The sequence below is a fragment of the Cetorhinus maximus genome, chromosome 22 (assembly GCF_964194155.1).
Source record: "Cetorhinus maximus chromosome 22, sCetMax3.hap1.1, whole genome shotgun sequence".
Taxonomy (NCBI): Eukaryota; Metazoa; Chordata; class Chondrichthyes; order Lamniformes; family Cetorhinidae; genus Cetorhinus; species Cetorhinus maximus.
Window position 1 is genome coordinate 10,008,695 of NC_135900.1, and position 213,042 is coordinate 10,221,736.

The 213,042-nt window shown below is 42.7% G+C and overlaps 1 protein-coding gene across 1 annotated transcript; it reads left to right on the top strand.

Annotated features, from left to right (window-relative positions):
- The first annotated feature begins 89,587 nt into the window (after positions 1-89,587).
- LOC144696459 (plasma membrane calcium-transporting ATPase 1-like) lies at positions 89,588-197,798 on the top strand. The gene is made up of 22 exons (XM_078567767.1): positions 89,588-89,876; positions 116,341-116,752; positions 132,032-132,229; positions 134,450-134,707; positions 138,925-139,050; positions 145,315-145,428; positions 154,593-154,631; positions 156,221-156,379; positions 157,912-158,126; positions 159,119-159,361; positions 159,774-160,015; positions 161,849-162,083; positions 173,167-173,346; positions 173,434-173,521; positions 175,325-175,431; positions 175,661-175,852; positions 183,799-184,012; positions 185,092-185,303; positions 185,416-185,523; positions 190,130-190,312; positions 190,539-190,652; positions 196,637-197,798. The coding sequence occupies exons 2-22, from the start codon at positions 116,554-116,556 to the stop codon at positions 196,946-196,948; spliced, it is 3,738 nt and encodes a 1,245-aa protein (XP_078423893.1). The 5' UTR covers positions 89,588-89,876; positions 116,341-116,553; the 3' UTR covers positions 196,949-197,798.
- Positions 197,799-213,042: the final 15,244 nt, after the last annotated feature.

A 213,042-nucleotide genomic window follows, 5' to 3' on the forward strand; every position in this document is an offset into this window, starting at 1 on the left:
TCCCCACGTCCACTCTATCCAGGCCTTTCAGTATTCTAACTGAATAGGCCCCACAGCATTACCCTGGGTCTCTGGGATACTAGTCCAGCGACAATACTACTATGCCACCGCCTCCCCCAAAACTGACTTCTAAAAACTTTTATTTTGTTTTTAATTAACATGGTAAACCTCGCCCTGCCTGTGATGAGGTTTCCTCAAAAATCCAAAGGCCGCTTGGTCTATTCGCCCGCCCGCCAGTCGTAAGGTTGGACGGGCAGGGAAAGGTTCTATTTAATTAATTAGTTAATGGGCTTAGCCACTCTCTTAATTGTCGGTGGGCAAGCTGCCAACTCATGCGCACGCCCACTGACTGAAATATCGTGTGAATGCGCGATGACAAAGGACGCTCGCCCAGCATCATCCCGCACTCATTTTTCCCCCATTCACGTCGGGCTCATCCCGCCTGACAAGGGAAAAATTCTGCCCAAGGAAACTATAGGCAAGTTAGTCTCTAACATCTGGGAAATTTCTAGAATCTATATTATTTAAAAAATGTAGCAGCAGGACATTTGGAAAATCCTAATACAAATCAGGCAGAGTCAACATGGTTTTGTGAAAGGGAAATCTTGTTTGACAAATTTATTAGACTTCTTTGAGGATGCGCCAAGCAGGGTGGATAAAGGGGAACTAGTAGATGTGGGGCTGAATTTTATGCTCACAATGTGGGATTGTTGCTGTCCCACGCACGCTTAACACCAGCGTCATAACATTGGGGGGCACAAAGTTGGCATCAACCCGCCAGTTGGCCATAATACGAAGAGGAGGGTGAGCCGCACCAGGCAGCTGTGTAAACCGGCCCACGGGAGGGTCTGGATGACTGGGAGACAAGACATGATTCTTAAAAGATTTCAATAGCTGAGTGCCTCCAGCTCAATAACACCTTCCTGGCCCCTGACATCTCCTGTCAGCTCGCTGTCATAATCAGCAGGGCTGCGTAAGGACAACATGAATCACCACACAATGTTGAGCAAAGATGCCCACATGATGACAAACTCCCATAACAACAGCTAAGAAGCTAATTCAAATCCATCACATCACACAGAGATAATGGACGAATGCAGCCGGAGGCTCATGTGAAAATTAACTAATTTATGTTCACAATGAATCAAAACATTGTTCAAATTTCGCAAATAAGAAAGGCACCCATGTGTGACTGATGTGGTGTTTCCTTGATTCTCCTCTGGGTGCCGCGGCATGGTTCTCCCCCCTCACTGCCGGTTGTGCTATAGACAGGCTGGTGACCCTTATGCCCCTTTGCCTGGGATGACTTTGGTAGGTGTCCTCTGGTCACCTGAGGCCATGAGGGGCCCAGCGTGCTGGGGGGGATCTCCTACACAGTGGCAGGAGGCCCATCTGTTGCCATGGCACCTTGGAGGCAACTGTGCCAATGGCAGAGGAGCGACGGAGAGGCTGTCCCCATCAGTTGCACCCTGAGAGGTGCCACCCGATGATGTCAGCAACGGCCCATCCATCGGCATGAGGCACATTTGGCCTTCCCTAAATTTCTGAGAGGGACCAAAACCTGGATGTTACTCCAGGCCCCTCCACCCCTCTCGCCCTGGCTCTAGGCGTTGGAGTGCAGGTCAGTGAGCTGCTGGGTTTGGCCATCCATTTCAGTTGCCAGTTTGTCAACGGAGGGAGCCATGCATTCTGTAGAGTGGGTGATCGCAGGGCTCATGGTCTGGGTGGGCTCCTCCGCTGTCTGTGCCAAAACGTGCAACCCCCCTGGTATCTCTACCACATCTCCGCAAGCTTATTCTGTACGACCAACATCCGCTGCCAGACGGATGACTCTAGAGGCTCGTCATCAACCTGGGACTCAACATCTAGGTCACTTCCAGCGTTCCTCTGAGTGCCAGAGACCTGCTCCATCTCAGTCTCCTACAGCTGGTCTTGTGGCTATGATGTGCTCTCACCATTGTGCCTATCCATTACAGCTGGAACTCGCATACCCACGATGGTGTGTATCTGCGCCCACAATCTGAGACTGATAGATTTTTGTAATCCAAAGGTATTTAAGTATATGGAGCACAGGCTGGTAGATGGATCTAGTTCATAGATCAGCCATGATCTCATTGAATGGCAGAGCAGGCTTGAGGGGCTAAATGCCCTCCCTGTGATCAGGAGAAGAATTTACGTCAAAATGACTTGGGTCAGATTTATTGTGTGTAAATAGGAGTAGTGATTGTTGCAAAAGCTGCTGTAAAATGGGAGCAAGGGTGGGGTCTGGGGGCAGGGGGTGGTGGTGGAGGTGGGGGTACTTGGGAAATAGAAAACACCCTTCAAAAAGCCAGTTCACCTGAAGGCTGCAGCAGGCGTGGGGGCAGTGCCAGCAAGCTTAACTGAGCGGGGTAAGTCTTGACTTTGTGCAATGATGGAACATAGATGGCAACTATTCCGCAGCAGGTTCTACAACTCGCTCTGCTTTATTACCATTGATTTTCTGGGGTTGAATTCAATTGAGGCAATGGGAATTCACAGCGACGGAAACTCCCTCAGGGTTGAGCTCTGTGAGAGATGTGCAGGTTTCATGTTTATGAGGGACGCTGATTGTCCATGACTTTGGGAACTTAATGAACTACGTAAAAAGCAGGCAAGCATGGAACACTGGTGACAGCTGCTACAGACGGCTGACATGTGTAAGGAAGTTTTCCCATCACAATCTGTGAGAGCTCCCTCGAACACTTCCAGTTTAATTTCATTTTAACACTTGCCAGATTTCTCCTGAATTTCATCTGGTCATGGCTTTTATGGAAAAAAAAACACTTTTTAAATACACAGGTTCGTAGTAGGTTTTGAAAGGTTTTATCTACAAACTGTGAACGAGCATACCTGGAGTAGTCAATGCACAGGATGCTCTTCACATTTAACACATATTCACCCTTATTCCTTTAAATAAATGGCACTCCAAGATTCATAGAATCATAGACATTTATAGCCTGGAAGAAGGCCATTCAGCCCATCATATCCACACCGGCTGATGAGTAACTATCCAGCTGAATCTAACTTTCCAGCTCTTAGAACCATAGAAAAATTACAGCACAGAAGGAGGCCATTTGGCCCATCTTGTCCATGCCAGCCCGAGGACACCCAGGTGCCCTTTCTAATCCCACCTTCCTGCACCCGGCCCATAGCCCTGCAACTTACAGCACTTAAGGTGCAGATCCAGGTACTTTTTAAAAGAGTTTAGAGTTTCTGCCTCTACCACCAACTTGGGCAGCGAATTCCACACACCCACTACCCTCTGCGTAAAAAAGTTCTTCCTCATGTCCCCCCTACACCTTCTGCCACTTATCTTGAATCTATGTCCCCTGGTTCTAGAATTCTCCACCAAGGGAAACAATTTTATCCTGTCCACTCTATCTATTCCCCTCATAATTTTGTACACCTCAATCAAGTCACCTCTCAGCCTTCTTTGCTCTAAGGAAAATAACCCCAACCTATCCAATCTCTCCTCGTAGCTACACTTTTCTAACCCTGGCAACATTCTTGTAAACCTCCTCAGCACTCTCTCCAGAGCTATTACGTCCTTCCTGTAATGTGGTGACCAGAACTGCACACAATACTCCAGTTGTGGCCTCACCAGTGTTTTATACAATTCCAACATTATATCCTTACTTTTATATTCTATACCTCTGCCAAGGAAGAAGAGCATTCCATATGCCTTCTTTACAACCTTGTCTACTTGAACTGCTGCCTTCAGGGACCTGTGTACTTGTACGCCAAGATCTCTCACTTCATCTACCCCTCTTAGTATATTCCCATTTATTGTGTAATCCCTGTAACTGTTTGACCTCCCTAAATGTATGGCCTCATACTTCTCTATATTAAAATCCATCTGCCACTTTACCGCCCACTCCACCAACCCATCTATATCGTTTTGGAGATTATGGCTATCCTCTACACTATCCACTACTCGGCCAATCTTTGTGTCATCTGCAAATTTCCCAATCGTGCCCCCCACGTTCACATCCAAATCGTTAATATATAACACAAACAGCAAGGGTCCCAACACCAAGCCCTGTGGAACACCACTTGAGACAACTTTCCATTCGCAAGGGCATCCATTGACCATTACCCTTTGTTTCCTGTTACAAAGCTAACCTTTTATCCAGTTTGCCACATTACCCTGAATCCGATGGGCTTTTACTTTCCTGGCCAACCTACCATGTGGGACCTTGTCAAATGCCTTGCTACGTTTTATCCATAACTTTGAAGGTTATGGCATTTCAAGTGCACCAAATACTTTTCAAATGTGATGAGGGTTTCTGTCTCCACCACCCTTTCACAGTGAGCTCCAGATTCCCCACCACCCTCTGGGTGAAAAATTTACTCCTCCGGAGGTTCCCAGCATCACAGATGCCAGTCTTCAGCCAATTTGATTCACTCCACGTGTTATCAAGAAACGGCTGAAGGCACTGGATACTGCAAAGGCTATGGGCTCTGACAATATTCCAGCAATAGTACTGAAGACTTGTATTCCAGAACTAGCCAAGCTGTTCCAGTGCAGCTACAACACTGGCATCTACCTGGCAATGTGGAAAATTGCCCACGTATGTCCTGTACACAAAAAGCAGGACAAATCCAATCCAGCTAATTACCGCCCCATCAGTCTACCTCGATCATCAGTAAAGTAATGGAAGGGGTCATCAGCAGTGCTATCAAGCAGCACTTCCTTAGCAATAACCTGCTCACTGACACTCAGTTTGGGTTCCGCCAGGATCACTCAGCTCCTGACCTCATTACAGCCTTAGTTCAAAAATGGAAAAAAGATCGGAATTCTAGAGGTGAGTGAGGGTGACTGTCCTTGACATCAAGGCAGCATTTGACTAAGTATAGCATCAAGGAGCCCTTTCAAAAATGGGGTAAATGAGAATCGGGGGAAAACTCTCTGAGGGTTGGAGTCATACCTAACGCAAAGGAAGATGGTTGTGGTTGTTGGAGGTCAGTTATTTCAGTTCCAGGACATCACTGCAGGAGCTCCTCAAGGTAGTGCCCTAGGCCCAACTATCTTCAGCTGCTTCATCAATGACTCCTCTAGGGACTCTGCTGTACTGAGCCCTTGGTATCTACCATATGCTTCTCTTTTTTTCTTAATCTTAATCTTTAAGTCCTTTGACATCCAGTGTTCTCTGGACTTGATTCCCCCTCACCTTTGTCTTTACAGCAACGTATTTGCCCTGTACTTTCGCTGTTTCGTCCTTGAATGCCTCCAACTGCTCTGACACAGTTTTATCTGCAAGGAGCTGCTCCCAGTCTACTTGGGCCAAATCACATTTCATTTTAGTAAAATTAGCCTTTCCCTTGTTTAGAACTTTTATTCCCGGCCCAACCTTATCCTTTTCCATAACTAACCTAAATCTAACTGAGTTATGATCACTATCTCCAAATGCTCCCCTACTGATATGCCTTCCAACTGCCCAGGCTCATTTCCAAATATTGGGTCCAGAACTGCCCCCTCCCTTGTTGGACTTTCTACATACTAGCTAAAAAAGTTCTCCTGGATGCAACTTAAAAATGTTGCTCCCTCCCTGCCTTTCACACTAAAACTATCCCAGTTAATATTTGGGTAGTTAAAATCCCCTAATATTACTGCCCTATTATTCTTACACTACTCTGAAATTTGGTTACATATTTGATCCTCTATCTCTCCCTGAGTGTTTGGGGGCTTATAGTACACACCCAACAGCGTGTTTGCCCCTTTTGTGGCTTTTACTTCTACCCATATGACTTCATTTGAAGATCCTTCCAAGATACCATCCCTCCTCACTGCTATAATTGATTCCTTGATCAATATTGCAACCCCCCCACCTCCTCTTCTATCCCCTTCTCTATCTCATCTGAATACTCTATAACCAGGAACGTTGAGCTGCCAATCCTGCCCTTCTTTGAGCCAAGTCTCGGTCATTGCTATAATATCACACTCCCACATGCCTATCTGTGCCCTCAGCTCATCTGTCTTATTCCTCAGGCTCCTTGGATAAAAATATATTCCATTTAGCCTTGCTAAACTCACTCCTTTCTTATCTAGCCAATGTTTCCTCTGCCTTCCAGACTCACTTACTAGCGTTTCTAGCTATCTATAGCGATAGCTATCTATAGGTTATAGGCTATAGCTATCTATATCCCCGGATTATGAATCTCTCAAGCAAGAGGAATGGCTCCTTCCTATCCATTCTATCTAGACCCCTCATCATTTTATACACTTCAACTAGGTCTCCCCTCAGCCTTCTCTGTTTCAAAGAAAACAACCCCAGTCTATCCAATCTTTGCTCATGCTAAAATTCTCCAGTCCAGGCAACATGCATGTAAATCTGTTCCTTTTATGCAGTGACCGGAACAGCACACAGTGCCCCAGCTGTCGCCTAACTTATACAGTTCCTGCATAATGCGAACACAACTGAAATAGAAGCTCCCACCTCTTTGGTTCAAAGGCTCAAACATTGAGAATCTTTGTTTGACTTCAGCCGTGGTTTCTGAGTTAAGGTCTAGGCTGTTGAGTTAGCCTGTTAGAGAATGCATTTTCCTTCAGGTTGGCTGGTTCATTGTGAAGCAGAAAACAGTCAGTACAAGTTAGCCCGCAGATATGAAAAAGCACTTCCATTGAAGGTCACCATGAATCACAACTGAACAAGCCTTTCAACAGGTATGACTATCCTTCTGAATCATACTGCACGCCTATAGTTCAAAGTCAGTACTGAATTACTAGTGAAGAGTCCAAAAATATCAACTGCAAGTTCCTAAAGCTTCTTTGACACTTAGTAGCACGGTAGCATCGTGCTTATGGTACTGGACCAGTAATCCAGCAGCCTGGACTAATGATGTGGAGACATGGGGCGGGATTTTCCCTGAATTGCATTCAGTGCGGTAGCGGGTGTTTCTCCTGCCAGCGGCAATGGCGGGTTTTCACGCCGTATCCTCCGCTTCCCGCCTCATTAATTATGCAGGCACGGGAAACACTCCGTATCGCCGGCGGGCAGCCTCTGATTCGTCCGCCACACCATGACCACATCACTTCCTCAATCTGGGCGCCATGTTTCAACTACAGTCGCACGCACATTTCTCAATGTCTGCAGCCCAGGACTGCTCCAGTGAAGACATGACCCCTAAAGCCAGAAAGATGGCAGCACCAAGGTTCAGTGATGCCTCACTGGAATGCCTCTTGGACAACATGGAGGCTCGCCGCTTGTCCTCTACCCTCGCTCTGGCTGCAGGAGGTCCACCAACCTCACCACAAAGGCTTGGGAGGCGGTGGCAGCGATGGTCAGTGCCAGTGCCGCACAGAAGAGGTCAGCCACCCAGTGTAGAAAGAGGATGAATGATCTCATCCGTGCCGCCCAGGGTAAGTGAACCATCTCATCACTCTCAACTCACACACTCACCATCCCATCAGACATTCACAGGGATCTCACTCACTGCCAGCTCAATGGACATCACCACTCACTCTCTCGCACACACCTTTATCTCCTCTACAGATCATGTCCTCATCCCATCCATGGCACCACTCACCACCCACACATGCCAGGCATGCTTCTCATCTGCCCTGGCATGTATCTTGCTCACACTCTCTCCATCTGTCTTTATGCAGGAGAAGATCATGCACAATCGCAGGGAGGGGACCCAGACCAGGGACGGAGTGCTGGAACTCAAGGCCCTAACAGAGTTCGAGGACAGAGCCATCGTATTGGCCAGAGAGGACATGGACCGTGCCTGTAGCGATGGTGAGGTCAGCAACAAACACGCACATGAGGGTCCTGCTCCAGATCATCCATCAGTCCATGTTGTGTGAGTGCAATCTCCTGTTTTTTACACGGCTGCCGTACACTAATTATCTCTACTTTCTTCCACAGGCACCTCAGCCAAACGCCCGAAGCCCTTGGCCATCCAGGCCCTCGGCTCCAGCCCCAAGGACCCCTCGGATGAGGAATCAGAACACGACAGCCTTGAAGACCTGTGACAGCGCTCACCCACACCCTCCACCAATGCAGAGACTCACACCTCGGTGGGACCTAGATCCAGAGCACGCTCAGGGCCAGGACCTCTGGTGGGCACAGCGCACAATCTGGTCCACAGCAGGCGGAGGCAGGGGCGATTGAGGTCACGGCACTCGGACGGCTGCTGGAGGCCACGATTCAGCTGAGTCTGAGTCAGATGGTGAGCCTCTGTACTCAGTCGTAAATCAGTTGCTAAAGCGGTAAAATCAATCACGGGAACATCAGGAAGGGATGTTGGCTGCAATCCTCAGGTTGCAAGGAACGATGAGGAGTCCGTCTGCCATCAGGCTGAGGTGACCGCGCCACCATGCCAACGCACCGAAGACAATACTGGTAGGATGGCGGCCACTATGGATACCTTGATCCAGGGCATCAGTCCTGCACTGCTGCAGGAGCTGCACTCCATTGCTGTAGCCCTTGGCGGCATCCACTCGTGTCAACGCGAGAGGGGTGCGGGGCACCTCAATCTCACTCACAGCTGCCTCTTCCCCTCAAGGAGTCAGCCAGGGGTCCTTGGGCACCCATAGGGAAGAGAACCAGCAGCTGGACACCCCAGGGCCGTCCATTCAGGTGACTGCAGAAGTGCCCAGGCGTTCCCAATCCCCTCTTCCTGTGACCACCCCCCCACCACCCCATCAGCTGTGGCTGAGGAGGATGCACCTGCCCCACAGCAGGAGACCCAAAGCAGGCCAGGGCCCTCCAGAGGACGCCCGCCAAAGTCAGCACAGTCAACAGGGTGTAGCAGCCAGCAGGCTGCCTCCACCCTCCACTGCGGGTGTCGGGGATGCACCCAGAGGTAGCAGTAGGATTGGGGAATCAAGAAAATAATAGGAGCACAACAGTGGAACGAGTGTTCACAACACATATGTAATGTTTACAACTCTAAGTAGAATCACACCCATTCCACACCTCTTGTGTACGCCTCCTGGTTATGATGAGCTGTGCTACAGTCACTCAGGTGACTGAGGTCCCGTCCCCCACCTGTCGCACATGTTGCTATCATGGGCCTCTCATCAAAGTAGCGTGCTTCCTTATCACCACACTGTCTGCCCCTTTTGTACCTCATTCTTGACACCAGTGATTACTCGATCTTAATGTTAAGTGTGCTTGTGGAATGAACCTCGTCCACATGCTTTCAGGGTCATGTCATGTTTATTCTTGGCTGTGCGAGAGTGAGGCAGTGGTGGTCTCCTATCCCGTCTGCATTCTTGAAAGGTGACTGTGCAGGGCACAAGGAGAGATGTGAGAGATGCATGGAGAAGGCTCATATATCGGGTAATTTCACGTGCTCTCTGTCTCCAGGCAGGGTTTTCATGCTATGAGCCCACACTCAGAGCTTGTGTGCACTGCTGTCAGCCAGCCGCGCATTCGACTTTCAGAGTGTACTTTCTGCCAAGCTCACCGATAAGCGGGGGCACCTTAGCCACCTCAAGGTGACGAAGCTCGGGCCCTCTCTATAATCCTGGTGCTCTAATGTTCAACCTTGTGTGTCTCTTGCTCTGTAGTTGTGTGTCTTTCGGGGCCAAGACCCTCGTCTCAAACTCGGGGTACAGCGCTGTGCGTCCCCTCACCTGAGCACTTGCCGAGGTCACTGATGCTAATCCCAAAGGGTGATTTCTGCTGGGCAAAAGAGGCTTTGAGCTTGCTCTGGAAGCGCATTTGGTTGCTTTAGATAACATGTAGGGGAGCAATGGGATAGGAGCGAGGATGTACTGAAGCTGAACCGTGCTCTTGATCAGCAATGATGCGTGACCTTGAGGGCTTCATGGTGCGTGTGTATTGTGGACTTGGCAAGGGCCAGGCTTGGCCATGAGGGCACAATGTCTGTGTTAAAGAGAAGCCATGTTAATGTCTGGCAGGCAAGTGTTTGACATCATCACACTCAGACAGTCCGCATCCATATCAAGCTGAGGATAAATGCAGCCCAGGATCCCTCTCTGCCAGTTCTGGATGTCAGTGTGATTTGGAAGAATGTACCACAGATGGCTGAGTCATCCCTGAATGGATTCACAGTGTTGGAACATCATCGGCTGCCTTGCCCAAGTGTGACTTATCTGATTCACCATTGATGTTACACAGAGTGCGTAGTTCTGTTGCTTCAGATGATTCTGCTTGAGGAGCATCATCACATTGAAGGCAAACTGCTACAAGACCACTGAAGATCGACCGGCAGCTCCTGGCTCTTGTAGGGTGCCGATGTGACTGGGATGCTGGAGAGACGTTTGAAGAAGCAGCACCTCCTGAGATATGATGCCGGGACGCCCTCCTCCAGTTAGCACCTCATCTCAGCAAGGACACACGTTGCCGAGGGTTAATCATCCTTCAAAGGATCAGGACAATGTGAGGCTGATGTTTAACTATTCCCTCTCATATTGGAGTGCATGGACGAAATGGGAGGAATTGCAATGCTGGTGCCCATGTTGGCCCATGAAGGAGGGCTCATGCCCAACAGGATACTCACTACAACTCGTCATCCTCCTGGTGGAATCTAGTGACTATCAGGGCCTCAGGTGCTCGCCCGCCTGGCCTGTGCTATGGCCTCTTCTCCTTCAGCCTCGTCTTCCTTGAATTCATCACCTTCATCACTTTCGAGGTCCTCATCATCGGAGGGGACGTGGAGCTCCTCCAACTCATCATCTGGCAAGTCCTCCCTCCTTTACAGCGCCAGGTTGTGTAGTAAGCCACATTGAACTCTGAGGCCCTCTGGGGACTGCACTGGAGTGCTCTGCCAGATCTGTCCAGGCATCAGAATCGCATCTTTAGGATCCCTACAGTGTGCTCCACCAATGCTCAGCTAGCGCCATGAGTCTCGTTGTACCTTCACTCTGCATGGGCCTGAGTCTGTTGGACAGACATCGTCAATCACTTCCTTTGCGGGTACCCCTTTCACCGAGGAGCCCACCCTGCATCCCTTGTGGCCCCTCGACGATGTCCGGAATCTGTGATCTACTCAAGATGTAGGAGTCATGGATGCTTTCTGGGTATCTGGTGCAAACCTGCAGGATCAATTTCTTATCATCACAGACCAGCAGTACACTGAGTGAGTGGTAGCCTTTCCGGTTTATGTATTGGACTGCCTGTTGCCAGGGAGCTTTTATAGCCACATGAGTGCAGTCGATGGCACCCTGCACCTGTGGGAATCCAGAAATCTCAGCAAAGCCCAGTGCTCTGACGTCCTGGCTTCTTTGCTCTCCGTCGAAGTTGACGTTATTGTGGGCCTTGGCAAAAAGGGTGTCTGTGACCACATTTGTGTGTGGACATTTGAGAGATCCCACAGAAGTCCCCAGTGGAGCCCTGGAAGTAGAAGCTCAGAGCAGCAAATACTTTCACAGCCACAGGCGATGGATGCCCTCCCAGCCCCCGTGGCGCTAATCCCTGGAGAATGTGGCAAATGTACGTCACCAGATCCCTGGACGTGCGGGTCCATCGACGACACTGCTCCTCGCTCATCTGCAAACAAGACCCTGGGTCTTTGAGCCGCCTACATACAATGTCTCTGTGAGCTTTATCCCCTGCGTCCAGAGGAGGCCCTGTTGACCCTTAGTCTTGAAGGTCTTGCTCCTCCCTTTGGCAATCCAGGTGCCTCTGTGGCAAGTTTCTCCTTCTTCTCTCCTGCCTGTCTGCAATAATGCAGTTAGCGATAAATTCAGCCTCCATCTTTCTGCTAATCTCCTCTCTGCAGCATCAATGAGAACATGACAAGAGGCAGCATTAGTCTCCAAGGTTCCTCTTGCTGTCAGTGACTCATCAGTGAATGTGGGTTCAAGGCCTTTGTTCCCATGTGGAGAGTACTCGCCCCTGAAATAACGACTAGTGCAGTGAGCGTATCAATCCCCCACCAACATGAGCGACTGCGATGAGATTGCTATGGCCAGGCGCTTGGATGTGCTGCTTTCAGCCCACTCTCTGCACTCCAATGCTACACTCTTGGAAATAAACCTGAGGGTGCATGTTCATTCCGGAAATGAGATTATTTGAGAGGGGCCCGAGGCTTCTCTTCAGTGAACCGTCCAGCGCCAAATTTCTAACAGGCTTCTGGAGCTTATCCATTCGCCCAATTGCTATGGAGTTTGTTGTTACCCTGGGGAATTTCCACGCTGTGAACAAAGGGTTAAAACGAGGAGATTAGTGCCACTTTGCAGGATTAGTCTCGTATGAAAGGGCATGGTAGTTTTGCTTTCCTGATTCCCTGCACTGTCATTGAAAGGTTCCACTATGTCCCAGCTATACCTCTCTCCTTATTTGGGAACGCACAGTTCAGTTGTGTGCCAATGTAACCCGCCCCCCCAGTGCATGCAGCTGCCCTCCCGCCCACAGAACCCTCACCAGCAGAGCTTCTCCTCGTTTTAATTTTGGCCTGCACCATTGCTACAGTTTGGGAAGAACTCTAACTGCCAGACCAACTTGGACCCTCCCTGTGTGAGTATGGAAACCCCTCCCATTGTCCCAGTGGAGCATCATGTTCAGGTTTCCCCTCCCTCACAGACCTCCCCACCCACCCCCTGTTTTCCTCAATCCCCTCATGCTTCTGCTGCATGTCCAGTTGTTAGCCCCAGGACATTTTGAAATGGATGTGCCTGTGGACCTCACCCATCCCCACCTTGAGGCCACTTACACTATTCAACATATACCCCCCACTCACCCTCCCGCAGGTCATGTGTCTGAGTGCAACCTTCCCCACTCATAATCTCCAGTACAAGCCTAGCCATGCAATCCCTTCCCATGCCTCAAGCCAGTTCCCCCATTTCCCCAGTGCAGTCCTAGCCCTGTATTATGGCACAGCCGATGGTAAACGCTGAGTTGTTCAAATCCCAAAGGGAAACTTGAAACAACTGCCATAACTTGTTTTGCAATTTGTATAAATTTCAAGATGCATGTCCTGAATTCAGTACTAATAAGACCACTAAGTCTCAGGTTTTTACAAAACTAGATTAAACATTTATTAACAAGAAACATTATTTTTAAGCACATACATATGTCTACAAATTACTACTATAATACCTTCTAACTCCCCTAATTAATCTAATCCCTAGTTACACATTCATTAAGGCAAGAGTAACACACTTAGATTTTAAAAGGCCCAGGCAAAGAAACATGATACCCTGAACAATTTCAATTCAAAGTGAGTTTCCTTAACTTCAGTTCATTGTAGACAGCAGCTTGAGGTGTAGATGCTGAAGGTCTTTCACACTTGTTGGACCTTAAAATGCCTACCTTTACTCACAGCCTTCGCTCCTTTATACATATTTTCCCCTTTGAATGCAAATTCCCATTCATAATTCCCTGCCATAGCACAGGGCTAGGGTTGCACTGGGGAAGTGGGGGAACTGGTTTGAGGCATGGCAAGGGGCTGCATGACTAGGCCTGTACTGGGGATTATGAGTGGGGAAGGTTGCACTCAGACACAAGACTTGGGGGGGGTGGGGGGGGTGGCGTGTGTGAGGGGTATATGTTGAACAGTGTAAGTGGCCTCAAAGTGGGGATGGGTGAGGTCCACAGGCACATCCACTTCAAAATGTTTCACTATGTCTTTGGACTTTACCTTTCTGATCATAAAAAATTAGCATAGTACCCGTTTTACCAATAATCTTTGGGAAAAATAAACACACTGTTTCTGAACTTCACCTGGCTAGAGGACACATTTCACCCCTTCTTTTTGAAAACAATCTAGTCTGGTTTATTTAAAAATAAATATGTAAATATTTAAATAAATAAATATAAATTATTATAATGTTAATGTATTAATATTAAATAAATATTTTAAAAATACAAATGTTCCCTTGACACTTACGTTTACCTACTTAACATTTCAAACCCAGCTTATTTTTTAAAACATTAAAGCCTTCAGACCAGCTGCCTTTAATCCAATTAAGCCTCACACACACACACACACAGGTGCCACTATTTTACATTAAATCCCAATAACATTATGAGAATTGTTATATCTTCCTGACACCTGCAGCCAATTGAAAGCCTTACCACTGGTCTGGTAGGGAGAGACTTGCCTGTGACAACCCCTGAAAGTGGTGGTGGTGCTGCCTGCGAAGCCTGGCGCTGGTTCTTGTGACTGCTGCACGATACAAGGTCGGCGAACTAACCTCAAAGTGATGAGCAAAGTTCAGGTCGCCTGGTGCACGTTGCTTATATCCCTTTGTAAACACGTCGTTCTAATTACACACCAACACAATCTGATGATCCAGCGCTGGGGGGATGATTCGGTGAGCAGGGCTTATAATGAGATGCAAATGCGCTAGAATGACATTCCCAACATGCCACGGCGGGAAACGCAGCCCGCCATTGACGGGTGGAGCGGACAATCGCAAACTGGCGATCACGACGGCGTAAAACTGGTTTCTGGCCCTCTCGCCACATTTTCCGCTCCCAACCGCGAACGGGGGCAGAAAACCCCGGCCAAGCGTTCAAATCCCACCACGGCAGCTGGGGAATTTAAATTCCATTCATTAAAAATATCCGGAATTTAAAAAAATCTCGTATCAGTAATGGTGACTATGAAACTACCAGGCCGTTGTAAAAGCCCATCTGGTTCACAAATGCCCTTGAGGGAAGGAAATCTGCTGCCTTTATCTGGACTAACCTATCGGTGTCCACAGCAACGTGGTTGACTCTGAAATGTCCCGGGAAGCCTCTTAGTTCAATCAAAAGTCATATAGGCCGGAATTTTTACCTTGTCAGGCCGGCGCGTGCCCGACCCGAACGAGCGTAAAATGAGACGCGATATTTCGGTCAGCAGGCGCACACGGAGGGTGGGAGCGCACCCGCTGACAAGTAACAGGCCTATTCGGGCATTAAAGTACCAATTCAATGTAATTTTTCGCTGCCCGCCCAACCCTACGGTCGGTGGGCAGGCGTAAAGGCCAAGTGGCCTTTGCGTTTTTTAGGAAACCTCATTCACCGGCGGCAGCTGCCACCGACACTTTTCTGGTGCTGCTGGGACTGATGAGGCTGCCGGCCAATGCAACTGAGAGGCGGAGGTCCCACGCGGCCCTCATTAATCAGCCCCGCAGCGCTTTATGGCTGCAGGATGGGGCGGAGTGGAGCATGTTGGCCCGAAGCCAACATGGTTTCCAAGGGGGTGCGTGCCGGCCGCCCTCCCGTATTTTGCAACCCATTGGCTCTCAACCCCATGAAGGAATGTGCAAGGGAACCTCCTGCTGATCACCACTTAGCACTCTCCCTCAGCTGACGAATCAGTACTCCTCCATGTTGAATGTATTCTGGGCGAGGAACATACGAACGTACTTACGAACTTAAGAAAATACAAAATAGGAGCAGAGGTAGGCCATTCGGCCCCTTGAGCCTGCTCCACCATTCAATAAGATTATGGCTGGCCTGTTTGGGTGTCGAATTCCACGTTTCCCATCTACCCCCGATAGCCTTTGATTCCCTTGCCTAACAAGAATCTACCTCCACCTCAAAAACACCCTCCTCCGGAAAATTTTGCACGACCATTCTTGTACTAGGGCTGATATTTTGCTCTAACCTATTTGTTGAATTTTCTAGTCAAAGTTGTGCCATGGGGTGTTTGGCTTTTCCTTCTGGGTCCCTCCACACTGGGCCCAGCTCTGTCTGGTGCATTTTAAAGCTCCCTGAGGTAGGTACAAACCTAAGATACTTTCTTATTGTGGACACTCATTTGCTTGAGAGCCTAGAACCAGTGATCATAGTTTCAGGATAAGGAGAAATTTCTCTACTCAAAGGCTTGTGAATCTTTGGAATTCCCTATCCCAGAGAGCTGTGGATGATCAGTTGTTTTGCATCTTCAAGACACAGAACAATAAATTTTCAGACAATAAAGTAATCAAGGGATATGGGGAAAGGCAGGCAACCGGAGTTGAGGTTGAATATCAGCCATGATTTCGTTGAATGGTGGAGTAGGCTCGAAGGGCTGCATGTCCTACACCCGGTCTTATTTCTTACGTTCCTCTGTTTCTATGAAGTGACCTCTCTGTGACCCTGTGAACTCTGTTGACAGCAGTGCCAGAGGTCACTGGCAGGCATGTACAAGAGGTGAAGCCTTTGGCGCCAGAATAAAATGGCCAGGAAGAGCTTCAGGTTTGCCATAATAACTCAACCCATGCACTGCTGTCATTCAGGGAAAGAAACACATCTGTCTTGGCTTGTGCCTAACTGCAGTCCTATGTCAGATTGATGCATAACCCTTCCTGAAGTGGCCTAGCAAGCACAGTTGTTTAAATAATCATTGACTGAAGAAGGAGGGTCATTGCCTCTCTCAGGGCAACTAGGGATGGGAAGTAAGTGTGGTATTTCCAGCACCAATTACATCTTAAGTATGGTTGCATGGCTCAGGAAAGGTCAGATCAGCACTAACCAGGGATGAATCATCATTTATCACTTTGTCCTGACATTATAATGTTAGTGGCATGTTAATTGTATTATCAAGCTAAACTATACACAGGTGAAGGGCATTGATTGATTAAGTATCTTGAACACATATAAAGAAAGCCTGCTGGGACACTAGGTATTGGTAGGTAGGAGGTGAAATGCAATGCTCAGTTCTGTAAATAAACTGCGATCAAGAAAAGGACCTGTGTCTAGTTTCACACTTCGCCATCTGGCTAGGGTTACATTTAACATATGGCACCCTTGAATCACGTCTACTTTTCTACTAAAATTAGGGGAACAGTACAATGTTGAGCTCCTTGTGACTAATTCTCCATGTACAACTACTGCCAGCTGTTCTCAGAGGGCAGCTGTACTCTACACGTCATGGTGACTGAAACCTAGTGACACATTGGGAATGAGAATTTGGATTTCTTTAGCTTCAAAGTTGACTTTGGTAAATCACATGATTTTAAAACTTTGAATGTAAAGGGAAAGATCTTATGGGCTGAGAATCTTTGCAATAATAGCCAATTCTCTATCAATATGATTGAAAGAGACATACACTGTATCTATAATATCACACAAGGTCAAAATTACTTTCTACACTTTGATTAATAAGAACATAAGAACTAGGAGCAGGAGTAGGCAATTCAGTCCCTCGAGCCTGCCCCGCCATTCAATACGATCATGGCTGATCTCATTTCGGCCTCAACTCCAATTTCCTGCCCTCTCCCCATAACCTTTCAACCCGTTACTAATTAAAAATCTATCTATCTCCTCCTTAAATTTATTCAGCGTCCCGGCATCCACTGCACTCTGAGGTAGTGAATTCCACAGATTCATGACCCTTTGAGAAAAGTAATTCCTCCTCATCTCTGATTTAAATCTACCACCCCTTAGCCTAAAACTATGGCCTCTAGAATGCCCCACAAGGGGAAACATCCTCTCCACGTCTACTTTGTCTATCCCCTTTAGCATCTTATATGCCTCAATTAGATCTCCTCTCATCCTTCTAAACTCTAGCGAGTATAGGCCTAAACTGCTCAATCTCTCCTCATAAGACAAGCCCTGCATCTCTGGAATCAACCTAGTGAACCTCCTCTGAACCACCTCCAATGCAACTACATCCTTCCTCAAGTAAAGGGGACCAAAACTGTGCACAGTACTCCAGGTGTGGTCTCACCAATGCCTTGTACAGTTGCAACAACACTTCCCTATTTTTATATTCTATTCCTTTGGCAATAAATGCCAAAATTCCATTTACCTTCCTTATTACCTGCTTCCTTATTTCAGCGATTCATGCACCCAGATCCCTCTGCACTGAAGCATTCTGAAGTTTCCCTCCATTTAAATAATAAGTCGCCTTTTTATCCTTCCAACCAAAATGGATAACCTCACACATATCCACATTAAACTCCATCTGCCAAATTTTGACCCATTCACCTAACATGACAATATCCATTTGTAAATTTCTTATTTCTTCATTGCAACTTATTTTCCCACCTATTTTGGTGTCATCTGTAAATTTAGCTATAGTACCTTCTATCCCTGAATCCAAGTCATTAATATAGATTGTAAATAGTTGGGGCCCAAGGACCGAACCCTGTGGCACCGCAGTAGTTACAGCTTGCCATCCGGAAAAAGACCCATTTATCCTGACTCTCTGCTGTCTGTTGGTTAGCCAATCCTCTATCCAAGCTAGTATATTACCCCTAACTCCGTGTGATCTTATCTTGTGCATTAACCTTTTGTGCGGCACCTTATCAAAGGCCTTCTGGAAGTCCAGATGTACTACATCTACAGGATCCCCATTATCTACTTTGCTTGTCACATCTTCAAGGAACTAGATTTATACCATTTAAAGATTATATACCAGGTTTCATACACGAACACTTGCTATTGTATGACCATAAAACCTCCAGGCCAACAAGGAAAATATAAAAACACACATACACACAATTAAAAATCAAACCTACTTTGGAACTCTTTCGGCCCAGATCTGCTTCTCCATTGGTTTGATCCAATAGGAAACTCGTGGCCTTTCCTGGCTCAGGCTTCTGAGTAAAAAATGCAGTCAGGTTCCAAAGATCGGAATATGACCGGTATCTAGTGAAAAAGGCACTGGGTCAGGTGCCCTTACCAGCTGCTCAGGAGAGAATGGTTTGGACAGGGTTAAAATTGTTCCTTTGGTTACAGATTGGAAGAAAAGTGGGCTGTGGGTGAAATACAAATTTCTAAAGAAAAGTATAATTTAACAGATCAGTAGACTAGAATGTCATATGGTATAAAATAGTTTCCATTTACTGTCATTGCTGGCATCTGATAATGATGGATTCGAAACACTTGTCAACACTTGGAACAGAAGTATTAACAGAGATCCTGCTGGATAACCAGCAGAAAAATAGTTCACTTAAAGGCAAATCCAGTCTGCTTTATATAATCGTTTAATTTTAAAATTCTCATCCTTGTTTTCAAATCCCCCCATGGCCTCGACATAGCAGCATCAGCATCAACCGTGCCATAGGACTCTGGCCTCTGAGCCACAAAGTTCCACGTTTAAGTCCCACCCCAGGGCTTGAGTACAAAAATAAAGGGTGACACTCCAGTGCAGTACCGAGGGGATGCTGCACTATTGGAGGTGCTGTCTTATGAGCGAGACATTAAGCTGAGGGCTCCTCTGCCGGCTAGGGTAAATGTAAAAGGTCCCATGGCACTATTTTGAAGACGAGCAAGGGAATTATCCCCAATGTCCTGGCCAATACTTATCCCTCAATCAACATCACAAGAAAGCAGATTACCTGGTTATCATTACATCACTGTTTGTGGGAGCTTGCTGTGCACATATTGGCTGCCACATTTCCTACATTACAACAGTCACTATACTTCAAAAGCACTTAATTGGTTATACAGTGCTTTGAGACATCCGGTGCTCAGGAAAAGTGTAATATAAATGTAGATCTTTCTTTCTTTTTAACCTCCCACAGCCCCACAACACTCCAAGATCCCTCCAATTTTGGACTCTTGTGCACCCCAACTTTAATCAGTCCACTAAAATAAAAGCAAAATACTGCGGATGCTGGAAATCTGAAATAAAAACAGAAGATGCTGGAAAAGCTCTGAGGAAGAGTCATATGGACTCGAAACGTTAGCTCTGTTTCTCTCCATAGATGCTGCCAGACCTGCTGAGTTTTTCCAGCATTTTCTGTTTTAATCAGACCACCATTGATGGCCGTGCCTTCTACTGCCTGAGCCCCAAGTTCATATTCCCTTCCCAAACCAAGGGTAATCATGATGCCAGAACAGCATTGCCAGCCCCAGCGTCATTTTAAACTATTGCCAGAATGCACTGAATGGAGATGGAGTGCAGACACAAATGCAGTGACTACCTAGAATGGCAGAAACATTGAGTTGAGGCAAGATTTGAATCTGTCTCATCCCAAAAAAGTCTACAAATGCTAAAGGTGATACACCCAGGTCAGTGCTTAGCTTAGAAGGGCAAGGTAAAGGGTTTTTTGCAGAGTGATACATGTCTTTTAATTATCACAGTCATGTAAGAGACAAATGAGCCCCTTCCATTCCCCTCTGATTTCAGAGACTCATAGACATTTACAGCACAGAAGGAGGCCATTCGGCCCATTGTGTCTGTGCCGGTCAACAAAGATCTGACTACACTAATCCCATTTTCCATATGGCAACACAAGTGAATATCTAAATGCTTCTTAAATGTTAAGTAAGTTTCTGACTCAACCACCCTTTCAGGCAGCGAGTTCCAGACTCCCACCACCCTCTGGGTGAAAACACTTCTCCTCAACTCTCCTCTTAGCCATCTACCTCTTACCTTAAATCTATACCCTCTGGTATTGACCCCTCTACTAATGGAAAAAGTGCCTTCCTATCTATCCTATCTATGCCCTTCATAATCTTATACACCTCTATCAGGTCCTCTCTCAACCTTCGCTGCTCCAAGGAAAACAACCCCACCTATCCAAATGTTCCTCATAGCTCAGACCCTCTAGCCCAGACAGCAACCTTGTAAATCTCTCTTCACCCCCTCCAGTGCAATCACATCCTTCCTATAATGTGGCAACCAGAACTGCACACACTACTCCAGTTGTAGCCTAAGCAATTTTATGCAGTTCCAGCATAACCTCCCTGCTCTTGTATTCTATGCCTGACAGCCAATAAAGATGAAATTATTGTTGCAAGCTGAGTCTTTCATCTGAATGAAACTTTTTAAATATATATTTGTGCATTTAGTGTTGAGTTACTTTATCGAAAATGCAAATCTGGCTTGGGATGGTTTCCTCGAATACCTATGTTACAGAGCTCTTCAGTAGAATCATGAAGCCTTTAAAGATAATCAAGCGGCAGGATCACTTCCGGGTCCCGACCCCATACTGCCTGTCAGAGCCCCCATCTGGGAGATCCAGGTGGCCAATTTAGAGGCTGCCTCTGGGCCCTTTGTCCATGGTCACCATGGCTCCTGAGTCTGCAAGGCCCACTGGGCCCTCAGCCATGGAAGGACAGCAGCCCCACCAGGGAGGACAGGGGTGGGGGAGTGGAGGGGGGGGGAGCAGGGTTGAGGGGGGGTACTTCTATCTGAAGAGGCATTCGTTTTAATAAAATAAATGGTGGCCACAGCTGCCAGGCCATCCCTGTGGGTGGGAGGGGCCTCTCGTTAGAGGAGGAGGCATTTTTGGCCCACCCAGGCCAGCCATCTCTAGGCTCCTACTAGGTTCGGCCCTCAGTGGGAGACCTGTTCACCGCCAGGAAAATTGACCAGAGGCGGGAAGAAGTCGGACCGCTGACCTGATGCCAGATTTTGGCAACTTCCTCCCAGTTCTGCCTTCAAGTCCCCCACTGCCTTCAAGCCCCACACTGGAAAAGGCAGTTCGATCACACACAGTTCACTAAATAGCAAAGTTACAATTCCCATTGCAATAATCTGGATAAACAGTGTGCTTTGCACAAGGTAAAAAAGGAACAAACTCGTATTTTTAGCATGCCTTTCATGTGCTCAAGAAAACGCAAAGCATTTGACAACAAATGAAGGAATTTAGAAACATAGTCACTGTTGGAAGGTAGGAAATGGGACAAAGACCTTCAAACAGCCATGAAATAATGATCTGATAGTCTGCTTTAGTGGTGGTGGTTGAGTGGTTGAGGGAAGGAGGTCTTGTGGTGCAGTGGAAGCATTCCTAGTTCTGGACAGAAGCTCCACATCCTGGGGAGTAGGTGGCATAGTGGTATTGTCATTTGTATTCCAGAGACCCAGGGTAATGCTCTGGGGACCTGGGTTCAAATCCCAGATGGTGAAATTTGAATTCAATAAGAATCTGGAATTAAAAGTCAATTGACTATCACAAAACCATTGCCGATTGTTGTAAAAATCTTTCTGGTTCACCAATGGCCCTTTAGGAAAGGAAATTTGCTGGCCTACATGTGGCTCAGACCCACATGCTGTTGATCCATAAAAATGGGAACAAGGGCAATTAGGGATGGGCAATAAATGTTGGCCTAGCCAGTGGGACACCCACATCCCATGAATGAATATAAAAAAAAAGTCCCATTCAGGACTTGATGGCCATGGAATGTGTGTGCATGGCATAGCTAAACAAGTTGATTATTGGCCTGTAAATCCTTCCAATAGGCCTGATAGCAGGTGGTAAGATTGTGAGAGTTTCCTGGTGATCCATACTGCAGAAGGCAACTTTGCCAAGCATAATCATGGATGGACCATTCTGATGGAAGTCCATGGCTACCAATGCCCCCTCTTAGGGGCATTGTACCTGGAGGAGGAGGTCAAAGGAAGCTGGAAAATTCCTCCAGTCGGTGGTCACTGAGCTCCCGGCCATGGTTGGATGTGTAACACTGTACCAAGAGTGGTTGGAATCTGGAACTTGCTCACACAAGAACTAGCTGAGGTGAATAGCACAGAAACAGTTAAGGAGAAGCTAGATAAACAAATGAGCGAGAAAGGAATAAAATGATATGTTGATGGAGTAAATGAAGAAGGTGGGAGGAGGATCATGTGGAGCATAAACACCAGTATAGACCAGTGGGATGGCCTGCTTAAGTGCTGCAAATAATTTGTAATAATACACTGCAATACATAATCACTCTGATTCAGAAAGGTCCTGGGTTCAAATCCCATGTCAGAAACTGGGGCACAAAATCTATGCTCACACTTCAGCACTCCCTTAGTGTTAAATTGTCGGAGGTGCTGTCATTCATGTGAGATGTCAAACCAAGGCCCCATCTGTCCTCTCAATTGGATGTAAGAGGTTCTGTGGCACTATTCAAAGAGAAGCAGGGGAGCTCTCCCCAGTGTCTTGGGCATTATTTATTCCTCAACCAACATCACTAAAACAGATTCTCTGGTCATTATCAAATTGATGATTTATAAGACCTTGATGTGTGCAGATTAGCGGGCACATTCCCTTGCATTGCAACAGTGACCACATTTCAAATTGGCTGTGAAGCACTTTGGGATGTCCTGAGATCATGAAAGGCAATATATAAATGCAAGTCTATCTTTTAACAATGTAAGTGAACACTTACCTTACCTGTAATTTCTTCTTGGCCCTTAGCACAAGAAGTGTTTATTTATTTTTTTCAGATCTCTGGTGTCATCTTGTTCCCCTCCACCACCGCCCCTTCAGCACACATGTCAGTTTTCAAGCCCATTTTATAGATCATGGGGATGGTGGTGTAATGGTAACTGTGCTGGACCAGTAACCCCTAGGCTAATGCTTTGGGAACATGGGTTCAAATCCCACCATAGCAGCTGGGGGAATCTCAATTCAACTAATAAATTGGGAATATAAAGCTAGTCTCAGTAATATGAAGCTATCATTGATTGTTGTAAAAACCCATCTGGTTCACTAACGTCCTTACCCAGTCTGGCCTACATGTGGCTCCAGACCCACAGCAATGTGGTTGACTCTTAACTGCCCTTTGAAATGGCATAGCAAGCCACTCAGTTCAAGGGCAATTAAGAATGGGCAACAAATGCTGGTCTTACCAGCGATGCCCACATCCCATGAAAGAACAAAGGAGAAAAAAAATCTTCTGGAAAATAGCTGTTCACCTATTTCAGTTTCTGAAATGTGGAGCAAGATTTTTGATCATGACCATCAAATCCAGGATCGAATCTGGGTCCCAACCACGCACTGTGTTGGAAATTATCACTCGACATGATTTTCAAAGGAACAGTCAATTAATGTCAAAAGGCAACATTCACCAGCCAATTAAGGACAGTGGGTGGTCTTCCGGTGCTAGAGGGACAATAGGAGGCCCTTAAGTACTGAGGGGGGCGGTAGACTGCCGATGCAGGTAAGGGAGATAGAGACACCCTCTCAGAACTATCGTCACCTTGAGGGTTACCATTGACTAGAAAGTGAACTGGATTAGCCATATAAATACTGTGGCTACAAGAGCAGATCAGAGGCTTGGAATCCTGCACTAAGTAACTCACCTCCCGACTCCCCAAAGCCTGTCCACCATTTACAAGGCACAAGTCAGGAGTGTGATGGTATACTCCCCACTTGCCTGGATGACTGTAGCTCCCCCAACACTCAAGTAGCTTGACACCATCCAGGACAAAGCAACCCACTTGATTGGTACCCCATCCACAAATATTCACTCCCTCCACCACTGACGCACAGTAGCAGCAGTGTGTGCCATCTACAAGATGCACTGCAGGAACTCACCAAGTCTCCTTAGATGGCACCTTCCAAAACTGTGACCACTACCATCTGGAAGGCCAAGGGCAACAGGTAGATGGGAACACCACCACCTGGAAGTTCCCCTCCGAGTCACTCACCACCCTGACTTGGAAGTATACCACCGTTCCTTCACTGTGGCTGGGTCAAAATCCTGGAACTCCCTCCCTAATAGCACTGTGGGTGTACCTACACCACAGGGGCTGCAGCGGATCAAGAAGGCAACTCACCGGGCAGGATTTTCCGCACCTGCCCGCAGCCGGGATCTTCTGGTCCCACCAAAGTCAATGGACTCCTGGCCGGGGCGGCGCCTCACCCACGACGGGTCCCCCACATGATGGGGCTGGAAAATCCCGGCCACCACCACCTTCTCAGGAGCAACGAGGGATGGGCAATAAATGAATTTTTAAAAATCCTAAGTAATAAACTGCAAAGGCCAGGAGGATTCACTGTAGATACTGCACTGCACTCTGATGTGACGAATGACACTGTTGGATTATCACACTGGGAACTTGCAATCTTTACACTTACGTCATCCCCAAAAACTGGCTCGGTGATGCTTTCATTACCTGATGTAAAACTTTTATGATTCTCTTAAACCTATACCAGACTTCCTAAACTGGCACTAATAAAAATAAAAAAAGATTGGGTTTTTGTAGCACCTTTCACCAAATCAGGTCATCGCAAAGCGCTTTACGGCCAGTGAAATTCTGTTTTTGCAGTGTAGGCAATGTGGGAAATATCATCAAAGTAAGCTTAAAATTGGGAATGCAATCTCGCAGATATCAAACATTGATGTCAAACATGGCTGATCACTGAAACATTGTTCCTGTGATCCTTATCTCTAAAAGTCTGATGAAATCTAATAAATGGTGCTGTTCATTTATTTTCCATTTGCTTCAGCAGACAATTAACTGATTCAAGCAGAATGTTCCTTGCCAGCTCACCAACAACCATGACTCCAGCATCTGATGGCCTGCAGACTTGTCTCACACAGTTGATATGTGAAAGCAAGTAGCAACTCCTCCACGCTTTGTCACCGTGGGCAGGGCCCCACATTGGAAACAATTCAAGGAATGTGTTACAACTAGCGATGGGGCTGATTAACAGAAAAGCTCCGTCACTGTGCACCATGTACAAGATGCACTGCAGCAACTCACCAAGATTCCTTTGACAGCACTTTTCAAACGCACGACCTCCGCCACCTAGAAGGATGAGGGCAGCAAGATGCATGCGAACACTACCACCTGCAAGTTCCCCTCCAAGCCACACACCATCTTGACTTGGAACTATATTGCCAGTCCGATATGTGGGTGATACGTTTGCTATGTTTAAATCCGTAGCTGCATGTAACAATTTCCTTACATGTCTTAATGGGCTCCATCTTGCGCCCAATTTACCTATGAAATGGAGCAGTCAAATGAACTCCCCTTCCTTGATGCACTAGTTGAGAAATCTGCCAGGGGATTCTCTACCATGGTCTATCCCAAGCCCACCTTCACAGGTCCATATACGCATTGGGATTCTTACAGTTCCACATGATATAAGATTGGCTTTATCAGCAGATTTGTAAATAGGGCCCAAGCCATTTGCTCACAATGCAAGCTTGATGCTGAAATAGGGCACAGCAAAGACATCCTGCAGGATAATATCTACCCTGATCAGATCATTTTGTGCTGTATATCACACAAACTCATGAACAGGCCTAAGGCCGTCACTTTCAGCCCTGAAAAGTGCCCAGCCTACCTCCGATTACCCTGGAAGGGAAAGGTATCTCAAAAATTTGAGCAACAGGTGAAGCTAGCTGTTTCACGCTGCTACTGTGCAATAGCAACACGAGTGGTATTCACCACTAACAGGATGCTGCTGCCAAGCCAAAAAGACGTTCTGCCAATCACACAAATGAGTAATGTGGTATATGAATTTCAGTGTCAGTGTGATGCTAAGTATGTAGGCCGTCTGTCCCAAAGACTGGCAGATCGTATCACCAACATGTCCCAGCCGCTGTTTACAACGGGCAAGGTACAGACCGCACCCAACCAGCCCGTGCTTGCAAAACTCAAAACACAGCGTCCAACATTAGATGTGATTCCGCGATTGGACAACATTTGCTAAATAATCCTCTGTGTGCTAAGAATTACACTGACAACCAATTTAAGATAGTCGGGCTCGGAATGTGGCGCATTTGAGTGCACTGGAAGCTACATATATTAAGACACAGGGCCCTGTTCTTTGCGAACATAAAGAACACGTACACACATTGCGCCTGTTTCAGCTAAACAGCCATTCGCTGACTCATTCCTCAGGGCAATGCCTTAACTAATCAGGATCAAGCTGCCTAGTTTAAATTTCAAGCAGTTAACTGTCAGTCACCATCAGCGGTGCTTTCTCCGTGGCAACACCACTTATCAACCAATCAGCACTCTCTTCACATACAGTATAAATTGTTGTTTCCCCTTTATATTGGTATTCTTGCGAGTGTCCTGATGAGTGCAAGACAAAAACCTTAGACATGTCTCTTTTTGCAGCAATATTGCCATTCCTTCATCGTCGCTGGGTCAAAATCCTGGAACTCCTTTCCTAACAGCACTGTGGGTGCATCTACACCACACAGACTGCAGCGGTTCAAGAAGGTTACTCACCACCACCTTCTCAAGGGAAATTAGGGATGAGCAATGTATGTCACTTCCAGCAAGCATAAATGAGTCATGTTACAAGCCTGACTGATTATCTTAAATTGGTTGTTAGTGGCACACTCAGGATTGCTCATCAACTGCTGAACAAAAAGCTTCAGCGACATTCGTTCTTTTCAGCAATATTCAAGGATAGAACACTTCCAATGTGTTCTTTTGATGAGGTTACCCTGCCACAAGCATAGACTCATCCCTGAGTCATAAGACATAGGAGCAGAAATTAGGCCAATCGGCCCATCAAGTCTGCTCTGCCATTCAATCATGGCTGATATGCAAGGTGTCATATACATGCTAGTCTTTCCTCCTCACTTGGTCCAGGTCAAGCCACTTTAAGAGGAGAGATTTGATTGAGGTGTTCAAAGCCTTGAAGGATTTTGATAGAATATGTAAGGAGAATCTGGTTCCAGTGCCTGAAGGATCAGTAACCAGAGATTACAAATTTAAGGCAATTGACTAAAGAACCAGAGGTGGCATAAGGTTAAAAAAAATTACTCAACGAGTTTCTGTGCTTTGGAATCCATTGCCTGAAATGGTGATGAAAGTGGACTCAACTGTGACTTTTGAAAAAAAAATTGGATAAGTACTTGAAAAGGGAAAATATGCCCCGGGCTACGCAGAAAGAGTAGGGTAGCAAGATTAATTGGCTGGCTCTTTCATAGGGGCAGCACAGGTGTGACGGGCCGAATGGGCTCTTCTCTCCTACATTAGGCCATGATTCGATGCTTCTGAGAGAACTGGCCCCAGGGCTTCCACAAAGGTCTTAAGAAAACTGAAGGGTGCTCTCAATGGCATAATTCCAGAACAGCATGAAGGAGGTAACGTGTTTGGCACCATTATGGTGAGGAGATTGAGTTAAAGTGTCAATCTGCCCTGCTAACTATGCCAGAGCAAATGTATCATTTTATGTCTGCACTGACTGCACTCTGGTAATAACATTTCAATAACACTCTATTATTACTTAATTGGCTGTTGAGCATTTTGAAATGTCCTGAAGTCATGGAAAGTGCTAGATAAATGAAGGTTATTTCTTTCTTGTACATTGCCCTAATGACGGCAATTCAAAATGTTATCCCTCACCCTTCTACGTCTGTTATCCCAATTATATCTATTCCAGTCTACTTCTTTCTTTAGCATCTACGGATTCAAGGCTGTGCAAAGTTCCTCTTTTATCTCCCCGTAACAATAAGGATACGCTTCCCTCCATCCTTGTTCCAGCCAGCTGACCCTACTGCGAAGTCTTCAAACAAAACATTTTTTTCCCCCTCAACGACGGGAAGAAATTGCCGGACTGGAGTTTTGGAAGTCGGAATATGGAAGGACAGGAAAGGCCTCACTCAGACTTCAAGGGAGTCATGACAATTGGAGGAAGTGGGGGCTTGAGTATTATTGACCGCAGAACATTGCCCCTCTCACCGTTTGGCTCCAATCCTGCCTAAAAATGACTGTAACCAAAACCTGGGTCACTGGGGATTTCATTCTAGCTTCTTAAGTCGGGTAAATAAGGATATAAATCTTTCACAAACTCAGTGAAAATTGCACTCGTGCCAAAAAATGTAACAAGCCGTTCTGTTGTGTTTATCCTGAATCATTCATTACCCCATCAGTGTTTCACCAGTTCCCTTTCAAAATTAATTTTGTTTAAATTTAGATTTCTAGTATGCACTGTTTTCTGTATGCACTGTACTATTAAGTTCCTCAAGTTCACTTTTCAGGGCACTGCAACAAATCCACATGATCACATACCACCCCACCGCCATAACAAACTCCTCTGCTGTCTAACACCAACATTGAAATACAGCAGAGAGGAGATTGGTACACATGAATTAAGACAATAGAAGCATAACTTCTGCCATTTAGTTCCAATTTTATCAATCCTTTTGCATAGTGGCTCTCAATCAGGCGTAGTTTTATTGCTGGATACATTGGACTCCTTGTACGCACATAGCAGCGAGCACAGATGTGAGGAAGATGAGGGCAATTTATTCAAGCAGCATATTGTTATCATCTGGAATGCAAACAGAATCAACAGTAACAGTCAAAGGAGAATTGGACAAGTAATGAGATGGAAAGATTTACAAGGCTATGGAGGTAAGAGCAGGGCACTGGGACTAATTCTTTTTCTCTTTAATCTCTCATGGGATATGTATGTCATTGGCAAGGCCAGTATTTGTTGCCCATCCCTAATTGCCCTTCAACTGAATGACCTGCTAGGCCATATCAGAGGGCATTTTAAGAGTCAGCCAAATTGCTGTGGTTCTGGAGTCACATGTAGGCCAGACAAGTTAAAGATTTCCTTCCCGACAGGGCATTGGTGAACCAGATGGGTTTTTATGACAATGGTTTCATGGTCACTGTTACTGAGAGTACCTTTAAAACTCCAGATTTATTCATTGAAATTAAATTCCACCAGCAGCCAAAGTGGGGTTTGAACCCATGCCCACAGAGCATTAGCCTAGGCTTCTGGGTTACAAGGTCAATGACATTACCACTTCATCACCATCTCTCCCAAAAATAGAAAGCTCCTCCAGAGAGCAGGCACAATGAGCTGAATGGCCTCTTCTGTGCTGCATGATTCTATCACTGATTTCCCCACACTTTTTGAACACTTACTTTAATATGCACTGAACAGCCGGCAGATATACTGTAATACAAGCATTAACTACTTTGACAATTTGCAATTGGAAGATAAAGAGTAGGCTAGTTTATGCTGCGGTGACCAGAAACATTCTCTTCCTAAGGCTCGTGCCTAGTGTATTATACAAATAGGCAAACTCAGGTATGGAACCTCACAACCCTATCAGCTCACAGCCAGAAAAATTGACAGCTGTCCTGAAATAAGATTCTTATTCTTAAATTTAAAATTACAGGGGTCACAAGATTTGGATAAATATTTCACAAATCAGAAGTTGGAGGCACTCTCATTTTAAATGCAGCAGAGAGTTCTTGAAAAGCATCAGCGGAGAGGGACACAGTTAACGTTTCGAGTCCCACCCTCCCCTTAAACCAGCTTATATTTCACACCTCTCCTCTATTTTTACTTAGTTCTGTTGAAGGGTCATTCGGACTCGAAACGTTAACTGTGTTCCTCTCTGCAGATGCTGCCAGACCTGCTGAGTTTTCCCAGGTATTTTTGTTTTTGTTTTGGATTTCCAGCATCCGCAGTTTTTTTGCTTTTATTTTAGTTCTTGAAAAGCTTTGGAATCTGCTAATAATGATGGTCTATTACAGTTTCAGCTTTTTAAAATCCCTTTCTCTCTCATTCGACAGGTGCAGTTGCTACAAAGGGAGGAACACTGTTCCTTACAATCTGGTAGATGTAGTTTTAATTGATAATCTTATGAGAGCTAACAATCGATTATAGTTGCAACTGCAACTGTTTGTGACTGCAGAGGTTGCACCCTTGCCTGAACGTTCAGACTTTACTCCAGGATCAAAGTACATGATCTGAGCTTCCTGTACAGATCTCGAAGAGAGATCTTAGAGAGACCGCTGCAATATTAACCATATCCTCTTTGAATGAAATTTTAACTTTGACAATGCTCCTGTGAAACGATTTGAGGTGTTAAAGGCGCTTTAAATATAAATGCAAGTTGTGATTGCTGTTGTAAACAGAGGCCGTATCTGCTTGTTCTTGCCCTAGCTGAAGCAGAGCAGGGAGTTCATCTGATGTCCTTGGCCAACAGTTCACTGCATCAGATTAACAAGTTATTTATCTCCTATGCTGTCTGCCGGATCTTGCTATATGCCAATGGACTGCTATGATTGCCTACAGAATAGCAATTCAGAAGTAATTTATTGTCTGTGGAGACAGACAATCCTGAGAACATTGAAGGTGCAAAACAGACTAGCCAAATGCAGTACTCTGATCGCACCCTCTACAGAACTGGTGCAACTTCAAAGATTTAATTGGCGAAAGCAACTAAAGTTTCATCGAAATGTTAGGCAGAAGTGACAAGCACTACAAGAATGGAAGATGAACGCAATGGGCCATGTTCACAAGGGGTTAAATTAGCCTTTTCAATGATTTCTTCCAAAGCCCTGAAATTAGTTTTTCTACTTTTGAAACGGTGTCCCTTGATGAAACGTTGCATACAATCTCTCTCGACAGCATATTCTTCCTGATGTTGAGAACTTCCTCACCAGACAGTCAATCCTAAGATGGTTTTATCCCCTTTGGGTGTCCTGATTTGAGGGCAAGGTGAGCATGATCATCACTACCTCTCTTGGAGTGAGTAGGAACGGTCCACAATTGAAGCCTTGCCAGTTTTCCCCACATCCCGACACAAATTAAACTTGCATCGAATTAATGGCTTTAACGTTAAAAAGTGCAAGGAGCTTCATAAATGGCAATCAATAAGGGAATGAACCCTGAACTATAGTGGAAGACATTAGATGGGGTTATCCATGCTGGAGAAGCATTCATTTTTGAATATTCATAGATATCAAAGGATCCATTCAACCAATGTTAGCTTAACAGAAATTTCATACGGTCCAGTCAGCTTGAGGGTCACAATTTTAATCGCTCCACCATTGACAGCCATGCCTTTAGCTGCCCAGACTCTGGAATTCCCTCCCTAAATCCATCCACCTTGCTACCTCTCTCTCCTCCTTTAAGATACTCCTTAAAGCCCAATTTGTTGACCAGGCTTTTCTTTGTTCTGTGCTCCTTATTTGGATTGTTGTCAGTTCTTGTCTGACTACACTCCTGTAAAGTGCTTTGGGATGGTTCTAGCGAAAGGCACCATACAAACCCAAGTTGTTGAGAGTCAATATTACACATGACCCTCACACCATCTCCACAGTGCAACATTCACTTCTCTAAAGCTTTATTTAAATCTACACATATCCTGACATGCGCTATTGTTAGTGTATAGATACTGAAAGTTCAACGGGTCAAAGAGAACTAATAAGCAGGCACTCCAATATATTACAATACTGCAAACGTTTGTACTTTCAGTAACCCCACCCCACTATTAGAGTCTAAGATAGACTGACTGAACACTTTGAAAATGTTGAGCTGATCAGAGAGAGCCAACATTGATTTGTAAAGTATAGGTCATGCCTGACAAACCTGACTGAATTTTTTGAAGAGATGACTAAAGTAGTGGACAATGTCTACAAGTGTTATTTATATGGACTTCCAGAAGGCATTTGATAAAGTCCCTCATGAGACTGTCAGCTAAAAGCTGAAGCTTGTGGAATTGAAGGTAAATTATTGACCTGGTCGGAAAATTGACTGAGCAGCAGGAAGCAGAAAGTGGGGAGAATGGGCAGGTACTTTAATTGGCAGGATGTGATTATTGATGTGCTGCAAGGATCTCTGTTGGGTCCTCAAACTATTCACCATATTTATTAACAACTTTGATGATGGAATAGGAAGCCACATATCCACGTTTGTCGCTGGCACAAAGATGGGCGGCAGTGCAAGCAGGGTGGATGAAAGCATCAACTAACCGAGAGGTATTATTAATAATGGTCGCTTGGTAGTATGGAACTTGAATATTGCTGAAAAGGGGGACATGTTGCTGAAACTTTTCACCTTGCACTCATCAAACAGAAGAATGCCAAATTTCAAACAATGATAATAGTTTATACTATAGGAGAAAATGGTGCTCATTAACAAAACATCTACAGTTAGATGTGTTTCCACAATTGAGCAGAATTTGCTGAATGCACCAATAGCTACACTAACAACCAATTTAAGACAATCAGTTGAGCTTGTAACATGGCTTATTTATACTTGCTAGAAGTGACATACATTTATAAGCAGGAACCAAATACAGATAGGGAGAGATGGTGGCATAGTGTTAATGTCACTGGACTTGTACTCTAGAGGCCCAGGCTAATGCTAATGGGGACACGGGTGTGATGACTGTCACTTTAAGATCGGTTCATTGAGTAGGGGTCACGTGATTTGTTCCAACAATGTGTGGGAGAATAAATTCTAGGGAGTGGTTTCCCAGGAAAAAAAGTGCCGTATGAGGGGTTGGCTGGATACTCACAGCCACAGAAGCTCTGGTATAAATAAAGTTCGTTTTGTTTGACTAAGCACATTTCTACAACGGGTTTAAATCCCACCACGGTAGCTGGTAGAATTTAAATTCAATTAATAAATGTGGAATTATAAAGCTAGTCTCAGTGATGATGCCATGAAGCTATCATTGATTGTTTTAAAAACCTATCTGGTTCACTAATGTCCTTTGGGGAAGGAAATCTGTCATCCTTGCCTGGTCTGGCCCACATGTGACTCCAGACCCACAGCAATGTGGTTGACTCTTAACTACTCTCTGAAATAGCCTAATAAGCCATTCTGTTCAAGGGCAAGTAGAGATGGGCAACAAATGCTGGCCTTGCCAGTGACTCCCACATCCCATGAAAGAATAAATTTAAAAAACATTCTCTACAAACAAAAGGAATACGTTCAAGCCTTGTGTCTTTTTTGAATTACCTTGGAACTTTGGGACCCTATCGCTCCCCGTTGCTTTCTCCATGGTAACACCTCAGCCAATCAGAGTTGACTTGCCAAGCAATCAGCGCCCTTTTCTTCTCTAGTATGAATTGTTGCGACCATTTGAAATTTGGCATTCTTGCATTTGTCGTGATGAGTGCAAGATGGAAAGTTTCAGCAATATGTCTCTCTTTTCAGCATTATTATTAATAGTTTATATGAATGGGCAAAACTGTGGCAAACGAATTTCAATGTAGGCAAATGTGAGGTCATGCGCTTTGGATGTAATGAGAATAGAACAGAGTACTTTCTAAATAGTAAAAAGCTAGAAACAGTAGGAATTCCAGAGCTTAGGGCCCAGGCAGCTAAAAGTACAGCCGCAATAGTAGACCAATTAAAACTGAGGATGATCAAGAGGCCAGAAGTGGTGCAAAGATATCTCAGTGGGTTGTGGGGTTGGAGGAGGTTACAGAGATAGAGAGGGGTGAGGCCCAACCTGATTTCTTTCCCCGCCCCCCTCCCCTAAATGACAATTTTATCTTTTCACCATAAACAAAGAGAATAAACAGATTAGATTATGGCTCCAAAAGTCACTTCTGGTGAAACATATACACTGATTTACAATACAGTAAAACAGAATGCAGGTAGGGTTTTTTGGAATGGAGTTGTTCTAGATTCAGTGATAAAATTACCTGTGGTAAGATTTGCATTACAGAACCGTAGAACGGTTACAGCACAGAAGGAGACCATCCATTACACCCTGTCCATTACCCACAATGGCACCAATTCTGAGGCTTTAGGAAAGAGGAATTGTAAAAAATAATTAAGAGATAAGCACCCAAGAGCAAGCACCATCGGGTAAATTACAGGAAGGTGAAAGGCCTCGTGGAAATGTGAAATGTGGAAATTGCAGTTGTCTATCCGTGGGTTTCCATTCATTGAAACTGGCAGCTTTCTCAATAACTGCTTCTGGCAGGCCCTGAGCCAGGAACATAAACTTGGAGCAATTACCTTAATATGTATGCAAATAATCAAATCTCACTTGATAAGAGCAAATCTACATGTTGTGATCGGGATACAAATTTAAGGCATGGAAACAAAAACAATTACAGCCTTCCAGCCTGAAAATTGAGTGCAGTGCCTTTCGATCAGAAGCACTGCCCCCATTTACTTAGGACAGTGGGTGCTGATGATGATTCTGCTGCAGCTATTCCCACCTCCTCCGGACCCTGTTTCTGTTCCTGTAGCTTTCTCGTTACCAGTCCCTTTTACCCTGCACCATCACCCCTTTTGACACTTAATCCCTCCTTCCCTCCATTCCATCACAGACCTTAACTTCCTGCGTTACAACTATGACAATTTTAAAAGCACTTCATTGGCTGCAAAGCACTTTGGAATATCCTGAGGCCATGAAATACGATTGCAAATCTTTTTCCCATTTGCTCTTTCCTCCTCCCCCTCTTCACTCCCTACACCTTTCCTCACTGACTCTGTACTTTAGCTCCTTAATCTCCAATTTCTTCCATTCCTGATGAAAGGTCATTGACCTGACATGTTAACTCTGTTTCTCTCTCCGCAGGTGCTGCCAGACCTGCTGAGTATTTCCAGCATTCTCTGTTACCATCCGCGGTTTCCAGCATCCACAGCATTTTGCACTTGTCTTACATTTTGTTTGTCGGTTGCCCGCTTGCTAAAATTTATGATGGCGCCTTCAGTGAAATCCCCTCTCTCTCTCTTTCTCTGGTGAGGATTTTCCCCTCGTCAGTCAGTCAGGCGGCCAGGCGGGCCCAAGAGCGGCCGCGCAATGGCCTGCCGCTCGCGATCGAGCCCCCTGACTGCACTTTCACGCTGGCTGGCCAATTAACAGCCTCAGCACCACCGGGGTGGGGGGAGGGAGGGAGGAGCGCGATCGCTGAAGTTTCCGCATGCACGGCGGGCGCGCTCAGTGAAAGCTCCCTGAAGGTACGGAGCTGCCTCTCAGGAAGCTGAAGAATTTTAACATTAAAAATAAAGAATTCGAAAATAAGGAAAACGTGGGCAAAACGCTTTAGCTCGATGGGTGGGCACACGCCCGACCCGCTCGAGCATGAAATGATGCCCGTTGATGTCAGCCGAGCATGCCGACATCAATGCGCAGTCGCGCGATCGTTCGGTCGGCAGGCGCGCCCCGGAGTCAGCAGCGTGCCCGCCGACAATTAAACGGGCCGTTAAGGCCGCTAAGGTATCAATTAACTTAAATTTTTCACTGCCCGTCAAACCCTGCAGCTGGCGGGCAGGCGAAAAGGCCGAGCGGCATTTTTGCATTTTTTTTGGAAACCTCATCCACGGCCGGGAAGTTCGTGCTGGCCCCGCTCGCCGTCCTCCCCCACCCGACACGGGGAGCGCTGACCACCTGCCGCTCTCGTTTCACGTTGAGTGGGCCTCACGTGGCTCGCCAGCGTGAAATCGCGGTCCGGCCCCGATCGCAGGCGGCAATCGGCTTCCCGACCGCCAAGTCCACCCGCCAAGGGAAAGATTCTGCCCCGTTGTCCCTCGTGTGAGTCGGGACACGTTAAAAATGAGTTTAACATTTTAATTTTTTTTTAATCACTGTTCGAAACCTCATCCCACCCGTGGATGAGGCTTCGCACAAAATGCAAAGGCCGCTCGGCCTATGTGCTGGCCCACCAACCTTAAGGTTGGACGTGGCAGGGAAAATGTCACTTTAATTAATTAATTAATGGGCTTAACAGCCCTCTTAATTGTCAGCGGGCGCTCTGCCCGCCGACCAAAATGTCGCCCGAGTGCGTGATGAGGTCAGGACGCTCGCCCGACATCATCTCGCGCTATTTCACACTTGTGCATGTCGGGCACGCGCCTGCCTGTTGAGTTGAAAATCCTGGCCTCTGATTCCTGTTAAAGAGAAGCTGAAAGCGGGAGTGATTGATAAAAGGCATCCAGCGCACTGACCTAAATAGCTTCTGACTAATGCAGAAGCACGTTTCTTGACACAATCCTAAATTTGGTCAAATACAGGAGTCAGATTAAGTAGTGGCCTCTATTTTGCATTTTCACTGTGCATTTGTCTGCATTTTACAGCTTAAACCTTAAGGTTGCAGTTACAGATGTAATCACTTGAGCCACAAACTGCAGTACGTTCAGTTTGACTGTTGCCTTTATATCTGAACACATATGGCTTTATATCTATTTCCTTTGTTTTGAGTGCTGCAGTCATTAATAAGGAACAGTTTAAAAAGTGCCAAACAAACAACAGTAAACTCAAAGTAAACTATGTCTGACAAACTAAACTTTTAAGTGTGGCTGCTTTCCAATCTGCCCTTTGTGACATAAAACTTTCCAAAGAACATTGGCTCATAAACAAAACAAATATTTGTTATTTTATGAGTCTTAATTGTGTGGAAGGTTATACAACAGGGCTACAGCAGGGCTACAGCGATATCATCTAAAGTGGTGGTGTTCTCCTGACAATAGAAAACTGCACGTTGATATGTTGCATTTCTCCATTGCAGGGGAAGACGTAGATTGACAAAGGGACATTTGGCCAATGAAACCTGCTGCTTCCACAGGCCTTGTACAATCTCAGCTATTGTTGACTGGTTTACTGAGTCAGTTTGGCTCAGCGAGGGTTGCTAACTCTGGTTGGACATAATCCTGGAGGTTTCATTGCATGAGTTCCTACATCGAACCACCCTGCCCCTACACCCCTGCCATTGGTTGTGCAACATAACCATCGTCACAGCACACTGGCTTCCCACACAAATAGAAAGGCAAAAAGGCTTTTATTTACCCAATTAGATGATGCGTGTTCAAACAGCCTTTTTAGCAAGTCACCAATAATTTTATAATGAATAAAGGCTCAAAGTAAGTGAAAATATAATGCACGTTTTTGGTGTGTTTATGACTATTCTCCTGGGTAGCTCACAACAATGTCCTGGAGATGAACCTTCAACTTTTGGAGGGTTGGAATCCCTTGACTCAGCTGACAGCACACTGGCCTCTGACTCATGGATGATGTGAGTTCAAGTCTGACTTCAGCACGTAATCTTAACTGACACTTCAAAGAAGCATGACGAAACATGATGGGGAGGCAATGGCATAGTGGTATTGTCACTAGACAAGTAATCCAAAGGCCCAGGGTAATGTCTGGGGACCTGGGTTCAAATCCAAACAGATGGGGGAATTTGAATTCAATAAAAGTCTAATGATGACCATGAAACCATGACAGAAGGTACTGGATAGTGCAAAGGCTATGGACCCTGGCAATAGTACTGAAGATTTGTGCTGGAGGACTTGCTGCACCCCTTGTCAAGTTGTTCCAGTATAGCTACAACACTGGCATCTACCCAGCTATTTGGAAAATTGCCCAGTTATGCAGCAAGACCTGGACAATATCCAGGTGGCTGACAAGTTGCATTATAATCCAATGGCTGATGAGTGGTAAGTAACATTCGCACCACACAAGTGCCAGGCAATGACCATCTCCAACAAGAGAGAATCTAACCATCGCCCCTTGACATTCAATGGCAGAACCATCACTGAATGCACCACTATCAACATCCTGGACCAGAAACCATTACTATTGACCAGAAACTGAATTGGACTAGCCATATAAATACTATGGGAAGAATTTTCCCGTCGGGGGCGGGGCCTACTCAATGACGCGCGGTGACGTCGGGCGAGCGTCATTTAGATTTTCAGTTCGGTGGGGGGGGGGGGAGCCGCCAAACTGTCAAAGGCCTATTAGGGCCATTTAAAACCTAATTAATTCAATTCAATGAGCTGCCCGTCCAACCTTAAGGTGGTGGGGGTGGGGGGGGGGGGGCGGGGAGGGGCAGGCGAAGAGCCCAGGCAGCCTTCGCGTTTTTCATGAAACCTCATCCGCGGGCGGGATGAGGTTTCATGAAGTGTTTTAAAATCTAATAAAAATTTATACTTTTATTCTTTGACATGTCCCAGCTCATGTGATAGTGTCACATGAGGGGACATGTTTTAAAAGTGTTAAAAACCTTTATTTAAAACTTTAGCACTGAAACAAATCTCCCTGAAGCACCTCCATGCCTTGGGGAGATCTCTGCACTCTTTCCCGCACATGCATGAAAGAGTGCAGGGAACCTCTCAGGGAATGCCCCCCACCCGCTTCTGGGTGAGCGTCATGCTGGGCATGCCAATGTAAAATGGTGGCGCATCTCCGTTCGGGAGCACTGATCGGGTTTGTGCTTGCCCCCGCCCGCCCACGCACAACCCCACCGACAGGGGGAAATTTCTGGCCTATGGCTACAAGAGCAGGTCAGAGGCTAGGAGACCTGAGGTGAGTAACTCACTTCCTGACTCCCCAAAACCTGTCCACCATCTACAAGTCAGGAGTGTGATGGAATCCTCTTCACTTGCCTGGATGAGTGCAGCTCCCACAACACTGGACAGCATCCAGGACAAAGCAGCCCAATTGATTGACACCACACGCACAAACATTCATTCCCTCCACCACCAGCGCACAGTAGCAGCAGTGTGTACCATCTACAAGATGCACTGCTGGAATTCACCAAGGTTCCTTAGACAGCATCTTCCAAACCCATGACCACTACCATCTAGAAGGACAAGCGCAGCAGCTACATGGGAACACCACCACCTGGAAGTCCCCCTCCAAGTCACTCACCATCCTGACTTGGAAATATATCGCCGTTCCTTCACTGTCACTGGGTCAAAATCCTGGAACTCCCTTCCTAACAGCACTGTGGGTGTACCTACACCACATGGACTGCAGCAGTTCAAGAAGGCAGCTCACCACCACCTTCTCAAGGGCAACTAGGGATGGGCAATAAATGCTGGCCCAGCCAGCGAAGCCCACATTCCGTGAATGAATAACAAAAAAGCAATATAGGTTGATGTAGCATCTTTCACAGTTTCAAGGGACCACAAAGCACTTTGCAGCCAATGAAGTGCCCTGTGTTCTGATATGCCTCAGAGACTTGGACAACCTACAACAGATGCCTCAAAACACTGGAGAAGTACCACCAGCGGTGCCTTCGCAAGATCCTCCAAATCCAGTGGCAAGAAAGGTGGTTCAACAGCAGCGTCCTCTCCCGAGGTAACATGTCCAGCATCGAGGCACTAATCACTCAGAAGCAGCTCTGCTGGGCAGGAGATGTTGTGACTATGCCTGACTCCAGACTCCTGAAGCAACTGTTCTACTCAGAACTTGGTCGCGACAGGCGATTCTCAGGAAGGCATCAAAAATGCTTTTGGGATGTCCTCAAAGCATCCCTGAAGAGGACAAACATCCCTCTGACTCATGGGAATCCCTGGTTTGTGGCCAACCAAATGGAGAATGTTAATGCAGGAAGGCACTGAACACATCGAAAGATTTTTTCAGGTACATGCAGAGTCGGAGTGGAGGCAGCACACAAACCTCCAAGCAACCCCTCTGCCAACCGGTCAAGCACCACCTGGCCTACATGTGGCAGATTGAGCATTGGATGTATCAGCAATTTTGAACCCATCGAACAGCAACTTACGAACATACGAACAAGGAGTAGGAGTAGGCCATTCGGTCCCTCGATGCTGCTCCATCATTTGATAAGATCATGGCTGATCTGATAGTAACCTCAAATCTGCATCCCACCTACCCCCAATAACCTATCACCCCCTCGCTTACCAAGAATATATCCACCTCTGCCTTAAAAATATCCGAAGACTCTGCTTCCACTGCCTTGTCAGAAGGAGAGCTCCAAACATGACCCTCTGAGAGAAAAAATTTTGCCTCATCTCCATTTTAAATGGGCGACCCCTTATTTTTAAACAGTGACCCCTGGTTCTAGCTTCTACCACAAGAGGAAACATCCTCTCGACATCCACCCTGTTAAGTCCCCTCAGGATCTTATATGTTTCAATCAAATTGCCTCTTACTCTTCTAAACTCCAGCGGATACAAGCCTAGCTTGTCCAACCTTTCCTCATAAGACAACCCACCCATTCCAGGTATTAGTCTGGTAAACCTTCTCTGAACTGCTTCCAATGCATTTACATCTTTCCTTAAATAAGGTGACCAATACTGTACACAGTACTCCAGATGTGGCCTCACTAGCGCTCTGTACAACTGAAGCTTAACCTCCCTGCTTTTGTATTCAATTCCTCTCGTAATAAATTATAACATTCTATTAGCCTTACTAATTACTTGCTGTACCTGCATACTAGCCTTTTACGATTCATGCACTAAGATACCCAGATCCCTCTGCATCTCAGAGCCCTGCAATCTCTCACCATTTAGATAACATGCCTCTCTTTTATTCTTCCTGCCAAAAGGGACGATTTCACATTTTCCCACATTATACACCATTTGTCAGATCTTTGCCCATTCACTTAACCTATCTATTTTTTTTGTAGCCTCCTTATGTCCTCTTCACAAATTACTTTCCGGCCTATCTTTGTATCATCAGCAAATTTAGCAACCATCCCTTCCATCCCTTCGCCCAAGTCATTTATATAAATTGTAAACAATTGAAGTCCCAGCACTGATCCCTGTGGCACACCACTCATTACATCTTGCCAACATGAAAAAGACCCATTTATGCCTACTCTCTGCTTCCTGTTAGCCAGCCAATCTTCTATCCATGCCAATATGTTACCCCCTACACCATGAGCTTTGATTTTCCACAATAATCTTTGAGGTGGCACTTTATCAAATGCCTTCTGGAAATCTAAGTACAGTACATCCACCGGTTCCCCTTTATCCGCAAGTCATCCACAATCCTGACGGACTGTCTAAGAAGACTTTTGAAGTGTAGTCACTGTTGTAATGTAGGAAACCAATTTGCACTCAGCGAGGTCCAACAAACAGCAACAAAGTAATGACCAGATAATATGCTCTTAGCGGGTAGTTCAGGGATAAATGTTGGCCAGACACTGGAGAGAGCCCCCCTGATAATCTTTGAATTAGTGCCATAGGATCTTTTAAATCCACCCAAGAGGGCAGATGGGGACAGAGGCAGGTTTATTCTTTAAACATGTTAATGAGGCTGTGTGCCTCAATGTTTAACAGCTTTTCAGATTTGACAGCTTGGGCCCAATACCCCAGGGCTCATGAATCCGGGCAGCTGAAGGGAGGCAAAAAATGGTAGAGTTCATCAAGTAGGTGACTTTCCAGCGCTGCTTGTGGGCCATGAGGAAGAGAGCTCCCCATCTCCCCAACTCCCCAACTATCTTGCTTCCCAATCCATGCTGCAATATACCACCTGATTCACACTCTGATCTCCCTGATTCACACTCTAGCCTCTCTCCCCCAACTCACCTTCCAATCTCCCCTCAACCCACTCTCCAATCTCCCTCGACCCACATGTTGATCTCCCCCCAGCTGACCCTCCAATCGCCCCCCGATTCACCCACTGATCTTTCCTCGACCTACCCTCCAACTCCCCACAACCCACCCACCGATCTCCTTCGACCCTCGATCACGCCCTGATCTTTTCCTAACCTACCCTTCCAGTCAAACGTAAACTTACACTCTGATCTTCCTCTGATTCATTCACCACTCATCCCCGTCCCACACTCCAATCGCTTCCTTCCCTGATTTGCCCTCCAATCTCTCCCTGAGCCACAGTCCTCAGGACATCCCAAAGTGCTTTACAGCCAATGAAGTGCTTTTAGTCACTGTTGGCAATGTAGGAAATGTAGCAGCTAATTTGTGCACCGCAAACTCGCACATAAACAGCAATGTGATGAGCATGAAGACCAGGAAACCAGATATAAGTAGCTCTGCCTGATGACACGGTGTACTGGTAATATATATGTTTTGCGATCTAAATTGTCCAGTTTTGTTTGTGTTAACAGGAAAGAAACTTGTTAAGTTATAATATTATTAGATATGTCTTTTGTGTTTCTGGGCGTGTGAACTAAAGCTGCCAGTTTTGGGGCAGGCTCAAACATCCAAACTTAGACACCCCGTTGGCAGCTTTCGATAGTTCAAGAAGATTCAGGTGCCAGTAAATTTCCAAGAATGGATGAGCAATTGTCAAGAACTGCCGTGCGTGAGACCGGGAAGTGGGATCCAGAACAGGACATGAGCTTAAGAGTGGCGGGCAATAAAGAAGGAAATCCTAACATCGCAAGGGCGTTAGATTAGATGAAACAAATACAAAAACTGGGGAAGATTTCCTCTCTTCACCTCATAAGGTATATTTTATGACCAAGGAGCTGGTGTATGAGTATTTAATGCTCTTCTCTTTTGTGTCTGTCTTCGTAGAATCAAAGAATCTTACAGAATAGGAAGAGGCCATTTGATCCATTGTACCTGTGCCAGCCCTATAAAGAGCTATGCAATTAGACCCATTCCCTCACTCTTTCCCCATAGCCCTGAAAGATTTTGCATTCCAAGTAGTTAACCAGTTTGTTTTGGAAAGTTACTATCAACTCCACTTCCACTGCCCTTTCAGGCAGCGCACTCCAGATCACAACTAATCGCTACGTTAAAAAAAATTCATCTTCCCTCTGGCCCATCCGCCAATCAAGCCAAATCTTCCATTTCCACGGTGAAGTTGATATTGCTAGCTCCTTTTTCCATGTTTTCTCATTATCTTGTAAGATCAAATGGGCCAACACCGGTGTTGCTCCAGATGTGATGGGCCGAATGGCCTCCTTCTGTGCTGTAACAATTCTGTGATTGTGTAAAAGAGTGGATAGAGAAATGGTGCATCGACATGATAGGCATTCAATCACCCATATTGCCAATATTATTCGAGGTTCTGCTGTTGAATGTAAGACGGAGATCATTGATATTAGATTCATGCCTTGGAACTCATTAATACTCATTAATTAGTTACATGTGGGTAGGTTAGAAACATCTTAATAACACTGTTCATTTTAATGAGTGCTCCACAGACAAACCAATCACTTTGTTAAACTATGAAATTAATTGCTCTGGTAATGCTTTTCCCCTTTGAACACAGAGAGATATTTTCATTACTGTAGTCAGTTTCCCCATTAGATGTACGGCAAGGGATGGAATTGTCACAAATAAAAGCAAATGATTTATGTCAGTGAAAATGACTTGTGAAGCAGGAAGAACAATTTCTCTTAAAAGGTTTGTAGGAATTTATGAAGCAGGTGTTAAGATATTAAGGGCTGAATGTTTTCCACCCTGGGTGATGGTAATGGAGGTCGGGGGGGGTGGTGGGTGGTGGGTGCTGGTGGGTGCTGGTGGGTGGGTGGGTGGGGGTGGGTGCTGTTCCAGGATGGCTTCCGCCAAAGATGCCAGAGGCTCCATGGTCTAAAGAGAGGGCCATTAGCTGGGAAGACAGCCCCATGACCCCGAAGATTTCCCCACAAGGGTTTCCACTGCAGCCCTTGGCCCCTGACTTTTTTTGTTTTTACTTTACTTACCCGAGGTTTCCAACCTGCCTCAGCAGCACCCACCTCGCCCAGCGGCTCAGCTGGAGCTTGAGGGCATGCCAGCCCTCTGATTGCAGCCAATTTGCAGGGCACCTGCAGTGAAGTCGCCAAGCCAGCCCCAACTGTTGACAAGCGCTGCTCGGGACCCCCCCACCCCCCCCCCCTTTGATCCCAATGTTGGGGCCCCAAAGCCTGTGTGAAATTTCCATCCTGAGGAACTGAAGATAAATGATCCTACTTTGGACTGCGCTCTCAAGGTCAGAAGTTTCAGCCAGAACTAACAGGTCAGATGCTCGCTTTGAATCTCTGGTAATGTGGGTGCCAGCTTGAGCTAACAGGCTGACCCCCATTTGACCCCATGAACTTAGGTGGGGTCAGCACCAGAGGCCATTGGCACATATGCCAAGATTGAGGGGAGACAGCCTCAGGATTTTGGACCAGAAAGGATAATCTCGTTAGCCAGGTCTAAGCACACTAATGACACTATTAACAAATTCTAGTCTGTTTATATATTACATTTGCAAATATAAGGTTAGAAGTATTTTACGATATCACACTGCAAAATAACGAACAAGTCACATTATACAGTCTATTTATCTAAAATACAGTCATTCCCATAGCACGTCCTGGTAAATGTTACACTCACTTTCTAGTCACACATCAATTGTCACACTTTAACCATCAAACTTTAGACTTCACACTTTAGGCATCCCACTTTAGCACATGTCTGATTCACTGTGAGCAATACCATAGGGGATCTGCCAGTGCACCTTAAAGATTGGACGTCTAGCAGATGGTTGTCATACTTCAGGCCTCACACTCCAGGTGTGACATTCTAGGCTAAAAGCAAAACGCTGCGGATGCTGGAAATCTGAAATAAAAACAGAAAATGCTGGAAAAGCTCAGCAGGTCTGACAGCGTCTGTGGAGAGAGAGAGACAGAGTTAACGTTTCGAGTCTGTATGGCCCTTCTTCAGGGTGACATTCTAGGCGTCGCACTCCTGACATCCCACGGATGCAAAAACAATCTTTAATACGAAAAGAAAGCCAGTCATTAATCCAGAGTTTGAAATTTACGCACCTGCTGATTGAGCTCAGCAATTTGCAAATACCTGTTCCCGAGGGAGCGCTTGGCTTTGAAGGAATTTATTTGAAGGATTTTTCAGCTAAAAGTCAGTACGATTCTCCATATCCTGGCTTGCCAGTGAGCAATGTCATAGGAGGTCTGTTAGTAGTAAAGAACAGGAAGTGGGTCAGCAAGCATCTATAAAACATAGGGAGCCATTTTAATCATTGGCAAGGGCGGAAAGTAGGCTCATAGCAGATTGACTGCCTGCGATATGCCCCCTCCAATTCTCAATTCCATTGAAGTCAATGGATGATCCATTACCATATCACCCACACCATTTCCCTCTACTACTGTGGACAGTGAAAACCTCCCACATAGGCTCCAAGATGTTCTGATGACTGGTTCTCTCTGGATTTTAGAGTATGAAAGGTCTAAGTTGCATTCCCAGTATCTCTTTGTCTCTCTTTGTCTCCCTTTGTAATCCAATATATTCTGACATGCTCCAACTGAATCCTGAAAGTCTCGAATGATTTGGTCCCTCTTGACTCATTGATTGCTCTTGATGATCAGCATAAATGAAAAGGAAGCCAATCTGCCATTTGGCTTGACAAATAGGGCTGAATTTTCCTGGTCCCACAAAGGTAGGTTAGGAGATGGGACTGGGAGCAAAATGAAGAAATACCATATCAGGCAGCCTCTCCGACACATTTCCTGCCTCCGTGCGGTCTTGCTGGAGTTGGGATCAAACCCACACAGGCTACCTGCCCGCCAGCAGTGGGTAGCTAATCAGGATAATTAATTGCCCACTTGGGGGAAAATTGGTGAAACCACCAGTATTTTCCCACCGTCGGATGCCCACCTCCCCTCCCCTCCCCACACCGGCAACCAACCCACCCCACTGAGGCAAAGCCAGGCGGGTGGCTGGAGGGGAGCCAACAGTGCCACCGTAGACGACCCCATCACCATGCTGTGAGATCAGAGGGCCACAGCAGCAGCCACAAGCAATCCTGTGGAGGGAGTCCCCCTCCATTCCACAATGATGACCTTACAGCTGTGGCCAATGTTTATTTTCAACCTTGCTGAACTATTCAGACAGCGCCTCCATTTTGAGAGACCCTCACAGTGAGGTTGTCGACCAGCCTGTGGGTCCTCCATTTAGAACTCCTGCTTCAGGGGGCACCCCCACACCCACTCCCACCCCGCTGCACTCCACCCCGCCCCCACAACACCCCATTAAGGATGCGGAGGCAGACAATTAGGAGGCCGCCACCTCCAGTTCACCAGCGAACGCCCTGACAACACGTGCAGGCTCAGGAGCCCCATGTCATCCCAATGTGAGAGTCCCACCAGAAAAATCAGTTCATTTAAGTCAATCTTTCGGAGGAAGAACCTGCGTTTTTGTGGTGCCATTCATGACCTCGAGACATCCCGAAGCACTTTGCAGCCAACGAAATGCATATGAAGCGCTGTGACTGTTATAATGTAGGAAACGGGGCAGCCAATTTGCACACAGCAGGATCCCACAAACAATAATGTGATATCTGCCAGATAATCAACCCTCTTAGTGATTTTGATGGACAGAAAAATATAGGGTAGAAAACCCTAGCATTTCCTCAAACAGTGAAACCTTTTACGTCCACTGGAGAGGACAGACAGGGCCTTCGTTTAACATTTAATCTAAAAAGTGGCATCTCCCATAATGCAGCACTCCATTAGTACTGCACTGGAGTGTCGACCTACATTCAAAAATTAGGAAGTTATTGCTCTTTAAACAAAGCAAGCCCAAATGAACATACTATTTCTGAAAAATTACCCGTTGAGCATTAACTCAAAGGGGTGAAATGAAAACAGTTAAAATCAATCCCCAGGGATGAATAATAACCATTTCTGGACAGGGTAAAAGCAAATAACTTCCAAAGGATCATTCGAGAAAGAAATTAAGAACAAATAGAGAAACAGGAAAAGATGCTGGAAACTTGTTGAGCTCTGGCTAGTTGACAAGAGCAATTTTCAAACACCAGACAGTTAAGATAATTCAAGGGGAGTTGACAGCAGTGCCAATTGTGCATGGTCTGTTGGAAGCAGTGAGCTTATAATGGGTTCAACATCCTTTTCCTGATTCTTACATTCCATGTACCAACTAGAAGTGCCAGACTTTTGAGCCTCACACTCTAAACTCCACCTACATCTCTTCCTAAAATGACCTCCTCAGCCATTTCCTTTCTAAGCTTTCTCCTATTCTTGTTTGGGTCTGGGTTACCCCATCCCACCGCCCGCTGCCAATCTCGAAAACCTTTGGGGCATTTTATGAGTGGTTATTGTGGCTGCTGCCTGCCTGAATGGGAAACAACATCATTTCCGTTAATGGTAAGTGTGGGAGCTTAGCACCCACTGTACAGGATTTTGTAATGTTCAGTCCCTACACCACTATTCATTTTTCAGCAGTTTGACTGTTCTCACAAAGGGAACAGGAACGCTCTATACAGGGACAAGAGGGCGACCCCATTCCCAGGGCTAAATGAACTCCAGATAGGAATCAACGAAGTCAACAGCGGACCGTCAGTAAGTTATGGCTTATGAGTATTTCCGGGATAATTTTCCAATTACCAGAATTTTGGACAGGAAATGATTTTTGTTTTTTTTGAAAGGAGAGAGCAAATGTCAAAAGCAACAATGAAGGCCTGTTAGGACATTACGTTTTTTGTGAAGTGTGTTCTTCAAACAGAGCTCCATTGTGTTTAGTTCTACAAAACAGATGTCGCAGTGTTAACACATGCTAAGTTAGAAATGTTTTGCTGTTCCCAAGAATCGGAAAAAAAGTTTCATTTGCTTCTGTAGAAACTGTTAGAAAGTTACACATTTTGGCGGGTGGGTAGTTACCCAAGGGATTACAGTCCAGGTAGGGAAAGCATTTTAAGTGGCGTTTCTTATCGTAACCGTGCACCCCACCACACCCCCATATTGATTTATAAAAACAGTTAATAACAAATATTGTTAGTGATAGCAGTATGTTGTTTCATTACCAATTTCATCTACCCCCATCCTCATTTTAAAGGATGTTTCTTTGTTTCCGTTCAGCTCGAGAGTCCTCGTTGTCTCCTTGAAGAGTGATCTAATCGGGGTATTTAAAATGATTAAAGGAAGAAAGGCTCACATATATATAGTGCTTTTCACAACCACCGGGCGTCATTACAGCCAATTAAGTACTTTTGAAATGTGGTCACTGCTGTACGTTAGGGTATGTGGCAGTGAGATTCGATAGAATAGATAAAAAGAAAGTATTTCCTCTGCTGAGATGTTCTAACTCGCTCTGTGCTTGCTGACCTACTTTGGCTCCTGGTCCAGCAGTGCCTTGATTTTAAAATTCTGGCCTCTAGTGCATTCTTAACTTTAATCACTCCACATTGGCAGCTGTGCCTTCAGCTGCCTGGACCCTAAGCTCTGGAATTCCCTCCCTAAGTATCTCCCCCTCTCAGCATTCACAGCAAGGTAGATGATTGAAGGCACTGTTGGTCCGTGCTCTGCTCAAAGCAAAAGTGAGACTAAGACTGGATCACATGACACATTTCCCTTCTACTGTTGTGATGCTGATATCCCTTAAAGGCATATTACAACAGCCCCTTTCTTTTTAAAGATACTTTCCCCCTTCCAAGGAAGTAAAACTATTCACAACACATATTCACGTTTAGTTACCATTACCTAAGTGCATAGAACTGATGAATCCATGAGCCTCTAAAGTGTAAAGGTAATCTGATGGTAATCTTGAGATGGTAACCTGGTCTGGACGTTTCTTTAATTGCTCACAGTGACTTGTGGAATTGTCATTCTTGGATGTTGTTCCTGGTTGCATTTGGGATCTTGTCCTTGATGTAATAAGGCTGTACAATGGTTGAGGATCTGGGATAGATCTGATTTGTCCTTGGTTATGCCTCGTCATTGCACCTTGGTGTGTAATGACTTCTTAGCACATTGGTTCTGAACAAATTCTTGTCACCTTGGCTGGTTGCCGAGCCCCTTCTATGGGATCCTGGATGCACATTTGTTGTCTCAACTGTAAAGTTGGCAGTTGTGTGCTTGCAGTTTTATTGTCCATGTTGGTCACCTTCTCTTGTAGTAAGTTACATTCTAGTTTCTGGGAGAATAGAATGAGTAAGAGTAGGTAGATTGGTACACACTGGACTGCCAAACATTACTTCTGCCAATGATGGAATAGTTGCAATTAAAGGTGTCGCTTTCAGATGTAACATCGCAATGCGTAGACCTTGTTTTGGCTGTCTACATTTAAGAATTAGAGATTTCACCATGTGAATCATTCATTCAGCTAGGCCATTAGATCTAGGGTAATGAGGAGAAGAAGTAGTGTGATCAATACTCCACTTCTCATACATATCCTGAAATGGTTTACCAATAAATTGCAGAATGTTATCCGTAATGATCTCTCTGGGCACATCAAATAAACTAAAAATAGCACTTAAAGTGTGTGCAGCAGTCGTGCTTGGCATATTGTCCAATAAGAGGGTATTTGGTAAAGTAGTCAGTGATGATGATGAAGTCAGTTCCATGGACAGGAAAGAGGTTGGAAGCAATTTTGGACCAAGGATGGGTAGGAACTTCATGTGGAATCAATAGTGCTTTGTACTGACTTGGCATATGCTCTTGACATGCCTCGCACTTCTTGACAATGACTTCAGTGTCATTGTTCATACCTGGCCAAGACTCTTGCAAGTTTCCTTGTCCGATCTATGCCTGTGTGTGAGTGATGAAGTTTCTGAAGAATATCAGGTCGCAAAGATGATGTATGATGATCTGCCTGCCTTTAAAAAAGACTCCCCAGGAGATGCCCAGCTCATCCCAATAAGGCCAAAATGGCCTCATATGCTCGTGGGCATGCTGAATTGAATCATCGTTCAATGATGGCGTTCCACAGTTTCTGTAGTGTAGAATCTTTCACCATTTCTTCTTGTAGCTGCTGGCATTTGCATTGCGCAAAATGTATCCGATCAATTTGAAGAACATCTTCAAGTTCAATGTCAATGAAGTCAACGTGCAGATCTAAGGATATATCTAATGTTTTCACTGGGTTAGGCAACCTGCTATGTGTATCCGATGCGACCATCAAATTACCTGGCTTGTATCTAATCTCACAGTCATAACTTTGGTTTTTGCCAAATCATCTCCAGAGGCATATGGTTGGCCTCCACCACAAATCTTTTGCCAAATAGATGAGTATTAAAACACATGATTCCAAACACTAAAGCTAATGTTTCCTGCTCAATGTTGGAGTGCATTGTGTGCAGTTCTGGTCACCTAACTACAGGAAGGATATCAGTAAGATTGAGAGAGCGCAGAGAAGATTTACTAAGATGTTGCCGGGTCTTAAGGAGTTGAGTTACAGGGAAAGATTAAACAGGTTAGGACTTTATTCCTTGGAGCGTAGAAGAATGAGGGGAGATATGATAGAAGTTTACAAAATTATGAGGGGTATAGACAGAGTAAATGCGAGTAGGCTCTTTCCACTTAGATTAGTAGAAATAAACACAAGAGGACATGGCTTTAGAGTGAAAGGGGAAAGGTTCAGGGGGAACATTAGGGGGAACTTCTTCACTCAGAGAGTGCTGAGAGTGTGGAACGAGCTACCATCTGACGTGGTAAATGCGGGCTCACTCTTAAGTTTTAAGAATAAATTAGATAGATACATGGATGGGAGAGGTCTGGAGGGTTATGGACTAGGTGCAGGTCAATGGGACTAGCGGAATAATATTTCGGCACAGACTAGAAGGGCCGAATGGCCTGTTTTCTGTGCTGTAGTGTTCTATGGTTCTATGGTTCTATGGAGTAGTTGCACTGCATTATGGACACAGTTTTGAAGCAAATGCAATCCTTTTGCCTTTTTGTAGTGTGCACGCTCCCAGACCTTTCTGTGAGGCATCTATCTCCAGGGCAGCTGTCTCCCTAGGATAGTAAAATTGAAATGTAGATGCTTCTGATAATGACTGTTTCAGTGCTTTGAAGAGGTATTGGTGGTCTTCATGCCACAGGAAAGGCACACCCTTTTTCAATAATTCTCTTAATGATGAAGATTTTTGAGCGAAATTAGGAGTGCACAGAGATGAGAAATTAAAGATACCTAGGCATCTTCGATGATTGTCCACCTCTTGAGGAGTTGTCATGGCCTTAATATCCTCTATTTTACTGGAAGCAGGACATATGACAACACTGGAATAAATAGAACTGAAGGAATTGATCTGCTGCACATTGATGTCACATTTCAGGCTGATGAACACCAATCCTTCATTACATGCCGTTTGCATCAATAAACACAGATTATGGGCATGTTCTTGCTTTGTTCCTCCCACAACAGCTATATCATCTGCAATAAAGATACATCCTGATACAGTGCATGTAATGTGGTCCGTGTGAGCTTGGAAGAGATCCTAGCTAACAAAAAGCCTGAAGGGAAGTAATTGAAAACAGTCTCATCTGAATGAGGTACAAAATGTAATAAGCTCCTGGGACTTCTTCATGAGACATACAGACCAGTAACCATGCTCGGCATCAACCGTCAAGAAGAACTTTGCATCTCTAAATCATGGATTTAACTTTTCTAATGTGGGTATTTTGTAAGGACAGTGTTTCAAAGCTGTGTTTAAAAATCATGGATCGAGGCATGTTCTCAATGATTCTTCCTTCTTTAGTACACATGTGATTGAGCTGCACCATTCCGTGTGCTCTTGCACTCTTCTAATGATTCCATCTTTCTCCATTTTGTCTAGTTCAACTATCAATTTGTCTTGTATGTGGAAGCTGCACTTATGTGGTGGATTAACTGACGGACTTGCATTCTCCTGAAAGTGTAAAGCGCAGTTCCCTTGAAACTGCCAGTTTTTTGTAACATTCTGGATATTTCAATGTTAGGTCATGTACTGAGGTGATGAGAGCCATTTCTGATGTTGACCTGCCTTATGATGCCTGACTGATTCCATACATTGTCACTAGTGTCAGATCATGATATGTTAACTGAAGCATAACATCCTTACTTTTATGTTCAATTCCTGTCGTAATAAAGGATAACATTCCATTAGCCTTCCTGATTAATTGCTGTACCTGCATACCAACTTTTTGTGACTCGTGCACAAGAACACCCAGATCCCTCTGCACCTCTGAATTCTGCAGTCGTTCTCTGTTTAAGTAATATTCTGCTCTTTTGTTCTTCCTGCCAAAGTGAACGAGAGTCCAGGGTGGGCCGGATTGATAGTGAGCAAGGGAGAGTCAAGCAATTAAAAAAGCTAATAAGGCCAGATAAGGTTGTGATTATGAACGGTGGCTTCAGGAGTTGCTAAACAATAAATTGAGTAACAAGTAAAGACGCCATTACACCATGGTGTGTTCCCGCTACAGCTTGGCTCCATGGGCGGAGCTTCAGAAAAACCTATGGAAGTGACGACAGTGACACTCCTCCCAGGTACTACAGAAGAAAGAAGGTCAAAGGAATCATGTCAGAAAATTCCCCAGTTTGAATTGGAATGCAGCTGACCTACTATCCAAATTCAAACGTTCAAACAGTGTGCATCGGATCCGATGCTGCCAGACCTGCTGAGTTTTTCCAGGTAATTCTGTTTTTGTTCAAGAAACCATAGTTCTGCACACTGTTTGAATGTTTGAATTTGGATAGTAGGTCAGCTGCATTCCAATTCAAACTGGGGAATTTTCTGACATGATTCCTTTGACCTTCTTTCTTCTGTAGTACCTGGGAGGAGTGTCACTGTCGTCACTTTCACAGGTTTTTCTGAAGCTCCGCCCATGAAGCCAAGCTGTAGCGGGAACACCATGGTGTAATGGCGTCTTTACTTCTTATTCAATTTATTGTTCAGCAACTCCCGAAGCCACCCGTCATAATCACAATCTTATCTGGCCTTATTAGCTTTTTTTTATTGCTTGACTCTCCCTTGCTCACTATCAATCCGGCCCACCCGGGACTCTCGTTCACTTTGGCAGGAAGAACAAAAGAGCAGAATATTACTTAAACAGAGAACGACTGCAGAAGAGGTGCAGAGGGATCTGGGTGTTCTCGTGCATGAGTCACAAAAAGTTGGTATGCAGGTACAGCAATTAATCAAGAAGGTTAATGGAATGCTATCCATTATTACGACAGGAATTGAACATAAAAGTAAGGATGTTTTGCTCCAGTTATACAGGGCGTTGGTGAGATCACATCTCTAATACTGTGTGCAGTTTTGGTCTCCTTACTTAAGGAAGGGGGTAAATGCTTTGGAGGCAGTTCAGAGGATGTTTACTAGATTGATACCTGGAATGAGCAGGTTGTCTTCTGAGGAAAGGTTGGACAGGGTGGGCTTGTTTCCACTGGAATTTAGAAGAGTGAGGGGAGACTTGATTGAAGTATAAATGGTTCATTTATAAATTCAGTAAATAAATAGTATAAATCCTCAATGGTTTTGACAAGGTGGACTTGGAAAGGATGTTTTCCCTTCTGGGTGAATCCAGAATTAGGAGGCACTGTTTTAAAATTTGGAGTGGCCCTTATAGGAAAAAGATGAGGAGAAATATTTTCTCTCAGATGTTTGTGCGACTTTGGAAATCTCTGCTTTAGAAAGCGTTGGAGGCGGGGTCACTGCATATTTTTAATGCAGAGGTATATAGATTCTTGTTAAGCAAGGTAATCAAAGGCTATCGGGGGAAGATGGGAATGTGGGACTCAAAACACAAACAGATCAGCTATGATCTTATTGAATGGTGGGGCAGGCTTGAGGGGCCGAATGGCCTACTTCTGCACCTATTTTGTATGTTCGTATGTTCGTATACAGCTTGAAGGCATCAGAATTGTGTGTGCTTGGCTCAAAGCAAAAGTGAAACTAAGACTAGATCACATGACACATTTCCCTTTTAGTGATGTCATGCTGACATCCCTTAAAGGCATAGCACAACAATGGCAGTGTACTTGGAGTTTGAGGCCCTCAACCTCTGGAGAGGCTCCCACTTTGCAATATCAATCCTTTATTTCACTCTGTGATTATAGTCCAGTTTTAGCATTGCAGGGATAGCTTCAATTCAACAGCCAACCCATCTGCCTGAAGACATGCCATTTAGGTTACCCATTCATATTCCAGGATACTCAAGTTAATGCTTGTGCCAGAGCAAGTTCATTCATTTTGATGGGGTACAGCATCTTAAGACTGTTCCAAATTTTCCTGCCAACGTGTTATTATTCCCCTTAGTCTTTCCTTTCCCTTTGCTACAACCGGGGGAATGTTTTCTCTGTGCACCATGTGTTAAGCAGTTTATCAATCGATTCTTCATAAATCACTATCCAGGTTCAATGGCACATTGAGCAAAAGCAAGTTGTCAATACAGGGATTTAATTATAATAAGAGCTAGTGTGCCTTGGCAGGGGAGTTCTCCTCAGTGTTCTGGGCCAAGTTTCATCTTTCATTCAGCATCAATTAAAAAGATTATCTGGACATGATCATATTGCTGTTTGTGGGAGCCGACTGTGCGCAAATCTGCTACTCCATCTCCTACATTGTAAGGTTGTGAGAGGCATTAAATGCAAGTCTTACTTTCTTTAGACTGTTAACTTCCAGTGCAGAGTTGAGAGTAGCTTATTAACCTGTTAACATGCTTATTGAGAATCCAATACAATGTGTGCAAAGTACTGTATAAATTCCCATAGTAGGGGAGACAGTGGGGTAATGGTAATATCACAGGTCTAATAACCCAGAGGCCCCGACTGATCCTCTAGGGACATGGGTTCAAATTCCACCATGGCAGCTAGTAGAATTTAAGATTTTTTTTAAAATCTGGAATTGAAAGCGAGTCATGAAGCTATCATTGATTGTTGTCATAACCCACCTGGTTCACTAGCATCCTTTATGGAAGGAAATCCGCCATCCTTACTTGGTCTGGCCTACATGTGACTCCAGATCCACAGCAATGTGGTTGACTCTTATCTGCCCTCTGAAATGGCCTAGCAAGCCACTCAGTTCAAGGGGAATTAGGGATGGGCAACAAATGCTGGCCTTGCCAGTGATGCCCACATCTCATGAAAGAGAAAACAAAATCTTTGTTAGTAAGTGTGCATTCTAGACATGAACGGGTTAAGTCAAATGTTTTTTGAAGCATTATTTTAGAACTGTATTAGGCTCTTAAAGGCTCCAAGACACAAGTATGTATCCTCAGTAAACAATGGTCTCTATTTAAATACTTCGGGCTGGAAAGTGATGCCTTGGGACACTATGATGCTTAATGACTGCATCTAGAATTCTTCCCTCCACCGTTTCTGTGTAGGTGCTAGCCTCTTCAAGCTAAATGGTATGAAACCTACTCTAAAGTAGCAGAGAGAGAAAATTGAGGTGACCGTATCAAGCATTTGCACATTATGGGGACATCAGCCTGGGCCTCTGGATTACCAGTCCAGTGACATTACCATTATGCCGCCATCTCCCATTGATTCCTGGTAGATATAACAGTAAAAAACCTTTTGTCCCTACTTAAATAAGGTTCAAGTTCACTCTGAAGCCACTGAATATCAAGTACTACAGTCAGCTGACACTGTCTGTTCCTAGGCTGCTCTAACCAGTTGACCAGAGGCACATGACAGCAAGCTGTGGTGACTCATAGCTCAACTTTCCTTCCTCTTTGTGGGCATGTTCTTTCCAGCTCTTCCTGACAGCACAACCAGGGTCAATGTGACATTCAATGTACTCCATTAGATGTTGACAAATTATACAGCTCCCATCCACCCTCCAGCTCCAGGCTGCCAATGTTTCAGGCAAGTAAACCTGATCATTCTGCTCCAGAGTGGGCAATGGATGGTGCAGTCAGGATCCTGGCCTGAGTCGTCAGGGCCCTGATAATCCATTGCCTTCTGGCATACGGCCACTGTAACAACTGACAGATTGTTACCGCTGGAAAGGCTGATAGTGAGGCCAGAACCTGAGGCTGCACCAGGTCCTTACCTTCCATTGACCTTTGCATGGTGGCCCTATTGGGAATGGGACTCGTCCATGCCAGCACATGGCCATCTACATAAGGGAAAAGAGAAGCAGCGGGCATGGGGACTCCTGATATCAGATGTTACTATGTCCTAGATCCTCTGAGTTGGGACCCAACTTGCAGTCAACAATTGGATGTGCCTGATTAGACTCTGACACGTCAAAGAATTTAAATGAGAATGTAACCTGGACTTACAAAGAAACATTTTTTTAAAATTACTTCAAAGCAGCCTTCTTTTGCAAAATGTTCCAAGGGGTGCAGGGCTGGTGGGAGGGACAGCTTATGGTTCTTTACATGGACCCCCTTAGACCCACCATGGACAGGCCTGGGGACTGGTCTTTGTGTGCTCTTCATCAGGTGGGCACCATACATGTGTTCCTGGTGGTAGGCGTGCCCACCACTGGTAGGCAAATGACCCTGGAAAGACGACCAAGGTGGGCAGCAGAGGTTTCCAATGGTGTATCTCGGCATAAGCACCGGCAAAGGCACTTTAGAGCTGAGATACCCCACATTGCAAATTTTTGCAGACCAGAAGTTGGAAGCTGGCACAGATGATCACAGGCCTAGTATAGATACCTAGAGTTAACATCATAGAAATATGCCTTTCAGCCCAGCTGATCCATGCCAGGGTTTATGTCCCACACCCCTGCTTCATTTCATCCTATCAGAATATTCTTCCATTCCTTTCCCCCTCATGTATTCATCTAGCTTTCCCCTTAAATGTATCTATGCTATTCACATCAATTACTGCCTGTGAGAACGAGTTCCACATTCTTATCACTCTCTGAATAAATTTTTGCTGAATTCCTTATTAGATTTATTATTGACTATTTTATAATTGTGACTATTTTATATTCATGGTCTCTATGTTTTGGACCCCCCCCCACCCCGACCAATGGAAACATCCTTTCTATGTCTACTCTATCAAAGCCTTTTATTGTTTTAAAGACCGCTATATTAGGTCATCTCTCTGTCCAGGACATAAGGATTAGGAGCATGAGTAGGCTACCTGGTCCCTTGAGCCAGCTCTGCTATTCAATACCATGGCTAATCTTCTACCTCAACTTTTCCTTGCCCTATTTTCCTATCCCTTGATTTCTCTTATCCTCTCTTTCCTCGAGAAAAGACTGTCGTAGACCTTGGGAATATATTGAGAAAGGGGAACGGTTACGCATGTACCAACATAACGCCGCCATTCTGTGGTGGAGTCAACAGAAGAAACTCTTGTTGATTCAAGAAAAGCAAAAAAAACAGACAAATCTGAAGGTACTTTTCAGTCTCTGAGTCAGGAATTGTTGCCTTGTGCATATGGTATGTGCTTTTTTTCGTAAATTAGTTGGCATAACAACAAAGTGCAGCCGGAGACAAATGTAACCAGGACAGATGTCTTTTAATTTTGAATCTTATGGTTGCTGGGTGCACATTTATTTTGCTGTAATTGCACTGAAGCTTATTAGAACAACTCCTTTCCATTACACCAGTTCTCCCAACAATCAAAATACCTTTTCCTAGTTATTTTGATTCTGGTTAAAAAGATTAAATCCATCTTAAAGAAAAGGATCGATTCTCTGGCCCGTCCCACAGGATGATGGTGCAATCGTGAGGTTTTACTTCACTTTGACTGTTTCCTAAAATTAAGCTGAGTGGGAGAATGTTGGAAAATATTATTTTCATTTTTCTGATTGGCTATAGCCTGTGACATCTTGTCCTTTCTTGTGGCACCGGGGTGGGGGACAGTTTGTCAGCAGTTGCCTTCGTTCACTTAGTCAGCGTGTGCCTTGCTTTTGCTGTATATTTTCCTCAGTGTCACGATTTCCCTGCTGTTGCACCAGTTGCAAGGAGCTGCGACAATGGATTGAGGTTAAAGTGAATGGCTGTGACCGTGTGTCTGTGCCCTGTGATGTCAAGTGAAAATTACGCACTCCATGCTTCAGTCTTTTCACATGATTGCAAGACCTTTAATGGATTAATACAGCTCAAGCTTGGTGAAGCTGTAACAAGTTTCCTTCAGCAATTCTCCTCCAGCATCAACCCCTTGATCTGAGCTCGAAGCAAAAAGGATAATTTTTTTCACATTTTGCACCGTGTTCACTTTTAAAGGTTAAAACAGAAACAATAACAAAAAAAAAAAGCACTTTGCAAAAATGGGGTCTTTTGCACAGATGTCAACAAGAAGATTCCAGAAGGTTTCATGGTCAGGAGCTGAAATTTGGCAGTGGGTTGACGTTGGCTAAGTTTAATAATTATAGAATCGTTGAACAGTTACAGCATAGAAGGAGGCCATTTGGCCCATTGTGTCCACACTCCCTTTAGGAAAGAATGTGCTTCAGCTGGGAGTTTGGATCAATACATTGGATGTGGAATGTTACACAGTGAACACGCATAACGGAGGCTGAATTTCACTTCAGAAAATCGCCATTGATGCAACAGTTAGGGGATAGAGATTGAGGTCACTGGCCTTCCCACCCTGTTTATCCCCAACAACCAACCCACCACAGCTTTCACAGGTTCGCCCGCTAGGCAACTGAAGTAACCACCTGAAGAAGGCAGTGGGCCTCCTTCCTATGGGAAGAATTTTCCCACCCGTTGGGGGGGAAGTGCAGGAGCGGACGCGGGCAGGCACACCACCGATCAGCGCCCCCGATCGGGGGTGCGCCGCCATTTTATGTGGGTGGGCTAATTAAGGCCCGCCCAGCGTGACGTCCACCAGGGAACGCTATGCGCTCCCTGTGCGGGCGAGGGGGGATTCCCTCAGCCAAGAGTGTAAAAGAACACACTGACCTCCCTAAGGCTAAGTTCTGCCTCGGGGGATCGGCTCCAACTCCATGGATGAGGTTTCATGCTTTCTCTTAAGCCCGCCTGGGCTCCCGGCCTGCCCGCAAACCTTAAGGTTGGAGGGGCAGGTCCATTAATTATGTTAAGTACTTTTTAAATGGCCTCAATAGGCCTTTGACATGTCGGCGGACACACAGCTGATTCAGCTGCGCCCCCGCCGACCTGAAAATGGGAATGACGCGGAGTAACGTCGGGAGTTCCGCCCAACGTCATCCCGCGTCATTTTACGCGTCGGCGAGAGGGCCCCGCCCCCCCGCTCACCGACCTAAAGATCCTGGCCTATGTAAATCAGATTCTAATAGGAGCATAGGAACATTGGGAGTCAATGATGCTGTTGTGGTAATGTCACTGGACCAGTAATCCAGAGGCCCAGGCTAATGCTCTGGGGGGATGGGTTCTAATCCCACGGTGACAGCTCTTGGAATTTGAATTCATAAGAACATAAGAAATAGGAACAGGAGTAGGCCATTCAGCCCATCAAGCCTGCTCTGCCACTCAATAAGATCACGGCTGATCTTCCTGTGTTTCAATTTCCACATTCCCATCTAACCCCGATAACCTTTGATTCCCTTGCCTAACAAGAATCTATCTACCTCTGCCTTAAAAATATTCAATGACCCCAACTCCACCGCTTTCTGAGGCAGAGAATTCCAAAGTCGCACAACCCTCTGAGAGAAAAAAATTCTCATCTCTTTCTTAAAAGGGCCACCCCTAATTTTAAAACAGTGCCCCCTAGTTCTGGACTCACTCACAAGAGGAAACATCCTTTCGACGTCCACCTGTCAAGGCCGTTCGGGATCTTGTATACTTCAATCAAATCACCCCTCACTCTTCTAAACTCCAATGGAAACAAGCCCAGTCTGTCCAACCTTTCCTCATTAGACAACCCACTCATCCCAGGTATCAATCCAGTAAACCTCTTTGAACCACCTCCAATGCATTTACATCCTTCCTTAAATAAGGAGACCAAAATTGCACTCAGTATTCCAGGTGCGGTCTCACCAATGCCCTGCATAACTGAAGCATAACATCCTTACTTTTATGTTTAATCCTTCTCGCAATAAAGGATAGCATTCCATTAGCCTTCTTAATTACTTGCTGTACCTGCATATTAACTTTTTGTGACTCATGTACTAGAACACCTAGGTCCCTCTGCACCTCAGAATTATGCAGCCATTCTCCATTTAAGTAATACTCTGCTCTTTTGTTCTTCCTGCCAAAATATTCTTCACATTTTCCCACATTAAACTCCATTTGCCAGATCTTTGCCTACTCACTCAACCTATCTATATCTGTCCTCAACCTCCTCATGTCCTCTTCATGACATACTTCCCTACCTATCTTTGAGTCATCTGCAAATTTAGCTACCATGTCTTCACTCTCCTCATCTAAGTCATTGATGTAAATCATAAAAATTTGAGGCCCCAGTACAGACCCCTGTCGGACTCCACTACACCATGCGCTTTTATTTTCTGTAATAATCAATTGATAAATCTGAAATGTAAATTAGTAATGGTGACAATGAAACTGTCTTCGATTGTTGTAAAAATCCATCTGGTTCACTAACGCCCTTTCGGGAAGGAAATCTGCCATCCTTACTTGGTTTGACCTGCATGCGATTCCAGACCCAGAGTAATGTGGTTGACTCTTAGCTGCCCTCTGAAATGGCCTAGCAAGCCACTCAGTTCAAGGGCAATTAGGGATGGACAACAAATGCTGGCCTAGCCAGCAATGCCCCACATCCCATGAAAGAATAAAGAACATAAGAACAACAGTTGGTCATTCAGCCCCTTGAATTTGTTCTGCTATTCAATGGAGATGCCATCCTTCAGGTGAGATGTTAAGCCAAAGTCCTGTCTGCTCGCTCAGGTGGCCATTAGAGATACCACAGCGCTGTTTGAAGAAGGGTAGGAGAGTTCTCCCCCATCTCTTGGTCAAGATTTGTCCTTCAGCCTCGTGTTTTTATTCATTCACGGGATGTGAGCGCCGCTGGCTGGGCCAGCATTTATTGCCCATCCCTAGTTGCCCTTGAGAAGGTGGTGGTGAGCTACCTTCTTGAACTGCTGCAGTCCATGTGGTGTAGGTACATCCACAGTGCTGTTAGGGAGGGGGTTCAAGTCTGCTTTTGGGATAAGGGAGTCGGATGTGGCAACACATTGGGCAGAAATTAGTGTTGCCGACACAGATCCCGCCTACCCAGTTGGAAAACCATTGGGAAACCTGTGTCGCTTCCATAGGGAAGGCCTGACACTGGCCAGTTAAGTGCTTGAGGCACTTAATTTGGTCTGGCCTTCCCCCAAGATTTTAGGACCCTGGTGGCAGAAATCTCACCCGCCAAGACCTGGCAGCCAATTAGAGGCCAGCAGCTCTCCATTGCCAGCAACACCACCGGGAATGGTGGCTGCTGCCGATTGTGCTCTGAGGACTTCACCAGGGATTGTCACTGGGTCTCTGGACTCAGGTGAGTGAGAGCAGGATGGGGTTGCAGGGAGGGGGCGGGCATCATGGGATGGGGAGGCAGGGGGTCGGAGACGAGGGCAGGTGGGCAATGGCTTTCAGTGGACCCCACACCCCCTTCCCTATGCTGGGTCCTTCAGCCTGGTACTGAGTGCCTGACAATGGGCGACTGCCACCCACCTTACTCCCACCCGTCAGGTGCTGTCAGCAAACCCGACGGGATTTGCTGAGCGGCCTTCAGGAGGCAAGGGAAAGCCACCACTTAATTCCGGTGAGCTCAGGGATAACTGGCGTCAATTGGCTCAATAATGAGCCTAACTGACATCCTGTCATGAGTGGGCAAGTTTCCTGCATGGGCCCCTTCTCCTGACTCAATGGCGAGAGGTTTTCCTGTCACCGGGTGAATGATGTGTGGCCTCTCCCACCATAGTGGGCCCAGCCAACATGAAGAGTCATACGGACTCGAAACGTTAACTCTGTCTCTCTCTCTCTCTCTCTCCACAGATGCTGCCAGACCTGCTGAGTCCTTCCAGCCTTTTCTGTTTTTGATTCAGATTTCCAGCATCCGCAGTGTTTTGCTTTTATCTTGGCGGATTATCACAATGAGCTGGATTAAATTCTGCCCTTCGACCCAGGAAATGAACGAAAACAGGCACCATCATAAAAGTGGCTTTATAGGGAAAATAAGCGGCCCAGTTGCCGGCCACTGGGCTTTCACCTCTAGGTTAAATAGCACTGAGACTAACAGCATGAAATTCTTCCTTGTCTATTGGCTGTAACTGTTCCGTTTGAAATGGGTTTGCTCAAATGTTAAATGGTGGTTCTCCCCGTGCCCTCCATAATATTTATCCCTCACCCCAACATCATTGACAAAAACAGCACATTGCCTCATCGTTATCACATTTTGCTGTTTGTGGGAGCTTGCTGTGTGCAAATTGACTGCTACGTTTCCTACATTACCACAGTGACTACACATAGAGTATTCCGTCATCTGTAAAGAACTTTGGGGTGTCCTGAGGCCGTGAAGGGCGCTATATAAATGCAGGTTCTGTCTTCCCTTCCTTGGGCTGGTGCTTGCAGAGCAAAACAACGTGACGTGAGCTGGTGGTTCAGTCGGAGAGGCCGCGGGTTGAGAGTTGAAAATCGATCATCGAGAATTGAGAAAGAACGTGACACTGGTGCAGCGCAAGCTGTTTGTCTGAGGTTGGGATTAAGCAACGTTGTCAGGGCAGAGTTACACCTTCCTTCACAAATTAGTCCTTATTTTTGAGTTTAAGAGCTTTCAAATGGAGTTCTTGAAACAGTGACTCCCACTAAAGATCACCGGGTTGAGTAGGAAAGAAGCTACCAGAAACTTTCATTTCGCAAAATATTTACTTACAGCAATGCTGCTTGACAAGATTCACCTACATTTCTATCTCGCACTGTTTTTTGAACTTGTCCTGTTTTGTAATTTTCCAAGCTGCCTATCTACAAAAAAATTGTAATACTTCATCCACGGAGCTCATTCACCTTTCCTGCCGGCTTTCCTCAATGTTCCTCCCCTCTTTCTCACATACGCACATTTATAATACACAATAAGTGACAACTAAACTACTGCAAACCGACCAATATTGCACTCAGCCTAAAGTTCAGGAAATACAGGAGTCACTGCTTAGAACGTACGAACATAAGAAATAGGAGCAGGAGTAGGCCATTCGGCCCTGCATTCCTGCCTCGCCATTCAGTAAGATCATGGCTGACCTATCCCAGGCCTCAACTCCTCTTTCCTGCCAGCTCCTCATGGCCCTCAGCTCCCCGATATTTCAAAAATCTATCTACCTCCTCTTTAAATGCTTTCAGTGATCTAGCCTCCACAACTCTCTGGGGTAGAGAACTCCAGACATTCATTACCCTCTGAGAGAAGAAATTCCTTCACACCTCAGTTTTAAATGAGTGCCCCCTTATTCTGTAACTATGTCCCCTAGTTCGAGATTCCCCCACTAGTGGAAACATCTTCTCAACATCTGCCCTGTCAAGCCCCCTCAGAATCTTGTACGTTTCAATAAAATCACCCCTCATTCTTCTAAACTCTAATGAATAAAGGCCTAATCTGTTTAGCCGTACTTTATAAGTCAATCCCGTCATCCCAGGAATCAGCCTTGTGAATCTCTTTTGAACTGCCTCCAATGCCAGTATATCCTTTCTTAAATATGGGGACCAAAACTGTACACAGTATTCTAGGTGCAGCCTCACCAACACCCTGCACAGTTGTAACAAGACTTCCCTATTTTTAAACTCCAAACCCCTAGCAATGCAGGCCAAAATTCCATTTGCCTTCTTAATTATTTGCTGCACCTACATGATAACATTTTGTGTTTCATGCACAAGAACACCCAGATCCCTCTGCGCTGCACTTTTTTGGAGTTTCTCTGTTTAAATAATAGTCTGCCTTTTGATTCTTCCTACCAAAGTGCATGACCTCACACTTTCCTACATTAAACTCCGTCTGCCAAGTTTTAGCCCACTCATCTGTCTCACTCCAATCAGAGTCTCTTTGAAGCCTTTGAAGAGAGATAGTCAGGCCAGATAGCTGTTAATAGTGAGAAAGAGAAAAGAGACAAGGTGTGAGAACATATGATAGCTAAGCATCACAATGTTGTTATTTTCCTATTAATTCTGGAGCTAGATAAGCTGTGCTATTGGAAAGATACGTGCTGCATTACTGTTAATATTTGTTTGGTCATTCAGTGGATAATAAATCTGTTTGACCATTAAAGCTTAAGTCAAAGTGCAGAGCAGTATTACTTAACACCTCCTAAAGGCGAAGAACATGTGATAAAACCAGGAGCTGAAAGAAACAGATGAGAGCACTCTGACCATTCCAAAGGCCACACATTTATCTGAGCAAATGGAACACAGCGACCCAGAGCTCACCTACATGAACCATCCAAAAGTCAAAAATAGCTGGAGTAAAAAAAATGCCAAAAAACATAACACAATCTGTCTCCTGTTTTAGCTGAAGTGTGTTTGGAAGCCAGCTGGAAACCTGAGCTATACTGTCACTTTTTTGCACCAATGCACGCCCAAAGTGAATTACCAGCCTAACACCAAATCCCACCTCTGAGATTTTGCCATCGACTCTGTGGGAGAGATTTTACGTCCTGTGGGCGGGCAGGCGCCGCCCGACCCGATCGGGCGTAAAATAGCGCCCAATGACGTTAGGCGAGCGTCCCGATGCCGTCGCGCACTCGCACGGTATTTCGGTCGGCGGCGTGTGCGAGAGTCAGCAGCACGCCTGCCGACAATTAAGAGGCTCATTAAGGCCATTAACATATTCATTAAAAGCTATTTTTCGCTGCCCTTCCAACCTTACGGTTGGCGGAGTGGGCAAATCGGCCAGGCGGCCGATTGATTTTTTTTTTAGTAAACCTCATCTACGGGCGGAATGAGGTTTCCACAATTAAATAAAAAATAAATATAAACTTTTGGACAGAATTTTTATTCTGTTTATGTTATCGTGAGTGAGTCCCCATATCAGGATTTTTTTTTTCAGATATTAAACATCTTTATTTTTGATTTTAATATTGTCCAGCACCCTGAGGCTGCTCCCTGCCTTCAGGGAGCTTTCAAGTGCGTGCTCCCCCAGCGCACGCGCAGACTTTTGCGCTCGCCCTCCTCCCACCCCTCACCCCGGCAGCACTGAGCTTCTCGGTGTGAAATTGGCCAACCGGCGTGAAATCGGGGGGCAGCGGGCCGCTTCCTGGCTGCTCCCAGGCCTGCCGACCACACCCCCTCCCGATGACCCAAAAATCCTGCCCTGTGCTTGTAAAAACCCACCACCTTCTGCACTTTCAACCTTTCCCTCTCTGTGTTTCTCAGTGATGATCCAGCTGGAAATCCTGAAGTTAACAAATATAATACTGCAGGTAAGACAAAAAAAAAATGCATGTTTTCATATTGTTATTTATATTCTTGGACTGCTGATGTCACATCCCTAGTTGCCCTGTGAAAATGGTGGTACAACTGAATGGTCTTGCGAGGCCTCTTTGGAGAGCAGTTAAGAGTCAACAGCGATGGTGTGGGACTGGAGTCACGTATAGGTCAGAGCAGGCAAAGACGGCAGGTTTCCTCCCCTAAAAGATAATATTGAACCAACAAGGAAGGTGCTGCCAAGAGAGGAGGAACTGATATAAGACCCTTCTGCATTTCGCATTGTCAACAGAAACTCCCTCACTCTATCATGAACCCTATCACTTGCCAAGGTCATAAAAACTGAAAGTGCTGGAAAATAGCAGGTCTGACGGCATCTGTGGACAAAGAAACAACTAATGTTTTGGGTCCAATATGACTCTTCTCCTTTGTTCCTCTTTCCGCAGGTGCTGCCAGTGTTAGGAAAGAGAACAGTTAAAGAAGTTCAATTGCTAATTATTAGGTTGTTTAACTAAGTACCATTTGGTTGTATAAAAGGGATAACAGCTGAGGCTAGTGCTGTCTGTGGAGTGTTTTATGACAAGCAATAAAACTCTGTCTTGGCTTTGGTCTTCATTGCTAAATAACTATTGAAACTTAACAACCAGGCCTGCTGAGTATTTCTGGCACTAATCGTTTTCTATTTCAGATCTCAAGCATACATGGTATTTTGTTTGCTTTTACTTACCAAGGTAAATTAGCTGGGGATGACACATACTGCCTAGTTGAGGAATTGACTCAATGTGCAACTCCCAGGTGATGAGACACGGCATCTGGGTAGAGAATTGGGAGACTGAGGAAACGATGACCTTAGAAGGCCTGACGTAAAGCCTGCAGAGCATCAGAGCCATATGCAGGCACTGCAATCTGAAGATGTGTGACAGATGACAGCAGGATCAAATGCCACCTTTTCACAGAATCACAGAATCACACAGTGCAGAAGAGGCCCTTCAGCCCATCGAGTCTGCACCGACACATGAGAAACACCTGACCTACCTACCTAATCCCATTTGCCAGCACTTGGCCCATTGCCTTGAATGTTATGACGTGCCAAGTGCTCATCCAGGTGCTTTTTAAAGGATGTGAGGCAACCCGCCTCCACCACCCTCCCAGGCAGCGCATTCCAGATTCTCTACGTTCCAAAGCATCCAGGAGAAATTGGCAGCTCTAGGAGCTTCTTCACACATCCCACACAACACAAAAGCCATCTGCTACATAACATCATGGATATATGAATGAATAATCTTCTGGATCCATGCGCCCTGATGACTGGGGAATTGCAGGAGACTTTAGATCTCCTACAGTGTGGTTTTATGAGCTCAGATTACTGGATTACATGAATACTGCTCCTCCTTTCTTCCACCTTTAACATGTGAATCAGAATCTCCTTGGGGGATAACATTTGCAGCCTTCCCCTTTCTTTTTCAAGGAAATTCCCCAAAGGGAAACGTTCAATTGGGACTTCCCAGTGAGGTTGGAAGCTTCCAGAGCAAAGATTTTTAAAAATTGACAAAATACCAACCGAAAGCAAAGCTATGGTGCTCTACCTCATCGTTCAATGAATCTTAAGAACTTAAGAACTTAAGAACTAGGAGCAGGAGTAGGCGATTCAGCCCCTCGAGTCTGCCCCGCCATTCAATACAATCATGGCTGATCTCATTTCGGCCTCATCTCCAATTTCCCGCCATTTCCCCTTAACCTTTCAACCCGTTACTAATTAAAAACCTGTCTATCTCCTCCTTAAATTTATTCAGCGTCCCGGCATCCACTGCACACTGAGGTAGTGAATTCCACAGATTCAAGACCCTTTGAGAAAAGTAATTCCTCCTCATCTCTGATTTAAATCTACCTCCCCTCAGCCTAAAACTATGGCATCTCATTCCAGAATGCCTCACAAGAGGAAACATCCTCTCCACGTCTACTTTGTCCATCCCCTTTAGCATCTTTTATACCTCAATTAAATCTCCTCTCATCCTTCTAAACTCCAGCGAGTATAGGCCTAAACTGCTCAATCTCTCCTCATAAAACAGGCCCCGGATCTCTGGAATCAACCTAGTGAACCTCCTCTGAACTGCCTACAATGCAACTACATCCTTCCTCAAGTAAGAGGACCAAAACTGTGCACAGTACTCCAAGTGCGGTCTCACTAATGCCTTGTACAGTTGCAACAACACTTCCCTATTTTTATACTCTATTCCTTTAGCAATAAATGCCAAAATTCCATTTACCTTCCTTATTACCTGCTGTACCTGCATACTAGCTTTCAGCGATTCATGTATGAGGACACCCAAATCTCTCTGCACTGAAGCATTCTGAAGTTTCTCTCCATTTAAATAATAAGTCGCCTTTTTATTCTTCCAACCAAAATGGATAATCTCACACTTATCCACGTTAAACTCCATCTGCCAAATTTTGACCCATTCACCTAACCTGGCCATATCCATTTGTAAATTTCTTATTTCTTCATTGCAACTTACTTTCCCACCTATTTTGGTGTCTTCTGCAAATTTAGCTACAGTACCTTCTTTCCCTGAATCCAAGTCATTAATATAGATTGTAAATAGTTGGGGCCCACGGACTGAACCCTGTGACACCCCACTAGTTACAGCTTGCCATCCATAAAAAGACCCATTTATCCCAACTCTCTGCTGTCTGTTGGTTAGCCAATCCTCTATCCAAGCTAATATATTACCCCTAACTCCGTGTGATCTTATCTTGTGTATTAATCTTTTGTGCAGCACCTTATCAAAGGCCTTCTGGAAGTCCAGATATACTACATCTACAGGATCCCCATTATCCACTTTGCTTGTCACATCTTCAAAGAAGTCTAGCAAGTTAGTTAAACACGATTTACTCTTCATATAACCATGCTGACTCTGATGGATTGCATTTTGACTTTCCAAATGCCCCATTACTACTTCCTTATTAATGGATTCCAACAATTTCGCAACAACAGGCTTTAAATTAACTGGTCTATAGTTTCCTACTTTCTGTCTCCCCCCCTTTTTGAATAAGGGCGTTATATTAGCATTTTTCCAATCCACTGGAACCTTTCCAGAATCCAGGGAATTTTGGAATATTATAGCCAATGCATCCACTATCTCTGCTGCCACTTCATTTAAGACCCTGGGATGTAGGCCATCAGGTCCTGGGATTTGTCACCCTTTAATCCCAATAGTTTGTTCAGTACTTTTTCCCTAGTGATGGTGATTATTCTAAGTTCCTCCTTCTCTATACCCTCTGCACTACCTGTTACTATTGGGGTGTTACTAGTGTCCTCCACCGTGAAAACTGAGGCAAAATGTTGATTAAGCGTCTCTGCCATTTCTGCATTCCCCACTATTAACTCCCCAGTCTCATCCTCCAAGGGACCAACGTTCACTTTAGCTACTCTCTTTCCTTTCACAGGGATCATAGGGATTGAGCTTTAATACCCCAACATTAGCCTTTCTTGGCTTCCATTCTAAATTATTCCTGTTTTATAATATGTTAGATTATCAAATGTTAAAGAGGAAAGAAAGAGTATGCATTTAATTAAAGCCTTTCACAACTCCAGGGCCCCCCAAAAGTGCTTTATATTGAACAAAGCACTTTTGAAATATATTCACTGTTATAATGCAGGAAATACATCAGTCAGTCTCCACACAGGAAGGCCTCACAAACAGTGATAATGAGCTTGCTGACCTACCTTTGGTCCCTGTTGAGCAACACCTCAATTTTAAAATTCTCATCCTTGTTTTCAAATCTCCCCAGGGTCTTACTCCTCCCTATCTCTGTCATCTCCTCCAGCCCGACAATCCTCTGAGATATCGGTGCTCATCCAATTCTGGCCTCTTGAGCATTCCTGATTTTAATCACTCCACCATTGACAACTTGACTACCCTCCTTAACCCTCTCCATCTCATTCCTCCTTTAAGATGCTCCTTAAAACCTATCTCTTTGACCAAAGCTTTCGGTCTGCCTTAATATCCCCTTATATGTCTCGGTATGATATTTTTGTTTGATAACGCTCCTCTGAATCACCATGGGACATTTAATACCTTAAAGGTGCTATATAAATTCAAGTTGTTGTTGAGTGAGTGCAACACTGGGGGTGCTGTTTTTCCAGATGAGGTGTTAACTTTGCCCTATCTCTTTACTCATATGGATGTAAAAGCTCCCATTGTGTTATTTGATTTAAGGTAGGGTATCCTCCTTTTGTCCCACACAATTGTTTTCCATCTAATGTTTCTCCTTTAACAGGTAACGTCAACAAAACAAATTATTTGGCCATGTATTCATTGTTTGTGGGATTCTGCATACGGGCTGCCTTCTCAGCGGGTAGCCTACCATCTCATAAGATGATGGTTTGCACCCTGGTGAACTCTGTGTTAAGCATTGCCTGGTGTGACTCAGGAGCCCCACTCTGGCATGGCTGCCTCATTCGCTGCAGAGGAAGGCAGTGGACCCAGAAGGTGTGTGGTTCACTGACCTCTCTTTTCTCTGGGCCCTCTTCTCAGCCAGCTGAACTTTTCAATTTTGCTCGCCTCTTCCAACGCCATTCCAAAAGTCAGCCTCCAGAGTGTCAATGTCCGTCATCTTTATATCTCACTTGCAGGTATCCTTATAGCGGAGGTATTGATGATCAGAAAGTCGTGACCCAGTGGTGAGTTTGGCATACAGAAGGTCTTTGGGCATACGGCCATCATCCATTCAATGAACACGGCTGAGCCAACATAGACGTTGTTGGCTTAGCAATGAGTGCATGCTGATGGAATTAGCATGGTCTGGCCAGGGCCTCTGGCGTTGGTGACCTTGTCCTTCCAAGGGATGCCGAGATATCGAAGATAGAAACTGTTCAGCCTTTTCTCCTGCCCACCATATGCTGGTGACCTTATTTGCCTACATAACAGTAACTCCTCATCAAAACTGATCCATTGATTGCGATGTGCATTGTGATGTCCTCAGATGTGACAAAATGCTGTAGGAACAAGCTCTTTTCCTATATAATTAATTGCCAGAACAAACAGTCTAATCTGCTTTCTTGCTTTCAGCCTGACCTTGTTCTCAACTGGTGGTATCATGAGGGAATTTAATATAAAAGCATTCCAGCATTTTCTGTTTTTATTTCAGTTTCCGTTTTAACCCTAATTAGTTCAACGTTATTCACTGTTCCCTCTACATAATTAAAGCTGTATAAGAATAAATGCTATAATAACTCAGTTTTTATAGGTTGTAGAGGGATTGGGTTTAGCTATTGTCTTAAGCACTGTTCACAATGCGGTGAGGGAATAAAGCATATATAAATGTTTTATATACTAATATGAATACAATGTGTGTTTTTCCTCCTTCCCCTATTTCTTTTTAAATGATACTCATCTGTAATATCTTTCTGTTTTATTATCAAATTTTTAATGTCGTCTTCCTTCACCTGTACCTAATTTGCATTAATTACTTCAGTGCTGCCTAGGTGATGTTGCTATTTTAAGTAATACCACCCAGCAGATGTTTAATTTTGTCATTTAGCCTAATACAATCCTTATTGGGACCTTGTGTGAAAATAACACATTCAAAAAAATTCACAGTGCCCATTCAAATCAAAAAAAAATCTCAGGGGCAGGAGGAGGCCTTTCAGCCCCTCAAGTCTGCCCTGCTGTTCGGTTAGATTAAGGCTGATCTGTAGCCCAGTTCCATTTGCTCATCTTTGCTCCATATCCCTTGATACCTTACCTAAAAAAAATGTCAATCAAGATTCAATCAATCTAACAGAGGTTTGTAGATTTCAACTATCATTTTGAGTGAAGAAACGCCTCCTAATTTGACTTGTAAATGACATAATCCCGAACATTAAGGTTAAGCCCTTTGGTTATGGGTTCCACCACCAGAGGAAACGGTTTCCCTATATCCACCCTGTCAAATCTGTTTATTATTTTAAACACACCAATTGGATCACCCCTCAATTTTCTATACACAAGGGAGTGCAAACCAAGTTTAATCAGCCTGTTTGCAGCATCAAAAGTAGCTTAAGTAAAGATGACTGTAAACAATTAGGGGTGTGTTTTCCAACTGGTGCAGGCCCCATAAGCCACTTTAAAGGCAAAAAATGCTTGGGTACACCTGAGTTAAGCAAGTAAAGCAAGGAGCAATGCAACACATGACCGTATCAATTCACAAATCAATTCATTATAAATATGTCAAGAGATGTAGATCTTTGAACACTTTGGTCAGCATTATGCTGCCCATCTTAGTGCTCCGTTCCCATTTTATAAGGGTGCTTTCCCGCCTGACACTCCCAGTAGAAAGCTAACTTAAGTGGTCAGAAAAATGTGTGTGAATGCAATACGCCCTCTCAACAAGTGTGATTCTGTGAGGGGGGTACAAAGTTAGAAAATTTCCCCTGTAATGTTTGGTTATTTGGGTGGTAAGTTTGTAGATTTACAATTACTGCAAGTCTGCCCTTTCAGGAGTGAGTCAGACTCAGTTGTACGTGGAATGACATAGACTTTGTAGGCACAAACCCCACTAGCGTTATGCTGCAATCTTTTTTCTGCACTGTAAAGCACATTTAGAATAGTATGTAATAGCTCCCATGTTTTCAGACAAATGTTTAACCACAAATCTCCAGTTTATGCTCCATTACCTATGAAATTGCTGTGTTTTAGAGGATTATACTTTGCAACAAGCATTGTTCAGCCTCCTATCAGTTAAATCACTCGCATTGAAACCTTTTCTTCTTTCACACAGGCATTAATCCATTTGAAGTAAAAGTGTTAACAACAGCATTAAAAGCATAAAGAGGGATTTAATACAGTGTGATAGAGTTTAATACGAGTACAGAACTGATCTCAACATATACAATTATACAGTGAATCAGTATTAGAATTTTGTAGGATTGCGTAAGAAATAAAGTACAGAAACAAGCCATTTGGCCCAACCAATCCATGATTGCTTAACCTGTTGCTCAATTATTTTTTGAGGCACTTTGCCTTTCCAGGATAATTTGAGGCAGTTTTCAGGTCCAAAAGTGGTGGCCTTTGGCTGTTTCACGTTGACGTTATGCCAGTGGTATTTTCCACTAACAGGATGCCGCCATCAGACCAAAAAGACATTCTGTCTACCACACAATTGAGCATCTTCGTGTTTGAATTTCAGTGCCAGTGTGATGCCGGGTACATAGGCCCATATGTCCCAATGATTAGCTGATTGAGTTAAGTAACGTGTTCTTCAGTTGTTTGTAATAGGCAGAATACAGACCGTGTTCAACGAGCCAGCGTTTGTCAAACCCAAAACACAAGGTCTACTGTTAGATGCGATTCTGTCACTGAACAGCACTTCTTGAACAACCCTGAGTGCACTAACACTGCTAACACCAATTTAAGATGATCAGTCGAGTTCGTAACATGGCTCATTTTCGCTTGCTAGAAGTGACATACATTCAGATGCAAATGACCCGTTTGCTGAACAAAAAGGGATTTGTTCAAGCCTTGCGCCTTTTTAAAATTACCCAGAAGCTTAGGGAGCCTATAGTTCCCTGTTGCTTTCATCTTGGCCAGTCAGAGCTGACTTTCCAATCAATCAGCATCCTTTCCTCTTGTGGTGTAAGTTGCTGTGATCATGTGAAATTTGGCATTCTTGCATTTGCCCCGATGAGAACAAGATGAAGGGCTTTGGCTTCATGGTTCTTTTTTCAGCAGCATAGGTAATTGTTTCATGAGGCCAGCAGATCGTGGATGTTGACTGTGCATCACATCATGTTGAGGTCAGCCACGCTGTTTATGTTTAGCAGCTGACTGGAAAAATGTTCCAGAGCTTTAACCACAAGTGCAGCATCACTGGGGTTTTGACTACTTGGGAGTTTTCAGCCCAGCTGGAAACTTTGGGTTATAATTTTAATTTAGGGTATTTTAAGCTCAAAGGGCAACAATAAACTTTCCAAAGCGCCAAAGCTAAAAGGCACAAAAGCAGATTTAAATAAATAGCATGTTCATTGTGGGCCAGTCAAAATTCCATTTCAACCTCAGGAGATCAAAGAAAGATAGATTTGTATATACAGCGCCATTCAACAACACCATAATATATAGTGCCTTTCATAACCTCAGGACTTCTCTAAATGTTTACTGACAATGAAGCACTTTTTGAAGTCCAAACACTGTAATAATGTAGGAAACTTATTCAGTTCTATGCCCAAAGGCAGGACTGACCCAAGGTGCCATAATCTCAACCACAGGTAGGGCAAGTCTCAAATCCACCCTAGCCAGAACAGGGACTGACCCCTGTGCTTTTGGCACCAATCGGCTATCCAGTCACCTGAGCCAACCGGCTCCCTGAGGAGGCTGAGCCACTGTGGCAATGTGCTCTTTTACATGCATGTTGTAGTGCAGAGCTATGAATAGTGATGGTACAGGCTCCAATTTTCTTAATACAGGAAACATAGCAGCCAATTTACATATCGTTTGAACACTATGGGCAGAATTTTGCTCTTGGTGGGCGGGCGGGCCCCACCGGCTCGGTTACGGGCGGGCAGCCGATCGCCGCCGCCGAAACGGGCCCCACCGCCATTTTGATTGGGCGGGCCAATTAAGGCCCACCCAGCGGGCTGGCCGACGGGAAGCGCTGTGCGTCTATGCGTTTCCTGTGCGGAGGGGGAGGGAATCCCCAGCTGTCAAAGTGCGCACTTTCACGCATGCGCACAAAAGAGCACACATCTCCCTGAGACTAAGTGCTGTCTCAGGGAGAGTGCTGAAAGTTTTATAAACTTAAAAAATAAAAGAATTATTAACATGTCCCCCTCATGTGACAATGTCACACAAGATGGGACATGTTAATAAATATCACATAAAATTTATTAAAGTTTTTTAAAACAGACATGAAATCTCATCCCGCCAGTGGATGAGGTTTCATGTATTATCAGAAGTCCACTGGGGCTCCTGGCCTGCCCGCCAGCCTTAAGGTTGGACGGGCAGGGCCTTTAATTGGCTTAATTATCCTGTCAATGGCCTCAATTGACCGTTGACAGGTCGGCGGGCGGACAGCTGATTTCGCTGTCCACCCGCCTTCCTGAATATTTAAATGGGGCGGGATGACGTCAGGGGTTCCTCCCGACATCATCCCGGGTCATTTTCATGTCGGTGAGCGGGCCCTGCCCCCAACTCACCGACAGAAAAATTCTGGCCTATATCTCCTGATGTCGACTTGCCGTCTTTCCACATGTGCCATGCACAGGCAGTTTTCCCCATTAATCACGTATATGACATTGGTTGAAATCAATCCTGGGCAGAAAGTGAATCTTGAGCTCATCAAGCACCAGTCAGATGGCATATTTGAACATTTCTTAGGGATTAATCAATTATAGTCGTCACAAATCGTACAGAATATGCTATTAAATAGTGGGATATGGGTTCCTTGCCAGTCTGCACAAGGAAGTGCATCCTCTCCAGTTGCAGTGTCATATGCAGCCTTGTCTTAGATGAGGGATAAATATTGGCCAGGGCACTTCTTTGAAATTGTGATCCTTGACATCCATCAAAAGGGCAGACATGGCCCCAGTTTAATGTCTCACCAAAACAGTGTCAAACCGTTGGACTTGAACTCACAATGCTCAGAATCAGAGGCAAAATCTCTGAGCCACAACTAAGACATTGCAGTGCCTTACCCATTAGCTTAGGTGTTTTTCTTTTATTCATTCCCACAACATGGGCTTCACTGGCCAGACCATTGCCCTAATTGAGAAGGTGGTGGTGAGCCACCTTCTTGAAAGACTGCAGTCCCAGGTGGTATAGGTTCTAGAACCACATTGCTGTGGGTCTGGAGTCACAGGTAAAGGCAGCAGATTTTCTTCGCTAAAGGGGTGTTAGTGAGTTTCATCATTAGATGATTAGACTTTTCATTCCAGATTTTTTAATTGATTTCAAATTCCTCCATTTGCCATGGTGGGATTCATACGTAGGACCCCAGAGCATTACCCTGGGTCTCTGGAGTCCTAGTCGAGTGACAATGCCACTACACCGCTGCCTCCCTCATATGATGAAGAACTGGTGTACTTGGTCCCTATCCCTTCCAACATGGCTTGCTTGGCCAGCTCCCCCAGGCAGCAGCAGGCATGCAGTGCTTTGGATTCCCCCAGGAGCTGACAGTGCAGTGCGAGTTGCAGTATGCCAGTCAAAAATATCCTTCACAAAGGGGCTCATAACCTTGGAGGAGATGCCAGCTTTAGGGGTAAACTTGCTTTGTTACACTGTAGATGTCGGTAGAAGAACTCTCCTTCCTCAGCCTTCTCCACTTCCTGCTGACCTTTGCTGGCCCTTTAAGGCTTTTTTGACATCTTTCTCTAGGTGCCAGTTTCTTCTCCTCAGGCATTTTTAACCTCAATTTCAGATACGCAAAGCTCTTCAGTTGCCTTAATGTTCTATTTGAAACAAGGTCATCACACCAGATACTCTAAATCTCGGTGATTTCCATTGTAACACGATACAATGTACACATGGGAACAATGCCTGACACAGCGGAAAATCACATTCCTTTTCATGTGATATGGGAACTTAGTGCATGAATAACTTGCCAAGTAATGGACCATTAGGAGCCATTGTGTGATGGAAAAAAAAACTTGACAGTGGCAGAGAGGGATTAGTTCTCCCTGAACAAAACATTTACATTTTGCGCCTATTTTAAGCTTTACGAGCTTGTTGCTCAATGTGCAATTTTTTCACATAGTCATATCACTTCTGCAAATCTAATTGTTCTGCTTCTTCCATTTCTCTACTTCGCTTAAGATTGTGATTTGGGTGATATTCTGCATCAGAGAGGGTGAAAGTGCTCTCTGCCAGCAGTGTGGGCTCGTAGGGAAACGGTAGCTGATTTTTTTTTCCACACCACACTTTCCATTGAAGATCACAGCATGACGGTGCAAACTCTTTTTGGAGACCCATTCTCTGGTCAATTTTACTTGGCTTGAAATTTTTTTAAAAAAAAAACCTTTGCAGCATTGTCCAAGCCAATTGAAGATTAAAAAAATGGGCATGATGAAATGCCAATTCGCCAGGAGCCCATTTAGTCCCGCCACGCCAATCAATTTCACCCTTAACATCATGAGAATAGGAGCAATCGCAAAAAGGTTCAAAACCTGAGTGTCAACACGGCTCAGTTGGTAGTACTCACGCCTCTGAATTTATTGCTTCAACCTTGTATTTGGGCCCATAATTTGGGCTGATTACTGCCATGAGTTACTGCTGCACTGTTGAAGGTGCTGCCACCATCTTCTTTTTTGTATCGACACACTGAACAAGTTTTTAACCCACTCAAAATTGAAGTTGCCAACCCTCCAGGACTGGCCTGGAATCTCCAGGAATTGAAGATCAATCTCCAGGACGCTGCAGTGCGCACACCCTGGAGAAAAATCATTGGGACATTAAAGGAGGTTGTTTCCTTTCATTTTCTTTGAACATTTCTCTTTATCAGACATAAAACTATTGAAAATGCCAGGGGTGGGGTGGGGGGAAGGCTGTTTGGCTGACATTCAAGCATCACCCAGTTGGGTAATGAGTCTTTTTGCTTTCCAATTGGCGTAGGAAGGCAGTGTGTCACAAGGATGGATGTGTTGGCCGACTAATGCCTGGAGTGTGGGGACAAGTCATGGGATGAGACCTCCAGGAATACATTTATCACAGTTGGCAACCCTACTCGAAACCTATCCACGTGCACAGTTAAAATCGAGCCCAGAATCATAGAATCTAACTGCACAGAAGGAAAGCATTCAGCCCATCATTCCTGTACCAGCTGTTTGGAATAGTTTAGTCTCATTCCCCTGTTCTTTGCCCATGGATCTTCCAGTTTTCTTCCCCTTTCAATTTTCTTTTGAATGTTACTATTGAATCTATTCCCTCCGCTCTTTCAGGAATACATTGCATGGCGTAGCAACTCACAGACCTACAAAACAAAAACTCTGCATCCACACTCTGGTTCTTTTGTCAAGCACCTTAAAATCTGTGTCTCTAAGTTACTGACGTAAAAGATGAATTTGAAGCACCCGCACCACAAAAGGATAATCTGCCTCCTATCTTTGTAGGGCCTTGCTGTGTGCAAATTGGCTGCTGTGTTTTTCTTCACACCAACAGTGGCTGCACTCCAAAAGTGATTAATGGGGTTGTATTTTCGGGGCCCTCTGAAGGCAGGAACAGAGGTGGGGGCCCCCAAAAATACTGGCGCCAAGCAGCATATCAATTTTGAAGTGCGGAATTTGGCAGCAGCGATAGTCACCAGGATGGGGGTGGGGTTTGGGGGGTGGTGGTGGAGGTGGTGGTAGGACATGAATCCCCCTCTCCTTCCAAGTTGAGGTCAATTGAACGAGTTAAAGACTGTTTAATCACTTGTTGAAGGGCGGGGTGGAATAGTTAAAGGGGTGCACTGGTTCAGAAGCTGTCAGTTTCTGAACAGATGAAGGATGGCGGGTACATAGTGGGGTGCCAGTCAAGGGTGGCCCATGGCATCATCCCGACAAAGGGGGATTCGACACTTGGTAAGTAGGTGGCCTTGGCACTACTCAGGTGGCAGAGAGTGGGCACTCTGCTCAGGCACTGAACAGTGTTATCACTCTTCCCTGTCAGTGCCGGGGCAGAGAGTAGGGGATAAGGCTGCCACTCACAATACGATGTCCACCTGCCCAGAAGGAAGAGTCCAATTGGCAATATGGGAACGACTGTACGATTCTGGGCCCAGTGATGATAAGGGTCAACACCTTCTGCAGGAAGGGCAGTTCCCCAGGCATTAGGAGGGCATGGGAGGGGAAAGAAGGGCTCAAAAGCAACAGAAGCTAAACACGCAACTCAAGATCAACTGTTGAAGACAGAGATACCTGGAGATAACTGAGACCCAGTGCTGCAGGAGACTGTGACTGTCAGACAGATGGTTATAGACATCTGTTCCCTCTCTGCCGAAGATCTCACACTTCACGGAACTGGTTGCCATGCCCTGCCAGCAGCCATCAAAATCATTGTAGCCTTGAATTTCTTCACTTCTGGTTCCTTCTGGCGATCAGCTGAGGGCCTTGGTGGCATCCCACAAATAGCTGCACACCACTGCATCTCGCTGCTCACTGATGCCCTCTGTCAGAGTTGGACAGCTTATCCATTTAATGATGGATGCGGCCTCACAGCCTCAGAGAGCAGTCAGATTCGCCTCCATCGCTGGATTCCCCCAGGTGCAGGGCATCATCAATTGCACCCATCAAGATACCCAAGGACCCACCAGCTGGATCCTATCAACAGAAGAGGCTTCCACTCCCTTGACATTCAACTGCTCTGCAACAACAACAAGTGTGTACTCGTTTTCCAGGCAGCTGCCATGACTCCTTGAAGACGTAGCTATTCATGCCCCCAGAGGAACTCTGGACAGAGGCACAGAGGCGATAGAACCACCATTTTCCCAGTAGGACAAATATTGAGTAGGCTACTGGCTTTCTAGAGGTGTGACTCCGATGCCTGGACTGGTCATATGGTGCCCTCCAATATCCTCCTGCAAGGGTCTTGGTAATTGTGGTAGTCTGCCGTGCTCCCCATTACAGGGCCCTCCACTGAGGTGTAGATTTGAGGAAAATTACACCCTGGAGGGAGGCAGCTCATCGGGGGAGGTGCAGGAGCAGGAGGTGAGAGGAGAAGGCAGAGGGAGATGGTGCTGAACAGTAAGGAGCCTTGCTGCACGATGAGGTGGCTTCCTCCTTCCTCCGCCCTCCAGAAAAGAACCTCCCCCCTCTCCCTCATGGTCTCTAGCATTACACCATTGCTGGTCATCTTCCAAAACTCCATAGACTCTGGAGCAGTTCCTACAAATGGGAGGGTGGCAAATGTAACCCCACTATTTAAAAAAGGAGGGAGAGAGAAAACAGAGAATTACAGACCAGTTAGCCTAACATCAGTAGTGGGGAAAATGCTAGAGTCTATTATAGAAGACATGGTAACAGAACACTTGGAAAGCATTAACGGGATTAGACGAACTCAGCATGGGTTTACGAGAGGGAAATCATGCTAAACTAATCTACTGGAGTTTTTTTGAGGCTGTAACTAGTAAAACAGATAAGGGAGAACCAGTGGATGTGGTGTTTTTGGATTTCAAGAAGGCTTTTGATAAGGTCCCACCTAAGAGGTTAGTGGGCAAAATTAAAGCGCATGGGATTGGGGGTAATATAGTGGCATGGATTGAGAACTGGTTGACAGACCGGAAACAGAGAGCGGGAATAAATGGGTCTTTTTCCGGGTGGCAGACGGTGACTGGTGGGGTACCACAGGGATCAGTGCTTGGACCCCAGCTATTCACGATATATATAAATGACTTGGATGAGGGAACCAAATGCAATATTTCCAAGTTTGCTGATGATACAGAACTGCGTGGGGTTGTGAGGAGGATGCAAGGAGGCTTCAGGGAGATTTAGACAAGTTGTGTGTGTGGGCAAACACATGGCAGATGCAGTATAACGTGGATAAATGTGAAGTTATATGCTTCAGTGTGAAGAACAGGAAGGCAGAGTATTATTTAAATGGTGATATATTGGGAAATGTGAATGTACAAAGGGATCTGGGTGTCCTTGTACACCAGCCAATGAAAGTAAACAGGCAGGTGCAGCAAACAATCAGGAAGGCAAATGGTATGTTGGCCTTCATTGCAAGAGGGCTTGAGTTCAGAAGTAGGGATGTCTTGCTGCAGCTGTACAGGGCCTTGGTGAGACCACACCTGGAGTATTGTGTGCAGTTTTGGTCTCCCTAAGTAAAAAAGGCTATACTTGCATTAGAAGGAGTGTAGTGAAGGTTCACTAGGCTGATACCAGGGATGGCAGGACTGTTGTATGAGGAGAGATTGGTTCGACTGAGCCTGTATTCACTAGAGTTTAGAAGAATGAGAGGGGATCTGATTGAAATGTATTAAATTCTAACAGGGTTAGACAGACTAGATGCGGGGAGGATGTTTCCCCTGGTTGGGGAGTATAGAACCAGGGGCCACAGTCTCAGGATACGGGGCAGGCCATTTAGGACTGAGATGGGGAAAAATTTCTTCATTCAGAGGGTGGTCAACCTGTGGAATTCTCTACCACAGAAGGCTGTGGAGGCCGGGTCACTGAGTATATTCAAGAAAGAAATTGATAAATTTTTGGATATTAGGGGCATCAAAGGGTATGGAGAGAAAGCGGGAATATGGCGTGGAGATAGAGGATCAGCCATGATCACATTGAATGGCGGAGCAGGCTCGAACGGCCGAATGGGCTACTCCTGCTCCTAGTTTCTATATATATCTATGTATCCAGGTTGGCATCCATGAAGCAAGAGGCTGCTATGCCCTGGATGTCAGGCCTCAGTCTCCCCTGCAACACCTTGTGTCCCTCTAGTGCTAAGGAACTAGGCTTTGGCATGAACCACACAATCCCTCAGGACTTCTAGCAGTGTCAGTGATGGCTGTAGTTGTTGTAATATGCCTTTAAGGAATATCGGCATGAGGTCACTAGCAGGGAATTGTGTCATGTGATCCAGTTTTAGTTTACTTTTGCTTTCAGCAGAGCACATACACACAACTCTGATGCCTTCAAACTTTATACCTATGTATAACTGTTCTCATGTGCCTCGTCTTAATAAATGAACCCACAACATGTTTACCCAATCCCTTATGCCTTATACAGCAAATATGATCAAGGATTATGTAATTACAATAACATGACAGTCGTGGGGAGTCTGAATGAGTCCCACGCTTCATCTGAGCCACCATTATTCCCACCTCCACTGGCTCTAAGTGGACAGGAAACCCATCTCCACATCAATTCAGGGTTTTTCCATGTGAAAATCTGCAGTTTAATCAGTGTTCCCCTGGAGGCATATTTCTATCCCAAAAACAGATCCTGTTTTCTGCTTCTGTAGCAAAACTCCAGCCCATGGTCTCTGAAGTACTCTGGGTTACCCTACTGATATGAAAAGCATTATACAGTAAATATAATTGTCCTTCTCAAAGGCAATTAGTGATGGGCAATAAATGGTGGCCTAGCCAGCAATGCCCACATCCTGTGGAAAAAATAAAAATATTAGCATTACTTAAGCAGCATTTCCTAAGCTGGCGACCTCTAAAACCTGGAAGGGCAAGGGTAGAGGTGCATGGGAACAACACGACATGCAAGTTTCCCTCCCAGTCACACACCATTGCAACTTGGACACATATCTCGTGTTCCTCTCTGGTCGAAAGGCTTGAATCTCCATGCCTAATCTCCATGCATGAGAACTTTCACCACACAGACTGCAGCGGTTCCAAAAGGTGGCCCTTCACCACCTTCTCAAGGGCAACTAGACTTGGGCAATAAATGTCAAGTTTGCCAGTGATGCCCACATCCCTGGAATGAATAACAAAATGTTAAGGTTGCAAGTCCTGTCTTTTCCTCTTGAAAGTATTTTTACTGCTTTGTAAAATTAAAATAAACAGCTCAAGCAATTTGTAGAGCAATCACACAGGCTATATGACATTGCATATCCAGTTGATATTCCATTTATTTGTGTTTTTAAATTAGTGACTCAATATGCAGAAATAATTTGCTTTCTGATTGCTATTCTCATGGATTTTAGCAACCTCAGGGCAGCATGCTGGCAGATAAGATCACCACTGCCACTAGGTAGCAATTAAATTATAAACATTGAAAGCAAGGAGAAAATAGATTCCGAGAAAATAGATTCTATCAGACTGGAAAAGTTTGATAAATGGCAAGAACCATGTGAAACTGAAATCAGTGAGGCAAACTCTAAGACAAAAAAAAACTTTCACTAATGGAAATATGCATCAGTTGATATTCAATGGCAACTATTCCACCATTACTTTCTCACAAATTGTGCCTATTTCTTATTTTTTTCCCCAGAGTGATTAGTCAGGTGCTGGGAAACTATTTGTGCGAAGTATCATCTTGATGTAATATGTAATATGATGTAATTGCTGGAACCAAAAAACTGCTTTATACCATTACTTACAGAATGGGATTGCATCTATTTGTGTAGGATTTAGCAATATTGTGTTTGGTGTACAGTTTCAGCCACGACCTTGTGTAAAAACTGCTGTTAAGTTTTTGGTTGTCGTAAGGAATTTGCACGTTGCAAATACTGACCACTCTGATCAATGTCCCTACGTATTAAGACACTTCCAAGGTCAAATAAGGAAAGTACATTGTGAACGTCATTGGACTTTCTATTTGGTTTCTGGTATTTTCTTAGTCTCCAACTTAGGGCTGATCCAGGAACAACATAAAGTATTTTCATTTGATTAGGCCTTCCAAATTTCCATGTCATAGTCAATAGGCTTCCAATGATCAGCAAATGTTGTAGCCACAGGCATGAGATCCTGATTGGCATAACTCCAATCAAGCTCCATGAAATTTTCCACCCCTACAATCTACATATATTTGATCTAAGATACTCATTTACAATGAAGATGAAATTAATAATTAAGATACGTAACTATCATTAGGAGCTAGCTAATGAAATTCGCTGCCAAGAATAAACTTTTTAATGATGCAAAAATCACCATTTAGCAACTTTGCCACGGTCTTGTCTTTCTCACTGAAGTTGGTGTAGTTTACAGCGGAAACCTGAGTTGAGTATTAGTTTCTGTTCAAAATATTGTTTTGTTTCAAACCCATTTCTATCTATCTAAGAGCATTTTATAATTCGGAAAGTGCAAGGGAATGGGATTTGAGTAGATAGCACCGGTTGAAAAGATGGTAAAGAGATGAATAACCTCCCTTTGAACTTTGGTTCCTATAGCTCAAAGAGAAACATTGAGAAGCAAATAAATGTAATTAGATTGTCCTGAAAATTGGAGTTTTATGATAAGTCCTTATCAACAGGAAAGGAAAAATTTGCAAGTTCATAAAATGTTCTCAGATCCTAGAATTTCCTCCAACTTACATTGTAAATGGAACACTTACCAACCACATCACTGGGGGCTTGGGGATTAAAAGAGTTGGCTGATGTGATGTTGAACCATTCAAGCCAGAAGGGTCTAGGTTTCGGTTGGCAGGTGGTGCTGTGCTAGCTCATTGTTAAACTCACATTATTAGTTGCTGGTGTTCCAACCAACACCATCATAACTCTAAGCATAGGATTAAAACTTTACACTTTGAATATGTTTGCAGTGTCTCAGTCTTTCCAGTCTGACACTCTAAGGCAGCGGGCCAGTTGTTTTGTTCATTGATGCCTCATATTGTTTGGCTGCTGTGAATGAGGAGTTTAAATAAACATTGTGTTTTAGCTCATATGTTTGGCCTAGTGGTGAATTTTCAAAGCAACTGGTTAGTTATCAGTTAAATTATAAAAAGAGAAAAAATATATAACTTGCGTTTATATAGCGCCTTTCACAACCTCAGGACATCTCAAAGTGCTTCACAGCCAATGAAGCATTTTTGAAGGATAGTCAATGTTGTACTGTCAGAAACACAGCAGCCAATTTGCAAAGCATGCTCCCATTGTGATTACAACCAGATAATCTGTTTTCATCCTGTTGAATACAGGATAAATATTGGCCAGGACACTGGGGATAGTTCCCCTGCTTTTTTTTTTTATTCGTTCATGGGGTGTGGGTATCACTGGCTAGGCCAGCATTTATTGCCCATCCCTAATTACCCTCATTCAGAGGGCATTTAAGAGTCAGCCACATTGCTGTGGGTCTGGAATCATATGTAGGCCAGACCAGGTAAGGACAGCAGATTTCCTTCCCTAAAGGGCATTAGTGAACCAGATGGGTTTTTTTTAATGAAAAATGGCAATGGTTTCATTGTCATTATTAGACTTTTAATTCCAGATTTTTTATTGGGATTCGAACCCAGGTCCTGAGAGCATTACCCTGGGTCTCTAGGTTAGCAGTCCAGTGGCAATACCACTGCCTCCCCATTTCTTCAGAATAGTGCCATTAGTATCTTTTATGTCCACCTTAAGAGAGTAGATAAGGCTAAGGTTTAGCATCTCATGCAAAAGGTAGCACTTCCAATAGTGCAGCATTCCCTCAATACTGCATTGTAGTTTCAGCTTAGATTTCTGTGTTGGGGTTTCTGGACTGCAACATGAACCCACAATCTTCTGACTTAGATATACAAAGCATGCTATCACGTTGGACACTTTTACGGAATAACTGCAATGAACATGCAGCTTAGAAATGAGTCCCAAAAGGAAGGAGCAATGGAGGATTTTCAATGCATGTATTCACAATTATTTTGTGCAGATTCATTCTGCAGTGTAAACTGAATGGAATGGGGGAGGAGAAACAGATCACAGTTTGGTTTATTCTCCAAGATAAAGTAATATTCCACTGAAGGACTGGAATGCTTAGAACCATATGTGTGGCCCAAGAACTGATGGAATATCTGAGCAGAAAGTTAGAAATTTTTGGTTGTCTGCATAAGTAAAACTGTTTAGATGTCTGGAAGTTGAAGTTTGAAAATAGATAACTACTGTTAATAGTTATTATGTTATTTACCCATCAATTAGCTATGAGGACTCATTTTAAAACCAGATGCATGACTTGGAAAAGTAATCACATTAGCAGGACTCTGGGGAGAAGCTCTTTGTAGGTACTTTTATATGGCACTAAGTGTTGTGCTCATGCTATGAGCTCCTGATAATCAGCTTTTGCCCAGACGGCAGTACACTCTGTCACCACCCCACCCCACATACCTTTAAAGTAATCTTACAAAATCAAAATACTTCAGGTGTTTGAAGTCTGAAATAAAAACAAGATTGCTGGAAAAACTCAGCAGATGAGGCAGCGTCTGTGGAAAGATTTAACGTTTGGGGTGCAGGTGACCTCTCTTCAGTACGCTGAATCTGAAGAAAGGTCATCTCGATCTGAAACATTGACTCTTGTTTCTCTCCGCAGGTGTGACTTGACCTATCCAAACTCATACTGGACTTGAAACATTAACTCTGTTTCTCTCTCCACAGATGCCGCCAGAACTGCTGAGTTTTTCCAGCACTTTGTTTTTGTTTCCGATCTCCAGCATCCGCAGTATTTTGCTTTTACCCAAAGTAACCTTGCTGGATTCTCTAAAACCAGTACCTTAGAAGATCCATTTTGTAGCCTTTCCACTAGCTGGCCTCAGCCAATGCAGGGCTGCAGCGGTTCAGGGAGACAGCTCACTTCCTTCTCAAGGGCAATTAGGGATGGGCAATAAATGCTGGCCTAGCCAGCGAAGCCCAAATCCCGTAAAATGAATTTTTTTAAAAATAGCTCTGATCAAGGTTCCATTTTCGAAATTGCCCAGCCTATTGTGCTTAGTACTGAGATGTTTGGGCCTGAGGTGTATTAGTAGAATTCCCCTTCTTATTTCAGATTTCCAACATTGTCTCAGTGGTAGTTTTTCTGCCTTTTAGTCGGGAAGTCATAAGTTCAAACCCCCCTCCAGACAATTAATCACCTAAAACAAAAACAAAAATTGCTGGAAAAGCTCAGCAGGCTTGACAGCATCTGTGGAGAGGAAGACAGAGTTAACGTTTCAAGTCCGTACGACTCTTCATCAGAACTAAAGAGAAATAGAAATGTGTTGGAATATAAGCTGGTTGAGGGGGGGTGGGACAGGTGGAGCTGGATAGAGGGCCAGTGATAGGTGGAGGCAAAGGAGAGATTGCCAAAGATGTCATAAACAAAAGGTCAAAGAGGTGTTGATGGTGGTGATATTAACTAAAGGATGTGCTAATGGTGACATTAATCACCTGATATAGGCCGACACTTCAGTGAGGTGCCATGTAAGGCTAAAATGAAGGCCTGACAACTTTCTCTGGTGAAGGTAGAAGATCCATGACTTCTATTTGAAGAACAGGGGAGCTGGCCCAGTGTCCTGGCCAATAACTATCCCTCGATTATCATCATTAGAACAGGTTCCACCTCATCCCATGCCCTAAGAGGGCATTGGTGACCATGGACTTCCATTAGATTGGCCCATGGTTATGCTTGGCAAAGTACTGCAATGGTTTGCCGTTGCCTTCTGATATGGCTGACTAGGAAACTCTCCCGCTCTTACTGCCTGTCATCAGGTGTATTGGGAGGATTTACAGACTGATAATCAGTCTGTTTGGCCACATTATGCACAGACCTTCTATGGCCATCAAGTCTTGAAGTGGGACATGAATCCAAAGCTTCTGGCCTAGGGGTAGGGACACTATGACAGAGCCACAAGACCTCCCACAGACCAGATTAGCTGGTCAAGTATATATCATAAAATATTATGGTAGAAAAGGAGGTCATTCAGCCCACCAGGCTGATGCGGGCTCTTTTGAAGTGCAATCCACTTTGCCTCATTCTCCGGTTCTTTCCCAATATCCCAGCAGTTTTTTTTTTCACTCACAATTTTTTCCAATTCACAAAGGTCACAGACCTGAAACGTTAACTCTGTTTCGTTCCCTACAGGTGCTGCCAGACCTGCTGAGTGTTTCCAGAGTTTTCTGTTTTTGTGTTTGCGCTCTTTTGCTTTTGTGTTTATCCAATTTTCTTTGGAAAGCTACTTTTGAAACTGTTTCCGTCCCTCTAACTGGCAGTGCATTCCAAATCACAATCACCTCATTACTTTTAAAAAAAGTTTTTCCTCCTGACATCTCTGTTTCTTTTGCCAGTCTGTGTCCTTTGGTATTGGCCATTCAACTATTGGAAACAGCTTCTCTTTATTTGCTCTATCAAAACCTTGCATAATTTTAAACACCCCTGCCAGATCTTCTCTTCGCCTTCTCTGCTGTTTGAGGGATCTTGCTGCACTTTCTTCAACCCAAGTTTTGTGGCCATGCCACCAGGCATGTAGACCTTGATTTCTGCAATTCCTTCTCGAAACCTCTTCACAAACATCAAGGCTAGCACTCCGGTCTAGTACTGAAGGAGTGCTGTCGGAGGTGCCGTCTTTCAGATGCGATTGCTAGACCATGGCTCTGTGTGCCCCCTCAGGTGGATGTCAAAAATTCCATGACACTATTTTGGAAAAGAGCAGGGTGTCCTGGCAAATATAGGAAAGGTGCTATATAAATGCAAGTCTTTATTTTTTTTCTAATCACTTCATTTATATTGCAGTTTTGCAAAGTGTGATATCTCTTCAGTTGCACAACTGTCTTTGGCGATCGTCAAATTTGCGCTGCAAAACCACGCACTTTGCCAAATTTTTGCAATGTTTGCAAATTTTAAAAATGTTGTCAGCAGGCATATCTGATGCTGCTGGTGGAACAATACACCCAAAGCAGAGGATGATGAAGAGGGGTGGATGGGGGCTTGTTTGGAACATAAACACTGCATGGACCAGTTAAGCCAAGTGGTCTGTTTCTGTAGTGTACATTCTATGTAATTTTATTTAATTTCCAATTGAAGAGATGGACTTTGAGGGTATCGAAGGCTTGGTTCTCTTTTTGATCCCTACTTCATTCTTCTAATAGGAGCCAAATGCTGGGAAGTGTCCCTCATTTCAAAAATGCATTGAATTATAAATTTTAATTTTATATAAAGTTTTAAATTTGTCGTGTTATACTGGCATAATTACAACAAGGTTCTTGCATTCATTCCCCATTTGGTGTTTTTTTTCCCCCCCCTAAAATATAACTGCTTTTGTTTGGTGGACTCACTTATAAGCTATACATTACAAGAATTTGAGTATTGCTGTAAAATAGACAGGCTGTCGAAGCTTTTCATCTTGCACTCATCGGGACAGATGCAAGAATGCCAAATTTCAAAGGGAACAATAATTCATACTGCATGAGAAAAGGGTGCTGATTGCAAGTCGACTCTGATTGATCAAGGCGTTGCCATGGAGAATGCACCAGGGAGCTATTGTCCCCCTGTTTAATTCAAAAAAGTGCAATACCTTCACATGTTCCTTTTGCCTGCAGAGGACAGGTCCTTGCAAATGAATATATGTAACTTCTAGAAAGCGTAAGTGATGGCAACGCTTTGATCAATCAAAATTGATTGGTAATAAAGTATTTTTTATTAAAGTACTGGCTGACTTCAACATGGGACTGGACTGCCCAACAGCAAAAAAAATAAGATTTTTAGTTCATGAAAAACCAAATCAGTCATGACGACCATGAATGACAAGAAAGCTTTAGTTTTGAGTGTTTTGTTTAAATTTTAACTTAGAAAGCTGTGATGCGGTACTTATTAATTTTCAAAACAGTATGACATTTGTGAGGACATATGAATAATTCTAATTTATATTTAAAACCAATTATGGGGCACAAAAAAAATCACCTAAAATATACATACGTAAAATAACTAGAAACGTTATTTTGCATCGAGTTATATGTTTATTGTGCAATGATGGTAAACACAAATGCTAATAACGCTTCTTGCTTTGAGTTGGAAACAGAAAGTAAGTTAATTTTAATTCTTGACAGCAGGGCAAGTCTGCCAGAATCACTCGGGCCTTCGAGGTGTTGCACTTGCAACATATCCCACCCACTGACATAAACATGAACAGAGATATGTGCTGGAAATTGGGCTGTTCGAATCGAATCAGCCAACCATCCTTGTGAATGGAGACTCTCTGCAACCTTGCAGAACGGTGACATTATTTTAGCAAAAGAGGGGAACACCGGCGGAGATTGTGGGCTGGTCAAGCCTGAGTGGTTGATGCACTGAGTTGTTTTTTTTTTGTTGCTAATTAGGTTTTAGCATCAATGCTTTGGAGCAGGTTAATCGGGATGACTGAGAGAGAGATTGCAGAGACGGGAGGCACAGCGCTGCAATAACACACCATTACAACAACAACCCCGACTGGCCGGCCCCCCGGGGGCTCAGCTGTCAATCATCCTGCCCCAGCGCGCGCGGGAGGAGCAATCCCCGGGAGGGGGGGGTGGGGGGAGGGGGGGGAAGTGGTGACGCGGGCGGGGCTGCCGCGACGTCATGGAAACAATTACGTCAGGCGGTCCACACCCCTCCCCTCCCCTCCCCCTTCCCCCTTCCCTCCCCCCCCCTTCCCCCTTCCCGGCCGCCCTGCGGCCACTAACCCGCCGCCGGCCTCCAGAGCCCCGCCCATCCACCCCACCCATCCGGGTTTCGCGCTCGGCGCCGGGGTGGGAGGGAGGGAGGGAGGGGAGGAAGGAAGGAGGATGGCGATAGGACGAGGCGGCTGGGGTTCGCTCACCAATGGCGAGGCGGGCTCGCCGTTCATGTGACGCGGCGGCGGGGGTGGGGGGGGGTGGGAGGAGTGTTGGGGTGGGGGAGGGGCGGCCGGCAGGGAAGGGCAGGGCAGGGCAGGGCAAGGCCAGGCGGCACGGAGGGAGGGGATAGAAAAGGCGAGAGAGGCGCCGCGCTCGAGCCAGTGGCGTGTTGGCCGGGCTCCTTCATGCAACCTGTTTGCAATAGGCCTCAATTCCCCCACCTCCCCCCCCTCTCCTCCCCCACCCACAACAACAACAACAATAGCACTTTAATTAACCGCCTCGGTTTGTACTGAAGCAGTTAAGTCAGGAACCGGCCTTGTGGCGGCCCTCACACACACTCTCTCACTCGTGGACAACATTCACCTTAACCCCCTCCTCCCCTGGAAGCCGAGTGGAAGCATTTTATATATATTTATATATCTATATATATATATATATATATATATATAATTTAAAGTGGCTGTTATGTGGTGCTAAACCCGGCGGTCGCCGCCTCTGCTCTTTTGCTTTAAGTTAGGGTTGTTGTTGTTTTTCTTTTTTTTGGGGGGAGGTTGGAGGTCAGAGTGGAAAGGGCAGAAACCCCCCCACCCACGCCTTCCCCCCCCACCCACGCCTTCCCCCCCCCTCTTGTCTAGGAGACGGTGACACTCGCGGGCCGTCCTGACCTGGAGGCAGGAGAGTCAGAAGTGTGTGTGGGGGGGTGGGTAGTGGAGGAGGAGGAGGTTTAAGAAAAGTTGTCAGGATTTCTCTCTCCACTCGGGCTTCTTTATGCCTCGTTGTTTGCAGGAGGATTTTCTGCACCAGGTAAGCCAATGAAGGCTCTATCTCTCTTTATTTCATTTGATATATCTATATATAAATTTATTTTCCCCCTCCACCTGCATGCTTTTTTTTGGAGAACTGGTTTGCCGTTTCGAGTCCTCACTGAGCATTCAACTTGTGCCACCTTTTAAATGAAGCTTTGGCGTTGCAGATCCGAGATAATCGCTTGTGTTGTTTATTTTGCAAGGCGACCGTCCGTCCTATTTTTCTGTGTGTGTGTGTGTGTGTGTGTGTGCATATTTATCACTGTCTTTGCTTTTATTTTATCCCTGGTTAATTGCAGTACAAAGTAGGTTGTGCCTATTCGCTTCAGGTGCATTGCCAGTTAAAGCCCCCATAGCTCTTTTGACCTTGAAAGAAATTGGTTCAATTTCACCCGCCCAGCTCTTCTTGCTCTCTGGCTCTCTGTGTGTGTGTGTGTGTGTGTCTCTCCCTCTCTCTCCCTGTCTTGTGTAGGATTTGGTTCCATGTTCAGCTGCTTTGTGTTGGAAGCCGATTAGTGGAAGAATGAGCGGGGTTTCCCCCGGCTCGCGTGTCTTTTAATAACCAGTTTTTCATTTCCATCTGGTGGATCACTTGGGGCAGCAACTGGTGCGAAAATGTAGCATTTATCCTGAAGCTTTCAGAGGCTGCTGCTATCCGAGTGCGGAATGGGATTGCAAAATCAGTCGAATTATGTAACCGAGGTGTATTTTAGGAAAGGCTCAACGTGCAAGCTTGGGGAACAGTGAGATAGCTGTGGGTTTGAGCTTAGCAAAAAAAAAAATCAATCTTATTTGAAATAGTTTGTCCGTGTGTGTGTGTGTCACGTTATTGTGAATTCTCCCCTCCAGTGGAGGTGCCCCTTTCGGACTGGCTTCCAAAACGCCAGCAAATGGCAACACCCATATGATACCTGCGCCGCCGGTTTCACATCCTCCTAATCATCCATCTTGTACCAGCGTCTGTAATTATATCCGTATTTATAAGACGTAAGTTCCTTCCATGAATCATCCTTGAGCAAGGGGCTGGTGGCCCGATGCTAGTTCAGCGGCTAAATGTTAGGCTGTGTTGTGGTGGTGGTGGTGGTTGTGCATGTATTGAGTTCCATTGATCAGTAATCGATCTTGGCGTGTGGTAAGTAATTTATCAGTATAAATTTCAGTAATGTTACCCAGTTGTTTTGATGTATTCCTGTTTAGAAACGATGGCGTGGGGACAGTATCTGAAGATCCATTTGGTTTTTTTTTAGTTGTTATAATGGTACAGCACGTTCCGAGAGTGCCCCCCAGTTGGGTTTAACATGGGCTTGAATGGCTCATGGGTTTGAACGAGTCTTATTTTTTTTTTGTGATGCCTAAAAGGCTCGGGCGTCTAGTTTCCCAGTGCTGGTTTTATAATTGCCTCTTTGCTATGGGAAATGAGAATTGTAGTCTCGTTTGCCGAGGAAGATGTGCCATCTAGAGAGTGCTGCTAGCATTTGACATTTCCCGAATAACTTGTAACGAATTGTAGCTTCCTGAAGAGGTGATACAGTTATAAATGGGGGAAGATCAGCCTTGGATTAATCACGATGTCCGATGTGGGGAAACTTTTTTTTAAGGGTGGGGGAATTGAATTGGTGGCTGGTGGTGGGGGCGGGGTGACTCGTGTTCAAGCAGCTACCGACTGAGTAATAGGGCAGGGACCGAATCGATGCAAACATTTCATTGTTCACAGTTCTTTAAACGAAGTCGAAAGCTATAAGGTATACGGGGTTATTTCTGCCTGTGACTAGCCCATCCTACAAAGGTGAGCAAATTTTTTTTTTGGGGGGGGGGGGTGGGGGGTGGAGTTGAGTGCAAGCATGTGCTGCAAAATCTCCAAACTTGCTTTTCACCAACTAGACACGTGGTCTGTTTAGGGGGAGTAATTTTTCCACCAAACTGATGAGATGGGGGCGTAATACAAGACGCTCCCCTCCCTAAGGGCAGTAACTTTTCAGCATCAATCGGATTTTTGCCCGTTGAATTTAACTTCCCGTAATGCCACTCTTCCACACCTCTCGACTAGAAAGAGGGCCCCGGCAACAGCACTGCCGGAAGGAGTGTTGCGCCATCGCTACACTGATCACACCAGGACCGTCTGGTTTCCACTGAAATGTGGATGTGTCCACTTGGGAATGCGGGCGGCGTTGTTGCATCAGTAGAACAGGGACGGTGAGTTATTGTGCCGGCTGAAGCATTTGGTATCCAGAAAGAATGGCCTAGATATCCCCCTTTCGCCTGCCCACCCTTGTTGCAAACGAATTGCAACAAGTTGCCTGGTCTGCCCCAGTGCCTGTGCAGACGCCTTGTTTCGGGATTAACTACTCTGGATGAGTAAACTTTGACCTTTTAATGGTACCAGATGCCTTAAATTAACGCCCTTTAACGCATTTTTTTTTTCCCCCGGCGGGGAAATATTGGAGAAGCGCTATCGCAACAGTTTAAGCTCTACCACTTTGTAATAGCCTGAAGCAAATATTGTTTCCAGGTTTAAAGTCTAAAGGTACATGTTAAAACTGAAAGCTGTAAACGGATCAATTTTTTTTTGCCTGAAATTGAATCTTAAACCTTTAACTCAGCTAAAAATCTGGTATTGAAACTACCCGTTTTCAGCAAATATTCAGCTGTAATTTGCACCTGTTTAAACTTGCACTGAAAAATAGGTTTTCCTTCAAAACTATGCTTCATGCGTTGCCTGCTGTTTACTCCCATGTTCTGCAGGTTCTCGTTTTGTAATTGCTATAAGCCCACATTTTGATACTATCTGTTTTGGAATAATACAGCTTGCACTGAAAGTGGCTGCATTTACCATTTGTGTCCACACAAACAAAGCTAAACCGTTCAGTTTTTTAAAACTTAAAATTGAAAAACAAATTCAAGCATTCCTTGCATGTAGGCAGCCCCTGATTGCTGGTCTTAAGTATATTTGGATTAAGATTTTGATGGCAGAGTAGATTTCTAAATAATAGTTCAATTTGAGTCATGGTATTATATATCAAGTTTTTTTAAAAACTTGCCACTGTCTCCAGGTAAAATTTGATGTATACTAAATGGTGTTTGTGGAACAGATGACTTGCTGAGCATCCTGTATTTGCAGTAAATTATGTATTTAAGTCAAATTGTTGATTTTTCAGACAAGCTTGATAAATTATCATTTAAGGCAGAAAGTGTAAGTTTGTCCTGGCATCAGTAGACAGTATAAAATTCTGCTCCCTCTTATACAGAAATCATTTTATAGATGAATTTTTGGAGTTGCGTTTTGACACTCAAATGTGAATGTAACCTGGTTATTGAATCTTATTAACCCTGACACACTGAAGATAACATCTGTTTTTGAAATTTCAGGTAATATTTCATTTCTGGTGTTGAACCGTAAGAGAATTCTAACTTAAGTTAAATGGTGTCATGGTGTGCTGATTCAAGAGGATCCCAGGTGTTGAGAAGGGAAATCTAGATGAAGGAACTGTGTTGGTTGTTCTTTTGAAATAAGAGCTGCAATGGCAACATGGTTGAATGAACTGTGGAAGCGGTAGCATTGTTACAAGGGAAGGATCCCTTTGTATGTTTGCCTAATGGAAGGAGTATTTGCTAACTTGGTACAAAGTACTAAACAGACTGTGACTTGCCTTTTAGGATGTTGAACAGTTCGCTGCAGTACACCCAGATACTTTCATAAGGTGACTGATTATGTACTAGCAGTGCTCCAAATTGATCTGTTTAATGTATAGATTTAATGTACAATTAATTAATTTAATGTACAGTTTACTTAATTGAGTAGAAATGGAGAACATCTGAAGTGTGAAAATGAGAAATGTCACTGACTTCCCTCCAGCTAGGGTTCTAGACTTTTGACATAAACCACTGCTTGAATGGATGTGAATTGTAAATCTAAATTTGTGCATATAAAAAAATTAAGTAATTAGATTAAGAATGTTAACTATTTTTCTAAAAGGTTGCATTTTTAAAGTTTGAATCAAGTGGCTAAGCCTGGAGTAGTGCATGGAAATGAACTAGTAATATCTATAAGGGTTCATTTTGGGGATGAAGCAGCTTTTTGCATATTTTATTCATTGTAGTGGTGAAATGGAATACAATCTTTGCTGAGTGTGCAAAGCACTCCCGGGTACCCAGTGGTTCTGATTTGGTTGTTCCATCCTAACCATATTCTCTTATGAAGTTGGGAGCTGTATTGCTGTTGTGACCATTTTATGACTTAACCTGCTAACCTTGTGGTTTAAGTGAAACTGTAAATCAGTGCAGGAAAAGTTTTTTGTGCAGTAACTTAACCAGAGCATGGACAAATATTTAGCTTTGCTTAAAGCTCTTACAGGTAAACCAGTTTAATTAGAATTTTGGTGATTTTAATGACTTTGTGGGCCGGCACAATGCTGTGACTACCATCTCCATGGGTGGTGGTATCAATAAGTAATATTGCTTTATCTCAAATTCTTCCCACCATTTGTGTTGGAACTATTAAGCACCAGTTCTTCACCTTGTCCTGTGGTCAAAATATTTATCAGATGTAAATTTTGAGGCTGTAGATTTATATTGCAGTTATCACTTCATATCAATTCATTTTTACTGATCAAAGAATGCAGTTAATTCCTGCTTGTAGTTAGTCCTACATTTTTCTGTTAAAGGGGATTACAACCTGTTTAGTAAACTAATGCTGGGTGTGAAGACTACAAACATATTGGAATCTATATATGAATGAATATGGTTTGGAAAGGAAATACAATATGTTAAACTGTGAAGTTCAGCGGGAGCAGAAGAGAAGAACAAGAAATCCAAATTAGAGCTTCAATGAAAGTAGGAAAAAGCTGGCCCAATGCTCTTTCCTTCATCCCAGGGTCAGATGTGGGGGGGAGATTGATGTTCTTGAATAACCTGCCTAAAGGCTGGTATGAATGCATGACTGCGTGCACAGGAGTGATCTCTGGAATTTAAACATTTTGTTCTTTGAATGCGAATCAGATTTGGTCAGTACTGCTTGAAGTATCCAGCTGCTTCAAAATCTGCAAGCAGTGATTACATTTAGGGTTTTTGCTCACCCCCTTTTGTACTCATTGGCCAATATGCTTCAGCCACTATATTGCAGCAGGAGTTGCTGTGGATAAATTAGCCCTATTTCTCCATTATACTCCCTGCTCAATTGTTGGCAGTATTAAAACAAAATATAATGTTAAGTCACAGTGCTGCTGATGGCAAAGACAGGCCAATTCTGACAGTGGCAATGTAGTACAAACTGCAGACCCCAGGGAGCCGTGATTCCTTGTGTTGATGGCGACAAGCAGATGCTGTCAGCAGTATTGGACTTCGCAGGCTGCCCTTTTCTTTTCTGGACAGGTTGGAGATTTCCATTGTGTGCTTATGGGCCACCATAAAGAGAATTTGGGACAAATGTTTATTTGTCTCTGCCTCCCCCCCCTGCCCCCAAACACCTCTGCTACAATTGGATTCTGGCAAGAAATGTAAAAATAGAGTCCTTGAAGATAAAACACTGAATTTTCTTTAATTATTCCGAAAAAACACAGGCAAACATTTCAGGAGTGCAGTGGATAAAATGTTGCAGGGAATTGTCTCAATTGGCCATCCTTGGCTGCAAAGTGTTGGCCACCCTTGTCCTTTTCTCTGCTTCTTTAAAAATGGGGCAAGAAAGGGATAATAAAACTGTTCCTTTAATCAAGCTTTCTTGGATGTTTCTTAGTGATAACCGTCTCTTAAATTGGGATATTTGGCTGGGGCAGCAGTGAAAGGCTGTACTAGTGTGCAAAAAGATTCATATCAAACTTGGTTGTGGTTGGGTTGTGCAGATTTGGCATTGTAACCGGAACATTGTGGTAACTGGGGAGGTACTTTTAATTGAAAGAGCGTAGTCAGCATCATGAGTTTGATCATCCAAACCCAAGAGCACTCTTTCAAGTGGAGAAACCTCCAAAGGCCCAACAACCTCTTGCTGTTAAAGCTTTTAAAACTGTTACAGTAAAATTGCTGAGCTGGATTTTTATTGCCTTCTACTGTAAACATGACCTGTGTTTCTAGCCTTCTATGAAAAATAGTTTGGAGTGGCTGCAGAAGTGATTGTGAATGCATGGGGAGTGCCCATATGCATAAGCGCTGTGCCTTGGAAAATCTGATTCAAATGTAAGCATGCCATCAGCCATTTGAGTTACTTGCTGATATGTGAAAGAGCAGAAGCCTTCAAGGTTTGGCATTTTTCCTAATTCAAAATATGGTTGGAAGCCAATTTAATTCAGGATGTTAAAAACTGAAAATGAAAATGTTGGAGATATGTCAGTCAGCATCTTTGGTGGGGTGGAAAGATTAAAGGTCATTAACCTGAAACATAACTCCATTTGTTTCTTCCTGCACAGATACGTAGCAGGCCAGGTGGCATCACCAGCAATTTTTGTTTTAGATTTCCAGCATCAGCACTTTGCTTTTTATCTTAAACTACTTTTGCCAGTTAGAAATATTGTAGTTTCGGTGGATGGGAAGCAAAATTGCATCATCAGCGATTCAAGAACTGTTTCCTTAAACTGATGCCTTTTATGGGTGTTGCTTTGGTTATAGCGGCCCTTCCATCACTGAAAACAGTACGCTGGTGCTTGAAGGAAAGCTGGGGTCTCTCTTTCGTTAGCTGGTTAAGTTGCATGCAGGGTTAAACTAAGTTGATCCGAAAACATCTAACCCGGCACTGTTCAATATCACTGGAGTTGGTGCATGAATATGTATTTCATAAATACTGCACATTTATAATTGTCACCTTGTATAAAAAGCTTCAGCTTTGGAGAAATTCTTGAAGGGCCTTCGCCCTGCTTCCTTCCTTCCAGAATGTGGTGACTCACTATGATACAATTCTGCAGCTGCCTTGCCTTGTCATTCTTTAGTTAAACAGCCTCAAACACAAATCACAATTGAGACAAATCCTATCACCTGATGACCACACCCATTTTCCCTTCACTGGTAGGAGTCACTTGATAGTAATGAGGAGCAGCAGCTCACACTTCTCACACTTGCCCTCCACCAACGCACAGGAATGAAAGAATGCTCCAAAGTGCAGGTGAGGGAACCATATCAGAAACTTTCATGGTTTGGCTTTGTGCCATGTACCAGTTTATGTACTAAACCATAATAGTCTGGAACTTACTTTTAATTCAGATTTTTGTTGCAGTAGTAATGAAGGTAAGTTTGAGTTCTTTTTTTTTACCTTGCATCTGTATCTTTGTAGTGTTTTCCTAATCAGAAGATCACTAACTGGAATCCCAGCTGGCCTTCTCTTGAGATCTGTTTTGAGCAACTTCTGATAGCTCTGCTGTTAATGCTTTGTTGAATTGCGTTGAACTTAGTCTCTGCTGAAGGAAGATATGACAGGAAGTCAAAAGCACCATAAAAAGGAAACTGTAGCAGAGCTAAACAACTTCTGTTGTCAAGTTGATTTCATGTGCAAAAATCTCAGTTGCAAAACTCATTTAGGATTTGAACATATTTTTGACTTCAGTATTATGATAGCAGCAGTTTTGGCACAGTGGGGTCCTTAATAATTAGAAGCATCCTGTTTAAGAAGCTCTGAATTTATTTGCAACCTTTAACTTTGTTGGCTTTGTCAAAGCATAAGCACATTCTGGGTTAAAATTAATTTTCAGAATTTAGAACTTTAAATGGTAAAACTTAGTTCCTCTGAGGTTCACAAATGTTATAAGATTCTGAGCTTTTTTTGGTTGACGGGCACAAGTTAAAGAGAAAATTCCCAAAAGTTTGTCAGTTTGGTGGGGGGAGAATGCTAGCCTTAACATTTTGATCTATAAAGAACATTTTTTTTAGCAGCTTTGGGAAAGTAGATTTTTAAAATTTGTTATTCTGTTGTGAACATTTTGAATTTATTGCATGCACAGACTTAATGCAGAATATATTCATTGCAAGAGTTTGCATCTTGGAAATCTAGCTCAGGCCATTTTTAAATCAAAACAAATTTGCATCAAAAGCAGTTTACAGGTTCACGTGGTGGTAGCTGATGCAATTTTTGCTCAAAAGGATTTTTTAGTACTTGTGCAAAAAAATTGGAAGTGGATAAAATGACTTGCTGCTCAGTCATTGGTGTTATAAACTCGAATCTGCATGGTGCGTTGCTTCAATCCTCTGTTCATTAATAATTGAAGTAGATCAGTCCATATATTATCTGATACATCCACTGCTGTTGTTAATGGGCATGACTGCAATGGAAAATTATTACATCAAAAACCTGATGTAAATTTTGATTAATTTGAGTACAATGGCACTGGTATGCAGTCAAGTTGCTTTCCTGGTGTAAACTATTTGAGAAATGTCATATTCCTGTATAGAAAACTTGTGCTAAATGTGTGACCTGATGGTTTGAGCTTCATGTACATGTAGTTTCCTGCGCTTTCCATTCATGTTTCTCATATGATAAGTGTGGCCTGCTCCCCCCATGCCAAATAGATTGGAATCCTAACAATTAATACTTGTACAGTTTAACTCAGGTTGAAGCTGAATTCAAAAACCATTTTAAGGGAACTAGAGAAAAAAAAAAACACTAATGCAATAACTGCATCTGGTTGATTAAAATTAAGTAGAAGGGCTTTACACTGACTGGATCTCCCAACCACATTCCCTTGTACTTTTGGGGGGATGGTGGTGTAGTGGTAATGCCACTGAACTAGTAATCCTGAGGCTAATGCTCTGGGGACACATTCAAATCTTGCCACAGCAGCTGGTGGAATTTAAATTCAATTAATAAAAATCTGGCATTAAAAACCTAGCCTCCATAATGGTGACCATGAAACTATCATTAATTCACAGAATCAGAGTTCAGAAGAGGCCCATCGAGCCTGCACCGACACACCTGACCTACCTACCTAATCCCATTTATCAGCACTTGGCCCATAGCCTTGAATGTTATGACGTGCCATGTGCTCATCCAGGTACTTTTTAGAGGATGTGAGGCAACCCGCCTCCACCACCCTCCCAGGCACTGCATTCCAGACCGTCACCACCCTCTGGGTTAAAAAAAGTTTTTCCTCACATCTCCCCTAAACCTCCTACCCCTCACCTTGAACTTATGCCCCCTTGTGACTGACCCTTCAACTAAGGGGAACAGCTGCTCCCTATCCACCCTGTCCATGCCCCTCATAACCTTGTACACCTTGATCAGGTCACCCCCAGTCTTCTCTGCTCCAACGAAAACAACCCAAGTCTGTCCAACCTCGCTTCATAACTTAAATGTTTCATTCCAGGCAACATCCTGGTGAATCTCCTCTGCACCCCCCCAGTGCAATCACATCCTTATAATGTGGCAACCAGAACTGCACACAGTACTCCAGCTGTGGCCTCACCAAGGTCCTTTACAACTCCAACATGACCTCCCTACTTTTGTAATCTCTGCCTCGATTGATAAAGGCAAGTGTCCCATATGCCTTTTTCACCACCCCACTAACATGCTCCTCTGCCTTCGGAGATCTATGGACACACATGTCAAGGTCCCTTTGTTCTTCAGAACTTCCTAGCGTCATGCCGTTTATTGAATACTCCCTTGTCAAATTACTCCTTCCAAAGTGTATCACCTCATACTTTTTTCAGGGTTAAATTCCATCTGCCACTTATCTGCTCATTTGACCATCCTGTCTATATCTTCCTGCAGCCCAAGACACTCAACCTCACTATTACCACCCGGCCAATCTTTGTGTCATCCGCAAACTTACTAATCCTACCCACCACATAGTCATCTATGTCATTTGTATAAATGACAAATAATAGGGGACCCAGCACAGATCCCTGTAGTACGCCACTGGACGCTGGCTTCCAGTGTCTTAACCCATTTGGTTCACTAATTTCCATTTTTAGGGAAGAAAATCTGCCAAGCTTAGTCTGGCCTACATGTGACTCCAGACCCATTGCAATGTGGTTGACACTTAACTGCCCTCTGAGATATTTTAGCAAGCCACTCGAGGATGATTAGAAATGAGCAACGAATGTTGGCCATGCCAGCTTTGTCCACATCCCATGAAATAATTTTTTTAAATAATGCATTTCGCCTTGAGCGCAGCATATGATTTTTTTCAGTACTGAAATGGTTTTCCTAAAAGTGGTACCATTTTTCCACCTATGTGGAATATTGAATATTTGATTCTTTTCCAAGTTTTGCAAACTAATTTAACATTGTTCTTTTTGGTATTTTTAACTCAACTTTGACAACCCATCAAATTTGCTGAAACCTTGACTCATGTATCTTCATCTAAGATGCTGTCTGATTGTGTGTCTTTCTTGATCTGACATGTTCTGCTAAGGCAAGAACAGAGAGCATCACTGTAGGGGAGGAAAAACTTGATCTTGCTGATTATTGATTTTAAGCTAACAGAACACCATTTATGGTATTCATTTCCCCCTCTTTGTACACTACCTTTTGCTTTCCGCCTTCCACTGCACCATCACAAAGACTGGCATTTATATAGCCTCACGACCATCAAACATCAAGTGCTTAGAGCCAATGTAGTACTTTTTGAAGAGTCATAGTTATAATGTAGTAAGCTCTGCAGCCAATTTGTGCATAGTAAGGTCCTACTATTGGAAATGTGATGACAAGATCATCTGTTTTTGTTTGTGAAATTAATATTGGCCTGGACACTGGCGATAATTCCTCTGCTGTTCTTCAAAATAATGCCGCGGGATCTTATCTTCACCTGAGGGGGCAGATGTGGCTTTGGTTTAATGTCTTGTGTAAAAGGCAACACTTGCAATAGTCCAGTACTCCCTCAATACTGCCACTGGACCGTCAGCCTAGATTTTATGCTCCAGCCTCTGGGGTGGGATGTGAACCCTGTTGGTGAAAACTGAGCCACAGCTGACAAATGCACCAACTATGGGTTTACTGGTTCAAAACATTCTGGGAGACCCTATGGTCACACAGGATGTCGAACTTGGCACCTGTACAACTTGGGGCAATTTGTGATGAATGGTGCAGTGGAAGTGAAGCGTTAATGTTTTTATTCTGCTTACCATACTTTTTAGGTGGGTGGGGGTTGATGGGGGAGACGAGAATGAATGGAACAGTTTACAGGTCAGTTACTTTAAAACCAGGATGTGTTGCAAATCTTTTCTAGAGCATAAATTGGGAGACTAGATATTCAGAATTTAACCATCTTGAGGTTTTTTTTGCCTATCTCAAATAGGGAAAGCCATTTCAGGTGGTTCCACTTTTGAACAATTAATGATTTAGTTTGTGGTCTTTCCAATTCCATTTTGACTTTGGATAAAGATGTACTGAACGGATGGCTTGAGTTAACTTTTCAGTGCTTTGAAAGCCACCTCTTAAACATGTATTTTCAGCTTGGTTGTGCACTAATGTCTCATGTCATTACCTAATATGCGTTCCTCATTGGCCTGCAAGGGGGGAGGTGAGAAATCTCATGTTTTTGTTAAAAGGCCCAATACACATATTGTTTGCTGTCAGTAGATGAATTCCATTTCATTGCATTGAAGATTTGTCAGAAGCTTCACAGTGGCTTTTTTTGGTGAAATTGAGTTGTGAAACTTTTCCGGGATATTAAAACAATTTAAGTTGGTTCTTCTGCAAGAAGTGAAAGGTTCGACCTTTTTAGTTTACTGCTTTTTACTAAAAGGCCAGCTTGATCAGAGTAACTAGCTGGACTTCGTTGTTAAGCATTGTGAAGGTGGTTCTACAAACACTTTTTTTTTCCCCAGCTGCATATATATCCCTCCATGGACACCTCCAGTTTAGCCTCCAGATTCCCTATGCAGTAACTGACTAGGACGAGATGGTAAAGCCCAATGTGGAGCTATAGCCCCAAGGATGTCTCTTCTGAACAGACTAGAATGTAGTACCACTTGTAGTTAAACATTAGACGCCACATTAATATGATTTGGAGGAATCAGTGGTATTCAACGTAATGTTTCTGCTAGGAGGGGATTAGTGTTTTGTTTATGAAATGTTATGGCCTCCTGATTAATGCATTTGAAGGGCTTTGGAATATCCTGAAATTGGGGGACACTAGAATATAGAATAACTTCCTTTCAATTCCTTGTACAAAACTGCACTTGTCCTGGCTTGACTGCAAACACAGGAAACTCAAGGTTGAACTGTTGAACCAATACTGACAGCTCTCAACATCTTTCATTTATGTAGTAACTTTGATGACTGTAGAAAATCTCGCAGCATTTGAGGCATAATAAAAGAAGGCTGCCGGAAGGTTAGTAGGGATAATCAAAACATTGATCAGATCTGGGTTTTAAAGAGGTCTGTAGAGGATGAGGAATATGGAAAGGTGGAGGATTTATAGTGAAACTTGATGGAGCCTAATTAGCTTAAAGGTGCAGATCCCAATGGCCTTTGAACTAGGGCCTGGCAGCTTCCTCAAATTGTAGCCTTTAACTCATTGCTTGTTCTGCCTGTTTTGTCTGTGTGCTGCAAGTCTTGCCACCCATTTGTTGTAATGTTACCAAATCAGTGGGCAGAACCACTGCTTTAGAATTAGGAAGTTATGGGTGTTCAATCAACTGTAGCTGGTACTTCATCCAATGCTTCCCCCCCCTTACGTGGTGACTTTTAGTCATCTCCCTACAACATCCCTTGTCTGATCCGAAGTTGGTTACCTAACCAGAGTGGGGTCTTAGCGGAAGCCTAAAGTGCAGTGCAGAATTCCTCCACCAGGCCCTCCCTTTTATAGTCAGATCCTTGGGCAAAGTGATAGCACTATTAGTGAAATGATCTGTCATGATAATACATGCCTACTCTATTCAAAGATACCCATGTCCAAGGATGCAACATTAGGAGTCCTCTCGATCATGTAGAGGTCTTCCATGTGTTCTATTTGCAGCATTGGTGCTACTGATTTTTCTGGTAATGCCTCAGTGACAAGAACAACTTGCATTTATATATCTTTTTAATGTGACATTTTCCAAGGTACTCCACAGGAGTGTCAGTGTCATCATTGAGCTTTATAAGGAGACACTAGGCCAGAAGACAAAAAACTTGGACAGAGGTTTTAAGTAGTGATTTAGAGGAGAGAGAGAAGTGACCCTTCCCCACATGGGAAACGGGCAAGTGGATGCTGGTCAGTTTGGAGAAGATTTAGAAATGCATACTTGGAGTTATGTGGTTTCGGGTTTGCTTGTTGTTTTTTCTTTCATGGGACATGGGCGTCACTGGCAAGGCCAGCATTTGTTGCCTGTCCCTAATTGGCCTTGAAATAGTAGCTTGCTAGGCTAAAGGGCAGTTAAGAGTCAACCACGTTGCTGTGGGCCTGGAGTCACATGTAGGCCAGACCTGATAAGGACAGATTTCCTTCCCTAAAGTGAACCAGATGGGTTTTTGTGACAATCAATTTCAAGGTCAGAATTGCTGAGACCAGCTTTCAATTTCAGATGTATTGAAATTAAGTTCCCGCAGCTGCTGTGGTGGGATTTGAACCCTTGTTCCCAGAGCATTAGCCTGGGCCTCTGGTTTACTAGTCCAGTGACATTTACCATGACATGATCTTCCAAAATGATTTTGATTTGGGTGCAGGGAACACTGTCACTACTTCAGCTTTATAAAGTTAAAAGATTTGGGAAATGCAGCATGAGCATTCCCTTTGGCTGGGAGTCAGCTTGCCATTCACACTGACGAGCAGCTAGGAGAAATGCCTTTGTACAGTTTAGAACCTGAAAAGCTTTGCCATAGCAAGTGATAGAGACAATTGCATGTTAAGGGAAAATTGGATAAATATGTGTAGTGGAAGATGCATGGTAATGGAATGAGCCTGGCGGTGGGCTTAGGATTATTGCAGTCAAAACTGGCACAGATGTGATATAAATGCCTTTCTACTGTGGGCTTCCAGTCAGGTTTCTTTGGGCTAAACCATTTCCATGCCTTAAGTTCCAACTTGGAAGAGCATATTCCTGAGTTTCAGCCTGTGGCTGGCATAAGGGGTAGCTGCCTTCGTTTTGCTGTTTGCAATAACATAGTAATGTGGTTGACTCTTAAACTGCTCGCTGAAATGGCTTAGCTAGCCGCTCAGTTATATTAAGCAGGTAGCTCATCACCACAAGGGCAATTAGGGATAGGAAATAAATGCTGATCTTGTCAGTGACACATGCATCCATTCCACAAAGGCATTTTTTTAAAATTGCATACATGTACAAATTGTAATCAGCTCTGGCCCATAAGCAGATGTTCCATCAGTACACGGAGAGCTTCTCTTTTTGGGATGGCAGTGAGGACCTCGAGGTCAGAATAGAACTTCTTTTCCTCCTCGTCGGAGTCAAGGGTTAGGGCATAAGTGTTGACGATGTTGGCATATTGGTTATGGCTGAGATGTACGTGAAATGTCAAGAGCCCGTCATTTATACAATTGGCATTCTGGCAGTGTATCTAAGATCCTATTCCAGATGGCAAAACCAAATCTGTGGACTTGGGGGTCAGTGTCAGCCTTTCCTTTCCAGTAAAAGGTGCATCCCCTGTGTTTGACAACAAAGCCCTCCAAGCCAGCAGAAGTTAGTGTATAGAGCTGTTGTCACCATACTCCTGTACTGCAGTGAGACCTGGGCTGTGTATCAGTGACACGAGTGCTAGAGAAATTCCTTCAGCAGTGCCTCCACTACGTCCTCCAGATTTAATGGGAGGAGCATAGAACAAACGCTAGTGTCCTTGAAGCCAACTCCACGAGCATTCGGGCAAAGCTTCTGCAAAACCAACTTGTCTGGTTGGCTGAAAAGCATCTCCTGCCAGTTCCAGTTTTCTCAACTCTCAAATGGCCAGTGCCCCGGGGAGGACAAAAAAAGGCTTCAAATATGGCAGCATCGACACTAATGACTGGGAGGAGCTTGCTGCCAATTCAAAATGGTGACTACTTGTCTGTCAAGTTGCACCATGCTTTGAGCCACATTTGAATGGTAAGGCAGAGCAGAGGAAGGGAAGGAAACAGATCCTGCACTCTGGATCCCACTACTTCGAACATCCTGCTCGATGTGCCCAAAGATATCGCGGGTTGGCGTGTTCAGTGAAATGAAGACCCAGGACAGAAACTTGCAACGCTGAACAGATGTCATCCTTGAATTGAGGGGCAGCTGATGACCTGGAAAGCAACTTCTTACCTGGCCATTCAGGTCTGTTGAGTTGAGAAGCTTGTTTCTGCTTTTTGATCCTAATGACCAATGCAACGAACCTCCAATTGTTTGAAATTTAGTTCTTGGTTGATGTATATTGGATGTTTTATAGCTGAGTTGTCCACTTTTGGAGCAGGGACTATTGAAGGTTTCCATCAGGGCAAATAACACTGATTTATCACGCATTGACATTTGTGCTGAACTGTATTCAGTTACACAGTCCTAGTGTTCCTCTCACAGGTTTGCTGTGGAAAATGTAATTGATATGGAATAAGGATTGCGGCATTGAGCCTTCCTCCACACACTGGCATTTTTGACATGTAGACGTTTGTGCTTATTGGTGTGAAATATCAGAACTATAAAACCACACAGGCAAAGAGACCTGCATTGATCATAGAATGGTTACAATAGAGGACATTCAGCCTATCAAGCCTGTGCTGGCTTTCTGCAAGAGCAATTTAGCTAGTCCCACTCTCCTTCCTCTCTTTTCCCCCTTCATATGCTTATCTTGTCACTTTTTTTTTGAAAATCACTTAATCTATCCTCTAGTTAATGACCCTTCTGCCAATGGGGACAGTTTCTTTCTATTCTGTCCAGACCCCTGGTGATTTTGAAATCTGAAATCTACTTTGAAGCTTTTTAATGTGAACAATACCAGTTCATTCAGCTTATCCATGGAACCATTTTACATTTCGCAAATCTTTTCTGCACTCTCCATTGCCTTCACATATTGAAGTGTAGTGTCCATAATTGAAGACAATATTCCAGTTGAGGCTGAACCAGTGTTTTATAAAGGTTGAGAACAAGTGTTGTTCTCAATCACAAGACATGCCAAAGCGCTTAAAGTACTTTTGAAGTGTAGTAACTGTTGTAATGTAGGAAACGCAGCAATCAATTTGCACAGCAAACTCTCTCGAACAATAATGTAATAAAGGCCAGAACCCTTTTATTTTTGTTGTAATGTTGGTTTATTTGTGGATAACTCCCTGCTCTTTCAAATAGTGTCATAGGATCTTTACATCCGCCTGAACGGGTAGATGAGGCCTCAATTTAATGTCTCATCTGAAAGACCGTGTCTCAAACACTGCAGCAGACCCTCAGTACTGTAGTACAGTGTCAGATTTAATTTTTGTGCTAAAGTGGGATTTGAACCCACAACCCTCTGACTTGAGAGGCCAGAGTGCTGCTAATGGAGCCATGGTTGACTAAAGAAAGGTAATCGTAGCTCATCCTATTTTCTACATTTAAAACTGCCTTTCAAATGTACATCATTGGCTGTGAAGTACTTTGACACATCTGGCCATGAAAGGCCCTCTTTAAATGCAAGTCTCTTTAATTGTATTGTTTTTACAAAAATAAGTCATTCTTTATTGTGTGCAAGGGTTCTGAATCAAGCAGGGGTGGCACTTCCAATTGAATATGCTCCTTTCGTTCAGAATGGGGTTAATTTTTGAATTGCCATTAGTACTGCATTGTTGCAAACTGTTGATTCTTGGGGCTATCATAGGCAAATTTTCACTTGCTAAAGTTGATGGCACCCTTTAGGGTGTTGGCAACATGTTAATCTAATTTATCAAAACTTAATCCCCTAGAAGGATTGCATTTGCTGCCTATTTCTAGATTTTCTAGTAACTTGCAAATCGATCCCTTGGGCAAGTCCTGTGTAAGCAGATTGGGTTTATTGAAGTATTTGGGCTTTATAAAAATCTAGTAACTTCCATGGTTCCGGTTACTGGTGCTAAATCTCAAATTTATTGAATTTGGTTTCATTGCTTGGGATGGTTGAATTTAAATTTGACCCCTTGGTAGGTAGTTTGCAACCAGACCTTTACATGGTCTAATATGATGTACAGGGAGTGTACATCGGTGAGTGTATTATGCTTTTGAAACCACCTGTGCCCTAATGTCCTGAAACAGTGGGGTAAGCTATTCTCCAGCTCCTGCTTCAGTATCTGTGTGGGTTGAGTTGTTATGGAATTTCATTTTAAAGAAGTACTAGCAAATACTTTTGAAATTCGACAGTGGCTTATAGTTTGCATTATATCATTTGACTGGACAGGAGGTGGTTCTAGTATTGGTTTTGATCAGAAACCAGGCTATATTATGAAAGCTGTACTAAAAGCCTGTAACGGTGATGCAAAATTTGCAAATAACATGCACTTAGTTTGTGATCCCAAAAAAAACTTGATACAGTCCAATAGATTAGATTTGAGATCTCCTCTTTACAGAACATTAAAGTATCCTAATCTACTTTCAATATTGATGTACAATATTTTCTTAAGATGCACATACTCCTGAATTCAAACCAACCTCCCCTTTCCCTTTTTTTACATATCTACCACAAAGTTGGTTTATCATTCTTGTCAAAGCTTTTGGTGTGGTATTGTCCCAGCAGGGTTTATTTCCCCCTCACTCCCTTCTGCCAACCACCTAAGTCTTTAATTGCATAGGTAGTCACCTGCTGTGGTGTGGCTGGGTCCAAGATCAGTCAGGATCAAAGGATTTTGAATGCCCTGGCATGAAATCATTGCAACAGATTGCATAATTTAATTGCATTCTCACCTTGTATTTAAAAAAAAATGAAATTTTGATTTAATGACCTCACATCTTTTATTGGCTCATGAGGCGTGGGTGTTGAAGGTGGTGGTGAGCTGCCTTCTTGAACTGTTGAAGTCCATGTGTTGTAGGAATACCTCTTAGGGAGGGAGTTCCAGGATTTTAACCTAGTAACAGTGAAGGAATGGTGATATAGTTCCAAGTCAGGATGGTGTGGTTTGGAGGAGAACTTGCAGGTTGTGTTCCCATGCACCTGCTGCCTTTGTCCTTCAAGATGGGTTTGGAACGTGCTGTCAAAGAAGCCCTGGTGAGTTGCTGCAGTGCATCTTGTAGATGGTGTACACTTATTTCTGTGGTGGAGGGAGTGAATGTTAAAGGTGGTGGATGATGTGCCAGTCAAGTGGGCTACTTCGCCCTGGGTGGTATTGAACTTTAGTCCTGTGCTGTTTGTTGTATAAAAGATAGAATCAAGGGACCCAGTACTGATCCCTGTGGAATGCCAATAGTGTTGTTGGCACTGCATTCATCCAGGCAAGTGGGGAGTATTCTATCAAACTCCTGACTTGTGCTTGTAGATGGTGGACAGGCTTTTGGGGAGTCAGGGGAGTTACTCACTGCAGTATTCCCAGCCTCTGACCTGCTCTTGTAGCCATAGTATTTATATGGCTGGTCCAGTTCAGCTTCTGGTCAATGGTAACCCCCAGGATGTGAGTGAGAGATTCAGCAATGGTAATGCCATTGAATGTCATGGGGGGATGGTTGGATTCTCTTGTTGGAGATGGTCATTGTCTGGCACTTGTGTGGTGCAAATGTTACTTGCCACTTGTCAGCCTAAGCCTGATTGTTGTCCAGGTCTTGCTGCATATGGATATAGACTGCTTTAGTACCCGAGGAGTTGCGAATTGTGCCATCAGCAAAAATACTCACTTCCTCCTTATGATGGAGGCAAAGTCATTAAGCAGCTGAAGATGGTTGGGCCTAGGGCACTTACCCCGAGGGAATCCTACAGCAATGTCCCAGAACTGAGATGATTGACTTCTAACAACCATCTTCTTTTGTGCTAGGTATGACTTCAGCCAGTGGAGAGTTTTCCCTGATTCCCATTGACTCCAGTTTTGCCAAGGCTTCTTGATGCCACACTTGGTCAAATGTGGCCTTGATGTCAAGAACTTGTGAACTTTGGTTGTCATTTTATATTGGTTGCTATACATTCTGGGGTGATGTTCCACAAGGAGCAGGATGAAAACTGCAGTCCTATGACACACCTATGTCTCATACTTTACCTGGAATTGAGTTTGAAAATGCCTGATGGGAGAAATCACTTGAGGGGTTCCATAAAAGGGCAGCAAGATGATCTAGGAAGGAGAGTTTCCACATCTACAAAGTGAAGCAGCTTCACCCTGACACTGGTCATAAGCCTCTTTGAAATTTTGAAGTAAATTACGGGCTAGGCTTCCTACTGGTCAATTATGGCAGGCACTGCACCATTGGCTTCTGGGAGGTCCTGACCATGGTACACTTACTGCTTCCTGGGGGAAGCTGGCTACGCAAGCAGTATCAGAAGGGACAAAGGCAGTGACCAAGACACCAGCGATAAGTAAAAGTACCTTGGAAAGAATAAGTCTTTGCTCTCAATTGGAAATGCCCAACATTTAAGGCCCAGGCCTAGTTTATGAAATTTCTTCTTCCGTATGGATGTAGGTGTCACCAACAAGGCCAGCATTTGTTACTCATCCCAAATTGGCTGTGGTGGTGAGCTGTTTCTTTGAATTGCTGCAGCCCATCTGATGTAGGTACACTTGTAGTGCTGGATCACCCTCTGTTTCCTCGTCTTTCCTGTAACCCTTTTACCAATTACTTCAAATCTATGCCCCCCTAGTCACTGACCCCTCAACTAAAATAAATAGGCCCTTTCTATCTATTCTGATCCAGGCGCCTCACAATTTTGTACATCTGTTCAAACGAGAACAGTCCCAGCCGATCCAATCTTTTCCCATAGCTGCATTTTTCCAGTCTTGGCAACACCCTCGTAAATCTCTACCCTCTCGTGCATCTCTGTACTGTCTTGTGCAATTACATTTGTTCTGTAATGAGGTGACCAGAACTGCGCACAATACTCCAGTTGTGTGGCCTATCTAATGTTTTATATAGTTCCAGTATAACCTCCTTGCTCTTGTATTCTATGCCTCGGCTAATAAATGAAAGGACTCCATATGCCGCCTTAATCACCTTATTGATCTGTCCTGCTACCTTAAGGGATCTGTGAATATTCACTCCAAGGTCCCTCACATTTTCTACACCTCTCAGTATCCTCCAATTTATTGTGTATTCCCTTGCCTTGTTTGACCTCCCCAATGCATCACCTCACACTTCTCTTGGGTTGAATTCCATTTGCCATTTTTTTGCCCACCTGATCAGTCCATTGATATCTTCCTGCCGTCTACAGCAATCGTCCTCATTGTCAACCATGTGGCCAGTTTTTGCCACCTGCGAACTTCTTGATCACTCCCCCTACATTTACATCCAAATCATTAACATATATCACAAAGCAAGTGACTTAATACTGAGCTCTGCAGTACCCCACTGGAAACGGCACTCTGGTCACAAAAACACCTATCAACAATTGCCATTGATTCCTGCCACTGAGCCAATTTTGTATCCAGCTTGCTACGTTCCCCTGGATCCCATGGCTTTTATTTTTTTAAACAGTCCTGCATGTGGGACTTGGTCAAAAGCTTGCTAAAATCCACATTGACTGCACTACCCTCACCAATCCTCGTTAATTCCTCAAAATTCAATGAAGGGATCGTGTCTGACTTTTTTAACAAGTCCATGCCAACTGCCCTTGATTAATCCATGCCTTTTCTAAGTGACAGTTTATCCTGTCCCTCAGAATTGATTCCAGTAATTTTCCCACCAAGATCAGACTGACCTGTAATAGGTCTATCCTTTGCTCCCTTTTTATATAAACAAAGGTACAGCCTTTTCCAATCCTCTGCCACACCTGTATCCAGTGAGGATTGGAAAATGATAGTCAGGCCTCCTGCTATTTCCTCCAGGGCTTCTTTTAACAGCCTCTGGTACATTTTTCATCCAGCCCTGGTGATTTATCCAATTTTCAAGGATGCCTTAATACTTCCCCTCTCCCTATGTTTATCACATCCAATACTTCACACTCCTCTAATGACACTCTCTGCACTGTTGTCCTCTTTTGTGAAGACAGACACCAAGTATTAATTCACCATACCCACAACCTCCACCTCCACACGCAGGTTACCTTTTTGATCCTTTATGGGCCCTACTCTTCCCTTGGTTATCCTCTTTCTTTCTCTTAATGTATTAGTAAAACCCTTTTTGGGCTCTGCTCCTTGATTTTGCTTGCCGATATTCTTTCATGCCCCCTCATTGCTGACAAAATTTGCAATGGTAACACTGTTGAATGTCTTGTAGAGGGTGGTTAGATTCTCTCATTAGAGATGGTCATTGCCTGTCATGTGTGACACAAATGTTAATTGGCATTTTTCAGCCCAAGTCTGAATGTTGACCAAGGGAGGCAGAAGAGGATTGAGTTTTTTTACTTGATTTTTGAAAAATTTATTCTATCTTTTGCTCCAGTAACCATCGATCTGGGTTCCTGATGATTTCCTGTCACACTTATGGATGAGTTTTCTACTTTTGCAAACTACATAACCTGTGTTTTCAATAACATGGTGGCATAAAGCAATTTAACACCATGTTGTGGCCTATGTATCACCAAGCCATTTGAGTTCATGTTTTCATACTTCAGAGTATATGTAAATGAAACTTTTAGATGCAACCTAATATCTGGGTTCAGGTGACTTAGTCAAACTGCAACTGCAAAGCTGGAACAATTTGAGTGCATCAATTATTTAAGACTTGTAATTCCATCTGACAATATCAGTTCAGATTTTAATGCATTGAACAAAACTCAAAAGGTTTGCTTTAAAATCTTCCCTGCAAGCAGTGATAAGCTGTAATTGTGCATTCTTTTACTGAGCTTCATAATTGCATCATTCTGGGATTTTTGGTATAGTGAAAAATAGATTTGCTGAATGTGGAGATATTATTAATTTTATTCAGTTTATGTTGAGACGATCAGAAAACTGACTTGAGAACATTTTGTCAATGCAGCAAGGCTTCCCATTTTTAATTTGTTTGATTCTGACCTGCCAGTGGTGCAGATTGCATCTGTCTGGTTGGTTCCAGTGTTAACAATTTGTCCTGTAGCGTTGCCAAGTTTTTCCTATTTGAGTCTTTAAATGGGTAGTTGTTCAAATTCAGTATTGAACTGAGCTTGTTTATATAACTTAATGGATGATGGTTTCATCAGGCCTTGGATTGACTAATTAGATTAAGCAAGAGGCTTTCCTGAGATCATTTAGTGAGCCTTTTCCTATAATAAAACAGTGAATATGCAGGTGAAGGTCAAGTCCTGTGTCGAGTGCAAGTAATTCAGTTTTCAGTGAATAATTTGCTGTATTTGGATTATTTCTACTTGCTGCTTTGACAGGGCTTGCAATTTCCATTCCCTGCTAAGAATTTTGATTGTGTGAATGAACCTTGCATTTAATCTTTCCCAACATGCATGAAAACTCCAGGCTTCTAATTGCAACATGTTTGGAATTCTTGCTGAATCATTTGTTCACTGTTGATACATAGTACTGACAAAGTGTAACATGTGTTACCTCGCATTGAGATACCGTGTTTGTACTTGAACCTTATTGGTGAAGGATAAATATAAATAACACTCCAGCCATGTAATCAAACCGATCCTAGTGAATTATATATTGAACTGTGTGTTTCCATTATTGAATGCTAATACCCAGAAGCACTTCTTCCCTTCAGGGCAGTGGGATTACATCTATTGAGCAGAGTGGCACTGGTTTTACCTTTCCCTCCATGCCAGCATAATCTTTAGCATCTTTAATATGCATTTTTGTGCAACTAAGCTTCCAGTTTGTTCACCTTTGATCTTTTCTAAGGATGGTGTAGGCATGTGAGTTTCCTGTGTGATGTACCAATTTCCTGTGGCCATAATTAGTGTCAAACCAAACGTTTTCAAACTAATAACTAGAGCATACTTAACAGTGGAGACCAACATAGTGCTTGACATCTTCCACAAGCTACTTCCAGAGCTTGCTTTTAATAGCACATTAGTTACGTCACATGTGATGTCACCATGTATATCATTTCAGGTTTCAGGAAGGGCATAAAAAGGCACAGCTGTTCTGAAAACCGGAACATTCCTTCACTCCTAAAAGGTTAAATAAATGCTTAATCCATAGTTGACAAAGCATACAAATATGACTAGATTTTTACATAAATCAAAACTAACTTCCATCCATAGCTATCACTTTTGATTTATGTAAAAATTTAGAGTCTGCTGCTGCTGATCAGATAACATTGCTGTTCTTTCATATAAATCATGAAAAGAAACAAAATGGCTCCAACTTGATTCTCCAGGTAATAACTGATCGTGAGGGGCTTTCAATCCATTTCCCTTTTATATTGAGAGCTGGAAAAGTGGGCCTTTTTACATTTGAACTCCATTAATCCAAGATTAATTCACATCGGGTGAAATGGATTTGTAACATTCTGAAAATTTCTTTGAGCTGGTCTTGTCAGGTGATGTATATTGATGCTTCAGGAGTTTACTATTTCTGGCACTCAGTGCCAGCATCAGGCAATCTTGGATCAAGTATAACCTGTTCCAGATGTAAATTAAAGCTCCCTCTGCTGTGACTCGGGTGACTTAATCCCATTCTTTGTCCACCTCTTGCACTGGTGTCACTTCTATTTTTGACACCAACTATATTTGTACTGAGACAATTTGTGGATAGTTTGTGCTGTCAGTCCAACTTGACTGACCGCTCGATTTTACGTAACATTTTTGTCCCCTCAATGCCAACTTATTTTAAAATAAGATCTGTACAACATACTAATCTCCAGTGCAGTACTTAATATGGTATATTGCTGCCATGACTTTAGATGTTCTCTCCTATTAATGCACTTTGTATACAAGATGTACACTTGGCAGTATACTTTCGAGGCTGAAGTATGTTCATGAACTGTTTAAGCTTTGCTAATTTTAACTTTCAACCTGATAGCTGCATTAGCTGCTCCATAAATGTTTGTTTCTATATACTATGAAGTTTGTAGAGGAGTTCTTATTTTTCTTGACAAATTAACAGGTTCAGCTGGTTTATTTAGTGTTGAGTTGCTATTTCTTCATGGGGCCTAAGTGTAGGTTTCTGGGAGTGTATCAAGGCAGTAGCATACCCAAGTAAAGTTGGCAAATCTTCAATGTGGTGGGCATCAAAATGCTGAATGTTAGATATATTTGAGAAAATGAACTGACTGCCAGGTTGGGGAGGGGAGGGTGTGGGGAAAGAAAGTGAAGAAAAGGCGGGTTCACAGTCCCTTCAAAAAAAAAGGCTTTAAAAACTGCAAATTGCCTCTTGTCCAATGCTTACGACTGTGTTTCAAGTAACTTACATTCAAGTAAATTGAGGTTAAATGCAGGTCCATATTTTCAACACCTCCCTCTGATTTATTATCCACTCAAGGTATTTATAAAATGCTGATGATTGCAGGCCAGAAGACTGCTTTGAGTACCTAGGAAAACTCCAATTTTAAGAGACTGATTGTCTATTAACCTGGTGGGGGCGGGTGGTGAAAATAAATGGATCTTTGTGGTATAAACATAGGCCAAGAGTCAGACATCAAAACATGTTTGGTAGTTGCAGAATGCTAACTGTTTTCAGGGGTTGTATAATCTGTTTTGATGTCTGATTTGAACATTATTTCCTGCAGCTAACTCTTTAATTCTGTATTAGACTTGCTGTGCCAGAGGAACCTACAGAAGCTACTGCATCTAGGTTGAATCTCTAATCAGCACAAGTTGTGCTTTACATTCTCTGGGCTTGTAGTCTTGTTTTGAGTTCTTAAATAAGGCCAGATCTCAATCAGATAAGATCTCAAATTCCTGCTGAGGGCTGTTTTGAATCTGTAGAATAGAAAGTTTGTTGCTTGCTTTTTTTTTAAATGGCAGTTTAAATGTAATCTAAGCTGATTCAGTTAAATGCACTTGAATAGACCAGTTCACTCGTCTTGAGTTGTCCACTTGCTGTCCCCATTTAAAAGCCCTTATTTGGGCAAGTGCATGCATTGTGGTGCTTGTCGAACTGTTGACTCTGGGCAGTGCAAAGCAATTATGGTCTGTTGGACTTCACTTCTACCAGTGCTGCCTGTCCTTGAGTGTCCTATCAGGGAATGTAGAGTCTATAGTAAGTACCCAGTGAGTATTTAATGTTCTTGGAGCAGCACCAGGTTGTTCACTTACTTGGTAAGTCCACATGTGAGAGATTGGTTTTGCTGCTCACTTTTCTTCACCTCTGCCTCTTTCCTGGTCACTCCTTCCTCCCCATAAGGAAAATCTTAAAGGAATGGAATGTTCAGATATACATTACCAAAAGAATCTGCTTGGAGGATCATCAAATTGAAGAGTGCCTTTTCCAAACTTTAATTTGATGGTCTGTTGGTGAAAAGGTCTAAACTCCTCATATATTTGCTAAGTAAAGATGCTGAGAAACTGCACATTTCAACTGATCCATCTTGTATTGTATTCATACTAATCGGGCCAGATTTCAAATTCCTACTGAGGGGGCTGTTTTGAGTCTGTAGTACAGAAAAAGTTGTTACTGCATTGTTTCTTATCTTTAACATTGCCCTTACAGAAAGGGTTATCCCGGAATAAATAACACCCTATACAAAAAGCCAGCAACTCTTGTCTACTGTAAAAGCCTTCAATGAGTACATGTAAATGTTTCCTTATCATGTAAAATAAAATTCCATGTATGTAATGACATTTCTTACATGTACTGCTTTTGGAGACTGAGGGAGAATTAAAACACTTTTTAAGTTGGCAGTAAGCTCACTACTTTTAATTTCATTTGAGGAATTGGATATGCATGAGGGTATCTTCACATTTTAGGAAAGATGTGGAGACTTCAGTGAGGATGTAGCATAGATTGAGAATGGGTTCTGGGGATGAATGAGACTTCACTTATGTAGACAGACTTGTGGTGGTGGAGTTAATGAGATTTTATAGTGCTGCTCAAAATAATGGGTCTAGTTAGAGAAGTTCCCATTGTCGGCAGGATCAAGAACCAGAGAACACAATTAAGTGAATGGCAAGAAAGCCGGAGGAAATTTTTAGGCAGTTGAATGGTTATGATCTGGAATGCACTGCCTGAAAGGGTGGTGGAGGCAGATTCAGTTGTGGCTTTCAAAATGGAATTGGATAAGCACCTGAAGGGGAAAAAGATTGCAGGGCTATGGGAAAAGCTGAGTTCTTGCAGAGAGCTGGCATGGGCACAATAGGCCAAATGGTCTCCTGCACTGTAATCATTCTATGATTTACCCCTCAAGCAGCCTGAATTGTCAGGCATCTGGGCCGGAACCTAAACATAGGTTCCCAAATATGATGTGCTCACTAATCAGGGAAACATGGATTTCCATGCTGGATTCGACTATTGGGAATTTTTTTTTTAGAAATTGGAAATTCCACTTCCTTCTGAAGGAATTCCCATTGACATGGTTCATTAGTGATTGTGGTTCCGTTATGCCTTTGTCACCATTTGACGCGTTCAAAAATTGGAGCAATCTATTGTGAATGTACAGGTAAAAATCAAGTTTCTGTTTGTGTACAAATGTTGAACTAAATTTAAAACTTTCTTTTGCAGAATACTTGAACTAAAGGATTGCATAAAAACAAGTGAACATGGAAGCTAGTCATTGGTCAAATATTGGGATTTTTAAGTAATCACGTTGGATGATATGCACTTCCTTTACTGATCAACGGCATCTGGCGGAATTACACTTGGAGCCTGTAATTTGGCAGGATTATTGCAAAGTTTTTTGCCACCTCAAAGATTTTATATTAAGGATTCTCAAACATGGGTGACATGAATAATACAGTGAAATACCTTCCAAGGAAAGCAATAGATGATCACAATGAAGGGCACTTTGGCTGCACGCTTATGGAGCTACGTGATCTTATGGAACTGCGATCTATAGATGCTGTACACAAAATAGAAGAGTGTTATGGGGATGTCGAAGGACTTTGTACAAGGTTGAAAACTTCCCCTGTAGAAGGTAACTCTTGCACTCTATACTGTTTTGATTCAAAGTAAGTTTCCCTAATATCCGTGACTCTGGAAAAACTAAGTTGACTGCTGCAAGTATTCAGCATATTAAAACTAATACAGTTGGAAACTTACTCTGAGAATTACTGTTGCATTATCTTGTGTTACACTTTCAGATCTCTTAGAGCTTTTGATTAGATTGTTCATCTCATTCGTCCAAAGCCAATATTCTCTAGAACTATCTGATCTATCTTTATCATGGGATGCTCAACATCCAGCTGAGTTGGGAAAACAGGACATTTAGAGCCTTGTACTAAAGGGTGGCACCTCTGCTGCTACAGCACTTTGTTATTGTACTAGGGCTTATTTCCCTAAACCCCGATATGGGGCATCAAGCCATGTATTTACCCCTTGTATGTTCCTTCTTGGCTCTCTGCTAATGTTTCCCAATTCCAAAATCTACCGGAAACTTTGCATCTGTTAAAACATTGGGAGCATCTGGTAGGATTGGTCAGCCGAAGATGTGATATGAAGGTATAAAATTGGGGGGAAAATAGTTCAAACTGTAGCCATTCTCTATTGGAGGTTTCCAGAGATCAAGGACTGGTGTTGAAAAACTTAATTGGGATGACTGGAGAACTTTTATAAATCTCTGGGCCATAACTAGAGGACATCGTGTCCAGTCTGGTCACCGCACTTTATGAAGGATGTAAGGGGTCCTTGTGAGGATGCAGAGATTTACTTGAATGCTTCTAGGGTTGAGAGAGATTTTAGCTTCAAAGTTTGACTAGCAAAGGTGGGGATGTTCTTGGAGCAAAAGAGATTGAGGGCAGTTTTGATAAGTGTACAGGATTATGACAGGATTGGATAAAGTAGAAGAGGGAAAACTCTTCTCATTAGCTGATAGTTCCCCCTTCAGCTTTGCACCAATTTAAGATTTTCTGCAAGAGATGCAGTGGTTATGTGAGAAGAACTTTCTTACTTAGATATTACCTATGCGACTGGTGGAAACGGATGACTTGGTTCCTGAAATTTTGGAATACTTAAATGGTATGGTACTCCAGCTAGTGTGAGCAAGGATGCAAAGCTAGCTGAAACTGTAGGTTAGAAGGAATAATGTTTGACAAATTAAGAGGCAAGAGAGATGATGAAACTATGCCCTTGAGAGGAATAATTTAATTCTGCAAAGCAGTGATTTGAATTAGTTTTAAAAATGGGCTGTTCCATGACTCCAGACTGAATGCAGAGGAGAAATAATTAAAACCTTTGTTAAAGATATCGGGACATAATCCATGAAAGGAAGATAATTGTTTTAAGTCACTGCTTGCACACTTGGAAGCTGATTTCCTACTTTGTGATGAGATCTCCCAATTCTTCCTAAAGGAACTGAATTTAATAGATAAATTAGTTCAACAATATACTCAACTTCAACCAAATGCTTGCTGGACAGGTAAAAGATCAAAGCAGGGCTTTCTAGCCATCTGATTATTTTAAAAGTTTGAAAAATTCCCCTTGCCTCTATTCCCTCCTTTTCCCTATCTATACGTGTCTTGAGCTCCAGATTAACCAATATAAGGCAAGCAAGGCAGAAGCCAGGTGTCTCCGTAGACTTTTGGTCCAGTAACATGTCTCAAGAGCAGAAACTTTGGTTCTGTAAGTCTTATGCTTGTTATGGTGCCTGTGCTCCATGTTACGCAACTATTACATCAGAATTTCATCTTTTGAAACAGAGCTCCAAATAATTGGTTTCCCCTTCCAAATAACAGCATTAATTTCTTTTCACTCTGCACTTTCATAAACTATAGATCCATTTACCATGGAATAACGAACAGATAGTAACCTTATTTAAATCAGAAATAAGACTAATTCACGTCTCAATACAATGCTTCACATGAAACTAATTTTGAACTGAATGAAGGTTAAAGAGCTCAATTGATCTCAAATTGGCAGGTATCACTAAACAGCTATGTATTGGCACATCCATACTGCTGTTTTGATCAGCATGTTCTCCAGATACACTTAGTAACTGAGATACTAACTATCAGATTGAAATACTGCACGTTAGAAATCTCAAGCAGGAAATACTGGGAATATTAAACCGGTCAGGAAGCATTGATGGAGTACGAAACATTTAATGTTTCAGTTCGATGACCATCACAATGGTTTGTGTTGCCTGACCTGAGTATTTCCAGCATTTTGAGAATGGGAAGCCTTGCTTTTCAGCAGGAGATTAAACCAGAGAATTGACTCTTCAAATTTAGGCCTTCCTGCCAAAAATAAATGAAGAGACTTGCATTTATATATAGTCTTTCACGACCACTGTCTCAAACTACTTTACAGTCAGTAATACGTTTTGAAGTGCATGTACTGTACTTCACAGCAGCTAATTTGTGTACAGCAAGCTCCTTTTTTTGATTGATTGAAAGCTAAATATTGACCAGGATGCTAGGAATACCTGCCATTAGTTTTTGAAATAGTGCTATGGGATCTTTTACATTCACCTGAGGGAGCAAGCAGGGCCTCAGATTAACGTCTCATCTGAAATTCAGCATCTCTGCTGCAGCACTTGGGTGTGCCAATCTAGATTTTTGTGCACAAATGCTGGAGTCCGATTTGAGCCTTCAGATTCGGAGGCAAGAGTGCTACCAACTGAGTCACAGCTGACACCTCAATTGTAATTATTCACATGACCACTGCTCCAAGTCTGATTTTAAACCTTACATAACATCTGTTCCTATAGAATGTGTTGAAGTACAAATTACTGTTTGTAAAGCATCACATTCTGCAGTGGAATTCACTCGTGGCCTGGAGCTAAATGGTTATAGTTCACAAGACTGAATATAGATTTGAGCAAATCTAGGAAGCTCATCAAACATTATAAATAAGTCAACAATTGAAGAAATTTTTATCTATGGCAGCATCGACTCAGAATCACAGAATCTCACAGTGCAGTAGAGGCCCTTCAGCCCATCTAGTCTGCACTGACACGTGAGAAACACCTCACCTACCTACCTAACCCCATTTACCAGCACTTGGCCCATAGCCTTGAATGTTATGACATGCCAAGTGCTCATCTAGGTACTTTTCAAAGGATGAGGCAACCCGCCTCCCCCCCCCCCCCCCCCCCCCCCCCACCCCGGCACCGCATTCCAGACCGTCACCACCCTCTGGGTAAAAAAGTTTTTCCTCGCACCCCCTCTTCCAAACCTCCTTCCCCTCACCTTGAACTTATGTCCCCTTGTGGCTGACCCTTCAACTAAGGGGAACAGCTGCTCCCTATCCACCCTGTCCATGCCCCTCATAATCTTGTACGCCTCGATCAGGTCACCCCCTCAGTCTTCTCTGCTCCAACAAAAACAACCCAAGTCTATCCAACCTCCCTTCATAACTTAAATGTTTCATCCCAGGCAACATCCTGGTGAACCTCCACTGCACCCCCTCCAGTGCAGAGGAGATTCATCTCAGGATATCTTTCTGCCGGTTTGTGTCAGTGACCTGTTACTCAGATGTGTTCAAACTAGCGAGATTCATGCCTCCTGAACTTAGTTGCAATACTTGAATAGTAAATTGTAATGAGTTTTGAAATTTGCAGGTTGTGATGACCCAGCAAGTCACTTGTCCTCCTAATGATTTAACCGTTAGTCCATTCAGTTTCTGTAATGGATAGCCCTCACTCTGCAATCTCAAATATTTCATAACGTTCTCCTCAGCACCTAATATGTCCTTATTGCTGAGTGGTTCTCAAGCGCCATAAACTAGTCCTTTTCCAGGTTTCTCAGTATGATTGTTTAGCCTCCTTTGGGAAAACTGAGTGAAACGTCTTCCCCAATCAGTTATGTACATGCTAAAGAATATGCTGAATCAGTGAGATTTCCTGACTCTACTGTTCATCACTAAACTTTACTGCCATCAAAAGGAGACTACTGGGTTGTCTGGTGCAATACAAGAATTGTTTCCCACCGTGCGTGTGTGTGTGACACCTGGAAAAAAAATGTGCTTAATTGCTCATTTAATTTTGTGATCTTCAAATTATCACAGTTCTCAATGGGTGGTTTCAGAAGTTTATTTGAGTAGCTGAATCATCAGCTGCTTAGCAGGTTTGGTTCCCAGTTTGTTAGCTGTTGATGGTTGAGTTTGATGCACTTGGCCTCAGTGCTGCTAGGCCAGGGCTCCCTCCTTTTGATGGCTATCCTGCAACCCTTGCTTGCCATGGAAGTAGTGAAAGCAGGGTTGTGATTGGCCGCAAGAACTCATGGGCCAAAACATTGCAAAGACTCGTCCATAAAGGTTTGAATTTAGGTCACTAAAAGAACTTGAGGTGACCTGTTGTCTGTAACCTCTATCTATCAAAGATGGAAGGGGTGAGAACTGTAGCCCTCCAGGTTAGTAGTAGTGAACATTAGAAAGAAGAAGCTTTGTTTTCTCAGTGGTTGGTCTTTTTATTTCTAAAGTCAGCATATTTTTCCAACATTACCAACGTGTTCCCTACATTGTCACCTGGCTTTCAGATTTAGGCTGCAACCATAGTCACATGTCTTGAAACCAATATCTGCGCGGTGGTTTTTCGACAGGTCACTTTTCTCCTCATGGAGAATCCAGGGACTCTGTAAAGCCATCCGATTGTTTCTTTTTTCTCTAATAAATTGCTAAATGCTCCATATTACTGTAGACTAAAACATGCTTTCTGCTCTTTGGGTGACAGCTGGGTTTTAGAAGTCAAGACATTGTGGCAGCATTTTTCAGGAGCCTCAGTGGGAACATCTAAAGTGTCTTGGTTTTGCATTTTCTGACTGTACAGAATGTTACAACTCTAGCTTAACGCAAGCTCTGGGTCTGCACTTTGTTCCCCTTATGACACAGATCAGTCTTGGTGGAGAACCTTGTGCATGGGGGCATTTAATGATGCTTGCCCCCCACCCACATTAGGCTATGAGTCAGTATAAGTGAGGGTATCTTTGGCAGTTCCAGCTGCATTTTTATTCTAAGCAGTGCAATACACACCTATTGTTTCCCATACTAGTCTTGTGTTTATGTATTATAGAATTTTTTTCTATTGATGTACAAGTTCAAAAATTTTCAGAAGTCTTGTGGAAGAACTCCGGCACTTGTGTAATTGTACTCGTCCATGTGCTTTTGGAAGTGCTGCAGCGTCTTGCATGATCATGTTTTTTAAAACCTGTTTCTTCCTTGCTAAAGTGTTCAGTGGAGTTGTTTATCAGAAGGATTGGTATTGTACCACCTTTTATTGCCTCACTTTATATGGCCTCACCTTCCTACCTATTTCTCCAAAAAGCATTTACTGTTTCTGAGCTATGGATCCAGATTTCCAGGACATCATCTAAGGCACTATTTGAGTGTCAGCAGGCTGTTTTTTCCCATTTCTTACTACTGCCACCAAACAGGAAGTGAGTAATATGTCTGTTTCTATTTCCAGTCAACCACTGCTAAGTCAAGCATGCATTGGTATCCTCCCTGTTCCTATGGAAAGGAAATGGTATTTTACAAATGTATTAGTTTTGTGGCAGTAACCAATAGGGCAAAGGGGAACCAGTAGATGTAGTATACCTGGATTTCCAAAAGGCATTTGGTTAGGTGGAGTTGGTGGTAATACATTAGCATAAATAGAAGATTTGTTAATGGACAAGAAGCAAAGAGTAGCCATAAGTGAGACACTTCAAGTTGGCAGGCTGTGACTAGAAGGATCAATGCTACAAGGATCAATGCTGGGGTGTTGGCTATTTGCAAACTATATTAATGACTTGGACAAAGGTAGTAATGTACTTAGCTTTGTACTGTCAGCAAGCTTGGGTGGGAATGCAAGCTGTGAAGAGGACAGGCTGCCAAGAGGTGTAGACATGATAGATGAGTTGGGCAACAAGGCGGCAGCTGGATTATAATGAAGGGAAGTGAGATTATTCACTTTGGGCAAGAAAAATAGAAAAGCAGTATTTTTAAAAGGTGCAAAATGTATAAGTGTTGACGTTCAGAGACAGGGTGTGCTCCAGGATGACCAATTGTCCCGGATTTTATGGGATCCTACTGCATTCAGGGTGGTTGGCCCATGTCCTGGGTTGTGCGCATCTGGGACATTTTTTGTCCTGTAATTGAAAGGTTCGAGCTTCCTGCATGTGCACTAGGCTATGTTCTACAATCTGTGTTCTGGGGACTTAAAACAACTCAGGCAGCACCCCCTCCCCTCCCTCCACCCCACGAAAGTGTCCTGTAAATTTTTGGCCAGAGGTTTGTCACCCTGGTGTGGACGTACTAGGAACACAAAGTTAACATGTGGATGTAGCAAGCAGTTAGGAAGACAATTGACATGTTGGCCTTTTTGCAAGGGGATTGGAATACAAGAATAAAGAAGTCATGCTACAGTTGCTCAGGACTTAAGTGAGACCATACCTGAAGTGCTCTATGCAGTTTTGGCCTTTAAATTTATGGAAGGATACACTTGCATTGGAGGCAGCACAGCACAGGTTCACTAGATTTGTCTCTGGGTGAGGGTTGTCCTGTGATGAGAGGCTGAGTAAATTGGGTCTATACTCTCGAGTTTAGAAGAATGAAAGGTGTGGACATAGGTTGTTTCTCATAGCTAGGGAATCTAAAGTGCAGGCACAGTCTCAGGATGAGGGACTGGTGACATTTTGGACTAGTGATGAGAAATTTCTTCACTCAAAGGGTTGTGAATCTTTGGAATTCTTTTACCCTGAGTGTTGTGGATCCCATTGTTGACTATACTTAAGGTTAGGATAGACATGCTTCTGCTAATGACCAAGAGCAAAATGGCAGCATTTTTTTAATATTCGTTCATGGGCGTTGCTGGCTAGGCCAGCATTTATTGCCCATCTTTAATTGCCCTTGTTCTGAAGTCAGACCAGGTAAGGATAGCAGATTTCCTTCCCTAAAGGAAAACGAGATGGGTTTTTATGACAATTGGCAATGGTTTCATGGTCATCATCAGATTTTTAATTCCAGGTCAAATTTTGGTCAAATTTCACCATCTGCCGTGGTGGGATACAAACCCGGGTCCCCAGAGCATTACTCTGGGTCTCTGGAATACTAGTCCAGTGACAATGCCATTACGCCACCACCTCTCCCTGAAAGAGTTGATGGCTTTGCTGGAGGGGGGATTCACAAAGATACGGTTTTACAACTTGTAGATCCAACTTGTATATAAAGTATTAGCATTGCATAAATCTTAATGTTGCTGTGCTTTGATTAAATTCATTAAATCAAAAACGTAGCAACGGGTACACATCTGCTTTCCAATTCACTGCACCAAACAAACAAGGACTATATATTACCAAATTCGTCAACCAGGATGACTTAGAAGTTTGAAATAAAAACAAAATGCTGGAACAACTCGAGGTCTGGCAGCATCTATGGAGAGAGAAACAGTTAATGTTTCAGGTCCGTATGACTTCAGAGCTAAAGAGGTAGAAATGTGATGGGTTTGGCAGGGGTGGTGGGGTGGTGTGGAGCTAAATAGGTGGGAGCTCAGATTTGACAAAGATGTCACTGAAAAAAGACAAAGGGAGTGTTAATAGTGTGAAAGACTAAGGCAGTTGCTGATGGTGGCATAAAGATAAAGCAGAATGTGCTAACAGCAGAACTGAATTTGCTCTGAAAGCACAACAAGAACAAGTGACAGATGGCCCTGTTTTTGGCAGGGCGTGGTAGTGGTGTGGGTTGGGAGGAACAAAATTGGAATTAAAAAGGGGATCAAAATGGAGGAATGTTCATGATCTGAAACTATTGAACTCAATGTTAAGTTCAGAAGGCTGTAAGGTGCCAAATTGGAAAATGAGGTGCTGTTCCTCCAGTTTGCATTGGGCTTCACTGGAACACTGCAGCAGGCCAAGGACGGGCATGAGAGCAAGATGGTGAGTCGAAATGGCAAGTGACAGAAAGGCCTGGGTCATGCTTGAGGACTGAGCGAAGGTATTCTGCAAAACAGCCACCCTGTCTGCGTTTAGCCTCTAATGTAGGGAAGACGGCATTGGGAGCAGTGAATGCAGTAGACCATATTGAAGGAGGTGCAAGTGAAGCACTGCTTCACCTGAAAGGAGTGTTTGGGGCCTTGGATGTTGAAGAGGGAGGAGGTAAAGGGGCAGGTGTTGCAATTGCATGACTTAAAAGTTTGTTGCTCATGAGCTATTCCAATTTGAGCAACATCTTTAGAATTGAATATGGGGAGTGGGCAAGAAAGTGGAATTGTAGAGATTGTATTCAATGTCACAGAAGGCTTGGGCTATATTGGTCGCCTCTTGTGTTCTTAATGCTCATTGTTGGGTTTGAAAGCTCAGTATCATGAGATTAATCACCCAGTTTCAGCTAAGTATGGTCTTTACAATCAAGTAACTGGATTGTCATTTAGGAGTGTGAAGATGCCAATATATGTCCACCTGAGTGCTAGCTTGTCAGACTGATTCGTTATGTTAGCTGGCTCAGCTGGTAGCACACTTGCCTCTGAGCCTGAAGGTTTTGGGTTCAGTCCCACTTCAAGGTTTGAGTGCACATAAATGCTGACACTCCAGTATGGCACTGAGGGGCACTGTCAGAGGTGAAGTCTTTCAGATCAGATGTTAAACAGAGGCTACATCTGCTCCCTCAGGTGGATGTAAAAGATCCCATGGCACTATTTCAAAGGAGAGGATTGAAGTTCTTCTCCCTGGTGTCCTGGCCAATATTTACCACCCCCCCCCCCCCCCCCCCCCCACCCCGCCCCGGCCAGTCAACATCACAAACAAATGATCTGGTCATTATTGATTTGTGTTTTGCTGTTTGAAAATTAGCTGCTGTATTTCCTCTTACAGCAGTGACTTTGGCTGTAAAATGATTTCAGACATCCTGACGTCATGAAAGGCTCTGTATAAAATGTAGATCGTTAGAGGAACTTTGCTCAAATAGCAATAGCTCATGAGCAACAAACTTCTAAGTCAAAAGCAAAAAACTGCGGATGCTGGAAATCCAAAACAAAAATAAAAATACCTGGAAAAACTCAGCAGGTCTGGCAGCATCTGCAGAGAGGAACACAGTTAACGTTTCGAGTCCATATGACTTTTCAACAGAACTTGAAGAGTCATACAGACTCGAAACGTTAACTGTTTTCCTCTCCGCAGATGCTGCCAAACTTCTAAGTCATTCTGGATGAGAAATTGTGTGAGAGTACTCCCCCCCTTCTGCAAATTTGGTAATATACATTCCTTGTTTGCTTTGGTGCAGTGAATTGGAAAACAGCTGCTGTGTACCCATTGCCATTTTAAAAAATTTAATTCTGGCACAGCAACATTAAAGATTTACGTAATGCTAATATTTTATGTACAAGCTATGAATCTTTTCGTGAATACCCCCTCCGTCAAAGCCATTAACTCCCTTCAGATGTATGGCTTTGAATGCTGCCATTTTCCCAGGTCATTATTATTGAGCCTTTGAGTATTAGCGGGCAGTTTTCACGTGGGGATATATCATTGCTGATCTAGTTTCTATGATTGCCCCAACATTTATGTGCACGTGCGTATTCTGGCTAGGTAGTCATGAAGCTGGAACTCTAGCAGATTCATTTTCCCCCTTGGGTACAGAGACACTGTCTTCAATCAACTAAGATGGTACACTGCCACTGTGTCAGTGGCAGAGTGAGTGCCAGTCAAGCAGGCTGCTTTGTCCTGGATGGTGTCAAGCTGCTTGACTGTTGGAGCTGCACTCAAGTGAGTAAGTATTCCATCACACTCCTGACTTGAGCCTTGTAGATGGTGGGCAGGTTTTGGGGAATCAGGAGGCGAGTTACTCTGCAGAATTCCCAGCCTCTGACCCCTGGTAGCCACAGTATTTGTACGGTTGGTGCAGTTCAGTTTCTGACCAATGGTATCCCCCAGGATGTTGAGCAGTATATAAATGCAAGTCTTTCCTCTACTGGGAGTAAATGGAATGTGTATCCCTACACAGTCAAAAAAATCTTTGTTCAACATGCTCCTCTTGTCTAATGTATGATCACATATCATAGTTGCATAAATCTAAGCATCCTTCTAGTGCACTTTAGGTAACTAGGAATGGAATAGATGAGCACGATCCATTTTAGTTTATTTTACATATGTCAGTGTATATTCATTAAAAATGTATCTTAATGGTTTAAATTGTCCTGCAGGCATGCAGAGTTTTTATTCCCCAGATAGTTTTGATGAAGCTTCAGTGCCACTGGTGTACTGCAGAATAAGTCACTCATGCTTGTATACAAAGTATGCAGCATCTGTTGTCATTGACAGCACTGATTGTCTTTTAAAAAGCATACATCCAAATTGTTCAAAAACTACAGTGGTTTATTTCTCTCTGCCAGGTGACTCAGATGTTCTGGCCCACACTAGAAAGCAAGACTTCCCTTTCTCAAAATGCCCAAAGATGGGAAATGACAGATGAAATCACTGGAATTTCATGGTCCAGCCAAGGAGTAGCACTGACTTAATTTTCTATTCAATGCATAGAAATAACATCTTTAAACTTACATTCACCATTTAAGTACTGAACCTATATTAAGACAATTTTTAACTCCAGCCTAATGTGGTATTGAACATGCCATACCAGATCTTTTGTTTCAATACTGTAGCTTCTACCAGCTATGTTTCACCTGCCACTTCTATTTGTTGCATTCTCAGTAAAGATTGATAACTGTTAAGGATTTGACTTCCATTTATTAGCTGAAAGACTGACACAACAAGATTTTACATTTCAAATAACCCCAAAAACACACTTTAATACTTTGTAGACAGCTTATTATACTTTAAACTACAGAAAGTGACATTCCCTTTTTATGCTTATCACCTATCAAACTCTCCATGAAATTAGTTGTCTTTAGCAAACAGTCCACTGTTGTTCCCAGCTTTCTGTGGCTTCATGTATTCCCGTTTTGCTGAGCAGTAACTTTTAAGTGACTGTCGCCAGGCACTTTCCACCGTTGTCAGAATTCCTTAAATCCACCACCAGCAGTAAAGTCTGTTCCGATGATTTTTCCTCCTGGCCATTGCCAGGATGAATCTCCCGAGTCTTTAGATGGCTGCAAGATATGTTTCTTGGAATAGAGACTGTCTGCATCCTGCATCTGGCTGTGGTAGCTGGCAAAGCCAAACAGCCTCTTCGCTCTGACCAAACAACTGGGATATTGGGGAACCCTTATAACAACATCTCAAAAATAGCTCCCTCTGTCCTCTCTCCCCATGGCAACAGGAAGCATATTAACCTTGCATCCAGGTAGAAATGCTGCTCAGCTATTCTTAACTCCAACTTCCTTTCAACTTAGAAGTAAATGGACAGTTTAAAGCATAATTGTTTATAACCTGACCCCTACAACACCTTTCTGGGACCTTGGGAGACTCAGCCTACTCAAAGACAACAGCAGTCTGAGTTTACAAAGCATAAATACCTTGCATAAAAATAAAAACAAAAAACTACTGCGGATGCTGGAAATCCAAAACAAAAACAGAATTACCTGGAAAAACTCAGCAGGTCTGGCAGCATCGGCGGAGAAGAAAAGAGTTGGTGTTTCGAGTCCTCGTGACCCTTCAGAACTGAGTAAAGTTAGGAGAGGGGTGAAATATAAGCTGGTTTAAGGTGGGGGCAGAGAAGTTGGTGGGGGGTAGGGCGGGGTGGTAGTAGGGACAAGCAAGCAGTGATAGGAGCAGATTATCAAAAGATGTCACAGACAAAGGAACAAAGACGTGTTAAAGGTGGTGATATTATCTAAGAGAATGTGCTAATTAAGACTGGATGGCAAGACACTCAAGGTACAGCTCTAGTGGGGATGGGGTGGAAAGACTGACAGGGCATTACAGATTTAAAAATAATGGAAATAGGTGGGAAAAGAAAAATCTGTATAAATTATTGGAAAAAACAAAAGGGAGGGGGAAGAAACGGAAAGGGGGTGGGGATGGGGGAGGGAGTTCAAGATCTAAAGTTGTTGAATTCAATATTCAGTCCGGAAGGCTGTAAAGTGCCTAGTCGGAAGATGAGGTGCTGTTCCAGTGAAGCCCAACGCAAACTGGGGGAACAGCACCTCATCTTCCGACTAGGCACTTTACAGCCTTCCGGACTGAATATTGAATTCAACAACTTTAGATCTTGAACTCCCTCCCCCATCCCCACCCCCTTTCCGTTTCTTCCCCCTCCCTTTTGTTTTTTCCAATAATTTTATATAGGTTTTTCTTTTCCCACCTATTTCCATTATTTTTAAATCTGTAATGCCCTGTCAGTCTTTCCACCCCACCCCCACTAGAGCTGTACCTTGTGTGTCCTGCCATCCATTCTTAATTAGCACATTCTCTTAGATAATATCACCACCTTTAACACGTCTTTGTTACTTTGTCTGTGACATCTTTTGATAATCTGCTCCTATCACTGCTTGCTTGTCCCTATTACCACCCACCCCCCCACCACACCCCCCAACTTCTCTCTCTTCTCCCCCCCCCCCCCCCCCCCCCCACCTTAAACCAGCTTATATTTAACCCCTCCTAACTTTACTCAGTTCTGCTGAAGGGTCATGAGGACTCGAAACGTCAACTCTTTTCTTCTCCGCCGATGCTGCCAGACCTGCTGAGTTTTTCCAGGTAATTCTGTTTTTGTTATAAATACCTTGCACCCTTTTCAGTAAAACAATCTGAGCCTTCCTTAGAACTCTTAATAATAAAACCACCCAGGCTCACTGTCGGGCAGACCTCGGAACAGGTCATATGACCCCCTTTCATTTACCCTAAATTTAAAACTACAGTCTCAAAATATAATGTAAACCTCATCTATCCCCAATGTTGCTGCAATTATAAGCACTCATACTTGCAGCACCTTTCAAACTTTGTATAAACCTTCTTCAGGATGCTCTCCAGTATAATGACGCCCATTAGATTTAATGATTTGTTAATGCTAAGATGTTGAAAGCTTTATTTCCAGTATTTATGCTCCTATAATTGAGAATCCCAAAATGTTATTCAACCATACCCCATTTGTTCAATTCGTTCATTAAAGTAGGATCTGCTGCTCTTAGAGGTAGACTAGCACTTTGGAGCTATTGGCTTTGGCAAGAACAAAGGACAATGTGAATTCTTCACTTGCCTTGGGGGTAAAGGTGCTAATATATTTTTGGTTAGATCCTGTTTCTTTGGTTAAAAGTAGGACTATTTTGGCATTCTGCTTGAAAAAACATTTTCAGTCCAGGCATTTGTTTTCTAGAAGTAAAACATGAACTGGGAAAGTTTTGTAAAATGTTATAAATTAACTGCCTTGTGCTAGAGCCCACTTGTGCAATAAAACGTTCTTGGAATAAGGTACGAAGCGTGCCAGCGTTATCACTAGGATTTCAGTGAAGCACGATGGGTACATAAAACTTTTGTACTGTGTTCACTGGAACGAGTACAATTTAGACCCTGTCCCTTTCAAGCTTGGATAGTGTTTGGAGAGCTTTATTTGAGATGAAATACCAAAGGCTATTAGTCTGTCAATGATGAATATTCAGCTGGGCTAGGCTAAATTCTGTCTTTTATTTCACAAGTAGCAATATCCTTTATAATTTTGATAATGGGATAGCTAGCATACTACATGAAAACACTATGGTCCTTTCTATCTATCAATTTTGTGCCTTCAATACCAGTATATTGAAATATTGTTGATGGTCTAAACTGTTATCATTACCATCAATCAGAATAATTAGACAAGATTTTACTTAACATTTGAATTAAAATGTAATTTCTCTCTTCACCCTCTCCTGTACCTACGCCTTGCCCCCTTGAGGTCTGGAGCAAAGCAATGTGAAGGTTGTGGGCACCTTATCTGCAGCATGGACAGCAATACTCAATACAGCGACATGAGAGTTTCACTGGCTATTTCAAAACCATTTACCCTTTACAGAAAAACCCTCACCAGAATCCAGTTCATTCTTTTGACCTAGTGTAGCTGAAGCTTCTATTGAAATTGTTATAGTGGGCTCCTATTGTCTGGATGCCTTGATTTCTAAAGCAGTCCTTAATCCTGAAATGCACTTAAGTACAAAAAATTATTTTATAATTGACTTTGTATAACAGCATTGTCTAGTTTGTATGTTTAGGGGTGTAAATCATATTTTTGAATTCAGGCTTTATTAATGTGAATTTCTAAGTTTCACTGGGTGGTGGTCCCCAACATTAGAATTGCCCAGTGGTGGTAATGTGAACCTCCTTTAGGATTTGATGAGGAAGGTGTTGGTGAGATTGTAGCACAAACCCCTCTCCTTTATAATAGCTAGTTAAGATCCTGCTTCTGATCAAGTGCTGAGCTGGGTGCTTTGATTTCTGCTACAGTTCCTCAATATCCACAATGGTGAGTTATTTCTTAACTGGTTTGGGGTCTTCTCTTAAAGTTACCTGGTGACCATTCTCATAACAAAGAGAGGAACTTGTATAGTACTTTTCATGACCACTGGATGTCTGTGTTTTGCAGCCAAAGAAGCAGTCCTCCTTTTGAACGTCATAATTACTATTTCTGCCCTAACTTGGGGAAAATGGATCAGCTACAAAGCCCAAAGCACGCATTGATGCAGATTCTGATAGCATCAGGGCTCGTGATTTTAGTAGTCTTCAAATATATTTCTTTTGAATAATATGAATAGCTTGATGGCAGGCAAAGATGTTTGGAATCCCTTGAGGCTAGGGGTAATTGGTCCTGTACAGGACAAAAGGAGGGGGTTGAGGGGGGAAGAATAGAAACAGATCTGGAAAATGGGTTACAGTTTTGGGTTTATAAATGTTTGAATGCAGTGCTTCCCAATGAGAATACTTGTGGAATTTAGTGTCTGGTCTGATTTTCTTAAAGAGATGTGTTTGAATCTGGGATTCATCTCGTGCTTTTCTGGATTCTGTTTTAAGCATGGTTTCTTAATACACTTCTCTGAAAGTTTGGCATAAAGTCACTTGAGAGAAAATCCATTGGGTTTAGGGGGCTTTGTTTCTCTTCAGTTCATATCGCTCCCTTTGACTATTTGTTTGCTACTTTTATTATACTAAACAAGAGTGCGAAGTAACTTCCGAAAACCTGTTTCCAAAATTGAAGTTTTATGCAGAACCTTGTCTAGTGCCAAGAAGCATACAGGTTGCACTGGAAGATTAGAATGACCATACGCGGAAAACACATCAGGAAAACAGCTTTTCAATTGTTATAAAGAATTGACTATTTTGGTGATCCCGGTTAACAGAAGGAAGATTATAACTTTAAATTTAATGTGTTTGCTGTAGAAGAATGTATGAAACGGCAACTAATTGAAAAGTTTCTCTCTCCACAGGCTTGTCTGGAAACCCTGCGGACCTCGACAGAAGGCATCAAGCTTTTGGAGAAAATTCTATACCCCCAAAAAAAGCAAAAACTTTTCTTCAATTAGTATGGGAAGCACTTCAAGATGTAACCTTAATTATTTTAGAAATTGCAGCCATAATATCGCTAGGCCTTTCTTTCTATAAACCTCCAGGAGGAAACCATGAAGGCAAGTATTTCTAGTAAATGTCACTAGCACTAAGTTAAATGTTGCTTCAGGGATAAGTGCCTGCACAAATCTCCCTCTCGATTCTGCAGGGCCCAGAAGGAAATATGGTGCAAGTACAATCTCTGGAAAAGCTGAACTATTAAACTTTATCGTACTTTGTGTTCCATGTGCTAAAATCAGAGATTGAAAAATACTGACCTGATCTGAAGTAATTGACAGTTACCAATAGGCTACTCCCTCTGACCCCATGTTCTGTAAATGCTGTCACCCTATAAGGTATATAGCTACTATTTGCACAATAGGTCGAGAACAGGGTTTGAGAAAAATAAATCATTTACCAAGCACTGTTGCAAAGGTTAAATGTGAGCTCCATTGCTGATTCCCAAATTGTAAACTGGCTCAATTGCAGAGAGTTAATCATTGCCCTTGGGAGCTATCCAGTATCTAAAAAGGCTGCTTTAAAGGAAATGTTTGTCTTTAAACATACTTGCCACCACAGATATTCAACTTATGTTAACATGTTAAGACTGGCATGTCCAAAGGATCACATAAAATCATGGGTATATCCAGATTTCCTCCTGAGATTGCATGCACTTGCTTACTAATACCATGGCGCAACAAAGTTTTGATGTGGCCCATTTCTTCCTCCTGCTCGTCCCTAATTTTAATCACTCCAGCATTGGTGGCATGCCTTCAGCTGCCTAGGCCCTGTTCTCTCCACCTCCTTACTCCTTTAAAATCATCATCTTAGACCTAACTTTTGGCCATTTGTCTCTATGCTCCTGTGTAACTTGTTTTCTGAGAAGCACCTTGATGTTTTATTGTGTTAAAGGTGCTATATTATTAGAAATTTGCTGGTCCACAAGAATGCTTTTAAATGACTTGGGTGCTGGCAGTGGTAGTACGAAGCCATCAATTTATTTTAATAGCTGGAGTTTCTTGACTTGTCTATCTTGATGTGAACTTTTGAAACCTGGCCATCCATGATTTAAAATAAATGGATGCAGAAGTATGCATGACCTATGGGATGGCCCCATTGCCTTAATCATAGATGCCAACCAGCTGAAACAATACTGGAAGTTTGTTGTCTGGGCCCACAGTGGAATGAGAGGTCTTGAGGCAGGCTCCTGGGCTAGAAGCTGTATAATTGGGATGCGCAAGGAGCGGTGGTGTTTGGGGTAGCTGTCCAGAAACAAATTAATAGTTTCAATACAAAAACAAAATACTGTGGATGCTGAAAATCTGAAATAAGAACAATGTTGAATTACTCAGCAGATCAGGAAACATTTGTGGAGATACGAACAGTTAACGTTTCAGGTTAATCTTTCATAGAACTAATTAAATATCATCGTTCTAAAACGTTAACTCTTTCTCTCCAATGATGCTACCTGACCTGAGGTTTCCAGCAGTTTTCTGTTTTTAATGCTTTAACATGGATTTGAAAGTGCAAGCCACTGAGGTCACAACATTATAAATCTGAGAGAAAACACATGGCACAGAGTAGTAACAAAACAAAGTTCAACACAGCATAAAAGAATCCCAACTCGAGCTTCCAAGAGAGGGTGCAAAATGTTGACAAATTCCCAATTGGTATGCCCCACTTTATGGGTAGCTTTACATTTGTGAATTAAAGTTTTTGCTAGAATCATATTTATCAGTGCTATAAATTGGCATGGCGGCTGAAAACCTACCGCCTATTTCTTTGGTTTCTCTTAATCCTGTGATTCTTCCTGTGGACTTGGTATTTTTCCTACTTCTAATTAGAATCAGTTAAACTCTTTCTTGCATTTTTCCATCACTTGAGCTAATGTACAGTTTGAATTAAGTGAACCAATAAGTGTATCAAACCCTTGCTCATGTGCTAGGCTGCCTGTCTGACCAAAATCACTATATCCAGAAAGGTTTTGATGGTTCAATTGGTTCTTCATTTAATTAGGCCAGTCAAAATATAGCATTGATCTTGCCTACATCATCAATTAATGTAGGTCAACTGAAAAACAGTTGTGTTTTTCTACTCAGCCTGACTTGTGCATGCAATCTCTATTGCTGTTAAAATGTCAGTCTGGAGCTTGTGATACTAATGCAGTTGTACTAGTTGGATCTGATTTTTTTTTTTCATACTTGTGAAACCATGCCACAATTAATATCATCCACATATGAGCTAATATGTATGCAATGCGATTTCTTATGCCCTTTTATAATCTGTTCTTGCTTCTGCAGCGTGTGGTGCAGTAACAGGCGGTGTTGAAGATGAAGGTGAATCGGAAGCTGGTTGGATCGAAGGAGTTGCTATTCTTGTTTCTGTTATCTGTGTGGTACTAGTTACAGCTTTCAATGACTGGAGTAAAGAAAAACAATTTAGAGGTCTGCAAAACCGAATTGAACAAGAGCAGAAATTCACAGTAATAAGAGGTGGCCAAGTTATCCAGATTCCTGTGGCAGAATTGGTGGTTGGTGACATTGCACAAGTTAAATATGGTACTTAAGATCTGTTGTACTTTAAACTGTTTTAAGATTAAATTGAAAAATATAATTGTGTACTTCAAGCAAAATACTGTGGACACTGGAAATCTGAAATAAATCAAAATGCTGGAAAAACTCAGGTCTGTGTGGAGAGAGAAACAGATATGACACCAGAGCTGAAGAGAGGTAGAAATGTGATGTGTTTAAGACAATTATACTGTTGAAGAGAGGGTGGAGCTCAGGATATGTTTGACAAACATTTCATGGACACCAGACAAAGGGAGTGACAGTGGTAGTGTTAAAGACTAAAGGTGGTGCTAATAGTGGCATAAAGGTAAGATAGCAGATTGTGTTAACAGCAGAACAAGGGTCAGTGCTCTGTGAAAGCAAAACATAGAAACAAGTTACAGATGGCACCTTCTGAACTTAAGACAACTTCAGACCATGAGCACTCTCTTCCATTTTCATCTTTAATTTTTTTTTCCCCAACCTCCTCCCCCATAGGGCCATCTGTAACTTATGTTTTGTTTTCTGCTATTAACACATTCTGCTACCTTGCCTTTATGCCACTATTAGCACCTTCCTTAGTCTTTAGCACTATTAACACTCCCTTTGTCTTGTGTCCATGACATCTTTGTAAAATTTCTGTTTCCTGGCTTACTTTGCTCCCCACCCTTCAATAGTATAAAATCCATCACATCTTGACCTCTGTTCAGCTCTGAAGTCATGTGGACTCAAAACGTTAACTGTTCGGCTCTCCACAGATGCTGCCAGACCTGAGTTTTTCTACCATTTTCTGTTTTTAAAATAGCTTTGATTTGTATTTTAAGATTCTTTCACCTTCCACTTATTGAAATAGGGTAACTGCTGTCATAATGGCAGTGGTGGGGGGTAGGGAGTGACAAAAGAGAATAGGAATGCAGTCAGCAGGCAGTATAAACATGAACCTATCAGCTGCTGCAATCTAGATCAGAGGCCCGATGTGCAGGAAGGATTTATTGGATTGATAGATATAAATGTACATAGCGATGAAGGCACCTTTTTTTTTCTTTCATTTAGACAGGGCGTGATCTCTATGTCTCATCCTCCAGCATCAGTCGTGTGCTTATATTGAGAATTTGACTTCTGGTTGAGCACTAGTGACGTGCTCAGAGCATCCTGGTTGATGCTTGTGCTCTCCATCAGTATAGGCTCTGGCACAGTCTTGAAGCAAATTCTCTGAGGGCACTTAGATGCATCTGAATTCCAGAGCAATGTTAAATATAGCCTACGTGTAGCCCTTGCCATAGTGAGATTTGGAGAGTGTGCTTGAAATACGTTTGCATAATTTCAGCTTGCCCAGATAGTGGGGATCCAAGAACGCCCTGGGGAATTAGGGCACTTTGATCCAGAGATGACATTGTAGCCATGCATTTAGTGCCATCCTTTGGCACAGCCAACAAAACTGGGGAATTTGATTCCAGGGAGCATTGGTAGTGCCTGGTGTGAACGGCCTGCATTGATATCCAGATTTTGGAGGAGTTTCTATTAACATGGCTGTCTGGCCTCCGAGTTACAGTAAAAAAATCCAAAAGGTTTTTGTTTGGACTCTGAAGTCGTACAAAATCATTGGAGGTGTCTGATTGTTTTCGCTGCCCCTGAACGTCTTAATTCTGGCAATGTTCATTGGTCATTCTTGGCAGAGCCCTGAGGAACATGTCTGCCAGAATGGGCCTACAGGTGGTGAGGGAACCAACAAGAAGGAAAAACCTACTTTACTTCTCCCTCACCAATCTACCTGTTGTAGATGCACCTGTCCGTGACAGTATTGGTGCGAGTAAGTAACGCACAGTCCTTGTGGAGTAGTCCTGTCTTTACACTGAAAATTACTGTCCATGTTGTGTGGCACTACTATGCTAAATGGGATAGATTCAGAACAGATCTAGTGACTCCAAAACCGGGCATCCATGAGGCACTGTGGGCCATCAGCAGAATTTTATTTGAGCTCATTGCCTCGCATATCCCTCACTCTACCATTACTATCAAGCTAAGAGATCAGCCCTGTTCCAATGAGGATCGTAGGAGCAGCACCAGGCATACCTAAAAATGAGAGATCAACCTGGCAAAGCTGCAACACTGGACTATTAACATGCTAAGCAGTATGCAATAGACAGCTAAGCAATCCCACAACTAATGGACAGATCAAGCTCTGCAGTCCTGCCAGTAGGGAATGGTGGTGGACAATTAAAGAACTAACCAGCGGACGAGACTCTCATATCCCAGTAGATATCCTCATCCTCAATGGAGGAGCTTAGCATATCTTTAACTATTGTGGATGATCCATCTCACCCTCCTGAGGTTTCCATCATCACAGAAGCCAGGACTTCATACAATTCAATTAACTCCACATAATATCAAGAAATGGCTGAAAGCACTGGATACATTGAAGGCTCTGGGACCCCAACAGTATCCTGACAGTGGTGCTTGAGAACTAGCCACCCCACTTAGCCAAGCCGATCCAGGACAGCTACATCACTGGCATCTACCCAACTGTGGGAAATTGCCAGTATATGCTGTCCACAAAAAGCAAGGCAAATCCAATCCTCCCAATTACTGCTCCAGCAGCCCACTTGGTGTTGTGACAGTGATGTCAGGTAGCACATGCTCAGCAATAACCTCACCAGGACTCGTGGCTCCTAACCTCATTATAGCCTTGATCCAAAGATGGGTGAAAGAGCTTCATTCCAGAGGTGAAGTGAGAGGGACTGCCCCATGATATCAAGGCAACATTTGACACGTGGCGTAAAGGAAACTGAAGTTGATGGAAATTAGGGAGAACTCTCCAATACCTGTGGCCCAGCACAAAGGAACATTTGTGGTGGTTGTTGGATACCAGTCATCTCGGCCCCAGGATATCACTGCAGGAGTTACTCAGGATACTGTCCTAGGCACAACCATTTTTAGCTACTTCATCAATGATCTTCCCTCCACTATAAAGTTAGAAGTGGGGATCATCACTGATTTATTACAGTATTCAGTACCATGCGCAATATCTCATATTGAAGCAATCTATATGCAGCAAAACCAGGCTTGGGCTGATGAGTGGCAAGTAATGTTTATGCCACAAGTGCAAAGCAATGACCATTGCTAACAAGAGAATCTAACCATCTCCCCTTGCAATACAATGGCAGTGCCATTGCTGAATCCCCCACTATCAACATAATGGAGGTTACCATTAACCAGAAACTGAACTGCAGCAGTCATATAAATACTACGGCTACAAGAGCAGGTCAGACTGGGAATATTGTGACCAGTAGCTCACCATCTACAAGGCACATGTCAGGAATGTAATGGAAGACTCCCCTCTTGACGAGAGTGCAGTCCCAAAAGCACTCCAAGCTTGGTCTACCACCTTGAACTTGTACTCCCTCCATCACTGGTGCACATTGGCAGCAAGTGTGTACCATATACATGATGCACTGAAGCAATTTGCCAAGGCTGCTTTGACAGCAGCATCCAAACCCACAACCTCTACCACCAGAAGGATAAGAGCAGCAGAAGATGGGAACACCACCTGCTAGTTTCCCTCCAAGCCATGCACCATCCTGACTTGGGACTGTATTGCCTTACCTTCACTATCATTGGGTCAAAATCTTGGCGCTAACAGCACTGTGGGGTGTACCTGCAGCAGTTAAAGGTGGCTTATCACCACCTTCTCGAGGTTAGTTAGGATTGGGCAGCAAATGCTGGCCTTGCCAGTAATGCTTAGCCCATGAAAGGGAAAAAAACTGGAAATTCACTAGTCACATGTGAATCAAGCACTCATTGGATGCAGCACTGCCTAAGATGGTGGCACCAACGACGTAAACCTCAACCCTATTAATTGTTACTCCATGGTTTAGCTCAATTTGTATGTGGAAATTGGATGAATGGACACCTTGGTGGAATGACTATACCAAAAAACAAACTCCTTTCTGGCCTTCAATCTTGCCAGTTTTTTTTCTCCCCTCTGGCTATTAGCTAGATATTTGCTGGCCCTTTTTAACAGCATAATGGGGATCACTTGATTGCTTGCATCAATATTTCCTTAAAGAATGCTGTTGCTGGTGCTTTTCCTCTGTAGGGACATGACCTCCACAAACAAGGAAAATATGCAATGATGTAAACATTTTAATTGGTGAATACTGATAAATCCTGCTTCATTACAGTTGTGATTATCTTAAAATAGAAGTGTGTGGCTTTCTGGCTTTTAGGTGACCTCTTACCTGCTGACGGTGTGCTTATTCATGGAAATGACCTGAAGATTGATGAAAGCTCCCTGACTGGGGAGTCTGACCATGTGAAGAAGGGCCCAGAAAGAGATCCACTGCTGTTGTCTGGTAAGATAATACAGCACAAGGGGACAAAGAAAATTCTAGCATGATAGACCACAAGGACTGAAACAAGTCAATTAATTCTCCAGTCTGAAATGTGAAATTGGTTCTGAATCAGCCTACTGAACTGCTCCCCGCAAGAAAGGAAAAGGCTAGCCAATACTGTGAATTGCAGCCCTGTGAAGCAAAATACTGGGTGGGTTGAAAGGCTGGGGAGAAGCAGTGAAACTAGGAAGAGATTGCTCCTAATAGGAGTATGGTGCTGTAGCTTTGACAGCAACTTGATTTTAGTCAGGTAAGGCTGGGCATTAAACTCTGCTAGCTTAAAGAAATGTAATGAAATGGAAAAAGCAGGAAGGGTAGAAGGAGTGGTTAATTAACAATTCCAACATCAGATCAACTTAGTGAGGATGGTAGATATACTGTGCATCTCCAGATGTAGTTGAGAACCAAATGCTGTGTCGTTACTGGGTATTTTATAACCTGTCAAACACTAAGTAATGGAGAATGAGAAGAAGGAAAAGTAACAAGGTTGCAATAATAGGAAGCTCTGGGATAAAATGCCCAAATGCATTCGTGACTTAAGTCAGTAAGTTAAAATCCTGACTCGGTGCTACGTTTCCCCCACCCCCCTGAACCTGGGTAATCGGCTGGGAAAAGTGGGAGCAAAAGTGTCATAGCCAGAATAGATTTGGGAGAGAAGAATTTATTGAAAAAGTGGGTTAGTCATGATCGGTTGAAGAAATTTTTGGCAGTTAAATCAGGAGACCAACCATGGTGCCTTGAAGCTGGAGTTCCCTGGATGACTTAAATGGTTAGCTCAAAACCGAAGTGTAAGAAGGAGCGTTGTGAAATTCAAGCTAGTAATACAGGGGAAACAAAAACATGAAAAATGCATGGTGCAAAAATGGAAATTAGAACACTTAAGTATGTGGATAACAACTGACAGCCAACATAAGCTTTTGAGAGCTTGCAGAATATAGAGCATGTTCTGACTTTCTTCAGACGTTCTGAGCTTTTGTGGATATATATTTGTTTGCTAAATATGGTCAGTGTGGTTTTAAAGCTAGTGTTTTAATTCGAGTGTCCATAGACACAATTCCTTTTTTGTCAAATGTCTGCTGCTTTTAAGTGCATGCTTCATCGCAATGTCTGTTATATTGTTATTTCCCCCTCCCACCCATTAACAAAATCACCTTTTGTCCTAGTTCATGGAGGAATAATTTTTTATTTGCTCACACTTCCCTTTATGTGTATCTAATTCTACTGCAAGTTGTAGCGGAAACACTCAATCTCCTAAAAGTACTATAGTCCTGCTAGCAGCTCGCAGCAGAATTGGATCCCTCACCCACATCGTAAAGGAGTGAATTCTAGCAAGAGGCGAATTAGGGTGAGGCCGAAGATACTACTTTGGGAGATAAGTAGAAAGAACTAGTATTGTAGCGGTCTTGGCAATAGCAAAGGCTTTTCTAAGATCGCCTTGCCTTCAAAAAGGAAACTGATAGTCAAAACTTGCAAAGTCAAGAGGGATGAAGAAGACACTACTTTAGAAAATAAAGGAAGAGCAGAGGAACTTTAACATTTCACTTCTATAGATCAGAATGAATGTAGGACTGCTGAAGTATCTGAGGAAGGGAGAAATGCTAATAACATTACAAGAATACTCAAGGGTTAATATTTTATATGGTCACCCCAGGCTCTAATAATCTATAGTACAGAGGCAGTTCAGTGATGAAATAGATACTAATTTTCCAAAATTCCTTAAACAGGAATTTTACCAAAGGACTGGAAGGTGACGAACATTCCAACCCTATTCAAAAAAAGGAGAAAGGGATAAGCCAGGTAATTACAGACCAGTTAGCCTCATCAACAGTAAGAAAACATAAAGGATAACACTGAACACTTAGAAAGGTATGGGCTAATCAGAGGCAGTCGATACAAATTTGCAAAGGGCAGTTTTGCTTGGTAAACATTATTCATTCCAGTGTGGAATATGATCGACAGATTACACTGGATGTGATAAATTTGGACTCTGTTTATGGTGCCATATAAATATCATTAAAGGTTAGGGACTATGATATTTCAAGTTTGACTGAAGAAAAGAGGCAGAAAGGAGCAAATAGATGTTTCTCAGGTTGACAGCTGTGGCCCAAGATACAGCAGATGGGATACCCTAGTGATCTGTGCTGAGATCTTTGAGTTTTTATACTTGGACATGAGCATAGAAGGATTTATCATACTTTACCACTGTAAAGGAGACGTGGTAAACTCTAAAGAAGAATGCAGATGACTGAAAGAAAAAGCCCATTTTACCCACTTGACCCAATTGAGAGCACCAAAGGCTAAATCTTTAGAGACTGAGCAGAATACTTAAGTTGGGCAGAGGACCTGTGGTGAGACTGACTGACTGGATTTCTTCAACATCATCTTTGTTCCAGGGCAAAAAACAACTGTGGGGCAGTCAAGTGACCTCCCTCCAGTTAATCATCCATGGCCACTTTGATCTAGCTGAAGTTTGAAAACATCAGATTTTCTGCCAGTGAGAAGGGCCTGATCCCTGCACATCCAATCATAGAATGGTCTCCTTCAGTACAGTAACCATTGAGCCTGTTGAATCCATCAGCCTTCTGCAAAAGTAACTCTGCTGCTGCCACTTCCCCACCTTTACCAATGGAGATTTGGTTGAGAACTAACTGACTGTTACATTGGAGAGCCTATGTCTGTGTCCATTGAAGTTAGAAGATTGAGAGGTGATCTTATGAAACATAAGACCTCGAGAGGACTTGACAGGGTGAATGCTGAAAAGATGTTCCCCTTGTGGGAGAGACTAGAAGTAGGGGACACGGTTTAAAAATGAGGGATCTCCTGTTTAAGACCGAGAGAAAATTTCTTCTCACCTCAAAGGTTATGAATATTTTTAAGGCAGAGATAGATTAACTACTTTTTTTAGTCAAGAATCTGAAGTTATTGGGGGTGCGCAGAATGTGGAGTTGAGGCCATGATCAGATTGGCCATGATATTGAATGGTGGAGCAGCCTTGAGTGGCTTACTCCTAATTCATATGTCTGTATGTACTGCCCCATCTCTAGTGATGGAAGGGGTTGTCAACACCATCAATCTACACTAGCTCTCCAGTGCTCAATTTGGGTTCTGCAAGGAATGCTTAGTTTCACATTACAGCCATGGCCCAAGCATGGACAAAAGAGCTGAATTCCAGAGGTGAGAGTGACAGCCTTTGATATCAAGGCAGTTTTTGAGTTTGTGTCATCGGAGAACCCTAGTAAAATTGAAGTCAATGGAATTGGGGAAACTCTACTGTTTGGAGCATGACTATCAAAGGAAATGGTTGTGTCAATCCTCAGCCCCAGAACATTGTTGCAAGAGTTCCTTGGGTAGTGTCATAGATCCAACCAACTTCAGCTTCATCAATGAGCTTCCTCCCATCATAACAGTTAGTGAGGTTGCTTGCTGTTTGATTGTATACTTGTTACATTTACAACTCCTTGGATAAAACAGCCCAAGCTTGGAAGTAGCAAGACCTGGACAGCATTCAGGCTTGGGATGATGAGTGGCAATTAACATTCATGTCTCAAGTGCTAGATGATGACCATCTCCAAGTCTAACCACCTTCCCTTGACATTCAACAGCGTTGCCATCATTGAAATTCTCTCTCCCCCCCCCCCCCCCCCCCCCCCAACCAAAGACCTTGGGGGGTTACCATTGGTCAGATGTATAAATGTTGTCTCTGAAACAGGTCAGAAGATAGGTGTGCTGTGGTGAGTGACTCACCACCTGACTTCCTAAACCCTTTCCACTATCTACAAGGTACAAGTTGGGTCAGGGGTGTAATAGAATACTTTCCATATGCCTGGACTGCAACAATACTTGAAGCTTCATGCCATCCAGGGCAAAGCAGTCCATTTGATTGACACTCCATCCACAATAGTAAACCTTCACTCCCTCCAACACAGGTACACAATGATTGCAGTGTGTATCACCTACAAAATGCACTGAAGCAACTTGGCTAGGCTTCTGACAGCACTGTCCACACCTCTGACCTCTGCCACCTTGAAGGATAAAGGCAACAGTCATGTGGGAACACCACTAACTCAGTGCCACTTCAAGTTGTTGCATAATATCCTGACTTAAACATATCACCATTTTTGTCATTGTTTTGTAAAAATCCTAGGATTCTCTTAACAGCACTGTCGGATTACCTTCTCTCACATGGCAGTTCAAAAGGCAACTCACCATGTTCCTTGGGCAATTAGACAGAGTGTTGATGCTGACCTTGCCAGTGATGTCCACATTCCACAAAGGAATATTAAAAAAAATTCCACCAGTCAATCCCCATTTGTTGTTTTTTTTTTCTTTAAGTCTTCCAGCCTGACTTCGATCCTGCTCATAATACAGATGGCTCTAGCTAAAATCCTGGATGGAATCCTTTGATAATGCTGTCAGCCCTTGCCCTCCATCTTTAAGATAGTATGATTGCGCGATATTTAATATGGTCAGTCAACTTTTGTTGTCCAGCTCTAATAATATTCCCTTCAAACATGATACAATAACTTTGGCTTTGGGGGTTTGAATTGAGAACTTGGGTCTCACATTCACTAAATGCTCAGTAACTTCAGAGTTTACAGTCTAGTATGTTGCAGACTTATTGGTGTAGCTTCAGGTCTGTCTGCACATTTCCAAGGACATTAAAATGCCCTCTGTCCATATAAGCTATTTATATTTTAATGTTGCTTCCTTTAGACAAATAATTAATTTTGGGCAATCCAATTATTACAATTTTTTAAACAAGTGAGCGCAGGTCAGTAAAGCAATTGATGAGGAAGACATCTTGAGTTTTATAACTAGAAATATAGTATCCAGGAGTAAATGAAAAATGTTGGCTAAAACAGTAATTTGAGATTGGGTTCCCCACTATAGAAAAACTTGAGCCATAGAATGAAGTGTACATTTATTAGGATTGGGGGTAATATAGTTTTGAAGAAAGACTCAGATTTGTGGGGCTATTTCCTGGAACATAGTTGCTGTAGGCTTCTAAAATTATCAAGTTTTAGTGGATAAGAATAGCCAGTTTCCTCATTTGGAGTTCATGACGAGGGATTATCAATTTAAACAGCTGAGTGGACATTAGGAGAAATGTCTTTGTAGATGTTTGCTGGGCTATAGAATACTTTGCCACAGTCATTAAGACAGAGATAGCATTTTGAATGAAAAAATGCAAAATTTTGGAACCAGGATGGACGTTGCAAGGTAATGAGAGTAACAATGAAATTAGTTTTGATTTGCCCTTGTTAAGAACCAGTAGAGACATGTTGGGCCGAGTGGTCACCACCTGTTTTGTAAATTCTGGTTTAGAGATGCTTTCTAAACAATTGTGGAAAAATAGTCCAGCAAGGAGTTACTGTTTTTTCACTTCAGAATTGAACCCATCCTTGGCATAAGGACATAAAAATGTAAAAGGTGAATAAAGGTCTTTTGTCCCGTTGATAGCAATCCATTTGGTGCCCCATCTTGCCCAGCCTAGCATTTAATTATGTTTTGACCTACCATATATCTTTCCTCCAAGAATCAGATTGGTAAATTCCAAATATTTGTCACCCCTTTGAGCAAAGGCTTTTTCATCTACTCTTATATTTTTAAAATAAATGCATTGCTTTTTTCCACTGAAATCACCTTGAATTAAATGTCTGGATTCATTTTGCTACTATATTGAGGTCACACCTGGCCCTTTTTCTCTAGATGGTAGAATTTACATGTCTCATCTTGTAGCTCATCCCATTACACTTAATTGTTCTATCAGTGTTCTGTTCTCCCTGCAATGTATGTTCTCTTTGCACTGGCCAGATCCTACTTCATTCTAATGCTTCCACAGTTTGTAGACTTAGTGTGCAAAATCTTTACTAACACAATCCAATCCTCAAGTCACTGCATAAAAAGGTCTGTACATTGGTTGCTATCATTACAAAGTTCTCTGTGCTAATTCTATTGTTCATTATATAGTTTAGTTTCTCACAATGTACATACTTTGGCTTTAAAGCATTAAAGTTTTTAATGCTTCATTTGCACAACTGATCTGAATTATTCTATCACAAACTGCATCCTGCTATAAAACCACTGGTTTCCCCATTCTGGTCATTTGTGTGTACAAGCATGGACCCCTAAATTCATATTATAGCTGTTAGTGTACAATAATGAAATAGTTATCAAACAATTTATTTGCAGGAATGGCCAGCTCTAACTAGAGTCTACTTTCAGGTACCCATGTGATGGAAGGTTCTGGAAGAATGCTAGTCACAGCTGTTGGAGTAAACTCTCAAACTGGAATCATTTTCACGTTGCTGGGGCGTGGAGAGGAAGAGGAGAAAAAAAGTAAGCATACAGCTAAATGGTTTGTGAACCTGCTAATTGGGCAGCAGTTTGAAGCAATGTTTCAACAGTTACTTGTTAACTATGATGTAAGCACATATTCCAGTCTTGTTCAGTGCAATGCCAACTTTTGGATTAGATGTAAACAGAGGGTTCTGGGTTGTAAAAATGCTTTCTAAACACATTTGCCTTTCCTCTACTTTTATAAGTGCTGAGGGAGCCCTGCTTTTAATCTTGGAACTTCTAACACTTATCCTGCCAACCAGGATTCGAAAGCAATCATTCTATACTTTGGCTGTCCTCCACATTAGGAGTAAGGTCATGTAACTGCAGTATTTTTTCTTTATTTGGTCAGCTGAATGACACTAAGCATGTTTACAAAAAATTAAAAATCCCACTAAGTAAGCTGGCCAAATGATCTGTTCGACAGTGATTTTTAAAAAAAAAAACCCTAATGCGTTAGGTGACCTATGCAAAGTTGAATTTAGCATGACAGTTTGAGCTTGTAAACCAAGCTACTAAGAAATCAACAACTGTGTTTGAGAGCACGTGCTCTCATTTAAGGTGCATGATTGTTGGGTGGTTAGCACCCAGAAGTATGCTCATGGGCGCTGCTGAACTTCAATCTGCAGTTTTTAACAATATCTGGGGAAAGGGTATTGTTACTGGACTAGTAATCCAGAGAGACAGGGCAGTGCTCTGGGGAGCCAAGTTCGAATCCTGCCACTGCAGATGGTGGAATTTGAATTCAATAAAAACCTGGAATTAAAAGCCTAATGATCATGAAACCATTGTCGATTGTCATAAAAACCCATCTGCTTCACTAATGCCCTTTAGGGAAGGAAACCTGCCGTCCTTGCCTGGTCTAGCCTGTGTGAGACTCCAGACCCACAGCAATGTGGTTGACCCTTAAATGCCCTCTGAAATGGCCTAGCAAGCTCAGTTGTATCAAACCGCTACCAAGCCTCAAAAAAGGAATGAAACCGGATGGACCATCCACATCAACCTAGGCACCGGAAACAACAACAGCAAACTCGCCCCTGTCGACCCTGCAGAGTCTCCCTGACGAATACCTGGGGGCTAGTGCCAAAATTGGGAGAGCTGTCTCTCAGACTAGTCGAGCAACAGCCTGACATATTCATCCTCATAGAATCATATCTTATAGATAATGTCCCAGGCACCATTATCACCATCCCTGGGTATGCCCTGTCCCACTGTCAGGACAGACGCAGCAGAGGTGACGACACAGTGGTAAGCTGTCGGGAGGGAGTTGTCATGGGAGCCCTCAAAATTGACCCTGGATGCCATGAAGTCTTATGGCATCAGGTCAAACATGGGCAAGGAAACCTGCTGAATACCACGTACCGCCCTCCCTCAGCTGATGAATCTGTGCTCCTCCATGTTGAACACCATTTGAAGGAAGCACGGAGGGTGGCAAAGACACAATGTACTCTGGGGGAACTTTAATGTCCATCACCAAGAGTGGCTTGGTAGTAACACTACTGACCGAGCTGGCCAAGCCCTAAAGGACATAGCTGCTAGACTGGGTCTGCAGTAGGTGGTGAGGGAACCAACAAAAGGGAAAAACATACTTGACCTTGTCCTCACCAAACCCCTTGCCGCAAATTCATATGTCCATGATGGTATCGGTGGGAGTGACCACTGCATAGTCGTTGTGGAGACGAAGACCCGCCTTCACATTTGAGGATGCCCTGCATTGTGTTGTGTAGCACTACCACCATGCTAAATGAGAAATTTTGAACAGATCTAGCATCTCGAGACTTGGCATCATGAGGCGCTGTGGGCTATCAGCAGCACCAGCATTGCACTCGAACACAATCTGTAACCTCATGTCTGGCATATCCCCCACTCTACCATTTCCATCAAGCCAGGGGATCAACCCTGGTTCAAAGAAGATTGCAGGAGGGAATGCCAGGAGCAGCACCAGGCATCCCTAAAAAATGAGGTGTCTAACTGGTGAAGCTATAAAACAGGACTACATGCGTGCCAAAAAGCATAAGCAGCAAGTGATAGAGCTAAGTGATCCCACAACCAATGGATCAGATCTAAACTCTGCAGTCCTGCCACATCCAGTCGTGAATGGTGGTGGACAATTAAAAAAACTCTCATGGGGAGGAGGAGGCTCCACAAATATCCCCATCCTCAATGATGGAGGAGCCAACACATCAGTGCAAAAGATAAGACTGAAGCATTTGCTACAATCTTCAGCCAGAAGTGCTGAGTGGATGATCCATCTCTGCCTCCCCTGGAGGTACCCAGCATCACAGGTGCCAGTTTCCAGCTAATTTCATTCACTCCACGTGATATCAAGAAATGGTTGAAGGCACTGGATAGTTTAAAGGCTATGGGCTCTGACAAGATTCCAGCAATAGTACTAAAGACTTGTGCTCCAGAACTTGCCATGCCCCCAGCCAAGCTGTTCAGTACAGCTACAACACTGGCATCGACCCGGCTATGTGGAAAATTACTCAGGTGTGTCCTGTACACACAAAGCAGGACATATCCAACCCAGCCAATTACCGCCCCTTCAGTCTACTCTTGATCATCAGTAAAGTAATGGAAGGGGTTATCAACAGTGCTATAAAGCGGTGCTTGCTCAGCAATAACCTGCTCACTGATGCCCAGTTTGGGTTCTGCCAGGGCCACTCAGCTCCTGACCTCATTACAGCCTTGATTCAACCAAGGACAAGAGAGCTGAACGTGAGGTGAGTGTGACTGCTCTTCACATCAAGGCTGCATTTGACCGAGTGTGGCGTCAAGGAGCCTTAGCAAAACTGGAGTCAATGGGAAACAGGGGGAAAACTCTGCACTGGTTGGAGTCATACCTAGCACAAAGGAAGATGGTTGTGGTTGTTGGAGGTCAGTCATCTCAGCTCCAGGACATCACTGCAGGAGTTCCTCAGGGTAGTGTCCTAGGCCCAACCATCTTCAGCTGCTTCATCAATGACCTTCCTTCCATCATAAGGCCAGAAGTGAGGATGTTCACTGATGATTGCACAATGTTCAGCACCATTCGCTACGACTCAGATGCTGAAGCAGTCCATGTCCAAATGCAGCAAGAGCTGGACAATGCCCAAGATGCCCAGGCTTGGGCTGACAAGTGACCAGTAACATTTGTGCCACACAAGTGCCAGGCAATGACCATCTCCAACGAAGATGAATCTACCCATCACCCCTTGACCTTCAATGGCATTATCATCACTGAAGCCCCCAGTATCAACATCTTAGGGGCTACCATTGACCAGAAACTGAACTGGACCAGCCATATAAATACTGGGGCTACAAGAGCAGGTCAGAACTAGGAATCCTGTGACGAGCAACTCCCCAAAGCCTGTCCACAAGGCACAAGTCAGGAATGTGATGGAATACTCCCCACTTGCCTGGATGACTGTAGCCCCCAAAACACTGAAGAAGATTGACAACGTCCAGGGCAAAGCAGCCCACTTGATTGGCACCGCATCCACTAACATCCTCTTCCTCCATCACTGACGCACAGTAGCAGCAGGAATGCACTGCAGGAATTCACCAAGGCTCCTTAGATGGCACCTTCCGAACCCACAATCACTACCATCTAGAAGGACAAGGCTCGCAGATAGATGGAATCGCCACCACCCTGGAAGTTCCCCTCCAAGCCACACACCGTCCTGACTTGGAACTATATTGCCATTCCTTCACTGTCGCTGGGTCAAAACCCTGGAACTCCCTCCCTAACAGCACTGTGGGTACACCTACACCACATGGACTGCAGTGGTTCAAGAAGGTAGCTCACCATCACCTTCTTGAGGGCAACTAGGGATGGACAATAAATGCTGACCCAGCCAGCGAAGCCCACATCCCATGAATCAATAAAGAGTGCTGGCATGCTTCCCAATATTCCTAATGCCCACCCCTCAGTCAATACTTAAAACAAATCTAGTCATTATCATTGTTTGTCGGAGCTTGCTGGGTGCAAATTGACTGTAGTATTTTCTGCATAACAAGAGTTACTATGTTTCAAAATTACTTCATTGGCTTTAAAGCACTTTGGGACATTTTGGGGTCATAAAAGGTGCTAAAAGGCATAAAGACTAGTCTTTAATTGCTAATCCAGCTAAGACTGCTCTACATTTTAACGCATTGCAGGGTTGTTTGCAACTGAATTTGGAAAAAAAATACTCCCCCGTTCCACCCCCATTGCTGTTGTTGGGTCTACCTCTTGATTAACTAATTGGATCATTAACAGCACCCTGGACAATGAGGAATGCTTCTTTCTAAAATATTTGATGCCTGAACTAGGCTCCTTGTTGGAACCTTTTTTATCAAATGTCAAAATAATAAATATCTGCATTGATATAACATTTAACACCAAAATATATTAAGTACTTAAGTTACTTGCACAGAAATGATTACTTTGTAGGCAACTGAGGCAATCATTCTACACCAGTGACACCTGTCAAATGGCAAACGAATGACCAGTTAAACTGGTCGAGGGTTGATTTGGCCACTATATTGACACTTCCCATTCCTCTGACTAATACAACAAGACCTTTGCATCAATCTGTGTGCTCAGATGGCATCTTTTTTCTTGAATGAAGCATGATGCGCCTGATGCAGCACTCTTTAAGTACTGTACTAAAATGGTAGCCTAGGTTATGATTGAGTCTTGTGGCATTTGAACCCCACAACCTACTGAGACAAGTGCTTCCAGCTGGGCCAAACTAACGCATGTTCAAAAGGTGCTGAGGAATAGAGCACTTATCTTGCTCCAAATGGTGGTGTCTCAGATTAGGCATAGCAACGTTTTTAGCTGCAGAATAAAGGGCCCTCTGCTCCAACAATGTGTCTTGACTCTAACTTAAAATGAGCTGTCCTATTGCATCAGCATGTTTACCCATTTCTTGCACCAGCTGCCTTGTAACCCAAGATTGTCAAATTAGTAGCACTTTTCAATTTTTTATTCCTTTATGGGACATGGATGTCGCTGGCTAGGCCAGCATTTATTGCCCATCCCTAACTGCCCTTGAGAAGGTGGTGGTGAGCTGCCACCTTGAACTGCTGCAGCCCATGTGGTGTTGGTACAACCCACAGTGCTGTTGGGGAGTGAATTCCAGGATTTTGACCCAGCGACAGTGAAGGAACGGCTATATATTTCCAAGTCAGGCTGGTGAGTGGTTCGGAGGGGAATTTCCAGGTGGTGGTATTCCATGTATCTGTTGCCCTTGTCCTTCTAGATGGCAGCGGTCGTGGGTTTGGAAGGTGCTGCCTAAGGAGCCTTGGTGAATTCCTGCAGTGCATCTTGTAGATGGTACACACTGCTGCCGCTGTTCGGTGGTGGGAGTGAATGTTTGTGGATGGGTTGCTAATCAAGCAGGCTGCTTTTCCTGGATGTTGTCAAGCTTCTTGAGTGTTGTTGGAGCTGCACTCATCCAGGCAAGTGGAGAGCATTCCATCACACTTTTGACTTGTGCCTTGTAGGTGGTGGACAGACTTTGTGGAGTCAGGAGGTGAGTTACTCGCTGCAGGATTCCTAGCCTCTGACCTTCCCTTGTGGCTGCAGTATTTATATGGCTAGTTTCTGGTCAGTGGTGACCCCATGATAGTGAAGTTTTAAGTGTTCTGGGTTAATGCCCTTTAGTGCTCTAAATCTGTGCCCACTGGAAACTGGATTGAGGCAGTTCACTTCATATGGCAAGCATTAATGTTGTTAGACTTTATTCTGACATTCTGGACCCCTTTCCCACAGGGAAAGTCCAATATCAAATCAGTCACTGTATCCTGACAAAATACTTTTTAGCAAGCACTTAGGCTCCAAGCGCTTTCAGATATCAGACTTTAAGTATCTAGGTGGCCACTGCTAATGGTACTTGGAAATTGTCTGCCTGGAACTTCCTCAACATTACACATTGCCTGTTTCTGTGCCAATCTTGCTTACGGGAATTTGTAGGCAAGTCCAAAAATCATTCAGTGCACTGGACTGATGTGCAGATCTGAGAATTAATATCAACACTAAACTCCAGAAATCTGAAGTGTTGATTGACTGTGGCTGTGTCAAACCCATGTATATTGATATAAATCTGGAAAGCGCACCACAGGCAACACTTGAGCTGCTGTTTTACATGGAGTGAAACTATTTAGATAAAGGTATTAACTGATGTTCTGCAGAAGTATCAGAAACGACCCTTCTCTCCCCTAACAGCACTGTGGGTGTACCTACATTACATGGACTGTAGCAGTTCAAGAAGGCACTTACCACTACCTTCTCAGGGGCAATTAGGGATGGGAAATAAATGCTGACCTAGTTAGTGACTCCCAAATCTTGAGAGAATAAAAAAATTAAGGAAATTGTACATATCAAAGTTTCAATGTAGAACTGGTGTAAATTTTTTATCTGTAAATTTCCTCAATTAAAAAGGCCATGGATATGCTGAGAAGTTCCATGAAACTCTAGGCCTTGTTCTTCACCACCTCCCCACCACTCCCCCCACCCCCATGGAGTTCTGCCAGCATTCCAAAAACTTTTCTTTGTCTAGCTTTTGAGCTTCAACAACATGGAGCTCATCAGAGCAATTGGTGCCAATGCTTCCATGCTTTTCATTAACTGAATCCCATGCATTTATTCTAACTGTTCTTTGGAAAGTTCCTCTTATTTTGAGCATGTTGCTAAGGAACTTCCTGACAGCCTGTACTACTAGCAATTTCTGCTTCAGTGGGTAATGCCCCTGCCTCAGAGCCAGAAGCCCTGGGTTCAAGTCCCACTCCAGGACTTGTTGGCTATGGAAAGATCATGCATGACACAGTTCCAACAGGTTGATGATCAGCCTGCTAATATTTCCCCACTATTCCCCAAAGGGACAAAAGTGTGAAGACATGAAATAAAAGTTTACTGATCAGTTAACTCCTCATATTAGTTTTTAATTCTGGCACAGACTGCTTTCTACCAACTAAACCCAAGATACTGTTGGCCAAGCCTGTGGCAAGCTCCGAGATTGGGAGTTTGGAGGCTAGAAACTACAGTTTCCAGCGGGCCTCAGGGCGTCTGCATGTGACAACCGGCAGATGGCCACACACGTAGTTTGTTGTTTTCACGTGTAGGCCAACCGGGAAAGGCGCCGCATGTGCGTAATTAGTGGTTTTTCTCATCTTCAGGCCAGGAACCGGCCATGTGCAAAAGAAAGAAAAGTGAAAGTGTGAAACTGCAGGTCAGGTGACCTGAGAGGAGTGCCATTGCAGAAGTGGTGTCCCAGGGAGCAGGGCATGGGGAGGGGTACAGGGAGAAGGCCCCTGACCAAGGAGGAGGTCCCACATCGGGGAGTGGGACAAAGAAATCCCAGAAGACAGTCCGAGATAAGGGACAAAGATAGGGATCAGAGATCCAATTAAGTTGAGATAAAGGACAGGAGCAGAGAAGAAGGTTCCAAGTTAGAGCTGCGAGAAGCAGACTTGAAGCAAAGTGGGTTCGAAGCCCTGAAGATCAAAAGGGGCAGCTGAAGGTGGTTGACTCCGTGGTGTGGGCCATGAGGACAAAAGTGCCCTCAAGATAGGGCAGTGGGGTAGCAACCCAGCACCCTTATTAAGCAGTGCAGTTAAACTTTTCTGTAGCTTTTATACTAAAATACAATTAATCATTCAGCCTTGTTATCTCCACTTGATTTTGTTCCTCACTTACAGGACCTAGTAAATATGTAAGATTTCAATACTTTCATAATGAGTATTGCTGAAAAAAAAGTCAAGCTTTTCATTGTTACTATGCAGTAGCAACATGAATGGTATTCACCACTAACAGGATGCTGCCGTCAAAACGATGTTCTGCTATCACATGAGTAAAGTGGCATATGAATTTCAGTGCCAGTGTGATGCTAGGTATGTAGTGCGTACGTCCCAAAGACTGGCAGATCGTATTAAGTAGCATGTCCCGGCCGCTGTTCGTAATGGGCAAGGTACAGACCATACCCAATCAGCCTGTGCTTATAAAACTCAAAACGGTGTCCAACATTAGATTGGATCCTGCAATTGGACAGCATTTTGCTATATAATCCTCTGCTAAGAATTACGCTGACAGCCAATTTAAGATTCAGCCAGGCTCAGTATCTGGTGTACTGGAAGCTACATATATTAATACACAGGGCCCTGATCTTTGCAGACAGAACGTGTACACACTGTACCTGTTTATGCTGATTAAAAGTGACAGCCATTCACTGACTCATTCCTCAGGGCAATGCCTTGACCAATCGGGGTCAAGCTGCCTGGTTTAAATTTCAAACAATGCTTGGCAGTGAACTTGTCAATCACCATCACTGGTGCATTCTCTGTGTAAAGCCTCTACCAATCAGCACTCTTCACATACAGTATAAATTGTTGTTTTGCCTTTATATTTGCATTTTTGTGAAGTATCCTGATGAGTGCAAGTTGAAAAACTTTGACATATAATACTCAAGTTCTGAATTACCAAATGACTTTCATAATGCATGGACAATCAACCTCAAATTGAACATGTGCTTTCATTTCGAAAAGAAAGTGCAAATAGAACCATAGAAAAGTTATGGTGCAGAAAGAGGCCATTCAGCCCATCTTGTCTGCGCTGGCCAAAAAGGAAAAGGAAACTAGCTGCTCATCCCATTTTCCATCACCTGGCCCATAGCCTTGCAGGTTACAGCACTTCAGATGCAGATCCAGGTACCTTTTTAAATGAGTTGAGTGTTTCAGCTTCAACCACCAACTTAGGCAGTGAATTCCAGATACCCACCACCCTTGGTGAAAAAGTTTTTCCTCGTGTCCCCTGTAGTCCTTCTACCGGTCACCTTAAATCTATGCCCCCTGGTAGCTGACCCTTCAGCTAGGGGAAACATGTTTTTCGTGTCTATTCTATCTAGGCCCCTCATAATTTTATACACCTCAATTAGGTCACCCCTTAGCCTCTGCTATTCTAAGGGAAACAACTCTAGCCTATCCAATCTTAGCTGCAATTTTCAAGCCCTGGCAACATTCTTGTAGATCTCCTCTGCACACTCTCCAGAGCAATTATGTCCTTCCACTCAAAACCTCTGGTAACTTAAAGGGGTAATGGCAAATGCTCAGTATATTCAGATGTCAATTCCCATTTGCATGAAATAACTCATGCTATGTAAATGTATGAACTAAGTTAATAAAATTGCTTTACTTTTTTTTAGATAAAAAGCAAGATGGAGCTGTAGAAAATCGAAACAAAGGTAAACATTAAATGCTTTAAGCAACCTTGGCATGATCAATGGTACTGTTTACTTGGCCTTCAAAATCTTTTAAAATGTACGTGGAGGCTAATATGAAATGTTCTATTTATAAAGATTTGAGTAAACTGCCCCTGTGAAGAAAAGGGGAAAAACTGTTTTGGCATGTTAAGAAAAATGCTGTCCTTCATGCTCAAATGTTATGGTTAAATTGAGAAATTGAAGTATAGCTGGAAAATTTTAGCCAACAAAATTTTTCATTGGCAACCCTGACTCCCATTACTTCTAGATACTAAGACACGTGTGCCCAGAATATTCCGAAGTAGGCTGTCCCCAGTTCCACATTGTAACCTTTAGAAAGCTCCAAATTGAGATCTTAGCAAATCTTCATGTTAATCATTGCATCAATGAAAATTCACTGAACAAAGAAACTTACACTTGTCATCACTTAGGACAGATCTACAACAAAGTCCTTCCTATTTGGTCATATTTCGTCATCTTTGGTATTTGTGCCTACATGGAGTTGTCAGTTTTATCTAAGCTAGTAAATTTAGGGTTGAGGTAGACTGTAGATTCCAGTGTATGAATGTAAGTGGGACTAACTAGATAACTCAAAGAACTGGCATGGGCACAATGGGCTAAATGGCAACCTCCTGTGTTGTAAGATTGAGTGAATTTTAATCGGGTAAACCCATAAATTGGGTGGTTTGTGCATGCCAGCAATTTGAGGTATAACTTAATTACGTTCGTAATCACACCTACTGGGATTGCTAAGCAGTCTTGTATCCACAGAACTGCAATAACTTGGGTTTCATCATTTTTGAGCCCCTCGATCCTCTAACATATCTTAGATAAAATTATACTTTCCTAATAGTTGCAAGAACCTGCAGTGGCCAAATAATTGTTCTAATGTCATTATCTGGGTGTTTTTAAATTCTTTACATGAGAAATGCTTCTTGGTGAACATGCAGCCTAATAAGTGTGTAGCATACTGCAGTAATTTTGAAAATCTGCTCATGGATCAAAGTTTGCAGGTGTATGACTTCAGTCATGGAATCGTAGAAGTTTATTACACAAAGGGAGGTCATTTAGCCAATTGTGCTTGTGCTGGCTCTTGAAACAGCAGTTGTGCATAACGGCCCTCCCCCTAGGCTTTTTGTTGTAATTAAGTATCTGTCCAACTCCTTTTATTTATGAAGTCAGCTTCCACTGCCTTTGGGTTGGGCACTCTACATTCTGACAACTGAGGGGAAAAAAATTGCCCCCTCCCCCACCTAGATCTTGTGCCAATTATTTTTAAATCTGTGACTTATGGTTATAAACCCATTTGGCGAGGGAATATTTTTTCTCTATCAAAGCATTTCGTTTTAAACCTCTAGGTCAATTCCTCTGATCGAAGGAGAGAGTCCTAATTTTGAATCTCCTTTAACCAAATCCCTCATGCCAGTAAACCATCTCTGTACCCTTCCAACCACTCCCAGCATTGTGAACTTTAGACAAATTAATAAACTAGCTTTCCATGGCTAGTCACTAACTAGGACAAGAGAATCAGATTGTCCTTTTAAATCATGACCATTTGGTTTTTTTTTCAGCTAAAGCTCAAGATGGAGCAGCTATGGAAATGCAGCCGTTGAAAAGTGATGAAGCAGCTGACGATGCATCTGAGAAAAAGAAAACAAACATGCCCAAAAAAGAAAAGTCTGTACTCCAAGGCAAACTCACAAAATTGGCAGTTCAGATTGGTAAAGCAGGTATGAAAATTAATCATTCCATTATCCTGATTTATTATTGGTTTTTGCAAAAAAATTTCATGGATGTGATGTTTCAGTACTTGAGATTGCATGCTATTTTTTATTCGTTCAAGGGATGTGGGCATCGCTGGCTAGGCCAGCATTTATTGCCCATCCCTAATTGCCCTTGTTCAGAGGGCATTTAAGAGCCAACCACATTGCTGTGGGTCTGGAGTCACATGTAGGCCAGACCAGGTAAAGACAGCAGATTTCCTTCCCTAAAGGACATTAGTGAATCAGATGGGTTTTTACAACAACAGTCGACAAAGGTTCGTTGGCCATTATTAGACTTTTAATTCCAGATTTTTATTGAATTCAAATTCCACCATCTGCCATGGCAGGATTCGAACCCAGGCCCCCAGAATCCCTGGGACTCTGGATCACTAGCCTAGCGACAATACCACGACACCATTGCCTCCCCGATGTTATGTAATTTGATGTCTGTATGGCATGTCCTACACAAACATTTTCGAAAAGTTTGATTTTTAGTCCAGTGGGAACTTGCCTGAGCTTAGTAAAGTTTTAAATTAACTGTTTATGCTGAGCCTGTCTACTGGTTTTTGATAATGGAATTGAATGCATCTACAAACAAAATATTGAAAAAAATCAATACTTATGGTAATGGTAAAATATTGAATATTACATTCCTGTGGTTATACACCATAACACATGAACCAACCCAGCTAGTGTTTTGTTTTTAATTAAATGGCCTATTTTCTACTTTTGAATTTTGTTTCCAAGCCATGGTCTTGTGTCGACCTGGGAACTAATTGTTCAACTCTGCATGCACTGACTAAGGCTGCCAAGACTCTGACCAGCTTCATAATTCTTTAGATCTAGCTTGACACTTGAGGCATTAACACCACCAACACTGCCCCACTCCACCCAACCACTGTGTGAAGAATGGAGCAGCTTATTGTTGGTATGCAGCCTGTAGTATTCCAATTCTGTAATAAAGATGGATGGGCCAGCTTACCCTGTAGCTGTTTGCAAACTTTACTCTGATCTACTAGAACAGCAAATTTTTCAGCTTTGCAATCGCACTCAGGACCTCTTCAGCATGGCCATATTCTGAAGCATTTGGAAATGTCTGTTGAAGTGTTGCAGTTGTTATACACCTGCTAAGACTATGCATGTCTCATTTTTACCAAAATATTAAATACCCTTTATAAGCTGTGCTGGAATACTACTACTTGTAGGTAATTATATTAATTGGTGATTGGTCAAAAATTAATCAAGTTTGAGCTATTGTCTAGTACCTGAGTGACCATTTTACAGATAATTCAAGAACCTATGAAAGGTAGTGGATTGCAGCAGCTCAAGAAGGCAGCTCGCCATCACCTTCTCAAGGGCAACTAGGGATGGGCAATAAATGCTGGCCCAGCCAGCGAAGCCCACATCCTGTAAATGAATTTTTTTTAAAAAAAACTAAATTTATGACCATGTTTTCAATTTATATATTGTAATGCTATTGATCTGCTCTTCTTTCATAGGATTGGTGATGTCTGCTGTTACAGTTATCATTCTTGTTCTGTATTTTGTGATTAATACATTTTGGGTCCAGCAACGCCCTTGGCTGACTGAGTGTACTCCAATTTACATTCAGTATTTAGTTAAGTTTTTCATCGTTGGTGTTACTGTCTTGGTTGTGGCAGTACCAGAGGGCCTTCCGCTTGCAGTTACAATCTCTTTGGCTTATTCAGTAAAGGTAAGCTATAACAGAAACATATAACTGAAATCTTAGCCCTCATACAGGTTGTGTATCTGTTATCCAAAACTTCTGGGGCCAATTGCATTTCGGTATTTGGATGTTTTTGGATGTGATGTACCCTACCGTATTGGGTATAGTTAGAATGAATAAGTAGTGACTTGTGGAAACCTAAATAGTACTGAGTTGGAGAAAAGGGTTTTGTTCCCCTCAGGCACATTAAACAGTTTGTGAAGCAAGGGAAAGCACACTCTGGCTGACTGGACTTGGCACTCATATCTGTAGTTCTAAAGACTTGCTGATTCTTTTGGATCAGATATTGTTATTTGCCTGAGGGGCAGCATTTCCTTGGTTGAACTTGGTTGCCATGATGGGGTTCGGGTTAGAAGCAAAAACACTCCCTGTCCTTAATGTCGTGATTCTTATTTGTTTGTATATTCCACATGCAGCAGCTGCTTTTCGGTAGTCATAATGTAAGCCTTGAGTGATTCTACACCAGGGATGACTAACTAGTTGACCAACAGTGTATAGCAGCCAAGTCCAATTTGTGTTCTAATCTAACTTCAACATGCATTTGCCACTATTAAGGTCTCATTGTATTGTGATCAGATCCGATATTCTGCCCTTCCCAACCTGCTTTTAAAAACCCACGTTTCCATTTCCTGGAATGCAATTCACATTTGTACTCTGGCCACTCCCTGGGTTCCGTAAACCATACAATCAGCACTTTATTTTGGAATGTGAAAAACTTTTTCTTCCTGCCATTCAAATCTAATTGCATCTTGTGTCAGAACATTCAGTTTGGGTGGGCTTAAAATCATCTGCAATTTTCTTTCCCATTAGTGAATGAGGAAAATGGATTAGAATCCCAGTATAGTTAGTGTAAATTACTTTTAAAATTATTCTGTCAAAATCTAGCACTAGCTTATGTATCAAATGACACACATTCTTGAACATTGATAATTAATGACCACAAATCTTTCCAAATACAGAAAATGATGAAAGATAACAATTTGGTCAGACATCTGGATGCCTGTGAAACAATGGGGAATGCGACAGCTATATGTTCGGACAAAACTGGTACACTCACAATGAACAGAATGACAGTGGTTCAAGCATATTTAGCTGGCCAGCACTACAAGATGATTCCAGATCCAGAATCTTTTCCTGAAAATGTTTTGGACAAACTTATTGCTGGGATAGCTGTAAACTCTGCTTACACTACGAAGATACTGGTATGTTGGGATTCTTACCAATTATTCAGTAATAATGGGTTATAAAGGCTTTTGTTTGCATAATACATTGCATGTCCCATGTTGCATAGTACTAAATTGAGGTTTTTATGCTTGGTTTTAAATTGTATCACAGTTGGAACTAGAGAGAATGTTAGTTGAGCACATTACAAAGCAGTACTGTAATTCGCTTGAAAATTCAAATGCCCTATTCGCAGAGCAAACCTTGAATGACTTGCTAGCAATTTAAACAGCATTCTGTACTGATGGCTTTGAATCCTATTTTAATTGTTTCTGTTGCAACACTTAATAGCTGTATACTTAAATGATTAAAAATACATTTTTTTAAACTTGATTTGGATCAAATTCTGTAAGATTGAATACCTAAAATGTGTTAACTGATCTAACTTCACAGCCTCCTGAGAAAGAAGGTGGCTTGCCGCGTCATGTTGGCAATAAGACAGAATGTGCCTTGTTGGGATTTGTATTGGCTTTGAAAAGAGACTACCAGGCAATTCGGAATGAAATTCCAGAAGAGAAACTATTCAAGGTCTACACCTTCAACTCTGCACGGAAATCTATGAGCACAGTCTTGAAGAACCCTAATGATAGTTTTCAAATGTTCAGTAAGGGCGCCTCTGAGATTATTCTTAAAAAGTAAGTATATTATAACAAGTATATATAAAATGTATGTACATGATATTCATGGTGGCTTTTTGGAGGGGACTTGAACAGGGAACTGACCCATGACCCAGAGGGAGAAGGTACATTCTCTAGTTGACCTTCCAACCAGAGATTTGGCCCTTGCACCAGGGCTTCCCCTAGACTTGGAGCAGGAGATTGTTTTCATTGTTGAACCTGATTTGGCCCTGAGAAGCTAATTTGAAGAATAGCTTTGAAACCTATAGAAGATCTGAAAGATTCCCTTAAGGCTAAGGTTTTTATTAAAACACAGGGTTACTTGGACTTTTTCAGTATGACATTCGTTGAATACAGAACTAAAAACTAAGCTCGTTGGTTGCGTTGAGTACTACTACCCATCTCCATTTCAATATTTGCTGTAATTTATAACATACCAAGCACAAGTTTAAGAGGCACACATTACACTTGTGGTCTAAGTACTTGAGACTTTGCAAGTAACCCAACTTCATAATTACATGCTGTATACTTTCAGCATTTCCTGGGCAATCATCCTAAATTTCTGCATTTAAAATGTTTTTACAGTGAAACAAACTTATTCTGTTTTATATATTACTTTGACTGTCTGCCTCATGCAGTCATTGGCCATCATGTACTTTAACTGCCTCAGGATCTTTTAAAAATTCATCTTTATTCCTCACCCTGAAATTCTCAAGTTCATTATCACAGATTAACTGCCATCTAAATAGGAAAATCATTGCACATTACCTTGAAGATGTTTTGCAAACTGAAATGGCTGTTCTTTGGAGCCAATAGCATGGTGTTCTGCAAGCACATCTCATTAAACTTCAGCTTGCCCTTTCTATTGAAGCTTCAAAGAAAATAACTCTGGGGATGTTGAGCTACTGCGGGTTTAAGAAAAATCATTTAAACTTCAGCTGTTCATAATTGACATCCACAGTAGTATATCCCTTCTTGGAACTTCAGTTCATTGCAGTGTAATATAGAATGTTCCTGGGTTCAAGAGCTAGACATAGATGAGCAGTGTTGGAGGTCTCCATGGTCCCCAGCATGACTGCTGTCTCCTTTCAACTGCATCTCAATCCAATATTTTCACATCCCAGCTCATGTACCTTACCTGAGCCCATTTTATTGCTCTCACTTTAGATCATCTAACTCCCAGTTCATCCACAGGCCATAGGACTAGATCCCCAAACTCATAAATTCTACGTTCTTTTGGTTTTCTCCCAGCCACAGCCTCTTCCTCCCCCTCCATTGCCCCTGCCTTCTCTCCAGATTGCCAAATGGCAACAGCTCTAATTGCTGCATCTGCTCTTGCCCTTTCCCACTGTTCCAAACTAGTATAGGTTGCCTGCCATCTAGCTGTAATTAGATATTACATTTGGGAAGAAATATTGGAGACACAAGTGAGAGGAGGTAGGAAGAATGTGTCAGGGGGAGGGAAAGAGGCAAATTTGAACCACAAGCGAAACAATGTCCACAGAAAGGAAAATATATTGGTTACAAAATCCAAGCAAGTTACTGGCAGAGTTTATATTTGAGCAGTTCTACAGATGACAAAGTATTTGTACATGCTCTGGTAATTTTTAAATGTATCCTCCAACTCCACATGAGCACAAGGAGAAATCTGAACAAGTCCCAGTTTATAAAATGCCATCTGTGTGATGTATTTAAACTGTTAACAGGTTTTTCAGTCCTTCAATATGTAAACTTATAGCTAATACACGTGTGTATCAAATCCTGTTGTGCATCTCCCAGTTGGTTCTGTTTAAAAGCTTTTAAGTTTTAAAGGAAAAGCTGTCATAAGATGTAAACACACTCTCTCTCCAGGTGCTCCAAAATTTTAAACGCAAAGGGAGAGATCAAAGATTTGAAGATTAGAGACCGTGATGATTTAGTAAAGAAAGTAATAGAACCAATGGCCTCTGAGGGACTGCGTACCATCTGCTTAGCCTTCAGAGAATTTGAAGTTAATTCTGATGTGGATTGGGATAATGAAAATGATGTACTTTCTGACCTCACCTGTATAGCTGTAGTCGGTATTGAAGATCCTGTGAGACCAGAGGTAAGTAAACAGTAATTATATGCATTTAATAACATTGCAGAGGTGGCATGGAGGTCCTGCCGAGTGTTTTGAGACTTTATCCTACGTTAAGGATATATCTCATACATTCATTATAGAACGATGATTTTTACATAGTGTCCGTAGTTAATTCTGAAAGTCTGTGACTGAGTTTGCCTTCAGATTCAAATGTCCATTGATTGACATGTCCCCAACGTTTTCTCTTATTGGGACCCTTATGTATTTTTCTTTCTAATAAGTTGAACTTCGAAGAAGGAACTAGAAAATTCTCGAATTGGATTTTTTTTCACCATCTATTGTTTTTGCCTTTGGATTTTTAGTTTGACCTGAGTGAATGAAATGAAAGCTATAAACAGTTTCAATTTATCCTAGTTTGTCAGCTCATCTGAATAAAATTTAAGAAAAATATCTGGTTGCAATATGACTTGATGGCTCTGATTGGACTTAAAATCGTGGTCTGTTTGTCTTGTGTTCAACTTGAAACCAGCAAGAGAAGCAGACATCAAGCGAAGTGCTGTAACTGTTGTGTGCATCACATGAAACATTGATACATTGGGTGCAGTTGCTAAATATTTGTAATAAGCTGATAGCGAGCACAGTGAAACATAATCATGACTTTTTGTCTTTATTATGAACTGAGAATGTGTAAAAGAACTCCTGGCTTTTCATGTCTTGGGATGTCATAAAGCACTTTATAGCTAATTAATTTTGGAAGGATAGCCTCTTAGTACGTACATTTGGCAGCCAGCTTGCCTATGTAACAAACATATATATTTTGGCTGTATTGTCTTATCAATTTTCAATGGCTCAGCTTGCTTTTCCGCTTTCCAATTTGTTATCAAAACATCAAAACAAAACCTCAACTTATAGTCTTGTAATTGTGCTGCAACAAAATGGCCGCATGTATGCTATGTTATACATTAGAGGGCTAATTTATAACATTCCATAACAAATATGGAATTTTAGTTCTGAGAATTTACCACATGTTAGCTGGATTATTTTGATTTCTAAAACTGTTCCTGGATATCTCACAGGCAGCCTGTATGACTGTAGGTGCCTGAACTAACTGAAGGCTTCTAAATTGTAATCGTTTTCAGATGGTTAGTGGACAAATTATTTTTGAAGCACATGCCCTGTTTTGTAGGGGAAATGTCAATTCAGGATCTATAGAAAGTAATTATTTCTTGAATATTTTTTGCTTTAAAGTCAGCAGCTACAGATACACGGTCTGATAGTTGAATCTCTATTAGATTTATTTTACATTTATTTGCTGAACAAAATATATTTGCACTATCCCTTTAATAACAACAATTTACAACTTTTACACGTTAAAAGATGCATCAAGGCACTTCAGAGCATTATCTAACAATTTGATGCAGAGCTACATGAGATAGTAATCTAACGTGATCTAAAGCTTGTCAGAGGTAGTCTTTAAAGAGCACTTTAAAGGAGTGGAAAGGTTTAGGGAGATATTCCAGAGCTGAGGGCCCTGGTAAATGAACACTCGGCCACCAACAGTGGAGCAATGAGAATTAGGGATACTCCAGAGGCCAAGCTCTGGAGGGATGGATGGATTTGAAAATGAGAATTAGGTCAGCAAGCACAGAAGTGACGGATGAATAGGACTTGGTGAGAGTTAGGACAGAGGTAGCAGAATTTTGGATGATCTCAAGGAGGGTTGAATGTGGAACACGCTAACAGTGTGTTGGAATGTCAATGTACTTGAAAGAAGCTCTATTATTTGGATTGATACTCCACTTTAACACTGTCAATCACTATGGGACCACAGATCACTGAATTAAAACGAGCATTGAATGGCTTTCAAAAATTTAACTCTGTTTAACAGGAAACTTTATAGCCAGTGTGTGTGCAAGATTATTCTTGCATTAGCTAAATAAATGGTTAAAGCTTAATACAAAGGTCATTGAAGAGTAATTGATCCTGGAGCAATAAATCAGGCTGTTTTGTCACCAGGACTGTTTTGTCTAAATGGCAGTAGCAATTAAAATAACATTAATCCAGCAAATTGTACATAACTATTGATTTTTAAATGGGATTGAAACTGATTGTGGAGTTGTCACCATTTTGGCAAGGTTCATGCGGAGGGTCTCAGGAACTTTTGTTGTGGAATAAGTAATGGGCTGAGTCACTTGTGCCACAATATCCTGGAAATAGTAATGGTGTGTGCCTTGGATGATTATTACAAATTCCCACAACTTCTCCAGCTAGGAATACTACAAGGCTTCATTGACTTTAAATCCTCAATAAGGCAGAGAGCATTTTTAAGTCTGCTGTTAAAGCATAGATTGCTTTGCCAATGGGGGTGATTTGAGATGGAGTTCATTATTCAGTTCTGGCTAAAGGTAGTAAATTCTTGAAGCAGTGAAAGATAGAGGCCTGGAAAGAGGGAATGAGGTTAGTTTTAGATTGTACGAGGAAGAAGCTGATACATGGTCCAAATGGTTTCTTTCTGAAATGGAAATCTCTATGGTTCTAAATTTTCTGCTTAGTGTTATGAGATAAAAATGTTTCAAACCAGGCTCCACCTCACTTTGTACAGTGTGCTTGTCGTCAGCTAAGCCTCTCTTTGGAAAGGTTCTCCTCCAACCAAGGGATGAGCTTTAATATTGTTCAGTATGCTCACTCACGACTTAAAGAAATAGGACAACCCTCAGCCTGCATTGTGCCAATTCTTCACTTGATGTCAAAATAGTTTGTCTTGGAATTTGAATGTCAATGTGAAACAAGTCTTCATCTAGAACCAGAGACCTTAACCCTGGTAAACATGCTCCCAGACCATGAATAGCAAGTGAGCAATTGTATGGTCGTCTAAATTCATAAATTTGCTTAAATCTGATCTACTTTTCACATTTCACTTGATTATGAAGCATTTTTAGTCATTCATGGGAATTGGGCATTTGCCCATCCCTAATTGCCCTTGAAGTGAATGGCTTGCCAGGCCATTTCGGAGGGCAGTTAAGAGTCAACCACATTGTGTGGGTCGGAGTCATGTGTAGGCTGGACAAGGACAACAGATGTCCTTCAAAAAAGGACGTTAGTGAACCAGATGGGTTTTTACAAAAATCAGTAGTTTCATGGTCTCCATTACTGAGGCTAGCTTTCAATTCCAAATTTATTAATTAACTGCATTTGAATTCCACCAACTGCTGTGGTGGGGTTTGAACCTGTCTCCAGAGGATTTGCCTGGGCTTCTGGATTACTAGACTGGTGACATTACCACTATGCTCCCTCAAATTTAGAATACTGATAGTGTTTGTAGTTTATTTTGTTACTGTGGAGACTAATGTTGCATTTGGAAGCATATCCATTTTTGTTTAGAGCAGAATAAAGTGACTGCAGATTTAAATTGCATTTATTCCCCAGCTGTAAACCTTCAGACAAGGCATTTGGCACTAAGCAAGTACTCCAATATATTGGTAATTCATTAACCATGGAAATTTGTGTATTTGTCAGACTATGATTTTAAATTTTGGAAGGTATGGGGAATTGTTTTGAGTTGCTCCATATGAAAATGGTTGGGCCAAGGATATGTTAGAATAAGAGAAATTCTGCAGTGATGCTGTGGGGCTGCGATGATTGCTCTTTTTTAACCACCCCTTTTTGGGTGTTGGCTATACTTTCAGCCAGAAGCAGGTTTTTCCCACTGATACCAATTTTGCTTGGTTACAGTGGCATTTGTGAAATACTGCTTTGTTGAGAGAGGCTAGTATTGCCTGTCTGTGTCTATGGTATTGATCAAGACTGATGAGATTTGAAGTTGAGTCCACAGTTTCTTGATGAGTAGGTGTAGCTTTATGGCACTTTTAAGGACCCCTTCTGTCCCTCAACTGAAGAAAATCCAGTAGGGTGGTAAATACCAATGTTACATTTGTCTTGCTTTTTTTGGATGGGATATTCCTGGGTAATTTTCCAGTCAGGTGGATGCCAATGTTGCAATTGCACAGGAATTTGTCTGCTAGCTCTGGTGCATAAGTTTTCACTGAAGCTGGGATGTTACAAGTTCTTTTGTTTAGTCATTGCTTCCTATTATGTGGAGTGATTCAATACCAGTCCAGCAGAAGATCTGTTACAACATTGCTCAGGATGTTATTCTGGCAGTGTTGACTTCCTTGCCCAAACCATGTAAGCATTACCCTGAGAAACATATGGATCACCCTTTCACCCTAAAATGTAGAATACGACCTTGGTGGATGCAAAAATGTGACACTTCTAATCCCCTTTCCCACCTGCAGTGCTTGTGTCTCACCCAGGAATTCAGGTCTCTTTGCCTTCTGGGGTGAGTAAGCATAGTTAAACCTGAAATTTGTAAGTCAGGCTGTTCTCTGCTTTGACTTTGTCCTCTGGACAGCCACCAGAATTGCTGAGAAGAATAAATTAAGCAATTACAATGTCCTCAGCTTTATCAGATTCCTACAAATTTAAATTTGTACAGCTTTCTTGCTTTATTCAACGTGTTGGCGTTGTTTCAGTTAGGCTTTATATACAGTAAATCTGCAAACAACATGCTTAGGGGGAGGAGGCGGCAGAGAACACTTTTTTTTTTCAAATGCAACTCCTTTCTCATCTGGCCCAATGTGTAATTGGGTAAAGTGCAGACAAACATGTTTGAGATAGCCAAGCTATCGTTACCAAAAGTTTTATTTTTCAACAGCAGTTTGGGCATTGGCTGAGTTTTTGAGCAAACCTCAGACTTGGAATTGTCTTTTCTAATTGAGTTCTTTGACAAACAAGGTTAAGAAACATCAACAGCATTTGAAAATTCTGGGAATGATGCCTCCCAAATGTAAAAGGTGAAAAGTCATAATCATTGTGCATCTAAAACATGGATTCTGAAACTGCATGCAGCTTGATCAAATTTGCAAACAAACTGGATTTACGGGAGAGGGATGAGTGTTGAGTTTGTTCTGAGGCTGCCAACATAAACTAAATACTCTTGTGGACACAACTGTGTGGGATGAAATTCTCAAGACAAGAATAAAGTGTTACATATTGCAACACATGACCATGTATTGAATAGCAGATGGGTTGTTAGCATTGCATGGCCAGTCACTATAGAGCAGCGGATTAAGTAAATAGCATGCTGATCTGTATCACCAGGTCGGACAGGTCCAAGTTTGAGGATAAACAGGAAATGCTGGAAATACTCAGGTCAGGAAGCATATTTGGAGAGAGAAACAGTTTGTGTTTCAGGTCAGTAGTCCTGAAAGTAATTGACCTGAAACGTGGACATATTGCATCCTTAGTGTAATCAGACGAAATTTGACATTGAACCAAAGTATGACACATAAGGACAAGTGACTACACACTTGATCAAAGAAGTAAGTTTGAGTCAGCATTTAAAAGTGGAGTGGGGTGGGAGAGGTTTTTCAAAACTGAGTTTAAGACCTGGGAAGCTGAGGTACAGCCTGTGCACAGCCCACAGCTTGTGCTTCACCTCGAGTACTTTGATCAGATGTCACCCTGGAGGTAATTCACAGGTGATGAGGTTGATCCCTAACATCAGAGGAGTGAACTATCAGGAAATACTGGAAATTGGTCATTTTAACCATGTAACAGGATCTTCAGAGCTATACACAATAGTACAGAGAAGTTAAATCTGAAATGACTTCAGATTAAATTGATTGCAAAACAAGAGTGTACAAGCTTAAGCAGTCAAATATTAGGACTGGTGTCAGGGAGTTCTCAATGAATCATACCCAGAATGTAGCTCTGGAATAGTGGAGGCACTTGGAATCATGATGACAAAGGAGAAATGCTTTCAGGTGTTTCTGGATGGATGTACTAAGATAGGCCAAAGAGCTTGCCCATTTAAGCCAAAGCAAAATGTTAATACAAATCCAAATGTTGAGGACTGCAGGAATCAAGGAAATTGTGTATCTGTCCTCTGCTTACAGCAACACTCTTGTCAGTCCTGGTTTCACCAATCCATCAAAAAATGGAATAATTTTGTTAAAATTTGGCATAATAACAGCCGCCAGCTGCAGTCTATTGCTTCCGATTTACAGGGTTCCTGAAATTGAATTGAGCAGGTATTATTGGACAGTGCACAAGTTGAGCTCCTGAACAAAAAGATGTTAAGGTGGATGGTTATTCTAATGATCAAAGTAAAATCTTCATCTCTCATCCATATAGATCAAGAAACCCCAAATTTGCTGAGTCATATTGGTGTTATTTTGCCTGACTGAGGTAATAATTTGGGATTAGCTCATCTATAATATTTAAAACTTCACCTATTTTGAGTCTTCCTTTTAAAGGCTTATTTCTAGACTAAAGTTTAAGATTATTTTTTCCTTAGGCAGGGTATTGGCATGTTGTGACACCTCGTGGTATATTTTCTGGACATTCTTTCTGCGTAAGAACACAACTTTCAACTCCGTGTAGTTTTAAAAATTTATTTTCTGCCTCTAATCCAATAATCAGAATGTTGCAGCATAGAAATGGGCCATCCAGTCAATGAAGCCTGCAGCAGTGTTTTTCATAATCAGCCAGCTAGTCTGATCATGCAATCCTGATCTCTCCCAATGAAGAGAAGGTGTACATTTCCCTACCAGCTGGTTTTATGCAGTGTGCTTGCTGGATCATAATGTTTTGGAATGCAGGGTTTGAACATGAATGCCTATAACTGCTTTTGAGCACTGGAACTGTGTGAATGTCTGAACAAGTAATTTGATCTGGGCCTTGTAGCTGTATCAATTTGATTTATTTTGAAGTGGAAGGTAAGGACATACTTTTCATTCTTGGGCAGCAAAACGGGGGAGGGTCTATATCCTGAACATCAAAGACTAAGATTTAATTGTAACAATCATTTCAGCAATGCTGCTGTCCTTCAAATTTATATTTTTAATTATTTTAAAAATACTGAAATTGGAGAGGAGAAAATGTTAGGTTTTATTTACAAGGGAATGGAGGAGGCAGTGCTAAAGCTATATTAAAGCAACATTAAAACAGCTACTTTCAGGCACAGTTCTGTTAAATGCACAATTGTTAAATTAAAACAATTTTCTTAAATTCAGTCCTTAAACGATAGCGCCGTAGATCACAAGTCAAAGACATTATCAATTTGCCAAGTAACAGCTGTTACAATCCCTATAAGAGACCAATAACTTTATAAAAATTTCCAGTGAGCAACTGAAAGGATCAAGTTCAAGTTTAGAGACTTTTACTGTAACAAACTAAAAGTGGCATTGACTAACCACTTTCAGTAGGCAACTTGTACTCTAAACTACAGAAAAGATTCCCACATTTAAAATGACTGAAAATCTCTCTCCCATGGTTATACTTTACAGTGTACCTTAAGTAGGCACTCTATTCTACCGTCAGCACAACTCAGGTCACAGTGCAGCATATTCGCATGTAGACATTCTTCCCAGTAAAACACACTGGGCCCCCCTTTAACAACCAAGCCACGCAGCCTTGTCAACAGAACTCAGAACATTCTTCCATCTTACCCTAAATTCAAGACATCCCAAAATATAATTATTTTGTATAACACACTACCAAAAAAAAATAAAGCCAACAGAACCACTTGCCCAGCAATGTCATCAGGCTAGTAAACTTCCTAGTGACAGCTGCTGAACCAAGTGGTAAGCTTATCCTATTCACATTTTTTTATAGCTGGGAAATTCCCTGCACCTGTTGCATGAACTAATTCCATCTACAACTGTTGTCTAATTTTCAGCTTGTTTAGTCATCCTAAATCATTGGTGCAGCAAATTCCACCCCATGCTCGGAATCAGTCTTTCTCTACCTATTTTGGGGGATGTATACATTTGTGGCATGACCAAAGCTGGAAATGAAACTTGGCTTTGTCAAGCTTTTTTTTGTTCATTCATGGGATGTGGGTGTTGCTGGCTGGTCCAGCATTTATTGCCCATCCCTAATTGTCCTTGAGAAGGTGGTGGTGAACTGCTGCAGTGCATATGGTGTAGGTACACCCACAGTCTGTTAGGGAGGGAGTTGCAGGATTTTGACCCAGCGACAGTGAAGGAATGGCGATGTATTTCGAAGTCAGGATGGTAAGTGGCTTGGAGGATGCCTGCTGCCCTTGTCCTTCCTGGGTCTGGAAGGTGCTGTCTTAGGAGCCTTGGTAAGTTTCTACAGTGCATCTTGTAGATGGTGCACACTGTTGCCATGGTGTATTGGTGGTGGAGGGAGTGAATGTTTGTGGTTGGGGTGCCAAGTATGAACATTTCTGTGAACCTGTTTTCTGCTATCCTGGTGACTAGCATTATCATGAGATGAATCACTTCACCACACTGGGCATTCAGTGTGTGTCTACTATTTACTCAAAGTCCTCTGCTAATTCTGTTTTATTCATTTGTATATTTGAGTTGTATTTTTGAGCATGGTGTGTTAGTTCCCAATGACCGATTGTTAAATTTCAACTTTTGCATGGCTAAATCCTCAAACATCCATAAATTTTTGTACAATCTTAGCAATTTATGTAAATTAAAACAACATTAGTTTATACTCTTGCACAAACTTCCTTTGAATTAGCTTCTTGATCACTCTTGCCTTCAGGATTCATGTGATCTTTGATATGAATTTTGGAAAATTGTATACCCAAATAACACTTTTTTTACATTCTTGTAACAGTTCAAATTCTCAATCCAGCATGTAGGGTTTGAATTTGTGTTCACTGCATTCATTACTAAGCCAGTAATAACAGCTGCTACAAAAGCAAAATGCCATAGATGCTGGAAATCTGAAATAAAAACAAAATGCTAGAAGCAATCAGCAAGTCTGGCAGCATCTGTGGAGAAAAACAGTTAACTTCTCAGCTCTGAACTTTCATCAGACCTTCTGTTCTGTTAACTGTTTTTCTCTCTCCACAGATGCTGCCAGACTCAGCATTTTCAGCATTCTCTGTTCATTTCATAAGGCTATTCTGATACTACATTCATCATGGGGAATGCTGATGTTTTTTTAAAAAAAACAGTGGGGGAATAGTTTGACCACAAGACTAGACAGTTTGGAGAACACGAGCAGTAATTATGGGTAAAAGGAGGTTTCTCCGGTTTCTGCAGTGGTTCAAGAAGGCAGCTCACCAACACCACCTCAAGGGCAATTAGGGATGGGCAGTAGATGGCTGGTCTAGCTAGCAATGCTCACATCCCATGAATAAATTAAAAACAAGTGCATTCCACAAGAGTCTGAGTTTGAAAAGAATAGTCCTTAACTAGTAAGATTTTAAATGGAACAGAAGCAGAGGGGCTTTAATGTGGAGATATCTTATCAAAGAAACAGGAGGGGAAACTGCATCTTTGATTTGACTAAGGCACAGAAAACAAAATCATTGTTAAAGATCTTAGGCTGCACTTCCTGAGTGAAATAAAGAACTTGCATTTATATATTGCCTTTCATAACCTCAGGATGTCCCAAAGCACTTGCAGCCAATTGAGTACTTTTAAATGCATTACTGTTGTAATGTACAAAACAGAACAACCAATTTGCCCACAGGTAGGTCCCACAAACACCAATGTGATAATGGCCAGATTATCTGTTTTATTGATATTGGTTGAGTGAGTAAACATTAGCCAGCGCACCATGGAGATCTGTTCAAAATAGTTCGATCGGATCTTTCATCTGAGAACAAATCTACTAAGCATCCCATCCAAAAGACAGCAGTTCCAACAATGCAGCATTCCCTCAGTAATGCACAGGAGTGTACTTGGAATGGGATTTGAACCTATGACCTTCTGACTTGGAAGCAGAAAAGCTACCAACTGAGCCCTGGCAGACATCTCTCTAAAGTGTACTTTTAATAGGGAACTATCTGCTAGGAAAAGGAATATTAAGCAGTATGGGGAATGAGCAAAGTGAAATTAAGTTAAATGGTTCTTGTCACTAGTTCATTGGCTGTAACAAAGTGTGGAGGCTGTCACATTTTATGATCTTTACCTACAAGGTTCTCAAGCAGTAATGTGTTTCAGGTTTTCTTCAATAGTTGCAGAGTTCTGATATGCCAAAACAATAGCGAATGTAGTCACTGATAATCATAGGAATATTCAGTGGTAGATTACTTTTAACCTAATGTACTATGGGGTGGGCTGTTAAACCATTCCTTCAGTATAAACACAATTATGTAACCGCATTTGGATACAGATTTTTTTAAAACACTTAACCATTTCTGTGCTGTGTGAAGATGCATACATTCAGTAGACTGGCAAAGAGTTTGCACTTACGTTGTACCTTTCACATTCTAGAGACATCAGATGTTTCATAGCCAATTATTTTGAAGTGGTCTTGCACAGCAAGGCCACATAAACATCAATAACCTGCTTAAAAAGTGTTTTGGTTTTTGTGGGATACAAGGTAGCCAGGTCAACTTCCCTTCTCTTTGAATAGTGCCATGGGATTATCTTGTCTGCACCCACAGATGGGTGGGGTGTTAGTTTAATATCAAACCTGAAAGATGGTAACTTTCCTTAGAGTACAGAAGGCTAAGAGATTTGATGAGATTTAAGATTGAAAGTGTAAAGATAAATTGTTTTTAATGGTCAAATAGTTGATAATGAGAAGGTACAGATTTAAGGTGATAGGCAAAAGAACCGGAGGCAACAAAACCTTTTTTAACGGAACAAGCATTTGGGATTTGGAATGCACTGCTGGTGGATACAGATTCAATAGTAGCAAAGTAAATTAGAATATTTATTGGACTACTATAACAGACTAGCAATTCAATAATAGAGTTTGATAAATGCTTGAAAGCAAAAAATTGCAGGGATATTGGGACATAACAGGAGCGAGTTAACTGGATTGCTCTTTGAAAGAGTAGCACAGACTCGTTTATCTGAATGACCTGCTGTACTATTCTGATTCTTTGACCAATGCAGCATTGATGGGCACACTGATGGGCAGGATTATCCTATCATTGGAATGAGATTTGAGCTACTACTGAGTTAAACTGATAGTAAATTGGAAGTTCATATTCAAGGAGCGGCAAGCATATTTCACTTGAATAACAGGTGAATAACGTTGCAGTTATACTCCACAGTGAAACTATGGTGATCTAACATGGTGAAATTGTTTGCTCCTTCTGCAGGTTCCAGATGCCATTAAGAAATGCCAGCGTTCTGGTATCACCGTGCGTATGGTCACTGGTGACAACATCAACACAGCCCGTGCCATTGCCACAAAATGTGGCATCTTGCAGGCTGGTGATGACTTTCTGTGCTTGGAGGGTAAACAATTCAACAAACGCATTCGCAATGCAAAAGGCGAGGTACGTTAACATTTTAAACTGAAAGCAGCAGAATGGATTCTTACTTTGGTATTGAACACTGAAATGACAAATATTTAATCCTTTCAGATTGAGCAAGAACGTATAGACAAGATCTGGCCCAGGCTCCGTGTCCTTGCAAGATCTTCACCCACTGATAAGCACACTTTAGTCAAAGGTAAAATAATGGTGATAAAAGTTTTAATCATTTTCCTACAGATTAATTTCCAAAAGGTAAACATTCACTGGTTCTGAAATATGCAGGCACTTGAGAAAATTCAGATTCTAACTAGGATAGACTGTGCAGTCAGCAATTCCACAAGCATGTGCTCTGTAAAATGTACTCTATTGCGATGAGATTTCTCCAATAGCAAAAATTTTATAAAGGGCCTGATGTTAGAAAATGTCCCACCGCACTTCACTGAAGTGTAATGGGTCAAAAATCATTGCTAAGTCAAAGGAGGAGGTATTAATATAAAAGCAAAATACTGCGGATGCTGGGAATCTGAAATAAAAACAAAATGCTGGAAAAACACTGACCTGTGGAGCGGGAAACAGAGTTAACGTTTGGAATCTGTGAGACTCTTCAGAGCTGGAGCAGGTATTAGGATGGGTGCCAGCTTGGTTAGAGGTGGAGTGTCTTGAAGGAGCAGAAAGATGGAAAGGAGGGAATTTCAGAACTTGGGAAGCCCAGATTACTGCATGGTCGCTAGTGATCTGAGGTCCTCTTGTGAGATGAAGTTGGCACGCAGACAGGGCAGAGTCTGTCTGGAGCATCTGGCCTTGGTGTTTGTAATGCAAATCTAGTATATTGGGATCAGGTGGCATTTGAGGAGACGGTTCAATGACTGGGTGAGTTCCCTGAAGAATGAATGTTAGCTGCAGAAAGCAAGTTTAAACCAAAGCTTGTTTGGCTCCAAATGAGAAGAATCCAGAGAATGATGGCAATCAGCAGGCACAAAACAAAGGAAGCCTGGTGTCAAGTGAAACATTCCCAACAGTGGCGAGAACTGCAGCTCCTAGTAAATAAGCAGTCCAGCAAAGGATGGGTTCCTTAGTTTTGAGTTTTTTCTTAACCTAGTTAATGGGGGACAAACACTTGTGTTTTTTTTTAAAGTTATCAGATTGTTATGTACCCTTTTACTGTATGGAGCTTCCACACAAATAAACTAGATTTAGAAATCTAACTATACAAAGCTAGTGATATTCTTTGAAGCTACAAATCTAGTTGTAAATTTAAGGACAAGCCTGCCACCTAGTGCAAATTAATGCAATATTGGATAGAATATTTCAAGAGATTGTAGTGATGTAGAAGACTGAGATACAAAAATTGAGCAGTAACACCTATAAGGGTAGATGTAGAACTGTCAAAAGTACAATTTTTGACATTTTCAACCATGGACTTTATGGCTGATTTTGTTACTTCCATGTTGATTTGCTGTCATTCTGCTTTTAATAGGCACTTTTTTATTATTTATTTACATTTTTATTACTGACATCCACTTTGTTCTTCCCCTCTATCCCAGATGGGCTTATGCTAGAACAGAAGCTTTGGTTTGTAAATAATTACACAAATTGGGATTAGTTTATTGTTTCTAATTTACTTAAAACTGCAGCTCATTTTTGAAACATTCAGGTTAGGCTGAAGTTGAAAGGGTACATTAGCCAGCTGCACATTGTAGTGCTCAAATGTGGGCATAATGTCACAATTTGAGCCTGTTCTCTGTTGGCTCACTGCTTTATTAATAAATGTCTATTTCTTGTAAGAATTTATTGCTGATTTGCAAGTTCTAAAATTTCTAATACAGGTACCTTGCAAAACTTAATGTGGAGTGTGTTGGCCAGGTGGGTGAGGGAAGAACAGGAGCTAAAACATTTCATATTTCACTGAAATATTTGTGCTTAAGATTGCTGAATAACTTTAGCATCTAACTAGTGAAAATATTTGAAAAAAATTCACTTCTTGTATTTTCATTTCAAGGCATTATTGATAGCACAGTATTAGAACGAAAACAGGTTGTAGCAGTCACTGGTGATGGCACTAATGATGGTCCAGCATTGAAGAAAGCTGATGTTGGCTTTGCCATGGTATGTTCTAATGTTAATGTTGTGTTGAATTTCTAAATGTTGCATTGTTTTTTATCTGCTAGCTAATGTTAATGTTGTGTTAAATTTCTAAATGTTGCAGCTAGCTGTGTATAAATACTTGATTTTATATCTTTCCTCAGTTAAAATTCCATGGAATTCTATGTGCAACTTAATGCCAGTAACCCCAATATGCCAAAAGTTACTTTATCTGTTTTGCCTTCCTTTCTAGGGCATTGCTGGAACAGATGTGGCCAAAGAAGCCTCTGATATTATTCTAACCGATGATAACTTCACGAGCATTGTTAAAGCAGTTATGTGGGGCAGAAATGTGTATGACAGTATTTCAAAATTTCTCCAGTTTCAGCTTACTGTCAATGTTGTGGCTGTGATTGTGGCATTCACTGGTGCTTGTATTACACAGGTAAATGGAATTTTGTCACTTTGAACATTGCCTATTCAACTACTGATTAAGGCTTAAATGCCTGCTGATATATTAATTTTACATAGATTTGAAAACACTACAAGTAACAATCCATGAATTAATAATGCATGTGTTTTGAAGTACTGGTTAGACTAGCAAGTACTAAGCAATAGCAAGAGGACCTGTTGCAAAGTAACTGATCACGTGCCACGCACTGTTCAGACAGGCAGAGAGTCTATTCCTCGTTCTCTTGCTAATGTTTTAAAAGTTGAGCCAGCTGTTTACACGTCCATAAGTGGTCTGGGCTAGCTTCTTTCTGCGAGGAAATGCCATGCTGCTTGGTTGAGATAAAAACCCATCTCGGGAATTATAACATAGCCCCAGGTTTTATCACCTTTACAAATACAAAATCCTCCCATTTTATAAAAAAAATAGCTTGTATGCAAAATGTAATTTGGTTTCAGATTTGCAATATAGAAGAATACATATTTCAGATTTGACATTTAAAGTATAACTCTTGGACAGGCAGAAAATTTAAGTAAACGCCGACCTCCCTGCAATAGATGCTAAAATAGGTAATAAAGCCACTCCTTAAAGGAATAACTCTACTTTCAGAAAGGAAACTTTCAATTCAAAATAAATTTGGCACTAATTTTCCTTGCCGCCTTATCCCGTTCCTCATTCTCTTGCCTATTTTCTATTTATTTTAACTTTATCTATTTAGGCCCTTCTCTAATTAAAAATACTGCTGAAAAACCTCTACTTGCCAATTGTTTAAAGGCCACTCAAAACAAATTGTAACTAGGTTACACCCAGCCAGGGTGTTTAAAATCAACAAACACCAACAGCCTATATATCCTGGCGGGTATCGCTCCCACTGATATAAGAAGAACGGTAGCCAGCAAGAAAGAGCGACTCCGTCAAACATCAGATGAGATGCACCCTCTACATGGTCATACATCTACACCCAGCCGCCTAAAGTCAAGGAAGAGCTTCATGAAGAGTGCTGTTCCGTTACAATCAACCCCATCTGAAGCCTGCATGGCCTCAGTCTCGAACAACCCCCAGCGATGGAAATTCTACTGAATGAAAGCCTTCCCCCAGGAGCTAATTGCAACTGGGCAACCTGGAAGTGCCTTAACAGACTTAGGACTGGTGTAGGTCGTTCAAAGGTGTCACTAAGCAAATGAGGATATACAACCAGCCCGACAACTTGTGAATGTGGAACTGAGCCACAGACTATGCAACATCTCCTGCAATGCCTATCGCTAAAGGAACCCTGCACTGTTGCAGATCTTGCCGAATTCAACAACAAGGCACAAAAATGTGTCCAATTCTGGCTGAGCCATGTATAGACTGTCCGTGGACACTATAAGAAGATGACCCAGCCAGGAAGTTGCTCTGCTAATCTGACCCAATTGTCCTCTGAGTAATTGTCTACCTAGACTAGTAAACTTCCTAATTATGCAATTAGCTTCAATCCACAAAACCAAACTCAAAAGTTAGTATTTCCTTTCGTAGTCCTTCATGAATGTAGGCTGTAACTTGTATGTTTGTAGTTATTTTGGGTGGTCAGAGACCAGATATCATGTTTCTAGGGTAATGTTGAACAAAAATTATAATTTTCAGTCAATTGTGTATGAGCCAACTGGTTGCTTGAGCAGTCCAACATTCATCTCATTGCACTGCTCTCCAGGCCTCTCTTGATCTAAACGTTTAATTACTTCTCCCTTACAATATGCAGTGGTCTCTGCGTCTCCCATTCACAGTATCAAAGCTTTCCAGCAATTTTGTACCTTAAGAAATTTCTCCTAACTCCCTTCACCATTTTGAATTCATGACTCCTAGTCACAGAATACTTAACTAAGGGAAATAATGTTTTCTTTCTGCTTACCAACATTGTTAAACTTTTTATATCAGTCTTCTCTCTCACAGTAGAAATAGCTTGTCTTGAGTTTCTCCTCCCAATGAAGCTTCTAATATTTTTGTACCGTGCTGGTGAATCTTTATACATACTGTCTAAGAGCAGGGGCAATTCTATAATGGCTTCTGGAAAAACAAAGTTTCTGACGGGGACATTGCAATAATTCCATTGATGCTGTGCTATTTTTGGAGATTATCCTTCTCCAAATAGGGAATCTAGACGCTTGAAGTATGAAAATTTAACTTCTCTCAAATGCGTATTGACTTTCCCGTCTGATTTGTTGGAGTTCCTAGAGACGTGTTTTTAAGAGTAGTGATATGTCCAAAACATAGTTTGCAGTGGCTCCTTGGTTTTTTTTTAGAGACTGTACATTTACACCTGTATTTCTGACCTACAATTACTGAGTCACAGGAATGACCTTGACAATTACTTGATCTGGTCAGAGGATAATGGAGCTTTTCTCATCTATCCTTGTTTCTTTCCTTTGTCTACGCTTTGCTCCATTGACTCTGTCTCAGTTTGTTTTATTGTTCATGATCAGTGTTTTAAGGTGAGGTTAGTGTGTTTTCTCACCCTTGCAGTGATTTATCTCAATTTAAATGATTTCCAGCTGCAAGCTTTTGTGAATTTTTTAAAAAAGATTATTAGCCCACACTTGCCCCAGAGATATAAACTCAATGTCCTACACACACACTTGATACAGATGAAGGAAAAAAAACATAAAATTACAAGCTGAATTATTTCAGTCTCATGTTTTTGACCCGCTTTCATCATATTTTTAAAAGCAGGTAGCAAACGTGGTTGCCTTCCCCATGTGTGCTGTGAGAAGTCCAAAGACCTTTTTCAAATAAGGTAGTGGTGGACCAATAAAAATCCTGTGATAAAAGCAAAATACTGTGGATGCTGGAAATCTGAAATAAAAACAGAAAATGCTAGAAAAACTCAGGTCTGGCAGCATCTGGAGAGAGGAACAGTTAATGTTTCGAGCCCATATGACTCCTTCAGAGCTAAAAAAAGTAGAAATGTTATATAAAAAATTCCTGTGTTGTGGCTTTTCACAATGAGTTTCAGATAGCCAAGGTCTTTGTATTTGGGATGAGGAGCTATCATGAAAAGTTGAGATCTATTTCGTATTCATCCAGCTTCAATGTCTCTATTATCCATGGTCCTTTCTTTTGACAGTCCTTCCTTAACAAAGAGGATGTGTGAATTGCACACGTGGCTGTGATTGTTCATATCTGTTAAGTTATTTGCTTGAATTTCAGGACACACTGGAGCTGCATACTACCAAGTCACATGATATGCTACAGCCATCTTAAACAGCTCTTGGTGCCCACTTTTTAAAAAAGTATAGCTTTAAAGTTTGTAATATCATGCCTGTACTCGTACTGATCAAAAGACCTGTTCCTTTGGAAATGGTCCCTTTGAATTTATTAAAGTCTGGAGTGGGAGTGAATGGTAAAGGGTTTAAAACTTGAGATTTTCTTTAGTTAACATTAATGCTAAATGTGGAGGACTCATCCAGCAATGTGAATCAATAGAATTTAATATGTGGGGGTTTTCCAGTTTGACATTTCACAGCTGGCTCATTGGTCATCGGGATATGATTCGCGCTATGGGGTTGGTTATTGAAATGCACATGTAGTGCCAGTTTCAAAACCCAGATGATCCCTTATTGGGATCTTGGGCTTGAAAAAGAGGTATAGAGTACAAAAACAAAGAGCTTATAATGAATCCTTTTTTTAAAAAAAAAAAATGGTTCCGTCTCAACTGGAGCATTTGGTACAATTAACTTTGAGAATGACACTTTAGGAAGATATAAAGGTTTAGAGAGGCTGTAGAAAAGAATGGTTTAAGGATGTGTGTTTTGTAGATTTTTTGAGAAGCTGAGGTTGCTCCTTGAAGATATGGCGAAAAAGAGATTTGATCTAAGGCTTCTAAAGAAGAGGGCTCTAGACAGAGTAGAAAGATAAACTGTTGATGTTGTCAGAACAGTCGAGAACCAGGGAGAGAACACTATAATCAGCAAAAGAACCAAAGATAACAAGAAAAAAAATTAACCAGCAGATGGTTGGGATCTGAAATGCATTGCTTGAATGTATGATGGAGAACTGTTCAATTACAGCTTTCAAAGGTGAATTGAATAAGCCCTGACACACAATTTGCAGGGCTATGGGGAAAGGGTGGGAGCATGGGACCAGCTAAATTGCTTTTGCGGAGAACTGTCATGAATGGTTACAGCAGCACAGAAGGAAGCCATTCTGATTTGCAGAATATTTACAGTGCAGGAGGAGGCCATTCAGCCCATTGAGTCTGCACTGACTCTGAAAGAGCATCCTACCTACTCCACTCCCATGACTTATTCTCATAACCTTGCACATTCTTTCCTTTCAGATAGCTATCCAATTCCTTTTTGAATCCCTTGATTGAACCTGCCCAAACCACCCTCTCAGGAAGTTTGTTTCAGACTCCAGCCACCCTCTGGGTGAAAAAAAATTTCCTCACTTTACTCCTTTTGCCAATTATTTTGAACCTGTGCCCTCTAGTTCTTGATGCTGCCTTGAGTGGGAGCAGTTTCTCTCATTTACCTTGTCCATACCCCTCAGGATCTTGAATACCTCTATCAAGTCTCCTCTCAGCCATCTTTTCTGCAAGGAAAACAGTCCCAACCTCCCACCTATCCTCCATAGCTACAATTCTTCCCTGGAATCATACTCGTGAATCTCCTCTGTAGTCTCTCCAAATGCCTTCATATCCTTCCTCAAGTATGGCGCCTAGAACAGGATGTCCTAGGTCTAACTAGTGTCTTATACAAGTTCAACATAACCTCCTTACTCTTGTACTCAATGTTTCTATTAGTAAAGCCTAAGATACTATGTTTTATTAACTGCTCTCTCAACATGTGACTTGTGTGCATATACACTGAGGTCCTTCTATTCCTTGAGTGTCTCCCATTATTTTATACTATCTCTCCTTATTCTTCCTGCCAAAATGAATCACCTCACACTTTTCTGCATTGAAATTCAACTGCATTGTCTGCCCAAACCACCAGCATGTATATGTATTGGTTTCACTTCCGAGGCTCAACTTAAAAATTATCAAAAGTATAGCTTACAGGTTGCTTGAGCAGAAACAGTAGGGCTACAAGTTTGAATTTGAGTTTGATAGTCCTAACTATTACAGCAGTTTCCCTTGGATTTCAAAATCCTTTTAAATCTGCCTACGTGGTGATTTTCCCTCCATAATGTCGATGTAGGGATGGAGGACCCTAAAATAAAACACATCCTTGAAGTGCAAGGTGTTTTTGCAAGAGCACTTGAATCTGTCCCATTTCTGGGAACAAATTTCTATATATTTTAATATTCCTATTCATCCTTTGTATCCTAGGGAAAAATGTACATTGTGGCTATTCTGGTCTTACACTGGCTGTGGAAGTTTTTGCTCCTTGAGCATTGTGCTCTTACTGATCTTTGTCAGGCTGGTCCTTGAGTCTTAACTGGACAAATCTTGGTGGCTTGGCTACTAACTATCCAGGTCCTTGAGTAGGGATCATCCATTTGAATGATGAATATTGTATGACTAGGAAAAGTGATGGAAAAGCTTATGGGCTTGTTCTAAGGTGACTATAAAATGTATCCTAAGACTAGGATTCATCCTATAATAAATTGGATCCAGTTCCCTTTAGCAGTTATAGGGGAGGTAGTGGTATTGTCACTGGACTGGTAATCCAGAGACCCAGGGTAATACTCTGAGGACCCAGATGGTTGAATTGAATTCAATAAAAAATCTGGAATTAAAAGTCTAATGATGACCATGAAACCATGGTCCATTGTCATAAAAACCCATCTGATTTAGGTTACTTGGTCTGGCATGCATGTGACTCCAGACCCACAGCTATGTGGTTGACTCTTAAATGCCCTCTAAACAAGGGCAATTAGGGATGGGCAATAAATGCTGGCCTAGCCAGTGACGCCCTCATCCCATGAACGAATGATAAAAATTCTGTTCATGCAAAATTGATTGAGCTCTTTCTTTATTAATTCATGGGATGTGGGCTTCACTGCCTGGGCCAGCATTTATTGCCCATTCCTAGTTGTCCTTGAGAAGATGGTGAGCTACCTTCTTGAACAGCTGCAGTCCATGTGATGTAGGTAAACCCACAGTGCTGTTAGGAAGGGAGTTCCAGGATTTTGACCCAGTGACTGTGTGAAGGAACGGTGATTATAATTCCAAGTCAGGATGGCGAATGACTTGGAGGGGAACTTCCAGGTGGTGGTGTTCCCATCTATATGCTACGCTTGTCCTTCTAGCTGGTAGTGGTCATGGGTTTGGAAGGTGCTGTCGAAGGAGTCTTGGTGAATTCCTGTAGTGCATCTTGTAGATGATGTACACTGCTGCTACTGTGTGTTGGTGGTGGAGGGAGTGAATGTTTGTGAATGTGATACCAATCAAGTGGGTTGTTTTGTCCTGGACAGTGTCAAGCTGCTTGTGTTGTTGGACCTGCACTCATCCAGGCAAGTGGAGAGTATTCCATCACACTCCTGACATGTGCCTTGTAGATGGTGGACAGGCTTTGGGGAGTCTGGAGGTGAGTTACTTGTCGCACAATTCCTAGCCTCTGATCTGATCTCTTGTAGCCACAGTATTTATATGGCTAGTCCAGTTCAGTTTCTGTTTAATGGTAACACCCCAGGATGTTGATAGTGGATGATTCAGTAATGGTAATGCCATTGAACAACAATGGGTGCTGGTTGGATTCTCTCTTGTTGGAGATGGTCATTGCTTGACACTTGTGTGGCGTGAATGTTACTTGCCACTTGTCAGCCCAAGCCTGGATGTTGCCCAGGTCTTGCTGCATTTGGACATGGACTGCATTCTGGTTTCATGAATGATGATGGCAAAACAAACTGAAGTAGCATGTTGGAACCGGAATGTAGATGCTAAGGATGCATAACTAGCTCGATTCAACAATGAACTTGATGTAGAGGGCTCATGAATTTGTTTAGATAGTGGACTTTGGTTTGTCACCTTAGTACACTGCCATTTACTGCTTTGATAGTAGCCTTGGGACCTACACACTGAGTGAAGAAAAAGTACTAGGAAAGGTACTCTGAGACATTTTCTGATATATAATAAGAGAACAAATTAGGCCAGTCAACTACTTTGGTCATAAGCTACTTTCCTTGGCCAATCTTAAATGTTTTTCAGAGAATCTGCAAGGCTGCCACAGGGAGTAATGGACAGGTTGAGTATCCTCTATCCGAAACCTTTGAGGCTGAATGCATTTTGGATTTTAGATAACTTTTTGGTTTCTGGATACCACATTTATGTCTAGGCCTAATTGTATTATAATGGCCAAAGCCTTGCTAGCCATGGTTTAAAGTAGAGAAAATGGCAAGAAAAGTAAGATGTTCCAATGAATATTAAATACAGGGCACCTGTAATAAGCTTCCACTTGTGCCATCTGTGATGGTGCCTGTAGGCGAGGGTCGGCGCATCCAGTTTTTGGATTTACAGATAGAGGACATTCAACTGGTACAGTCTTTCACCAAACTTAATCCTTCCAGAAATGTTCTTTGAAGTTTTACTCGTGTGAATGTCCAGTGCTTTATCAGAATTTTCCTGGGCTCTCCATGGAGTTAGTTGAAATCAAGCACCCGCCACATACTCCAATCATTCTGCCACTGTGCAGATGCATTTCTGGGAGGATAGAGGGTTCTAAGTGTGAATCTCATTTTGCATCACACTAATTAATGCTTTGAAGGAAACTTCCTGTCTTGTATCCATCCTTGTAGAATTTTTATTCTTCAAATGGGAAGTAAAACATACCACAAGGGAACCAGATCCTGTGGGTTTGCTGATTGAATTTGTGTATAGGAACTAAATATTTCTCATTTTTCTATGATTATCTTGATTTAATGCAGAACTGTGAAATGTCTGCTGATTAAAATTTCTCAATATGTAATGTGAATTGAACTGGTTCAGTTATGATTTTTAAATATTTTTAAAAATTGGATTTTAGGATTCTCCGTTGAAGGCTGTGCAAATGCTTTGGGTAAATCTGATCATGGACACCTTTGCATCACTTGCTTTAGCCACTGAACCGCCCACCGAAGCACTTCTGCTACGGAAACCTTATGGCAGAAATAAACCGCTCATCTCTCGTACTATGATGAAGAATATTTTGGGTCATGCTGTCTACCAACTTGTTGTTGTTTTTACACTCTTGTTTGCTGGTAAGCAGAGGGTTTTAACCCTCTTAATAGCTTTAGATTTTTTAATAAACCTTTGTCGGTGTCAGTGGCTTATACTTAACAGTAGATTTAGGGTTTTGATTAGAAAAATATTATATTTGGGATTACAAATAATGCAATCTGCTTTAATTTGAGTTTAGTTTATACTTAACATTAAGCTTTTTAAAAATCTGACTTAATTGCCTCTAGGATATAAATGCCTGATTCGTGCTGAGATTGGACTTAATGGGACTAAAAGCTGACAAAAATGCTGGAACTGATGGCCCACATCAGGGGTTTAAGAATTAGCTCTGTAGAGCTAGTGGGTGCATTGGTTTTGATCTTCCAAAATTCTAGAATGCTTCCTGTAGGCTGGAAGCAATCATAACCCAGCTATTCACAAAGAGAGATTGAAAATTGGGAGCGAAAGGCTAGCTAACCCAATATCTATAGTAAAGAAACTGATGGGAGCTACTATTCTAGATGTGGTAACAGGCACTTGGGGGGAGTTGGGGGGTAGAATATGATTTAGACAAGCCAGCAATTTTACAGAAGGTTAATCTTATTTGACAGCTTATTGACAGAGTAACAAGCAGGGTAGACAGGGATTTATATTTGGATTTTCAAAAGGCATTTAAATTGTGAACAGTTAGAGGCCACTCTTGCCTACATCGGTTGAGTGGAATCAAGTTGAGTTGGCTCAAAAGTATTTAAAATTTTGAAAAATAGGAATAATGGTACATGTTGAGAGCACTGTGCACAAATTCAGGAGGAATTGGACATGCTGAGACTGTGGGTGAGAAATAGGTAACAACAAACTCAGGATGAATGATGCTGCTTATTTGCTCTCTCCATTTGATAAAACTGGGCTTCGCAGTAGTGCATACAAACTAAACTTACTGTGGCCAATCACTTGACAGAACGAAAGGAAAGCTCTGTCTGATTATAGCCAGTCTGTAGGAAGATTCCTCAAAGCTAAATGATTTCTTGTTGACTGAGATTTGCAAATAGTAATTTCTAACCATTTTGTACTCGCACTGGAGTAATGTGGTTTTTCAAATGTCATTTTTTAATTGATTCAGGTGAAAAAATATTTGATATTGACTGTGGACGAAATGCTCCTCTTCATGCCCCCCCTTCAGAACACTATACAATTGTATTTAATACATTTGTCATGATGCAGTTGTTTAATGAAGTGAATGCTCGAAAAATTCATGGTGAAAGGAACGTTTTTGATGGAATTTTCAACAATCTGATATTTTGTAGTATTGTACTGGGAACATTTTTAATACAGGTAAGTGACCCAGTTTTGATATGCTAATCCTTTAAAGTAGTATTTGCCTTTAACATTAATAATTAATATTGGACTAGTTGCAATCTCTACAATTTAAATTGTTTTTTTTTAGATCGTTATTGTTCAATTTGGCGGGAAGCCATTTAGCTGCACTGAGCTAACAGCTGATCAGTGGTTATGGTGTATTTTTCTAGGAATGGGAACACTACTATGGGGACAGGTAAGCATCTTGGTTTTGGAAAACTTGTCTTGCATTTCATATAGGAGCAGAGAAATTTAAGCTTTGTTTACAACATAACACTAGCATAAACCAGTCAACATCCTGGGGGTTACTATTGACCAGAATATGAACTGCACTAGCCATATAAATACTGTGGCTACAAGAGCAGGTCAGAGGCTAGGAGTCCTATGGCGAGTAACTCCCCTCCTGACTCCCCAAAGCCTGTCCTCCATCTACAAGGCACAAGTCAGGAGTTTGATGGAATACTCTCCCCTTACCTGATGAGTGCAGCTCCAACAACACTCAAGAAGCTTGACACCATCCAGGACTGGGGAGGCGATGATGTAGCAGTATTGTCGCTAGACTAGTAATCCAGAGACCCAAGATAATGCTCTGGGGACCTGGGTTCGAAACCTGCCACGGCAGATGGTAGAATTTGAATTCAATAAAAAATCTGGAATTTAAAAGTCCAAGAAACCACTACTGAATGAACTGGCCAAGTCCTAAATGACATAGCTGCTAGACTGGGTCTGTGGCAGGTGGTTAGGGAAAAATGTACTTGACCTCATCCTCACCAACCTGCCTGCCGCAGATGCATCTGTCCATGACAGTATTGGTAGGAGTGACCACTGCACAGTCATTGTGGAGAGATGAAGTCCCACCTTCACATTGAGGACATCCTCCATCATGTTGTACCACCGAGCTAAATGGAATAGATTTCGAACAGATGTAGCAACTCAAGACTGGGCATCCATGAGGTGCTGTGGACCATCAGCAGCAACAGAATTGTACTCAAACACAATCTGTAACCTCATGGCCCAGCATGTCCCCCACTCTACCATTACCGTCAAGCCAGGGGATCAACCCTGGTTCAATAAAGAGTGGAGGAGGGCATGCCAGGAGGAGCACCAGGCATACCTAAAAGTGAAGTGTCAACCTGGTGAACCTATAAAACGACTTGTGTGCCAAACAGCATAAGCAGCAAGTGATAGAGCTAAGAGATCCCACAACCAATGGATCAGATCTAAGCTCTGCAATCCTGCCACACCTAGTTGTGAATGGTGGTGGACAATTAAATAACTCACTGGAGGAGGAGGCTCCACAAATATCCCCACCCTCAATGATGGAGGAGCCCAGAGCAGCAGTGAAAAAGATGAGGCTGAAGCATTCACACAATCTTCAGCCAGAAGTGCCGAGTGGATGATCTATCTCAGCCTTCTCCGGAGGCCCCCAGCATCACAGATGCCAGTCTTCAGCCAATTCGATTCACTCCACTTAATATCTAGAAAGGGCTGAAGGCACTGGATACTGCAAAGGCTATGGGCCCTGACAATATTCCAGCAATAGTACTGAAGATTTGTGCTCCAGAACTTGCTGCGCCCCTAGCCAAGCTGTTCCAGTACAGCTACAACACTGGCATCTACCCAGCTATATGGAAAATTGCCCAGATATGTCCTGTACACAAAAAGCAGGACAAATTCAACCCGGCCAATTACCACCCCATCAGTCTACTCTCGATCATCAGTAAAGTATGGAAGGGGTCATCAACAGTACTTTCAAGTGGCACTTGCTTATCAATAACCTGCTCACTGACGCCCAGTTTGGGTTCCGTAAGGGCCACTTAGCTCCTGACCTCATTACAACCTTGGTTCAAACATGGACAAATGACTTGAACTCCCAAAATGAGGTGAGAGTGACTGCCCTTGACATCAAGGCAGCATTTGACCGAGTGTGGCATCAAGGAGCCCTAGCAAAACTGGGGTCAATGGGAATCGGGAGGAAAACTCTCTGCTGGTTGGAGTCGTACCAGGCACAAAGGAAGATGGTTGTGGTTGTTGGTCAGTCATCTCAGCTCCAGGACATCACTGCAGGAGTTCCTCAGGGTAGTATCCTAGGCCTAACCATCTTCAGCTGCTTCATCAATGACCAACTTTCCATCATAAGGTCAGAAGTGGGGATATTCGCTGATGATTGCACATTGTTCACCATTCATGACTCAGATACTGAAGCAGTCTATGTCCAAATGCAGCAAGTACTGGACAATATCCAGGCTTGGAATGACAAGTGGCAAGTAAAATTTGGGCCACACAACTGTCAGGCAGTGGCCATCTCCAACAAGGGAGAATCCAACTATCGACCCATAATGTTCAAAGGCATTACCATCACTGAACAACTATCAACATCCTGGGGGTTACTATTGACCAGAAACTGAACTGGACTAGCCGTATAAATACTGTGGCTACAAGAGCAGGCCAGAGGCTAGGAATTGTGCGACGAGTAACTCACCACCCGACTCCTCAGAGCCTGTCCACCATCTACAAGGCACAAGTCAGGAATGTGATGGAATATTCCCCACTTGTCTGGATGAGTGCAGCTCCCACATCACTTAAGAAGCTGGACACCATTCAGGACAAAGCAGTCCACTTGATTGGCACCACACCCACAAACATTCACTCCCTCCACCACCGACGCACAGTAGCAGCAGTGTGTACCATCTACAAGACGCACTGCAGGAATTCACCGAGGCTCCTTAGACAGCACCTTCCAAACCCACGACCACTACCATCTAGAAGGACAAGGGCAGCAGTTAGTTGGGAACACCACCTGGAAGTTCCCCTCCAAGTCACTCACCATCCTGACTTGGAAATATATCGCTGTTCCTTCACTGTCGCTGGGTCAAAATCCTGGAACTTCCTCCCTAACAGCACTGTGGGTGTACCTACAGCACATTGACTGCAGCGATTCAAGAAGGCAGCTCACTACCACCTTTTCAATGGGAAGTGGTTATGGGCAATAAATGCTGGCCCAGCCAGCGAAGCCCACATCCCATGAATGAATGAATGAAAAAAAAAAAGGACAAAGAAGCCTGCTTGATTGGCACCTCATCCACAAACATTCACTTCCTCTGCCACTGACGCACAGTAGCAGCAGTGTGTACCATCTGCAAGATGTACTGCAGGAACTCGACTAGTCTCCTAAGGCAGCATCTTCCAAACCCATGACCACTACCAACTAGAAGGTCAAGGGCAGCAGATACATGGAAGCACCACCTACAAGTTCCCCTCCAAGCCACATACCATCCTGACTTGGAAATATATCACCATTCCTCTGCTGGGTCAAAATCCTGAAACTTCCCCCCCTAACAACACTGTGGGTGTACCTACACCACATAGACTGCAGTTCAAGAAGGCAGCACACCGCCACCACCTCTAGGGCAATTGGGGATGGGCAATAAATGGTGCCCACATCCCATGAATGAATAATAAAAGTTCCCATTGAAAGAATAGTTCATGTGGCTTATAGCATTTGAGGTAACAGTACAACATTCCTTGTCCTTAACCTGCCTTTTTTCAAAGTGAAACTAAATAAAAGGCATTATAATAGTTGGCTTGGTCAGTATGAAATACCTGGGCTAGATTGTGCTATGACTTTTAGGGCATTTCATTTAAGCTTTCCCCTTGTTTGAGTCTTAATTTCACTACAAGCCTTGAGGGGGCCACTTTACAAGGCCTAGGCATCTATTTTTTATGGATTTTTCTTCTCTGGTATTCTGTAACTAATTATTTCAATGTTAGATTGGTAATAATAGTAACCTCAGATTGGCTAAGTGCTTTAACCATTAAAGATTGTGATGCTCACAAATTTGCAATAATTGATCTTAGAATACAGCAAGTTGTGATGTACCTTGTTGCAAATTAGCCCAGTGAAATGCCTAAATATAAATTGCTTAGCTTTAAATTATATGTCCAATCGGAAATCCATTTACCAGCTTAAAGTGATGGTTCTGTGAACTTTGTGATTTATGTTCAGTACTTCAAAGTTTCAGTTGAACCAATTTTTCTTTTGTTCATGGGATGTCGGCACACTAGCAAGGCCAGCATTTATTGTCCACCTCTAATTGAATTTGAGAAGGTAATAATGACCTGCTGGAGTCAATGTGGTATAGTTACAGCCACAGTGCTGATAGGAAAGGAGTTTGAGAATGTTGATCCAGTGACAGTGAAGGAATAACATAGCTCCAAGTCAGGACAGTGAGTGACTTGGAGGGGAATTTATAGCTGGTGTTCCCATGTGCCTGCTGCTCTTCTAGGTAGTGGAGGTCATGTGATTGGAAGTACTGTCAAAGGAGCCTTAGTGAGTTGCTGCAGTGTATCCTGTGGATGGTACACATTGCTGCCTCTGCTGGAGGGAGTGAATGTTTAAAACGCACAAATTCTAATGTTCAGAGCAGGTAATGCATTCAAATCTCCAGATTGTATATCTGACTGTTAAGCTGAGTAAGTAAATATTCAAACAGAGTAATGAAACTGAGTAAAAACGAAGATGATAATGGAGGACAAGGAAATGAACAAAATATTGACCTGTAATAGTGTTTTTGGAAAATAAAGTTTGATCCATTCTAAAAATGTTTTAATTTGATAACATTTACTACTGGTGTATACGCTAGTGTTTAAATACATGCAAATTGAATAAATTAATCTTGGGATTTTCTGAATAAGCTGTCTGATTTTCTACGAACAGTTTGAGTTGAGTCTAATGGTGCGTACATGTTTTGAAGCATAGGGGAAATTCAGTAGTCTGTTTGAAACAAGTATTTCTGTTACAGCTGATTGCTACAATTCCAACAAGCCGCTTAAAATTTCTCAAAGAAGCTGGTCTTGGCACACAAAAGGAAGAGATTCCAGAGGACGAGTTGGAAGAGGATATTGAAGAAATTGACCATGCAGAGAGAGAATTACGTCATGGTCAGATCTTGTGGTTCAGAGGTCTGAACAGAATACAGACTCAGGTATAAATGCCGTACTTAACCACTTTTTAATAATGGAAGAAAAGGCCTGTCAGGATTGTCCCGGATGCCTTTGCTTTTTATTAACTGTAACTCTACTGCTATCCTGTAAACTCTTGCCTTTGTTATAATTTCTGCTCTTGTGTATTATAGATCGGATGGTTTTCTCTCATTCTTTTTTTCGCTCTCTCTCTCTGAACAAGCTGTCACAATCTCTGGTTCCTTGCAGATGGATGTAGTGAATGCTTTCCAGACTGGAACTTCCTTTCAGGGAGCTCTAAGGCGGCAACCTTCCATCGCCAGCCAGCACCATGATGTAACAAATGTTTCTACCCCTACACATGTAGTGTTTACTGCTGCCACTACTGCTTCTACTACTGTGGGGTGTGAGTTTGTTTCTTAGTGCATGACATTAACATTTCCTGAAACACATGCCTAACGTTTCTCATTTTCTCCCTTAGTACCCTCCAAACTTCATTTGTTTCAGTCTGTTCATGCAGCTTTTCTTAAAATGTGGTCACCAAGTCTTCAGATTTTATTTTCTTTTGAGGGCTAGAGAACTCGTGAAACTTGCAGAAAAAAAAAACCTATGAAGGCTGAAAGTCTATTCCTGTCAAATTTCTATATAGTTACATTTCTTTGGATTAGGATTCAAAAGTGCCTGTGTAAATGGTTGAGTATAAGCCCATATTTAGAGGTTCTTTCACATTTGCAATGTATAAAGTGCCCTTTTTTGACAAATCCATAATACATTGTTCTACTTGTCATTAACTCTATAGGTTTTTTAATCTCTCCCGAACTAAATTAATCAAATTCAGAAAGCTGGACTGTGGATGTGTGCGCTTCTCTTTCTAGGTCTACACATTTCTGTTACAGCAACAAGAGGGATTTCTGTGAGCACTTTTTATAACATTTGACGTGTCTTATGTTATGAAACTCATCCATTAGGTTTTCTTTCCTTGCCTCATGTGCCTGAGTTATTAAATCACAAGCATTGTAGTGAAACAGTGCACAAAATCCATAGATCAAAGGGACAAGATTACACCATCCTGCATTATACACATTTCTGGATCTGTTGTACTTCAAAGCTAAATCAGATCAACTATATTTTTGGATTGTATTGATCTTCAAGTTGTCTAGCTACTTGTTTCTTCTGCCCTAGCCTGTTTATATTGAAATATTCCATTACTGTGCATCAGTTGAGTATTGTGTCCAAGAAACACTGTTCATGTTCAGTGAAATTGTACTTGACTTTTGTGATTGACCATCCTGTGTAAAACTCTTGAAACCTGGAATATAATCAGTCTTGAGTTTTCTCTTCCTAAATTTGTATTTTATAATTCGTAAGTACTTAACACTGAAAAGTAGAGGCCAAGCCTAAGGTTGCTGTCTAGAACTTGTGAACAGAAATATTCAATCCAGTTTTAAAAATGAGAGAAACTGAACATGTTTTGTGTTCACTTAACTGAGGCCTGGATTGGAATCCAGAAAATAACCTGGCTGCCAGATTTCTTGAACTTATCTTGTTTCAAACTAGTTCCTACCGCATCTGAGCAGACCACTTGTGGTAGCTTGGTAAATTGGCAATCTGAAGGGCTACAAAGGAAGCGGATAATGTTGCAATCAGGAGTGAATAGAGGAAGCTTTGTTTGAAATATTCTCTACCAATTTCCCTCCTTTTTGGTCATCACAGTTTAAGTTCCGTAGTTTATGGAATAATCCTGGATTACTCCCAGTACCACTTGCTAGCGAGCTCAGAAATAGGAGAATAGCGCAGATGAATACGTGGCTTAAGAGTTGGTGCAGGAGGGAGGGTTTTAGATTCCTGGATCACTGGGACAGTTTCTGAGGAAGGTGGGACCTGTACAAGCGGGACAGTCTGCATCTGAACCAGAGCAGGACTAACATCCTTGCAGGTTTGCTAGTGCTGTTGGGAAGAGTTGAAACTAATTCGGCAGGGGCAGGGGACACAATGTTAGCAGATTAGGAACACATCATAATACAGTAAAACAACAAGTCAGCAGGAGTACAGCTGCATTAAGTTTCAAGGGAGTAAGGCAAGGCTGGATGGCCTCTATTTTAATGCCAGGAGTATTACAGGTAAAACGGTTGAGTTAAGGGTGAGGGTTGACAGGTGGAATTGTGATATAGTAGCCATCACAGAGACATGGTTGAGGGAGGGGCAGGATTGGCAGCTCAACATTCCAGGATATAAAATCTTCAGGCAGGACAGGAGAGGGGGTAAAAGAGGAGGAGGCATTGCATAGCTAAGGAGTCAGTTACTGCAGTAAGGAGTGACGATATCTTGGAGGGGGAATCGAATGAAACTTTGTGGGTAAAGCTTAAGAATAAAAAAGGGGCAGCCACATTGTTAGGTGTTTATTATAGACCCCTAGATAGTCAGCGGGAAATTGAGGAGCAAATATGTGCACAATTTGTGGAGGTGTGTAAAAATAATAACGACAGGGTAATTATATTAGGTGATTTCAACTTTCCCAACATTAATTGGGATAGACATAGTGTTAAGGGCTTGGATGGAGTGGATTTCTTGAAATGTGTACAGGAAAATCTTTTAGGTCAGTATGTAGAGGGTCCAACAAGGGACGGCACAATGCTGGACCTAATTCTGGGGAATGAAGCCGGACAGGTGGCTGAGGTGGTGGTGGGGGAGCATTTTAGTGATAGTGACCACAACATGGTACAATTTAAGCTTGCTATGGACAAAGAAATAGACAAGTTGCAAAAAAATGTTTTGGATTGGGGGAGAGTGGATTTTAGTAAAATAAGGCAGGACCTGGCCAAGGTAGACTGGGACCAGCTACTTGTGGGGAAATCTACAGAAGAACAGTGGGGGGCATTCAAAAAGGAAATGCAGAGGGTACAGGCTGAACATGTTCCCTCTAGTGATAGGAAGGAGTAACAAGCCCAGAGAACAATGGATGACCAGAGATATTAGGATACAACGAGAAGGAAAAGAGAGGCTTTTAGCAGGTTCAAGGGAAGCAAATCAGTGGAGGCATTAATGGAGTACAGAAAGTGCAGGGTGGAGCTTAAGAAAGCAATTAGGAGAGCAAAGAGGGGACATGAGAAAGCTCTGGCTGGTGAAAGTAGGGAAAATCCCAAGATATTCAATAAGTATATCAATGGGAAGAGGATAACCAGGGAAAGAGTAGGGCCCATTAAGGACCAAGGGGGCAATCTATGGGTGGAGCCAGAGGACATCGGTAGAGTGTTGAACAAATACTTCACATCCGCCTTCACCCAAGAGAATGAGGATGAAGGTATCGAACTCTGGGAGAGAGACTGCGAGGTTCTTGAGCAAATTGATATAGGGAGTGACAAGGTATTGGAGGTGTTGGCAGGCTTAAAAGTGGACAAATCCAGGTCTGGATGATGTGTCCCAGACTGCTGAGGGAGGCAAGGAAGGAGATCGCAAAGGCTCTGACCCAAATTTTTAATTCCTCTCTGGCCACGGGGGAGGTGTCAGAGGACTGGAGAACAGCTCATGTGGTTCTGCTATTTAAGAAAGGTTGTAGAGATAAGCCAGGGAACTACAGGCCAGTGAGTCTCTCACGTCAGTGGTAGGGAGACTATTGGAGAAACATTTGAAGGAGAGAATCTATCTCCACTTGGAGAGGCAAGGTTTGATCAGGGATAGTCAGCATGGCTTTGTCAGAGGGAGGTCATGCCTAACAAATTTGATTGAATTTTTTGAGGGAGGTGACCATGTGTGTAGATGAGGATAGCACAGTTGATGTAGTTTACATGGATTTCAGCAAAGCCTTTGACAAGGTCCCACATGGGTGACTTAAAGAAGGCAAATGCACATGGGATACAGGGTAATTTGATAAGGTGGATTCAAAATTGACTTAGTTGTAGGAGACAGAGGGTGATGACAGAAAGATGCTTTAGTGACTGGAAGCCAGTGTCCAGTGGCGTACCACAGGGATCTGTACTGGATTCCCTGTTATTTGTCATTTATATAAACGACATAGATGACTATATGTGGGGGGGTAGGATTAGTAAGTTTGCGGATGACACAAAGATTGGCCGGGTGGTTAACAGTGAGGTTGAGTGTCTTGGGCTACAGGAAGATATAGACGGGATGGTCAAATGGGCAGATAAGTGGCAGATGGAATTTAACCCTGAAAAAGTGAGGTGATACACTTTGGAAGGAGTAATTTGACAAGGAAGTATAAAACCTTGATGAGGCCATAGCTGGAGTACTGTGTGCAGTTCTGGTCGCCACATTATAGGAAGGATGTGGTTGCACTGGAGGAGGTGCAGAGGAGATTCACCAGGATGTTGTCTGGAATGAAACATTTAAGTTATGAAGAGAGGTTGGATAGACTTGGGTTGTTTTCATTGGAACAGAGAAGACTGAGGGGCAACCTGATCAAGGTGTACAAGATTGAGGGGCATGGATAGGGAGCAGCTGTTCCCCTTAGTTGAAGGGTCAATCACGAGGGGACATAAGTTCAAGGTGAGGGGCAGGAGGTTTAGGGGGGATGTGAGGAAAAACCTTTTTACCCAGAGGGTGGTGACGGTCTGGAATGCACTGCCTGGGAGGGTGGTGAAGGCAGGTTGCCTCACTTCCTTTAAAAAGTACCTGGATGAGCACTTGGCATGTCATAACATTCAAGGCTATGGGCCAAGTGCTGGTAAATGTGATTAGGTAGGTCAGGTGTTTCTCACGTGTTGATGCAGACTCGATGGGCCAAAGGGCCTCTTCCTCACTGAGATTCTGTGAATCCTGGGTTTTCACATGCTTGACTATGCTTTTATAAATATGTTTCAATTCCAGGTTCATGCAGTCATGTTTCTTTGTTCCCACTTTAAAAGAAAATACAATCTCTCTCTATTCTCCTCAGCCAGTAGATAATTTCACTCGAACAAAGGAAGGTGTAGCAGAGTGGACTTTCTTTGCTCAAGGAAAACATAAGAAAAAGGAGCAGAAGTAGGCCATTCAGCCTGTCGAGTCTGCTCTGCTGTTCAATGAGATCATGGCTGATCTGATAATTCTCAATTCCATTTTCCTGCCTTTTCCCAATAACCCTTGAATTCCTTACTGATTAAAAATCTGTCTATCTTGGCCTCAAATATACTTAACGACCCAGCCTTTTCAGCCCTCTGCTGTAAGAATTCCACAGATGCACTGCCCTCAGAAGAAATTCCTCCTCATCTGTCTTAAATGGGTGCTCCCTTACTCTTGAGATATGCCCACTGGTCCTAGACTCTCCCACAAGGGGAAACGACCTCTTAGCATTTACCCTGTCAAGCCCCCTAAGAATCTTATGTTTCAATAAGGTTGCCTCTCATTCTTAACTCCAATGAGTACAGGCCCAACCTACTCAACCTCTCCGAAGAAAATCCCTCCATACCTGGGATCAACCTAGTGAACCTTCTCTGGACTGCCTCCAATGCCAGTATATCTTTAAGGGGACCAAAACCGTTCCTAGTATTCTAGGTGTGGTCTAACTAGTGCCTTGTGTAGTTTTAGCAAGACTTTCCTACTTTTATACGCCATTCCCTTTGAAATAAAGGCTAACATTCCTTTTGCCTTCATACAAGCATCTTTTAAGATTTTTGTCATTAAAAGTGTTATGTAAATGGAAATTGTTGAACTTCATGCTTTCATCACCGATATGTCCACAATCAGAAGTTAAGTAGCAAATCTCATGAAATTAGAATACTGAACCATATATTGTGCATGAAATGTCTTTCTATAAAGTCTATGTGTCCATCTATTAGCCTTCCACTCCTTCCCCCCCACCCTACAATTCAACATGATGTTGGGCTGGTTTAAATTTGGTGTTAATAGCATTGGGCATATACATGAACATTTACACAGGTTGCTATTTAGGATTTTCGCATGTCTCATTTTCTTAATGCTATGTTTATCTTAGCCTTGGCTTTTTATCCATAGTCAGTGGCATCCTAATCCCACGCATGAGGTGGTCCTGTTTTGTAGCTCTTGTTTTGCATTTTTTAATATTTTTGATCTTCAAGAAAGTGAGGTTCTTGAATCGTGGGAGCTGGTAAGTATTGCTGCATTAACTGCTTTGTTTGTATTTTATGGTACATCAGCTTAAGTGCTTACACCAAGGTGACATGCTTTGTTTCTAGATTTATTTACCGTTCTAAAACGTCTTACAAGTTTTTTCCAGTTCTTCAAGCTTCCACTGCATTCTGCACGATACAGATTTCACGTGTGTTGCTATGTAACTGTGGATTTCAACTCAATGCAGCTTAAATCATACCTTAACATTATCAGATCCATCTATATTACTTTGTCAAACAACTGACACTCTGCATATTTTCTTACAGCTCAGAGTGGTGAATGCATTCCGTAGTTCCTTGTATGAAGGATTAGAGAAACCAGAATCTCGCAGCTCAATCCACAACTTTATGACCCATCCAGAATTTAGAATAGAAGATTCTGACACTCACATCCCTCTTATTGATGAAAGTGAAGCTGAAGATGAACCACCAACAAAACGTGATACCTCGCCTAAATTATCTCTCAATGAAAACAACAATGCTGTTGACAGTGGGATCCATCTTACAACCGACACAAGCAAGTCTGCTACCTCTTCAACCCCAGGGAGCCCACTACATAGTCTGGAAACGTCTCTCTAGTTTAAGCAGAATGTTAACACACTATATCTAGTGAGCTACAAGAAGGAAAGAAAAATTGGGTCTTTTTACACTGTGTGATTGACAAGATATTCTTGTCTTGGACTTCAGCAGAAGACACACCAAGAATGTAGATACTTTAAGCTTTCTGCCAGACTAAGGGTGCTTTTGGAACTCAAAGTGACACACAAACTGGTATAAAAATGACTTGCTTTGAGGATCTGTTCTGTTACAGAGGATGAAAAATCAACTTTTAAGAATTGTCCTGAGCAGTGTGTTAGCTGAACATTTAGCTTTTCTTGATTTCTGGATGGTGTTTTTCAGGCCTTGCCTCATTGATACTTTAATTTCTGCTACTTGGCTGTTAATATTTTGAATTATTTATGTTCTAAATGACGCAGTTCTGTTTACAAGGTTTGTAGATACTTTTGTTTGTTTGTAGGTAGGTGGCTTCCTGACACATGATGCAGAGAAACTAATCCTTCAAATACTACTGTATTTTCAGAAAAAGGGTGTTTCAATTGAAACTGTACTAAATATGCCTGTGATTTACTTGTTAAATATTGTAGATAAAAAGCATAACTTGTAGCCAAATAGATAACACTACTAAAACAATGCTGAAGTATTGTAAGTTTATGGCCCCTTTCCCAGTGAAGCCCCTAAATACTTGCACAGATTTTTCAATGATTGTTTCAGAATCTAGTTTCTCAGTTTCTGGGAAATGAACTGAATTAAGATTTTCTCTTCACAAATGAGTAAGGGTGAAATGTTAAGTGAAAGAAAACATCCATGTATAATGAGATGCTTGAGTATTTGTCAGCTCATCAAATGGATTAAATCAAATGCATCATAACCTTAGTCTATCTGTGTTTGTCCTTAGAAATTAGCTTAGACTTGGTCAGATGTGAGCAGAACCTTTTGTTTCTTAGGAAAATTTTAGGTATTCTTTTGGCACAAATGCTATTGGCATTTCTAAAAATCTATTGTTATATAGTATTTTCTTGACATTTAAATAAAAATCTTCCTCTATTTAGCCAATTGTTTTTCTGCCCTTCCCTTTGGGCATACTAAAATATAGGAGGGAGAAAGCACAACACACTGCATCATGTAATGCACAGTACTTGATTTCAAAGTGGAAACAGCTGTTTGTATATCATGGCTTTAACTGAAAAGACTGGAGTACCATGCAGGCCTGATGTATGCTACTGAACCATTCAGTGTGCACTGCTATTCTGGTACAATGGTACATTCAAACTTTCTGAAATGATGTAGGGTGGGATGATTGTCACAATGACTTAGGAATCTTTGTCATACCTTAGGCAGGGAAATTTGAAAACTGCTTCAGTGTTGCAGTACAGTCATTGTTTCTGCACCTGTCTGTAGATAACTGTAAAAAGAGATTGTTTTCTTTGAACTTCCCACTCATTTAAGCTTTCACAAGATCTGCTAAAATTTAGTACAATTTTTCAAGATGTAATACATGTCACTGTTACAGAAAAGGGTTATATTTTTATCTTAACATTTGGTGGGGAGAGGAGGGGGGTGGAACTTGAGCATTACAAATTGTACAGCTGGGTATTCCATTGAATTGTAAACTTAACATTTCCCAGGTGTCCAAAGTACTTTTGTAGGTTTGAAAAATGATGAAATATCTAGGGAAGATGTCCAGTGAACAAGGCTGTGTCCCATTTTGGCCCGTTATAACAATTTCTATATTACTAATGCCAGCTGAGTGTCAATTTTGGAACCAATTATTAAATGTTTAAAAAAAACAATTGTAACATGTCAGATTTTCCTTGTCTCGGGTGTGTTTTAATTTAAACCAAAATGTGTGCATGTGCGGAGTATGTTGTACAGTATTAGCGATCTTCAGGCAAATGATCAGAGAGCTATCATAGCAATTTCTGGAATGGAAAGACCATGTAGACCATGGACAGTTTACCTAAAACTATCTTGTGGAGTTATTTCTTGAACTATATATACATTGTATGATGGAGCTCAATCAAGATGAGTATTAATCAAAATTAAATCATCTCTTGCAACATTTGTACAAATCAGGCCTAAAAAAGCTGCTGGCCTCCTGCTTGAGTATTGTGCAATTATGTTCAAAAGATCCTCGTTAATAAAATCAGGAGTTATTCAACTAGGACCTGTTCACCCATCACCTCTGTGCTCAGAGTCTGACCTACTTTGAGTCCAGCCACTCCTCAGTTTTAAATTCTCTTAAATCGCTCCATGGCCTACTCCTCCATATTTCTAACATCCTTCAACCCTAGAGTCCTCCCAGATATCTGCCCTTGGGCTTCTTGCACATCCTGATTACAAATTACTTCATTCGTGACCATACCTCCAACTGCCCAGACACCAACTCTTAAATTCCCTCCCTAAAAACTCTTCACCTCTGCCTCTTAAGTTCATTAAAACCTACCTCTGAAGAAACTTTTGGTCACCTGTCCTAATAAACATATAGCTCTGTCAAATTCCATGAAGTGCCTTGGGATGTTTTTGCAACATTGAAGACACTAAATAAATGAGTTTTATCATATTTACTCAGGTAGTGTCTTCAATTTGGTTAGTAGCTCATTCTGTGTTCTTCACACCATTTTTAGTCTGTCCTGAGCTGTCAAACTTTTTATTGCCATTGTATCATCCATCACTCTTCTCAACTCAAAGCTGGGCAAAAATATCCCCATCTAGAGTGCACGTTGCTGAGTTGGTTGTATCAGTCAGCTTCCGGACAAAACTGGAACTTGATTAGTTTGAAATTTCCAATTATGACAATTGATTAATATGAGTTGTGTATATAGCAGACAAATGGAAGACTATAAGATGTTATTTTGAAACTGGTTTTAAGATTTTCTAAGAAATTGGGCATCTTTTGGAATAAGTCTGATTTCATTTATTACAGATGAATGCTCACTCAATGGGCTTTTCATACCCAATAAAATGAAACGTTAGGATGTGATTTCCCAGTATGTGTTTATTGGAAATCATTAACTGATTAATTTAGGATTATGCAGAGTAAAAGTTTGGTTTTAAGCTATTACCAAGTTAGCTGCTTTGAAACTGGCGATCTGTCCAAATGCATAACCAATGTACAAAACTATGCACCTATATTGCATCTCAATGTCATAGCTTCAAATACTAACCCAACTCTCAGCAAGATTCAAAATACTGATATTAATGAATTGTCAGAACCTGTTGGAGATTTGTGAATCAGGAACATAGGTTTACATGATCCATTTACCATTACAAAACAAAACATTCACATAACTATACATTGCCTGGAGATAGAAATGAGAACATTTCATTTTATAATCCAGCATCTTTAATTTTCTATCTGCTTACATCTTGGAATAGAGGAGGCTGAGGAATGATGGGCTTTGCTGGGTAGGCCAGCATTTATTGCCCATCCCTAATTGCCCTTGAGAAGGTGGTGGTGTGCTGCCGCCTTGAACTGCTGCAGACCATGTGGTGTAGGTACACCCACAGTGTTGTTGGGAGGGAGTTCAAGTATTTTGATTCAGCGACAGTGAAGGAACAGCGATATAGTTCCAAGTTAGGACGGGTGAGTGGCTTGGAGGGGAACTGCCAGGTGGTGGTGTTCCCACGTACCTGTTGCCCTTGTCTTTCTAGATGGTAGTGGTCGTGAGTTTGGAAGGTGCTGTCGAAGAAGCCTTGGTGATTTCCTGCAGTGCGTCTTGTAGATGGTATACACTGCTGCTACTGTGCGTCGGTGGCGAAGGGAGTGAATGTTTGTGGATGTAGTGACAGTCAAGCGGACTGCTTTGTCCTGGACGGTGTCCAGCTTCTAAAGTGTAGGAGCTGTACTCATCCAGGCAAGTGTGGATGTATTCCATCACACTCCTGACTTGTGCCTTGTAAATGGTGGGACAGGTTTTGGGGAATCAGGTGAGTTACTTGCTGCGGGATTCCTAGCCTCTGACCTCTTGTGGCCACAGTATTTATATGATTAGTCCAGTTCAGTTTCTGGTCAATGGTAAACCTCAGGATGTTGATAGTGGGGTATTCAGTGTTTGTAACATCATTGAATGTCGAGGGGTGATGGTCAGGTTCTCTTTTGTTGGAGATGGTCATTGCCCGCCACTTGTGTGGCGTGAATGTTACTTGCCTCTTGTCAGCCCAAGGCTGGATATTGTCCAGGTCTTCTTCGTTTGGACATGGACTTCCACAGCATCTGAGGAGTTGCAAATGGTGCTGACCATTGCGCAAACATCAGCGAACACCCCCACTTCTGACCTTATGATGGAAGGAAGGTCATTGATGAAGCAGGTGAAGGTGGTTGGTCCTAGGACACTATCCTGAGGAACTCCTGCAGTGATGTCCTGAAACTGAAATGATTAACATCCAACAACGACAGCCATCTTCCTTTGAGCTAGGTTTGACTCCAACCAGCGAAGAGTTTTCCCCCAATTCCCATTGACCCCCAGTTTTGCTAGGGCTCCTTGATGTCACACTCTTGTCAAATGCGGCCTTGATGTCAAGGGCAGTCACACTCACCTCACCTCTGGACTTCAGCTCTTTTGTCCATGTTTGAACCAAGGCTATAATGAGGCCAGGAGCTGAGTGGCCCTGGCGGAACCCAAACTGAGCATCAGTGAGTACGTTATTGCTATGCAAGTGCTGCTTTATAGCACTGTTGATGACCCCTTCCACACCACTGATGACCAAGAGTAGACTGATGTGGTGGTAATTGACCAGGCTGGATTTGCCCTGCTTTTTATGTACAGGACATACATGGGCAATTTTCCACATTGCTGGGTCGATGCCAGTGTTGTAGCTGTACTAGAACAGCTTGGCCACGGGCACAGCAAGTTCTGGAGCACAAGTCTTCAGCACTATTGCCAGAATGTTGTCAGGGCCCATAGCTTTTGCAGTACTTCAGCTGTTTCTTGATATCACAGAATGATTCGAATTGGCTCAAGATTGGCTTCTGTGATGCTGGGGACCTCTGGAGGAGGCCCATGGATCAACCACTCGGCATTTCTGGTTGAAGATTGTAGTAAGTGCTTCAGCCTTATCTTTTGCTCTGGTGTGCTGGGCTCCCACACCATTGAGGCTTTAAAATAGAGGGGTCTAGATAGAATTAATGGCTTATTTACTTCTAGATTTGAAGAAATTGGTACCAGGTTTAGAGAGGATAAGAAACAACAATTTTGTCCTGAGGGCATTAGAGACTTGGAACTCACTGCCTCCAAGGGCAGTACAGGCAGAAACACTCACCACAAAGCGGTTAGATACTTTATCTACTTGAAGAGCTGTGACCAGCATGGCTACAGACCTAATACAGGAAGGAGGGATAGGCTGGGTAGCTCTTTGTTGTCTGACATTTTCTTTATGGGTGTGGGTGTCGCTGGCAAAGCCAGCATTTGTTGCTCATCCCTAATTGCCCTTGAAGGTGTTGGTGAGCCACCTTGAACTACTACAGTGCACATGGTGAAGGTATTCTCCCCACTGTGCTGTTAGGCAGGGATTTCCAGGATTTTGATCCAGTGACAGTGAAGGAACGGCGCTATAGTTCCAAGTCAGGATGGTGTGTGGCTTAGAGGGGAGCTTGCAGGTGGTGGTGTTCCCCTGCATCTGCTGCCCTCCTTGGTGGTAGAGGTTTTGGATTTAAGGTGCTGTCAAAGGAGCCTTGGTGAGTTTCTGCAGTGCATCTTGTATATACCCCACACTGTCACAGTATGGTGGTTGTTTAAGTTGGTGCATTGGGTGGTGATCCAGCAGGCTGCTTTGTCCTGGATAGTGTCGAGCTTCTTGAGTGTTGGAATACACCCATCCAAGCAAGTGGAGAGTATTCCCTCGCACTCCTGACTTGTGCCTTGTAGATGGTGGACAGGCTTTGGTGAGTTACCTCCACAGAATTCACAGCTCTCTTCTGCTCTTGTAGCCACAGTATTTATATGGCTGGTCCAGTTCAGTTTCTGGTCAATGGTAACCCCCCAGGATGTTGATAGTGGAGGATTTAGTGACGGTAATGTCAATGAATGAATGTCAGGGGGAGATGGTTAGATTCTCTCTTGTTGGAGATGGTCATTGTCTGTCACCTTAAGTTGCAAATAACATTACCACACATCAGCCCAAGCCTGAATGTGTTGCCCAGGCTTTGCTGCATATGGACACTGTTTCAGTATCTGAGGAATTGCAAATGGTGCTTAACATTGTGCAACCATCAGTGAACAACTCCACTGGAAGGAAGGTCATTGATGAAGCAGCTGTAGATGGTTGGGCCTAGAACTCTGCCCTGAGGAGCTCCTGCAGTGATGTCCTGGAACTGAGATGATTGACCTCCAACAACCACAACCATCCTCCTTTGTGCTACCTATGACTCCAACCAGTGGAGTTTTCCCTGATACCCATTGACTCTAGTTTTGCTAGGGCTCCTTGATGCTACACGGTCAAATGTTGCCTAGATGTTAAAGGCAGTCATTCAATTCCTGAGTGCAGTTTTTTTTTGTCTGGTTGGAGTAAGGCTGTCTTGAGGTCAGAGTCAAGTGGCCCTGGTGGAACCCAAACCAAGCATCAGTGAGCACGTTATTGCTGAGTAAGTGCTGCTTGACAGCACTGTCAATGACACCTTCCATCACTTTGATCAAGAGGTTGATCAGGTGGTAATTGTTTGGATTGTATTTATCCTGCTCTTTGTGGACATGATGGGCCAAATGTTCTGATTTCTATGATCTAGAGCTGCATAATTCTGTATTAGTGAACAGAATACAGGATTGTGTTTGTTAAGACTACAAGAGCTGCAGAAACCACTCAATTGCCAGTATGCAACCATTGAGTGAAGAAGTTTAGAGAAGCTATTCCACAATGTGGAAGAGACCTAAAAGGATTTTCTCAGCTACTTGAGGTATATGATTGTTAAAAAGTACTGAGTCATTTGAGAAACTAAATGTCAGGTTGAAAGACCAACCAGATACAATGTACATATGCAAAGAGGAAAGTTATTGCATAAATATGTCCAATTAGTTTACAACAGATCCAGACATAAGGAAAACTGAGGAAGTAATGGAAAACTTAGTTAACCATAGATACAAACCGCTGCCCCTCCCATCCTTGTCATTATTCAACCTTGCCCACCCAAACACTTCTGGCTGTTGCATTTTGTGAATTCCACTGCTGCTTTGCCTCGCCATACGTGGTAAAGTCTTAAATGGTTGGGATTCTATGCTATGTAATTTCTTCATGGTTCCACCTTTCAACTCCTCCTTCAAATTGTCAAAACCCATTTTGGTCACTGACCCTGGAAGCCTTATTACCTTACACCACTGAAGTACCTTGGGACTTTTTCATTAAATAAATACGCTTATAAATGATCAAGCCCTTTGAAGAACAATGGATACTTGTCATTTTGTCAGTAAAATTGAGACCTGTGTTCTGGTGCCTTATTCCTCCTTGCCCATCAAGTCAAACTACCTTGCTCCTCCCTGCCTTAGTCCTGAATGTGCCTCTAGTTTCTGATCAATCTCTCCACACCAATCTGGACTGAGAGGTACCTCCTACTCCCTTGACCCCCATTCCAACTGCTGACTACACTTTCTCTTCTTGGTCCCAATGCTTATTGACTTTGTAGTTCTTTTCTCCGCTGATTCTCTTTCAAAATTGTCATCACCCTCTGCCTAAAAAAAAACTCAACCCTTGACCTCCTATCCTTGCAAACTATTCTCTCACCTCCAAACCTTCTTTCATCCCCAAAGTATTGAGGGATATGGGACAAATACGGAGTTAGGTTGATCAATTGTTCTGCACATTCCATATATACCAGGATGCCAGTTAACTGGGAAATTACAAAAGGAAGTAAAAATTTTGTAGGGAATACAACTAAATTATATAACTGAAGGAAACAAACAGCACAGATAAAATGCTTTACTGGACACCAATGCTGCTGTTTGCATACACAGGCTATTAACTAGCTGGCAAAGCAAGAAATATTTGACCAATAGAGGGGATTTGTTGTCAATTACTATTTACCTATAGGCAGCAGCTACCTTTGCTTCCTTTGTGGGCAGTCAACTCTGTTAAGCTTCAGCTGGTGGGGCTCAAGCTGGGCTGAGAAGGTGCATGATTCACTGGCCTCTGTTTTCTCTTGGCCAGTTGAGCTTTACGTTTCTGCTCAGCTCTTCCAATGCCCTTCCAAAGAGTTAGCCTCCAGAGGTTATGGCTGTCAGCGACTGTCTCTGTTTCTTCCTATCTTGCCTGCAGGGGTCCTTTTAGCAGAGGTATTGATGCCCAAGAGGTTGTGACCTAGAGGTGAACTCCCCATAAAGAAGGTTTTTGGGTATACTGTCATTATCCACCCAATGAATGTGGCAGGACCAGTGCAAATGTTGGCTTAACCATGAGTGTTTGCTGATGGAATTAGCATGCTCCAGGACGTCTGAGTTGGTGACTTGTCCTGCCACGAGAGGCTGAAGATGCATTTGAGCGCAAGTGGAAACTATTCTGCCTTTCCTCCTGCCTAGCATATGTTGTCCAGGTTTCATCATGTAGAGGAGTGCACTGAGGATGCAGGCTTAGTGGACTCTGGTGGTCTCAGTCAGGTTGCTGTTGTTCCACACTTAACTCAGCTTGGACATAACAGCTGTAGCTTTTGCAATGTGTTGATTTATGCATGAAGTAACAGATTGCTGGTCATTGTAGATCGCTTCACATATCTAGAGGTATTAATATACCAGCCTCCACGTGGTCAATGCTGATTGATGGCTGTATGGCAACATCCTGGATAATGACATTTGTCTTTCTGATGCTGACGGTTAAACCAAATATTTTATAAACATGAGTGAGTCTGTTCATTTGCCGCTGAAGATGTTCCCAGGTATGGAATGCTACAGTGGCATCGTCAGCTTAGAGCAACTCTAGAGTACTTGGTGCACCTTTGTCTTGGATCCGGGCTGAGTGTAACCAAGATGAAAAGGTCTGAAATGATTTTTGTGATGAGTGAATAGTTAAGACACTTTTATGATCTGATGTGAAATGTAAATGCTTCTCAGCTGTTTCAAAGGGGTGGAATTATTAGACAAGTGGGAAGAAAAATTAGTTTTCTCCTTAGCTCTGTCCTAAATGGGTGATTCCTTACTTTTGAACAGTGGCCCCTAGTACTAGATTCTCCCGCAAGAGGAAACATCCTCTCCACAGCAACCCTGTCAAAACCCTTCAAGGTCTTTATGTTTCAATCAAGTCACCTCTTACTCTTCCAAACTCCAGCGGATAAAAGCCTATCCTGTCCAACCTTTCCACATAAGGCAACCCGCCCAATCCAGGTATTAGTCTAGTAAACATTCTGAACTGCTTCAAATGCAGTTTATTCCTTAAGTAAGGAGACCAATACCGTACACAGTACTTCAGATGTGGTCCCACCAATGTCCTGTATAATTGACGCATAACCTCCCTACTTTTGTATTAAATTTCCCTCTCAATAAATGATAACATTCTATTAGATTTCCTAATTAATGTACCTGCATACTAGCCTTTCGCAATTCATGCACTGGGACACCTAAATCCCTCTGCATCTCAGAGCTCTGCAGTCTGTTACCATTTAAATAATAGGCTTCTCTTTTATTATTCCTGCCAAAATGGACACTTTCCCACATTCTAGTCCATTTGTCATGCAATTCATGGTCTTTGTCCATGCACTTAACCTATCTATATCCTTTTGTATTCTCTTCACGGTTACTTACCTACCTATCTTTGTGTCATCAGCAAATTTAGCAACCATACCTTCAGTCCCTTCATCCAAGTCATTTATATAAATTGTAAAAAGTTGATGCCCCAGCATTTGTTACATCTTGCCAATCGGAAAAAGACCCATTTATGCCTACCCTCTGTTTTCTGTTAGCTAGCCAATCTTCTGTCCATGCTAATATGTTATCCCCTACACCGAGTTTTTATTTTTCGCAATAACCTTTGATGTGGCACCTTATCAAATGCCTTCTGGAAATCTAAATACAGTATATCTGCTGGTTCCCCTTTACAGCTTATGTTACTTTTTTCTAAGAACTCCAATAAATTGGTTAAACATGATTTCCTTTTCACAAAACCATGTTTACTCTGCCTGCTTACACTGAATTTTTCCAAATGCCCTGCTATAATGTCTTTAATAATAGATTCTAACATTTTCCCTATGACAAATGTTAAACTAACTGGTCTGTAATTTCCTGCTTTCTGTCTCCTTCCCTTTTTGAATAAAGGAGTTACATTCATTATTTTCTATACGATCATATGATGTAAGAGCAGAAGTAGGCCATTCGACCCGTTGAGCCTAGTCTGCCATTCAATGAGATCATGGCTGATCTGATAATCCTCAGCTCCACTTTCCTGCCTTTTCCCTATAGCCCTTGATTCCATTACTGATTAAAAATCTATCTCCGCCTTGAATATACTTTAACGACCCAGCCTCCACAGCCCTCTGCGATAAAGAATTCCATGGATTCACCACCCTCAGAAGAAATTCCTCCACATCTCTGTCTTAAATGGGCGGCCCCTTACTCTGAGATTATGTCCTCTGGTCCTAGACTCTCCCACAAGGGGAAACAACCTCTCAGCATCCACCCTGTCAAGCCCCCTAAGAATCATGTGTTTCAATAAGATTGCCTCTCATTCTTCTAAACTCCAATGAGTACAGGCCCAGCCTACTCAACCTCCCCTCATAAGAAAATCCCTCCATACCCAGGATCAAACTAGTGAACCTTCTCTGGACTGTCTCCAATGCCAGTATTTCTTTCCTTAGGTAAGGGGACCAAAGCTGTTCACAGTATTCTAGTTGTGGTCTAACTTGTGCCTTGTATAGGTTTAGTAAGACCTTCCTATTTTTATACTCCATTCCCTTTGAAATAAAGGCCAACATTCAATTTGCCTTCCCTATTACTTACTGAACTTGTATGCAATTGTTATTTTGTGATTCATGCACACGAGGACTCCCAAATCCCTCTGTGCCTCATCTTTCTGCAGTCTTTCTCCATTTAAATAATATTCAGCTCCTCTATTCTTCCTGCCAAAGTGCATAACCTCATATTTTCCCACATTGTATTCCATTTGCCAAGTTTCTCCCCACTCACTTGACCTGTCTATATCCCTCTGTAGACTCCTTGTCATCCTCACCACATGCCTTCCTAATTATTTGTCATCTGCAAACTTGGCGATAGTACATTCACTTCCTTCATCCAAGTCAATAATATATTTTGTAAATAATTGTGGCCCCAGCACTGATACCTGTGGCACTCCACTTGTTACAGGTTGCCATCCTGAAAATACCCCCCCTTATCCCAACTCTGTCTCCTATTAGTTAGCCAATCCTCTATCCATGCTAATATACAACCCCCAATGCCATGGGCTCTTATCTTATTAAGTAGCCTTATGTACGGTACCTTATCGAATGCCTTTTGGAAATCCAAATATATTGCATCTACTGGTTCCCCTTTACCTATCTTGGAAACATAGAAAATAGGAGCAGGAGTAGGCCATTCAGGCCTGCTCCGCCATTCATTATGATCATGATCAACTCAATAGTCTGCTCCCACTTTCTCCCCATATCCTTTCATCCCTTTCGCCCCAAGAGCTATACCTAACTCCTTCTTGAAAACATACAATGTTTTGGCCTCAACTAATTTCTGTGGTAGCGAATTCCACAGGCTCACCACTCTCTGGGTGAAGAGGTTTCTCCTCATCTCAGTCCTAAATGGTGTACCCTGTATCCTCAGACTGTGACCCCTGGTTCTGGACTCCCCCATCATCGGGAACACCCTTCCTGCATTTTTCCTGTATAGTCTTGTTAGAATTTATAGGTTTCTAAGATCCTCCCTCATTCTTCTGAACTCCAGCGAATGTAATCATGACCGACTCAATGTCTCCTCATATGTCAGTCCTGCCATCCCAGGAATCAGTCTGGTAAACCTTCGCTGCACTCCCTCTATAGCAAGTACATCCTTCCTCAGATAAGGATACCAAAACTGCACACAATATTCCAGGTGTAGTCTCACCAAGACCCTGTACAATTGCAGCAAGACATCCCTGCTCCTGTACTCGAATCCTCTGGCTATGAAGGCCAACATACCATTTGCCGCCTTCACCACCTGCTGCATCAGCGACTGGTGTATGAGAACACCCAGGTCGCGTTACACATTCCCCTCTCTCAATTTATAGCCATTCAGATAATCTGTCTTCCTGTTTTTGCTACCAAAGTGGATAACCTCACACTTATCCCCATTATAATGCATCTGCCATGCATTTGCCTACTCACTCAGCTTGTCCAAATCACACTGAAGCATCTCTGCATCCTCCTCACAACTCACTCTCCCACCCAGCTTTGTGTCATATGCAAATTTGGAGATATTACACTTAGTTCCCTCAGCTAAATCATTAATATATATTGTGAATATCTGGGGTCCCAGCACCAATCCCTGCGGTACCCCACTAGTCACTGCCTGCCGTTCAGAAAAAGACCTGTTTATTCCTACTCTTTGTTTCCTGTCTGCCAACCAGTTTTCTATCCACCTCAATACACTACCCCCAATCCCATGCGCATTAATTTTACACACTAATCTCTTATGTGGGACTTTGTCGAAAGCCTTCTGAAAGTCCAAATAAACCACATCCACTGTTTCCCCCTCATCAACTCTACGAGTTACATCCTCAAAAAATTCCAGTAGATTTGTCAAGCATGATTTCCCTTTCATAAATCCATGCTGACCCTGTCCGATTCTGCCACTGTTTTCCAAGTGCTCAGCTATTAAATCTTTTATAATGGACCCTAAAATTTTCCCCACTACCGACGTCAGGCTGCCTGGTCTATAATTCCATGTTTTCTCTCTACCTCCCTTTTTTTATTAAATAGTCGGGTTAAATCCTGCTTGTTACCTTCTCAAAAGCATTCTAATAAATTTGTCAGGCATAATTTCACTTTCATGAAGCCATGCTGCCTCTGCTTAATTATATTATGCATTTCTAAATGCTCTGCTATTACACACTTTATAATAGACTCTAATATTTTTCCCAAAGACGGATGTTAAGCTAACTGTCCTATAGTTACCGGTTTTTTGTGTCCCTTCCGCTTTGAATAAGGGTGTTACATTGGCAGTTTTGCAATCCCCTGGGACTTTTCCAGAATCTAAGGATTCTTGGAAGATTACTACCAGCACATCTTCTATCTCTGTAGCTACTTCCTTTAATATCCTAGGATGCAACCCATCAGGTTCAGGGGACTTATTGGCCTTTAGCCCCATCAGTTTCCCTAATACTTTTTCTCTAGTGATAGTTATTGTATTTATTTCCTCCCCATCTTTTGCCCCTTGTTTAATAGTATTCCAAAAATACTAAATAGTGTCTTCTACCATGAAGACTGATGCAAAGTACTTATTCAACTCCTCTGCCGTTTCCTGGATCCCCATTATTATTTCCCCAGCCTCGTTCTCTAAGGGGCCTATGTTCATTTTGGCCCCTCTCTTCCTTTTTATATATTTAAAGCTCTGACTGTCCATTTTTATATTACTTGCTAATTTCCCCTCAAAGTTTATTTTCTCCCTCTTTATTGTTTATTTGGTCATCTTTTGTTGGTTTTTAAAACTTTCTCAATCCTCTGGCCTTACCAGTAATCTTTGCCACATTCTACGTTTTTTCATTCAATTTGATACTATCCTTAACTTCCTTGGTTAACCATGGTTGGTTTACCCTCTTCCTAACATCCTTCTTCCTCGCTGGGATATATCTTTGTTGTGAGTCATGAACTATTTTCTTAAACATCTGCCATTGTTCAACAACAGTCTTTTCTGTTAAACTCCTTTCCAAGTCCACTCCAGCCAACTCTGCCCTCATTTCTTTGTAATTACCCTTATTTAAGTTTAGCACAGTTGTTTCCAACCCAGGTTTCTCACTCAAACTGAATGCTAAATTCTACCATGTTATGGTCACTGTTTCCTAGGGGATCTTTTACTCTGAGATCGTTTATTAAACCTGCCTCATTACACATTACCAGATCCAAAATAGCCTGATCCCTGATTGGGATCCATAACACATTGTTCTGGAAAGCTGTGCCAAATACACTCTATGAATTCTTGCTCGTGACTTCCTCTGCCAATTTGATTTTCCCAATCTACATGAAGATTAAAGTCAGTCATGATTAATGTACTGCCTTTTTTACATGCCTCCTGATTAATTCACTATCCTACAGTATAGCTCCTGTTAGGGGGCCTATAGACTACTCCCACCAGTGTCGTCTTCTCCTTGTTATTTCTTACCTCGACCCATATGGATTCTACATCTTCCGATCCAAGATCATTTCTTGCTATTCCGTTTTGTACTAACAAAGCTACCCCACCACCCTTTCCTTCCTGCCTGTCCTTTCGAAAGGTCACATACCCCTGAATATTTAGTTCCCAACTTTGATCTCCTTATAACCATGTCTCCATAGTGGCTATTACATCATACCCATCAACCTGTATTTGTGCCATTAATTCATTTATTTTGTTCTGAATACTGCGTGCGTTTCAGTAAACAGCCATTAATTTTGCCTTTTTATCAATTTTTTCCCCCTTTGACCCTATTTGCTGCTTTATTTTTATGTTTGTACACTCTGTCCCTTCCTGTCACTCTCTGGGTATCATCACCTAAATATTTGCCCTGCAAAACTGCTATATCCTTTTCCTTTGTAAGCCTATGTATGTATCCCCTCTCCAGATCCCCAATACCCCCCACCATTTAGTTTAAAGCCCTCTCTACAGCCCGGGTTATTCGATTTGCCAGGACACTGGTCTCAGCACGGTTCAAGTGAAGACCCTTCCACTGGAACAGCTCCCTTCTACCCCAGTATTGGTGCCAGTGCCCCATAAACTGAAACCCATTCATCCCACACCAATCTTTGAGCCACGCATTTAACTCCTTGATTTTATTTACCCTATTCTAGTTTGCCCATGGCTCAGGTAGTAATCCTGAGATTATTACCTTGGACATTCTGCTTTTTAATTTAGCTCCTAACTGTTCAAATTCTTTCAGCATAACCTCCTTTCTAGTCCTATCAACGTTGTTGGTACCAACGTGGATGACGGCAACTGGATCCCTCCCCACCCACTCCAAGTTCCTCTCCAGCCCTGAGGAGATGTCCTTAACCCTGGCACCAGGCAGGCAACACAGCCTTCAGGACTCAGATTCATAGCCGCAGAGAACAATATCTAACCTCCTAGTTATACTGTCCCCTACCACTACCACGTTCCTATTTCCTCCCGTCACTTGAATGGCTCCCTATAACACGGTGTGGTGGTCAGTTTGCTCATCCTCCCTGCAGTCTCCACTCTCGTCCACACAGCTTGCAAGAACCTCGTAAGTGTTGGACATTTGCAGGGGTCAAGGCTCCTCGAACACTATCCCCACACCTGCTTCTCCTGCAGTCACACCCTCCTGTCCCTGATCACAGTCCAAGTTTGAATTACCTAATCTGAGGGGTGTGACCGTCTCCTGGAGCAAGATTTCCAGGTAACGTTGCCCCTCCCTGATGTGGCACAATGTCTGCAGCTCAGACTCCAGCTCCTCAACTCAGATCCGAAGTTCAATGAGCTGCAAACACTTACTACAGATGTGTTCGCCCTGGATCATCTTGGTGTCCAGCAGGTCCCACATGCTGCAGTAGCAACACATCACCCGTCCTGCCATTACTATTGTATTTTAATTAATTAATTACTTAAGTATCCCTGCTCTTTACACTTGAAGAATCCCCCGCTTTTTGCAATTTATTGTAATTAATTCTGATCTAACGGAGCCTTCCCCGAATCTAGGGGATTTTGGAAAATTAAAACCAGTGCATCAACTATCTCACTAGTCACTTCTTTTAAGACCCTAGGATGAAGTCCATCAAGATCCAGGGACTTGTCAGCCCACTGCTCCAACAATTTGCTCAGTAACACTTCCCTGGTGATTGTAATTCTCCCAAGTTCATCCCTCCCTTCCATTTCCTGATTTACAGCCATTTCTGAGATGTTACTTGTATGCACTGAAGACCGATGCAAAATACCAGTTCTACTATTTCTTTATTTTTAATTACTAATTCCCCAGACACACTGTCGACATGACTAATGCTTACTTGTCTCATC

What these genes read in the sequence shown, in the direction of transcription:
- LOC144696459 (XM_078567767.1), top strand. Translation starts at nt 116,554, where the DNA reads ATGGGTGACATGAATAATACAGTGAAATACCTTCCAAGGAAAGCAATA. An exon ending in CATTGCACAAGTTAAATATG is followed by an intron (nt 134,708 to 138,924) that starts GTACTTAAGATC and finishes TCTGGCTTTTAG; the next exon opens with GTGACCTCTTACCTGCTGAC. An exon ending in TCTGAGATTATTCTTAAAAA is followed by an intron (nt 160,016 to 161,848) that starts GTAAGTATATTA and finishes CTCTCTCTCCAG; the next exon opens with GTGCTCCAAAATTTTAAACG.